Source organism: Rissa tridactyla, chromosome 8 (genome assembly GCF_028500815.1).
Source record: "Rissa tridactyla isolate bRisTri1 chromosome 8, bRisTri1.patW.cur.20221130, whole genome shotgun sequence".
NCBI classification, from domain to species: domain Eukaryota; kingdom Metazoa; phylum Chordata; class Aves; order Charadriiformes; family Laridae; genus Rissa; species Rissa tridactyla.
This window is the reverse complement of record NC_071473.1, coordinates 16,052,830-16,334,045: the sequence shown is the minus strand read 5'-3', so window position 1 is coordinate 16,334,045 and position 281,216 is coordinate 16,052,830. Positions and strand designations below refer to the sequence as shown.

Below are 281,216 nucleotides of genomic sequence, written 5' to 3'. Positions count from 1 at the left end.
ACCTGGTGTGGTGGGAGGTGTCCCTGCCCAGGGCAGGGGGTGGCACTGGATGGTCTTTAAGGTCCATTCCAACCCAAACGAACCCAAACCAAACAAAACATCTCAAAGAACTAAAATTCCTGCAGTTGAACTTCTAAGACCACCTGGGAAGTGTTGGATAAAGGCATTCGTGTGCTCCCTGTGCAAACCCTAGCACTGCTGCAGGGAGCTCGGCAAACAGGCTCAGAGACCCCCAAGCTCCAGCCCCACAGGGAACACCCGTGGCTTCCCCCAAGGAGCACCTGTGGGAAATCCCACCCCCACAAAGCCCCAGGTCTTTCTGCCCCCTGCTCTCACTCACTTGACATGCAGCGCCTTAGCAGGCGAGACGACGGTTTGTGGCATGGCAACACCAGGCTCCAGAACAGGCATATCAGCGAGTCTGAGCACAAACATATCTGCCTGGAACATATAGGGGCACGGAGTGGAGAAACCCTGCAGGAGGGGAGAGAGCAGATGGGTCAGCTGTGGCGAGACAAACTGGGCAGAGTACAACGGCCGAGACCCTCTCCAGGACCCTCACCTTCACTTCGATCCTGCCCGCAGCCTCAGGGAGATGGGCAGCGATGAACCAGTCTCCGGCAGCAGGGGTGGTGACGTTCACAAAGGTGGTGTTTTGCACAGCGCTGCTCAGAGTGATGCTTATGCTATAGGAAGGACGGACGGTCGCATTTGCAGGAAAATCAGTGCCCAGCGGATTAATTACGGGAGGGGCTCCATAGCGAAAGTGCCTGCGAGAGAAACCAGAATGCGAATAAACTGAGGGATGTAAAGACACTGGCAAAAGAAATTGGGATACAAACTCACCAGGGGACACCCAGGTTGGCCAGAAAAAACCTCACATTTTCAAGTGGACCACAAGAGCCATCATTTTCATCGGGTGAGGACTGGGTGCTATTGGCTTTATCCGGAATTTCTTGAGAGATTGGTTTAACTTGGCTGCTTATTAAGGTAAGGATTTACACTTTTTCATCAAGCCTGAAAGCAAATTTCCACACTTACCAAGGTTAAGCCCCAGCTGCCAGACTACTCCTTTTTTCTAACCATCAGCCAATGCCCCATATAGGCCAAACCGTCAGAGAAGAGCTTTCATTTTCTAGCCAAGATCTGCATCTTCCCTATTTCCCCTTTTAAGGAGGGTGGGCAGAGAGACGAAGAAGATGCTCACCAAGGGGGGCCCATGTGACCAACCTCAGTACACCAGCATCCGCTTTCCAGATAAGCGGCCCAATGTTTGAATTACCAGAAAAGCAGGCAGTTAAGTAATACATGGGATGTTTACTTGGGCAACCAATTTGGCATTTAATTTGCTTGCTTTTGGACTGCTAGAGCATTGCGATAGAACAATGGAGGTCGCAGGTCCAGCAAACAAACGTGACAGGTGATGTGTTATTAACCTGCTTGCGTTTAGCTGGGCTGGTCTTCACTTCTTAGGGTATCATTTAGCTGCTGCCGTGTCCTGCACATCCCCAAACTATTGGAAACCTTTCTAGGAAGCAGGAAGTAGGAAGATCATCTGTGCCAGGCTGCTCAGGAGCAACTCAAAGCACCGGTCTGCGCCCAGGACAGACCAGGGAAGCGCACGCCTCTCCCGAGACTTCCATGGAGTGGATGCCAGAGACCCACGTGTCTCCATGGGCACAACTTGGCCAGGAAACTTGGGACCCTCCCAAGATACAGCTCAAAGTCTTGCAAGTTTTTAACCTCAAATCCTTCAAGAACTCCAGTACTGTTTCAAGCAGCATTTCTTTCACTGGCATTGAGTTTGCCATCTTCTCAGGCTCCTGCGTCTGCATTCCTCTGCTATCTCTGCTCCGCACAAGGCCCGCACCCTTCACAAAGTGTTCCCAGTCTCTTCATTTCCTCTGCACTGAGGAATTTGTCTGTCTCCAATTGGTTTGGGTCCTCTCAAGCCCCTTGTGGTCCTGCCACATCCTTTGGTACCACGCGCAGGAGCCTGCCAGCCACAGAAAGGTCCAGGAACACCTTTGCTCACGAGCAGCAACACCAGTCTCACTGTGAAGCTCTCTCCAGTGTTTCTAAGGTGTCTCTTAGACACCACGTCTGCTAGACAGCCCCAGATCCACTGGTAACGTGGACACAAAATGCTCCTACTGGTTTAAACACAGATTTAGGGCTAATAAGAAACTATGGCTGCTGCAACTGGGGAACAGATGCCCAGCCTCCTACAAACAACCCACCCCGGCCATGAGCAACACGGACAGAAGGACAGGAAGACCACGTGGGCAAGCACGGACAAAGGGACATACGTACACTGTGATCTCCATGTTGGTGCACTCAGGTCCTTTCCCCCGGGACGCTTGCAGGAGCCAGCGAAGCAGCACAGTGTCTTCTGGCACACGGAAGTGGAAGAGCTTGGCGTTCCCATACCAGCTGTAGAAGGAGAGCTTCTGTGCGCTCTGGGAGAAGTACTCGGAGACATAGAGGGAGTCTGAAAGGCAGAGGGCACAGCGGTTGCTGGGGGGGCTGCTGGGGGCAGGCTGCAGGGCTACACCCACAGAAGCTCACAGCAGTTCTAAGGTTGTTGGAGAGGAGCCCTGTGTGTCCCTGACTTCTCATCCCAGTCCTGTTAGAAAAGTGGTGGTCCATGTTGTTCCTCCAGCCAGAACTGCCCGCAGCCTGCTACAAACCCCTCACCTGAAGCCACAGAGCACTAAAAGATGCCTTAACCACGCTCTGCAAGATGTGCTCTGAAGACGACAGATCACCAGAGACACTGAGGAGGAGGAGGAGGAAAAGGTCAGGAGGAAAAGTTGACGGCACAAGGAAAGGCGATGGAGCAGGCAGCAGCAAACCCCGGGGCAAACAGTGCAGAGCAGATGGCAGCAGGTAGCGCAGGGGTGCTCTGGGCTCCAGCAGCAGTTTACGGTGCCACCAGGCAAGAGCTGTGCCCTTGTCTGTCTCTGCTGAGCACCTGGGCTGATTTATCGGTCTTACCCAGCTCAGGACACACGTACTGCACAACACACTACTTCCTGTGATACACAACACGATGAAAATCATAGAATCGTAGGATGGTTTGGGTTGGAAGGGACCTTAAAGACTATCTCGTGGGACACCTCCCACCAGACCAGGTTGCTCCAAGCCCCCTCCAACCTGGCCTTGAACACCTCCAGGGATGGGGCAGCCACAGCTTCTCTGGGCAATCTGGGACAGGGGCTCACCACCCTCACAGCCAAGAATTTCTCCCTCAGATCTCATCTCAATCTCCCCTCTTGCAGTGTAAAACCGTTCCCCCTCGTCCCATGGCTCCCCTCCCTGATCCAGAGTCCCTCCCCAGCTTTCCTGGAGCCCCTTTAGGGACTGGAAGGGGCTCCAAGGTCTCCCCAGAGCCTTCTCTTCTCCAGGCTGAACCCCCCCAGCTCTCTCGGCCTGTCCTCACAGCAGAGGGGCTCCAGCCCTCCCAGCATCTCCGGGGCCTCCTCTGGCCCCGCTCCAACAGCTCCGTGTCCTTCTGCTGTTGGTGCCCCAGAGCTGGAGGCAGCACTGCAGGGGGGTCTCACAGAGCGGAGCAGAGGGGGAGAATCCCCCCCCTCGCCCTGCTGCCCATGCTGCTGGGGATGCAGCCCAGGGTGCTGTTTGCTTTCTGGACCGTGTGCTGCAAACCTAACTCTGCTTTCAGATGTACCTTCCAAGGTCTAATGATTTTCCTGCCTGGAAGAAAGACTACTGGGATAGCGAGAACAGCCCTAGGGTAGGCTGAAAGGTGGTGCAAGAGGACAATGGCTATTCAGTCAAAGTGCCATCAGGACTAGCTAGACCTTCCATCCATCCCTCTGCCCAGCTACGCCTACAGACCCCCTCCCCAGCCTGCTGACAATTTCACCTGTAAAATCATGTATTAATGTTTTGTCAGTAAGAAACCAGCCAGACTGCAACTTGGGGCTGGAAAAGAAATGTCACGCCAGGGTTGGGAATGGGACGAAACTGCACGGAGACAGCAGAGCCAAGGTCATGCTGCCCACCCGAAAACAAGTTCATAACACTCAGCAAGGGGTAGAAGAAGGGGTCTTCACATCTCTGCTTCCTTCTACTCTGGGATTCCCTGGAGTGGGGAGAAACCGTGGCGCCTTTTGGACAGAGATTCCTCATTTCCATCAGAGAATAAAGCAGCAAGTGCGGTTTAACTCGCCTTCTTCCAACGCTGGGCAGGGGCGTGTGGTGTGGAAACACAGAGGACCCAACTGAGCTTAAGAAAGTTGCCAAAGAAAGAGGAAAACAGTCCTGGGGCAGGACCAGAGCCTTGGGATGGATGTACTTCGTGCCAAGAGGAACCTAATCCTAGCAGAAACTACGATCCGTGCCCCAAAGCGGGACACACACAGGCCTGCACCCACGGCGCTGCAAAGAGACAGGAAGGTTAATCATGGCTTTAATTCCCTGGCAAATTACCAAGCCAAAGCCTCCAGGCACCCTGCAAACCCAACAGGGAAAGGAGGAAACAGGAAAGCGAGAAATACCGGCCGTGCAGGCCAACCGGGGGACTCGCTCGAGGAGGAAGAGCGTGGCCGCCTGGCTTCGCCGCGGGGGCTGCCCCAGCCGCACGCCCACGGGGTCCGGCCGAGGGAGCAGCACCCCAGTGCACGCGGCCAGGAGGGCATGCAGCAGGACAGCCAGAGGTCCCCAGAACCCAGGCAGAGCCGTACCGCTGCAGTCCCCACGCCGGGGCTACGCTGCTCTCCGGGCCAGCAAGGAGCAGAGACCACAAAAGGGGCTTTTCAAGCAAAGGCTCCCCGGCTGCCACACCAGCGCAGCGCGTGGGCTACCACAGACAAGAGCTGGCTGCGAGCCCCTGTGAGCCCAGTTACGTTTCACACACAGGAGCTACAGAAGGGAGCAATCTTTAATCGGCAGCGCCTATATCCCCAGCTGACTCCGCATGCACACAGTGTGTCTATTTCTGGAAGTCCATGGCTTTCCAGTACCCAAAAGGGGCTACAAGAAAGCTGGGGAGGGACTTTTTACAAGGGCATGTAGTGATAGGACAAGGGGTAATGGCTTCAGACTGGAAGAGGGGAGATTTAGGTGAGATACGTGGAAGAAATTCTTGGCTGTGAGGGCAGTGAGCCCCTGGCCCAGGTTGCCCAGAGAAGCTGTGGCTGCCCCATCCCTGGAGGTGTTCAAGGGCAGGTTGGACAGGGCTTGGAGCAACCTGGTGTGGTGGGAGGTGTCCCTGCCCAGGGCAGGGGGTGGCATTGAATGGTCTTTAAGGTCCCTTCCAACACAAACCATTCTATGATTGGGCTCAGGACAAAGGCAGACACAGACATAAAATATGATTAGAGTTGGTCCTGCTCAAGGCAACAGGTCCCCTCAGACAACCTGCATGGGGAAAAGCCCTTCTGCCTTGACATAAGCTGCTGCAACCCCACCATCTGTCAGGCTCCGCATGGCCAACGGCCACGGTCACCACCCTTCCAGCACGTTCTCACGAAGCTGAAGCACGATTTGTGTGGTTTTGGGGGAGGAGAGGGCAGGCAGGCTGCAAAATTAAAGACTCAAGCAACCAGCAGTACTCTTTATTAAGGACCGGTCAATGACCTGGAGCGAGCCGAAGCGCAGTAACAAGTCGAGGGCAGGCAGGCCGACCTGCCACCAGCTTAGCACCAGCTGTGGCTGTACCAACGAGACACCGGTGCAGGCAAAGTCCGCTGACAAACAGCTTCTTGAGGCGCCAGCTGGCCACGCTGCACCCAGGGAACGGGCAGGCCGGCTCCCAGGGCTGACAAGGAAATATCACGAGCAGATAAACTGAATATCAACAGAGAAAAGCCAGAAAGACAGGTCACCGCAGGCGAGGCGTGTGCTCTGGCAGCCCATTTGCATCGAGAGAGAGTGCTCGAGTATTCGCTGCGCTCTCTGCGTGGCTGTCCCCGTCCATCCAGTATGCTCCGCACCAGCACGGCAACACCTGGGAGGTCCCCTCGGCTCTCCCGTGATGTCAAACCACCCTCTAAACTGAGCAAGGGAGCTGTCACACGGATGTTGTTTCCATCCTCTCCCATACAGATTTCACCTAAGTGGATTTCAAACATTTTACGGAAAAAAACCCAAGTGTTTTTTAAGACAAGGAACAAAACGCGGTAGAATCACAGATGCAGAGAGGAGACGGGTTATTTGAATTTCAGAATAAAGAGCCACCTGCAAGAGCTCGGATGTGTTTATCCAAAGATGATCTCATGGTAGTTTTAGGAAATGATAACTTGACTGCTGGTTTCAGGGCTTCCCATCAAAAGGATGAAGCCCTCATTTCAAAGCAGATGTTGCGTAAAGCTATATGGACAGTGGATCAGCCTGACTCTAAAGATGATGTGGAAGGATGTTTGGCCATTTATAACGTATCAGAAACCCTATTCCTTTAGCCCGGGTCAAAAATCCATCTTTAGATGTTCCAGAAAGCGGACTCCTTGCTCCTCTGGGGAGATGCTGATCCTCACCAGCTCCCAGACCTAACCCTACAGAGGCATTCCCCCAGCTGGCGGGCCAGCGCAGAGAGAACCCAACCACCACACCTCCAGCGCAGGGCAGCTCTCCAGGGCTGGGAACCCCCCCAGCAGGATGCCAGAGGAGGGTGGGCCTGGGGTAAAAGGCCATCTACCCCCTCCGGCTCCCCCCGAGCAGCCTCCACGCATTGCAGACTATGAGGAAGTGATAACCACCATCAACAGCGGATAGCCACCGCCAGGACGAGCCTACCTCTGTGACGGGGTGAAGGAGGCAAACAATGTCACCTCCCCAGCCCTTCCCACCACCACACTTGCTGGGTGACCCTCCGGAGGGGGAGGCACAGTCCCCAGGGACCCCAGACCCCCAATACCACCACAAAAAGTGCCCCTGCTCTGCTGAAACCCCTGCTCCTGCCCAGCTGCCTCAGTGCACTGGAAGGAAAGTAACCTGAAAACAAAGCAAAACCAAAACAACCACCACCACAAATCCAGCAGAAACCCCTCTGGGTCTGGGCCTGACCTCTCACTGCTCTGCAGTGCCTGACACCAGCGCTGCTCCACCGGAGATGGTCCACAGGGCCCCCAAACCACTCGGGAAATCACAAAGCCACCTCAAAGCCATCCCTGGCAGGAGCTGCGGGACTCAGACCAGCTCCAGGGGTTGTGCAGCAAACAAGCCCCCACTCGTTTAACATAACCGGGTTGGTTTCCCACCGGCACCTCTGCCCCCCGGGATCCCACCGGCTCCTGGGGCAGGCAGCGAAGCCCCCCAGCTCTGGCTCACCCTTCTGTCGCAGCCCTGGTCTCCCCTGAGCATCACCCAACGGCCGCCAGGCACCCCCAAACTGCCACTGGGCACCCTGAGCATTGCCAAACTGCCCCCGAGCATCGCCAAACTGCCACCAGGCACCCCCAAACTGCCACCAGGCACACCCGCAGAGCATCCCCAACTGCCCCCGAGCCCCGCAAGCATCGCCAAACTGCTCCCGAGCATCACTAAACTGCCTTCCGAGCCCCCCGTGCATAGCCAAACTGCCGTTGGACACCCTCAAACTGACCCTGGGCATCGTCAAACTGCCACCAGACATTGCCAAACTGCCTTTGAGCCCCCCGGGCATTGCCAAACTGCCCCCAAGCATTGCTAAACTGCCCCCCGAGCATCGCCAAACTGCCGCTGGGCACCCTCAAACTGCCGCTGGGCACCCTGGGCACCGTCAAACTGCCCCTGGGCATTGACAAACTGCAGCTGGGGACCCCCAAACTGCCACTGGACACCCCCAAACCGCCCCTGAGCCCCCCAAGCATCACCAAACTGCTCCCGACCATCACTAAACTGTCCCCCGAGCATTGACAAACCACTGCCGGACACCCCCAAACTGCCCCCTGAGCCCTCTAGGCACTCCCAAACTGCCCCCAGGCATCCCCGCGGAGCATCCCCAACTGCCCCGAGCATTGCCAAACTGCCGCCGGGCACCCTGAAATTGCAGCTGGAGACCCCCAAACTGCCCCCGGGCACCCCCAAACTGCAGCCGGGGACCGTGGGCACCATGTAACTGCTGCCGGAGACGCCTAAACTGCCCTTGGGCACTGCCAAACTGCCCCCGGGCACCCCCAAACTGCAGCTGGAGACGCTCAAACTGCCCCCGGACACCCCGGACATCACCTAACTGCTGCCGTGCACCCCCAAACTGCCCCCGGGCATTGCCAAACTGCAGCCGGGGACCCCCAAACTGCAGCCGGAGACCCCCAAACTGCTCCCGGGGTACCCGCAAACTGCCGCTGGGGATCCCCAAACTGCCCTCGGGCATCCCGGGCATCACCTAACTGCTGCCGGGCACCCCCAAAACTGACCCCGGGCATTGCCAAACTGCCCCCGGGCACCCCCAAGCTGCCCCCGGGCACCGCCGCGGAGCATCCCCAACTGCCCCCGAGCCCCCCCCATCCCGTGCGGCACTCACCGGGCCCGGTGCGGTTGCCGCGGCCGGCGGGAAGCGCCAGGAGCTGCAGCAGGAGCAGCAGGAGCAGCCGCAGCGGGCCGGCTCCCCGCGCCATGGCCGCCCGCCGCTACCCCGGCATCGCCGCCCGCCGCCCGCCCCGCAGCGCCATCGCCGCCACCGCCCGCTTCCGCCGGCCCGCCCCGCCCCGGCCCGCCCCCCCGGAACACCCGCCCCCCCGCAACACCCGCCCCCGCCGGGCGGCCGCGGCGACGGGCCTGCCGCCGGCGTGGGGGCGTACGGGCCCGGGGCACCCCCGGGGTGAAGCGGGGAGCTGGGGCTGCCCGCAGGCCGGGGGGAGCCTTGGGGGGATCGGGGCTGGGGCTTGTGGGGTGCCCAGGTCCTGGGGGAGACCCGGCACCCGCATGGGAACCCCTCCTGTCCTGGAGACCCCGTGGTGCTGGGGGGGTCCTGGAGCCCTAGCAGCACCCCGACACCCCGGGGAGCCCGATGACCCAGAGACATCAGCTGGTCCTGGGGACCCCCGTGATCCTAGAGGGGTCCTGGAGCCCTATCAGCACCCCAACACCCCAGTAACCCTGGGGAGCTCGGTGACCGAGGAACATCAGCTGGTCCTGGGGACCCCCGTGATTCTGGAGGGGTCCTGGAGCCCTATCACCACCCCAAGCACCCACCCTGGAGCCCAATGACCCAGAGATATCAGCTTGTCCTGGGGTCCTCCAGCACCCTGATGTCCCAGGAGGTCCCTGAGAGCCCCAGGAGAGTGACTGGGGGGGGTGTCTCAAAAGCCCAGGAGCATCCTGGACCCGTGGGAGAGTGCCCTGGGGAAAAGGGGGAGGGTGGGGTGGAACCAGGGTGCTGCCACAGGAGACAGTAGCTTTGTGGGTTTGCTTCTCTGTGACACAAAGAGAACATGAGATGGGAATTGGAGATCAGTTCAACCTGAAATCTCAAACATTAACGCGCCTCGGTTGTAAACAGACAGTAGCTGCCCACTGTGCTGTGCTGAAATTGTTGGGGAGGCTCAACCCTTCGATCTGCAGGGGTTTTTTATACTCGTCCCTACAAAGTCCAGTTGCCTTCTCAGCTGTTACGTATCTGCCACGTTCACAGGACTCACCGGAGATGTGGCTTCCATAGGAGTGGTCAACTCCTTCTCTGATTTTCTGGTTGTTTCCAACAGAGTCTTCCCTCTTACATGCATTTTTTTTGGGACACCTTCTGATGTGTTTGTGTTCTCCAAGAGAGCAATGCAGTCCGGACACAGTCTTAGAGTCCTTGCTTGGGCAAAATTCCCTCCCCTTGCTTATGGGTCAGCTTGGTTGAGGACTTCAGACCTGCTTTCAGTCAACCACAAACTCCCTGGAGATGGACTTTTTACTTCAGGAGCTCAAAATCTTTGCTTCTTGCTCTCATGGGCCTGATATACTTGTGGTGACTTTTCTAGGTATGGGAAGGAAATTCCCTAGGGAAGAGCCGGTCATTTTCTAGGGGCTCTGACATCAGTGAAAGCCCCATCAGAGCAGCTTGTGCAATCAATAGCTAGCAATGCCCTCATGTAATTTATGAGAAGACTTCCTTGAAGTCAGCCCAGAAGCTTGAGCACATAAAGCATAGGATGGGAAGGGACTGTTCTAAATCCCGGCCTAGATTTGTTCACTGCCATTTGTCTGCTATCCATGGATGTTCAGAGCTCTCCTTCTGGAATGTGCCCTGCCTAACAACAGCAGCAGCTTCCTCCAGGTCTTTTTGCCAGGCATGAGGATATCATCCCCTTTCTCCTGTGTTGATCTTTGAGGCCATGCAGGGATCCTGTAATATCCCGGTCCTCCTCTATAGTGACAGTACCCAATGTTTTGGCCATTAATAACAATTCCAAGGCCAGGTCCAAGGTCAGATTCTACCAATAATTTCCCTCCAGCCCAATAATTCCCTTTCAACACTCCTGTTATCATCGCCCTGTTTTCTTGAGCTCTGTCTTACAGTTCTTTCACCAATCCATATTTTCTCCAGGCAAAATTCCGTGCTCCCAGCCCCACCAGCTCACGACTTACAACAAAGCTCAGAGATTCTGACCCACAACTTGATGGGTTTATCTGTTCTTGCAAGCATCATCACGCATATTGCGAGCATCATCAAGCATATTGCGAGCATCAATCAAAGCCTTCTTTAATGGCTAGTTCTCCTCACCATTTTTCATAACCTCCTTGTTATTCCTTATATCCTTATGATATTAGGCAATCACACTCCAGTTAGGTTTTATACTCTTTACGTCTTGTTTTTCCCACTCCTTTGGGATATAAAGTAATTTTACAACGTTTCCTCTAGGGAATGGCAAGTGCCTTCCACATTAGCTTTGAGTTCTCCCAGTTGATTTTGCTGTAGCTCAAAAGTTGTTCTGAAAGAATAACAAACCAACGCTTCTCTTCTCATCCTATATTCATTCAGCCTTCCACTCCACTTTAAAGGTATTGGCTCATCATCAATCAATCCTTATGAGTGACTTCTCCGCAACGCTGCCTCTACTTATTGTTATTTTCCTCTTAAAGGAAGAAAAATGAGATTCAAAGTCAAAGATCTGAGAGATCTGAGCACAATTCAAACTCACCTAATGTGATGTAGAATCCGATCAACAACGCTGCACTTGCTCCTGTTCCCCAAGGAAAGCATTCCAGTGTTCAAGGGAAGTGTTTGGAGTGGTGGATGCTGTAGGAGAAGTCACCTCCAGACTGACAGCTGCTCCAGACACATGAGGACACTAAAATGTTGTCATCAGCTTAGCGGCTCTGTGGGTCGTTCCCTTCCCCTTTGATAAGTGGCCATGCGATCTCAGAAGAAGGGGTGAGTTTGAACCAGGGAGGGTGAAACGCCCTCTCTCCCTTTTGCTCCAGAGCTGGAGCTGGAGATGAAGCTGGAGCTGGAGCTGGAGATGAAGCTGAAGCTTCCTCCAGTTCCACAGGCAGTGCCACAGGTGGATGCATGCAGCCACCCACGGCTCACCGTGACCTGCAGCCAGGCAGAAGATCCAGCTGCGGTGGTATCTGCCTCCTCTTGTGGTGGCAACAAAAATTGCAGTGTTTAGAAAGCTGCAAAACCGCTGGGGAGCTTCTGTCTGTGCCGAAATCTAAGGGAGCATGGAAGTGCCGGGGGCCAAGGCTTCTGTCTGGCTTAGTGGCACGGAATATAGTGCAGGTGCTGGTGTAATGGTCACCACATCTGCTTCTTGCTCTTTGGTCCTCAAGCTCAGCCCCTCCTCAGGAGTTCAGACACAGGTGGGAGACTCTGCTCTGGAGAGCACATTCCGTACAGTCTCAACCAGGCTGGGGAGAAATACAGAAAATATCCCTGTTTGAAGCTACAATCTGGAAAAATAAATAACGATGACCTGTCCAAATCGAATCTGTGGAGCTTTAACAATGCTGACCCATGAATTTTGATAAATATACTTCTACTATTAATAATGGCACTCAGCTGCTCAACCACTGAAGGAGGTATAAAAGCTTTCTGGCCGAGCAGCTGCAATGCACATTTTGCTGTATTGCTTTCCATAAATCCATAGCTGGGATCCTCTTGGCCACGTGCAAAGGTCTCCGGAGAGCGCAGAGCTGGCACAGCCTGATCCCCTCTGTTTGTCTGGTTCTGGTACAAGGAGTAAAAAAATCTATATTTTAACCATCCCCAGGTAGATCCTGGTTGAGTTGTGTCTCCCCAGCAGCTCGTTGCCAATTGAAGTCACTGTGACAGGGGATCTGGAAAGGAAGGGTATAATGAAGAACTGTGTCCCTGGAAAATCTGCACTTAAAGTTGCACGCTTTAGGTTCGGATAGAAACATCAGATGATGCTCCATCACTGCAAGAGGCGGGTGAAAGGCTATTTGATGTGGTCCATGGAGCTGCGCTATGTGCAGCTTCCAGTGTGAGTCATAAATAGAAAAACAGGAGGTCGATCTTTTCAGCGTAGATGAAGGCAAGGTGACACAGACAGGGAAACAGGATCTAAAACAGAGGAGGCTGAACTCGAACTGGCTGTTACAGCTCAGGAAAAAGACACCGGAGTCCTCATTCCAGTTCACCAAAATTGTAGCCTTGCTGTGTAGAAGCGGGCCGAGAAGCCAGCAAATTGTGGTGATATCATCAGGAATGGTTCTCAAAAAAGGGGGAGAGGACATCTTTTGCCTGCTGTGTAACAGCTTGGTGCGGTTCTGGCCTCTGGATCTAAGGACAGAGTGGCCTTAGATCCCTGAGCAGAGCAACTGAGATGATCAAGGGGATGGGGCAGCTGCGGTACCAGGAGGTCCTGGGTGGGCTGGGATTTTTCCCTGGAAAGGGGGGAGCAGAAAGGACCACCTTTACAAAATCATAAAGTGAATGTGGATCTGGTGCTCATCAGATTCTGCACTAAGAGGCCACTGATGAGTCTAGTAGATCGGTTTAAAATGGATAAAAGGGACTTTTTACGGTGCGGGGGGGAGAATGAACTTCTGGAACTTGCTGCCACAGGAGGCTGTGGAAACAAACAGGATCAGCAGGTTTATAAAAGGTATAGCAAATTCGTGAGCAGCAGGTCAACAGACAGACGCTGCAGGCAACAGGCAGGAATGTACCCTCTGAAAGGGCGATTACTGCTGCTGTGGGTGCTGGAGGAGCACTGTCACAAGTGGCTGGGCTCACGTGCTCTCCCCAGGTGGCATCTCCTGTTCCAAAAACAGCACTGGGAAAGAAGAATCATAGAATCATAGAATGTGTTGGGTTGGAAGGGACCTCTAAAGGCCATGTAGTCCAACCCTGCAGTAAGCAGGGACATCTTCAACTAGATCAGGTTGCTCAGAGCCTCATCAGGCCACAAAAAGTAGGAGGAAACCCAATGTGAAGTAGGTGTGGAGAATTTCTGCCATTTAGTTGATGAATGGCTCCAAAACAGCAGTGACGGCACTGGGAAGGCATCAGTGGCCAACGTTGTGTTACCGCAGATCTGCTCCTTCTCCTCCCAGATATAAAATCCAAGACCTGGATTCTGTTGTGAACATCTCCAGGGATGGGGCATGCGTGATGCTTAATGCCTTTTGGGTCCCGGGAGCTCACAGGAGGAGAACCCAGCTCTGAGGGGGATCAGCAAAAAGGTTTTCTAAGATATCACTCGCGGTGTTGAACTTCTTGTGATGGCAAAGGAGAGCAGACAATGTTTAAAGTTCTGCGAATACTTGTTTTTATCAACCCCGTCCTGTCTGGAGGGGCTTGTACAGCTGTGCTTGATATCGCTGCTCCACTGGGAGCAGTCTCTGCTTTTAGGAAAGGAAGGAGAGAAAATATTGGAAGTCCTTCATCAAAATTGGCATTTTAGTGAAGGCTGAATCTATTTCCTGTCTTCTATGACCACTTTTCCTTTTCCCACTGGCAAAACAGCCAGTGGAGAAGGTGGGCGGGTGGGGGGGGACAGATCCTAAAAAGTGTGGATTAAATCATTCCAGTATTTTCAGACTGCTTGCCTGGAAAAAAAAATCCCCTTTAGCTCAGCAACTGATTGAAGGCATCTCCAAAGAGCCAGTATCTTTGGGAAGAGGTGGAGGATGATGGGGTGACAGAAACTAGACAAGAGGGTCTCTTACCATTAGCAGGGTAAAAGGAGGAAACTATAAACCAGTCAACTTCAAATCACAAAAAAACAGTGGGACATTTAATCGAAGAAAGAGATGAGTAACAACCACAGCCATTGCCAAGAATGAATCATTTCAGATGAGTCTGTTTTCCTTCTGTGACAGATTCCAGTCCTTGGTTCAACATCATTATTCACTGTTCTTTCATCAATAACTTATGTGTTGTAAAGGAGAATGCGCTGATTAAATTCTCAGATGTTCCTGAGCTGGAGGGGCTGTGGGCACCCCAAAGCACAGGGTTAAAATTCAAAATTACCTAAACAAACATTTAGGAAGAAGTAACTGTCCGAATAGATGGCGAACAAACTGCTTATGCAGGAGCTTTTCAACAAAAGACCTATAGGTTGCACCAATCAAGAGTTATGCTATTGGCATATGGGATGTATAAACAGAAGAAGAGTTTGTAAAACACACACGACATTTTCCTTCCTCTCTCCAGCAAGAGGATCTCTCAGCCAGTGTCCTAAGATCAGCTTCCAGTAAGAACTCAATTCTGTTTCTTCCAACTGCTTCTCTGCTGAACTTTGAGTGGGAAATTCCTGGTAAACTCCCTGTGGATGCTTGACTTCCTCCAGGAGCCCAGGAGTAGGTACTTCTGTGCCCCTTTCCAGGGCGCACTCTCTAGGGCCATGACTATTTATCAGGCACTAATAAGAGTAGTACCCGATCAACCTGGACAACGCTGTTTGCAACCCCTCGAGAGACCAGTAAAAGTGTTGTCATCAGGTAAGTCATGACCACCAAGCTTGTTTTCCTGATGTCATTTTAGTTCCTATTTCACTAAAAACGAGCTCTGAGACACCACTTGCTGTGGTGACTGCCATAGAACAAAATACTGTGTTGTTCTGTAGGTATCGTTGAACCATAGATGCTTTGTCCATCAAGAATAAATATTGATGAGTGGCGAGAAAGGCCTCCAGATAGCAGAGACATCAGACCAGGCTTATGTCTCACCTGAAGATGTTCATCTTCCTTCTTCCCCTGAAGCTGCCCACTGTGACTTTGCCTTCTGAGCGCTGCCATGGCCTAGATCAGGGGGTTTTGCCCCCAGAGTCCACCTCCTCCATGTCACCTGGTACCATTTCAGACTGCTGCTGCTGTGGCAACACAGAGGTTGCCTCCACCTCTCTCATCAGCATCAGGGCTGCAGCAACGCCAGCTGCCAAACCAACCCGGGCCAGCAATGTGGTAAATATTGGACCTACTCTGCTCCAGGTGCTGCGCTGCCTGCGGGTCCCGAGGGCAGGAACACCAGCTGAGGGAGGGCCAAGTTGCGGAAAGCTGCTGCCAGCGTGGCTGACCCCTCAGGCAGGCTGTGTCCTGGGGCACGTGAAGCCGTGGCCACCAAGGGATGCCCGGTGAAGGGAGGCATGGGGTACCCAGCTGCCGGGGCACCCAGTGCTGGAAATGGGCTGCTGGGGAGGGCTCCTGCACCCCTCCATGCTGGCACGAGTGTTCCCAGCGTGCTCAGGACCTGGGACTGGCTGGAAGCCCGTCCTGGCAGCCTGCCTGGAGGCTCCAGCTCAGCCCCGCAGACAGGACTAACACTTGGCCCTCTGCACCCTCTGCCCGACCCCGATAAAGCACCACGGCTTGAGGTCCCCATCTTGTGGCAGAAGGGACAAATGGCTGGGACAAAACTCACTCTGGCTCCTTGGAGCTCAGCGGTTCTTTGGCCAGGCAGAGCCCTGGGGAAGCGCTGCAGAGCCAAGACACTGCCCACGGCCACACAAAGCATCCTGCCTGAGGACACAGCACGCCATGAAAGCCTGGCAGAGGCAGTGGGGACAACTGCCACTGCCCCTGCCCCTCCACCGTCCCCTGCATTGCTCTTACTACACCTTGCCTCTCATGCACACCCCATGTGCATAAGGACCCCACCAGGGTCCCCTGTGGCCAAGTTTGGAACATCCCAACTCTTTGCTAGATTTGGTGCTGGCTCTTCCCAGTACTTTACACACCTGCATGCCCTGACCCCCCCACCATGTCCCTGCTCCCCCCGAGCTCCCCAGGAAGCAGGACCTCTCCGCGGAGCAGAGTTGTGCCCCCAGGTACATCTGGGTGACGTCGGCTGGAAAGGTGAGACCTGCTCCAACACCCTGCTCCACGCAAAGGTGGATCAGGTTGGTCAGTGATGCCCTGACCAGCTTTGTCTTCCCCTCCTCGCCGTGCCCAGGTGTGGTGGGCATAGGGGGGCCACAGTGCCTGTGGTGCTTTGCAGGAGAAACCCTGGGGGCTGGAGGGCCTCCCGCTCTCTCCAGAGTCATTTGGGGTCTTTCCTGTCCCTGGTGCATTCACTGATGGTGACTGGAGGCCACAGGGCTGGGGAAACCATCCATCCTTGCAAGTGCCAGGGAGCAAAGGGCCCCATGGCAATGTCGGCTTGGGTCCCTGCTGTGGCTGCACCAGCCACCCCAGGGCTTTCTTGAACCTTCCCCCCGGCACCGAGCACCTCCCAGCCCTGGCAGGGACCGGGCAGCCTTACTCAGCACCTGGCAGGTCATAGCCCCCTGGGACTATCTTCTGCCCCGTCTCCCACCACACCCACAGCTGGAGAGGAGCCCACGCTCGCCTTTATCAGCCACCCACCACGGCCACCCCACTGCTGGCTGTGATAAGGGCTGCGGGCTGCGCAGACGCCAGCCCTGCGGCACCCAGCGCCGCTTCGCTGCCTGTGCTCGTTTTCCTGCCCTGATACCCCCTACCCTGCTGCAGCTCTGAACCCAAGGAGCAGGGTCTAGGACTCAACCCCGTCTGCTCCCCTTGCAGTCCCCCGTGCCTGCTCTCTCCTCCAGGACCCCTCCAAAGCGACACCGCAGCAACGCGGCGTTAGGTGAAAACAGAAGAATTCCTCTGCTGCCGCGCAGCTCTGTGTGCTGGGGATGCAGAGAAAAGATGTCCTTGCTCTCAAGAGGTCTTCAGGGTGTCCTCCCTGTGCCACCAGGCAGAGGGTGACAGGCGCTGGGAGCCCCTGTATCCCACTGTCTCCTGCAAGCACTTCGAGGAGGCAATGATCTCCAACGATTTGGCCTGAACGAGGGCAAGGGGTGCACGGGGCTGGTGGGGCAAGAGACGACCCCGTTGTAGTGCTCTGGTGGGAAGGCCAGGACAGGCTGGGGCTGCAGGGAGCTCCCAAGGGCCGGACTCTGGCTGCTCTCCGTGCGCCTTTCCACTCCATCGGTGCCTGAAAATGCTCTGCTTGCTCCCGAAAAGCAGTGTCTGCCCGCCAGGCACCACCACCCCCTAAACCCCCTCTCTGAGACAGCAAAACCAGATCCCATTTCCCCCATGTGCCCACCTGGCAGGGGTGACCGCCGGTACAGACCCCCGGAGCAGATCCCTCCCGCTCCCTCCCCACGGGCAGCAACCAGAGCGGGACGCCAGGGCTGGAGCACAAATGCAACAGATTTTATTTCAGATCATTTGGCTGCTCGCTGTCAGAGGGCTGGCAATGGGTTGGGTCCAGCTCCAGCCATGGTGCCGTCTTAACGGTACTTGGCAGTCAGCACGTTGCCCACGGCGCACAGGAACTTGTCCAGGGAAGCGTGGACCTCCGGGGTCAGGACAGAGGGGTGGTGGATGGCCACCACCACCAGGAAGCATTGGCCCAGCAGCTGAAAGGCAAAAGGAGACGGTGAGCAAGGGGGTGAGGCAAGAGGGTGGCCAAGGCGGGTGCAGGAGGGGAGCCGGGCTGGTCACCCCTTCCCAGGTGCTCACTTTGAAGTTGACGGGGTCCACGCGGAGCTTTTGGGCGTGGAGGTCACTGAGCTTGGAGAGGGCGCCCGCGATGTCATCAATGTGGTTGGCAGCCTCGACCAGGGCAGCCGCCACCTTCTTGCCGTGCGCCTTCACCTGAGCGGAGCCATGCTGCAGATCGAAGTGGGGGAAGTAGGTCTTGGTCTGGGGGTAGGTGGCGAACATCCTGGGGGACAGAGAGGGTCAGGGATGGATGAGACAGGGTCACACAGGACAGCTGCGGATGGGGAGAGGATGGGGGCAGGTGGGAGTTGGGGACAGAGAGGGGAAGGGATGAAGGCAGGGATGGACACGTACCTCTCCAGGGTCTCGGCGCCATACTCCTCGGCATGGCCGCCGATTTTGCTGAAGACGCCCTTGACGTTGGTCTTGTCACTGCCGGACAGCACCATGGTGTCACCTCCGCGTTGGCAGCCCCCAGCACGGGTGCCCCCGCCGGTGGCCGCCTCCCTTATATGCGGTGCCGGAGCACCGCCCGCCCCCAGCCCGCCCCGCCGCCCGCCCCGGCCCCGCCGCCGCTGGAGCCCGGCCAGCGCCGCGCCCCGCTCCGCACCGCTGCCCCCGCACCGCCCCGGCCGGGGGTCGCTGCCCCCCGCCACCGCCCGGGGTCTGGGTCGGGATTAGGGTTAGGGCTGGCATCAGCGCGGGATGGGTGGTCTGTCCCCTCTGGAGAGGGCTGGCTGCAGGGTCAGGCTTAGGTTTAGGCTTAGATTTAAGTTTAGGTTTAGGTTTGGGGTCTGCGCTGGCCTGGGTTGAGGTTGGGGTCTGCACCAGAGGAGTCCGTGTGTCCCCCCTCCCGGCACAGGCTGGGTTCAGGGCTCATTGTGGGGCACCGACTGATGTCCCCCTCCCCGGTGCAGGCACAGCCTGGATGTGTTCTGGCAGGACGTTGGGGACAGCAGCGTGGGGGTTGTGACTTCAGTAGTGTAGTGGGAGTCTGTGGTCCACAGACTGAGCCTGTCCGGCGCTCCCGGCACCCGCACGCAGCACCACAGGCACCTGCTTGTACCGACCCATCCACGCACACACCTGAACTGCCCCGGTACACGCATTGCCATCTACCACAGCCCCTATACATACACATCCTTATAGAATCACAGCATCACAGAATGGTTTGGGTTGGAAGGGACCTTAAAGACCACCCAGTGCCACCCGCTGCCCTGGGCAGGGACACCTCCCACCACACCAGGTTGCTCCAAGCCCCGTCCAACCTGCCCTTGAACACCTCCAGGGATGGGGCAGCCACAGCTTCTCTGGGCAATCCTTGCACACCCACACGCTGTCCCTGTGCACACCCTGCCATCCAACGCAGACCCTGTACACAGCCGCGCATTTGCGCTGCCCCACTGCACCTGCTGCTCTGGTTCCCTCAGAACACCCCAAAACGGTGTACCCCAAAGAACAACATGATCTTTAAGGTCCCTTCCAACCCAAACCATTCTAAAGCGTGTGCCCTCTTCACACCCGCAACCCCTGAACTGCAATCACATCACCCTTTGCATACAGACCCCGGAGCTGCCCCGGCCCACATGTGCTGTGCTGGCCCCAGTGCTGCGGGGGTGACGCTGGTCCCAGGGAAGTGGGGGACACTCGGCAGAGCCAGGGGGATCAGCCCTGGGCACTGACACAAGCAGCTGGTCGCAGCAGCAGGAGCTCGCAGGCGGGGAAGGAAGGCAGGCAGGGCCCATGGTGAGCCCCGTGTGCCCCAAATGATGAAGGTGAGGAAGGCAAGAAGGTGAAGATGAAGATGGTGAGGAAGACGAGAAGGGTGAGGGGGATTGGGCTGTTTCCAGTAGGTTCGAGGGCTGGTGCTGGCAGGCAGGGGACAGTTCACACCCGTGTTTCCTCCATGGCCGATGGTTCTTATCGTTTGTGTTTGGGGGAGATTAGCTCGAGCTGGCACCATGTCAGAGGGGGGAGGAGGGGAGGACAAGGGAGGGGGCTGCTCTTCTGGGAAGCGGAGCCCAGGGAAACAGGAGCGAGGCGGTGTGTCTGCCTGTGCCTGCATGGGGGGGGGGGCAGAAGAGCCCTTCAAAGTGGTGGCACAAGAATAAATGGGTGTAAACGCACATGAGGACACTGGGGTGTAGACTGGGATGCGTCTGAAGATGGAGGAAAAGCACTGTGGGATCATGAGTGGTTTGCAGGAGCAGGGGCCAGCGTGGCCCAGGGGCTCCCAGCCCTGTGTTTTTGTGCAGGTGGGGTCCCCCAGCCCCATGTTTCTGCGCAGGTAGAGTCCCCTGCAGCCCTGTGTTTCCTCGCAGGCAGGATTTCCCCCAGCCCCAAGTTTCTGTGCAGGCAGGGACCCCCCAGCCCCGTGTTTCTGTGCAGGCAGGGTCCCTGTCCCCGCACACCCAGCGCCCGGCTGCTGCCGGCTCTCGGCCACCGCAGGCACAGCTCTCCTGACGCACCATTTCCCATCCCTCAGGAGCGCTCGTCTCCTCCTCCCTCTGGTGTAACAGCACAGGGCAAACCCAGGGCTAGCGTAGTATCTCATAATCCATCGCCTGTGATCTGAAGACAATGTGTTATTTCTTAATTCAGGCTCCAGGACCCTGAAACTGGTGGCCCACCCTGCTCCCACCCTGTCCCGGTGCCAGCGGAAGCGCAGACGCCCTGGGCAGGAGTGGGGGCACTTCCCTGGAAGTCAGTGGGGGTTTGTGGCTCAGGGGCTTGAGCCCAAGAACAGTGTTTGTGCTTCATGGTCTGCAGTGGATTTTTGTCACTCCATGAACTTGTCTGATTGCTTTTGGAGCTCATGCAGACGCTTGGCTCCCACAGCATCCCCAATAAAGTCCTAAACAACCACCGTGGTAGATGGAGCCAGGAAGGATTAATCCTACCCCCACCTGGAGAATCCTTCCAGGGGATGCAAGAACCACATTTGGCTTGGCACATCCTTTCCCCTGCGTCCCGAGGCATGCAGGCAGGGCAGGGTGACAGGCTGAGCTCCATTCTCCAGGTCCTGCTACCAGCATTGTCGGCATCCCAAGCTGGGGAGGTTGGAAGCAGGCAGGACTCTCGGGGTGGCACCCAGGGAGTCCGTGTCCAGTGCTGCCTCCCTGCACTAGTCAGCCTTACTGGCAGCTCCCTCCCTCACTCCGATGGGAGCACCGCAACATCACAGCCCACTCCAGCCCCCAACCCCAGCACAGACGGACACGGTGCGGTGGCAAAGGTGTCTTTATTGATGGCACCCGGGCACGGACGGCAGCTCATCTGTACTTCTCGGCCAGCACAGCGGCCACGGCCGACAGGAACTTGTCGAAGGCGGCGTGCACCTCGGGGGTGTAGTCTTTGCCCAGGTGCACAGCCAGCACCACCTGCAAGCACTGCGACAGCAGCTGCAAGACAAAATGGGGCTCAGCACCATCGCTACGGCCCCCGGTCCCCCGGTCCCCCATCCCCCTGTCCCCCTGTCCCCATGCCCCACTCCCCGTCCCCTGTCCCCTGTCCCCCGCCTGCCTTGAAGTTGACGGGGTCGACGCGCAGGTTGTAGGCGTGCAGGTTGCTGAGCTCAGACAGGGCCTGGCTGAGGTTGTCCAGGTTCTTGACGGCGTTGCCCAAGGCGGTCACCACCTTCTTGCCATGGCCGCGGACCTGGTCAGAGCCGTGTTGCAGGTCGAAGTGGGGGAAGTAGGTCTTGGTCTGGGGGTATGTGATGAACATCCTGCCGGAGCGGGAGGGTGTCAGTGCTGACGACCCCCAGCCGGACCCCCCACACCAGACCCCCCGTGGGGCTCCCACCCACTTGCCCCCATCGCCTGTGGTGTCCCCAGGCCCGGCCCGCACCTCTCCAGGGCCTCGGCTCCGAAGTCCTCCTGGTGGCCGAGCACCTTCTCCCAGATCTGCAGGATCAGCTTCTTGTCATCGGCGGTCAGCATGGTGGCGGCTGGTGACAGGGGCAGGCAGGTCTTGGTGGCTGCAGCACCCACGGGGACGCTCTCTTATAGCAGCCGGCACCTCCGCCCTGGCCTTATCTTATCGGCGCCGAGGGTGGCGGGGCTGCGGCCGACGCTGCTGGGCGCAGGGAGCGGCTGCGGCGTTGCCCCAGGGGGCCCCGGCTGCCCCGGGGGGCCCAGCCCTGAGGAGGCCCCGAGGGGGCCCAGCTGCCCTGCCCTGCCCCACTGCACCAGCCCCATGCCAGGCCGGGGACACCCCATGGTCAACAGCAGCCACTGGCATGTCCCATGGGTGCCACGGCCTTGGCCTTGCCGTCCGGCGTGTCCTCAAGCCTCCTGTTGGGATCCATCATTCCCGCCAGGGCCTGGTCCTCCCTGGCTCCGCGGGTGTCAGGGTGGGTCCCACATGTGTCCCCATGTCCCTCATGTCCTCCAGACTCTGGCACATCCAGCCCCTCTCTGCCTGAAGAGCCCATGGACATCTGAGCAGGAGCCATGGACAAGCCCTCCTAGGTCACACTCCGGTCATCCCTCCTGGGATCGACCATGGGAAGCACCATCTCTCCAGCAGCCCGGAGAAAACTGGGTGGGGAAGAACCTCCTTTTTGGGCACACGATCTTCCCAAAGCCCATCCTGTGATGCTTGTCAGGCCTGGGCTCCTGCCCTTCTTCCCACCCAGTGTGTGCTCCTGCCTCTCCGTAAACGCCGGGACATCCCGCAGGGCATGTGGTGGTTGGCGACTGTCACGTCCTTTGCTCAGCCTCTGTTCGAAGTCTTTGGTAAAAAATCGGGGTTAGGGACACACCAGATGCTGACCTACCACCTAAGCTGTGGATTTAAATGTAGCGCAGCATCACGTCTGTCTCTGCTTCTCACTCTGCCGCCCAGGGAATAGATTTTGGGGTGCGCAATACTCTGGGAGGGGATGCAACCAGGAAGATGACCCCAACTAGCCAAAGAAGTATTTCATACCATATAACGCCATGCTCAGCAATAAAAGGGAACAGAGGGGGTTTTAGGGAGCTTTAGGGGTGTTATCTATCTTTGGGGACTGGCTGGGCATCAGTCTACCTGTGGGAGGTGGGGAGTGATTGCCTTTGCATCACCTGTTTTGCTTTGTTTTCTTCCCTCTTCTTCCACTTATCCTTCACTTATTAAACAATTATTTCTGTTTGTTTATCTCTTTGATCTTGGCCCCCAAGTTTTCTTGCTTTTATTCTTCCTTTCCTCTTCCCCTCGTCCCATTGCGGAGGGGGAGTAAGAGCAGTGCTTAGCTGCCCACGGAGGTTAACCCACAACTCCTACATACGGAGCATCCCTGCACTCCCCCCAGCGTGACCATTAGTTCTGTACTCTTCCTTGTCGCTGCTTTCCAGAGAAACCCTAGGAATTTGTGGTCCCCCAGACACCATCAACACTGGTCTCCATTGGCCAGTTGTATTCCCAAATTTCAAACGCATGTAAAGTTCCCCATATAAAAATAAGCGATGTCAAGCAGGAGGGGGTGGTCCCTTTACCAAACCTGCCTAGCAGGTGTGACAGCCCAAGGTGTTCATGAAGCACATCGGATACCTTGTCGATACCCCATGGAGAGGAGGATGAAAAGCCACTGCCCAGCATTGCTCTGGGCTGTGACGTGTTTTGGATAGGCCAAACAAAAAGCCTGTGTCCATTCAATATCCTAGAAGGGTAAAAGACAGTTTCCTGGTCAGCCTGGAAACAGTCTGTGGTGGATACATCTTTGGTGAGCGGGAGCAGCCACAGGGCTCTAGCCTCTTCTGGGCTTCTGCTCGGTGTTATGTTATTCCCACTGAATATTATGTTATTCGCACTGAATTTACACACCCTAGCACATGAATTAGCACATGAATTAGTCCATGGATTAGGACATGAATTTACACAGCTTACTATTTTCCCCTCTGTATTGTGTAGACATTTCAGAACACCCCCTGCCTGAACAGTAAGGTGTAGGTGGAACACACACCTGGAGATGAAAGCACAGAGACCAGAGCTCACATTTGAATTATTTATTGGTTTTTGCAGATGACCGAGCCCCTGCACAGGGGATTTGAGAGGACTGCATAGGAAGGGGTGAATACCCCAGAGCCTGGCAGCTGGGACGCGCCATGGATGTGCATCCCTTGCCCTCTGTGGAGGCCATTTATCTGTACTTCTCAGTCAGAACAGAGGAAACACTGGACAGGAACTTGTCCCACGCAGCATGAGCTTCTGGGGTGAAGTCACTGGGATAGCGGGCAGCCACGGAGCACAGGATACAGTGGGAAAGCAGCTGTAAGGGAAACCAGGATGAAATCCATCATGACCAGTAACAGATGTCAGTCTAGGGGTCTGCAACAGACCTTGGTCCCAGCATGCTCTGAGATGACAACTACACGTCCCGACCAGGCCCAATGCCATGTGTGAAAAAGCAGAGTTGCCTTTGGTATAGGGCAAAAGGCACTGCTCGATACCACTCCCTCTTTCCAAATGTCCCTTCCTTCCTCCCCAAAGGGAAATGCAGCAAGGTGGAGTTGTTTAGAATTTACTTTGTTCAAGACAGGTGATGTAACTTGACTTGTGAGGGAGGTTCGTAAATTGCAACAAAGACAGCAGAGACTCGAGTCTGTCTAACACAAACCACAGGAGCCACCCAAGTGGTTCTTTGCCTGAGCTGGACCAGATCTTTCATTAAAAGATCCAACCTCAGGTTAAAAATCAGGTGGGGAACAAGCAGCGATGTCAGTTGGCAAGTCTGATCAAGCTGCCGTTAGCCAATGGTCACTAATTCTGTGATGGCAGTTTTCATCCCTGAAAGTCCCTGTGCCCACTCACCTTGAAGTTCACTGGGTCCACCCTGAGGATGTAAGCGTGCAGCTCACTGAGCTTGGCCAAGGCGCCTCTAATGTCATCGATGTACTTCACAGCTTCCCCGATGGCATTCATGACCTTGGAGCCATGACCGCGAAGCTGGGCTGAGCCTTGGCTGAGATCAAAGTGAGGGAAGTAGGTTTTCGTCTGGGGGTAGCTGGAGAAAAGCCTGGAGGAGAAGGAGAGAATGAGATGCAGCGGTGGAAGCAACATGCATGAGATGGTAAAACCTCAGAGGAAGTGCCGTGTAAACCCGCCAGCTACAGAAGTGCAACTCCACTGGTTGTAACAGAGCTTCGGGATCTTGAAGCCTGCATCAAGAAGGTCTTTCTGCTCTTACACCTCTTCTGCAGTATGTGCAGAGTAGACAGTGGGCTAATATGTATGTACTAGGGAAAAATGAAATGTGAAAAATAATTTTTAAATTCATGTATTTTGGGGGTTTTTGGGGGGGTATTTTAAAATAAATAACAGCCCCAAATTGTCACTACAATTTCTATATCACACTGTAAGCCCATTTGCAGGATCTTCAAACTAATATGAGCTGAACAAACCAGAATTGATGTGAGTGGTACTCAGCATCCTGGAAGGAGTATCACAATACTTTACATTGAGCTGTAAATAACATTTAAATAACTCTAAGTAACATCATAATTTCTGAACAATTTCCAGGCCATTATCCCTTTTGTGACAACTTGCTTAATTAGTGTGAACTTTGCATGACTGTGCCGTACTTCATGCAGGGGGTCCAGTTGCCTTGTTTCCTAACAGTTTGTTACTTATCTACTGGAACAATGAAATGTGCCCAGTGAGTTTAGTGGCCAACTATTCCCTTAATGCCTAGAAATGGCACAAGAAAGCGCAACACTTATACAGAAATTGCATCACTTGCACAACAAACCACTTTGAGTTCATTTCCCAACAGCGATAACCCTGTTTCAGGACACAGAGTATGAATGAGTTGGAATTCCTCACCAGGGCTCCCGACTATGAATTCTTCTGAATTGCTATAATGAATAAAAACCCATCAGAATTACTTAGAAAATTGTGTTTTGCCGTAAGATATTGAATCCATCTATTAGCATTTAGTAGCACAGATACAATTCCTGAAAATTATGCACCAGACAACATAGAGGTCATCCAGCAACTCTCACCACTCCCGGTGTGCCCTCACTCATGCCAGTTTGATGCGAGATGCATCCTAACAGCAAAGCCAGAGGAGATACCCTCTTCGGAGGGCTTCCGGGGGACTTACCTCTCCAGTGATTCTGCCCCAATGGCATCGGCTTGGGTAGCCACCTTTGCCCAGATGGCGGCCACGGCGGCCTTCTCGGCTTGAGTCAGCGTCATTGTGCAGGAGGGTGCAGGCTCAGGTTCTTCACAATGAACGCTGAGAGGAGGTTTGGATTCATCAGCCTGGCGGCCCTGCTTATAAAGAGGAAGGGGAGAGCGGACGTTGGTGCCTGTCCACGCTCATTGGTCACTCCAGAGGTCCACCCATGGAGGTGGGAGACTCTTATCTCCTATTTCGGCAAGGGTCAGCTCACTGACCCCCTTGCTTGCTGGCGTTATCAGCTTCTTGCTTCTTAACGTAATGGCCGTGTGGCCCGAAGAAATTGTCTGGACACATATTGATACACGAACAGACAGATAATGCTGGAAAATTCCAGTGACAGAGGGTTAGGACACATCTTTGAGCTGAGGAGCATGTGCACTTCAGGCATATTAAGGGGCTTGGAGAAAAATCTGCATTCTCTGCCTTGCTTCACAGACGAGGACACAAGACTGGGCCTTTCTGTGCCATATCGTACACTTACAGTGTATATGGCTGCTCCATGGCCCAATATTTCATATGAAGTGATTCCTAAGTAGTGGTAGGGACAGGCTGGGAGACGTGCTGTACAGTTCCGGGGGGCAGTGAGACGCTGACTTAGTGGGAATCAGTGGAGACTTTGCCATTTGCTTCAGCACTGCCAGGACTTCACTTTGCCAGTCTCTTGCAAAGAATTAGGGACACACTCCGCAATTGACATTGCTTATAACGACACCAGTAGTAATGATTCCTATGGACACAGGGAGAGGGAGCTTATGGAATTGAGTAGGGTCCTAGAAAAAAGCATGTGTGTGTAAAAGAGCCCAGTCAGGCTTTTTTATTCATCACTAAATGCCTCATAGGGCACATCTTTGATTTCTAGCGGTGTGATCTTACTGTTAATTACCCCTTGTACTGTCAAACAGCCCTCAGCAGCACAGCCAATGCGGGCGTGCGCTGTGCTACACGCTGGACATGTGCAAGAAAGCCTGGTCCCAGGATAGGTGGCTTGTAGCTTCAGGGCATGGACACACTTGATGGGTGAAGGACCAAACAAGCGAAGGGAAGACCAGCACAAGTCTGTAATCACAGATAAGTGGGCAAAATGTCAAAGAAATACCCTACTGGAGATGGTCGCTGCTGAACCTCGGGGAATGAATATCCTGCCAGCACATGAAGCAGAGGTAAATCTCTCTGACACCCTGATAAACTACGGCAGCCATACACATCACCACTGAGCGCTGGCAGCCGTGCACTGAAAGCTGGCTGGTACAGCCAGGGAGGGCAGATAGTGTCCTCTGCCCAAATAGCCTCGCACGCTTGTGCAGAGGAGGTTGATATGTATGTATAAGTCAGATTCCTCACCAAGACGTGTCTGCGTTTCACAGCAGCGCTGCCGGCTGCTGCAGAGGATGCTCCCCAGACGCACTTGGCCTGCTAAAAGGACAGCCCTTCTAGGGATCTAATGATACTTGGGTCATCTGTGCATTGTAGTATGTCCAGCCTACGGTTAGCAATGCTGGTGCAAACATACCACCCAGCCCCTCTAAATGTCCCACAGGAGCAGGCAGCAAGCTTGGAGCCACTCTTGGGAGCCACAGGGTGGCTGTGCAACACTGCCGGGTAGGGGAACTCCACTGTTGGCAGATGTTGGGTTTGGGGTGGGAGGTAGGCTCTCATGTGTGCTCTGCTTATGGTGGGGGCTGCTTCTGTGCCCTCACATGGGGGTAGGTCTCTCCTCTCTGGGTAGACTCTACAGCGCAGAGGAGTTGATACGCTCTGCCACCGGGTCCTGGGGTCAGGTGGGAAGCAGCAGGGATGGGGTGAGACAGCGGCTGCTGTATCCCCTGGTGTCCCCAGTGTTCTGGTGGCTGCAGTGGCACTCGCAGAAGGGCTCTGACCCACCCCTTGGGCTTTGCACTGCACTCTGAGTTTAAGCCTCTCCGTGCGTGATCCATCAGATGAAGTAGGAGAAGCCTTCGGCTTTCCCAAAGGGCAGGCACAAAGCACTTGGTGCTTCTTGATCTGCAAGCCTGGTTCGCTGGGGTTCAGTGGGGTTCGGTGATCCTGTATCTTCATCCCCTCTGTGGAGGCCAGCACCTTATCTGGGATTTCATTAAAATCATGTCCGGTATCACAGCTCCCTCCTCGGCCCTCCTGCCCACTGGCTGGCCGGGTAATTCCCTTCTCTCAGCACCTCACTTTAACAGGGGACACAAGAGGGGACTCACTTGAGACCCAGTGAAGACAATGGCTTTATAATAAGGAATATTATCAGAGTGCTCTTTGTATATCCTCCCTTCAATAAATGCCATACATGTCCACTGAAAACCTGGAGCTAACTGCATCTGGCTACACAGAGGCAGTGCAGAGCAGTGTCCCATTAAAAGTGCCTCTGATGGGATGGGCAGCAGTCCCTCAGACAGGGCAGAGGAAAAGCCAATATTCAGTTTATACAGCTTAAATGGATGGAGGTATCAAGAGAGCCTGCATTCATCATCCCTGGCTACATGCATTTTAAAAAACTGTTAAATATGTTAAATATACATTTATATAATGTTTTTGTCTCCTCCCCAAAGTGCTGCCTCTTCTGTCGCCCGCTGCGTGGCTGCGCTCCAAGCTCTCCTCCGTAAGAGTGCTTTTAATCAGAGGTCACTCAATCAACGCATGAGGGAAGCGACAGTGACTCAGATATACCCAGGGATGAGGCAGAGACCATCAGGACTCCATCCTATTTTGCTGCTCACTGTTTACCCTGAACATTGATCCTCTGTGACTTTAGGATTAAGGTCTGTGTAGACATGAGGGTCAGAGTGATGCCCACACAGGGTTGCTCATCACTTTATGGAATTTGAATGCATTTTCTGAGAGTTACTCTTGCACTATCACAAAAGCCAGAGCAGCCAAAAGATGACAGTGGTTTGCTGGAAGGAGCTCATCACTTGCCCAGGATGAGGACTGTGCTGGTGATGGCTGTCCTGGGGACATTCCTGATCCTCAGGAACATGCCTGGTGGGAGAAGTGTGATCCTCAGCCACATGCTGCAATGTGAGGTGGAGAGTGATGGCCTCTGTCCTTGCATGGACCTCTCAGACATGTTCCTCCATCCCAGTGCTCCAGCTGCCAACAAGGTAGTGAGACACACAGGTCCTGGCCTGAGCGACACAAGGAGTTGGACAACATGGTCGCTGGTGTTCCCCTGGTCACAGGACCAATGATGAACAGTCCTCTGGAAACCCCACCAGACCTGCCTTCCTCTCTTGCTGCTGCTGCTCACAGTTACAATTCATAAAGCTCTGGCAGAGTGTCCACCCTTGTGCAGATGATGAATATTTGCCATGAACCTGTGAAATGGCACCAAAGGTGACGCCAAAAGTGATTTTCAGTATTAACGTAGGTCTTTCTTAATCCTGTTGCAAAAGCAGGCTGCCAGTTTCTCCTTTTAAAAGGCAGAAGTGAGGAACAGGCCTGTTTGCTCATTAGAAAAGCGGGATTACAATTTCCATCAGCCCTGACCGTTGATCCAGTGACCGGTTGAACGGCACACACGTCTGCTCTAACTCTGAAAAATTTTGGGCTTATCAAGTTTTGGAAATCTTAAAAGTGGAATCTAAGTCCTGGCTTTATTCTTGAATTTCCTACCAACTTGCAGCAGTTTGCTTTAACTAAACCACAGCCTCCAAGAGCTGGAAATGAGAAATATGTCTGCAATTTATTATTGAAGAAAGTAAAATTATGCTTCGATGCAGACAGGCCACGAAGTTTTAACGTGGCTGCCCAGCGCTGGCGCAGGGGGAATGCTCTGCTGTGATAACACGATATGACTTTAATCACCCCCAGCCAACTCTCCCCCCTCGGCGACACCTTCTCTTGCTCCAATTGTTATCGCCGGCCTCGTGGAGGAGAATGGCCCTGCAGATTACGGCTGCCCTGCCCCTGCTCATCTCTCTCTGTGGCCACCCACCGCTGCCTGCCGTCCCCAGGGGGGACGCAGAGTGAGCAGGGATATCTCAGAGCATTCAAATATCCAAATATTGCAATCAAATGCAGGAGAATTTACATGCAAAACCCAGGACATCCTCTAACATAATTGCTGATAATTTTCTGATCTCAGTAAAACAGAAAATATGACGAATGCAGCAAGGCAGCTGCCTTGGTACTCTTACTTGTCTATGGGCAGGAGTAAGGTTACAGGAACCACAAGGCAAGTTCGTAGAATCACAGAATCACAGAATCATAGAACCATAGAATTGCCAAGGTTGGAAGGGACCTTTCAGATCATCGAGCCCAACCATCAACCCAACACTGCCAAACCCACCACTAACCCGTGTCCCTCAGCACCACGTCTGCCCCTCTGTTAAATACCTCCAGGGATGGCGACTCCACCACTGCCCTGGGCAGCCTGTTCCAATGCTTGACAACCCTTTCCGTGTAAAAATTTTTCCTAATATCTGTCTTAACCCCCCCCGCCCCGGCGCAACTTGAGGCCATTTCCTCTTGCCCTAGCTGTCTCAGTGCTCTGAAGCCCCACAAGACCTTGGAATGAAGGTGAGGAACACGACCAAGCGCACCTTTCCAGGAGCATGGGGAGCCAAAGGATCCGATTATTCACAGCCTGGCTCCTGCAGGCACCCTGCAATGGCGACTGTGCCAGTGGGCAACGAGCTCTCGCTGCAGTTTGCCACCAGCTTTGAGTGAAGTTCTGGACTCGCAACGGCTGAACTGGCAGAATCACTGGAAATGACCCAAAGAAATGGGATGGGGGGAGGCAGGCCTCCGGCAGCCCCTGCACCAGGGATCCAGGGCCAGCACCAGGGCTGACGACCAGGGGGGCCACCACAGACAGGCTGGGGGTGCTGGGCCATGCTGGGGACACTGGGCTGAGCTGGCTGGGGGTTGCAATGTGCTGTTCTGAAATGGGGGCAGTGGTCTGTACTGGGGGACAGGGCTGTGAGGTGCTGGTCTGCACTGGAGGGCACCGGTCTGTACTGGGGGACAGGGCTGTGAGGTGCTGGTCTGAACTGGAGGGCACCGGTCTGTACTGGGGGATGGGGCGGTGGGGCTGTGAGGTGCTGGTCTAAACTGGGGGCACTGGGCTGTACTGGGGGACAGAGCTGTGGCACAGGGTGAGTTGCTGGTCTAAACTGGGGGGCACTGGGCTGTACTGGGGGATGGGGCTGCGGAGTGGGGTGAGGAGCTGGTCTGAACTGGGGGCACTGGGATGTACTGGGGGACTGGGGTGCAGGGGTGTGAGGTGCTAGTCTGAAGCAGGGACACTGGTCTGTACTGGGGGACAGGGCTGTGAGGTGCTGGTCTGAACTGGAGGGCACCGGGCTGTACCGGGTGGTGGGGCTGTGGAGTAGGGTGAGGAGCTGGTCTGAACTGGGGGCACTGGGATGTACTGGGGGACTGGGGTGCAGGGGTGTGAGGTGCTGGTCTGAACTGGGGGCACTGGGCTGTACTGGGGGATGGGGCTGTGGGGCTGTGAGGTGCTGGTCTAAACTGGGGGCACCGGTCTGTACTGGGGGATGGGGCTGCGGAGTGGGGTGAGGAGCTGGTCTGAACTGGGGGCACTGGGATGTACTGGGGGACTGGGGTGCAGGGGTGTGAGGTGCTAGTCTGAAGTAGGGACACTGGTCTGTACTGGGGGACAGGGCTGTGAGGTGCTGGTCTGAACTGGGGGCACTGGTCTGTACTGGGGACGGGGCTGTGAAGTGCTGTTCTGAACGGGGTTGTGAGGCAGGGACCCGGCTCCGCTCAGTCCGCAGCCGGGAAGCCCGGAGCCGCAGGCCCCGGCCCCGGCCCCGGCAGCTCCTCCCCGGCAGCGGCGGGCCGGGCCCGGTGGCGGGCGGAAGCGGAAGCTGAAGGCGGCGGGCGGCCTTCTTGCGGGCCGTGCCGGTCGGTGCTGTGCCGGCATGGGCGAGAGCACCAGCCCCATCAGCGTTATCCTGGTGAGCTCGGGCAGCCGCGGCAACAAGCTGCTGTTCCGCTTCCCCTTCCAGCGCGGCGCCGAGCACCCCGCCGCGCAGGCCAGTAAGTGCGCGACGCCGCGGGGGCCGGGGGCTGCGGCTGCTCCGGGGGGAGGCCGGCAGCCCGCCATAGCCCCTGTGGGGGCCTGGCGTCCCACACACTCCCCTCACACGCTCCCTGTGGAGGCCTGGCACCCCCTCACACGCCTCAGGCCCTCCGTGGGGGCCCGGCAGCCCCTCACGCACGTCAGACCCTCCATGGGGGCCTGGCCCCCCGTCACACACACCTTACACCCCACGTTAATTGAGCTACGTTATATCCATGTGTAATTATCGACCCATTGGCTTGTTGGTCTTCCTGGATGAGCAGTGTGAGTTTTAAGAGCTGTAGGGGAAGGAGGAGGCAGGGTGAGGAGTGAAGGCACCGATGAGGGATAGCGCGTTCAGGAGACACTGAGCAAGCTTTAACTGATGATGGGTAGAAACTAAGAGACTTTTGTCCCATAACGGGTGGATGTGGGTTAATTTCTTTAGGAAAATAGGAACACAGGACCGTTCAGGTGCCAGCAGAGGTTGTACCCCTTCCACTGACATTCCCGATCCGGGATAGTGTCAGGTACCTGTTGGCAGCCAGGGAATTCCAAAGGCAGGATGGCTGTGCCCGCGGCGCTGCCGTCAGGGTCAGTGTCCCACCTGGCCTCGCCGGGTGGCAAGTGTCAGTGTCTTGGTGCATGGCCTGAAGGTGCTGCAGGGCAATGAGGCTGTTTGGTGTGGGTCACTTGCTAACTGCCGTATGTCACGAGAGGTTTGACACCCCCATTTAGGCTGTGAGTCTCTTTTTACCAAGAGAGAATTGTCTTCAAACCCCTTTTTGTTTTTATAGGTACAATGTGAACACATGGGTGTTTTTGGCTGGCTCCCGCCCCCCTCCTGCTTTTTGTTGGTAAAGGATTTCAATACCTGTGACTGCAGGAGGGGCTTCTGGAGTATTATCATTGTCCTGAAACCTGAGCAATAATGAGGGGAATGCACTGGTCAGAATTTTATTTTCCACTCACAAACTGCAAACTGTTGCCTGGCACTTGAGAGAAAAGTTGTTTCTCTGAATGTTTTGCTTTCTCCTCTTTATCCCCGAAGATGAAAATCTCTTTCTCCTAATTTTTGATGTGTTTTTGAGTGAGAATATTAAAAACAAGATCTGGTATCCGTGTCTAAAAAGGAAGGGGCTTTCTGCTTTTAATATTACTTTTTTTAGATGTCTGTTATCGATAACTTTAGAAAGGGCACAGACAAGTATTCTTTTAATGCACTTATTTTAATGAACACTTTAAGGAGATTGTTCCTTGAAAAAGCTGTCTTTATTCTTTGTTTCAGATAAGCCAAGGAGTCGATATGCCGTGAATAGCTCTGGTGACACCACAGAAGATCAAGATGGGGACTCCAGGTAGGGGAAAACATTTCTACTTGCCTCAGAGTTTGAAACAGAGGAGAGATGGCCTCTTGCTCTCTTGCCTGCTAGGTCAGTAGGCAAATACGCTCGGACTGTATAGAAGACGACCTGCCAAAAAATGCTTTAATGCCAAGTTATGAGTAAATTAGTGCTTAGTAATGAGGAATTTCCCATGAGGGAATGCTACTGAATGTATTGTTTACTGGGGAAGGTATAGGTCAGATATTTTGTGCTCATTAGAAAGGCAGTATTACTCTTTCAAAGCTAGGATTATTAATACTTTGGCAAAATTCCACTTTTCTTTACCTGCCTACCTCTCTAACTGGATTATTATTCAGTTGCCTCAGATTCTTCCCTAGCTCATGCAATTGTTGTATGGAATTGCTGTGCACTAATGAATAACTAATTTTGTTTCTCCAGATGTAGCTGCCCTTGTCCGTGGAGCGAAATAGTAGCTCAAAAGCAAACTGAGACTTAAAGATAGTTTTTCAATTACAGGAAATCAGGGGGTAACAAACACACTAAAAATAGGCAGCGTGTTGTTCAGCATGCATGTACGTACGAGTGGACCCTCTAATTAGTTTTTGTGGACATTTTGAAATCCTCTGCTTGGTTCTAAATTTATCGCTACCAGATATGAGACAAATCTGGGAAAGAAAAAGGATTTTTGTCTGTTGGCCCATGGATTGGTTGCAGATCTTTTTTGTGATATGTGTCTTAATCTCCAGTATTAATGAAATGGGGTAGTTGCTGCTGCTCTTTCGTACAAGAGTGAAAAAGAAGTACTCATCACTTGCCCCCAAAAAAGAAATTTAGATCCCAACCTTGCAAAATGTAAGCTTGTTCTTAACTTTATGACTGAGAATGGTTCAGCTGAAATTAAAATCACCCATAACAGTAAACTTCATCACATTCATATGTTTTTCCAGGACTGGGATCTTACGAAAACACATTCTCCTTGAGGTCATTCATATCTTTTGTCTCTTCTGGTGTCTTTGAAACCTTCAAATGCAGCATTCTGTCATGTCTCCAGCACGTGCAGTACGGTACAGGGCATGACTCCAGTGGGAGCGAGCCATGGTTTTGTAAGTTTGGTAACTGGGGAATGGTGTTTCGGACTGTGTTGTGGACAGCAGCTCTTATGCACATTAGGAAGGCTCCGTGCGCACGTTTGCTGGTTATCTCAGGGATTGTGTTGGTTGCTGTTCAAAACCCTGGCTCTGTTTTTTGCCTGGATAGATTAAGACGGTGTTGGAACGGTACCAGCTTCCGTCCGATACTGATTCATGTTGCCTCTGCCATTTTGGGAGGTTGGACAGATGACTTAATGCAGAGCTGTGTTCGCTGGATGTTGCCTCTGGTGCTGAGTTAGTGTGGTGCTGAATCAATCAGTGTGATGCAGTATGTGGTTACTACAGTGATGCAGGAAAAGCTTTTATCATTTCAAATTATGGTCATATGAGAAAACTGCTAGTGTTTTTCTCAAACTGTTTTTAAGTAGATTGAATGTCCTGGCATGTAACCTACATTAAACAAAGATTTAGATTATTTCATTGTAGTGGTGTCCAGATCTCTGAGCCTGAAAGTTGGTGCTTAGTCTTCTTGTCAAGTATTTGTGTTATAAGCTTTTAGTGTTTAAAAGAATTTATGATACCTCAACTGAGCTCACTAAGTGTGAAGTATCACAGTTACGAAGCACTGAATGAAAGAATATTAAGGCAGAAATCCCCCTTTGCAGTGATAGTCTTCAGAAAAAAGAAACTGTTATTTATACAGTTCTGTATATAGCAATACATACAAATTCTGGCTGCAGTGCCTGCACCTGACTAAGGTCAGTGTTTATAAACCTTATATGTACTTAAATGAAATAGAGGTGTTAGCCAGCACAGGTCTTTCATCAGGAAGCTCCTTAATATTATCTCCTGTGCATCTGTCCGTAGCTGCCAGGCAGATGAAGGGGAAACAGAAGCAGAGGAGCATTTACGTTGCTCTGAAAGTGTTGGTTCTGCTAGAGGCCAGATATCGAGGTCCAGCACACTGCTTGTGCTGCTCACATGGCTGGACATCTGCATTCAGAAATTCAAAGTCTCTTTCAAAATTGAGTTTGTTTCAAGTCTGTTTATTGAAAAGCTTTTTCCCAATACCAGTGTAATCAGTGTTGTAAATACGCTGCATCCCATAAAACTGATGTAGCAGCTAAACATATCCTTCTCTTCAGTGGTAGAAGCTAGTAGAAGAAATCACTGATGTTCTCCATATACTAAATACTATTAATTTATATTAGGCAAGACGAGGTTGTTGGCAGAGTTAGTGTGTTTCACTGGCCTTACTGATACAGGTAGAAAAAACACCCAACTTTTGGATACACAGGCCCTTTTTCCAGCACAAAACAAAAAGGGATCTTCAAAACGGCGTACAGCATGTTGCTCATGCTTTTTGATTTGTATCAGACCATTCTGGGAGTAACAGAAGTTGGTGCCTTGCAGTCGAAGAGATTCTAAGGGGAGAATGGAGGCAGAAGGGTGCAGATCTGTTGGCGAGAGTGAGATGTATGTGATTTGTAAACTAGGAAAGGAAGCTTAACCGCCATATGCTGTAAAACCAGTATTGTCATTGAGCCCATGGGGTTTTTTCCCCTCACCAGCGTTACAAATTTTTGCTCCCAGGCTCCTGTTTGGAATGTGGTTTGTATGTTCCCATTGAAGATGAGGCTGGAGACACCAGGAATGGAGCGGCTGGTTTTGGGAGAGCCATTCCCGGTGGCAGCTCTGTGCCTGTAAGTTTGTTCTTCGGCAGTGCAGTGGTGCAGCCGTTCTCTTCCTGAAACGCTCTGTTTGGTCGTCCGTGGAGAGATTTCATCAGCATGAAGTCTAGTCTCTTTTCTGGTAGTGGTGATTTTCTGATTGGAGTTGTTCTCAATGACAGTAATTTATTAAGTGGCTTCATATTATTTCTGGAAGGCTTCTCAAGGAAAAGTTGGCAAAAAGATTCCTTTCAATCACCGTGTATGAGTCGCATCTGTTGATGTTTTTGGTGGCACAAATTGAGGCCTTGAAGTGGGCAGACTGCGAGGCTGAGTTGATGGTATATGGCAAGTTTGATAATGTTGAAGGACTGTGTCTTTCCCATGTTTTCATGTTCAGTAGCAAAGGTTATTTCAGATTTATCTGGTTGCTGCAACATTCTTATGAGGGTTGGATTCATTCTTTTTTATACTGGATGGCGGTCTTTAATTTACTAGCAATCTAGCACCAATTGTATCCTAGATAAGGTTCAGTATTGCTTTTTTCCTAACCTATTGGAACCTAGATCAATTACTTTTAAGCTGATCTCTCTTAGAGCAGTTGAGATGTATGTACTTCTTTATGGCCTCAGAAAGGACAAAATTAGGCCAGTTTAGGTGCCTTAACTCTCCATTTCCGTGTAATATTATTTGTATGCATAATTGGATTTCTTCTAGCCTTCAGACTCAAATTTCCAGGTCATTGTTATGCTTTTTGGGTTTTTTATAGACAATTGTAGCCTATTCATGATGATCCTACCTCTAGGTTACTGCCACGTGTTTGCTTCTATTAATTTCTTTTCAGTGGAGCTGTGTGTCTGGGTCTCCAGAATACAGGTTTTTCTCCCTTTTAAAAGCAAGTCAAGCGTCAAAAGTGGTTGAGGTGTGTTGATGGTGGCAATGCAACAAGAAGGTATTCAGAAGAATCTGTCACTGTCAAAACAAATTGCCTGTCAAGTGTCTCTCTTTGCTGGCTTCTTCTCAGCCTTTCATCATTTGCTCTCTTCAAAAACATCCTTCAGTTTTTGAGTGCTTTACCAGTAATACATACGCCTCACAGCTTATGGAGAGGCCTGCTAGTCTCGTCTCTCCCCCCGCGCCCCCCCCCCCCCCCCCCCCCCCCGAAAAAAACGTGAGGCAGTTACTCTTTTGAAGCCGGAAGATAATGCTTTGTTAAATCAGTTTGAAATGGGGTTTGTAGTTTTTTCTGAAGGTGGTATAGTGAGCAAGCAAAAATTCTAATGAAGATGCACACAGAGTAACATATGTTACGCCAGACTTTGCATTTTTTAGTAGCACAACTGAGTTACTGAAGGAGGTTTAGCAAGTTTGACAGCATCGGTGTCCTTAATTGGCCAAACACTTCTGTTACGAAAAAAAGGCAACTTACTGACAAACAAGGACTTGAATGTCTCTTTCTAACAAACAGTAATTCTCCTGTGGTAACATTTCTGTATCCTCTGTCCCTCTTTCACTGGACTCCAGTGTTCTTCCTTGTATTTGTTCTGAAAGGCTTCCTTTCTGTAACGCCGTGCTTTTCCATTCATCCATCCATCCCTTCAAACATCCTTCCTGTAATATCACCTCCTTTGTATAGTTTGTCATTCGGGATTGCTCTGGGTTCCCTTTTCAACATGACCAGTAGAAATGTGTTGTCTTTTGGATTAAGTAAGTGTTTTGTCTCTCCTTTCTAAAGTGGACAGTGTAATCCTTTTATCAGATTCATTTTTAGGAATTTTGTTTCAGGAAAAAAGTCTTTTTTTCCTTCTTATGTGTAGAAAAAAAAAAAAAGCAGTTGACTGTTAAAATGAAAATAGATGTTTCCCTGATGCAAAAGTGAGTACAGCTGTTAAGAGAGCTTTCTGCTGTACACCTGTTTTAAAGGTTTTCAAGTTCTTTGCCTTGAAAACTTTTTCAGTCTGCTTTTCCTAACTTTCTGCTTATTGCCTGGGGCAGAGAGAGATGGAGAATGACTTCATGCTTGTGCCGTGGTTCTGGCCAGGCTTGTACCTATTGTTGAAATCCCTGGCGGGGTGCAGGAGCGGCTCTGTGTGCAAGGCCCTTTACAGAACCCTGGCTGTGCATGCAACAATAAGTGTTTGGCATCCTCTTTTTCTAAGTCTTGGTGGTATGGAAGCACCAGAACCAATTGTGAAGAGCTGTGAGTCATTTGGGGCTGCACGGGATGTTCCTTTGGTGACAACTCTAGTAATAATGTAGAAAAGAAACTGAAGTATAGAATCTGCTCTAAATCAGACTGCAACCTCTTCTATTTTCTCTTAAGGTAAGCATGAATTAAAAACTACGGTGTTAAGTACAGCTCCATAAATGCAACATTTGGTGGGAACACATTAGAGCAGCCAGTGCTAGCGAGATGCCGTAGCCTGTTTTCTCCATGTTGTCAATCTAAGCCTGCAGTTTATCCCAGGAATTCACCTACTGTTAACTTTTGACTCTTCTCAATAGTTATATTTCCTTTACAGGAGTTTAACCCTTAATAGTTCATCCTAGTTTTTAATATTATATCTTTTTTCTTTTTTTTTTGTATTTTGTGTACTTGCCTCGTTTATTTTCTTGTGTTTTTTGTTTTGTGTTTATGGCCATGTTCCCATTTCAGAGACCAATGTCCTCTAACTGATGAGCAATTGGTTTCGGGGTAAGACCAAACGTTCTAAAAAATCACCTTTGTCTAGAATGGCTTTCTTTTCTCACCATCCTTTTAATTGTGCTTTGTTTCCGGTTTCTGTTTTACACTGAATGATGAGATAATTATATGCTAAATCACAATGTCTTTAGGCAACGTATTGCTACAGGTTCATGCTAGGGTAATTACAAAGGTCCTACTAACATTTCTGTGCTTCCTGTAGGGTATCCAGAATGGGTATGGTAGCGTCCCTTCTGTGAATTGAGAGAAGTTGTGATCCTCCATGAATGCAACAAGTATAGCCTTGGCATTGTAGTTATCCCAACAAGGAGCCCTAAACCAGATTGCTTTCTGATGAGCAATGACTTAACAGTACAGATCAGTGAGTAAACTGTGTAATCCCACAGTAATTAACGGAGAGCTCTTCAGAGACCTGGTTTTGAGCACCTGCTCTGATTGCTTGTTCTTGGTGCCCCAGTAAGCTAAACTGGATGACTGCATTGTACCCCCTTTTTGAATTTGTGGAGAGAAAAGTGCTTATCTCTACGCAGGGCCTCAAAAGTATTAAACTGCATCTCTACTCCCTGCTTAACATAAAGATGCTCACCTAGATACTCAGCTCCCATTATAAATTACTTCAAAGAAGAATTCTTTATAAGAACATTGCTTTGAATTCCTGTGGCATATTAAAAGTTATTGTCTCTTCTTGGGGAAAAAAAAGGAATTTGTGTTTGACTTTTCCCCCTCCTTTTCCATGTGCTAAAGCAATTGCTCTTTCAGCTGGGTTTCCAGAGGAGATGCTGGTGCCAGCAGTCGATCTGCACTAGCGCAGTTTGTATCGTACTGCTGGATTGTCTGCTGTTGCTGCCACATTTAGCTCGTGATAGGAGTGGGAGGACATTTTTGGGCAAATCAAAGCTTTTCTTTTTTGTATTTGGTTTCCACCTGCTGGATTCCTTAGTACAGGAGAGGTTTGCTTCCCTCTGGAAATCACAGTGCTCGGACTAATCTCATAAAGGAAGAAGGGACTGTTACTGCCCATGCTGCCCAGCTGCAAAACCTAATCTGCTTCTTACAAACTCTGGGGCTCTGAAAAGTCTGTATTTTTAGGTCATTGTAATACACCCCGGAGATAAGAAAATTGGTAGTAAAATATCTAAAGTGAAACTGTTATTTTCAAAGAGGAGATGATGAATTGAAATGATGGGAATAACATATCTGCTGTCCCTCAATCTCCTTGTTATCCTGATGCCTAGCAAATATATAAATTATGTAGAGCATTGGGGGGAAAAAAACCCCAAACCAGCAAAACCAGTAAATCCAGGCTGTCAGATGAGGAGAATGGGGCTGGAGTCCAGGTCACTCTTGAGAGAGCCTGCGGTGATACCAGGTGTCTGTAGCCATGAAATAGCACTGGGGTTATCTTTCCTGGCTGCAGTTGCAGTACTCTCCCAGAAAGAGAGGTCTCTGCTAGTGAGACGATACCAAGGACTTCACAAAATCAGCCTTTTAATCTCCTCCTCCCCACAGAGCCACATAGAAGGCAGGGCAGACAGAGCTGCTGGTGTCACGAGCTCTCCTGGGGAACTGCCGAACTGTTACGTTCAGCACCACATTTGTCTGTTAAAAGATCTGCTGGTGTAATTCCTTGTAAAAGTCAAATCTTAACAGTGGTGAAAGTCATCATAATGATCAGTTTCCCAGCTCCCAAGGTATCCTTTGCCAAGGCTGGGGGAGGGAAGAGTAACTCATTTCTTACCAGCATGCAGGCATTTTCTAGTTTACCCTCCTTCTCTTTACACCCCCCGAAAAAACATATGCTCGTTTTAGATCCGTCGCTATTACAGTCTTCCTGACTCCATGATGAGCCTATTAACGAGCACAGCTGAACAGGGCAAAAAGAAGGGGGAAAGCTCACTGCTGTCATGGGGACTTTTTTTCCTATTTTGAATGTGATCTCCAAGGATTGTCCGTCCAGGTCCTGTTTGAGGACGCTTTGCCCTTTCTACACGATCTCTGTGTGTTGTGCAGCCCAGTGTAGTGCGGTGGCTGAGGAGCATGGGCTCAGTGGCCCCAGGACTCTCTGGCTAGTCTCCCCATCTCTATTCTTGCCCTTAGCTGTGTTCAGAGCAGAGGAGCCAGAGATTTGGAAGTTTTTACAGAGCTGCTCCTTCCATAAGCCAAAATGTAAGCAGCATGCTGTGGTCAGAATGATCTGTTTGTACAAACACCAGGGGCTTTAACAGCTCATAAAGGCCCTGTGTTGTCCTGCATCTTCAGGATATGTAGGTCTAATAAAAGAAATGCCCCCTGGGTCACATGCAGCTGGATACACACAAAGGATCTGGCTGTGTGCATTTGTCTTAATTTCTGTAGTACTCCATAACTCACTCAGAGTGAACCAGGAATATGGAACATTAATCCCTTCTCTGTGCATCGAGGGCTCACTTGTGGCCAAGAGATAAGGTGCGCGCAGCACACGCCCAGGCCTGCCCTTTTCTCTGAGTGATACTGGGTTATCTGGGATACCTGCCTGGTGGAGGGGGATGGTCTGACAGAGACACATGCTCCTGAACGTAAATAAAGAAAATGAAATAAACATTTTCATTCTTAAAAAACTGTTCTCATCAGAAACTGGTTTGAAATTCATTTGGTTAAACAGGAGCCTCCGAGAAATCAGATGAGGAAAGAACTTGCTAATATCAAACCTTGCATTGCTCCTATTCTAGAACAACAAGTTCCCTCCAGCAGCTAACTGAGCTCCCCTTCCCTGTGGATTTGAACTCCACTGTCTCAGGGGACACCCTGAGGAAAACAAACATTTGTAGAGACCAGGCGAATGCTGCAAGGCCATCGGAAAGAGCAGTTGCAGAATTTCTCTCTCGTCACACTGTATTCTTACCCATTTTTGCAGCAGTAGCTGTATTTTCCAGGGCAGGCTCCTTGTAGATACTTGTCCTGTCTTGCAGCTGCCTTCTTCCCACCACCGATCCGGAGCAATCCAGTAACACCATGGTCGGCACTGGGAAAGGTCTGCCCTGTCACAAATTGGTCTCAGTTTGGTTTATCAAATGAGAAGGTGCAGGTGAGGCCAGGCAGCTCCCAGAAGGGTACCGGTGGCCTGTTGACCACAGATTGAGATCTGTTGAGTAACTTTGAGTCACACTGATGAGATTTGGGAAAGGAGGGACAAGCGTTGGATGTATGTTTCTTCTAGTTCTAGAATCAGCTCTTTCTTGCCTTCCCCTCTTCCATACTGGGTGGCTTAAAGATCTCTGTTGTGCTTGAGTGACAGGCTGTGTCAATATGTAGTTGCTTAGTAAGTTCATTAACCTGCAGCTAAATCCAGGCAATGGCTAACTCAAGCTGTTTTTATATTTAAGTGAACTGCATCTAATCTTTCCAGTGTATTTTGCTGAGCATGTAATTAAATAAGCATGACCCTGCAGTCTTTGTCGTGAATGCTTCCTGTTTTATAATTGCGATGATCTGAGAGATGTAATTAAGGGGTTCTTAATTTTCCATAATTGGTGGTACTCCAGGTACAGCAATTCAAACACAATGTACAATCCTTTAAAAACTCACAAGTTAAAATATATCTGCATTTGGAGGAATATTCTGCGGGTATGCTTTTTGAAAATTGTAATAACTTCTATCTCTGCTCTTCAAGGTTTTCAGATGTCATCCTGGCAACAATTTTGGCTACCAAGTCAGATATGTGCGGCAAAAAGTTTGAACTGAAGATCGATAATGTTCGCTTTGTTGGCCATCCCACTTTGCTCCAGCATGCCCTTGGGCAGGTATGATCCGAGGTCCGCTCTGGTGACTGGCCTTCTTTTCAAACTGCCTGGCTTTGTTAGGAAACTTAGAATTCAGAATGCGCATCTTTGCTTTTTAATCCTGTTTTTAGTTCACGATGCTCAAAGCTGTCTTTTATTTCCAGATAGATACAGTGAGTGGCAAACCAAGGGAGCTGTGTCAGTGATTCACAGAACCCCCCTCCCGGTTAGCGTAGGAAAGCAGTGTGGGTAAAGAGAAGTAATACTAAGCAGTCCAGCTCAAAAAGCTGTTTCTCATCACATTAGTTATTGCAAGTTAGCTCTTTAGCACGTCTAATTAGTATGGCAGTTAAAAAAAACCCCAACAACCCCACACTAAAAACCTTCACAAATGCTAGAAACTACGTCAGCCTTGTTTTTAACTCTAACTGGTGCTGAAGTTGATTCACAAAGCTCAGTGAGAATAGGTAGGGAGTTGAAAGAGATCTAAAATTTTCTTGTGGACGAGGTCAAGCTGCTGTTTGCATTGAGACCTTGCTCTGTGGCCTGTGTTTTAGCTGCTTGGAATGAAAGCAGGTGCCGCCCAGGCTATGGAAAAAGGACCTGCTTAAATCTAGGAGAGAATTAACATGCTTCTATGTGCAAAATATTCCCTGTCCCATTCCTTCTTTCTGATAGACTGCAAGAATGAACTAGACTGGTAATTTCTGAACCCTACACTGATCTCTGTCACTGAACTGCTTTGGTCTCCTTTTTCATCAAATTTACCAAGTCGTTCATTTTTTCAGGAAAAATAATCTGCTTGCCAATTCTGTCATCCTTTCTATCTATAATTAGAGGTGCAAACAGATTGTTGGGAACTGCTGCTTGATATTTAGAGGACCAGACTGCTTTAATCCAAGTGAGGAGCTGGCCTCAAGCATCAGAAAATGCTACTGTTCCAGTTTTGAAACTCAGTCGTGAGTCTACAAGAATTGTGATGGAGGATCACCAAGACTCGGTCCTTAAATGCTTAAGCTGTTTTGGAAGACACAATTCAAGTGTCCCCAGGGTGTGCAAGTACATCACCAGCCCCAGACAAGGCAAGGAATGAACTGGGCCCAGGGTCCGGCCAGGGACCCCAGCCAGGAGCAAAAGGAGATAGGACCAGAGACGGGGCTGGAGGACAAGGCTGCAATGTACTTAACAAAGGTCCATCCTGGAGACAAGCTACCTACGATGATGTGTGTCGAAGGTCCATCCAGGAGACGGGTCTGGAGACAGGCACACCTATGGGCCAGGGGCTCAGCTTAAATGGGGCTCCTGGGTCCTGGGCAAAGGTGTGTGTGTGGGGACCCAGCTAGGGCTGGTCAGGCCCTGATCTCTCACAGTTATCACATTTCTTTATTTTGCTAATCTCCTCTGAAAGGCACAACTTCCTAAACGTGGTGTAAATGAAGTTGAAAATTTGTATTTGTGTTTTTTTCACCACTTATGATTATACATTCTCTCCACTTTCCAGTCAGCTTTATCCTAATTGCATGAAATGTCTCTTTTTTCAATTTGTCTAAATAAAACTGCATCCAGGTAAATAAACAAAGTTCTAAAGCACTGTAAACACTTTTTTGGTTGCTTCTTGTAGGATCTTCTTTTTGTGTGTGTCTTATCACCCCAGAACTTTCTGGTGTCTGGAATGTTCTAGACGTCACAGCTGTCTCTGCTAGTGCATTTGAGTCTAAATCTTGGACCCTTTTGCAGTTAGGAGGATGGAGCTCCTTTCTCATGGAGCAAAGGCAGTAACTGGAGTAACCTCTCAGTCTCTGGTTTGGGTTTCTTCGGAGTTCATACTGCAGTAAATTAATCCACAGGACAGCTCAGCAAATTCTTACTCAGATGAGATTCAGGAGTTCCAAGAGCACGAATACTTAATCCTGTGTGCCAGACCACCTTTTCTGTAGCAATATTCTGAATTCTTCAGATTCCTTCAGCATTTTCTTTTCCAGCTTAGTCTTCCTTTTTCTGGACAAGAGGTGATATGAAATCTAGCCTGCATCCCAATTGATGTTAATGGTGGTAGTTTCTTTGATTTTAAGGAAGGAACAGGATCACTCCCTACCGTCAGAAATGCTTTTGAGTCTTTATTAAAGTTCACAAGACATCCTGGAACCTGTAACTCCAGGGGAATAAATAAACACAGTAAATGGGCTTTACCACTCTCCTATCACTGCCTTTTTGATAGAACTTCATTTACGCTTTTGAAAAAACAAAAATGCATATCGCTTCTTTTAGTTTCTCTAATTTTTAAGACTACTGAGTGAAAGCACTCAAATTTTGGAGTTCACTGCTGAGCAGTTTGTTGCTGATGCTCGGGACCTGTCAGGAAGGGAGGATGCAGCCCTGCTTTTGCCATCTTCTCTGCGTTTGCCCTCTCTCAGACCCTGCATTCGCAACGCATGCAGTTATGTTGGGTAGAGACCGAATAAGAGGTGAGCAGGGTGTTTGGCCCAGCAGGTTATAGCTGGTTTCACTGGGATTGGATGGGTGTTCAGCAGGGACCTTTGGGGTGGCAGTAATGTCCTCTGGATTTGTGCTCCATCTTGTGGCGACGCTTGCTCCGTTCAGAGTTGTTAGGCTCGGATGCGCGAATTCAGCTCGCTAGTCCTGGCTTCCACTGTTCTCCCCACCAGAAAGTCTGTACCTGCCTTAGGGCTGAAGCTCTCTGCTGCAGAAAGAACGGGGCGGGGGCTGGAGAAGGTGTTTGAAGTCCTGCAGGAAGGGAAAATCAAACCTTTTATTTTAGTGCTGCAGTTCTACAGCATGTTTTTTTCTGATAACAGCAGCAGTTTGTAACATGACACAGTCCAAATGGGATTTTAGGAAAGGCAAGAATAGATGTGGCCTGGGATGAGAAATTTGTGGATTTCTTTTTAGTTAGCAATATATATGACAATTGTGCTAAGGACTTTAAACGTAGGTTCCCTAATGATGCTAAAATGCAATAGTAAAGACACCTTGTAAGACTGCTGTCTTAACTGATACTTATTTCCATGGTCATGACCAAAACGGTTTGGTTTAAGCCTTCACAGCTTCTCAGAAAAGGCAGTGTTGTAGAGTAACTGTGACACTTTAATAAAAAAAAATAAAATCATAATTTTATTTTTTATAAGTCAAATTTGGTGATATGATTTGTCTGCTCTTTTTCCTCAGCACAGTTGTTATTTGCCTGAGTTAGGCTTTCTTTTTTTTTTTTTTTCTTCTCCTTTTCCCCCTTTATTACTGGATCCAACTGACACTAGCCTATGGGATTTTTTTTTTAAATATTTTTCAGGTATCCAAAACTGATCCCTCACCAAAGAGAGAGATGCCCACTATGATTCTCTTCAACGTGGTGTTTGCACTAAGGGTAAGTCTTCATTCCATCTGAAAGTGGAATGTGCTTCAGATGTATAATAGAATGCAGTAGGCTCACGTTCCAGTGATCTCTTGTAAAACAGTCAGTGCCTGATTTCATTGGGCTATTTTAATTTGAAACAACAAACCTAAACAATGTAGAATATGACGATGACAAGTGGGAAAGTTTTCCAGGCCAGTGGAAAACAGGTCCAATTGTTCAGTGTGTAAAGGCGTGCAAGAAGCCACTTTGCAAAATAGATATGAACCCAGTTGCAGGTCCTGTATGTGTCTTGTCCTCTGTTATTAGTGAGCTGGTAATCTGCTGTGATTTTTCTAGACCCTGCAACTGAGGCTTGTCCAACTGAGCTGTGCATGAAGCCGGCCTGCGCCTGACCCTCCTGTGTGTCAGATGCCGCTCTCTGTACGTCATTGCTCTGCTCCTGCCCAGGATAGGACCAGATCCATACAGCTGCGCTGGCATGTTGTTGAGCCCTCGTGACTCCATGCAGCTTGGAACTGGGTGGTCGGTTCTGCTCCAGAAGCAGAGGCGGCAGGCTGCGTGGTCAGTGGCTCATGCTTGGCCAGCCGTAAGAGTCAGGTCCCCACCATGGCCTTGGTCAGCTCAAGTGCAGAGTCATGCAGAAACCTACTCCGCCTCAGAACAGCATGGTTTTGAGCCCTTGCTCATGCTGTATGGTACAGAGACATGTGCCTTTGCTCAGTGCCTCTAGGCTTTTTTTTGTAATTAAATGGGCAGCATTTGAAAGCTGTGTCCTCTTAGCAATGAGATCATTGTAAAGGGAGAGTGCCGGGGAGCAGCGGCTCTAGCATTCTGAATGAGAAGAAGGTACAAGTGAAGAATAAGTAGGTTTTGCTGCTCAGCAAGAACCTGGAGCAAATATATTGTTTTTTCTTGGAATTTTTTTCAGGCCTGCTATGTTAAGGGATCCTGGCTTCACTAATTTGGTGATATAAAACCCTAGAAATTTCATTATGTTTGAGCATTATTTGCTGTCTGAACTCCGTCTTTCTCTTCCCAGCCCGGAGGTTGTATCTGTGGAGCCATCATAATATTTTTGTGGCATGTACACATAGGAAGAAGCATTTTAAAAATGAAAGATGGAGTTGGAATAGCTGTCTTTATGGAAGTGGTTGATCTTTTTGCTTGACCGGGTATAATGTCATGATTTAAAAGCCTCCTGCTCCCTGCTTGTGAAATGACGTTGTTTTTTTCCTTTTAGCACTAGTACTTTTCTTACTGCTGGCTTTCTAGTGGTGACTAACGTGGACATGGCCACAGTCTAGATGGCTTGTCCTCAGCTGAAAAGCAAGGTTTCACAAAAGACAATTATCCCAGCATTCAGTCTGAAGCAAGAAATAAATGATTCGGTGAGTTCTGATAGGGATCCAGTGTTTTGCCTTGAGTTCTTAGGTGTTCTTAGGTCAAGAAGTGCCAAATTTGCAACACTGAAGTTGATTTTAGATTTCACACATTAAGAGACATGAGCTTCAAGAGTTTTGATGTTTTGGTGTATTGGTAAAGCACCACGCTTCGGTTGTAGGTAGGTGTATGTAGTAGATGCACATGCAAACACAAACATTGATGCACATTGAGTCATGTGCAATGCAGAATTGTCGAAACCAGTGCTCCTTCATTTGCAGTATTGCAAGAGCTTAGTGAAGTATAATGAAGGCTATATCTAGCCCTCATTTTTCTAGAATGTAATTTCTAGAAAAACTTGCTTTTTTGCATTTTGTCACTGTGATGATACTGATGTAGTTGTGTGTGTAATGCAGCACTAAATCATGTTTGCCAAATGAGACACTCTTAGTTCGTCGAGAGCTGTCAAGTTTCTGAAAAGTGCTGTGCAAAAAGCAAGTGGAAGTTTTTTCCTAGCATGGTGTAGCGCAGTGCGGAGGGTGGGTGAGGCATTCTGAGATAAAGATGAGAGTCCATCTGCAGTGGGCAGACAGAGCAGGCAAAGTCCCAAATGTTATAATCAGCACTGATCCTGCTGTGTTTAAGTTTCAGGGTTACCAACGTGTCGTGACTCATCAAGAATAGTGGAATCCAAAACTGATGACTCATGGTTTGCTAGTTTACATGCCAAGTTATCGCTCGTTGGAACTGTGAATTCCTTTAAATGTCTTAACAAACATGAGGCAGCTGCTTACTCAGACTGGAGCCGAGTTCCCCCCCCTCCCCCTTGTCAGCTGTACTTACATGATAGATTTTTCCAGCACTTTCATTCTGGGACTTGCACAAATGCTGTATTAGTAATAAGCCATATTTGTGAAATATTTGGAAACTTAAATCCAAATTCATTCTGGTTTGCGATCAAATTACCGATCATGTGCTGGTAATTCTTACCTAGTTACTGTCTTGTCAGTATATAGGACAATCCTCAGTATAGCAAGGTGGAGCGAATGGGCTAAGTTAAAGGCCCTGCAGTCCTTATGCTCCCAGTGAATTTAACCTGCACATTGTGATATTCTGCCTTTTCAAATAGCCTGACACTTTTCTCACTGTGTGAAATAGAGTTCTTTGGTGTCTCTGCTAGCAAAGGGCCCAGTAACAACTGGAAAAAATAAAACAGATAGGAGTGTCATACTCCACGTTCTGTGTTCATTTGATGCACATGGACAAGCTTAGAAATCCCTGAGTCTTCTCTTTAACTTTGGCCATCTCTGAGCTTCTGCTTTGTTGCTGCTAGAGAAAACTCCTTTCTTTTGCTGGTTGCAGAAGAGGCTGACTTGTTATATCTACTGAAGATAATTATTTTGACTACTTATCCATCACTGTAGTTCTATGTATGTTACTGTGACTGAATGACCGACCTGTTTCTTTTCCGTGTTGCCTGTAGGCCAACGCAGATCCATCCGTGATAAACTGCTTACACAACCTCTCCCGAAGAATCGCCATAGTCTTGCAGCACGAGGAGCGCCGCTGCCAATACCTGACCAGGGAGGCCAAGCTGATCTTAGCTATTCAGGATGAAGTGTCTGCCATGTCAGAAAGTGAGTGCTGAGCTTAGCGTTGTGCAGGAATATGTTTGTCCAGGAGCACTTTTTCAGAAAAGTGCTGATGGTGCCTTCTTATTTCTTTTGTGGCTGGGATCAGTATGAACAAGTTTTGATGCTCTTTAGCATTCTGACAGCTTTTGACTGCATTTTGCCTCATCCAAGATCACCATCCCCGCTCAGAGATGTCAGCTTTAGAAGTGAAGTAGCTTGTTTACTTTCCTTGCTAGCTCAGTTCAGTGGAATCCCCGGAGAATGTGCACTGAGCCATCCCATTTGGATCTGCCTGTCAGGCTGAGATGGAAGAACTCAAATGTCGCCTGCTTCACCCAACCTAGAGCAGGTTTCCCATGCTTTAATGCTGTGTGCTGAGTCACCAGATTTCTTCTGTGGATACCTTACTCTTACATGTTGTTAGCATGGCTAGCAAACAGTTACAGATCATTTTTATAGACTGTACTTTAGAGCAATTTGCTATAATAATATACACTATTTAAGGTGAACTCTGTCTGACAGCGATGCATCATATTGCTGCGAGCATTAAGAACTATAACGTGTATAAAAACAAAAACACTTAAAATCATCACTTGTCAAATTCACAGTTACATGTGCTTAACTGAGTTGAGGTTTAGGAGACGTTGGCAATAATTCATTATTATTATTTTAGCACATAACTTGAGTTATTGTAAAAGCTTTGAAGGATAATTGTAGATTAAAAAGATACAGATTCTGTCCCTAAGATATGGGTTCATACCTAGTGGGGGAAGAGGAAACTCTCTTTGCTTTGAGATCAGTTGTATGCTTTTTTGTTGTGAATTTTTCCGTAGCCACAGAAGGGCCACAGTCACCTTTTCATCACATCCTACCCAAGTGCAAACTGGCCAGAGATCTCAAAGAGACATATGACAGGTAAGTGGGATTTCCTTTCTCGCTTATAGTATGCTGCTTCCCACTGAAACCTCTTGGCCTTGTTCCTTAGGGTATTATCCACCTCTTCATGCTGACAGCTCGCTGGGATTTGGGTTTTAGACCAGGTCGTGCAATGTGAAGGCGAGCTGTCAAGTGAAATGTTTGCAGAATTGCTATCCTAATCATTACCTTGGTCTCCCTTGGGGTGTATTATGATTCTTAAAAGTTGCTTATGTCTGTCACAGGTTTAAGAATTACTATTTTCTTCCTTAGCACAGAGCCATGTAATGACAAGCAAATTGTAGAATTGAAAAGTGTCATAAAATGAGTATCATATCGCTGTAGAAGTGCTCTAAACCTTTAGCTGAGAGAAAAATGCTGCATGTAGCGCTGATGGCAAGTCAGATACTGCCCTGGCTTCATTTGGTTACACTGTGCATGTCTGGACAGTGAATTTGGATTAGGTGGTGAGACTTTCAGCAGAATGGAAAGTGTAACATGCTGTTTCTTGACTGGATTAAAAGTTCTGGCAAGGATTTCAAAGGAACGTGGAGTTAGTGTTGAATTTCAGCAGGAGCCAGCACCGACCTCCTACAGTGCGCTTTTGCTCTGACACCTTGTCAGTGCTGACTCCTTGTGCAGAGCAGACACCTCTGTTCAGGATCTGCACTTGGTGAAAGACCTCGACAGAGGAGCACAGAAGGTTTTGGTGGGGAGGAAGATGATGAACCCCTTGATTATAGGGTGTTTGTCAGGGCTTGGGAAAATTACTCTTGAGTTCCTTGATTGACTGTAGAGCACACTGTATGCTATTAGACAAACCCTTTAGCCTCCTTAGATTGTGGTTCCCCTTGTACAAAGGGAATAATTGCAAAGCCCTGTAAGGTAAGGCACCGAGAGCCTAAATAATTGAATGATTGCAAAGCACACTAGAAAACTTCTAATAAGCAGTCTTTTGTTATGTTTAAGAGCTGTGAATTTCAGCCTGTTTGGAAGCAATGTTGTATATTGTTCGATACAAGTCTCACAAAACCTGTACTAAAGTTTAAAATAAGGCACTTTTTATGTAACCTGTAATTCCAACATTAAACTTCACCTACTACTTACTTTTCTCTGTTCCTCTAGGGCTATGTATTTGTGACTGGGCAAACCCTGATCTTGTTTCCAGACATTTTAGTGACACAGTGACATCTTGTGGCACTGAGCTGTGACTGGAGGAACACGCAGCCCAAGCTCATGGAGTGTGCTGATAAGACCCTTCCATGAAATAAGGAGGAATAGCCTGACCACAGAGAGACACCCATTGGTGCTGCCCCCCAGACGTAAAATAAGGCAGAGTCTCCCTCCTTTAGGCATTGTGAGAAGTGGTGCCAGTTATATTTTGGCACTGTTGCATGACATTGGCATAAGCAAATTTAAGAAATAAGCTGTTGGTAAAAATATAAAATGTCTGTGCATTTGATTGGAAAGCTCTATTTGAAGAGTAGTTAACGTTGGCGTCGTCTGTCTGTATAATAAGGTGGTGTTCTGCAGTATTTTTCCGTTAATGCTTCATATGAGAGAACAGGAAATATACTTATTACACCTGCAGTAATACCTTGCCAGGCAGGCATAGAATTAAAATAATTTTTTGTTCAATTAGAAGAAATGGTCTGGAAATAGGTTTTTTACTCTGAAGCTCCAAGATGAAGAATTCCTGAGTGGCAGCAGCTCTGGAGTGAAGTCTGTGTGGTCTTTTATGAAATGAGGGTTAGTCACAAGTGACGTGGGGTTGCAGAAAAAGCAAATAGATAGGAATGCATAAAATAAAAGCCTTGTCTGTAAGATGGGAACCAGCCCTGCTCAGGATTGCAAATCCCCTGCTGTAATGAATACTGCATCCAGTTTTGGGCACCACATTTCAAGAAGTTTGGGCCACCTAGAGAGTGTGGAGGAGTGAGAATGACCTAAGAGGAAAGATTGAAAGATTCGGTCTGTTTCCTTTAGAGCAGAAAAGACTGCTGGGAACAGCAAGTTTTCAAATGCATGCAGTGACAATGTGCTGTTTTAAATTTACAGAGATTTCTGGCATAGCCTTTGGCATAGGGGAACAGCAAAGTGGAGAGAGCACTTTGAATTGCAGATGGAAACCGGGCTCTCCGAGATTTGCTCGAGCCAGCATTTCCTAGTGTCTGCTGATTTCTGCAATTCCAGTCGAAGGCCTCTCGAACTATCACGGTAGCTCCAGAGGTGCTGTCTAGCCCTTGGTTTCCTGTAGATGGTGCTGAGGTATTTCAGGCAAGACCCGACATGTCCCTTAGCAAATTGGTTTGTACAAAAGCACAAGTGCACGAGTCCTTTTATAGTTCAAACTGACCCTTGCATTTGGAATGAAATGCCCGTATTTTAGAAGGCAGGAATCAGTCGCCAGCATCTTGACTGTAACGCTATCGCTGCTATCGTAGTGGAGTATTATTAAACCGACAGTTTAGAGGTAATCAACATCCAGTTGATCTAGTTGATTCTGGGACCTTTTTTGACTCTAGTGGGGAAGACCAGAATGTTTCTCTTTGATCAGTTCAGAAAATAGATTTGGGAGTCTTCATTCATCTTTTCCTTAAAATCCAGCATTGGTATGGAACAAAAAGCAATGGCTTCAGGACCAGGAGACTCCGGTTGCTGGTGCCTCCAGTGCTGACAAATTAACCAGTGTTACAGTGGGTGTCCTTTTAATCCGGTATTCAATTTAGGGAATTAAGACCGCTTTCACCAAGTTTTATCTGCAACTGCAGATATGTCAGCTTGATAATAGCTATGTATCTGCCTGCCTGTTTTTAGCAAACTTAGCTTTACATCGGAATAAAAGTGAAAGTATGGGCAGGTTTATGGGGAGGAGAGGATTGATTGTTTCTTTTCTTTTAATACACAAAGAGCCTTTATACATTTTTAGCCGAGTGGGACTTGAACTGACTGGTAGATCTAGCCTGTCTCAGCAGCTCAGGGAGAAGTGGAATAATTATATGAGACTTAACGAATTATTAGATGTGTAGCTGAGCTATAAAATACAAACCAATTGCAGTTATTTGACCAAAGGATGGTCAATCTGTCCTTTACAAGGAAATGTGAAATAATTTCAAAGCTCTTAAGGAGTCACAACCTCTAGCAAAATAAACAAACTCCAAAACTATAAGCTCACCCCCAGCAAACTGGGAATTTATTAATGCATTATTAATTTCAGAGATAAATAGGATAGACATAAAATGACATATGTGTATGTAAAAATTCATAACCCTTTTATAAAATGAGGTGAAATTGTCTTTGTCAATGGTAATGAAAAAAAAAAAAGGCTGCAATTCTGTGTGATACTGGCCAACATTCGGGTTCCCATTTTGGGGCAGCAGCTCACAGTCGCTGTTCAGGACAGAACAGGAGAATAGAGCAAAAGAGCAGTGATATTCCCCCAAATATTCTCCAGCTTCCTGCAGCTTGCAGCTCTGGAGGTGGTTTCTGTATTCAGCAGCCTTCAGCTGATCTCACTTCCCGGAATTAGTCCACAATCCTTTGAGCCAGAGTAAATATTTAACAATGCCAGCATCCTCTGATAAGGAGGTCCATGGCTTAACTAGTTTCTGTGTCTCTTTCTATTTCTTTTTGAACTTTGCTCCTTCTAGTGTCATTAGGTCTTCTGATGGAGAGATGTTGAACAGCTTTTTCCTATTTACTTCTCCCTCTCAATTTTAGACTATGATATCCCCTCTCAGTATCCTAATCCCTCGTCACGTATCCCTCAGTATCGCTCATCAGGTATTATCTAACCAGAGTTGGAAAAAAACGTGTTGAAACTAAGTTTTTTGTGGGATAAAATGGAATGTCTTTGAGGGTTTAATAGCTAGTTAGACTATGGGGAATGAAGCTATTTTTGCCCAGTGACTCTTGAAGTCTGTGGGAAAAAGGAAAAGTTGCAGCAAGGTCTCTGGATACCAGTTAACTGTCTGATAAGACAGCAGATGAAATTCAGAATAGATAAATGTAAAGTAATGCGTGTAAGGCCAAACAACCCTTATATAGTACGTAACTGTTCTGAAAAGAGCTTTTGGAACTGCAGCAGATAGTTCAGTGAAAAAGCTCAGGGTGCAGTAACGCTGCAAAAAATCCCCATAAAATGTTAAGAGTAGTTAGAAAAGAAGCAAAAAGCAGAACAAAGATTTACCTTCCGTAAATTCCTGGTGTACCTACTGCACCTTTGAATGCTTTGTGCAGTTCTAGATTTCCTATCGGGGACTACTTAAACTGAGTCCCTGGGGTTCACGACACGCACTGCATCCGATGCAGTATTCTTACCTTCGCACAGTCACGTGTCTTCCTGGACTGTTTGCTGCACATTTTTAGTTGGTTAAGAAGAATAAAGTACAATTGGAGCTAAGTGACTCCCTAATGCGACTTTGAAAACTTGTTTTTTTGGTATTCTCTTCTGTTGCTGGTTTTTGCTGTTCTGCTTTCTGCCCCTAAAAGAAAGTGGCTTCGGGGTTTGCTGGTCCCCAGCCAAAGAGCTTGGGGCGGGCTCATGGAGATTTGCGAGGCTCACGGTAAAAAGCCTGCTAAATAGATGACTTCATGGAGAATCTGTAAAGATGAAGGCAAATGTGGATCCGAACTGCACTTTCTGTGACATGACTGTATTTCGTGTTGCATGAATCTTTGTGTGTATATTGGTGAAATAATGTAACTTTGTTGGCTGGCTAAAGGCAGTGGCATACGCTGCTGCTGGAGGGTGTAGCTTCTTCCTTGTCAAATTCCTAGAGTCTTAAATTATTTTCCATCCAAGGAGGGGCAGGTGAAGGAGAAATTATGTACGTAAAGCTATAATGAAAGCTTGAAATTGTACAGTTGAATGCAAATGTAGAAGAATGAAATTAAGATTCAGATCAGAACTGAAAATCTGGTTTTCTTGTTGTCTTTAATTCTGGGTTATTGTTGTATAGTGCACTGTAGACAAAATTATGCTGAGGAGAGTGTAATTATGTAATTAAAGCTTCTGCCTTGGTGCACTTGGACCAAAGAATGAAAGGAACCAACTGTATTTTTTTTTTGTTTGTTCCTTGGATGTTATACTATGCAGGGGAAATATCCCTGCAAGTGTTTCATGTTTCCATGTCTTTGCTTCTCTTCAGTAAGCTGTTTTATCAACCCCGATAGCTTTCACGTAGTCTCTTAACTCTCTTGTCCTGCTTGCTCATTTATTGTCACGTTTTCTCTTGTGAGTGTTTGATCCAATAGATAGCGTGGGTAACTGCTGCTTCAAGATGCCTTTTACTGTGTATTTTGAGAGAATTCAGCTTTATCTGTCAGTTGGTGTATGGCTGCTGGGATAAGCAGCGTTACTGGAGTTGCAGCATTTAATGCAAGAAGAACGGAGGTGTTAGCCGTGCTTTGCATGTTCCTTCAGGGTTTGGAGCCTCTGATCAGATGTGAGCTGGTAATGCCAGAGAGAATGGATTCATCCTTTTAGTTCCTTTTTTTAAAAAAAAAGGAGAACGTCTATAGTACCTGCTCCATTTGCAGCTTGAAAAATCAATATTTTTCAGAGGTCACTGCGAGGTTTCAGAACAAACCCACGGCCTTTGCTTTTGCAAAGCAGTGTCTGCCGTGAGATTTCCCCTAATGAGTCTGATCATGCACGAGGCGGGATGGGATCGTGTTTGCTCTCTCACCACTCTGTTGTGGTTTGGTGAATAGTTACACCGGCAGCCAAAGCTGCCCAATGTTTTTGTTTTAAAGCTGAATTTTCAGGTCTCTCAAAACCCTGTGTGCAACCAGATGAACTTGAAAAAGAGCATGTTAGTTTGTGGCCTACAATTGAATGCTAGGTATAGATGTTTAAATTGCCACATAAAGAGTTTCCAAGACATTTATTTGCTCCTGGCCTGTTCCTGGCATTTGTTTATATCTGTTTTCTGTAGAGGGGAAATCTGTGGGTGTTATAGACACAAAAGTCATACCGTGAGTCTCAGCACACTTGAATTTAAAATTTGGACTGGAATTTTCGAGTGCAAACTTTGAAATTTTATTTTAGGCCCCAAAAAATTCTTTTTGGATGAAGTTTAAAATCAAAGGACACATTGAGAAATTCAGCCCTCCAGTGCAGACAAGATTAACTGTTGCTTAAGATTGATTTGCAAGTTTATATTTGTGCCTAACTCAGTATACCTGAAAAGATGCTCTGGACCTTACCTCTTCCTCCCTGCTGGGTCCCACTGCCCCTAGCAAAGCTGTTCCCCGCGTTTCCTGCCTGTGGGCTGGGCAGCCTTGGAAAGGTTTGCACAGTGGTGCTAGCTTAGCTCCCCATGCTATGTTACACTTGGAGTATCTTTACCCATTTAGAAATAAATATAGTTACCTGCCTAGGTATATTTCATCTGTCGTCTAGATTTACAGACTTCTGTAAAACTACCTGAATGACGTTCATTGCTCTAATCTCCCAGCTTTCTGGGTTTTTTTCAGTAAAAGAGGCTTATAGTTGCTTTCAGGCTGAACACGAGGGCCAGACTTCATTGTCATTGCTGACAAGTCCATCATTTCCACTCCAGTCCTGTTGTCTGAAGTCAGCTTAAAGGCTTAGCTTAGTCCCTGTGGTGTCCTAGAACGAAGAAAGCATTTAACAGGCACATTTGTGATTTCATGCGACAAGCAGGAGCAGGTTAGTAGGAAACAAACAACCTAAGCAGAACTGAAGGGGTTGGTTATTGTGGAAACAGGCTGCTCGTAACACTCCATGCCCAATATGGACATTTCCTTTTCTCTTTCCATGGAGAGGAGGGTGGCAATTGGTGATGAAAACATTGTGCCCAATTCCTCTTTGCCCTTTGCAGCTGTGGTCTAGGGAATTTTCCAGTGCGTTGCAGCAGATCTTCAAGAAACTCTTTTAACTTGAAATACTGCTGCAATGTTAAGAGCAGAGGAGGAGAAGATCAGTGGGGTGAAGTCTTTCAGATCCCCCAAAATCCCCCCCCCCCCCGGCATAGAGGATAACGCTCCCTAAGCACAAGGTAAGGAAAGCTTGGCAGCTCAGAATGGGCTGGTCCTCAGCCAGTCGGGGGATAGACAGGGTACATTCAAAGTCTTTTCTCATCCTGATGTGATTCCTGTGCAGCGGTGAATCTGCACCACAGTTACATTTGTTATACATTGTAAATGCTGTGTGTATTTATTTTCTTCCTATTTTAGTCTCTGCACAACAGGGGTGGTCCGTTTACATATCAACAACTGGCTGGAAGTGAGTTTCTGCCTGCCTCATAAAATCCATTATGTCGCCACAAACTTTATACCCCCTGAAGCAATCGAGAGAAGCCTGAAGTCTATCAGGTAAGAGCAAGCTCCGTCCCTCAGAGTGTGCCCAGTTCCAAGTGTGGTGCTACAAATGTCTGTGCTGGCACAGCTGGGGGGTGATGTGACGCTGAGCTGTAGTGGTGGTGGGGCCGTGGGCTGAGATGGGACTCCCTGAAGCTGGCGCAGAGGTACCACGGTGCTGCTGTATTCGTGGTGGCGCGAAGCCACAGCCTTTGCGTTAGCATTAGGTAGTTGTACTGAAAATGGGAGGTGATGCTGCAAGAGAGGTCTGCGGTGTTTCCAGTCAGAGGAATCGCACGTTTGTTTTAATCTGTTGACTCAGAATTAATTTTGCTTTTAGAAGAAAGACAGCCCAGGCCTCATGATATCTTATTTCCTGTGCTCTCTGTTTACAGCTTTTTACCTGCAAAAGTAACCAATTTTTGCTTTCTTCCTTTCTTCTACAGTATTCTGTATTTCAGTAATGCAGATGAGCTGTTTGCAGACTAGTTCTCCAGGCTTAGTTGTATGCCAGCACAGTGCGGTCATTTTTTTTTCCTAGTCAATGGGGCATCCAGTTACTATATAGCCCTCTAACCCCTTTTTATGGGGAGCATCTTATCTTGTGACACAACAATAAGCTTATTCTGCGCCCACTTACAGCAAAAGGATGATATTAGAAGTTCTTTTTTACCAGTAGATTGACCAGGTATAACTAAGCCTTCAGGAAAAGTTACAGTTTACTGTGCAAATATATTCTTTTTTTCTGCAGGCCGTACCATGCCTTATTACTTTTAAATGATGAGAAGTCATTGCTTAATGAGCTCCCGTTGGACTGCTCTCCTGCCCTGGTGAGAGTAATTAAAACTACCTCTGCTGTGAAGAATTTGCAGCAACTGGCTCAAGATGCTGACTTGGCATTGCTGCAGGTACGGGGAACTGTCAGCAGCAGCTGAAATTCTTTTAATTCACAACGCATTTTCTTTCTGTGTGCCAGTGGGTTTCTGTGGTCCAGGAGGACATCAGTTCTCTCAGTGTGAGCAGAGTGCACAGAGGAAGCTTGAGAGTGAGGGAGGACTGGAGAGATGAAGAGCAGTGGTGTGGCGACAGCACTCGACAGTCCCGCGGCCACAGCTGAATCACGGATTGCCGTGGGGTAGCAGGGGCGTCTGAAGGCCTCTGGTCCACACCACTGCTCAGAGCAAGTCCTTTACAGCAGGCTGCTCAGGAACTTGGCTGTTTGAATTCTGAATGCCACCTCTCACAACCCCTCTGCGCCCTGCTCCAGCATTTGACAAACATCAGAATGAAAAATTTTCCTCATATCTAATGGGAATTTCCCTTTTGTCACCTTGTGTGTGTTGCCTCCCGTCCCTGTGCCCTGCTGAGAAGAGTGGCTCTGTCTTCTCTGTGCCTTCCCGTTTGGTAGTTAAAACCAGAACAAATAGTACTCTTGACTAATGCCACAGTGGTCTGTCTTGGTTCTGCCACGTTGCTGTCTTAGTGCAAATGGAGGCACCCAAAATGCAAGTGAAAGCTTGCAGCTGCCATGGCCAAATACTGCTGCTTTCCCTGGATCTGCCAAGATCTTTCCTGCTGAAGAGCTCTGAGAGCCTGTGCAAACCTACCTATCGATTTCCCTTAGTACATTAGTGCACAGGTTTTGCAGAGTCCCAGGAAGAAGCTCTGGTTTAGGCTTGGGCAAAAATTCTGATCCAGTCTCTCCAAGCCAGCAGCTCTTTCTGAATGCCTTTCCGGTATGGACAACCAGATTTCAAACCTGAATTGCTCAGGGTGATGTGACAAGCCCTTGGAAAGGGAGGTTTGTGCAATGGAGGGAATGAGACTCTGGGAATCCCAGGAGGCACGAGGCCACTGAGAGACCACTGCAGAAGACTGCAGTCATCGTGGCCCTTTGCTTGAAGGGCCTGATGAGTATATTAGATGATACAGGAGAGGGGAAAGCCATTCCATGCTTTTAAGGGTTGCTTCAGACCCGGGGACACAATCTGTGCTCTGTATGACAAGGGAGAAGAACACAGCTTGTCATCTCAGGTGCTCCTGATCATAGGTCCGCGCCTTCTCTTACTCGAAGGGAAAGGTCCTGTTTTGTAATAAAATTTCCAGGTCTGCTTACAGTGGTCTGTGGTGTTACTTGGCATTGTACAGCTATGGGATGAACTCTGGAAATTCCCTACTGCTCCTGTAGTTTTCTTCTCCACAAAAAAGCAAAGTTAAACACATCTAATGATACAGGCTGGATTTTATGTCTCATAGACGCTATTTATGTGGCTCTTGCAGAGCCATTAACAACCACTGACTTGTTTAACACATTAAAATATTTTGTGTAACTCATTACCGAAATATCTCAGTGCATTAAAAAGGCAGTGTTGGTTTCCTTTATGTGTGTGTCATAGTAGAGGCTGATTCTCTTGTTTTATTTTTCATGTATAACACTTAATGCATTTTGGGTGTAAACAAGAATAGGTTTTTGGGGCATGAAAAGTAACTAAACTTCTATTGATACAGTTTGAAGAAATTCTGTTAAGGCAGGAAATAATAAGTTGCTTAGAAATGTGAAGTGAACTCTGGAAATTCATAACCTTGCCAAATGCTTTTTGATGTGCCACATGTTTTATTAAACCCTGAATTTATTCTGAAGGCAGGGTGAAAGGATGGAACGTTTTTCTTTCATTTCAGCTCAAGCAAGACTTTTCTTTCATTGTATGGAACTCTTGCTGAGACTTTGAGTTTTGCTTTCTTGCTCTCCTAATTTTTCCACGTTTTCTCAATGCAGGTTTTCCAGCTTGCTGCACATCTCGTTTACTGGGGAAAAGCAATTATTATTTATCCGCTGTGTGAAAACAATGTCTACATGCTTTCTCCAAATGCCAGTGTCTGTCTGTAAGTAGAAGGAAAACGAGGGACTGTAGCAAGAAAGTGGTGAGAAGTGCAGTTGTGCTTTCCTTCCCAGTCTGACTGGGTACAGGGTAGGATTTTTATTCACATAGGAATTTGTTGAGACTGTACAGAAGACAAACCATGACATGTGCCTGAACTTGCAGAGCCATGTAGGAGTTTGTGTGCAGTAGGAAGGGGCATCAGAGCAGATCAGTATGGTTGCGCAGTGATATGGGCCTTTGAAGTGATATTTACCCTGTGAAGCTACTTTTGGTATTTTTAATATGCTTGCTCACTGAATGGCCATGTCAAAAAGGCTGCATGAGCCTGATGCGATATGGAAACATTTACAAAACAAAATACTTTATGATTAAGTTAAATCAATGTGTGTTTCATCTGGCACACAGCATCACCTGAAATTAATCAAAAGTATCAAGTCAGGGCAGTGTTGCTATCACTATTGCATTGTTTCATGTGATGGCATTTTAATTTTTCATATCCACATGCCTCCTCGCAGACAGAAGGCAATGCAGCCGTTTTGAGAGCAGGCAGCGGCTATACAAGGAAGAAGTGGAGGCAGTGGGGTGGGTATTTTTGCTCTGCTGAAGGTTGGCAACCCTTTCTGTGTTGGATTTTGAGATGTTTTTAGAGTCTGTGTTGGAACTTGGTTATAGGAAAATAGTTTTAAATCGAAACTTCTGTGATGGAAGTATAAAAATAGGGCTGGAAGGGACCTTGAGGTCATTCAGGAGCAACTGTGCCTGTCATATATGGCAGTGCTGTTCTTGAAGACTTTTGTAGATGGAAATCCTAAGACGGACAGTTTTCCTAATGTTTGATTTGACTCTCCCTTACTTCTCATCAGTCACATTGCTTGTCCTGTCAGCATGGGCAGGGAGAACAGTCACATCTGCAGCTGCATTTTGCATATTCAAAGATTGTGTGTATTTCCTGCCCATCCCTGTCTTCTCTTGACTGCCCAATCCCTGTTCCTTTGATCAGAGACTGCGCAGGTCTAGACTTTTTACAATTTTTATTTTTCTCCTCTGGATTCCCTCCACACCTTGAATAACGTGCTGGAGCTGAATGTAACGCCAAGATGAAAGTGCATTTGCTTTTTGCTTGCTTTTGCAGGATGCAACATGCCATAAACTATCCTTACTGTTTTTCTTGATCACGGACAACGTTTCATTTGGGAATTGGCACTTCTGTAATGCTTAAATGGATAAATGTTATGCTGACTGGCAATATAAAACTGATTTCTGCCTTTACTTCTTTTCTGCAGTTATTCTCCATTAGCAGATGCGTTTTCTTGTCAGTTCCGGGGCCACAACCTGCCGTCGATGCTTTCCAAGTTCTCCCTCCCAGTGTCACTCTCAGAATTCAAGAATCCACTCGCACCGCCCGTTCAGGAGGTGAGATGGGGAGTGCACGGGAGCTCCTCGTTCTCCTGCTAATGAGAACAAGGAGTGGTGTTGCTTTTGGAGCACCTAGTCAGGAACCTGCTATTGCGGGTTTAGAAGTTGCCAATTACTGTGTTTCCAGCCATAGGATTTGTTTTTTCGTATCCCCATGCCAAAAAGCTGTGGGGATGTTCAAGGTGAAGCTGTGGGGATGTTCAAGGTGGAGCTGTGCGGATTGCTGTGTGCTAGCAAAGCACAATCCTAAAAATAAAATCAGAACGTTTCTTTTCCTTGAGTGATAAAGTAGGGAAAACTGAAACTCCATTTGGTCTGTTGAAACCTGTCATAAATTAGCATAGCTGAGTGCAAGTTTGTGGATTCCCCACAATCACATTCAATTTTATTATATTCCATCTGCTTTAAGTTCATGATCTAGTTTTAAGAGCAGACTGTCTGTTCACTTAGCTTTTGATTTGAAACTGGAATTGTTTAAAGGCTGTTGCAGGAAGTAGACTCAGCGTGTAGTCAACACAAGTCCCTGTGTTACAGCATTAGCATTTTAATGTTCAGATGTGGGGTAATAATATATGGATTTTGGATTTGTGTCCTGTTGTTTTGCTTACACATAGATCAGGGCTTGCGGCATTTCTGGGAACTGGTGAAATGCAAGAAAGAGCTCAATAATGTGGAGTCTCCTGGTGACACTGTTATGTTCTCAGATGAAGAAGCTTGGACCTCTGAACACAGCTCGTTGTGGCAAAGGGAGCACAGGCAGATTTCTCCAGCTGATTTCTTGTTGTGTTGTTTGCTAGCCTTCATACTTTGATGACTTGCTGGCTATATGAAGTTAGCTGCTGTTCATATATCTGGAAGATTAACATCAGTTGCGCACACAGGCACAATTGTGAGAGAAGAATTTGTTGTAATTACGGGTTGGCAGAGATTGTGATCAGAGATAAAGATAAGTGATGATGTAGCGTCTAATCCCAATAGTATGTACTGGTCAGCTGCCACCTTGGGAGGCAGGGGAAGAGCAGCGACTACCGTTTTGTCAGTACTTCATTGTAGTTACAGACAAATCTGTGTCCTGAAAATTGAAGCTAAATTAGTAGCGTTACTTTTATTCTAGCTGCAGTAGCTTCAGGAAGCATTCTTATTGTCAGTACTCCTTTTAAAATTAATTACTTGCCTTAATACTTCTCCTTCAATATCTCTAGTTGCTCTCAGACATCCTGCTTTTGTTCAAAATACCAAATAAAGTCTGCCGCTTACTGCTGCAGTTACGCCTTGAAACACCAGTGCACAATCAATGTTTGCCAGAGCTGTTGGAGTGCTAAAATGGCTCTTGCAGAGTGTGCGTCTTCTCTCTGGTGCTCACCTGTCCGTGGTGAGCTTGTTTTCGGCTTGTTTTCATCATCCTTTCAGCGTGTGTGGAAGGATGAAGGATGATCCTGAGAAAAGCTATGGAAGCGCCTTCCACAGTCTGAAAAGGGGAGCTGAGTACTGGGGTTGCAGAAGACTTGGGGCCACATTGGCAAGACATGTGCGTGAAGATGGAGCAGACCACCACACACCGGTGGGCTGCTGTCAGTCACGGTGAGCTTTTTGATAAAGCTAATCATGACAGTTCTTGGGGGAATTTAGATTAGAAACAGTTTTTAGATGTTGTCATATCAGTACATTAATGTAGGAAAAAAAGTATTTTCTTCTACTCTGATTTACGTATGTTGAACTCTCTGTATTACTGTTTTGTTTGGAACTAGCCTTTTAAGACAGATAAATCCAATCCCTATCCTGAGGTGGTCAGGCTCCAGCTGTAATTAACAGAGATCTAGTCGATAGAGCAATTAATCTGATGAAATGTGGGTGGGTTTTTGTTCCGCTGTGCAGCGGTAAAAGATGCTGTACTCTGAACTGTAAATATTGCCAGATTGTATTTGCTTTGCCCTTGAAAAAAATTAACAAAGTTGGGACCTCTCACTGTAATTTTGTTCTTTGTGTACATAGGAGGGGATGTAGGTTGTTTTTTTTTTAACTTGGAAGATTTTCACTAGTAGTCTGTTATCTTGTGCTTTTCATCACAGTGACAGTACTGTCTCTGTATTTCCGAAGGTCATCTGTGCTAAAAGGTCAGGACTGTGGGAAGGGCTGTATTTTCTGCAGCAACTGTTAAAGTCTCATGGCATCCATCCCATTTGATTCTTGTCTTAAGCATGGGATTGTCCTCCTCCTTTTGGCATGTGCTTCTGGATGGGCAGAGAATAGGGAAGGCATTAATAAAGTCCACGATACAAAATAGGAAAGCTGTTAAAGAGCCCTTCCTCCTGTTTTATACCAGGTCGCACTGCCTGATTTGAAAGAGGACACAGTTATTTCTGTTTGCTTACTGTTAGATGGGTGGAGTTGCTCCATTCCTTTGGTAGATGAAAAAACTGTGACACTGGCATTTTTATACTTGGGGTGCTGCGGTATTTTTTGGCTGATAGGAAGTAAAACCAACCTGAAATACCCTGAGCAAGGACAAGGGCAAGACTGCCTTGAAAGATGGAGTGCACGTCTACATTCTGCTTTTGGTGTCTCTCTGTTAGGTAGGTGGGAGTTGCCCAGTGAGCGGTGTGTGCCAGCGCTGCCAGCGCTCTCGGCATACCCTGTGCTAGAGGCAGGAATTTTTCTTGAGCTCGTCTTGATCTCATTTCTTGCCTGTGCCGTATATTGCAGTTGAACATTCTGGTTGCTGTATATCTCTCAGTGGTCTTGTGCTTATAATTTGAAAAGGTTTTGTTATTTGTGTAGTGATTCCTATGCTAGTTTTTCTTTCTCTGTGTTTCCTTGCTCGGATAGCAGTGTTGCAGCAGCCTGAGGATGAGCCCACGCCTACAGCTCAGATGATCTGGCGATATCTCGGTGCTGCTGAGAGGAGGCCCTGTTTTTCCTTTCTGCTCTCAGGTGTGTGCACACACGCCTCCCTCCTTTCCCTCTTCCCTTTGCACTAGAGCTGGCTCCCATCCAGCTTGACTCTATTCACTTGTTTCAGCCGCACTAGTTTTCTGCCAGGTTAGCAGGTGGAATTTGCTCAGGGGGGAGATCCATCAGGCTCCAGGGCTGGCACAGAAGGAGGGAGGCAGTTCTGCAGCTGGGGATGTGAGGAAAGCAGAAGCGGCTTTCCCCTTTTCACAGTGGCGAGTTGTCTGTTAGCTCCCCCGTCCTGTGTAGCTCACCTGGACTTGCTGCAATCCAGCATAGCCTGGGACTGTCCGGAGCAGCAACCAGTGCAGCTCATGCTGCTGGTGCTGGATCTCATCAGGGTGCGACCATGGGGTGAGGAGATCCTGTGAGCTGATACAATAGGGAAACTCACCTTCCCTTTTAGTTTTTTTACTGGAAAAGAAGCAGTTTGCATCTCCTCTACCCCAACCCCAAAGAAGCTGTCCTTCATTCTGCTGCCCGTGCCTGTTGGTTCCTGTCCCTGTCCGTGTCCTCTTCTCTTGCAAGCGTGACACAGCCTTGATGCGGCCACAGAGCACAGCAAAGTGGAGCTCTGGTGGTGTTCAGGGTGGTGCACACCACTTTGTGACTTCCTGTGAAAGCACAGAAACACTTGGTGACCTAAAACCTTTAGCTCAACACAGGTTCATTGACAGACGACGTGTACTAGGCACATGCTGGACAAGTGCAGTTGCTGCATGGGAATGCTTTAACGTGCTTTTCAGTGCGAGGCTTTCTTTGTACAGTATCAAAGTTTCTTCACCTAGCTACTCTGCGCTAAGTTTCTTCGCAGACCAAGAGATGGGGATAATGCTTGTGGCTTTCCCTCTTCTGTGCATTATGGCCTCAGCTAGTTCACCTGTTTCAGAAGAAGGTATAACATCCCTCTACTCTGCCTCGAGGAACAAACATGGACTAGCAGGGGGGGGTCTTTCCGCCCATAAGGTAGGAGGAGTGTACTATGCGAATTACACATCCCATTTCCTCCCTGCATCCCCTTCGCTACAATATAGCTCTTTATCATAAGGCACATTGTTATTATTATTGTAGTTATCTAATTCTCCCTTGATGGGGCTAGAATAACTTTGGAAAAAAAACGATGGGAAAGTATGACAGCTGCAGCTGAACAAAATACGTTTAGTTTTTCACTTTTGTTTTAATAAGTCTGGCCATCCTGTTGGGAGTAAGGCACTGGTAGATGAGGGCTGTGCCTTACGCATCCGGAAAACGTGCCGTGCTTTGTGTAACGGCTCGGTGGAAAATGAGGGTGTACGTCAGGGGATGGGAGTGGGAGGAGAGCTGCATGCAAGTACTGAGCAGGCAGCTGTGTCTTCTGAGAGACGCTGCAAATGGGACTCTTCTGCTGGGCATCTGGAAGGCATTAAGAGTCACGGGAGTTTTGTTGGCAGAGGTATGGAAGTAGTATTAAGGCGCATTTATATTCCGTTGGACTAGGTATAAAATCAGGGTTTTTCAGTGTGGCAAGTTAAAATCAATATGGCTTTCTAGGCCTAAACGGATGGAATGGTTAAGTGCTGTCAGCAAAGTGAGAATTCAAAGCTATTACTTAATGATTAAAATGGCAATATTAGACAATAAATGTTTTGTCCCACATTAATAGGAGTCTTCAGTCTGTTTTCTGTAAAATAGGGAGAAGTTTTAATAGCTTATCTTTGTTTCATAAAACAGCGTGGTTTGAATGATAAAGAAACTTAATATATTTCAGCAAACATCCCCCCCAGCAACGTCGAAGGTGCTGTCCTACTGAGCCAAGGCAGCGCTTAGTTCTCAAATCAGTCCTTGAAGTATCCACATGTCAAATAACTAGTTCATCCAGACTGGAGAAAGGAGGCTCGTATACTTGGGTAGGCAAAACAAGCTGTGTTTTAACTAAGAGTGTAACCTTATGTAGTGAGAAACGAGGATTGAGTGCTTCTGGGCTGCTGTTTTCCCTTCCCTTTCCTGAACCTGTTGCTAGTCCCCAGTAATCTTGGTGTTTTCCATAGCTTTTTAGGCCTGGGAAAGAAACAGCCTTAAAGAATCCTTGCAGGAAATGCATTTTATTTAACGCGTTACTCAAAAGAGTTTTACACATGTTCCCTTTGATTCCCAGAGGGAAGAGAATAACGAATGCTGGATCTTGTTCCCCCAGGACTTGGGGCTGAGCTTCCCTCTGCCTGTCCCAAACTGCCCAGATGGGCTGATGTATAGCACCCGTGTTTTCAGAAGCCAGTACATCTTCTCTGCTTTTGTCAATAAGCACAAAGCAATGTATTGTTACCAATGCCTTCCGTGCCGCCTTGCATGACAACATGCTGTAACTTCACCCGGGGCCTGCTGTGCCGCGAGATGGGGAGAAGAAGGGGACGGCTGCGGGCTGATCCGTGCCAGTGGGAGCGGTCCAGATGCTGCTGCAGACAGGACCCCTCTGGAAACAGGCAGCACGGGGAGACGGGAAGGATTAAAGGAATATGGATGAAATTTAGAGTTGATTGTTAGTTAAATTAAGCAATGAAAAATGTTTCCTTTTATATTTCTGTCACGGTCCTGGTGTTTCAGCCAAAAAAGGCTGGCTGTAGCTTTCTACAGTGCCAGATGCTGAGTGAGGGAGTGGAGGCAGTCCAGGGACTGAAGCGTACCCTGGCCTGGGAAGCTACTCACCCCTTTTTGGCTTCATCAGGGAGCCCAGCTAATCAGGTAATCTGAGACCCAGCACCAAGATAACCCTGTATCTTGGGAGGAAGAGCGTTTCCGACAGCCAGAGCAGCGCAGATGGTGTCGGGAAGCCTTCTCTCCTGCAGACCTGTCTGGAAGCTCCATCAAGAGGAGCAGATGGAGAATGGATGTCAATTCAGTGTTCATGTCCAGAGACAAGCAGCAAAACATAATAGCAAAACTTCTGCTAGACTTTATCTGTGAAAACACTTGCTGCTTTTGATAAGAAATAGGTTTAAACCTGGAAAAGGTATTTATGTGGGGGCAGGACAAAGCAGAAACGGTGGTGTGAGGCATGTTTACAGTGACGGCACAAAGTGCGCCACTTCGGGCATGGTGCGGGCCACTGCAGCGCTTGGGCTTTTTTTCTAGGACTAGATTTTAAGAGCTACCAAATTCCTTCTGGAGTCGGGCTTATTATAGATAACTGTCAGTGATCACCATTCTCTCTTATCTGGGAATGATTGTTCAGGCTCACTTCAATAAGGAAGAATAGTTTTCTCTAGTTTTCAAGTTAGTCACAGCCGATCTCCAGCTCTCCCGCTTACGGCACAACGGCATTTGGCGATACTTGTACAACGTCATGCTTGTAAAGCTGTAATACCACTTTTGCCTGGCTTCCCGTTCCACTGAGCCATAGCTGCTTTCTAGATATTTGCACAAGAGCGTAGAGGTGAAGGTGCGTATGCAGAATTAGAGAGCGGTGAATAAGACTTTCCACGCACATGGAGCTGTAATGAAAGCAGTAGAGGCTGGTGTAGGTCAGGCCCTCCCCGACAGGTTCTGCAGGGCTGGCAGAGCCTGTCTTACTGTCCCCTTGAATTGCCTTGGATTTTTACAGGGTTATTTTCTGCTGTGAAATGCGCAGACTTCTTTCATTTGATGTGAAACCAGCTAATCAGACGTTGCTGCCTGCCAGCAGGTTGGAAATTTAAGTAAAATATATGAGACATCTTTCCATCCAGGCCTGCATCTGGAAGGAAGGTTTTTAGCAGCATAATCACCGGAGTAAGCCTCTTCCCTCTTCCAGGCTGATTTCAGATGTTAGCAAAACACTATGCATTTGGTATCTTTTGCCAACCCTCCTCTTCTGTAGATTTTCTACTAAACATGTAAAATGAATGATGGCTTTTCTGAAAAAGATACGTTTGAAGGCGATCCCAGATAATATGTTTTAAGATTAAAATCTATTCAGCCTCCAAAAGTGGTAATCCCTGAAAAGACAGGGTGTGGGTCTGTCTGCAAACAGAAGACGTTTCTTTTGTGATTTGATAGCAGAGGAGGAACTGAAAATTATAAGATTTATGGAAAAAGGAAAATTATGTGGGCTGATGAACTTCGGTTTGGGGCTTTTATTGAGATTTGGCCTGTTATCCTATGATTAATACAGCAGAGCTAGCTTCCTTCTCAGAGCCTGAGCTCATTCTGCATGTGTTTCTCTCACCAAAACAGTGTTCGTTGCTATGAAATCCCCAAACAGCTTTTGTCAGTGAATCAGTGTTTTCAGAGCGGTTGGCTACGAGAAGGGTTTGCCTACAGTTGATATGAAAAGGCCTTTTGTGCAGAAATTCAGCCATGATGATGCATTTTGAATGCTCCTCCAGAACTCCTCCAAGCGGGCCGCGCCAAGAACCTACAAATGCTCATCCCTTGCTCTGTCCCCTGCTTTCAGCATCTCTCTGAGGACATTGTGCAGGCCTTTAGCTGCTGTAACACGAGGTGTTTTGCCTGTTTGTTTAATACGAGTGTCATCTCAGCACTTTTGAAACTTGTGCCTGTCTGCACCCTGAAAAGCTTGCGTGCCTTTAAAAGCTCGGCCTGCCCTGTTGTTGCAGAGGGATGGTGAGCAAATGGGGGTATTAACCCTTTGGTTGAGGGGGACTCCTTGGCAGCGGCAGGAGCTGCTGTCTCTCGCCAGGGTTCCTGCTGCTGTTAGCGCTGTGTCTGCATGGCTGAGACTCTGATCTCCGGAGTCTCTCCCGTGGCTTTGCAGCAGTTTCCCGTCTGATGGCAAACGGCTCCTACTTCTGGGTACCTCTCTTGGTTGCTTCAGCTCTGCCCTGTCACCTTGCCCTCTCCCTGGCTTTCTAGGGAAACCTGAACTTTAACCTGACTGCTCTGGGATTAACTCTTCGGTGATCAGTGATTTTAGTGGGTCTTGTTTAGAACCCAGCAAACTGATCTCAGGGCTCACGCTGTGCAGCCGTGGGCATCAGGGCCTGCGCCTGCTTGACCCGTTTCCCATGTCCGGTCTCTCAGAAGGAAAACTATCCCATCTTTTTAGCACCTACTCAGCTTGGTTTAGCGGACCAAACAGCTCCAGGTGGCATGGTATGGCTACACTTGTAGGGCTGGAGTGTTACGTGGTGAGGGCATTTGGCTGCAGTGCTAGAACAGAGCAGGTGCTGCAGCCATGGCAAGGGGCAGGGCTGGCTCCTTTGAGGACACGGGCTGCGCTGGTCAGTGTTGTGTAAAGACGTGTTGGTCATTAAAGGTTTGATCACAGCCTAAACATCCACAAAGGCTTTGGGTGTGATGAACAAGAGTGCCTGGTCGCCTTTTTGTGATTGGAGACGAGATAAAACTGGTGTGTGGGGTGGAAAGCGTTTCTCCTTGTGACTTCTTAGTCACAAAGCCTAACCTTTGTGCATTATTTTTCTCCTGTATTTTAGTTCACGGGTGTTTAATACCTCATTTCTCACTCTGCAGACTCAGCTCATTCAAATGGTGATATGGATGCTCCAACACCGGCTTCTTATTCAGCTTCACACTTACGTCTGTCTGATGGTGCCACCAAACGAGGAGGATTTCCGAGCCCAAGATGAAGACATGCCCTTCACTGCCAGAGTTGGAGGACGAAGTTTAAGCACCCCCAACGCTCTCAGCTTTGGTTCGCCAAGTATGAGCACGCTTTTCTCTACTTTCCAGACTACAGCCCACTTCTAGAACTTCCCTTAGCAATGCCTAGAGTAATTGGGCCTTGGTGACAAGACAGCTCCTCTTAGCTGGAGTGCTTGCTAATTACATCCAGCCCTTCTGAAATTTAGAGCTGGGTGTTGGTGAAAGTCTTGAGGGCCAATTCTTAAACCTTAAATTCTTGGTTTTAAAAACAAATCGTGCTTTGTAATTTGCCAAGTTCTCATTTGGTGATGTAAAATATTTTTATCAGAGGTACTTCTATTTTTTCAAAGTACCTTTCTACTTTTGGAGTAACCGCCATGTTCCTCTGGCTGCACCACTGTTACTGCATGAGCTTTGGTTTTCAGGAGAGGAAGAAAATTGTGAGAATTGTTTCAGACATGATTGGTTTGTGCGGGCTGTAGAGCCACCTAAAGAGATGCAGAGCTAGCTGTCGTTCTCACAAATGGCTGATTTCTGGTTATGTCTCCTGATTTCTTTAATCTCCTTGGTACCATTCTTCAGGGTGATTCCAGGAAAGCTTTTTTTCAAGAGTGTAAATCAGATACAATTCTGAAATCCCCAACTCTGAGAGTGCTGGTACGAGCAGCATTCTCAGAATGCCACTGAGGTTGGATATCGGGAGAGATTCTCTGTACAACTTTCAGCTTTACAGAAGTCACGAATTAGGGCAGAAATCTTGGAACGTGAGTCAGATAAGTCTGTGCTCTGCTTATTCTGGCTCACTCACAAGAGGATATTGCTTCTTGGCCTTTCTTTCTGCTTGCTCCCACCTTCTGTGCTGTTAGGCTTTTCATGTTCCCACTTCATGGTATTCCAGCAGAGCTGGCCGGGAATTTTATTTTCAGATGTTTTTTATGGACTGTTTATGGTCTCCAGAAGTACAATTTTCCACATAAATTGATGACTTTGTTGAAACACTTGACTTTCCCATTGAGAAAATTGCTGTGTTGTCATATGACTAATTGCAGATACATGTAGCATTTCGAGAGGCGCTTTATTTGCGCTACAAATCTGAAGGGATTATTTGGAAAGACTGTATAGAAACAGCCTGAACTGATAATCTTTGCATCATTATGCTGAGGAATATAAAAAATTTGTGTCTCTTTCTCTCTTCCTCGATAGCTAGTAGTGACGACATGACTCTGACAAGCCCTAGCATGGACAATTCCAGTGCTGAGTTGATACCTGGTGGGGACTCACCCCTAAATAAAAGGATGACAGAGAATCTTCTAGCAAGCTTGTTGGAACATGAGCGGGAAGCTATCCTCAATGTCCCTGCTGCCCAAAATCCAGAAGATCTGCGCATGTTTGCAAGGTAGGAAATGAGGAGTGCAGAATGTAATCTTTTTTTTCTTATCCGTGCTGTTTTATTGAAGGATTGGTGTGGACTCTGAGCAAATCCCGTTAGCTTGGGATTTTGGAGGATAAATTCTCTTGGGTTTGTTCCCCTTCTACCTGTTTCATCTGTGCACATCAGTTTTTAACAAAAACTAATACATGTGTGACAAGAACGCTTGTTAACGAAGAGTCCTGGATGTCCGAAGGAGCAGCAGGGAGTATGGTTGGACAACACGGACTTCACTGTTTGCCTCCCAGTTTCCCTGTGTCCACACGCAGTAGACATAAAACTGTGTAGCCTGAAAAAACTTTCTAAGCATGCAAAGACAAGACTCAGTTATGCTGGTGCTGTCATTTTGTGTCCATTGGTATTTCTAAGCTAGCTATTCTTTATTTTAAGGTTTGTAAATTCCATGCAAATATGAGAAAAAAAGCATCAGACACAAAGCCAGCCTGAATACTTTTACAGACCAGACTGAAAAGGTTTCAAGGATTGCTTTGCAGAGATGAGCTGCTCATTTGGTTAGGTTAGTTAGGTTAAAGTTGTTAGGATGTGTGATGAGGAGCACCCGGTTTTGTTGTTACGAATTTCAACACAACAAAAATATGCAAGATGTGGTTCTGCACATGGTAAAAAGCTGAATGACTGCCTAACCAGTCATCTGGAAAAAAGGTGGGGGGGAAATACTTTTTCTTACTAAGCATTTCAAAACACAGTGGCATCACTGGAATGCAACTTTCACCAGTTTTCATACTTGTAGAGCGGAAAACCACCCGAGGCAAGTATTGCAGTTTTTGCTCTACTGCCCAGATTCAGTTGGTAATCCCCTGGAAACCTGGTTCTCGCCCTAGGATGGATATAGCCGAGTCACCTACAAAAGCTGTAATAGCAAGAAAATACTTTCTGTGTCTGTGGCAAAGTTTGCTGCAGGTATTTTCATAGAGCTCTCCCAAGCTTGTGGGTAGTCACTGCTCTCTGAATTGCTCGTCTCCTTCTCCATCTTCTGTAAACTGCTCAGAGGATATTCTCTGATTGAGACGCACACTTGGACCATTTGAGAACTTTGAAATGTTTTTTTTTTCCTCATCACCAGATGAGTCGTTACAAAACCAGCGAGAAAGGAAAGTGAAAACAAAATCATAGAATTTGGACCAGTTTCATGGCAATGCAGATTCTCAGTCACCCTCGGGAGAAGAAAGGATTTTGTGATTGCTCCCCTGTCTGGGTAAAAGAGCCATTTAAAAGCTTTGGAATTGCAGATGCAAAAAAATTACTTTGATTTCTTCATAAAATCAGCTTCTGTAACCAGGCAGCTGTCTTAATGATGTTTATTCTGCAGTTTGCTCGTGCACCGGGTTCTTTTGCAGATCCCCAGGATGGCTTTGCTAAGTCTGAATTTCCACTCTACTATAGATTGACCTGACAGCTGCATAGCTTACTCTCACTCAGCAGTGAGGAAGAGAGAAGATACGATAAATAAATGGGTCCTATGGGTCAGATGCTGGAGTGTACAAATAGAAATGTTTATGCAAGACGCTCTTGGTTACTGGTGGTTTTATGAGACACCATAATTTGGAGGTTGTGGGTGTATTTTCTCTCTTTTTGTGCCATAAACAATCGGAGATGAGTGCCTCGGTAAACCTATTGCTCTTAATGAAAGCGTAAACAATCGTGGAGAAGCCGCTGCAGTGAATGAGCTGATCTCCCCCACCACCCTGATACAGCTTATGGCGTCAGCCCTTCCTTTTTGCTTCATTTTGAGGAAGAGCAGCCTAACGAGGGCTGTGCCATGGCAAACAGCTCTGCTCTATCAGCGGCCTCCCGGAACAAACTCTTGCTGTAACTGCAGAGTTAGTGCACTGAATAGACTGCAACGGCCCTTCCAAGTGTAGTTCTGTGTGCACAAAAAAGGATGGGCTATTTTCAGCACAGCAATAAAATTCAGCCCGATACATTTTCTTGTGTCTGTGCCTCCAAACGCCTGTTACTCGTTAAACAGATGGCAGAAAGAGCTTGTGCCTGTCCATTGCTATGCACAGCCGGTATTTGCAAGGCAGAAACCTTGAGGGGAAATAAGGAATACTGAAGCTTGGCTCCAGCATTGGTTGCATTAACCCTCGTAACATTGAATGGGAATTGAAATCCAAGTTCTTTCCTTAGGTGCTGTCAGAGGAGGCATGGCATGTCCTTCCAGAAGTAAATTTAAGAAGGAGACAAGCTCTTTTTGAGCTAGGTCTTCGGTAATGTACACAAAGCGTTCCTCGCTGCACATTAAGTAGTGCTTTTAAAGACAGTCTGAGGCTTCAGTGATGGCTTCTCTCCCAAGCCATGGGTGTGGAGTCACGTTCAGGAGTTTTTTCCTTGCTCTTAGACTGGGAGATGGAGGTCCTTTACTCCACAGAGAAATGCTCATTGGTGCCACTAAGCTGTGGACAGTTCTGCTCCATTTTCAAGCAGTGCTGGTGGAAGGGATATCTCCTTGGCCAGAAATAAGCTCATTTGATTTGAATGACTAGTCTAAGATAATGCATTATTTTTTTTAGCATTTAAGAACACTACACTGCTGTTAGAGGGGCAGCTCTTATAACCTGAAGAGGGGAGAACAGTGATGAGCAATGGAAAGCAATAATCTTCCATTGCCACATGAGGATCTGGAAGTGCACATCTGTCAACAGACATACTTGTGCAGCTTCAGAGGGGCTCAACTGCAGTGTTACGGCCCCAAGAAGCGCCATCTTATGTCCCATTTGGGTCCTGTAAAGGGTCACAGTTCAAAAAGGCCAAGGTAGTGCCCATCTGTGCTGGAACTGTGAGCCCCAGGTTACAGCTTTGTAGATTCTAGTTGGACTTTTGGGAAAACTTCTTCCTCGGGAGGGTGGTGCAGCCCAGGATGGATTACCCAGGCATGTGGGGGGATCTCCATCCTCGGAGGGTTTTGGAGCTTGGCTAGAAAAAGCTCCAGCGTTGGCAATAGTCCTGCTGGAGCAGGATGCTGGACTAGTCTTCGGAGGTGTCTTCCAGCCGGCATTTTTGTGATATTCTTTAATATCCTCTCTAGCTTTTATTGGAGTGGAAAGTATTTCATCTTGACTGGTTACAAATCCAGACTCTTTTTGAATATAGGATGGATTTATTTATTGGAAAGCTCCTGCTTAGTCTGTGTTTCTGTTGAAAGCTAGGTTGTAATCATTTGTGCAGAAGACAGCTGTGCCAGGAGATGAGAGCATGGGCAATCACAGCCAGCAGCTTTATGGAAGGCAGAGAATATGCAGCTTTTAAAATCTTCTTCAAAATCACTTTTTGAACAGTAATACAAGTTACAAGATACAAAAATTACTGTTAATACCTCGGGGAATGGTCTCATTTTGACACAAGCACAGACAAACCCACACTGTCCCTGCTAATGGCCACTTCTCGGTGCACGCTGGTTGCCGTCGGCCCAGGGGAGGAAGCCAATTAGCCTGATTTAAACACCCAGCGGGAGATGCTGCAAAAGGCAAATGCACAGCCCAGATAGCGGAAAGGTAAATACGACGGGAGCTTGTCCGTCTGTTGTTTGTTTGTACTGCAGGTCCAGAAACGTAGCAATTATGTTCTACATAATGGTGCCAATCTGAGAGCTGGCAGGTGAACATCAAAGCAGAAGGGAGTTTGCAGTGTGCTGGGGGCTGCCCCACATCCCTGCCTGCAGGGATGGGGCAGGGAGGTTCCCTGCTCTGAGCTTACATTTGGGAAACGAGACGGGGGTGAGAGGAGGGACATGGCAAATTGGGAAGCAGAGAAACACAAACAGCAGCGGACTGGAGGTAAAACCTACTCTGTGCCGAGCGAGGACGTGCTGGAGGGACACTTCTTGCACAGTGACTCCTTTCCAGTCACCCACGAAGGGCAGTGGGGGACAGGAGCGCCAAGCCTGAGCAGCAGAAGGCAGCTGGGCAAGCGCCGGTCCTTCAGGGAAGGCCTGAGAGGCACCATCCTGCTGTCATGTGAAAACAGGCAGGAATGCTCCAAGGGATACTTGAGTCTTTCGAGGGCTGTTCCTGCAGGAAGACTGCATGAATGAATTGGAAAACAGATCGTGTCATCTCCACTCGGTTTTACTGTCAGTCGGCATGAAGCAGCAGGCCGGCATATTCCTAAACTGCAGCCGGGTATGGAAACAGCAGCAAAAGCTGCTGAAGCGCAGAGGGGAGCGTGATGTGTAACACATGCGGGCGCACATCTGTCTGCGTAGCTGGGGAAGCCATTCTGGCATACGCGTTTGGGCCTTGACGGGTAGGAGTGTTTGAGTGACGTGTGCAGGATGGCTCCTGTGTTTGGAGGTTGTTAGGACAATTAAGAGACCGAGCAGCAGACTGAGCTTTGTCTGGAGGGCTGGCTTGGCGTTCCGGCTCTGAAGGGTCCCTGGGGAGCAGGTCCTCAGCAATCGGGGACTTGCTGCAGGGGTTTGTCTCGGATCTGGCCGTGATTGACTGTGCAGGGCCGAGATTGTCCGCTGTCCGTAGCGTGCTGGTGGCCAGCAAAGGAGTGTCTGTGCTCTCTATTTAAAGAGAACTGGGAATTTAAGAAGTCAGTGTGGTTTTAGCTTAGACTTCAGGGTTTTGGGGCTCTATGGGGATTTTTTTAACTCCCAGAGCTTCTCTGTGGTGCCCATCATCAAAATTTCCATCTCCCTGTTGTGACTGTTCCACCCACCCCGAGCTGACTAAACCTCAGGCATGCACAACCTGTAGTTACCAAACCCCTTGGGCTGCTGGGAGGGAAAATACGCTCTCAATTCTAAAAGCAAGCGTAGGTACCCCAGCCTGTGCCGCCGAGCTGTGACAAAGGGCAGCGTAAACCCAACTAAGAGAGGGCTGAAGTAAATCTGCCACCTCCTGACTTCTCAAGGCTTGTTGGCACTCGTGGTTTTTTGCTTTCTGGAGTTAAAACTATGTTGAAAATTGACAACCTCAGGAAACGTGCAAGGCTAAGAAACCTTTTGATACAAGGAGAATCTTTGCAAAGCCCCGAGGCAGGAAAGTCCCTTGCTTTTCCAGGGGATTTCTGCACTAGGCATGCCTAAGGTAAGAACTGATTTAATTCACTTTTTACATAAATGGGGGATGCAACCCCAATGCCTTCTGACTTGCGTCCCGTGGGAGAGGAAACCTTGAGGGTGGCAGTATCCGTTCTTGCTGTTGTGCACTTGCTTTTGGCTCACGTGCCTCCCTTGCTCTCCTTCCCCGCAGGCTGCTGCACTATTTCCGAGGCCGACACCACTTGGAGGAGATCATGTACAACGAGAACATGCGTCGCTCCCAGCTGCTGATGCTGTTTGACAAATTCCGCAGCGTGCTGGTGGTCACCAGCCATGAAGACCCTGTGATTTCAGTTTTTCAGTCCCTCTTAAAATGACTCTACTGGCAAAGGAAGGGAAACTTTTGATACTCTTAGTCTAAAAGAGGTCTAAAAACTAAAGGAGGTGAATTCAATTCCTTCTTGCCATGTCACATACAGCAGGTTTTCCCCCTCCGTGCCTCAATTTCCCATCTGCTCCCCGTGGTGACAGCTGAAGACAGTCTGTATGAGGGCTCCAGAGTCTGCAGCAGGACAGTGTGCACTTGCTCAGCCTGGATTCCTGCTGCGCCACGTTCACAGCACGAGAGCTGCTGGTTCACACCCCTTCCCTGACCCTGCTCCCTCCCCAGGGCCTGTGGGAGAGGGCCAAGAACACTTCTACTGCAGTGTTCCTGACAGCACTTCGCCCTTGGGTGGACACTGGTGCATCAGAAGTGCTTTCCTGCTCTCCAACACACCTGCTGGGTGATTCAGCCGCAAGCACCGCCGGTGAGCAGCCCGGCCCCACGGCAGAGTGCGCACGGGCTCTGCTCCAGGGCGGAGAGGTGTTGGCCTGGCTTTTAGGGAAACGTCCCTGGGCGCCGAGGAATTCTGTTTGATCACCGTTATCTGGCAGCGGTGAGGACAGAGGTAGAAAGGCAAAGCATCACAAGTAAACAGTTTCATGAATGAGAATGACTCGCTCGCTGTGTTACGGCTTATTATTTCCTCTCCCCAGTATCCTTATTACTTAGTACCTGCTGGGGCAGGGCTGTCGCCAAGCAGCCACGTGTTTGTGGGTTTGCAGTTTCCAGTTTTTGGCTGGGGGTGGGGAGCTTGGTTGTTGAGCAGGACTGAAATTGGCTGGCAAAGCTCTAAGTGCATGGACATACAGTTCCACGCAGCCAGGGGCTGGTGCTAAGGGCACTCAGCTTGTCCCCCCCGACTTGTTTTGTTCCTCCATTCCCCTCCCTGTGCCTGCAGGGAACCAGACTGGGAACCTGGCCTGGGTTAAAGAGGTGGCAGCCCTGTTCCTGGGGACAGAAGGAGCTTGTGCCAGCTCACCCCTGGCCTGTGCGAGGCCACAGGCCCCCACAGCTGCTCACTGCTCTGTCCCTGGGGAAGGGGAGGGAGACCTTTACCTCTATGGTGGCAGCTTCCAGGGGCACATGTTTAAAGACTGATCAGGCTCTTCCTTAAGACTGTCCCTTACACCACCCAGACAAGCTGGAGTTCTTCCCAGAGCTGCAGGCTCTCACAGAACAGCTTCACTTGCCCACACAAACTGGTGAAACTGTGAGCTTCACATAACTTTATCTCCTACCAGCAAGGCACAGTCACGCTCAGGAGCACCGCGTCCACAGGGCACCAGATACCCCATGACAGCTTCTTACTCGGGGTCCCTTCTGTGAGTTGTCCCCCACAGATGCAAGCAGGGATGTTACAGAAGAGAAAAAGCAAGGCCCGACCTAAAAATCAGATCAATGTTGCTGTAGGGCCCCAGCAACTGTGTCTCAAGGTGAGCTACTGAGATCAGCATAACAAGGGCTGTTCAGAAAGGGCCAAACAAGATTTTTTTTTCATATGATGGGGACAAGGGTTTTGAAAAACTTGAGCTTTTTTCTTGCATGTGAATCCTAAGATGAGGGGGGGGGGTGTCCCTGTCACTCTTCAAACTGCCAGCGTGGCTGCAGTTCTGCAGGTTCTGCCCTAAATCCTAGCGGTATTTTGTTCCCTGTACCTTGTGGTAGGCTGCAGCATTGCAGAAATCTCAGCATTGATGCTTTTTCTGGGTTGGGCTTCACACACTGATAAGTTTTGAACTGGTCTCAAAAGCAGCTGGGAAAACAAACAAAAAACATTCTTGTTCTCCAAGCTGGACGTTATAGACTGGTTTAGGTTGGAAGGGGTCGCTGGAGTTCTTTTTGTCCGAATCTCTGCTCAAAGAAAATGTGTTAGATGAGGTCATTCAGGAGCTTGCTTGTCCAGTGGAGGTCTGAATGTCTCCAGGCTGTTCCCTGAGCTTCCCTGGGCCCCTGTTCCAGTGTTTGACCACCCTCATGGTGAAATTTTTTTCCATACAGCTAATGAGAATTTCCTGTTTTCCAGCTTGTGCCCATTGCCTCTCATCCTGTCCAACAAGTCTGGCTCTGTCTTCTCCTCACCCTCCCACTAGGCAGGTGTAGACAACAGTAAGGTCCCTCCTTTACCTCCTCTTCTCCAGGCTGATCTAACCCAGCTCTCATTCTTTCATTCAACCCTGCTGCCATCCATTTTTTTGACTATTCCCCTGCAGCAACTAAGTGATGGCCTCTACTGGGGGCCAGGGGTGCTGGGAGCAGCACAGCATGTCAGAGCTGTGAACCTTCACCACGCGTCCACCTTAACTGAGCCTGGATCCATTCACAAGGGAGAAAGCAACCTTTAACATCCAAAACCAACCTCGGTTCTGGCTGCGAGACCCACGTCAGTCTGTCCCACAAATAAAATTCCACCTTATCCCATTCATTGTGATAAAGTACATTTATTGTTAAAAACCCCCAAGGTACTATGTGTGCCCTTGCTGCTACCATGACATAGCTTGAGGCCCATCATAGAGAGCACAGCTCGAGTCCTGGCCCGTGGCACACCTGCAAGATTCATCACCTGCAAGAGATTTGTCCCATTGCTGCCATCTCTCTCTCCATTTTCTTGTCTACAACGCTTACAAATTTGTTTCCTCGTAAATAAAACCTGAGAGGTTTCTGTGCCCACTCTCCCGTGTTGCCAATGCCAATCCTTGTTGTGGCTACCACGTCCTGCTCCCCTGGTAGGTCGTGTCCAGGTACCATCCAGATGGCTGCATCTTGAGTCAGGTCCCTTTGGTCAAAAGCTTTATCAATCCCGAGTGCTTGGCAGAGCTTGGAGGGCCCGTTACACAGCTGCCAGTCCTTCAGCGGCTTTGTGGGTCCTTTCCTTGAAGCACTGCGCAGCTCCCTCATCGCATCTAAACCCTGAAGAGGCTCCAGAGAGCGAAGTAAGACTGCAGCCCCTTCCCCTGTGCAGAACAAGAACCACGTGTTAGTACAGGGTTGTTTGTCAAGAACATCTCAGCTTTCAGCCCCACCGCCAGCAGGAGAACTTCAGCTCTGGGCCTGCGGCTCAGCTTAGCCAGGGCCTGTCCTTCTCTTGGGCCACTTTGCTTCAAGTGCCAGGCTCCAGAGTCGGCCACTAACCCACGGTCAATGCACTCCCCTCTTCTGAATGTCCTGTCTCCCATAGCTGTGTCCTTCAGTCATCAGTGCTGACTTGCTCTTCCCCAACCCCACTTCTTGACGTTACTAAGTCTAGCTGCTGCTCCAAGGCTCGCCAGAGGGCAAGAGGTTTGTCTTATGTCAGCACAACGTTCAGGAATAAATACACATATGGTTCGGTTTTGGCATCGCTATCCAAAGCTGCTCCCAGACCCAGTGGATTTATAACAAACTCTGATTACAAGAACTCCAGCTAACAAAGGAGAGGAGGAGCGAGTGCGGATGCTGCCAGCAGAAAGAGGCAGCTTGCAGAGTCGGGCTGGACAAAGAGAAACCCGGGAGGGAGCCGCAGGCACTGGGAGCTGCTGTCTGTGCTGCTGCTGACAGAGCCCTGGCTGCAGGGGTGGTTAATTCAAACACCCAACTGGAGGTGCAGCAGCAGGCGGGGTGACGGTCGCTTTGGGTAACTGCAGAGCTACAGCGGAGAGCGATCCGAACTCTTGTGCCAGGGGAGCTCTCGCAATGCAGGGAGCTGGGGCAGGACAGGGCTGCACTGTCTCTGGCTGCAGGATGCACGGCACTGGGAGCATCACTGCAGCAGAGACCTTTCTATGACAAGAAGTGAAGAAAATGGAAAGATTCTCTTCTCAACTGTGATCCGCCACCCTGTCAGGAGCCGCAGGAAACTCCAGCCGCCCACAGCTGTTGTGACCAACTGCCCTCTCCAATTTTGGTGACAGCAAAGCAGCTCCGAGCACAGACGTTCCCCCGTGACGAGGATCTCCAGCCTTAGTGGGACAGAAACACTTCCTTGGTATTTTCTACTGGACAGCAAGGAAGGTCTTCTCATGACCTTGAGTGGGCGAGGAGAGCGCCTGGTGAAGCGGTCTGTGTGCTGCCCCACACAGCACCCCTTGTGCTGGGGCCACCCACGGCATTCCTCCCCACCAGCATCTGCGTGCTCGGTGCTGCCGCTCCACAAGAATCCCCTCTCCCTGTCCAGCCTCAAACATCTGGAGCCACGCTCACGCCTGGCAAAGGCTTTTTTTTGTAGGCACTGACAGATCCCTAGGGACCTGCGATTTCCAAAAATAGTATCCCCCTCATATTTTGTACAAATCCCACACTAAATTACCCTCCCGAGCTCACAACTGAGCCTGTCAACTGAGGACCTGGTTTCTGGCTTGGCGAGGTGTGCCTGTTGCTCTGAACCTGCTCAGAGCCCCTGCTGCCCTCCGTACAGCTCGGTGAGGTCAACAGACTCACTTCCAACAGCTGTCGGCAATCTGGTCCCAGGCACTCCCTTCTCTAAGGAAGGGGATTGATGCTAATCTGGCAGCCAAAAGCTGCTTCCCTCTACTACAGTGATTTAGAGCTCAAAGGTCATTTTAGATTTTTAAGAACATGCTCCATGGCCTAATTCTGCTTTTCATCCATGCACAAAGAAACATCCTTCGCACTGGGATGCAGCCTCACTCGCCAGGAACAACTGTGGGATTCTGAGCAATCACTAATTACACTATTTGCTTTCATCCATCACAAAGGCAAGTGGATACCGTAGACTTGAACTGACGCGAGTCCTTGGGAGTTCATGTGAAGAGACACAAGCACTCAGAGAAACTGCAGAGCATCTGCAGAGCCGTGGCAGGGGGTAGCTGGCATTTCTGTCTCTGTCTGCTCTTTTTGCATTTCCACCAGAAAGTTTTCACACTCTTTCTAGCCCTGCGCAACGCAGATACAGTTCTCTGCTCTAAGTCAGCAGCCACGAGAGCTTTGGAAAGAGGTGGAGACATCAGGCAGGATAAGAGTGCAGGGATGAGCTGCTGCCTTCTCTGCTCCTACCTGTCCCCCCACCCCCCGGCTGATGTTTGGGCACTCCTGAGCATACCTGCACATCAGAAGTTTTATTTTGACTGCGAAAGAGTAGATGTGAATCCTTCTGGCTCATCTCCTGCCTGCCAGGGCACTCCAGCCTGTCTTCCTCTCTCCGCAGCCTGCAGCGGGTCGCTCGCAGGGGCTGTCTGGCTTCAGCGTCTGCCCGACATGGGTACAGCCACTGACACACCAGCAGCGCCAGACCAGAGATGCTGAATATCCACCTCCCGTGCCTAAGAGTCACTCCATATAACGAGGAGCATTCAAAGCTACAAGCTGGGATCTAACAACCACGCAGAGGCCAATTCTCTCCCTGAAGAGCTAGAAATCATAAAATGATAGGGAAGTCCCACACTCCCACTGTGCAGCTTGCTGCTTCTTCCCTGGAACAGCTCCAGCTCTCATTCTTGGAAACAGCTGTTGGCCACTGGAGAGAAGAAAATTTTCTGCTCTCTCCACCCGTCTGACTCACTGTTCCCAAAACACTTCCTCCAAAGTCCTAGTCTAGGATCCGAATGTTAGGGGGAAGTCCACGCAGTGTGGCCCTGGGCCTGGGCAGAGCATCACTGGGATCTCCACTTTACAAGCTGTTCTTTCAGATCTGGCAGCAATAAACACACCTTGGCAAATTCCAGAGAAAGAAATAGCAGCAAAGTCAAAGAGATGCTTGACTGGCATGTACCCTCTTCCCAAAGCGAGGGAAGCCCAATGTCCCTCTTAACCCCAGGGAAAGCTCTTTGTGCTGCCAGGATATACTGTAGGATTCATGGTTATATTTTTCTATAAACTCTTCTTCCTCTATCATCTATGATTTCTCAAAAAACCAATGTAGTGACGCTGGCCGTGGCTTCAGGCAGTAGCAGTATTTGACCCAGTGATGGGAAGACCTCTCACAGTAAAATCCCACACGATGCAGCTTTACCTCAGTGACGTGCACGAAGATTTCCCCTTCCTCAGTGACAAAAAGTATTGGAGACCACCCTTCAGCACATTATGGTTTTCTGAACACCAAGATACAGTCAGGTGAACTTTACCGAACACACTGACAAGCCACCATTTCTTGCCCCAGCAAAGCGGCAAGAAACAGGCTACGGCTGAAGTGCTCCTGGTGTCTGTTGGCAGCACCAGGCTGGGCTGGGGCCACGCTGCTGAGGACACTGCAGCGGTGGTGGCTCTCAAGGTAAAGTCTGTGCTTTTGTAGCTGCTCTCCCAAGCAGCTCTGCCAGCACAGCTCTGCTGGTGACACACCTTTTCCTATCCCCAAGTGACAGCGCTGAGCCGAGTCCAGCGTAAGCCAAATACAGAAAACAGAGGAGAAGGTTTATTCCACCTGGTATTAAAACAGATGATGCTACAAGGTTACACCTCAAAACAAGAGAGCTCTGAAGAGCCAGAGTGTCACGAGCCAGATACCCCATTTTGACAAGCTAAGCAGAAGGGAGCAAGTAGGAGCAGCACATAAAGCTTTGCACATCTCGTACAGGCCTCACATCCTGAGCTGGTTAAGGACCAAGATGGCCCCAGCATCACTCAAGTCAGTGTTAAACTACTCTTTAAAAGAAAGTCTGCTGGAACAATCCAATTCATGCTGCTTGCCTGGTCCCACCGGCGTGTCTGGGACAGCCCCGTGCAGTGTCTGTGCCAGGAAGGCAGCAAAACACAGGCAACCCAGGGACAGGCCAGCACTCTCATCTCTCTCCAGTAAAAGGACAGCCGCTTTCATCAGGCTGGCGGCTCCAAATCAGCTCTACGGTCACTCAGGTCAAGAGTCTGAGAAGCAGCAGGACAGCAGTCACTGCCAGTACTGAAGAGGATATACTGATTCTCTGAACCGCTTGCCTTCCTCCCACCAGGATCCTGCAATTTAAGCAGCACAAGGAATTGCCTGCACTACAAAACTAGATAGTTTAATCTAAGGCAGCTAAGAATTCGTTTGCGATTGTTAGTTTGTGCTAACGTTAGTAAACCACCTAAAACCACACTACATCCTCAGTTAAGTCTATGTGCTTGTTCCAACAGTCTCCAGAAATAAATGCTTTGTTAAAAATCAGCATATGATTGCATAAGTATTTTGATGCAAACCACCCAGCGGCCAAACAGAAACCTCTTTCAAGAGTAATTTGGAAAATCTCTAGAACTGATTTCTGCTGAAATCAACCTCAGGTTTTCCCCTAATTCTCATGTCATTTGGTATGAACTTTGCTAACACGCATCCGGATCAAAACTGAAAGGCTTAAGACGGGGTCAATTTGTGTGTGTTTGAAGACATCAGGAAACCCCCAAAGACCCTTCCCCTTCTCCATTGCTCCAGCAGTGCCATACAGATATCCCAGATGTAGACCACAACTACTCATCCAAAGCAAGTTGCTGGGCTCTCCTGAGATTTGTGTGCATGTCTAGACTTGTTCTGCTCCTCCCTCCATCTACAGAAAGGTGTAACAAAATGAAGAGATTCTGGGACAGGCAACCAGGATGATAAAAGTTACAGACTGGCTTTGGAGCAAAAGCCTAAGGAAGGAATAACTAGAGTAGATGAGAAACCTTCAGCTTCAAAGACAGCTGAGAGGGGAGTATGAAAGATCCCGGGAGATCATAGGAGGCAGAAGACAATACGTGTTCTCTGCTGTTTAATTCCTGCTGTGCTGCAGCTTTGCACTGCCAAAACCCAAGAAGAGACTGATGCAGCTCTGGGACATCACTGGAGATGCGCCCTTTGAAAAGGAAAAAGCATTTAGTGTTCTCTCAGTAATTTGTGTCAGTCTTTCCAAATGACACCTTAGAAATAATATATTCCTATTCCTTTTATAGCCTCCTGGTCAGTCACTCAGGTTTTCGCAGCATTCCCAGGGAGACCCTGAAGTACTTGGATATTTTGCATCAAATTCCCTGCACAAAGATGATGAAACCACTCACATCAGAAGTTCATGCTATAAGCAGAGCGTGGTCTGTGCTAAGACAGAACAAACATTTCTGTTGCCAGTGTTTCCTTCTGTTTTCTGCACAGCCAGAGCTGGATTCAAACCAAAGTTTCCAAGATCTATCCCTTATCCAGAGAATGAAATGCTTTTGCTTCTACCCAGGTGCATAAGTGCCACCACGAAAGACAACTTCCTCAGTCCTTCCTTCAGGCCAAATGACAGGACAGGCTTCCTCTCCATCTATGTCAAGATGGGAGCATCTCAGGTATGATTCCTCCTCAGATTCTTTCTTTCAACACATCTGCACATGGGTGAATACACTGAAAGAGTAAATCCTACTCATGTATCTGTGACACACAACGTGCACAGCCACGCTCGTTACTTCAGCGTGTTCCTGACAAAGCTGTCAGTGACAGCCATGCTCGGTGTCAGCGTAGCTGCATGCATGACAGCTAATGGAGAATAAGTTTTTAACAAAAAAATCCAACTAAATCCATCACAACAGTGAGCTCTTTAACTGATTTGCTGCAAAACTAAACACAGGAAAATTTCCCAAAGTATAAATTTCAAAGAAGTCTTTCTAGAATTCAAAAGGCTAAGCATCTTTTTTTTTTTTTAAATAAAAATTACTATTCCTAATATTTCAAACGCTAAGAAGCCCATCCTTAATAAAGAACCATTCGGCTTTCATTATCTGAACAGATTTGGCAGAGACAAGCTAATGAAATCCGCATGTGTTCATCCACCAGGCTCCAGACCTCCATTTAGAAAGACGGGCTCTTCCCCTGCAGTATAACCTGGCCCTGGTTTTCTGCCTGGCTCCTGTCCAAAGGCCAAAACCTGAGGATTAATGGCCACTGTTACAACATTTGCTTTCCACTTAGGAATACACAAGCGGTGGGGTTTTTTTAAAGCTATATCTTTGAAATGGCAAAAAAGAAAATAAATTATTTTTGAGGTTTTTTAGACAAAATGAGTATTTACCTAAGAAATACCTGCTGCCATTTCAAGGTGTCTAATGAACCAATAGCTTGATTGCAAGGCAAACACTGTCATTCTTACAGGAAAGAAAAAAAAAGTTTTAGAAGTAACACTTGGACATTAAGAGGAGCTGTGGAAGGAGTGCCTCAGTAAATTCCAGCATCATTTGATTAGGGTTGATTACATATCTTGAGAATAATAAAAGACTGAAGATTCTGTAACAGTCTGGGTATTTTGATTTGTTGTGGTTTTTTTTCATTTTAAGATACAGCAAAGCAGTTAAATGCTCCTGGAGTGACTCCTTGGACATCTCAGACCTTTTTGTTTTCCCCAAGATTTACAGCTTCTGAAGATAAAAGTAGGAGACAGAAGAGTTTTTTGTCATGACGACAGACACCGAGATGTAGGCTGTCACTAGACTGCACCACCTTTGAGGAACAAAGTCCACCGAACCCCATGAATAAGGCCCAGGCCATCAAAACTGAAAGCTCCATCCTATCAAGATTATCCTCCAGTCCGTGATCTTTATTTCTGTGCCTGAAAAGCTCACACAGCTCAGAGCTGGGACAAAAACCCCACCAGGCTGGTGACTGTGCAGCTGGAGATGGGCCCTGCTGGTAATGTTGAAAGTTAACGTGCCATCTGTCCACAGTTACTGTTCACAATGGCAAAACCCAGCTCCCAAGGACAAATTGTCACAGCAAGTCATTGACTTGACGGAGCCCACAGGGAGCTCACGAGTGACTGCAACATGGCAAGCATTAAACCTCTTTCAGCATCAATTTACCTTGGCTGGAAACATTCACGCAGAAATAAATCCCATAGATCTGATACACGTACAGGGTTCCTGGTTTCATGAACATTGCCGCGTTTCGTTGAGTTTGTTTCCCACCTTTCGAGTGGGAAGCTTCATCTTCCCCACCCAGATAAGCTTCTGTTTCAACAATCCTCCCCCAGAGTTCTCTGCCATCAGGAAGTTTGCGAACTAAAATCTGAAAGAGAGGTCAGAGTGCATCAGTTAGCAACCCTCTGTAGAAAATAACCGGAGTGCAAGAGCTGTGGAAACAAAAGAAGTCAGAAAAAAGGACCTGATGGTACTACGAACTCTCCTCTCCACCTAGCAGTCCAGTCTGTAAGCGAACGTGAACTTTCTCAGCTTCTACTGTCCAGGCCACGGGCCAGTACAAGAAGTTCCTACCTGCCATTCGCCCCACAAAATGCCTGGAGTGTCTAGATGTGGCAGTATCACAAAGAACCCATTTATGATCCTAACACAGTAAAGCCCACAGAGTTGCTTTTCTAGTTATTTTATTTTCTGTATTCTCACCCCAATCCACCAGGGTTAAGGCAAAAAAGCACCACCATCAACCTTGAGGCATCATGACTGTGTATTCTTTAGACCAGAAGAAATATGACAGCAGCACGATTAAATAACAACCATGATTAGATAGTCTCTCTCCATAGAGATATTTCAAACAAGTCTTAGTCCCTAACCATAGAGATAATCGTGCCTGGAGTGAGTATCGATGCCGTTTCCATATTTTCTGCACCACAGCGAGGGGCAGTGCAGGAGAGCTGGGAACTGGCTTCAGGCAGACACCACCACCACTTTTTGTTACAGGGTGTTCCTTGCTGCTGGTACCTCCTTAAATAAAACAAAGCAGATGCAGGGAAAAAAAAAAACATAACATGACAGTGAAAAGATTATCTTTAAAAATGAAACAATCACTAATTTTCCTACAAAGTTTCTTGTGGTTTGACCTGATTTCTAAACTTCTTATTTTACTTAATGTGCGTTTAAGAAATACTGCAGTATAGTCTCATTAGGCAACAGCTATCAGTTTAATTACACTATATTCAGTGCTTCTATATTTGAAAACTAACTATTCAAAAATGACCTTCAAGAAACAAAGCTTAATTCCTAACAGACGTTTGTGCTGGATTGCTAATGCAGTTATTGATCTGGTCCAGTACTGATGGTCCAGAAGCCAGTTGCAAATGTTGTAACTCTGGTATATCCTGGTTTCCCTACAGCACTCTCAAATTGTTGAGAACAAATCAGTCTATTATTTTTATGAAAAATGCAGTGACTTCAGAAAAGCACTGGTGTTTAGCAACTGCCTGATGAAATGCAATGGGTAGGTTATGATTTTAAAAGCATGCAGGCCTTTCCCTGACACTTCAGACACACCAGACATTCACAGTTAAAACCGTTAAAAATGGTCATCATTCACAATAGCTCACAGTAAACTATTTTATAGAGGTTTTTATTTCTCATTAAGGACATATCTTGGTGTTATGACAGTTCATTTTGAGAGGCTATTTATTGTGTGTATGTTTTAGGGTATTTTTGTGTTTCTAAAGAACCCAAGTATCATGTTTAGGGTAAGCAATATTAATATACCAGGCAGCTCCAAAATTTGGTAGAATTAAGACAATGAATGAAACACTAGGTTACCATTACAGTTACAATTCTAAAAAAATGAGAGAATAGACTGGGTCATGGGAAACTAGGGGTTATACTTTAAAGACAACCTAAAATTAACATCGAAATCGCCTGGCTTGTAATTCTATGCCTAAATAGGAAAAGTATAGAGTTAGGACTAAAATATCATCTGCCCAGAGTAACGGAGTGCATAAGGATGTCGGAGTCATTAAGATAAAAAAAATGCATCAGCGCTGGGAGACTTCAGGTATCCTCATCGAGAGCAAGTAAATATCACAGTGGGACAAGACACAGGCTATATTTTTTTAGACACCATCAAATGCTTTGCAGAGCGAGTAATCAGGGATCTCACAGGGAAAGATGAAACTCTCAAACTGATCCAGAGCAAAATGCAAGGTCTTTTCCAAAGACTTATCCCTGAAAAACAACTTTGTGTCATGACCACGAAGTCTAAAGTTCAGCGTCCTTTCACAAGCATTAAGGTCCAAAAATAATCCAGCAGAGTTCTGCTTACCAGCAACAAGGGGAAACTACATAAAGTAAGGAAGCTTGTTAGGAAGAACTTAAAAGAGGCAGCCAAAGGTTAAAGCTGGAAAGGCAGGATGTCTAGAAAGATAGCAAACACACACAACTATCAGAGACAGGTTAAGACAGACCAAAAAAAAAATCCCAGCAGGGTTAAAAAGCAGAGCAAAGAGGTCCATGACAAGCAAGACAATATCCTTAGAAAATAAAAAAAAAAGCTAGACACAGCAAGACAGGCCAAAATCAACAGTTTGTGGAACAAATTCCTGAAGTTATCTACACCAATGAGAACCCAGAGAGCCTGTTCACCCTACAGACAATAAAGGTATAAAAAAGACTCAGAGAAGATAAGACCATAGCAGTGAAACTAAAAACACGTTTTGCAATGTTTTTTAGGAGGTCCCAGATTGAAACTTTTTATAGGGAAAACACTGGAGGAACTCTCTCCCATGGAAACAGCATGGGAGTTTTCTGAAGGACTCACTAAGCAGAAGTTTAATCTCCCCCACTCTGATTTCCAAAGGCTTTCAACAAGGTCCAAAGATTTCTCAAAGTTTCTTCAATGGGATAAGGGAGAAGGTCCTTTCATGAACAATTAATGGCTTGAAAACTCAGAAACAAGAGACAGGAATAGCATTTTTCGGAGTGAAAAGAGTTTAACTGCGGGACTGTGGAGTCCCAAATGTCTCCACAGCCTGTGCTGCCTCGCAAATTTGCGTTAATAACCTTGGAAAGGTGATCACTAGAGAGCTCACCACAATATCAAGTTATTCAGAACAGCAAAAATAAAAGCAGGTAGTGTGAGACACATCTTTCAAAGCATACAGGGCCGCATCAAAGAAAGTACCAAGCAGTCTGCTGAACTTGCAGATAAGAATGCAATATTTGAGTACGCTATGACAGGGGGTACTGGTCAAGAAAGGCAAGGGCCTGCCATGCTATTAGCATCACAAGAAAGTAAAACGGAGGCAGAGAAGGAGATGTTGCTGACTTGCAGAGCATTACTTTCCACTGGGCTAAGCAAGAGCCAAAAAGAAATAAAGGAATACCTGAAAGGAAAATAACGAGCCTGAAACAACCTTCAAACCACAAACAGCAAAGTACATTTCAGTAAACCAGAAAGAAGGGAGAAAAAAATCCACAAAAAAATAATTCTGAAATGTGACAACAAACTAAACTGGAAAATGACTCCCCTGACTTTGTCCAAAATAGATTTGGCTACTAGTCTTTAAATTCCACTGAACTTAACAAGAGAAGGAACAAGAGCTGTATTCCTAAAATAGCAAAGCCCCTGAGTCAAATAGCAAAAAAAGAATTTCATCTTTTTACACGTAGTTATTAGCTAGCACATGCTCCAGCACAGCAATCTCAGCGTTCGTGTCTTACCTGTCCCAGAAAGGACTTCGCCAGACTAATACAGGGCTGGTTGAAAAAATCTGCTTCTAGCTGGGAAGAATTTTTTTTCTCTACTGCAAAATATTTGCTGCTTTTTGGAGCAGAATCCCCATCAGATGTAGCATTCAGGTTCACCAAGGCATCAAAAGGAGGGAAGCTGGAGTTGCTTTGGAGAGCACTTAATTGAGCCAACAGCTTTCTTTTTCTCGGCATAGTTCTAGAAAATTGATATAAAAATAATTAGGAATATAAAGTTTATTTAGAAGTAACTCATTTCTACAAACTCTTGTTTTCACGCATCTCTCCACAACAGGGAATCTGAAAGCTATAATAATCGGACAACCTTGGCAAACTGCAGAAGCAGGTGACAGATTTAGCTGTGTCTACATCAGGCTAGGCAAATATTGGGCTCCACTGATAAGCAAACAGAAAACTGCAGTTTGAGTATTCATCTTTTAAGAACCGTAGATAAAAAGCAACTCTGCTCCACTTAGTAAAAATAAGTTTGCTGTTAGGTTAGGAAACTCCAAAATTGAAAACAAAGACGAACCAGTACTATACACGTTTATCTGGAACTAACGTGATCTGTTAAGCAGACAGGAAGCAACCACCTCAAAAATTGTGCTGACTCAGAAAGTCTATAGAAATGATGTATCGATCATTTCAAGCAGTAACGTACCTGGATCAGGATTCACAATTCCATGGGACACAGAACATTAAGAGTTGGGAGATGCCCTATTTACAGTGACAGTGACAAACTTGATCACGCTGTAGAAATGTTTGTGTTAGAACCTCCACAAAATAAGCTTGAAATTCACCTACCAGAAAGATGAAGAGCAGTGTGTTCCAGTCAACAGGGTGTATTTGTGGCAACTACGTAACCTGAGATTGTTCTTCTGGGTTTGTCACCAATTTACTACGCGAGCTTCAAAATCTTAATGTTTTGGGTTTTTTTCTGTGCTGCAGTCCTTATACCTGTCGAACAGGAACAAACTTATTTATTCACTGTATAAAGCACTTTGAAATAGGCTAAGAGATTTTGGAGCTGGAGATCGTGGTCCCAACAGTGCATCGTTAGCTCAAACTCAGGAACAATTTGCAGTTTTCTATTGGTCTAGCAAAAGCCCACCTCCCAGTTGGGGCATTGCTGGAAATGCTCTTTAGCCTTTTTTACACTGCATACATAAAAAGCTGAAACCAAACTTTTTAAAATCTCACATTGGCACTACATTTGGGAAGCGTCAGCCTCAAAAAAGGACTCTTATAAGAGAGTGCAAAGACACTGAGTTTTAGAAGACGTGTCATCAGTTCTGAAATTCAACCACATGTAGATCTAAGGGAAAAAGGCAACATTATACCTAATTAGAAATGGAAAAAGAATCCTGTATACAGCTGAGCCTGCAAGGGAAGTATATACATAATTAAGTAGCTGTTGCCACCCATTTTTCCACCAGATCATCAGCTTTTAAAAATTACTATAAAAACCTTCACCATCAAACCCAATCTTTGTCTTGCTCTGATGTTTCTCACAAATAAAAATTCACCAGCAATCGTTTCCTTGAACTACACTGAAACAAATTCAGCATTGCTACACTCTGGATCACCAGTGCCAATTCCCCAACTTCACTTCAGAAGAATCCAGACACAAACATATAAAAATAGGCAGCAAAAAAAAAAAAAAAAAAATCGCATTGGCATGACTGGCAGGGAGGTGGGATGTTTTTATTTTTTTTCTGAACATTAATTCTTTATTGCAATAATTCAGTGTTGTCAGAGACTTGCCATAGAACGGCCAGCCCCAGGCCAGGTATCCTGCTCTGAACTGTGGCTGTCAGCTGTTGGAAATTCCTAAAAATGTTGTTGGAAGTCACCAACCTGCCTCAAACAAAATTGCCTGGTGGTTTCACAAATTACAGTCCTGTCTAGGAGAAAGGGCACGAATAGGAAAAAGGGTTGCAGGGAGGAAGGGACGGAAGAGGAGCACTCCCCCATACCAGACTGACCCTCTGCAGGACTCAGCCAAGGGAATGCTCCATGCTGAAGACAGTCCCTCCAGACTTCTCTGACAGTATTAACTGGAACTTCCAGTTCATCAGCCATACATAAAACCGTGCTGAAAACATGGCAAATTTGAGTGGAGCATTAACTCGTTTGGTAATTTGTGCTCTTATGGAATGCGACATCAGCAACAGGATCCGCCTGGCACCTATTGCCCTTCCAATTAAGTAATTCTTAAAAGCTGCAAGTGCTCTCATGTAAATGTTATACTGGCAGCCTTAGGGCACTTGTAATTTCATTGCTATGGGCTGAGCCTAGACAGATCTCAGCACTTTCAACTCTCATTAGAAATAGCAGTAGGATACTACTGCCTTATCGTCATGAGAAATGGGTCACATGCAAAAATGCGATTGCTTTAAAAGAAAAATGCAGAGTGAGGGCACTGCAATACCATCTCAGAAATCCAGAAAAACACCAACCTACCCTTCGTCTCCCTGCTTGTTCATACCAAGATACGAAACATAAAACCCTATGCCTCAAAATCTGTCTACACTTTCTATAACGGATGTTGCTTGTACATATAAATCCTTTCTTGCCTGTGAAAAAGCACACTGTAAAAGACAGCACCCATCAAGTACCCAAGCTCTATGTATTTGGGAAGTAAGAGACACCACCTCTTAACGTGTAAGTCTACAGACAAATTCTGCAACTCTTCTTTCTATCTAGATTTTCTTGCTTGTAGAGTAAACAAATTCTACTTCTGTGCCTCAAATAAGAATCAGATGCGGGTTTAATTGCTTTTTACTACTCCTGTTGTAACCAAACTAGCTACAAGTTGTTAAGCACATGTGTGTACACACGCACAAAAAGAGTAAGGAAGTCAGAAAAGGAAGATCAAGAGCTCAATAGGTCTGCAAAAGTGCCTAAAGTGTTCAGGGCTGCTGGGCTAGTCTCCAGCAAGTGTTTAGGGACCCTGCAAGCCAGAATCAGAAAGACACTGAAAATCTCTGTAAAATACAGCTCAGCGGCAGATACACCCTGTATTCCAGGCAAACTGAGTCTACACAGGCTTCTTTAATCCTGCTAATAAAACTGCATTTGTAGGTATTTCCTTATGAACTTAATGAGCTTTCACTAAAAGAAGGTAAAAAAGAAAATCCCACCAGTAATTTGCATGTACTTTTGGCTCACAGGTCCAGATACCTGCAGCTGCAAAGTTTTCCTCGCGCACATCTATCTTCCTGAAGATACGTACGTAAGGACACATTGCCATTTCTGGAGAGACAATTCCTCATACCAATTCCCTGTTGTACAGATTTTATGTGGGAATATGTAAATGGTCAATGCTGGGTCAGACCAAAGGATGTGTCTCCCTGTATCCTGCTCTCCAGCACAGATGAAAAGCAGGAGCCTTGGGAAGAACAGAGTAAGCACACAGTGCTTCTCCATGCATCCTCTGCGTCTCCAGGCAGGAACCTTCTGAACCAGGCACGGTTTGTGTGTACTTAGCAACTGTGAGCTTATGCAGCCTTCCCTGAGCCTGTGAAAAACTATCCAAACCAAGGCTTTACTGATGAAGAAAGCTTCATAGAATTAGTCATTATGGCTCCAAAAACTCACTTATTTTGTGCGTGACATTAGGACTGCTCCCCACCCACATGAGTCAGTTTACATTTGCAATTCATCACTGTCAGCCCTCTTCTTTACCACCTCAAATAATGTCAAGCCAGCTGGAAACATTGTTTTTCCAGGTCATTTACAAAACATCCCTGCGGCACCCCACTGGTGACCTCCAGCCACCAGGCGGGCTGCCCATTTACTCACATCCTCTTTCCTATCTTTGCATCAACTATTTATGACAGGGAACTCCCTTATTATGTCAGGGACTGCTCAGGTGAGGGCTCCTGTTTAAGAGCTTCCTGAAACCTGAGTACAAACTGTAAGCCAGACCTCTCAACGTGCTTATTTAGACCTTTAGAGAATTCTGACATTTTTTTAAGGCATGACTTTCCATTACAAAAGCCACATTGGCTCTTCCCCACTACATAGTATTTATGCAGGTGTCCAATAGCTATATTTTCTACTTGTTCAGTTGATAGTGGTCAAACTTCTTGGTCTGCAGCCCACAGATTTCCTCTAGAACCCTCTTTAAAAAGTAGTGACACATCTGCTGCTCTCCAGTCCACAGGTATTAGCTTCCAGTGACAAGGGAGAGGCCATCGTTAGCAGCACTGTCCCTGGGGGCTTCATCTGGTCTGGCAACTTGTTCCTGCCTCTTGTCTATTTGTTCCACAAACTCTCACACTTCATTTTAAGCCAGATCCTTCAATGAGTTCTCAGCAAGAAGGATTTCCATCCACCTTCCCTGCCTGATCTAACCAATTAGTAAGTTAATAACGTATAGCTTCCTGAACAGCAGTGTGAGAAGCAGGCAAAAAACCTTGGAAGAAGAGTGCAGGCAGGAGCCAGTACATTGTAACTATAAATATTAAGTCAATCTCTCCACAGAAAATCTATGTGCAATCCTACTAATACCTCAAAAGTATGGCAAAATTAATGGTTTCATTCACCTTACTGAATGCTGGGGATGTCATTTCCTGCAAGACGTCCTTGCAATCCCAGTCCTCGCTCCTACTGCCTACTGGACATCTTGAGCTTTTCAGAATGAAACTAACTCATCGTTCTGTAAAGAACAAGGAAGATAAAAATGAGGGAGAGTGATGAAAGGCCATGAAAAACCCAAAAAGCCTTCACAGCAAAATTACGCTCCGCTTTGGTTGACTCTCTTAAACCATTTTGGTTTGTTCTGCTTTTGTCATCCCCCCCCCAACATTCTAGCTGCTATTTTTAATTGAGTGCCAAACTTGCATATTAAAAGAAAGCAAACAAGTTAAATATAATACTGACAATGGATGTTAGCTAGCTCAGCCTCCTGAGATCTGAGTTAGCCAAGCCAGCATTTAGCTAAGCAAGGCAGCATTTACTGAGGCCACAAACACTGATCACAAAATGGACACAAGGATTCAAAATCATCTGCAGTTTAGGTTTTTCCTTTATATCTACATTACTTGTAGCAGATGTACATTGGGTATATTGGGCTAATCATCCAAGAGCTGTAAGTCTTATTTTTTTCCACCTATATGACAGCAAAGAGAACACTCCTGATTTGTAAAGCACACGGAATGAGCCATATAAGGGGATACAGAACTAGTTACACTTAAGTCTTAGGTATCCATCTTATAAAACAACCCTAGAAAATACATTCCTTCCTCAATCTTAATATTGCACAAGAAACAATTTAGTTCAGGCATGGGGATTTGACTCAGTGACTAAAGATGTTTCACCAAAGCCCTCATTAATGCACTGTCAAAAAGGAAAACTTATGACTCAAAAGCTCAAACACCTGAACAATATCCACACAGAGAGCTCCGCTAAAGAGTTCCCGTTGAAGTACCAGTAACTGGAAGACCAGGAAAAAAAAGCATAAGCAGCAAAGACACAAAGATTTACCTACAAAAGGATCCTGGAGTTGGTCCCTGCATGTGCATGGAAGCAGAGGGCTCTCACACCTCCTCCTGAGAAATCAACCCTGGGCTCAGGCTCAGAGAAAGGACCTGTTCCACAGCCAGCTTTATAAAGGAGGACCGTGTGAAGTCCTATGAGAAGCCTTTGACTTAAAAAGAGAGAAAGAGAGATTATTTCCTCCAGATTTCAGGCCAAGCTACTCAAAGAAAGGCCTCAGTGTTCACGCTTTGCACAAAGAACCTGACATCTCTAACAAAACCACGTGGAGGGAATCACAGCCACAGTTTGTCATCAGGCACAAGACAGTAACAGCTAAGGTGCTGCTCAAGGTGATTAACTTGGGAGCGATTCAATGCACATGCTACCAGCATCTCTCTTTAGTGAGAAGGTCCCTTTCTTCTGTTTTCAACCAGAGAAAAGGCTTGTCCTATGCTTAGCGATCCAGGATGAATCTGTACAGCGTATCCTTGTGACAGAGGCGTATTTGTGTGTACTTTGCATTGCGTTACCAGCCACTGTTAAATAGTTATAATAAGAAAACAGAACACTGGATCAAAGCCTTAACAGATGACAGTCTGCAGAGATACAAGTGTAAATGCAGGTGAAGATAAATAGCTGATGTAATGTCCACCACTATCATGGTTCAAAACACTAGAACAAAGCCTTCAGGCCTTATACAAACAAAGAAGGATCTGAGGAGAGAGGACCATTTCCCGCACAGCTTCGGGTAATATGCTGTATGTGACAATAGCTTGCTAATAGTGAGAGAGACAAAAAACTTCTGATGACAGAACAGAGGAACAAAAGCAGAAGTCTATTCTACAAACACATGCTTCCAGGAAAGCAGCAAATCACTGGTGACTCTGAAAATCTGAGTCAGACCCAGATCTGACCCAGGAGAGCCCAGAGTCGCTCATGACACAGCAGCCGTGTTTCTAACACGGCAATCTTATTGAGAAAAGCTTCAATTTTTTCAAAAGAAGCTTTGCAGTATGTTTCCATAGGCTGGGTATTTCTCCTCCTTTCAGGGTCCAAACTATACCGCTTTCTGCGACACAACGGCTGCTCTTCCGGCATTTAATTGTGAAATCGCTCTTCTCCCAAAATCTCTACGGCATCTATTACCAATTCCATAGCCTGCTTGCTTACTTATGCACAAAAATGCCAGAGGACGCTGTCTATGGAAGAAAAAAGTGACAGGGGAAGCTAGGAAAATCACAGCGCAACCTTATTTATAGTGTCTTTGTATACCTTATTTAACCGGCTGATCACACGCCATTTCCCACACACACACTCCAAGCTGTGCTTAGAAATGAGGACTTTACTTTATACCCCATATTTATTACAGGGTCTTTGCCACATCTTTGATCCGCGACATACGTAAAAGTCGTTTGTTATGGTATTACAAAGAGTCGCTTCCACAGGCGGGCCTGTTACACGGTACACACAGCACTGAGAGCCTTGAAGGCAGCACAAAATCCCTCACAGCTACCCAGAGGCGGCCGCGGCACCGCCCGCCGCGCAAGGCAAGGCCGGAGGGGCCCCTCCGGCCTTGCCTTGCGCGGCGGGCGGTGCCGGGGCCGCCATCATGCCCGTGCCTGGAATCCCACCGTTATCGACCGGAGCTCCCTCACACAGCCCCGGCCCCGCCAACCCACCTTCCGGGGCCTCCCCGGCCGCTTTCCCGCTTGGGCCGGGCCGCGGCCTGTCAAACGGCGGAAGCCGGGAGCTTTCCTGAGGGGCGGGCCCGGCGCGGGCTGAGGGGAGGCGGGCCTGAGGGGAGGGAGAAGCGGCGGTGGAACCGCGCTGCCGCTCACCGGGCTGAAGAGGCTTCTTTCACCTGACAGCTCGCTCTGTAGATGGCGGTGGTCTGCAATCGCGTTGATTTACAGCTTTTTTTTTTTTTTTTCTGACCTAACTTAATCTCCTGGTTTTCTGGAGCCCAGATCCTCTGCAGGCTGTCTTTGAACTCCCCCTGGTTTTCAGCGTCCCCTCGCACTCTCCTTGCTGTTTCGTATTAACAATATTCAGGAAAAAAAAAAAGGGTAGATATACATTCTGGTGAATACAAATGGACACAAGCTGGCTGTAGAGAGAGCTGCGTTAACTATTCTGCGTTAATTATTCCCTCAGTTCCCCGAGGAATGAGTATCTGGCCTGCAGAAAAATATTTTTGGCTTCAGCTTTTAACCAGATGGTGCATATGGTCAAAACGGGGTCAAAATATGATTTTCCTCACAACTTTCTGGAGACGTGCAGCCAAGGACATTGATTGATAAACGGGTTTGCACGAAGGGTATGAGGGAAAGTCTGATGGATCAAAATGTATTTATTCTCGTTTGTATAATAAAATACTGATTCCAGGCTAGCACCAGCTAGGAGCCAGCCACACAGAGGAGGAGCACTTATTGTCTGCCCCATTTGTAAATTTGCAAGGAAGAAGAATAAATTACTGAACTGACTAAAATTCTAGGAGACATCGGCAGCTTTGGAGGTGCAGCATGTGTACGAGTGGCTAAGGGTGGCCTTATGGAGGCAGAAATGGGGACTAACCATTCAGTGGTGAGCTCAAATGTGAGGAAGCCAGATAAAAAGCTTTGATATTCCTGTAAACCCTGAATTGAACCCAGAGTTACCAAATTTTACTATTCCTGTTTAATAAGAAGATGTAAAAAAATCCCCAAACCAACCATGAATGGAGCAAATGCAGAGTCTGTTACACAATATTCATTCTTTTTGACCATGAAGAAATAGCTAATGTACTTTGGAACCCACAGTGACACCAAGAATGCACTGAAAAGCCCTTAAATCATTGTTGTGAAGCCTGATAGCACTGCTACGGTAGTGGTGTAAAAAAGAAAGGGAAGGAAACATGCATACATCTTAAAGCTATTGATACTTTAATTGGAGGTCTCTGTATGATTTTTTTTAGTCAAAATGGACAAAGATAAGCTCACAAGAGTTAGGATTCCTTGGAGAGATGTTACCTGCTGGCTGCATGAATGTATTTAGTTCCAGTCTGAAATCAGCCGTTTGTGTTATTAGCAAAGATGACAAGAGAAGTTTTAAAAAATCATTGACAATGTTGACTGAGTGTCTCCAAAAGAGCATCTTGGACTTCCTGACTTGCATGGTTCACATCCCAGCTTTAATATGGTATTAATATAAGAAAGGAAGACCAAGAAAGTGCATGAAAAGGAAGATAACCAAACATCAAACTGGCCTTTCAGCAAATTCTGAAAATTAAAGTAGAAACTAAGCAAGAATGAGAGATGTGGGAAGTATTTCCTGGGGTCAGACTAGTTCAGCTCTGCAGACTTTCTCCTGTGGGAGTCTGTGGGACAGGCACTGTCAGGAATGCTGGCTTCTTTGACAGCAGATCTATTTCATGCCCAAAGGAAGTATTTAAAGCTTTTAGCACCTGAGGAATGTGAATTGCTCCAAGCTACAGCATATGCCATGTTCTTCATTTGTCCAATAACTTCACTGTTACAGAATCAACACCTAAAATAGCCTCCTGTAAAAGCTGATCTGTTTGGGAAGATTAAAGTTTCCCTCTCTACTGAGCAAAAACTATTTTTTTTTTTTTTTAATGTGAGAGGAATGACTTGGAATCCATGGTTAGAAAATCTGGCTTCTGGAGACCCTGGGGTCTGTGGCACACTGCGTGCATACAGCGAGCTGGGCTTTTCTTGGAGCATAAACTCTGTTTGCAGAGTGGTTCCCTGCAGCTTCCAGGATATGCAGACTGGAACCTTTTACACCCTTTTACAGTGAGGACAGCAGATCAGCATAGAAGCAGAAGAAAGCAGAAGGGACAGATTTTCAAGTTTTCTTTGTGTAAGGCACCAAATCAAGCTTCAGGGGTATCTGCTGAAAGCCTCCTCTGTCCAGTAGGAGACATGGAGTCAGTTCCCAGCAGTGGCCATTGCCTGGCCACTTCAAATGGCCACGCTGCTCTCGCCAGCGTTTGCAAGACAGCTGCAATGCTTCATGAGCCAACTATTGAAGAATTCCCGTGGATGAAAACGCTCCGAACAGCACAGGGGTTTTATGACATCCATTCTTGGCCTCTCCTGACATCCAGTCTTGGCTGCTGCTTCCTACTTATCCTCAACTGCCAGTGTGTCTTATTCAGAGCTATTTCGAGGTACGAAAGTCAGTTTGAGGTACACACAGCCCTCGAATTAGTACCAGAACTAGCCAGCTACGAGGAGGGAGAGGTGCTCGTAGCTACTTTGGTATCTCCCACACCCAAGCTGAGCCACGGATTAAATGTCTAGTTCTATGAACCAGGCCCATTCAACTCGTTATGTAAGCAGATGTGTATGTTTTATTCTAAATTTGACGACATCCATGGTGGATACAATTCCACCCGCTTCGCACTCAGGGTGCAAAGAATCCTAGCGAGTTCACTGGATGTAATGGGAAAACAGTAAATTAACAGACCTCCTGGGAGGCTCAGCTCTGGACCGGAGAGGGCAGGCAAGTCCTATTTAGTAACATATTAATGGATTCTACTAAGTCTCTTGTTTTGTATGTGAGACATTTTTGTTCTCTGACAAGACAGAAATGCTTGGCTTTCCAGATTGCTCAGTGCAGAGAAACAAATGCAAAAACCGAGTGAGCGGGGCAGACGGCTGGGCTGATGGGCTCTGCCCACTGTGTCTGCAGGACTGATAGGTTGCGTGGTATCCCCCAGTGAAACTGGTTTTGGGGTGCTGTAAGCACTGCCATGCCTGGGGTCTCTCACAGCTGCATGGGGCAGGAACAGTGAGAAGCTGGAGACCAAAGGCTTGGCTGAACTAGCAGGAGGTTGGGAGGCATGAGATGGAGATGCCCCAAGCCATCAGCCAAGCTGTTGTAAACACAGTAGTTTCTCTTCTGAAAGTGTTAAAGACAGTTTATTCAGTATTTCCTAAATCACGAGGAGTGCAAGTTGTGCCCGATAAATCAATCAGAACAGAAAAAGAGCATACATGAGAGTGTGGGGTGATTTTTGTGTTTATATATGTATGTGTGTGTGCATATATGTAGAGTCAGAGCATTGCACGCCTAAGAGCTATTAGCCACCTCCAGCACTGCCCCTCTGCTGAGAGTCCTCAGAATGCGCTGGATGCAGGGAAAAAGCCAGTTTAAGAAATTCCACTGGCTCTTTGCCTCCACCTACTTATTCTTGCCTCTCTCCTTCAGAGAAGTTACCCCTCCACAGTGCAATAACTTGTGGAGCTGTGCTTAAACCAGCTCCCTGAACTGGTTGATGTTAATATCTCTTCCATGTGCTGTTGCTACCGTGTTGATGCTCTCTGGACAGACCAGCAGATCACCTTTGATGTGTATAGCCTAGAGCAGTAAGAGGAGAAGCAGGCACAAATGAGGTCCATCAGCAAAGCTGAGGTCAGGGTAACACCCCAAGGAATAACAGTTTTTCTGCATCCTGTGCAATGTCAACACGCCAGCTGCTAGCAGTAGTTCAGATAAGCTCCACTGATGTCTCGTAACAGATGAAAAATGTTCAAATTAGGATGCAGTTGAGCTGATAACGATCATTTGTTTTTACAGGAGTAATCTTGTGCCCTTTGCAAATACAGTAGAGCTGCTGGGAGTCATTTCATTATATACTGGTAACCACCACAGGGAACTTTGCAAAGGTGATGTTTCTATTGTATGAGTGTACTGGGGTAAAGACTGGTCACCTACATACTAGCTCCCCTGGGAAAACGACGGAGTGTTTTCCAAAGGAGACCAGAAGTTATGCCCTGAATGGGACCCAGTCACTCTCTGTCCTTGAGGATCAGTACAAAACTTGGCTTGGGGAGGGTGAACAAAGACTGAAAAGGAGAGGAAGTGGCTTGGAAAGTGGCAGAACCAAAAAGAAAGAGACAATTCACACATAGACTGAGGAGCTTATTTCTATAGGACACTATGAGTACTAAAACATCGGGGGGGTTCAAGAACCTTTTGAACAAATACCAGGAAGAAAAGTCTGTCCAAGCTATTAAACACAGACAAACCATCTCTAGCTCAGGAAGTCCCTGAGCCACAAACCGCTGGGTCTGGTGGAGTATTTAGGAGAAATATGACTGTATACTTGACCTGGTTTTATACTGTCTGTAAGCTTTTGCAATTGGCCGCTGTTGGAGGTAGATATCTTCTGCTCAGTGTCTCTGTTATCTGACTCATCCAGCTCTTAGAGACATTCTGCAGACGTCACAATTGTTTTCCTTATCGTGCTTAGCTGATCTCTTCTAATAAATCTAAATTTGTCCAGACAATGCTCAGAAGGTGAAAGAAAATGTTCAAAGAGCAAAAATGCCCCCAATCTTCTTGGGTGAAACAGGACTGACCACCCAGACCCTGTTGTTTGCTATCACAGACATCCAAATTTAGGAAACACATGGGCGTGGGCATATTTACAGTCATTGACCACAGGCATGACATAGCGCTGGTTACTAAAACTGACCTGGAGTTGTTTGCCTTGCAGGATATGGTAAGGAGGCTTGGATTGAATATCATTGACTAAGGTCACAAGAGTTAAGCCTGAAATAGCAGAACTTGAGAACATTTGGGATGTAAACAGGTGACCGGAGGGAGTATGTCACAAGCTTTTTGCAAGGGATAATCATTGACCAGAACCATTGGCACGTAGGACCCGATCTGAGAAAGGCTTTACTGCCTGTGTAACAGTGCTGGCAACAAAAAGATTAGCTCTGCATTCACTGCAAGTTAATTATATTCCTAGTAATTTGTAACTCCATCTCGCTTATCCTCATAAATTAAAAGAACGATTATAAATGCTGCAAGAGAGAGACTCATGTTAGGGCTCACAAGCCAGAACAAGAGAGAGAGACCCATTCTCTTGGAGTCTGAGTTTCAATTTAGTCATTGTAACTAAAATTGCTGTTACGTTTCCCTTTTAACCGTCTTTCCTGTGGTAAGAAAATTTGCATGCTCACGTTGTCTGTATATCTCCTTCCCTTTTGAATCTGCAGGCTGAGTTCCTGTGGATTGTATAAAACCTGGTTTCTAGGTAGAGGGGAAAGGTCTGGAATCACGTCCCTCGTTACAAAAAGAAACAAGAATGTACTTAGCAATTCCCTACACTGTTTGAAGTGTTCTAGGTGAGGTGCACAGACGTACTGGCCAGCCAGTGTGTGCTGCTTATGGGACACAGGAGGTACATGCTGTATGGTGTGGGGTGGGGGGGAAATGGGGCAGCTGGCAGCATTATGAGGTTCTCAGGAGGACAAGAGGAGACAGAGGTTATTGTGGAAAGGCAGGGAAATGGGACACAGGAGCCTAGGAAACTGCTTTATTCCACTGCTCAAAGAGCAACTTAAACATGACGGATCTCCAGTTTCTTTCCATTTAACAAAAAAAAAGGGGGGGAGGTTCTTGAACCCTCAGATCTGTCTTCAAACAAATCCCTTAGGTTGGATGTGATTATTTGCTGCTGCAGGATTTCCCAGAAAAACGCAGGCAACCTGAGCTCCGGGGTGAGAATTCAACTAATTGGAAAGCAGCGGAGTGCACCCTCTGCATATCAATTTTTCAGTTGGCATCGGACTTAGTGTTCCAGTTCCAAGAACTGCCACTGAAAACAAACTCCTTCAGTTGAAGAGATGGGAACTCAGATATTCCCAGGGAAAAAAACGGTCGGGCGACATAAATACAATATAGGTAAAGTTTGCTTTTGCATATAAATCACTAATGCTTTCTGCAGTGCTCATTCATTTTTAACATCGCTGTCCTTACCCAGTGTTTCAGTCAAGACAGGTCTGTGTTGCAGCTTTGCTGTGGCTTTTACTTCAGGAATGTAAAAGAAAAAAAAAAAAGAAAGAAACCAAAGGAAAAAAAAGAGATCATACCCTAACCAATAAAATTATGTTGGGAAAACCCCAGTATAGATTTAATTAATAACGAAAAGGGACTCTTTTGCTAAGGGATCTTACTCTGTTTGAGGTAGTAATTCCTGCAAACTAACAAGGAACACGTTTTGGCAGCATAAGCTGGATCTCTATGTAAGTGTTTTCTAACAGGCTTTGAAGGGAAATCTGTGCTTAAGGAATCATCTCTGCGGAGCAATGGCTCCTGAAATTGGGCAAAGTTGGTGATTGAGCTCCAGCTCTTCCAGGACCTCCAAGCCTCTCTGCAGACAATTTTCAAATGCCCTTCGCTAGATAACCAAGATTAAATCCCAAGATTCCTTCTCTGCCAAGCAATGCTATTGCTAAGGCAACCCGTCCTGTCATTCCTGTAGAGTTTGGGGGTGATGGTACTGAACTCAGCAATCCCCTAGAGCATGTCTACCTTAACCAAAGGTCTTGCTCCTCATGAAGCAGCAGATTTAACTGGCACTGCTGAACGTGCTTCTGCCCCATCTGCTCGCCCTTCTGCTGTCATGGGTGGTTAAGAAGACATAGAATCATAGAATCATAGAATGTGTTGGGTTGGAAGAGACCTTTAAAGATCATATCGTCCAACCTCCCTGCAGTGAGCAGGGACATCTTCAACTAGATCAGGTTGCTCAGAGCCTCATCAGGCCTGGCCTTGAAGGTGTCCAGGGATGGGGCCTCCACCACCTCTCTGGGCAACCTGTGCCAGTGCCTCACCACCCTCATTGTAAGGAACTTCTTCCTAATGTTTAATCTAAACCTGCCCTGCTCTAGTTTAAAACCGTTGCCACTCGTCCTATCGCTCCATGCCCTTGCAAACAGCCCCTTCCCAGGCTGTAGGCCCCTTCAGGTACTAGAAGGCTGCTATAAGGTCTCCCTGGAGCCTTCTCTTCTCCAGGCTGAAAATCCCCAAAAGACATGCAAGAACTGAAATCAGGAGCAGATTGTATTCCCATAGTGGAATATATACATTCCCATGGGGGATGTAAACTGTGCTGTCTTTCCAAGTAGGACCCCCTTTTCCCCTGCTGCGGGTTGCTGCCTGTCAGAGGCTTGTTTCACTTTCTGGTGTGTGGGCTGGTTGGGATACACACCACATATGGTTGCAATGATCTCAAACTTTCTTGCCCTTCTCCGGGCAGTCTTACTGAAGGCGAGTTATGCGCGTATGATGTGCACATCAATGTCGCTTTAGCTGGAATATGGATCCCTTTTTGGCCTCATGTTAAAATGAGTCGTCACGTGGTGAGAAACAGAATTTTGACTGGAAAGATAGGAGCACACAGCCAATATAAATATTCACTGAAAAAATAGGAATTACTTTCAAAATAGCTAAGCTCCCAATTTATTTCTTCCTACTTCCTGAAAATTTATCACATTTGCTTAGCCGATGGCTTTTTCCTAGTTATCTAATGTTTTGCTCTGCTGACGTATTTCTGAAACTGCAGCAGGAGCTGTGTCTTGCTACGTTTTGTGGGCTGTAATAGTTACTTCAATTAAAACTTGCAATTGTGTCTTCAGTGGGATTGTGGGTTAGCCAGGTCTACTCTTAACAAATTTTTAGTGATACAGGGTAACCAAAGATACTTTGGAGTAAGTCAGAATTCCTGCATTCCTCCTTGTGTAAATAAAATGACCAGTTGGGGTTTGGGGTTTTCTTTTTTGGTCTGAGTTGCTGGAGAATTCCCGTGCATGCCTACAGAAGGAAAAAAAATAAATGTTGAAAACTGCCTTAATACAGCCAACATATTTGGTTTGGTTTTCTGTCCACCTTTCTGCGCAGTATTCCAATCAGTACAAGAGAGACAAGGACAGAATGGAGAGCCCAATGAAGGGCTGCTGTGATTGCTGAGAGAATGGCTTTGGTCACCCTGGAAGAGGTGACAGAGGGGGACCAAATTGCACCCTGCGCTGCTCATGGGGGTTACAAGGACGCTGTAAGGGCAGGAAGCCACAAGTAGTGACAAGGGAAGCTCTGGTTCCCGTGCACCGTGACATGCAGCCCTGGGACTGTACCCAGAAAGGTGGTGGGACCTCCATCCTTGGAGATTTTCAAAACTCAGCTGGGCAAGGTGCCGATAAACTTTCCCTGGCTTTGCAGCCAGACCTGCTCGGAGCAGGAGGTTGGACTGGAGACCTCCAGAGCTCCTGTTCCACCAAAATCCTTCAGGAATTTTTTTGTGTGACTTAAGGATCAAGCGGTCCACTGCTGCTGTCAGTCACAATCACCACTTTTCTCATCTCAGTCCACACAAATTTGCTGGTCTTTTGCTGCAGAAATGCCAACGACAATGGTTTCCTTCATGATTTCACCAAAAGAGATAACTGTTGATCTAGCAGTTCATCTTTAGCAGTTCATCTTTCATGAGCCTGATGAGTACAGATTTCTTACAAAGAATGCAGAGGAAATCTGCTCCTTCTTCCCACTGTTCAAAGAGCAGTTGCCTGTTCCCTGAGCCTTTCTTTGTGAACTTGTTCCTTAAATGAGGTCTTCCTACCTTCTTTGCCTTTCTGCTTTTTGTCCAGCTTCTGAGACAGACTCTGAAACACCCACAGACAAAACCTCCATCCACCATGTCCCTCTATGAGACACTTTGCCTGCAGTCTCATCTCTTGAGAAGGCTAAAACCCCAAAACACCATGGAGGAGGTAGTTCAGGTATACATTTGTCTTGGCAGAGATGCCTACAAAGGGTGAAAAGATGGAAGAGGACAGGGGCAGCTTAGTGAGGATGTGGGAGTGAGGAGCAGAGAGGGGCACTGGAGAGATGTTAACTAACTGGGGGGAGCAGGATTTCAGAGAGTGCTTTTTTTCAGAAATGCTGTCTGGCCAGATGTCACGTCTCTCCTGGGGGGGGCGGGCTCAGTATAACAAGGTTTCTTGCCTGTTTTTGCATTAGGAAACCATTGACAGGCACTGTATCACTTAGTGACTTGCATCTGAAAGTCCATTAATTTTGTTCTGTCACTGCATTTGCATTTCCATAGCATATCCCGTATTTGGCCTGCTGATATGTAGCATTTCTGCAACATCACTTCTCCAGATGTCAGCTTCAAACTGGAGATCGAAACATCTGGGGAGGAAAAAAAAAAAAAAAGCAGAGGATTTGCCAGCTGGGGTGGTGTGTGTGATGACAGGTCTGCAGGCGAAGCACAATAGCTTGATGCATTTGCTACAGTGACCTACAGCCAAATAGCTAAGGTGTTATTTACACATGCTATTTACACACCTCACACAGGCATCACTAAATTAATTACAAGCCAGTTCCTATCCGAATTGAGTTTATTTTTTTCAACTAAGAGGGTTAGAAATTAAATGTTGTATTATATATTTTTGGAGTCAGTGCTGTCTGTCTGGAGCAATTTCTGTGGGTTAGATGAGCCCTCGCGAATGCTTTCAACAAGCAGTTAGCTGGACAGTTAGAAGAACTGCCATACCATTTTCCCAGGCTGACTGATTAAAGTTAAAAAAACTACCCCTTTTTTAATCAAAGATAAACTGAGTGATCATGAGAAAGGAAATGCTTCTGTGAGTAACTCCTCTGTCCTGCCCTGTCATCCTGCAGCGTGCTGTTTGTCTGCCCTTTCCCAGGAGAAGACCATGCACGTGGCTGATACCCCTGTTTTGGAATAACGTATGTACCCAGGATTCAGTGTGATGCTGAGCTCCCATGCCAGCACACTCCCGTGGTCTTGTTCTAGAAGAATCGTCTCCCGTGGCATGGCGAGGTGCTCCCAGGGTCTAGCTTCATCCTCTAACTTTGGCACCTGGGTCTCTACTGCCAGGAGAAACTGTCCCCGCAATGGGTTTCAAGCCTGGCTGGCTTCTAAAAATGCAAAGAAGTTAAACTATTTTTGGTACTGCTGAGTCAAAAGGGTTTCAGAGCTATGGGGAAGGGGGAGGACACTGGCACGAAGGGCTGTGGGACCAGCGACATGGGATTGCAGCCATAGACCTGGGATATGGAGATGTTCCACAGTGAGAAAGGAACGAGCCACTGGCACTGGCATAGTGGGCTACAGTAGCCAAAAACCTGGGGGATTAAAGAAACTGTCTGCTAAGTAGCATTTTACCCAGCTGGTGCCTGTGGGACTGGTGTTTCCAAAGCTCAGCACAGATACCAAAGTGGCAGTGCATTTGCAGACCACAGGAAACTGAGCAAAACAAGAAAACCCCAAAAGCTCCAAACTTTGTCTTTAACCATCCCAGTGCTGTCAAAATTGCTTGGTCCCCACCGTGGTTGTGTGCGGGAAAATCCCTTATGTCAGGGACCCCCTACGAGCTGCGCACACAGCAGACCATGGCTGGGGACTTTCCAGGTGTGCTCTTGGTTAGCTAGCAGATATTTTCTAAGAGATATATGGAAAATGTGCACCGCAGGCCAAACGGCTGCGCAGTCACCTCTTGTACAGCCCTGAGATCAAAACCTGTCAGTCCCCTTGAAAGAAAGCATTACCCTGCACAAGTGAGGGTAACTTGTCTGGACAAAATATTTTTTAAATTCCCCTGTCTCTGCACAGAGCTGTGCTCAAGGTGAAGCAAGCTTCACCCTGGTGAAATGCATGGGACCCTGGAAGCTGACTGCTGTGGGCTCTTGGAGCTGGGCATCCCCAGGGGCTTCCTTAAGGAGCCTTTCTGCCCAAGCAGTGCTGGAAACCCAGTTGTGAAGGCTCCCCAGTGGCAGGGAGCTGTGCTGGGGGGCCCTGGGGGAGCAGAATGGGCACGTACCTGCTGCTCTGTCCAGAAAATTCATCTACCATCACAAACTGGATGCAGGTCTTCAGCTGGCATGTTACCATCACTCAGCTGACTGCGGGGGGAGAGCACCTCTGTGCTTCCCGGAGAGGACCAGGCCCCCAGGTGAAAAGGGGCAGGGTGGAGGGCATCATAAGGACCTTGGGGGACAGCACATGGGTTTTAAACCGAGCAGGGATTCTACAGCTGTAAAATAAGTTCTAAACTCTGCGTATGGTTGGAGCTAAGTTTAACCCTGATCCTTCCAAACCTGTGCTCATGTAATTGGAGGTCTGCCAGACCTCTGCTGTAGAAGATGTGTGATATTTTGGGAACAAGAAAGAATTTTTTTCCCCAGAGCTTTTGCCAAACCTCAGCTTTCTGAATGTGAGGACGTAGCTCAGGCAGCAGGGTGCTGCTACAGGCTCCTGCTACCTGGCCCAGGAAAAATAAATCTGTGTCAAGCCCACCAGTGTTGGATACTTTGCAGGTCCATGGCTCTCCCAGGCTTGCTGAACTGCTCAGCGTCGTGCTACTGCGGGACCATGGTCAGGCAGGACTTGATTGCTCCATCCTGGTCCCAGCATGAGTTGCAAGGGAGCCCAGGATTCCCAAGCTACTCTGGGCACTAAGCCATTGGCCTCCTTCCCATTAGCCATAGTCACTGGTTTGCTAGAAAATTTATGAGACCTGCTGTAGTGATATTCATGAATGTAGAAGCTGTTGTAAATGTAATTTGTTTCCAGGATTTGACAGTATTTATCTGAGTGACTTCAGCCGCCCATCATTCACCGTGGCTACGACAGTGCTTCTGCTGATGGACTCAGATAGCCACGAGCTTCTGTCAAGAATTGCAGTTTTGCCCCTGACTCTCCTGGTGTTCAGCTTGTGCCAAGAAGCATGGCGGTAAGTCCCCCTGGTTTAGCGTTATTGTTGGAAATGTTGTTGTTAGCCATTAAATTCGCTAACCCTATTTTCAGGGTTATTACAGTATTTAACTTGGCTGCTCCAGTGTGGTTTTAAAGTTGTAGTTCCAACATATGATATGGGGTAAAAATAGCCAGTGTCTAATTAGAATAATCCCTGGAGAAACTCAGATTCCTCAATTTCACAATGAGTTGTTCTCCTCACAACATGGCAAGCACATTTCAGCTCAGTGACAGATCTTTCTCCACCAGTGTGGGTCAACCTAGACCTCCATCAGCTGGGGAGAGGCCAGGAGAAAGCTCCTGAGAAAAGCCCTGAGAGCATTTCGCATCTCAGGAGACAGCAGCTTCTCCAGGCTGGATGCTTGGGCAGGGCTTAGGTGACCACCACCAATAGCTTCTGCGTTTGTATTTAGCTTTTCTAAGTTCCTGTGTGGGTGTGTGAGAAAAATCCCCTGCCTGATCCATTCGCTGGAATTTCTGGGAATTGGGCAGACTCTGCCTGCAGTCTTACGGTTTGGGGTTTAGGCTGGTGATGGTGCCAGAAATAGTATTTTGCAAGCAGCAATGTGCAGGAGTCTGCCAGCCAGTCAGATTCGGTGGGGCTATCGTTATCCCACGGAGCATTCCTGGGGTCTGCAGTGGGACACGGGGAGGGGGGTGAGGGTCAGCAGTGTCCTTTAGGCTACCCACCATCCCAGCTCCATCCCGCAGAGGGAGATGAGTCAGGCCCTCTGCTCCGCTGCTCTGGCAGCTGGAGAGTGGTCCAGGCCCTCCTACGCTGCCCAAACGGCAGCCAGGGGCCATGCTCCAGGGAGCTGTGATACAGGTGATGAAGTCTAAGAGGCATGGATGGGCTGCTGGGGCTGCTGGGCAGCCCTCTGCTCCACACGTGGCTCCCAAAGTTCTGCTAAATCTCATGTGTGTGTCCTGAGGAGCTCCAGGACTCCTTTGTTGGAGAAGATGGAGGGGCTGGGGAGTGGCTTAGCTTTTCCTCTCAAAGCCTGCCAAAATGGGCTTACCATGGCTGTGCCCAGACACACTGAGCAAGTGCTCTCCAGGGTTTGGTCTTGTTTCATTTTTTTGTTCAAGATTGAAATGAGATCGACAAACAGAAATGTGAGGTGGATGCTACCAAGTCACGAGGCAGTTGTCCTGGGGCTGATGGAATATCTCCTCCCTGTGCTCCCCAGGGCACTGAGAGGTGTCCTTGGCTGGCCAGGACCCCCTTGTCCTCCAGGCGCATTGTGACCCCCCCTGGTGCTCAGAGCCAGGCTGGGGATAGTGCTCTGTGCAGGACGTGTATTTCCTCCTTCCCCCAAACGGATGGAAATATTTCTGTTTTCCAAAATTAGTTTCCAAATGTGTTGGAATTTCCTTTCAATATGAATTCTTGAAAATCTGGTCCTCATTGTGAAACTGAATGGCAAAATATAAACCCCCTTCTCTGGAATTCCTCACCCAAAGCAGATGGCAGATATCAAGCATTTCTGTTCACAGGGCAGCTCTCAGGATTGCCCTGCCGAGAGGCTGCGGCAGGGGCTCGCTGTTTGCTAGGTGGCTGATTGGATTTTCATTCTGACAGCGCTTTAGCTGTTACAGCTAGAGAAGATCACTGTGCTGGTTTAGAAGATGCTTCTCATCTCCTCCAGGGAGACTGGACCGCTTGGGGACCTGGCTGTGTTCAACCCCATGGACACATGCAACCCTGCACGAACCCCTCCTGCTGAGCACAATACCCTCTGTTTGCCAAGGACTATAGACCTATGGGTCACACCCCCAAACTACACTAAGAGTACTTTATAGCAAGACAGAGTGTCAATAATCTTATTTAAGAATGACATATCTTATTTTCCATGTCTGCTGGTACCATCTGGACCTCTGGGGAAATATCTGGAGTGGCCTGGCAAATTCCCAATCGCACATCTGAAAAGAGTTATTTTCAAAAGGCCAGAAAAACAACTGCTTGTGAGGGGCTGATTTCAGAGTCTGACTTCACTTTGAGCAGTGGCTCCTCATCGGTTTGGTCACCGGGGTCGTGCTTTTTTGAGATATATGACAAAACTCAAGCTCCAGACAGAAAACACAACTGCCTTTCAATACTAAGATGGACTCTTTAGCCCTAAACAACAAGGCACATAATTTTATTTGAAGCTCTGATTACAGAAACTCTTTGTTTGAAATTCTTCTAGAGAAGCACTATCTCATTGCATCAACCAAACGGCTTCAGCGAGCACCAAGGAAGCATCTATGCCCAGGCCTATTTTAGAAATCTGATCCCAATGACTCTTGCTCAAAAGTAGGTCAGATTTTATTCCTTTTCCAGAAGGAAAATTAAGAGCAAGCTCAAATACAAGATTTCCTGGAAACCAGAAGAAATTGCTGCTTCTATTTCTAGAAGCCCTGCCAGAGACAAGCTCCTTTGTACTCAGGCTAACTCCTTTCCTAACTTTACCATATGATTGATGATTCAAATTATGAGGTTTTGTTTCCCATTTCTACCTGAGATTTCCTGTTTGGGCTCTTCCCAGATGCAATGAGAAAGGTTACCACAAAGATATTTATGGACATATAACTCTAGCTGCTAAATTTGTAATTGCCCAGCCCCAGGGCGGAACATCCTTTTAGCTGAATCAGTGGCTGTAAGAATACAGCACACACCGTGGAAAACTGCCCTTGCTTGCAACACCACTCACCTACCGTGCTGGCTCCTCTGGTGTGATGATGTGCAACAAAATTATATTAGACTTTGTGATTGCTGACTCTGAGTCAGCAGCACCGAATACTGCAGTCTCTCCATCTTCCCTGGTCCCCCGTGTGCCCAGCGCTGTGCCGGCACCCTCCTGTCCTTCAGAAGCTTCACCTGGAGAGATTTAAACATTTGGTTTTGATCCTTCTGGGGATCACTGAGAATTTACATTACCAAAGGCATTTTTTCTTTGGAAATGTCCATTTAGAATCGGTACCAGTGGTCCCTGCACATAGCACAGCCTATGTATGAGCCAGTGGGTTATATATGATCAGTGCGTAAGATGTTGAAGGTGACTCTCACCTCAGTGCCATGCTGGAGATATGTCTGGTCAAGGAGCTTTGCCCAGTAGCTTGGGGTCCCTCCCACACGTCCCAGCTGTGCCACCATTTGGATGCCAGTGGGGCTGATGCAATGAGCCCAAAGCCTGTGTGCAGACCTGGGACTCAGAGCATTACCCTGTGGATCGGCCAAGCAAGTTATCGAGTCACCTTTGTGAATCAACTCCACTTGCAGCTAGATCCAAACTTCTACTTAGTCATGGCACAAAAATATTTGTGTACTCCATGGCAACCACATGAAATGAGAAGATGATGGTGGGGATAGGTTCATTTCCAGAAAGGAAGGATCCACACTTTCCAGCCTATCCCACTGGAGACGGCTCCCCTCTCCCAGGGCAGCAGGCCTGGTCCAGGAGATGTGAGCACCAACATGCCTCGGCTCCCTGCCTGCAGTGCCCATGTCCTTCATCTCTGGTGTCTGAGCCGTCAAATCCTTCTACATTCCTGCCCTAATCCACCCTCGGTAGCGCTTGCTGCTTCTGCCAGAGGCATTTCTGACCGTGGTCTCAGGAGCGCACCGTGCCAGAGTGTGACGCAGCCGTGCGGTCAGGCGGCTGTCCCGCTCCCATGGCCGGTGTGGGGAGCCCAGCGCAGGTGGCCACAGCCCCGGGCTCCTCTGCCACCATTACTGCTGCAATAAAGCAATGCTTACAGCCTGCAGCCAGGGTCAGGTGTGAACACTTTTGTTCATGTACAAATAGCCTCAGCTGAAAGAGCAAATGCTCCGTGAACAGAAAGGGTCCCCTTGCTGCCAGGAAGCCACATCTGAGCTCATTTACCACTGACCTGCCACAAACGATCATCTGTGCAGTCATTAGGCAGCTTTGGTGGTCAGTGTATCAGCACGTTGCTGAGTAAATAATTCTCGTTGAGGACAGTGTGAGCCTACCAGTGTGGTGTGTGCAACTGTGAAAGACCATGGGGCCACTGGAGCAAAATCCTGCTGTCTCGTACCACCAGCCTGGTGGGAAAGGCTATAAAGACCCAGCTCACTCAGTTAGAACACATTGGTTGAAATGACGGTGGCATTGTGGAAGAAATATGCCTATATCCGTTAGCACAGCGATCCTTCCCCATAAGTTGTGGCATGCTCTTGGGAAAGCTGTCTCTTGTACGAGACAAGTAATTTTACTGAAGGCATCATGGACACAAAGATGTTCTTGGTTCCTCCCTGTGGGCTGTTGCACAGCAAGCGTGGCCGCAGGGATTGCAGGCACTACATGGGCGTTTTCCCGCAAAAGGCCATGTAGGATTCCAAAAGGAGAAACCATACTGCTGGCAGTCATGCGGAAGCCACAGATGGGGAGGAAACCACATAACCAAAGGCTGGCCTTGAGAAAACATCCTGATCACATCCCCCTGCAACCAGGAACCACCACTGACCCGCTCGTGGCAGACCCTGGTTTTCCCGTGATATTGCACAGACCCAGGCATTTCTTCCCCTTGGTAAACCCATGATGTCCCCAGCAGGGACACTCTGCCACCCCAAAACACTCATGGGAGCTCAGCTCCCAGCTGAAAAGCACCTGGACAGTCCTATGGTCTTTCCTACACTTCCCCAAAGAGTGACGGAGCTGAGAGCATACCAGGAAGGATCTGCGGGTGCCAGTATGAAGGTAGCATTGTGTTGAGCAAAGTTTGTCTATTTTGCCTGATTTCCCTGCTATAAATGAACCTAAGAGCTGAAGGGCAGCTTTGTCCCTGTTCCCCTGATGTGCTCCTGTAGGTTTTTAGACAAGACATTGAGTCTCTTGATCCCAGGGAGGATAATCGCTTCCATGGCTGTTGGCAAGGGCAGGAGCTGGCTGCCCTCAGTGCTCAGTAGCTTGAGGCTGAGTATTTGCTCCATTCCCTTGGAGAGAGCAGGAATTATTTACTGGGGAAAAGATCCTCGTTACAGCTGGAACATGTCCCAGGGACCAGTGACCTCAAGAAAAAACAAATTTGGTGATGAAACCAAAAGCAGAGGTGAAAAGGCCAGCCTGATGATGGGGTCTTTGCCCAAGCCGAGCCCCATCAGTAACGGTTGATACGCTGGCAGGCTCGGGGACTGCCGGAGGAGCAGAGTGTCCCCACGGCAGTGTCTGTGGTGTGGGGCTCGTGCCCCCGCTCCAGCCCTGCCGCTCTGCAAACAGGAAGCTGGCAAGCAGCTGCTGAATAAGTCATTTTGGAGAGTTTGAACCAAACTGGCTTTCAACTCCTGAATGTGTAGGAAGGAAAAAGTCGTGAATACGCTTTTGTGACCAAGTTTGGCACCAGTCGCACTCTGCAAGCGGGACAAGAATGTGGCCATTTAGAGGGGAGTCAGCTGCCCTTTAAGAAATGAAATGATTCCTTCCCTTTCCTGTGAGGCTTTATTCAGGGGAGAATAGGAACGAGACAGTGAGCAGCTTCTTTCTCTTGCTGGCACTGAGGGCTGAGATCCAAACTGTGGATGTCGGAGCGCAGGAGAGACCCCACTCCAGGGAAGCTGCGCAGCCCAGTGCCGAGCCCGGCCGGATGCTCCCTCTTGCTGCAGCCTGTCTGCTCCAGGAGGAATCGGACTGGCGCAGTGAAGCTCCAGATCTGCCCTTTCCCGGACAATCGCGCACGCCCTGTGGTGATTTCGCTGGGACTCCAGCAAAACATCTGTCTGTCTCCTCCACAGGGCTCCGAGGGGTTTTGGAAGCAAGCAATTTGGAAGGATTTGCCCTTTTATGAAACAATTCCCCACCCAGTTTTTGAAAAGTTTCTGTACGTTACATTAAAAATGGACTGTGTCCAAACACTTGCGGGTTTTTTTTTGGAAAGGCTTAGACATTTTGTACAGATCTTTCCTTTGTGGACAACTTGAAATCCAGGGGCTTTGTAGCAATCTGGAGTGAAGACACACTCTGCTTTATCAAATCCTTCAGGAGGCTGGCCTTCTGCTTTCTGTCTAGTTGAAGCTTTGACCATATTCATTGGCGCAATTGTCATGTCCAGTGAAATAGGGAACAGGTCTCTGGGGCAGACAGTCTGCCTTAGCCGTGGCTCAGAGGGGACAGCTTGGCCACGCATATACCCAAAACTTCTCCAAAGAGTGACTTAGGAGTTTTCTGAATGACTGGCTTTGGGACCTTACAAGTCCTGAAGCAGTAGGAAGCTCCAGATGATTTCAAAATGCTTCATGTGCCAGGAAAAAGGAAAAATAAGCAAGGCAGATATTTGTAGGTTGGCTAGTGCTAAACTGTATTGCTCCACTGGGATCGTTTGCTCCAAGTGTAAACTTTTTGTAATAAATACTTGTAATAAAATGTAAAACATGCAGGGGTCCGGGGTGGGAGTCAAGATTAACAGTTGCTTTCTTCTTGGGTTTCATTCCTTTCTTGCCTTCCTCTGGTTTGGCATCTTATCACAAGCATAAACAGAATATTGGTTAAAAACTTTGCTGGCAGCTTCCTCTTTCTGTGTTTCTACCATGTCCTGCAGAAGGTTGGGAAAGACAGAGACGCTCCACCAGTGCTTCCTCATTTAAGGTCAGCGGTGGCTTCTTTAGTTCCTGCACCAAAAACTCTGCTGGAAGACAGGGAGTCTTTACACCTAGGTGCATTTCTACAGATGATTGTAGACTCACTGTCAATGGGGTTTAATTACAAATAATCCTTCTGTTCCTGTTTGCATAGTGCCAGTGTTTCAGTGTACATGCATCGCCCCATCCCATTTTGGATCCTCAGAAGAGACAGAGCAACTGGAGAGCCCAGTGAAGGGCCACTGGGATGGCTGGGGCTGGGGAGGAGAGGCTGAGAGAGCAGCTTTGCTCACAGTGGAGGACGAGGTGGAGGGGATTGAAACCCACCTTGCATGGCCCATGGGGGCTACAAGGACCCTGCAAGGGCAGGAGGCCACAGCAGTGAGAAGGGAAACCTGCTGCACACAAAGACGCGGCTCTTCCCTGTGAGAAGGTTGCAGCCCTGGGACAGGACCCAGAGCGGTGGAGCTACCTCCGTCCTCAGATGTCTTCAACACTCAACAGCAAGGCCCCACTCTAGACATGCAAGACGCAGAGCTCATAAAACCTTTGGAAGCTGGTAACCCCCTCCTTTCCTCAGCTCCTGTTTTTCAACCTGAAAAATCAGGAATAGCGCAGAAGGACCAAACCAGCAAAGCAGTGACAGACTGGGAAGAGGAGACACCTTTCCAGCCATACCTTTTCCCATTGACCACACGTTGACAGCACAAGGGGACCAATAAAGTTTAGACCAGAGTCCATGAAATTAGGTTGTTTGGAATAGTTTTTACATTACATATTATAGTTCCTTAAGTCTAACTAACTGCAGTATTTCTTGCTAAACATTGACATGCTTAAATTCTTTGTTGCTGGAGAGCAGATCTATGTTACTGAAACAGGGAGAGTGGATTTCGCTTTGAAATTTCAGCCTCTTCTTTGTCTCTTACTTATCTATGCCAAAACCATTCCTAAAGATTTGTTTAAAGATTTACTGGATTTGCACAAAGCCCTGTTATTTCAGCTGAGCAAGTTCTTTACAAGGTTATTGTCAGTAACTGAATTAGTTTTTTCTCCAATTATTGAGTTCATATTTTTACATCAAGGTAGCGTATCTTTCTTCAAAAATGTAGTTTATTTCTGACAGACCAACCAAAATGCCTCAGCTCTTTTATGAACTCTTTCAGTCCATTTATAAGCAACTAAACTGGAAATCTTTTGTTTGGTTGATTTTTTAAATTCAATTCCCTTTTACTTAATATGGGAAGTTACAAGATGCTGAGCTTCATTGTGGCTAATGCTGGGCTAAGTCCTCTCCCGTGATGCTCTCCTTTCTGAACGGAACTAGACCACTCATTATTGCCGACTTTCAACGTTCCCTTGAGAGGCTTGTCCCCAGCAGCAGGTTAGAAGCCACCTGGGCTAGCCTGGAGGGACGCAGTTACTGGCTGCAGGCTAACAAACCTTGCTTCTCCACCTGACATCACTTCTCACAGTGCTTTGGGGATGAATTCCTTTGGCATCTGTCAAGCTGCTGAGCTGTGTTCCTACCTCTTCTTCATCAACATGAGTAACGTTTAGTACTGGAAGCAAGTGTGACAGTGGTGGCTGCTAACCAGACCTGGCAGGGGGCAAGCAGGGCCCCCAAACACCACTGTGACATTCAACTACTGGCCACAGAGCTCACGCTGCTTGTGGCTCATCTGTCTCTTCCAGGATCCATTCGCCATTAGCAGAAGTTGGACATTTAAATGAAAGTCACCATTCAAAACTCAGGCACCCTGCAATTACAGTTCACCAACTAAAAGGTAATTTGTGCAATTTCCATTCAGCCTCTTCCATGCCTGCATTCTGATAGCAAGGTTTGAGCACACACTTGGCGACTACACTCCGCATTTGCTTTATAAGTGCCCTCGTGTGCCTCTTGGAAGTAAATCTGTCCAGTTTTGAAATTCTGGAGCAATATTATTTCATCTCTTGCCAGTAGTGGATTGCAAAATGATAAGAGTTTTTCAGGCTACATAACAGATATTTTGGGAGTTTCATCTTACTTCTTCCATGTCATTTTTATTCCTTTCATATGAAACATACATATATGTATATGTTACGTATATATATGTTAAAAGTTCCTCTTTTTTTGGAGTAAACTGGGGGGAAGGAAGCTATTTTGCTAAGTGACATTTCCTAGGTATTTTGGAAATAATAGCCTTCTTTACACGTTTTCCTTTTTTTTTTGTGTTTGTCAATTCCCCCAATGGGTTGACCAAAATGAAAATTGCCATTTTGATCCAAAAGGATTTTCTGGGTGAAACACAGCTTAAACTAAATATTTCTGTAAGGGTTAGCCATAAAATCCTAGTTTTATGTTATTTCCACTCCTCCACCTCCTCCTGGCACTGCAAACACACACACTCCCCGCGGCTAGAGCTGGGAACGATCAATTGCAATTAATCTGGGCAGAAAATGAAGGGGTTGAGTTTTGATGTGATTTCCTCATGCTTGGCTGGGCAGCAGCTCCTGTGGCTGTGAGAGGTCTGGGGTGCCACCACCTTTCCAGATCCACAGCATTTTGGTTCCTCGTCTCGTCTCCTGGTTTTGGTCCCCAGCCCCACACAGACTTGATGAACATGCGTGTGAGGTGAATTATCCGTCCTGGTTTGGGCTGAATACGCTACGGACTAGGATGGTGGGGCTTGGTTTTATTTTTGGGCCTCTTCCCTGGGCTTTAAGTCCTGGCTTAGCACCCCATCCCTACTCTATGAGCAGCCCTGCTGCCAGCTCAGCCCGCAGCACAGCCAGCACCTTGCCAGGTGCACAAAATTGCCAGGCACAGTCACCTCTGTGTCCCTCCTTGCCACTGCGTGATCCCACATAATAACGTCTGCAATGTCTGCTGGTGCCTGAGGGTGACAAAGGCTTCAAAAGACTTTCTGCCCAGTGTTACATTTTTGAACTTAATGTAAATTGAGTGGATTATAAGAAATTCAAGTTGCAACATAGCTGCTTGTTAGTAGAGTCTTTTTTTCTTTTTTTTTTGGAAAGCAAAAGGTATTTCATTTGCACTCCAAAAAGTGTCAATATTATTTTTTTGCAGGTCAGCAGCACCATTCTCTGCTTGGCATCTGATCTGGAGCGGAAGCATCTGCACTCCGAGCATTTTGTGCCAGCACTACAGATCGATGGGCCGTTAGCACCCACGGCGTGGGAGAAAGGGCACTGCTGGGGCTGGATGCTCAGAGCAGCCAGCGCTGCTCTCCCTGGCGTGAGGCTGGGGCAGAAAGCAGAAATACCAGCTGCACATGGAGGAGCTGCAGGGTGGCAGGGAAGAAGAGGAGACAACTTCTGTGGCAGCTCTGGTGAACAAATCCCACAGTACCAACCCCACTTCTCCTGTCTGCAGGATCCTCCCTGTACAAGGGGCTGGGGATGAAAACCTGACCTGCTGCTGGTACCCAGGAACCTGGTTTGTTCCCCAACGAGGGGATGCAGGTGATCTCTGATCCACCCTGGAAATGCATTCCCCAAGGGGAATCCCTGTCCTCTCACTCCTGGCAGTTCCTTCTCTGGCTCCTGGCCAGGCCACCTGCATTTGAAACTCCGTGGGACTTCGCTTGGGTTTCTGTGTTATTAATCCTCCCCAGAATAAATCCCAGGCCTTTCTGGACCTCTTCCCTGTTTGCTAGGACGGCTGCCAGGGCTGCGCCGCTGCTTCATGTCAGCACAGGAGGCACTGCAAAGCCCATGTATTTCCAGAAGGCAAGGGGAGCTCTGCTTCCCCGTGAAGGCTGCAATCTGATGCTCTCTGCTGTGCTTGCCGGATACTGGGATGCTTTCTTGGTCTAAACCCTGAACAAAGCAGGTCAAAATCAAATCATCTGTCTAGATAACCAGATAAAAATAGACCTCTGTGCTCCCGGTGTGTCCCAGCTATGTTCACATAACTGTTAGGCAAAGCACGCAGGCTGTAAGAAGGTAAGGAAGAAGGGGCTGTGCTGTCTCAGAGCATTGCATGGTTCCCTGGTGTCACGTGTCCAGCTGTGGCTATAAACACATGCCAACGCCACCGTTGGCCTACTTGGATGTACAGTCAATATACAGTGCAGCCCGATTTAATACTTGATGACACAGGATCATCGCATACCCATGTGCACACAGGAGGGAGAACCATGGGGAGCTGATGAAGATGAGGCATTGAACAAACATGTGAAGTACCCACAGGCCATTCTGCCCCACTCCTGGCCAGTGGAGACCCACCAGTGCCTGGCTGTAAGTTGGCAGACGTGGGGCTGACCCGACTTTGAAGGAGCAGTTTAAGTGAGCTGCAGCAGTAAAAGTGCTGCACTTCACATGCTGATGGATATCTCTTTCATTGGGTCTTAACCATGTCTTGTGGCAAGATCACAGTTTCTCATGGGTTTCAAGCAGAAGGGAGGAAATTCCAGTTTCCAGCAGAGAAGAACGAAGGAAATACATGTAATCACATGTTCATGTTAAACATAACAAGCGCCAGAAGAGAGCTGTCCTTCAGCTGGTCCTCGGAGGCCACATTTCAAACAGAAGTACTCCCTGCAAGCATTCACAAAGGAGAAAACAAACAAGGCTGTCAGGCTGGATGACCTGCTTGGGACCAGAGCTGGTGGGTGACACTTGGCTCTGCTTCCCCTGTTCGCAGCCTACAATTGTCCCCTCAACACCAAACTGCTGCTGGGCACCAGCTCGTGCTCAAGAGAGCAGCAGGCAGAAGCTGGCCTTAAGTCACCTGATGTCATGTATCTTCGTCTGATAGGACTCGGTGCACTGAAGGAGAAACACCCTGGGTGGCGATGGGAGCAAGGAGACTGTGTTCTTCACCGAGAGGGTAGGTTTTATCTGATTAAGTGCAGATGCCTGCAGTTTTGTTAAAAAATCCCACCCCATGGACCCAGGGGGCTCTGGATAGGGAAACACTCAGGGAACGAGTGCTTGTGGGATGGGGTTAGCAGTGCTGTCTGCAAGAGCATTGTACAGGAGCGAGAAATCACGTTTTGGTGAAAGAACTGTGTTTTTCTTGCAAAATGCACGTACTGTTGGCAGGAGGCTAAGAAAGAGCAGGGGTGGGTCAGAGTCACACTCCAGCTCCAGAGTGTTCCTCCTGGGAGATGCTGAAGGGCCTGCGAGTTCATCTCGCCTCTGTTATGTTACCGGACACTTCTTTTCTTTGTTTATGTGGTAAAAACATCTGAAAATAATTTGTTCCCTGTTAAGCTTTGCGGACGGTCAGGGTTCTGCGTGCAATTTGGTCTCCACCTCAGCCAGGATTAGCTGGGGCTGATCTGTGTTTGCTCATTAGCTAACGAGACGCAATATAGTTAGCGGGGCTCTCTTGGGGGGCTGTGTTGAACGCGTGGATGCTGTGGCCGTGCGTGGGCATGCGCCAGGGTGGGTGCGGTGCTGATGAGCTCACCCTTCGCAGGGAGCGCCGGCGGCTCGCCCGCTCGTATCCATCGCTCTTGCCCGCAGGTCGGCAGGGACGATGCAGAGAGATGGCAAGAAATATGCACACACCCCCCGTTATTAGTAGTATTAAAAGCATCTGCAGCGGCGGGTTGTGGACCTGCTGAAGAGGGATGTGCGTGCTGCCGGCCTCGCTGGAGCTCCTCTGCCTGAGCAATGCATGCTGACTGATGCTCTGGAGAGGGTGGATGGAGAAATCTTCGGCAACAGTCCCGGGACAAAGGCGAGGACGGCTGAGCAATCGAGGTGGGAGGATGGCATCCAGGAGGGGGAAATGTTTGAGCTGGGAGGAAAGAAACAGCTTAGGGAGGGGATCACAGAGTCATAGAATGATAGAACGGTTTGGGTTGGAAGGGACCTTAAAGACCACCCAGTGCCACCTCCTGCCCTGGGCAGGGACACCTCCCACCAGACCAGGTTGCCCCAAGCCCCCTTCAACCTGGCCTTGAACACCTCCAGGGATGGGGCAGCCACAGCTTCTCTGGGCAACCTGGGACAGGGGCTCACCACCCTCACAGCAATGAATTTCTTCCTCATATCTCATCTAAATCTCTCCTCTTTCAGTTTAAAACATCTTATCGCTCCACTCCCTGATAAACAGTGTCCCCCCCGTCTTTCCTGTAGGAAAGATGATACACTCAGCACATGGCTGGAGGAGGAGGCGTAAAGAACGTGATGGGAAACACGGGACTAAGTGGGAAGGGATGAGGCAGGGAGCAGGTAGAGGACAGTGAAACAGCAAGAAGGAGCGAGGTGACTGGGAGCAACCTGTGAGAGATGCGGGAAGCAACGGGGCCGGGGCCTGGCAGCTCCGCCGAGCCTGAACTGAGTGACTCCCGGCCCCGGGGGTCCCCACACGGGCATCGGGGCTTCCCCCCCCGGGCCACAGCCGCTGCCAGAGCCGGGGGCTCCCTTCCAGCGCCTCGGGAGCACCCGGAGTTTGACGGTGTTGGGCTGGGGGGGTCGGCGGCTGCGGGCCCGAAAGGCGATGCCCACCCCCGAGGCGGACCCCAAAAGGGAGGCGGGGGCTTGCAGGGCCCGGTGGTTTCCGCCCCGCCGCATTCCGACACCGTGAGTCAGGGGCGGCGGGATGCCTCGTCCCGCGGCCCCGGGCGCTGGCAGCTCGCCGTCGGGACACGGGCCGCCGTCCCCGCTCGGATTCCCGTCTGCCATTTGCATGCCTCGGCTGTGAATGGCGTGCCCGGCCGGCCGGCCCCTGGCACGGGGGAGGAGTCTCCGCTCCCTACGCGGGCCGAGCTCGGAGGTGCCGGTTCCTTAAACCGCACCGTGGCCGGTGGGGTGTGAGGGGGCGGGGGGGTGCCCCGACCCCGAGAGGCCCTTCGCCCGCCGGCACGGTGAGTGCGGATCGGGGGGGGTTGAAGGGAAGGGGGGGGTGTATGTGTCGGGGGGTGAGTTGAACGGCGAAAAGGTGAGGTGCCGGCTCCCTCCTGTCCCGTCCCGCCGCCTCAGCCGCCGCTCGGCAGCCCCCTGCTGGCGGCCCGACCCTTGAGGGAGGCGGGGGGGCCCGCCGAGGGCCGTTCCCTGCCCGGCTGAGGCGGCGCGGGCCCGCGCCGCCTCAGCCGGGCAGGGAGCGGCCCTCGGCGGGGACCGCGGGGCGAAGCCGGCGGCCTGAGGTAAGTACCGTCCCCGACCCCCCTGTCAGGGAAACGGTGGTGGTGGTGGTGATGGGGGGGAAAGCCCTCATAAAATGGCCCCCGCTGCGAGGGGGGGGTCCTTCGGTGCCTCGGCCCCTGTCAGCTCGTCCATGGTTCTTGCGGTGCTCGGTCACCCCCCTCGGCGCGTTCGGCAGTAGGTTGGAGGTGAGCGTTGATGGCTGGTTTCGCCTCATCCAAATCCATGAAGGTGGAAGGCTCCTTTCTCCTCGTCCCCCCACCCCCCGTCCCCACTTCCCCTGGTGTTTGGGTGAGAGGGTCTGGTGGGAAACGTGTCGCTTTTTACACAGAAATGTCAGTTTTCCTCTGGATCGAGCTCCTGAGCTCTTTCCACGCGGCGCTGCTGGCATGGAGTGGGGATCGCAGCAGCCCAACGGGCTAAAGCTTTTGCAGCATTGAGTCCCTTCGGGCTCCTCAGAGGGCAACCTCTCCTGCCCCCCATCACAGCACACACACAATTAACTAACCCTGCTCTGCCAAAGTGCCCCTTGTGCCTATTTTGACCCGTGCTTTTCTCTCACGTAACTGAGGCGAGGGGAACGGCAGCGCACATGGATTTTGTCCGGTGCTGGAGCATTCCTTGTGCACGACTTGGTTCTGGCTGCTGATTCTCTTGCAGGTTGGCTTGGCATCATGTTGGTCAGGGATGTCTCCAGGCTGGGTCCGGGAGCGAGCAGGAAGTTGTTTCCTTTCTTCCTGTTTTTGTCCCCACGGCCGCTAATTTCCTCTGGGAAGAAAGCTGTGCATTCTGCAGTAGAGGAAAAAATAGTCACACGTAACGGGAAGGGACAAGGTAGCAAAGGCGAAGGCTCTTCTGAATGAAGCATGGGAGCAGGAAGGAGCGTGGGGTGTTAACGCTGGTAGAGCAGCAAAGACAAGTAGCTGCCCTTGTGCCGTGAATGCAGGTGTAAAAAGGGCCCACGTGGGACAAGCTGGGGAGAAGACCCTTGGAAGGAGAACTGGATCTCCAGTGCGTGGGTATGTGTTGCTCTCCAGCTCTTCTATCTCAGCAGTGCAGGGTTTGCAAGAGGAGGTGATAGCTCGTGTTAGATCGGTTGATATAATTGGAAGAAAGAGATGAACTTTCAGATATTTCCTTCCTTCAAGTTTTGATTGTTAAAAGGCCTTTATGAAAAGCCTTGTGTGCCTGAAAGCTTGTCTGCTTTTTTTTAACCCTCTGTTGCTCTAATAACGGCTGTCCTCCCTCCCTCCTGCCGCGTCCCTCTTGTGTCCTTAGATCCTCATGGCTACCACTGGGCAGCCCAGGTCTCCGCTGTCTGTGTGTGTGCTCGTGGGGAGCCGGTGTCATGCCCGAGCTGGGACCCTGCCAGCCTCCCGAGAGGTGCTGTGGATTTGGAACAGGGGAACGAGCTTCGTTATAATCTCTGTGCTCATCCGTCCTGAGCCCCCTGGGAAGGCACTGGCTCTCACGTGTGGCCATGTGTCAGCGGTGTGCCCGCTCCTCTGCGTTCCCATGAAAGGAGGTTAATGCTGTGCAGCGTAAAAGCAACTCCCACAAAACTAGTTCTGCTCTGGGACTTCCCATCATGGGCCTTTTTTTTTTTTTTTTTTTTTTTTAAGCAATACACTTGCAAGAGATCTGCCTACAAACTGGCTTTTCAGGTTCTGGGGAAAGCCATGGGCTGGCCCCGGTCTCAGGAATGTCTTGTTCTGTGCTGGGTCGGCCTCAGCCAGGGTGACGAGGAGCTTTGGATGAGGAGAGTGCTGCTCACCTGCAGAGCAGAGCAGGCACCTCTTCTCCAGCAAGCTCATCCTTCCCATAGCTTGGTGCTGAGAGCGCGTGGCCCTGACGTGTCGCCTCAGTTGAGAGTTATGTCCCTCGCAGAGGGCCAGTGCCTCGTCACTGGACTTGGCAGATGGCTCGTTTCACTTTCGTGGTGGGGACTGCCACGAGGCTGCAGCTGAGCAAGGTCTTGAGGCAGGAACAGGAATTCCTTTTGGGGTCATCAGTCCCGTTCCTCTGGAATCCGGACCCGGAGAGTAGCCAGCAAGTCCCAGCATGTTCCCGTGAAAGAGGCAGGGTCTGCTGAGTGTGGCATGATAGGACAGTTTATTCTGGGCATAGAGCCCACATGCTCAGTTATAATTAGTAAAGATTTGATTCCATTCAGTGTGTCAGATCTCTCTGTAGTGCAAACACAGCCTGGCTAGTGCTGAAGGCCTGAGATAGGCAACATGACCAGGAGTCCCAGGTTGTTTTCCATTCAGTGCATCCAGCAAAAAGGTTGGCAGAGCACGCCCTGCGCTGCTGTGGATGCTGCCTGCCGAGTGGGACTGGCTGTGAGCTGAAGGTCCTGATGTTTCTCTACCTGTATCTCTAGAGCTCTTATCCAGCAGAACAGCCTTTGATAAGATTCCTCCCTTGCGGTTGCTGTTTTTCTTACTTACTTATCTCTGGAGGCTTTGGCATCCCGTGGAGACCATGTGCCCTTCTCAGGGGTTCCAGCATTAATTGTGACCCAACATGACACTGCTATCAATCGCTGTTCCTGCAGCCACCAGCCTGTTGCCGGTACAAGACCCATTTCAGTAGAAATACTTAAGGATGGGTTCCTTCCCTCACATTTTCCCTTGAGCTTAGTCATGGATTAGATTCCTTTCTTTTCAGCTGAAGAGGTGCTGGGCTCCAAGTCTGACTTTATCATCGTCTAGTTGGAACAAAACAGACAAGATATGTGCAGATCTGGCACTGTTATTGTAAGGTTACCTTACCTGCTGGAGTTTTAAGTAACTCACAGAAGGCACATGTTGCCTGCCTGCGCAGAGAGCTGTGTTGCATTGTCTCTGCTGAGAGTGTGACAGCGTGTCAACTTGTGCTATGGGAGCTGCAACCTGAATTTAGTGGGACTTGTGTCTGGGTGATGGGTAGAATGTCCCAGTGCTGCTGGAAAGTTGACTGAGGATGGTCTCTGTCTTCAGAGGAGGAGAAGTCCTGGTGTCCAGGGTCATGCAGGTAGTTGTCTCCCCAGTGGTGGGGGTTTTTTTCAGCTTTGTGGTTGGTTTGGTGGGGTGGTTTTTTTGGTCTTTTTGTTTGTTTGTTTTTTGCCTCGTTCAGAGCTAGCAGATGAACCAATTGAGCTGAACGGACACCAGGACCTGTTCCTTACTCCGTTAGTGTCCAGTGACTCCCCTCTGAGGTTAGCACCCTCCATGCAAGTAACAGAAAAATATTTCAGAAGGGACAATCCCAGCCCTGCAGCTATTAGTCCCAAGAGATTAGGGAGGCAACAGGCAAGATTTAACCTTGGAAGGAAATGGATCTATTAGACAGCATTTCACATGGTTGTGCTCACAGCCCTATTTCTGTGTCCTTGAAGGACCCCAAACCAATGTGGTGTGTGCTCTTGCCATCCAGGCCTGCTTGCACTGTGTCGTAAAGACCCTTGCTCCAGCACAGCGCGGGGTGGGCAAGGCTTACCTGCCATGCCAGCCCCTCTGTTTTCACAGACAGGCTTGACTGTGCCATTGGGAAAGTCTGAGTGCCGCCCTGAGAGAGTGAGGTTTCCAGAGGGAGTGGTGGAAATTGTATCTGTGCTGAGACCGCCTATTGTCATGTCCTTGTTAGTTGAACTTCAGGGGTTTCCGACTGCTTGCTCCTTTTTTTGGTCCTGCTCCTCTAGCTGCTGTCAGGACTGGTTGAAGCCCACTTAAGATCACATCTCTCATACTTGTTTCAGTCCATGCTGCTGTAGGAATGAGGAAGTGGGTGGGTTTTTTTTAATGTGTGTTGGGATGATGCCACGACAAGCAAATTAGTAGCTGAGTTTTTTGAACAAATCATCCAAACTATGGTCAAATCCTTTTGAATAACAAACAGTGGCTGTTTGCTGCTTGCTGAAGGCAGAGAGCTTATTCTTCATGTTAACCTTAACTGTGAAATCTCCTAAAGCTATGGAGTGCAAGTTTCATTGGTTGTGTGCTCTGTTTGCTGCAGAGACAGCAAATGTCAGATTGACATAAAGCTTGTTCTTGCTGAAATTTCCTTTGGGTGCACGCTTCAACTACGTAGATACACCATTTGTTTCAAATATAATTAAAGCTACTTTTTGCATAGTATAGAAAAGTTAGAACTGTTGCAATACAGACCTGAGCAGCAGATATGTTCTCAAATTCTGGGGCCTTTAGCAACAAACAGACCTTGCCTTAGTAATCAGAGCATCTCTAAAACTCAGTGATTATTAAAAGGAAATGTAATTTCTTCTCGGTGGACTAAGAAGTATCATTGCAAAAGAGTTCCCTGGCGCAGTACAGCCTTCCCAGGGGGAGAAGAGATATCAAGACGTGCCTGATCTTGCCTTTTCTGGAAAGCCTACCTTTGCCGCCGCCTCCCCTTCCTGTTTCCACTTCGCCGAGAGACAGCCCCTTGCTCTGCTGGTCAGCAGCAGTCCCTGCTTTGAAGGTTGTGTGGTTTGTTTTTTTTTTTTTTTTCTTTAAAAAGGAACAATTCGCATGAGGTCATCCCAAAGCTGTGCAGGACGCTGCTTTTACTGTTCTGCAGGTCCGGCACTTACTTGGCTTTGGCTCAGTGAAAGTTATAACAGCTTGAATTTTAAGATCTCGAGGGCTCAGATGACTGGGTTGACAAATACAGCTTCCGTATTTCAGGAGTTATTGCCCTGTAGCAATCAGCACATGGGAGGTATGTTTCTCTGTTGCTTGAATCCAAACCCAGTGCTTTAAAGTGAACTGGAGAAGACAGCAGGCTGTGAGTTGTTTTGCTAAAAAGTGTGAGCGTACCTTCCTTTCCTGTGACTGCTCTGGGGCTGTAATTTCAGGGAGAGCAGTGAGAGAGAATGTGCCATTCACTCAGATTGAAGGAATACGGTTCACTTAGATTTAAATTTTTTTTTTCAGTAAAACAAAGTTAGAATTTGGATTATTTCTATTTGCATTATGAATGAGTTGGTGCATTGGGCACACGTGAACGTACACATGTGTACACACACCTGCAGAGCAAGACAAGCTCTTCCTGCAACTGCTTTCCGATTAGACAAAGTTGGAGGTGGTGTGTGGCCAGACAAGCACTAGCAAGAGTAGAAATTAGAGCATCAGAGTGGCCGGCTGGCTCTCCTGTGTCCCTGCCTGTGTCCCCAGCTAACGCTTAAGAAGAGCAGCTCCAGCCAAACCAGCTCTGCTCCCAGTCCTGGGCTATGTAATTTTTCTTTTGAAGGATCTCCACTGGGCCTCATTGCTGTGGGCACTGCAGGTGGATGCAGGCTTTTTCTCTCACTTGTGTCCAGATGAACAGAACTGTGGTCGTGTTGGAGAGAGCAGGTGTGTGATGGTGAGTGAGAATGCTCTGAATTTCAAAGGAACGTGCAAGGAAAGCTGGCCTGAATGGCTCGGATGCTGCGGCTTCCATCCTTTCTGAATACGGAGTGTCTTCTGGTGGCTCCAACGTTTGTTATTGTTATTTCCTCTAAGAATTTTTTTTTTAAATTGCTATTCAGGGTGGTTTTGTGTAACTTTCCATAGGAAATGTTGTCATTTGCGGCAGTTTTGATCTCGTTTGCCAGTGAGGCGTTTTTATTTAGCCCAACAAACAGTGATTCTTAGCTGCTTTTAGTACTGCGAGTCTTTGCCATAGAGGTTGGTTTGGCTTTTTTTGGTTTGGGGTATTGTGATCTTTTTAGAGGAGGTTGCTAGTTTTGGCAGTTGCTTTTTCATCAATTGTTTATTGATGTCCTGTTTTCTAAATGAACAATGTTAGTCACTAAGAGACGAGACTTTACCAAGAAAATTGCCCGTGAGGTGGGTGCACGGGCAGCAGCTATTCCAAAAGCAACCAGAGCTGGTGTTTGCTGCCGTCTTGAGAGTCATACCGGTGCTGTGTTCCCAGCTTTCCTTGTGCCCCGAGCCCTTGCAGTGCTTGTGATTAATATGAAAGCTGGTAGAAGAAACTTATAAATGCAGAATTTCAATGAAAAATGATACTTTTGTTAAAATACAGTGGTAGGATTTTGTTGGTTTTGTCTTTTGTTTTCTAATGTGGGGTCACGGCTGTGCTGACAAAAGCATTTTTGTGACTCTCACCTTGCTGTATAACTGAGGCAATGACTGTACCCATGGTACTTGTGGATGAGCCAGTACTTTACAGGACATCTATTTTACTAGTAGTGAAAATAAATCTGGAACAGGGTCTTCTGGAGCCCCATTGAATTGTTGCAATGAGTTAAATGCGTACTAAAATAGTTTCTGTGATCACTCTTTCCTGCTTCTTTGTTAATGAGGAGCTCTAGTAACGCTGAAGAACGTGTAGATCCAGGCAGAGTACTGAGACAACTGTGCATGGAGGCTCTCGGGGACGCTGGAGTGAAGGGCTCTGCTGGCTCAGTGTGGGGACTGCTAACCCAGCTGTGGTTACCTTTGAATAGGGTGCAAGAACAAGGCTCGCATAGATGATCCTTCCTCTGGATACACTTCCAGTGCTGGCAGTCAGTTGTTTATAATTGGAATTGTTAATATTTGAGTTGTTAATGTGATACTTGTTATCCATTCTGGCTACATTCACTGTGGCACTGGACCAGCAGTCGTATCCTGGCTTCCTGCACAGGCGTGCTGAGATGCATCAGCCATCTGGTAGCTCGTAATGGATCTCTAGGTGGAAACCAGCTCCTTTTGAGGACCAGGCAGTGCTGACTCCACTGGCTTCCCTAAGGAGTGGGAGTGCTGGTCAATGCTGGCTTCTGGCTCCCTGTGCTTGACGCACTATCACTGGAGCTGTTAGCAGGTATCGTCACCAGTCCATGCCCAGATGTAGCCTGTAAGTGGTGTGCTATGACCAGAGCATTAGGATGTGGCTGCTGGAAATATGGCTACTGCATGCGGTGCCGGCCTGGTGTTCTCTGTGCAAAGCTGCAGGGTGTGTTCATGGAGAAAAACAGGATGAAGATGCCGAATTACTCCAGAAGGTTTCCCATTGCTCCTCCCTCTTTGTTGATTATGTTTTGTGCTCAGACTGTTCCCCTTGCTGGTATCTGGGTAGGTTGTAGATGGCTCTGTGTTGGGTTTACTCCATCAGGTGGAGTTGGATGCTGATTGCCTGGGCCCAGCGCGGGCTGTGGGGCACAGGCATGCTGGATGGTGCTGTGAACCTGCATCTGTCATCTGGGTCACACATGCTTGAGAGGTGTAAAAGGCAGCCCTGCTGCCCAGTCTGCTCTACTTGGCTCCCTTCCACCTAGTTGCTTTGCAGGTGCCACAGGCCATAGGTGAGCAGAGGAAACTCATCCCTTGGGAACCCTTCTATGGAAGCTGCCCATGCGTGAGGCTTGGCTGTCAGCTCTAGAGAAGTTTGTGGATGGTTTGTATGTTTTCCCATCCGATGACCCCACCAAAAAGTCGCTCTGCCTCTGGTGATGTAGTAGTATTTTATTCCTGCTGCACTCAACACCTGCATTGAGGACACTTCGCAGAGGACTATTTAAGCCTCAGGAGATGCAGAACCCACCACCTCCCTCGTGATAATTGTTAGCTTCCCACAGTGCTACAAGTGTGAGTTTTTGGCTGTGTTTTCATGATCGCTTTCAACTGTGCCGCCTCGAGAAGCAGTCCAATCATCTGGCTCCAGCTGCTCTTTTTGTTCCTGCATCTTCCCCTTTCCTTCTGCTGGCACAAGTGTTTGTGGAGCCGTGTGGTGACTTGGATCGGGGAAGAAGCTTGGGCTGGAACAAACCGTTTTCTTTGCTGAGCTCATGTGGGTCAGTTCCCAGTGTGGATCACCCAACAGTTGCAGGGATGCTCATGCCAGCGCGAGGAGGGGAGCAACACAGAGGGCTGGGGGCACTGCTGCTTCTGTTGGCTTGCATCTCTTTCAAATGGCCGTGACATCTTTATAGCTTGAATTTTGGGCATTGGCTTTTGTGTTCTTGTTACTATTCTGCCTTTTGTCTGCTGCAACAAAAGGACCTCAAAGATCAGTCTGCTGCCTGTGTGAGTGTTTGCAGGTTGCAGTTTGGGGTCATCTTTTAACCTGTGTTTGTAGAAGTTCAACTACAGATCTGGGCACAAACAGGAATCAGAAGAGTTTTTTGAGCTCCCTGTTCTTCCTTTCTCTTCTATACAAGGGCACCAGACCTGGATGCCCTTCAGGTCCCATGTGAAGCTGGTTTGAAAGCTTTTAATGCTGGTGTTCCAGTAGGAGCTCATTTATGGTTGATTTCCATCATGACCTGCATCTTTTTCTGAAAATCAAGAAAATCGGTTGCTCAGAGGGACCCCAGGTCTGCTTTCCTGATCGTGGGATTGGCTCACATACATTCAGGCTTCACTGGCAGATGTTTTATTACCTGTATTTAAAACCCTCTGGCTCTGTATATAGCTGAGCCTTCTCCAAGTTCAGTGGAGAAGCTGAAGCTTTGCACTCTCAGTGTGCTTCTTGCATACCAGTATCATTCTACAGGGCTTTGATTGAAATCCAAACCCGTGGTTTTTTTTCTAATGTAGCTTCCCTTTTCCTGTCTAGGGATCTGCCTGGCCTCTTCCAAGCTGGGAAGTTTCCACTGGTATTTCTCAGCTAATTAAATTAAGTGGTTCACAGTGAGATCCCTCAGTGCTGCCTTGGTTGCTTGGGTAGCTGCAGATGTTAAAGACCTTCCCCACAGCATTCACCCCACCTTGGTGGGTTCCTGCTGGCGCGGCTCTGTGGTGGTGCTTGTGTGCTGCTTTTCCATGACCTGCTTGCGTGCTGCTTTTATGGCCACCTGCTCACATGTGTAGCTCCTGTTCTAGCTCTTTCTAGAGCACTGAGAAAACTCTCAGGAGGAAGATTGTGTGCCTTTTAATTCATTCTCTAAAAGGCAAAGGCCTCTGTTCCGTTGGAGCCTATGCAAAGGTTTTTGCTACCCCAGATCCATTTGTTCCATGTTCTACTTTGACATAAAGTTTAAAAGACAGTTTGGGTAGGTAAAAGACAGGCCTTTACAATGTGTCAGACTGGCAGGAAAGCTCTCTCTTTTTGTAAGAGGTTGGCTATTCCCCAGTCCTTCTGTCTGGTCACGCTCCAGAGGAGAATGCAGGGGCTTGGTGTGCTGCATGCGTGTTGGCGGGGGTAAATGCAGTTCCCTGAGCACTCATCTGCCAGGCTGGGGATGGAGGAGCTCTGTTTCATATAGGCAGGGCACAAAGACTCGGGCTGTAGTTTGATGTTTCCGCTAAGCTGCTATCATGCTGCACTATCACTGAACAGACTGGTCCTACCCTTCCTCTCTCAGGTTGCAGAGCTTATCTGAAAGTGACTGAGACTCTTCAGGATGCCAAATCAACAGGAAATAATATACTAAGGTTAGTTTTGTGCTGGTAAAACGCCTTGAAGTGGCTCACTGGACTAAGGCGAGACTGTTCTTTGGGCAGCAGCTAGCTGTCAGATTGGTTTGCCTGCGAGCGCAAGAAAGGGCCTTGGAGAACCGTTGACTGCATGATTTTGGTGCAGGCTGTTGTAAGCAGCATTGGTCTCTACCCGCACTCAAGCAGAGGTTGTGCACGGCAGAGGGCAGTGAGAGGGGCAGCGTGTGGCAATGGTGGTCCCGCCAGCTCCCTGCTGTGCTGGGCTTAGAGGGCACTGTGTCTGCCTCGCTCGCTGCCAGGCTTGTGCTTGGGAGGTGCCTGGATTGTTCAGACCCCAGCTTCTGCTTGGCAGCCTGTGTGTCTGCAAAGCCTTTCCACATCTCCTCTGAGCTCGGCAGTGAGGTTTGGGAGAGCAGGAGAGAGCCCTGCACCGGGCCGCTGCCAGGGCAGTGCTGATGGCCTTGTTTCATTTCTAAGGTAGTTTCTTAGGGTGGGATGGTCTCAGCCGAAGCCTGGGTGTTGCTGTGCCCTCGACAGCTTTCCCCAAGAGCGCAGGGTCACAGGCCTGTTCCACCTTCCCCGTCCCCGCCTGCCCTCAGCTCCTCCATCTGGCTTGTTTTAAAGGTCTGGCTCGCGCCTGGTATTTGAGATATTATTTGTAACGTGTTGGGTCTGATCCATGCTAGATGGTTTTATTGGCAGCCACGAGACTGAAACCCCACTGCTCCTCTTCTTCTTGGACTTCCTGTCTTTTCCCTGCTGTGCCAGCAGAAATCCTCCTGGAGAGAGAGGCACAGCCAGCAGCCCGCTGTCTCCCCTGGCTCGCTCTGTCTGGAGAACACATTTAGGATCCCGGTTTCTTTGCTGTCCCTCCACCTGGACGCCTGCTGCTGCGCCTCAACCGGAATAGCTGGATGGGCAGACCCCTTCAGGTACACGGCACTTGCCTGGGACACTGCAAATACAGCTGTTGCAGTGATGGGGGTTTGAAAAATGGAGGAAAACAGCTGGAGGCTGACCACGGGATGTGGTGATTGGATTGCAGTGGAATAGCCCCGGTGTCTGTTACCTCCTGGGGGTGTCTGTAGGAACATGCACACGCTGTGCTGTAGAGGAGCAGTGTTGTTGGAAAAAGCAGATGATGTGTGTTTGTGTGGTAGGGTTGAATGAAGTTGTTTTTTTGTTTTGTTTTGTGGTTTGTTTATTTTTTTCATTTGGAATGTTTGTGGGAAAAAGCAGCTTTATTTTAAATGGGAATGCTGGTAAAATGGAAATTTTGGGAGAAAAAAGTCAACATGGGAATAGCTTCAGTTGTCTGTTAAAATGGAAGGATGGTCAGTCTTTGAAATGACTGTGCAAATCTCTGAATGTATTTGGGATGCCTGTCCGTTCTAGGAGCATGTTCAGGCTTCTGTACAAGGCTTTTTCTTCTCTGTTTGGGTCGGTGGATTTCACTAAGCAGCTTTTCTTGATCATGTGCCAACTTTGGAATTTAATGCTTTCTTAGCCTGACCCACAGCACAGTGGATTTGGCTTTCATTCTGGTACTGTGACCTTGCTTTGGCGTGGAGCTTTTGAAGATGACTTTCCCAGAGTATCTGCAATATACAAGTTTTTTCTTTTGTTTGTTTATTTCAGTTGAAATTGACTTTATTAATCATTTCTGTGCTGCTACTGCAGTTGTACATGCAGCTGATCAGTTAGAAGAAGGGAGATTTGTCAATGCCGTTCAGCCTGTGTGCTGGAGAAGAGTTTGGATTTCCAGATTCCTCAGTTTTGTGATGCTGAGGGAACAGCTTCTGAGATGACTGAGCAGTGCAGGTGGTGGAACCAGTACTGGGAGGAGATGTCCAAGTGGGTATTGGGCCATTCCACCTCTTCCCAGTCACTTCAGACAGTCTCCTTGCCCATGTCTCCAATGGCTCCTACGTGGTTTTGGTAATAGTAGAGACTTCTCTCTTGATGACACTTGTTGGAATGGCTATCCTGATGGCTTACAAAAGTTGAGTTTCAAGCCCCAATGACAGTTCACAAAAGCTTTGAAAGCATGAACATTTCCACCTACTCGGGATGAAGATATTTAGCTGATGTCTAGGCTGGTGGAGCGTATTCTGGACTTTGGGAGATGCTGCAAGCCACAAGCACAGGTGAGAGGTCTGCAACAGCTCCTGTCTGAGGACCGAGCAGCTGGATGTGGATCCTGCTCTGTTTGTGGGAAGAGAGGGTGGTAGGAAGGGCATGGAAGAGATCTGTAGAGCCAGGACTGGCATGGAGAAAGAGGATAGGGAAATGCTGTTCGCTCTTCTGGCAAAAGAACTATGGGGCGTCAAGTGAACCCAGGAGATGGCAGGTTTAGAGACAAACTGAAGAAGGTGGCTTGTCACGCAGCATGTGTTTCAGCTGTGGAGCTTTTTGTCACATGCAGTTATGAATACTAAAAGTTTGTCTGGGTTAAAAAATGAGTTGGATAAATTCTGGAAGAAAAATCATTGGATGGATACAGAGATGGGTACAGAACCATTAAATGCAAAGACATCTCTGGCCCAAGAAGCCTCTGGGTTATTCATAGCACATGCCGTGACTGTGTCCTGGGAGATACAACTGTCGAGTGATCCTGTACTGTGCCCACTGCCAGGCATCCTCTGTTGGAAACGAGATACTGGCTTTAGACAGACACTTGGCCTGACCTTGCATGGCTGTGCTGTGCATGCTCCTATGCTACTGCTGTCAGGGACCTCTTAAAAACGCTTGTACGGTACTGAGAAATGGGGACTGACGTTATGGGACCATTCAAATGAAATATGTGTCAATGCAGTCAACTTAGAAACAAGGCCCGTTGGCCTGATTAAATACATGGACGATGTATCCTCAAACACTAACCCCTAAAAATAATCAAGGGGTTACTGTGAAACTCAGCATGTGATTTTAGCGCAGTGCTGAGACAAAAATTAGTGACTGCAGCCCTTTGAGTGAGGACCAGGTGTAATACGTCTTTACCTGCCTTGCAAAGACTACATTCAACCATCCAGCTGTATTTCTATGTACAGCTAGTCTATACATCTATGTATACACCTGGATCCACATTCAGTCTCACTGTTAACCTCCTGGAGACTTGCTCTTGTGTCCATACCCCAGTCTCTTTTGTGCGCCGGGTCAGAGGCAGTTGGCTAACCTGAGCTGTGGCTGTGTATTTGCAGCATGCAGAGAACCAGGCCCTGCTAGGGCAAGCACTGCAAGTTTCATCTCACGTGTTTTATTCTTGGCTACTCCAAATGCAGATGTGCTGTCGGGAATGCTGAACAGCTCTGCCTTCACTGTGCTCTTTTATTGGTAAATGGACGTTTTAGTAAGTAAAAAAAGGTCCAACTGCTAGAATTTGCTCCCGAGTTAAGAACTCTGTTTGCAGTCACAATTGAAACTCACCTGGTTTTTCAATACTGCGTGCACTTGCCCAATGCAAGCACTTTTGGTAGCATTTTGATGCTCTGCTGTTTTTACAAGAACAAGGAAAACAATGTATATTTATATGGCAAATGCCCATTTTACTTACTATTTAACATCATTCTGAGGCAAAATGCTGCTTTCTGTAATACCGGGCCTTATTCTTTTTTGTAGAGCATTCATGCATTGTCTGCTTTTGAAGATCTTGATTTCTGATTGCCGTGCCCTCAAAGGAGAGTGGCAGATGTGGGTTCAAACTCTTCAGGCAAAAGAAAATGTTGAAATAGGGTCCCAGCCTTCTCAAGAAGGCTTTAAAGAACTCTTTAACGGCTGAAGTTTGGGAGAAAGCAGTCCGTTGCTTCTGTCAGCTCTGTGAATCTCATCTAGACATCTTTTTCTTGTGTAAAGTGCAAAGTTGAGTCAACTTTTGGGGTAATCGTAAGGCCGTGGGCTTGACCCCATGTGTATACATGCTCTGCCCTCTTCTTTCCATGTGGTGTGGGTACACACTGCTGGAGGTCCCCATGCTCCGGTCTGCATGGGTCACAATGAATCCAGTGCTGGATATGTGGACATCGCTGTCCGTGGCAATTTAGGAAGGGAGGCTGGGAACAGATTCCATGGGCAAGTCTTTCATGGAGCACAGCGTTGTTGCAGGAGCTCTTGGGCAATACGGGAGTGATTCATTCGCTGCCTTCCTGGCTTGGCCTCACCTTTTGATAAAGCTGCAAATCTTACACATGTTTGTATGCTTTATACCCAAGGCATCTGCTCACAAAGGCAGCTCTGTAGGTGGACAGGAAGGAAGTTGAGTGATATCTGCTCATTGAAGAGATGCTGGAAGGTGAAGAGTTGCTAGTTCAGAGGAGGAGGCTCTTGAGTGGTGTCATAAGGGGCCTGTGTTTGAAATAAGTTGTGTTTGGTCATGCCAGTGGTGGCTCTGTCCCTCTTGGCTGGTCTCTGATTAAAGCATCTCAGAAAGCCCTGGTGTTTGTGACCCTCATGGGGTAAATGCTCTTTGCATTGCACCGAGGGAGTTTTTCAGGTATGGGAAATCTGCTTTGCTTTCTGACCTCACCATGAAGACAAGTTTGCCCATTTTATATGCAAGACTGAAAGCTGTCACGTAGTGGATTTACCCTTACCAAGAGCAGGCGGGAGTTCCCCTAATACTCGCTATTCTCATCTTATAGGAAGTTAGAACAGATGCATTTAGTCACCCCTGTGGCTAGGGGTGGAGGGAAGGAAGGAATTGTGTTCCCCTAATGCACAGCACTGCGTCTGTGCACACAGGACCATGGTGTATGTATGAAGGGCATGTCTGTACAGGCTAGATTGTGAATTCCCAGACTTTTGGGGGCCTGTGGTATTTGCTGAAACCCAACCTTCATCCACCTACAGCTGAGTCCTCCCTTTCTGTCGTTCCGGCTCAGCTGAGCACGGCGCTCCTGGCAGCCAGCCCAGCTTACACGACTGAGCCAGCAGCTGGTCTTCAGCTCCTTTTAGATGAGATTCTCTTCTCCTAACCCAATCCGGATCATCCCCCACTCCCTTTTGTTGACCTATTTCCCCCGCACCCCCCCGCCTGCTGTCTATCTTTCGCAATGGTAAGCTTCAAACCAGGACAACCGTTTGTGCGGCTCCCTTTCCAGAGCAGCTGCAGTGAGCTGTGGGAATATGGTGGAAATCCCATGAAGGGCAGCGCATGTTTCAGAGAACCAGTGCCTAATTTAGGCTGGGAGGGACCTTTGCAGGTTGTCTGGCTCAGCCGCTGTGCAAGGCAGGCATAATTCAGGCCTTGTTTAGTAGTGTGCCAAATGTCTCCAGGGATGGAGGTCCCTCTGCCTCTGGTCGTGTCCTAGGATGTGGCCACTCTCAAGGAAAAGTCCTTGCATATTAAACTCATTGTGCCTTTAAATGAAATTGACTGTGTTAACATTGTGAGAGCACTGAGTTGTAATCTAAACAGAGAGCTTTTCTCCAGCTCCCTTTCAAATCATGTGTGCCTGCTAAGATAATGCTAGATGCTTATTCCATCTGTCCACCATGGTAGGGGAAGAGGCTGGGACTCTTGATTTTTTTTTTTTTCTTTTTTTTTTTTTTTTTGGTCCTATATGGGATCTATGGCCTAGAACAATGCAAGGAGGGAGCTGGGAGGGAATTGGATCCATTGTCCTATTTAGCACACATGCTTCCCATTGCTAGCTTGCAGTTGAGTGTGTGCTAGGAGAGGAAGAAATATGGGCTTGTAGAATAGCTCAGGTTGGAAGGTACCTGTGGAGGTATCTGAGCTGATGTCCCTCCAGTGAAATCTATCTTCTTAATTGTTTCTCTGAGTGTGCACAGTAAAGTAGGTGCTCTGCCAGCCCGAGGGAGCCGCATGGTCCCTGTCCCACTGCGTGCAACCTAAACAGGAGGAGAAAGTTGCAGTATAGCAGAGTGGGCAAGATGTCAGCGCGTCACTCTAGTTACTTTGGTGTTTTGGTAACACAGCGGTTTTTATTTAAATACCATATCATTATTATTTATGTATGAAAACCACTCTTAGTTCAGGATTGATGCCAGTTCTCTAATGTTCATGCTATACTTGTATTACCCTGCCGTGTTTCTAGAAAAAGACTACATTTAAAGGAGATTAGAACCAGCAATAAGAAATGGCCACTTGCTAATTGCTAAGTAGTAGTTAGGTAGGAAAGAGTGGTGCTTGGCTTTGCGTGAGCAAGGGTGCCTGTGTGAGTCACAAGCTGTTTTTAGAGGGAGGTCAGTGGCTTTTGGTACTGCAGTTCCTTAGCTGGTTGGACTGGATCCAGATCTCATTAAGATTTAATTCACGACTGGCTCTAAAGGAATCTGGATCTCTCAGTCACCTCAGCAAATCTTAATGGGAGGTGACTCTCAAACTTGTGACTGTGGTCTCTGGCACCTGGTTTGAGGTCCTGCAGGCCTCAGAAATGCGCTGTGTCTGGTGCTGGCTGACCAAGCTGTGATGCCTGAGCCCTCACAAGGAGCTTGGGAAGTCATCCAACATAGGGCTTGGGTCCCATCAGTCACAGCCTGGAGGAGGGCACTCTGCTTAGCCCTGCTGGTGTGTGCCATGTCAGGGATGAGCCTGGCCCCTTCCTGACTGTCATTTCTCCCCTCTCCTAGGCCTGAGGACAAACGTGGGACGATGTCAGAGGCGCGACACGATAGCACAAGCAGTTTACAGCGGAAGAAGCCACCATGGTTAAAACTGGACATCCCGGTGCCAGTGCCTGTGTCGGTGCCAGAAGAGCCACAGCCTGTGCAGGTACAGAGACTGGGGACAGGAGGGAGGGTCTGCGGAGCCATGGAGGGGGTGTGCAGAGCCCCACTGCCTGAGAGCATGCCTGTGCCCATGGTCTCTGGCAGTCCTGGCTGAGAGAAAGGCAGCATGTGAAGGCAGGTCATGAAGCCACGTGAGAAGGGGCAGAACCAGTGGGCAAACTTATGATCGGGAATTAACTCCCCTTGAAGGGGGTGTGGGAGGGATGAGGATAGGTTGGTGATGTGCTCAGATCAGTGGATGTGACTGTTTGGATGTGGGGACTGTCCTGGCTGGGGGATATGGGAGTGAGGTATTCAAACAAGCATTTCGTAAGGGGACTAGAGGAGTGAAGGGCTCCTAGACAAACTTGAGGGCCTGGAAGTGCTGGAGCTCACGCTGAAATGAGCAGAGAATGAATCTGACTTATGAATAGCTAAGATAATGACAGGCTCTCATCACTAACAGCAGAGAAAGAACAGTTACTGGCAACACAAAGCTATTTCCAGCATGAGGAACATAAGAAAATCACGGGGGATGAGAAGTAAGTATAAGAAGTAACATTGAAGAGTGGTGAAGTAAAGATAGGGTGATAGGTTAATAGGCACTGTGCAAAGTATGAGACTAAAACATCCATATTTGTGCTGGGAATAGGAAGAATAACAGGAATTTCTGCTACAAGGTGGTAAAAACTCTTATGTACAGGTGAGACCTGGGTAGGGTGATGATTGCTGGCTGCTCATGCAATCTCACTGCAGGAGCAGAGACTAGCGGCACCAAAGGCAGAGATGGAGGTTTCTTACTGCCCAGCTCCATGGGTGGGGTGCAGTGCCTGGGTTCCATAGCTTATATGAGAAAACAGTTTAGCCATCAGAGCGATGGAGAGTTTCTACAGCTTCCCTGGAGGGGAGTTGAGGGCAAGTTTGTCTTAAGAGGGAACTTATTTTGTGCTTGGAATACCAATGACTGGGTTCTTTGCCATTCCTTGATCCAGGGACTAAAATACTCTTCAGTTATGTGACAGCTTCTGGCAGTTAAATCTTGGTCCTGGTTTTCCCTTGGAAGGAAAGTGAGCGGGGTTCAGTCTGCAGGGATTAGAAGTGGAATGCAGGGTTTTAACAGTGCAGGTTGAAACCTTCTGAATCACTTATTTAAGGCTTTGATGGATGTTCTCTTACCTGAAATCTCTAAATCCAGCCGGGCACCTTCTGGAGAGACACTGTGTACTCATGTTGGAAGCTGGTGGAGGTGATGTTCTCTGGAGTTCCGGTGTGCACAGCACAGGCTGTCAGGATAAGAATGTATAATGGGCTCCTTTCACTTATAACCTGAGTATCTATGCATTGATTTCACATAAAACATAACAACAATGTTAAGATTAGTGGAAATTATTAGCTTTCTGGCTAGAGGGCCTGGAGTAGCAAGTAGTCTTGAGGCAGAGACAGTGTCTGACCAGAGAAACAGGTGATCAGAGCTTCGCTTGCCAGAGGGACAGTGTGCTCAGCCTGCATTTTACGAAGAGGAGATGGTCTCTCTGCCAAGCTGATGAAAAATTAATCCAGAGCAACCCTGGGGAGGCAGTTGTATGAGCTGAGAACAGTCTGGTGAATTGTGTCGTATTTGGTAGGTGACAGTCAGACAAGACATTCCAGGAGCTTTCAGACCTGAGTGTGTCCCAATGATTAGGTTATGCACAAAGCCAATGTTGCTTTCCCAGCTTGCTTAGCCTGCACCAGGCAGCAGCTACAGCACAGACCCACCCACAGCTCTTGAAGGCTTTTAATGCAGATCCAGAGTCACTTATGAAGCAAATCTCACTTGCTGTGCTTCTCTTCACATTGTGGGGTGGTCTAGGAGTGTGTGATGTGGGTTCCTTCTGGCTAGAAAAAAGCCAGGAGGATATGTTGCAGGAGCTCATGTAATACACCTCATCTACAAACGGACATCAGTTCATGGGCCAGCCTGGAGCCAGTCTGAACTGAGACCCACCACAACATGCAGGTGCTGGGTCCTTGATGCTGAGTGTTCTTTTTTTCAAAGCCATTCCTGGCTAACATGAACACAGTCCTTGTTAGCCTGATTTTCTGCCCAACTGCATGCGCCCAGCTTTTGGATGGGGTGTTGGGCAGCTGTTGAATTGCTGACTAAATGTTTCACAACCTGACTGGCCTTGTAGAACATCACTCTGAGAACACTGACTCCCCTTCTGCTTTTCTTCGCAGCCAACGAGGCGTCAGGCCTTTCTGCGAAGCGTGAGCATGCCTGCCGACAACACCCGTGTGCCCTCCCTGCCTAACGAAGTGCGGAGACCGGTGCTACAACGACAGACCTCAATCACCCAGACCATCAAGAGGTGAGACACTGAATTCCAAGGAGCCTGCTTTAGTGGATTCTGCCATCCATTGCCACACTTTATTTGTGGATTTATGGTCCTCTGCTTGTCCCATTTCCTGGCAGTTAAGTGCCACGCTGTCACAGCAGGATGAGGTTGTCTCCGTTATCTATCATGAGGTTTCAGAAGAGGGTGGGTGCAGATAGGTCCCCAGTATATAAGCCCAGTGGTGCTGTATAGCCTGTCTTTAGAAAGTGAGGCGACGAGTCCTGGAGTAGGTGGGGATCAGGACAATGAATGGTTCTTGCCGCTTACAGACAAATTTTAACTGCCCCCATGCCCCAGGGAGCTGGCTGTTCCTGAGTAACAGGATACCTGAGGCCCTGATGTTTAGCTGGGACTGTATGATGTGGTGTGCTGGGTTTGCTTTGGTGCATATCTGAAAGCATATGATTGCTGGGGGAGACAGAAGCCCACCCTGAGCGATCCAGGGCTCTCAGCAGCCTGGCTCCTAGCACTAGCTCATTGGCAGGTCCTCGAGATGGCTAATGAGGGGTGATGGAGAGTAGGGAGAGGCTGCTCTGGTCCTGTCCCCCACGCTTACACAGGGCGTTATAATTTGTCCCCATGACCCAGGAGTCTCTGAGACATGGCCACACAGGAGCGGGATGCTCATTCCCTCCCCATGGCAAAGGCTTATTATCCCACTTTGTCCAAAGGGAGTGGCTCTCCCAGCTGCTTTCCTGAGATGCCTGGCTTGTATCCCTGGCAGTGTGTCAGACCTGCCTGGATCCCAGGAGCATCCCTGGAGCTCCATAGGTCAGGGGCACTTTCAGCCAGCCAGGCTTCGCCCACTCACAAAGGAGCAGCTTTCCAGCTATGGGAGAGACTGACCTCCCACGCACTGTTTTCCTTTGCCTCAGACGTTCCTCAGCTGCTTTGGTGGTGAAGCTCTCCCGCAGAAGCTCTCTGTGATCCTGCTTCTTGCGAGGTTGGGAGGGCTGAGCCATGAAGCAGAGTCTGCTTTTTTCAGGGCTGTGGGCAGCTTCTGGGCCTGCCTGAGGCTATTTTTGAACACCTAGACTGCCTTTTCCCTCACCTCCCTACCCTTGTCCTGCTTCTTGCCAGGACAATTAGGCAAGAGCATCTCAAGGATGAGGGGATATCCTGGGAGGGCACTACGGAGGATCTGACAAGAAGAATTATGCAAGAGGGCCAGGGTAACCTTTCCCAGAGGTCCTCACAACATGCAGCTTGTATGTAGGGTGGAGAGGTTGGGGAACTGCAAACCACTCTGGTGCAGGGGGAACAAATTTGCCCCAGTGCTACTATGAGACAGACAAGGCATATGGTGCTACAGTGAGCAAGGAGGGAGTGCTGGGCAGTGGCGATGAAGCTCCCACACACTGAGGGACATGCTAATGTCCTGCCTAGCACTGAGGACTGTGGGCAGACACGTGTGGCTGTTGTACCAACAGACCCTGTGACGTGTCTTCCTCTTGCCTGCCCAGGCTGTAAGGGAAGTGTTGGGGCTCAGGTTGGTGGCTACATCTCTGCCACTGCTTAATGATGTGTGTAGCCATTTTGTACCTTAGGAGAACATGCAGTGCTACAGGGAGTGGCCCAGAGGTGCACAAATGGGTTTGGAAGTCCTGGGAGCCTCCTGCTCAGAGTATGTATGTGGGGGCTTCAATGCTATTTTGCAGTGCTGAGTTGTCTCATGTAGGCTGTTGTGCACAGCACGGGGGGTGGACAAGTCTCTGCCTCCTGGAGGACTCGCAGCTTGTGGGCAACTTCTAAAGAGCACTGGGGGATGCGGGCAGGAGAGCAGGTGCAGCAGTGGGAAGGCCTAAAATCCTGTTCTCCGTTTGGCAGAGCTAGGGATGCAATGGAGAATTGCAGACTATGCAGCCATAAAGGTGTTTTGGGGGTTTGTTTTGTGAGTCTAGGGAGGCTGACTGCCAGGTTTTCTGCTTAACACAGCCCCCAGGATGCACTGAGTGTGAAACTGTTCTGGCAGCAGGACTCCACACTATCCTGTTCCCTGGGGCTTGGAGGATACAGATCAAGTGTGAGCCTAAGGTCAAGCCTGTGTGGTCCAGAACATGGCATGGGAGTGATTCATGTGCCTGAGCATAGGCATCTAACACCACTTCCAGTCTCCCAGGGTGTCTGAGATGTCCAAGGCAGCAGATGTGGCACAGATAGACTTATGCACCAGGAAGGATCCTGCCAAGGTCAACCAGAATGGGCCCAGGGCACTGACAGTGGCATCAGACACTTGTATATAAGCAGATCATATCTTGGCCTACTGACACCTCCATGGTTTCACACTCTGATGTCCAAAGCCAGCCAGTGGGATCTGTAGCTCGGTATCTGGGCAGAAGGCAGATCACCGAGGTCTGGGGGCTGGTATCTTCATGAGCAACGGGAGACAAATGTCAGAGGTACAGATGCACAAAAAGGATTCAGCAGCCTCCTGGGTTCAAAGGTGGTGTGTGGCTTGAGTTTGGTTGTTTCTCTTAGGTCATGCTCTCAGCTGGAGGCCACTGTCGTGCAGTGTGGTGCAACTGCTGCCAATGGGGCTATGGAAGGAGACGGGGAGGTGTTGGATGCAGGTTGCTGGTTCCCTCCACAGTCCTGCAGGCTCCTTCCCTTCAGCTCTCTTTTCTTTGCAGCAGACAGGTACGGTTTCAAAGGAGTCAGACCCTGCCCGTTCACGGGCACCGGGTGGGCAGGAGTTCCCTGAGAAAGCGGCAGTCCCTGCCCCGATCGTTTTTCAGGTACTGGTAGCACTGAGTGTGAAACTCACCCCTGCATGTGTGTGCCAGGGCCGTTGTGAGCTGCACAGATTCTGGCTGTTGCTGGGACCACGTTGCCTTCCCAGGGCTGGCCAGGAGGCCTACAAACAGGCAGGAGTGACAAAGTTCATGTGTGCTTCTAACAAAAAACAATTGTCACTCCTACTAAATATGTAGGCAGCTGTCAATACATAGCATGGACTAACAAGCTGTCCACCCGCCAGCCTCACTCCCTACTGCCTTTCCTAACAAGCTGTCAACCTCCTGGTGTTCACCGTAGCTGGAATATCTCTCCAGGGCAGCCATAGCCCAGCCTGCCTTTGCTAGCATCTGCAACATGTGGCATATGCATACGTTGGCCCCAAAGCCTCCTTGGGCAGAAGGGGAAGGAGAAGAAGGAGCACTGAACAGATGCTAGTCATGTTGTTCCAGACGGGGCTCAGAAGCTGGTGAATGTAATACAGCATCCACTCTTTCCCTGTTCACATCATGGCTTTTTCTAATCCAAATGTAACTGTCTTCTTTTTGAGGTGGAGGTCTTCATTTACTTAGCACCAAGGAGACGAGCCACTCCGGGAGTCCAGGGCATAATGGCCCATCGACCACCACCCTGAGACAGGAGCTCAGTAAACTTTTAAATCAGGCAGACAGTGTGACTTTTTGTGTGTCAGGGGCTGGACCTAAGGCCCAGGAGCCCATTCCTGTTCTACCTTCCTCACTGCTGCCCTTGGCCAGGTGCCACTTTGGCACCGTGTCCACCTTTGGCGACTACTTGCATTTGGTCTTGGGCTTTCAGGGCTGCTCAGCTCAACGTGATAGAAGAGAGTGAGAGCTGACCTCTGATGTTGGTCATTGCAGTGAGTCTGTAGGACGTGATGGGGTTCCCCAGCTAGACAGGGGCATTCAGCATCTTCCCAGGGTGCTCCAGATGATACCCTGAACTGTGTAGTCAGCTCTCCTGGGCTATCTTGACTGTGATCAGAGAGTAGTACAGCTCTTTACCCTGGCTCTGGACCAGCAGTGGTCTCTGGCAGTTCAGGAGTGGTCCTCACAGTGCCATACAGCTGTGGTGGTGCTCATCCTTCCAGGCTAGCGGGAGCAGTTTCAGAGGGCTCTGAGGTGCTGCTGTTGTCGCAATGGGCCATTCATCAGCAGGCTCGTATAGGCACAAACGACCCTCACTCCTCTCCCTTTGAGGAGTCACCCCATGTATGGGCTTGTCACCAAGGTCACCTTGGTGTTGAAATATTGGTTACAGCAGTCTGAGAAGCCTTCTGAGTTGTAACGCTGTTTTGTGGAGTGTGTTGTGCCCATGCATCTGCACGGCCAGAGCATTACCTCTGTTCCATAGGCTTGGTTTGGGTCTCAGGCCAGGTGCTGACCCTAGGCCCTTCCACTCTGAATGGAGACGAAAATTGCTCTGACGAGATGTTGGTCTGTGGGTGCAGAGCAGTGCTCTGAGACATGCAGGGAGCTCCATCTCTGAGGTCTGGCCCCTCTCGACTTGCTGGAGTCATTTGGAGACATTTGGGTCAGTGAAGTCAGGTGAGATCTAGCGACGTTCCACATGAGCTCACGCCTGCCGAAGGGTCTGTTCTGGGTTGTTGGGACAACATGGAAGGCTGAGGGCAATGCGTGGTGGTTTGCATCTGGATGTTTTAGCTGGAAAGGGTGCGGGTTTCAAATTCGCATCTTTTTACATGGTGGCAGGACATCTTCACTTGTTGTTTGATGGTGTTTTTCCTCAGCAGGGTGCAAAGCACAGGACTAGTTTCCTGTCTCCACTGCTCAGGGAACTGACTCAGTTCCCCTGTGTGACCTAATTCTAGATTTAACCCAGCCTTTACTCCAGTGTATGTTTTAATACTCCCTTTGTGACCTTGTGAGATCTTACTTCTCAGCCGCTGGAAATCCTGCCCCTGAGGTCTGAGGCCGGGGATTTGAGTTTGGCTTGAAAGGACTTTCAGGTTTCAACACCTGGGCCAGACAACTGTAGGCTGACACAGCTTGTCACCTTCTGAAGAAGGATTAACCACAGTGGGAAAGGCTTGGCAGGGCTGCGATGATCTTTGTAGGTTTAGGATACCAGCTGTCCCGCAGTATTAGAAGTAAGTTGTTAGTCTGACTTATCCCAATCCCTCTCTGCTTTCCTTGGGATTTTGCTTCTGATCCACTGCTTTTCTGTGACAGCAGCCACTTGGCAGCAAACCTACCTCGTCGTTACAACCTTGTGCTCCTGCTTCTGCAACCAGCAGCTGAGAACTGTGCATCTGCCTTAGCGGAGAGAGGACCACAGCAAACATTTGCTGTTAATGTTACCTTTGAGAAGGATAGAAATCTTGCAGCATGAGATGGCAAAGTTAGGGATATCCTGGGAGTGTGGGGGGAGGCTGGGAGAGAACAGTGAATTTTGGTGTCCCTTGAGAGAAGTTACAGAGCCATGAAACGGTACAATCCCACAATGGGGAGCTAGAGCTGGCCTGAAGACGGTAAGTGTTTTCAACAGATGGTTTTTAAAGAAAAAAACTCAACACCTTTCACCAAGTTCTTTTCTGAATTTATGTTCCATCTCTTTTTCTTTCTTTTTAGAAAAACTCAGAACAAACTGTCCTTTACACACAGTGAATCTCTCCTGTCATTTTTCTTCTGTCTTAAGAGACAGAGTACTGTTGATGGTTGAACACTTCTGGCCAGCATCTGTCAGGTTGCTAAAACCAGCTGAGGACAGGCTGCGAGATGCTCATGGGGAAGAGTTCTGCCTGTCTTTGAATTGGGGTGGGCTGGAACTGACCACCAGGGGTTTTGTCTTTTCATGTGCATAGTCCAAGCAAACGTAATGCTTCTTTACTGGCATCTTTCAGAGGCACAGCGGACTGGTTTGGGGTGAGCAAAGACAGCGACGCTACTCAGAAATGGCAGAGAAAGAGCCTCCGCCACTGCAGCCTGCGGTATGGGAAGCTGAAACCTCAGGTCATCCGGGAAATGGACTTGCCCAGTCAGGACAATATTTCTCTAACAAGCACAGAGACCCCTCCTCCGCTCTATGTCGGGCCCTGCCAGCTGGGCATGCAAAAGGTGAGTAACCTGGGACAGAGTCAAGGCCATCCCGAGTTTCCTGCACAGTGTCTTTACCACTTTGGCAGCTGTGACTTATCTGCGGGCTTAGCTCTGCCTGAACATGTCTGGGCTCCATGCTCAGACGTTTCTCAAGTCTCAGATAGTTTGGCAGATTCCCTCCTTCAGCAGTCTCTCTCCAGTCTTGTTGGCTGGGATCCCTCAGCTGTTTCGATGAGAGGCTCAGGGCCATGTTTGTCATGTTGTGACTATGGTGGTGATTAGGTGTGTGTGCAGCATATACAAGAGCTCTTACCTTGGGCTTTTTGCTGCCATTTTGCAAGGACAAAATTCTGTTGTAGATCCTGACCCAAATACAGAGTAACAGGCCTGGTATCACTCAGGACACTTGCCTAGTGGATGCTTGTCCCAAGCAGAATCCAGGCAGTAGCACAGCTACTGTCCTCACAGAAACCTGATTATGTTTTAGGACTTTGAAAGGTGTCTCTTGCATCAGCATTACTACAGCTCTGTTCACAGGTCCTCAGAAATGGGTTTGAGTGCCTGCAAAAGCATCTGGTAGCCCCCTACTCACTACCTTCAAGTCTCACCCCAGGGGACGAGACCCAGTTAAGCACATCCAGTTACCAACTAACCCACAATATCCCAGCTCTTCCCTTTACTCCATTCAGCGACAGTAATTGGTGTGATTGATTACTGCGCATTAGTGAGTATGACTGCAATGTGGGCAAGTGAGGAAACAAATTCCTTCCAAAGCAGGTTAGTCTGTGACATGAAGCCTCACTGAAGCAGAGGAGAATATTGTGCATCTTTCAATCAAGTTTCACCTTTTTGTGTTCTCTCCTGTTTTCTTACTAGTTGAAGTGTCTTGCAGTTAGTCTTTGGTCACAGGAGACTCAGAAATATTGTTGGGCTCTGTGAGGGCTACATTAAATCAGGACATGGTATCAACAGGTGTAAGACCATAAAGCTTCCTGTTGAGTGTGCAACTGTGGATTAAAAGAAGCTCGTAAAACATTAGGATGAAGTATAGAAGCTTTATGGAAACCACAGTGATGATGTAAGGACAGAGGCAAGGTTTGTAGCTGAAGGCAATATTTTCATTAGGTTGGTGCGTGTGTTTGGAAGAAGTGAGAGCTTTGGCCTGAAGAGTCCCAAAGAAGGGCTTGCAGTCCCGGAAGCTTGCCTGCTTTGTACAGCTGTTTTATTAGTGGAAGCAGATGTAAATATACAGTTAAGCTTCAACAGGATGCTGTTTAAGTCTGAGCTGTCTAGTATCAGAAAGGAAACTAGCTGCAGAAAGAGCATGGCTGTTTTCTGGGATTTCTCAAACTCCTGTTCAGACAGCACATTCTCTGACTGTAGAGCTCACCGGCACAGGAGATGAATGAAACCAAGAGCTTAGGATGGGCTGAAGGAGGCTTGGAGTCTCCTGTGAACATCAGGAACGTTCTGGATGAAAACAGTCAATCCCAACATCCCAACAAACGCAGAAGAAAAGAAAAAAAAAAAAAAGGGAGGGGGGGAGGGGGAGAGGTTTGAGGACTTAGGTTTGAGGCTTACAACTAGGGCTTAGCTTGCAACAGGTTATTCCATATCTCCCTATTGTAAAATTGCTTGTTGGTCTGTCCAGCCTGATTCTTGGTCAGCCCCAGGAGCCAGGCCAGTGTCATGGTCTCAAGATGTTTGCTTGGAGGGAGGAGAGCGTGGTAGTGAAGGGTTTGGGGGTGAATGGACTGATAGTCTTCTCTCCACAGATCATAGACCCCTTGGCCCGTGGCCGAGCTTTCCGTATGGCTGATGACAATGATGGCTGCAGCATCCCCCACACGCCGATCACGCCAGGCGCCACATCGCTCTGCTCCTTCACCAGCTCGCGCTCAGGGTTCAATCGCCTCCCACGACGGCGGAAACGGGAGTCTGTTGCCAAAATGAGTTTCCGAGCAGCTGCGGCTTTGGTGAAGGTACTGTCTGTGGGAGGACAGGGACCGGTCTGGCAGCAGGATGGGGCTCTGCCCTGAGAGAAGGGTGAGAGGGAAGGAGCTGCTGAGCAGAGAGGATGGGAAAAGCAATGGTGGAGGGGAAGAAACCAAGCCATCTCCTGTTCTGTTTCAGCCATGCGTCTAGGAGGCAGGATTTATCAGAAGCAAAGATGATGGCTAGATTTTGGTACAAGTCTTGCTTTCCCTTTATTGGCCTGGGGGCTTTGCCAGCAGCCTCAAGAGAGTTCCGGGAGGTCCAGTTCAGGCTGCCTGAACCTCTGGGCAATCCATCTGCACCTGGTCAGCAGTCATGGAAGAGCAGAAGTACCTGAGGCTCTTACTTATGCAAGTCTCTTCATCCTGACACATGTTTGCTTTCCTGTGCCCAGTGACCTTTTTGCTGTGTCCAGTACCACCCACCACTGTGGTTTGGTTGGAGACATTGTACAGTACGTGGTAGAGGAGCATGTTGCCAGCCTCACCTGCCCATGGGAGATGGGCACTGTGGGCTAAGAAGTGGGGTAACATTTGTGAGTCTCACCAGGAAGGTGCGACACTTCAGCAGGTCTGCTGTGCTCCACACACAAACGTGAACCAGCTCAGCACTTGGCCTCCCGGTGCGCTGGCTGGGGTGCATGTGCCTGGGGTTCAGGTTTCTGGCAGTGACTCGATAACACTTTCTCTGGCTACAGGGACGCTCTGTAAAGGACAGCACCCTGAGGAGAGCTCAGCGGCGCAGCTTCACCCCAGCAAGTTTCCTGGAGGAGGACACGGTGGATTTTCCAGATGAGCTCGACACTTCTTTCTTTGCTCGGGTGAGTGGCAGGGCTGTGGCGTGGAGCTGGCCCCAGAGGCAGTGCAAGACTGTAGGTCTGGCAGAACTGTGTGGTGCAGAGAGCAGCACTGCTTTCTGATGGGGCTGGTGTCTCAAATGTGATGCTGGCTTCTTCTGATGGGACTTCTGTTTCTCTGCCCAGGAAGGAGTCCTTCATGAGGAGCTCTCTACTTACCCGGACGAAGTATTCGAGTCGCCATCAGAAGCTGCAATCAAAGATGCTGAGGTGAAACCTCTGGATCAGACAGATCTCACAGGAGGTGCTTTGGACAAAAATGAGCTTGAAAGAAGCCACTTGCTACTGTGAGTATCTTCCTGGAAGCTGCAAAAGCCTAACGTGAGGTGGTCAACCCATTCAGTGTGGGATCTCCTGCATGGAGGAAGCCAGATCTGAGTGCTGTGAGTGCTTGATGCAGAGCTCAAAGAGCAGTGCAGTGATGGGGTTTTCTTTAAACCTAGCTTAAGACCTCCTGCCCCAGCTACCCATGCATGTGAAAGGTGACTCTGAGGCCACCTCTGCAGTCTCTCCAGCGACTTCCGGCCTCACATGATGTGTTTTGGAGACTGTATCATGCCTTGAGGAAACAAAAGACACTTTAAATCAGCTGTGAGGATGCTGGGGGCCCAGCCTTCAGCTATGGAGAACATAGGAAAGACAAGAAGGCTGTTGCCATTGCCATAGTCACCAGGAACTGTTGTCGCACTCCAAGGAGCAGTGTGAAGCATTGCTGAGTGTCGAGCTGGGCTACATTCCTCACTTGAAATGGGAGAAAGGTGTGGCACTGATGCTGAGAGCCCTACAAATATGTGGGTGGTACTGTACTGTATGTCTAGATTTTTTCCACCTGAGTAACTGGTACTGAGTAATTGCTCTGTGTCGTTTCCGAGTCAGTTCTAGATTAGCTGGCAGCTCACCCCAGCAGAGAGCTCCGCTGGGTGTGAACATGGAGCAGACAGGGAGGTCCTTGTTGTGGTTCTGCTGCTCATGGCCCATCTTGCTGTGTCGGCGCTTTCCCTTCAAGTGTTTCCAAGAACTTGACTCAGTCGTAACATAAGTGGAAGCAGCAAATGGTGGGAGTTTGTTGTCACTCCTCTGAGACGGTCTCAGTTTTCTTGGCTCCATTTGGATCTCCTTAAATAGTTTTATTCATTGAGGAAAATGCATTTCTTTCACAGTTCAGAGAACTGTTATCAGAATCATAGTCGATTGTCCTTTTAGGTGGCCAGGTGTTTATTTTGGCATAGGCTGATAGCCCAGCACCGGAAATATTGGGAAACAGTACATCCGTAACACAGAAACAACTTGAACTCTTGGGGCAAGAGCAGACTGCAGTGGAGTCTGCACTTTCTGTTGGAGAAGGACTTTCCAAGGGGAAATTGGGACTTTCAGCTTTATAAAAATGCATCTTTTGCAAGGTGCAATATTGAAAATAGCTGAAGTTTCACGGCAGTGTTTTTGGCTAAAGAGGTTCAGATTCTCCCTCATCCTGTTACTTGTCCACACTTAGAGCTGGCATGATCTCTCCGAGATGCTCTGGTGATCTTTCAGAAGAAAGTTTGTCAGCTGGTTTCTCTGCCCACTTCTGACAACCATTGTCTTTGCACAGAGGGGGTCATTTAGGAAGCCAGAGGAGGTAGACTAGACTAGAGTGTGTGTCAGGGACATGCCTACTACAGTGCTAGGCAGTGAGAAAGGGTGGGCAAGGGTGAAAAGGTAGGTAGGTTTTTTTGATCAGGGTCTGAATGCTGCAGACCTTACCCTCCAGACTGCTGTTTAGGAGCAAAGAAATACAAAAACATCTGAATATGATGGAGACTTACAAAGCAGGTACTACTCACCGGTAGCTTGTGCAACATTCATTGCATACTCTATTTTAGTAAAAAAGCCTTTCTTTAGACAGTGATGCTTGGGGTTTTTATTGTGTTGTCGAAGCCTGGTTTTGTTCTCCTCCCGAAATATGCATTCATCAGTGCAAATAAAGGGAGGAGTGGAAGACAAGACAGATCATAAGAGGTAACTGGCACACCTTGCAGCATGTGACAGTGTCACTTGCTTAGTCTGGGAAGCTGCTTGGATTCCTGGTCTTCTCCTCTGTCCAATTTGGTGGGCGTGAGGGTTTGACTTGCCAGTCCAGTCACAGTAAAGTACTTTAAAGGTGGGGATTTCCAATGAGCTAAACTACACTTCTATTTCATAGCAGAAAGCAGAGTAAGAGGAATGAAGAAGAGGAGGACACAGATGTTCATGAGGCTGTGGACATGCCTGGCTGCAGCCTCCCCATTTTAGCCTGTTGCTGAAACACTTCTTTAAAGCCTTGAGAGCTCCTCATCAGTGGGGCTTAGTTTGGCACAGATGCCTTATGCCTCTTTCTGTGTGTAGACCTGTGTCAACTGGTGCTGCATAACCCTTTGAAGCTTCTACTTCACCTTGTCTTCCATCAGCTGCTGCTCAGCCCAGCTTTGGTGGGACAGACAGAGGCTCTGCTGCCACCAAAGACTGGGGAAAGGCTGGTCCCCATTGCTGTGCCATGCAGAAGGTAACCATTGCTGTCCGTCTTTTTATTTCAGCCCACTGGAGCGAGGCTGGAGGAAGCAAAAGGATGGGGCCCTGGCACAGCCCAAGGTCCGCTTGCGGCAGGAGGTGGTGAGTGTCAGCCCACAGAAGCGTGGCCAGCGCATCGCTGTCCCGGTCAGGAAGCTCTTTGCCAAGGAGAAGAGGCCATATGGCCTGGGAATGGTGGGGAAGCTGACAAACCGTACATACCGCAAGCGCATCGACAGCTATGTCAAGCGGCAGATTGAGGACATGGATGATCACAGGTGAGAGCTGCAGTCATAGGAAGGGTCCCAACAAAACTAGCGAATGAGTGGTTGCTTTTGCCCTTGGTCACTGCCTCGGGGTAGTTGAGTGAAACCTGGCTGCTGAGACCCCCTAGTCTATACCCCTGAAGTACAGTGCAAACTGCACAGATCGCAGCATGTTAGCATCACCGTGCACTGGGAGCTCACCCTGCTCCTCATGTTGCCTTAGCTGTCTGTGTCTCGGCTACCTGGAGGGACTGCAGATCTCTGCCCCACCACTGTCCTGTGATGAACAGGAAGGCTGAGGTATCCCTGCCTCTGATCATTCCCCTAAAGTCATTATTTCAGACACACAGCACACTTTGACGTCAGGCTTATGTGTTCTTATGGATGTTTTCTTGGGAAGGGGTGGCTTGCCCAGTGTAGTGGGGGAGTCAGAGTAAACAAGGTCTGTCTGCTAGCAAGACCTGTTGTTGCCTCCAGTAGTGTACATCCCTAAGTGGTCCTGGCCCTCTACCCCATATTGTGCTGAGGTCCCTGGGGGAAAACCAGCAGCTTTTCTCCCGTGTTCTGTGAATAGATGTAATATGCCTGGGTTTCTTCTTCTAATCTTTTCCCTTTCCCTCCATCCAGGCCTTTCTTCACTTACTGGGTCACCTTTGTGCATTCACTCATCACCATCCTCGCTGTGTGCATCTATGGCATCGCCCCTGTGGGGTTCTCACAACATGAAACTGTTGATTCAGTAAGTAAATCCCCCTGACTTGCCTGAATGTGATTGTGTCTCAGCCTTCAGCTGCTGGCTCTTGTGTCATCCTCTTCAGCGTATTGGCTACTTGTTTGAGGGCCTTGACGGCTGGACGCTGGGTGTCCAGCCTTGGGGGGCTGCCTGCAGCATCTCTGTGAGCCCCTGCACTGCCTGCTCTCCCTCCTTCGGCCACATTGCTCTTAACATCAAATTATATCTGGTACAAAGTACGGTGGGGTTGTGTCTGTGCTGGGAGCCCTTTCAAACAACTTGTTCCCCTCCTGGTGGAGACCAGAAGGATGTTCATGGCAGGGAAATATTTCAAACCTGAGTTAAGTTTTCACCACAGCCACAGGATTTTGCTTCTGCCAGGACCAAAACTGACCTGTCTGACTTTAAGAGCTGATCTTGAAGCTGTTTGTAGCCTTCCCACGTGTTGTTAAAGGTCTCTGGGGTACATATCTCTACAGCCATATCCCCGCTCCATGCAGGGAATGCCCTGGGGAGCTTCTGACCTACGTGTCTGACGGCTTTCAGAGCACCGTCACCAGCACCTGAGCCTACGCTGCTAGTAGGTGCTGCTTATGCTTCTGAGCTGTGTGAAGTTTTTTGCAGGCCCTCAAGCCTCGCAGGGTCTCCAGGCCCTGAGATTTCTTGACAGTTGAGGTAGCCAGAGATAGACATTTAAAATGAAATCTTAACATGAAGGTGCCTATGCCTTGATGGCGTTTTACCTATGATCCTTTAGAAGACCAGTTTGAGAACCATGTGCCCAGTCATTGGCTGTGGGAATTTCTGTTCATCCTGGATGCTGTTATCACCAGCCCCTGCTGTTTTCCCTGCTGATGCTGTGGGCAGGAGCTCATGGGGCTCTCGCTTTCTCTCCTTGCAGGTCTTGCGAAACAGAGGGGTTTATGAAAATGTCAAATACGTTCAGCAGGAAAACTTCTGGATCGGCCCCAGCTCGGTGAGTGCCATTGTCTGTGACTGTTGTGGGCTGATGGGAGGCTGCAGCCATGCCACCTCCCCAAGCAGGGGCCTCCGCTGCTTGGAGCTTGGTGCTAGCAGCTGCTGTTGGTTGGAGTTCTCCATGGGGCCCTGCCATCACTGGCAGGGTGCAGCAGAGCTCCCGGCCCCAGCCACCCTGCAGAATGGGCTGCCTGGAGGCTGGGATGGACCTTGGCACTCCTGCTTTGCACCCTGTTCCTACAAAGCCAAACATGGGGCTAGAGAAAATGCAGGATTTACATGGTGTGTGACAGCTCTCCTGATGCCATTTCCCCTGGGAAAGGCTGTGGTGTCTGAAAGTTTCCTGGCCACAGCACTGGACTTTCTGGGGCCATGGGCAAGGAAATCCCTAAATTTTGTTCTGGGCTTGCCTTCTTCAAAGCAATTATCAAGAGTATGTCTGATCTGTGTTGGGCTTCATCGTGCATCCCTTGAGCCCTGATAGGCGTACCCCTCGCAGTTCCCTCAGCCTGCTCTGCCCCTTGGCTGAGCTGAGTGTTTCCATCTCTGCAGGAGGCCCTGATCCACCTAGGGGCCAAGTTCTCACCATGCATGAGGCAGGACCAGCAAGTGCACAGCTTCATCAGCGCCAAGCGGGAGAAGGAGAAGCACTCGGCTTGCTGCGTGCGGAACGACAAATCGGGCTGCGTGCAGACCTCGGAGGAGGAGTGCTCAGTGAGTGCAGTGGCCCCTTTCCATGCTGTACCTGCAGGCTCAGGGCCACTTCTGTTGGTGCTTCTCCCACCCTGGGCTTCACAGTGACACCTCTCCTCTCTCCTGCAGTCCACGCTGGCTGTGTGGGTGAAGTGGCCCCATCACCCCAGCACACCAATGCTGGCAGGAAACAAGAGACAATTTGGGTCTGTCTGCCATCAGGACCCCAGGTAGGTCCTGCCTAGCCCAGCTGCCATCCAGGAGGGGGACAGGGCTGCTGTGACAGTAGAGTCAGAGGCATGGAGTTGCCTCTCCGGATTGCCTCTCTGCCCAGTTGATTGCTCTGGAGACCATGGGACATGGGGACAGTGATGTCCCTACCTGCCCCAACAGCTGCAAGGGAGGCAGAGGCAGAGTGTGACCATATTTCTGCTCACCATTGTTGGCTGCCCACCTGCACAGTGACCCTTTGTGAGCTGTGGGTGCCTTCCTCATCCCTCTGTCCCTTCTCACCTGCTCCCCACACAGGCTCCCTTCTTGGGGTACAGGAGTCACGTTCCCAGGACACTTTTGCCCCAGAGCTCTGCCAGCCTCTGTGTGCCACAGCACACCTTTGCCCTTGGTCACCATGGGCTGACATAGAGCTGAGACCAGCTGAATGCCCACCTTTGGGGTTGTGTCCCCGTGGAAAGGAGGCAGTGAGTTGCTGGGCAGCTGTGTGCTCTCAGACGGCTGCCTTTGTGCGGAAGCCATGATCTCTGCTCACTGGGAGGAAGCTGCAGCTTTGATCAGCGCAGCCTTGGCTGATCTGATGTAGTGTGTCACCAGCCCCTTGCCAGGGACAGAGGAAAGGTGTGGGACCACAGCCCGGGGGCAGGGACAGAACAGTGGCTCCCTCAGGGATCCTGCCTGGTGCTGGGGAAAGTTATTTCTCAGGCTGATCTCTCTGCTTTCCGTTGCCGCAGGGTATGCGAGCAGCCCGCCTCGATGGAGCCGCATGAGTGGCCAGATGACATCACCAAGTGGCCGGTGAGCATTGCTGGTGGCACAGAGCCTGTGCGGGCAGCTGGAATATGGCATTTGCATCCCACTGTACAGAGCCACAGCTGTGTTAGTGGAAGGGGGGGGTGTCTGTGGTGCAGCCTCCTGCTTGTTGTCACAAACGCCAGATCAAGGCATCCATGGCTTTGTCTAGCCAAGGCTCAAAGCCCTTCAACAACAAAAGTTCCTCCGTGCCAACTAAAGCCCCAGGCTGTGCCAGGATAACAGGGTCATGGAGACCCACTCAGCCTTGGGGCTGTTGTCCCTCGGCAGAGAGGAGGTATTGGTTGAGGCTCAGGCAGATGGGGTGACAGGCACCATCCTGTCAGAGGGAGGCCTTGGGAGGCCTGCGTCTGTGCGACTGGCTTCTTCCCAAGGGGCTGTTTTGACTTTACCCAAGCAGCAAGCAATGCCATGGCTGGCTGATTGCAGCCTGTTGTTGTTTTCCAGATCTGCACAAAAAACAGTGCTGGGAATTACACCAACCACCTTCATATGGACTGTGTGATTACAGGCCGGCCCTGCTGCATTGGGACCAAAGGAAGGTAATGAGTTTTACCTGCATGGAGAGGGGCTGGGTGTTGGGGTGAGACACAGGGGGGCCTTTTCAGGTTGTAGACACAGCCATTTGTCCTTACCACGTGCAGCCTGGAGCTGTGCTGGGAAGGGCAGTTGGACAGGGAGCCATGGCAGGTCTCCCAGATTGAGCAGGACTCCGGGATAAGCATTAGATAACAGCCAGCCCAAGTCTTTGGTGTGTCAGGGTATCTTGCTCAACTGGTCCTGCAGTTTGCAGGGACTCAGATCCCAGGGGATTAAATACTTCTGCTGGGGAGTTCTGCACTTTTCCTTGGGAATGGCCAGCTTGGTCCTGACAGGCTGCACTGGCCCTACCCTGGAGCCCCTGAGCACTCAAGGAGATGTCAGGAAAGGACCTGCTCTGGGTTTGCCAAGGGGGAAGATGCTGATCTTCCTCATGTTGCTTCTCAGCTTGAGTAGTTGCCCAGTGCTTGGGCCTGGTTTTCCCTGCTAGGGAGAAAAATCAATGCTGCCCTAAGGAGCTTCTCTGTCCCTGAAAGTCATGACCAGGATGCTCTTGGCCTAGCCCCCCCCTTTCCACTCTGTCAGCTACGGAAGCACAGACTCCCCCAGCCCCAGAGACGCAGCTTTCCCGACCGCTGGTTGTTCTTTCTCAGCTGTAAATAGCTCAGCTTTAGCACTTGTTTTGGAACCCCTGTGTGCAGGGCGTTAGTCTGTGGTGGGGACTTGGTTTGCCTGTGGGAGAGAAGCCAGAAGGGTGTATGGAGGGTGGCACTGGCTCAGTGGGAGTGTTGTAGTGCATCTGTTGCAGAGATACTACAGCACGTCAGGGGCAGCTGAAGGTAAGGTATCAGTTCTCATAGGCAGATTTGGGAAAAGACAAGGGGGAGTGTGTGACCTGGGAGGGCACAGGATGGCCCATTGTGCCTTCCATGCGTGACTTGTTCCTCGTTTTGATTACTTGTGTCTCCCTCAGGTGTGAAATAACCTCCCGGGAGTATTGTGAATTTATGCGGGGCTATTTCCATGAGGAGGCAACCCTCTGCTCTCAGGTAAGTGCAGAGCTGGGGCTTTGTATGGCTGCCCTTCTGCCACCTGTTCCCCTTAGCAGCTTGGCAAGATCCGGGGGTGACTGTGGTGCAGTGTAGGTGGGAGTCCTGTGTTCTGTCCCACCCTGAGCCCAGGGAAAGCTGCTGATCAACCCTGTCCCTGAGCAACAGAGAGAGCTGCATCTGTCCCTCTTTGGAGACCAGTTTAGGACCTGGGCTGGCAGCTGTGAAAGCCCAACACAGGACCACTGTGGAAGCAGCGGGTGAATACAATCTTCCTGCTCCACTGCCGAGCAAATGTGGATGTCTCAGTTGTGCGTGGGCTGGAGTAAAGAATGAGGGCATAAAGCTGCCACAGGGAACAGGTAGGGTCATGTGTAACTTAATGCTGGAGACAAGGGTTGGGACTTGATGCAGCGGAGCAGAGGGAGGAGAGCCCCTCTTTCAGAGCTAACTGCAGCCTCTGCCCTGGCCTTGGTAAGGGGCCGTGCTGGCTGGCACACCTCACAGCCCCACTTCTGCCCTAGGTGCACTGCATGGATGATGTCTGTGGACTCCTCCCTTTCCTGAATCCAGAAGTCCCTGACCAGTTCTACCGCCTCTGGCTCTCGCTTTTCCTCCATGCTGGGTAAGCACAGCTGTAAAACTTACACTGTCTGGGTGGGGGAACCCTGAACCCTGGGATTGCGGAGGCTTGTTCTGGTGGTCCCTTCCCTTGGGGACACGGGCATGCTGAGCTGATGTCCCTGCTGGGGCTTACCATGCTGCGTTTGCTGGGAGGGATATTAGAGGCGTGGGCAAGGCCAGACCAGGAGCTCTCCGTAAAGGCTTGGAAAAGAACACAAGCACAGGGGTGACTTCAGTGGCTGCTGCTTCAGCTCCTGTACTCTGAACTTGGCAGGATCCTGCACTGTCTGGTTTCAGTCTGTTTCCAAATGACGATCCTGCGGGACCTAGAGAAGCTGGCAGGATGGCATCGCATCTCTATCATCTACCTGCTCAGTGGCATCACTGGGAACCTTGCCAGTGCAATATTTCTACCCTACAGAGCAGAGGTGGGTCTCCTGCAGACTAGGGTCTGGGTAACTTGCCCTGAACACAAGCCTTCTCTACATGCCTGGGCCTCTCTGGCAGAGGCAGACACAAGACGCCAGAGCTGGGCTCATCTCTGGAGCATGTGCCTTGGGCAGACTTGCAGCTAGAAGATGGCTTCATACCATCGCCTAGCTGCTGAGCAATAACATTCTCCAGAGTACCCTGGGCTTTCCAAGTCACTGGCATAGTCTGGCTGCAGTAAGATGGCTGCTTCTCATAATGAATTGGGGGGTTTGTTCAACCACAGTTGAGGAGAGGCTGGGAATTGAGAACTGTAGCTGATACCAGAGACCCTCTGCATATGAGTGGCAAAGAGCAGAGCTCACTTTTCCCACGGACTGTCCAGGACTGTCTTCCAGGTCCTTCAATGAGGAAAACTGCATGGTGGGTGGGGGGAGCCAGGAGACTGCCTTCAAGGCCTTCTCCTCTCTGGTGACTTAAACCAGATCCACCCTCCTCAAATATAAAGTCTGTTCTGGTGACTGCTGGCCCCGCACCTACTTTGATCCTAAATCAAACCAGGCCCCTTTACTCCTTGAACCCCATTATACGGATGAAGTTGCAGGCTGCGGCATCTCTTCCCTGAGAAACACTGAACAAGGAGTTGAATAACTAACTAAATAGCTGTAATGCCTGGAGCTGGCTGCAGAAGCCAGGCAGATGGGATGTGCCTGATGTTACCTGTAATGCTCTTCTTCTGCAGGTTGGCCCTGCAGGATCCCAGTTTGGGATTCTGGCCTGTCTCTTTGTGGAGCTCTTCCAGAGTTGGCAAATCCTGGCACGCCCATGGAGGGCTTTCTTCAAGCTGCTGGCTGTGGTGCTCTTTCTTTTCGCCTTTGGCCTCCTGCCTTGGATCGATAATTTTGCTCACATTTCAGGATTTATCAGTGGTTTCTTCCTCTCCTTTGCCTTCCTGCCCTACATTAGCTTTGGGAAGTTTGATTTATATAGGAAGCGATGCCAAATTATAGTTTTCCAGCTCATCTTCATTGCACTCTTCTCAGGACTTGTGATTCTGTTCTATTTCTATCCCATTAAGTGCGAGTGGTGCGAGTTCCTTACTTGTATACCATTCACAGACAAATTCTGCGAGAAATACGACCTGGATGCACAGCTCCACTGAAAGGCAAAGACTGGCTTCTCGAGCAGGCACTGGAGATGGACTGTCTTTGCATTTGCTGTGCCAGTTCCATGTGGACAAAGCCTCTAATCCAATGACACTTCTAACCCTGCCCGTGGTTAATTTAAACTGTCTCCTTAGCACTTGGCAGGCATGTTTTGCCTTATCTCAGAAGACTCTGAAAATGGAACATTTGTGCCTTGTTCAATTGTATTGAACCTTTTCTGCTGCCATTATTTTTATTACACTAGTTTCAATACTACATTTTTAACCAGAGTTGTTTACTACTGCTAAGGTGGTGATTAAACGGTAAGGTAGCGTTTTAGCTACTGTTAATTGTTCTGCATAGTCTGTGGCTATGTTTGTTACTTTATTTCACCTGTGCTGTTTCGTGTACCAGTAGAATCAATCCTTTTCTAGCACCCAAACCAGTCAGACGCAGATTTGCAGCTGGAAACAAGGGCCTTAAAAGCCTCAGTGAACTAGAGTGTCTCTTTAATCACTGCAAGTGAATTCCACAAACAGCTCAGAGGCTGCCATTTCAAATAGCAACTGCAAAAAACAAGTAAGAATGTCCGTTCAACTGGAGTTTGTTTCTCTTCGAAATGTTACAACCTTTTCCTCCAGGAAAGTGATGAATCCACAGTCTGGTCCTGGTAGAGCTGGATTCTCTGCTCTCTCTGTTAAAGAAAGAAAACATTTGGCAGTGACAATAGTTAACTGCATGCTGGGCTCTCTTATCAGTGCATTATCACTCCTAGACAGGCCCGGGCAGCCAGTGCCACAGGTGACTGCTGGTCACAGGCAGCGTGGGGCAGATGGCTTCTGTCATGGCACTCATCTTATGACACTGGATGTTGCAAATGTGGCAGCATTGAAAAAAGAAAAACAAAAATGTTCCTGTGGTCACAAAGCAACAGTTTCTAACCCAGCCAGCTGGAGCCGCAAAACAAAAACCCAAGCATTTGGAAAAGCTGGTATTACCACTGCTCTTCAGACACTGTGACTGTGTTTTTAGAAGTGGAGGGGAAGCAGACATAATTTTAAACTTACTAAGCCTGAGAATCTTGGCTGCATCTCATGTTTGTGTGCACAACTTTCTAAAAATAGCAGTATAATACCAGAATTATGTCTCCATAGGTTACAAACAGGTAAATACACATGCTACTTGTGCTTCCTGTGCTGGAAGTGTTTTTAAATGCATCAATTGCACAGAAATATCATGACCAAAAGTTGTCTAGTAGTGTGTCCTAATTTCTGAGAACAATGAATCTGTTGAACTCAACTTTCTGTAAATCAGAAAATGGAGAAAGGGGAAGTCAAAACCCCCAGGATAGGTAAGCTGGGCTCCCTTTTTCTAACTCTTTAGAGCTTGCAGTAATTGACAAAAATGGCTCCAAATACACCCACCGTGGAACAGAAAAAAACGCGCTGTGTTTGCTTTGTTGCATTTGCTCATGTGCACCCATGGGACATTTCTGTTAGCTGCAGGCACTCTGAAAGGTACAGGAGCCGTAGGAGCAGGGTGCGGGAACAGTCCCTTGGGTATGAGACTCTGAGGAACACAGAAGGTCCCAAAAGGGTGATGGCAATCGCCTGTAGCACAGAGACTTCGCTCCTCCTAGGGCTTAGTGAGCACCCAGCCATGTTCCTGACAGTGAGTGCCAGGCATTCAAGGAGCCTAAAAAGCAAGCAAGTTCCTAGAAGCAATCACAGCAGCAAACAAAGGAACGCTGCGTTTAACGAGCCTCAAAGACATTGTGGGAGCAGATTCAGAGTCTAAACATGAAGTAGGGGGCCAGCACTAAGACACTGCTGCTGCTCCCAATGTATATTAACTGAAGTAACTGAATTGTCATTCCCTGCCCCGAGAGAAGCGCTGACACCACAACCAGGCTATGGAAACAGCCCACAGCCAGGGCACAAGCCTAAGGCAGGCACAAGCATTCAGAAATGCTCCGCTACACAGCAGAAGCAGCAACACCAGCTACTGTGAGCCTGAGCACTAAGGCCCGGGGAAGAGGAAGTTGAATTGGTAGCTCTCACTGGATATTCAGGACTTACCTGACAGGTTACTTTCGAAGCTTCTTTATGAAGCTGACCTCATCCCGGTTTCTGATGCCGTACCTGAACAGAGAGTTATGCTTTTATATGTCAGCTTCCCAGGAACCACAACCTTTGAAATCCTACAACCTCCTTTCCCAGGGGGAGATGGACTCCTACGATCGTGTGCTGTGTCCTAATGCAGGACAAATTAAAATTCTCACTTGTGTATGTAGAACATGCTGCCAGCACTGAGGAATCCGATCATCTGCCTCTTTAACTGCAACATCCCCTTAAATGCAACATCTATCACCCATGGCTCAGTCTTTCAAGGACAGCTTTGATTAGGGCCATCTTTCTTACTACATTTTTAACACTTCAGACAAACTGCATGCAACAGCTAGAGTGCTCAGAAACACCTCCTGCCTCCTTGCCCTGGGAGTGAGTGTGCAAATGGGGGAGTCGTTTGTCAGTGTTGTTATTAGCTTATCACTGACAGGTGGCCGAGCAGGTCGAGCTCAATGCGCTTACCGTTGGCTTGCTCTTTGCTTGCCATTTTTCCTCTCTCCTTTCTACCTCAGCAGCTCTGGGAGGGTGACCGAGCACTGGAACAGGTTGGACAGAGAAGTTGTGCAGTCTATGTTCTTGGAAATATTCAAAACCCAACTGGACACAGCCTTGTGCAGCCAGCTCTAGCTGACCCTTCCAGAGGTCCTTTCCACCACATAATGTGTCCTGACCCATCCTCTGCTGAGCAGCTGCCCACCACGTGCTCCCAGTTTCCTCGGAGATGAGCTAATGTGCTTCATATGCACAACACCATCCCTGACCGTCTCTGTGTTCTACTACCCTCACACTCATGCTTTTTCTCACTAATCTTGACTCCGCAGAACACCTCAGGTACAAGCTTAGTAAACATATCCTATTTTGGTTATGTTTGGCAGGGACAGCCAAAAGGCAATGTGTCTGAGTGCCCTGAATTGGATGAACACACTCAGCACAGGATGGTTGTGGCTGAGGAACTACCCAAGGCCTTCCTGACCCAGAGACGGCCTCTCAGTCTGCCAGGACAGGGCCTGTCCCACCTCCATGTGCAGTGCTGGTCCCACCTTCCACCCTGTTTCAAGTGCAGGACCTGTCTGAGCCAGGGCCACGAAGATGATCAGAAGGCTGTGAGGACAGGCTGAGAGTTGGGGGGTTCAGCCTGGAGAAGAGAAGGCTCCGGGGAGACCTTCCAGCCCCTTCCAGTCCCTAAAGGGGCTCCAGGAAAGCTGGGGAGGGACTCTGGAGCAGGGAGGGGAGCCATGGGACGAGGGGGAACAGTTTTAAACTGGAAGAGGGAAGATTGAGGTGAGATATCAGGAAGAAATTGTTTGCTGTGAGGGTGGTGAGCCCCTGTCCCAGGTTGCCCAGAGAAGCTGTGGCTGCCCCATCCCTGGAGGTGTTCAAGGCCAGGTTGGAGGGGGCTTGGAGCAACCTGGTGTGGTGGGAGGTGTCCCTGCCCAGGGCAGGGGGTGGCACTGGATAGTCCCTTCTACCCTAAACCATTCTGTGATTCCCAGTCCCAAGCTAGCCCTGCCGTGCACATGCCGTGTGGATACCGCAAGCCCCCGCAAGCCCCCCAGCAGAGCCTGCATCACTCACTCTCTCAACTTCTTCTTGTCATCTGCCAACTTCTCTCCGGCATAGGTTAGGTGGTACGTCCTCCATATGTACTTCCTAGGGGAAGACCACTTAGTGGAGCGGCAGGGGGCAGGCCCGGCTCCCCGGCCGGCCACGGCAGAGCGATGAAGGTGGGGGCGCGCAGCCCGCCCCGGCCCCGGCCCCTCTCACCAGCTGAGGTGCTGGACGCCGCCCTGCCGTGCCTGCCGCAGCTGGACGTGCCGCCGCAGCGCCTTCTTCAGCTCCAGCACCGAGGCGTTCTGCACCACCACCACGGCTGGAGGAGAGCGGGGAGGGCAGAGCCCCGTCAGCGCCCCGCGCCCGGCCCGCCGCCCCCCGCCGGGCACCCCCCCCCGGCCCCGGGACTCACGCATGGTCTCGCCGTCCGCCTTGACGACCCGCACCGTCATGGCCTGCCCATACTCTAGCGCCACCTGCGAGCCGATCTCCTCCGCCGTCACCTACGGGAGAGACCGGCCGGACTGATACCCCGCCGCCCGCCCACTCCCAGTCGCCCGGCCGGGTCCCCCGTCCCCATCCCCCGGCGCCCCCGTCCCCACCTGCGGCGGGAGGTCGCAGAGCAGCGGGTCCTGCACCAGCCGCGCCAGCGCCGCCTGGAAGAGCTCCAGCACCTCGGCGTGCGCCAACTCCTCCTCGGCCTCCGCCGCGCCGGCCGCCATCGCCGCGCCGGAAGGGGCGGTCGGTGCGGGGGGAACCGGCGATGCTGCTCTTCTGCCCGGCCTGCGGCAACGTGCTGGTGGCCGAGGAAGGGCCGCGCTGCCACCGCTTCGCCTGCACCACCTGCCCCTACGTGCGCAACGTCACGCGGAAGGTGCAGGGGCGCGGGGGGGGGGGGGGGGCGGCGGGGCCGGGGCGGCGGCGGGGCCCCCTCAGGGGCGGCGGGGCCGGGCCGGGCCACCCTGACCGGCGGCGTCCCCCACAGGTGACCAGCAGGAAATACCCGCGGCTGAAGGAGGTGGACGACGTGCTGGGCGGCGCGGCGGCCTGGGAGAACGTGGACTCGACGGCAGGTAGGGCCGGGGCGGGGGAACGGGGGGAAACGGGGGGGGGATTCCGGGCCTCGCCTCGGCTGACGGCGCCGCGCCTCGCCCCGCAGAGCCCTGCCCCAAGTGCGAGCACCCTCGCGCCTACTTCATGCAGATCCAGACGCGCTCGGCCGACGAGCCCATGACCACCTTCTACAAGTGCTGCAACCCGCAGTGCGGGCACCGATGGCGGGACTGAGGGATACGGACCGCCCCGGGCCGCCCGCCGCCTGAGGGGCCGCGGGGTCCGGGCCGCTGAGGGTGAGGGGCCGGGCCCGGCAGCGCCAGGCCCGCCGGGACGGGGGTCGGGCGTCCTCTCCCACAATAAACGTGTCAGTAATCGTCTGTGTGTGGGTGATTTAAAACCTGACCCGGGACAAGGCTGAAAACGACAGCGGGAGCCTCTAAAAAGGTGTCGGCCCTGTGCCGTGGTACTGGGGAAGAGCCCTTCACACAGGGCTGTGGTTCTCCTAAAAACACACATAATAAAGTAATGCCATGCACACCAAGAAAACAGCGTTTAAAACCATAGAAACACAAAATGATTTAGGTTGGAAGGGAGCTTAAAGACCATCTCGTTCCACCCCCCTGCCCTGGGCAGGGACACCTCCCACCACACCAGGTTGCTCCAAGCCCCCTCCAACCTGGCCTTGAACACCTCCAGGGATGGGGCAGCCACAGCTTCTCTGGGCAACCTGGGACAGGGGCTCACCACCCTCACAGCCAAGAATTTCTTCCCAATATCTTATCTCCATCTTCCCTCTTCCAGTTTAAAACTGTTCCCCCTCGTCCCATGGCTCCCCTCCCTGATCCAGTGTCCCTCCCCAGCCTTCCTGAAGTCCCTTTAGGGACTGGAAGGTCTCCCCGGAGCCTTCTCTTCTCCAGGCTGAACCCCCCAACTCTCTCAGCCTGTCCTCACAGCAGAGGGGCTCCAGCCCTCCCAGCATCTCCGGGGCCTCCTCTGGGCCCGCTCCAACAGCTCTGTGTCCTTCTGCTGAGGACACCAAAGCTGGATAGGTGTCCGACTCCAGACGGACCTTGAGATAACTAAGCTAAAGAACAGTTACCAAACCTCAGCACAGAGCCAACTGCTGTGCAGCAGAAGAGAAGGCAAAGCAAAAAGTAAAATGTTACCACTAGTGCCTTAGGGTGAGAAAAAAAGAAAAAGGGGCCTTTGCTACGCCCTGTGAAAACCACGTAAGATAAAGCAGAAACCGTAAACTACATGCTGTACAAATAATTATTAGTAAAAACAGAATATACTTAAAGTGGGATGGATCAAATATTATTTGTATCTCAACATTAAGCTTTATTCTCAGTTTAAATACATTCAAAAGTAAAAAGGATAAATAACAATAAAAAACATGATGGAGCATAAATTGTAACATTTAATCTGCAGTAACACTCAGTCCTACAGGCTAAACCAATTTAATATGACTCAGCTTTACCTCTTTTACACAGGGATAATCTGCACCCATTTATTCCAGTTCACTTCACAGGGGAACACTCGTCCCAGCCTGAGAGTACAGTCTATTGTAGGCTCGTAGTATATTGTTGGGCTTTCGCTCAGTTTGGGATTGTTCACTTGTTCTTCCATAACTGGCTGAGAGAACAGCGACACTGGGGACGGCTTTTTCATGTAGAATCGTCTGATGCAGCCAAGAGTTTCCAGACCCTGCAGAAAAATTCACATATTTTGGCTTGAGCAGTTGTGACGAAAAAAAAATATGCACTGAACGCTGTTCTACCTACAGTGTTCTCAGACACGTTAGACAATTTGTACTAAAAGTGGCTTCAGTTCACTCCCTCAGGAGACCATGGGGATGGCAAAGATTACAGCACAACAGCGCAAGTTCACATAGCTGGGTATACGCTCCTTTGTTACTTTCAGCACAGTGGCTGGCCAGAACTCGTGTCCAACAACAGATCTCAACATTTAGGACCAGATAAAAACCACTTAAGGCAGGAACAGATGTAATTCCCAGACTTCTGGGTCAGTTCTTGCTGATGGGTTATCATTTATTCCCACAGCAGCAGCCAGCAAGGCAATCGGTTGTGCTGTATGTGCTGAAAACAGCTGCTGTGTATTCAGTAATCTCACTCAGGTACGCTTCTAGATTTACTGATATTTGGTATATTGCAGATACAAGCTCCGTGTATGGTTTCAAAACTAGTTCTTATCGAATTTATTGGTAGAGAAGTTAGATTCAAGTTCTCTGATCTGTAAAATGTACAGGTAATTCCTTGACGTTGGGGATTTGAATAGACGTAGCCTAGGAGTCTGTATTTCTCTCCCACATGCGTGCGCCTCACCACTCTACACTCTGTACTGGAGTCTTAAACCCGTCTGCTGCTGCTCGGCCTGTCCCCTGGTCCCAGCTACCCTCGGGGGGGTGCTGCTGTGGCCCAGGGCGTAGGGGCAGGCTGTGCTGGGACGGCCAGGAAGCAGGGTGGTAGCTCAGTGCCCGGTCAGTAGCACACACAACTTGCATTGCCACCAAAACGCACGAGCCTTTGGACAGAAGTGTGGCATAGGTACACTGGAATATTAATGACCAGTGCTAGTAAGGGAAGTCACACTTACGGGAAGGACTGCAATATTACCGCTCTACTTCAGATTTTAAATCATTGCAGGGAAAAAATAAAATAAAATCAAGGTTTCATTTGCAAAGTAGCAATCCTGACAATCAAACTTCAAGGCGTGGGGAAAAAAATAGGAGAAACTCACATTTTCTCACCACATACTGTTTTACAATTAAGGATATATGACTTTCAGCAGGTCTGTCAGGACAGAAGGACTTATTTACAGTACCGTCTAGCACAGACACATTTCAGTCTGATTCTTAGGTCAAAGACTACCCATCCAAAAGGTGTATATAAGAAAAAAATTAAGATAAACTCTGTGGGTGATTAACGCTGCATTAAACAGCCCAACTTAGTATTTCACAGTGATAAGCCACCACTCTTCAGTAACCAACTAGAATTTCAACTATGTGTACATCCATTTCAGACGCAAGCTCAAATTTTAAAATGAGTAATAGAGTAATTTCAAGGATGGGTAAAGCAGGCTTGCTTCCTTCCTTCCTCATTGTGAGCAGTAACTTGCTCTGGCTTTGGTTAATTTACACTAAAGGGAGAAGGTTGTTTTTCATGCTTCTTCTCAATCCCATTTTCCTGGGACTTCCAGCAAAGCCATTGCTGACTCTTACGTGTGGAAGCTGAACCCAATTAAAAATTAAAGCTCATGCAGCTGATGATTCACACACCTGCAGGATCTCTAAGACAGCGACAGGCTGCAGTACCCCCATGTAATGCTGCAGCAGTGTGCCTTCCGTTACACCTGGCTTCGTCATGATGTGGTAGAGCACAGCTTCCATCATCCCCTTACACACGGGTTTATTCAGATTTCCATCCACAATCCTCCACGGTCTCCCAATGAAGCAGACATTCTCGCAGGCCCTGCAAAAGACAGTTTTAAGTTCAGCTCTGTCAGGAATTATTATTATATGTATCTTTCCGGGGCACGTGGAAGCTGAGACTTTCTGGCAGCGGGCTTATTTGTGAAATAAAAGTAGTTTTGTTCCTCTGATATTTGGAGCTAGTTGGTTTTGGGGAAAAAACATGCATCAGAGAAATTTTTTCAGCATGCATACGAGCGCGAGTAATAGTAACAAGAACAATGGAGGAAAACATGGGGTTTTTCCATCACCAATGCTCTCTGCCCATCAGAGCATAAAACTAAGGTTTCCAAAGCATTTACTTCCAGATGTTATTCTGGTAGTGCTAAGCATTTGGTTATTCTGCAGACATCTCTTACTCACCGGTCCCTGGCTGCCTGGGATACTTCTGTCATAGAACTTCCTGGAAAGAAAAGAACACGCAGTTTTTAATTAACCCAAATTCTTTATCTAGTGGAAGGAGAGTAAAAGGCGGCTACACTGTAAAATGCAACAGCTTGTGCTAGATAATTACACAAGCAAACCACGCTGCGTGTTGTTCTGAGCAGCACGGGGAGCTCTAAGCTTCCACTCTGCCTGCCTTTACCCGTTTGCAGCATGCTCCTTTCTCCCACGCCTCTTCTCCCAGGCACATCTGCCTGCTCCAACCACACCTTCTGTGCTGCCATTCCCACATCACAGCAAGAATTTTCATTCCTAGAAGTCTGACGACATGGCCGAACAACTGGTAATTGTACGGACTGAAAGAGCGGAGCATCACAGAGAGAGATGTGAAATGCAGGGTCTCAGCTTGCAACCGCTCACATGGGTTTATTTAACGTAATGCTCCTGGTGACCGTACGGAAGTTGAGCAGAATCTGAGTAGCGATCGACTTAGGACTCCAGAATGCAAACTCAAGATTTCAGCAGGGTTCAGTGAAGGTTGTCTCTGCAGCTTCCATTATGCATTATGTCATGGGTTTTAATTACACAATTACTTAATGTAGGTACTTCTACCACACCCAGAGGCTAACAGCTTTGGCTTCAGCACATGTAAGCCCTTCAGCTGGCCTTCATCACTAAGAACTCTGCTTGATAACGTAATTATTGTTTTTTCCCTCCTGTGTTACAAACAAGTAGAGGAAGTTAAATCCAAAGCAGTATTTTAGTAGTTCCACGTTAAGAACTGCTGAAGCCTTTGCTGTTCAGACAGCCCTGAGTCTATTTCCTGCAGGAAGGCTCCAGTTAAACAATAGCGAGCTCTAAGATGCTGCAGATCAGCCTGCACTGATTCACATGGCTGGCTGCAGCTGCAAACGTGGGTAACGGCAGATCTTGGCAAAATACGACACAAGCAGTTAGCTTGTGATTCAGTCTGAAATCAGAGCTGATAAAAACAAAAACAAAATAAAATCCCCAACAACCTACTTAATGCAAAGCTTGGCAAGAATGACTAGCTATTAAAAAAGAAAACTGGCAGTAAAAAGGAAATGAAAATGAAGTCAGATTGGGTTACAAATGAGGCTATTAATCTTCTCACTGGCATGTGCTGTTTTCTGGTGAATGGTTTAATGACTTTACAACTTTCAGTCGGGGCCATTCTAGTTAAATGTACACCAGTAGCGCTGCGTTTTCTAGGTTTAGAGATGTCTAGCCTTTGGACTGAAGCCAGAGATGAGAAACTTCAGCTCCAGTTATGTTTTTGGAGAGGAGTGAGACGTGGAAATGAGTTTCTAAGGAAAACACATTTCTGGACTAGGCATGAATGTTCCAGCAATAGGCATAGGAAAGAATCTTTGATGTATTTGAAACCTCCAAGACCTTCCAGATCAAGTACTGTTATGCCACTTCATCTGTGAGAAATGACAACCTCTCTCTCTGGTACGGTTTCATAAAGAACCTAGTATTGGCTTATAAAATGGAGCTACCTGTTTGGGATAACTGATGATGAGCTGCTCTCTATTTCTCGGAGGTAGAGTGCTCCTGCATACCTTTAGAGACTCCCGGGTTCTCCTGTAAGTAGGAAAGGTCATCATCCTGCTCACTGGCTGATTGTTCAAGGCTAGGGATCTGCTTGTTGTGCTCAGTGCTGAGCTCATCATTCTCTACTTCAAGTTCTTTGTCCTCAGAGCAAGATTTGTCTTGTTCCTTGTAAGTGTCCACACTCACAGCATCTGGAGCACAGACTGGGTGTTCAGTGAGGTGTTCTGTCTGCCCTCTCGGGGAGCCTGTTTCTTCATCCGTGAGTAAAGCTTCCTTCGTTGTAACAGGATCAGTAAAATTTGCATCACAGTTTTTTTCATTTGCGCTTTTCAAACCACTCGGGGAACCCTGGCAGAGCTGACTGCCATCTTGAGGGACATCATTTTGAGTCTTACATCTCTTCCTCGGGGGCTCTTCATCGCTGACAGATTCCGTGTCTTTTCCCAGCTGCTCCTCCTCTCTCGGACATTCCTCTCCCTTTGGTTCTGATGGCAGGCAATCCTGCTGTAGGTCTGGGAGAGCGGGGTCTGCACCTTGCTGCTCAGAATCATCCGGTTTATTCTTCAGACAGACTGAATGTAGTAGCCACGGATTGGCAAACACTACTGCAACCAGTCTTACGGCATGGCCTCCTACTTCTAAAATCTGCTGCATTTCAACAAGGTCCTATTAAAAAAAAAAAAAAAAAAGACAACAAACCAAATACAAAAATTATCTCAGGAGCTTTCACTGGGAAATGTCAGTTTAACCAAATATCATGGAATTGTCACCTTTAACTGGCAGCAAAGAAAGAAGAGCTTACCAGAATATTGAATTTTCTGTCCTGCTGCACTGAAGTTGAAAAGATGCTTTACCCCTTAAACTTTTCTGAAGTTACAGCACAAGAAGTTTTGTTCAGCTTAAATTAAGTTAAAATGTAACTGGGAAAAAGTATTTTGCTTCCAAAGGTGAATGTTGGTTCCTCTAGGTTTCTGAAACGGTTTATTCCTATCTTTGATTAAGTGCGGCATTAATTTTTGGCTTTTCCAACTTTAAGGCAAGATTGCTATCAGGTATTGCTATGTGATCTCTTGCTAACATAGATGGCTTTGTTCAATTTATATTTGCTTCCTACGGCCTGGAAGATTGTCCTGTTCAAGGGGAAGAGTAAACATGCAAACATTCATCTATGGAAAGCAGTTGGCTGTAAAACCACCTGAATGTACTGCTCCAAGCTCCTGGTGCGTTCAGGTTCCACCTCTTCGTAGTTGCAGAAACGTTTGCTCAGCTCAGTTTTGCAAATTCCAAAGTGGGAAGTTTCCTCTATAGCGTTACGGATCTCCAAAACAGCAGCTACATCGCTGGGATTATAGCCATAACCTTCTGTACACTCACGGAGAAACCGATCAACCTCATACTTTTCTTCTTGGACTTTTATCAGCCTGGTAAAAGTTTCAGGGAGGCAGGAGACTCCCACAGCCATGTTATCAAGCAGAGAAGAAACTGCAAGGCAAATAAAAACCAAGTGTATAAGCTGTGAAGCAGTTATTACTACGCAACACACTACAGAAAGATAAATATTCTGAGACAGACAGATTAGAGGTGCTATAGACTGTTCCAATTAAAAACAGAGCTCAGTTTTCCATCTTCATTGCTGCAGTTTCCTTTTTTCTTTCTGCCTTACATACTTCTCTGAAGACTTGTAGAGGAAGAGCAAGCTGGTTTACAAGGGCTTGCCCTCCTATCAAAGTGAAGTACTACTGAAAGATAGTGCAGACTTACTGGTTTTCCCTCTAACACTGGGGCAGCTTAACTCAAAGTTAATGAGGAAATCAGCTCCTTTTTAATTGAAGAAGGTCAAGTGAAAAGTCGAGGGCAAGGAAATGCTATGGAGGACCCTATTAATCAAAAAATTGGAAACGGCTGATCTGTGGCAGAAAGCTATTGGCCAAATAGGGGATAAACTACAAGCTGACAATGTCAATTATTTTAACAAAGCTTCTCTGTGTTTGGAGACAGGTCCGTCACTGCACAAAACTGACCCCCGCTGTACAGAGTACTCAGAAGTTGAAGCAGTGTTACGCCTTTTTCCAGTCCTGGATGATTAGAGGGCAGCTTTGGCACCGTTCTTACCTGCTCCCCACCCTTTTATCTGCAGGCTGCCTTTCCATCCTGCCTGCTGAGACACTCGTACGACAGCTGTGCTGCTCTGACAGCCAAGGAAAAATGAGAACTGTAATGAGCCGTCAGCTCAGTAGACCTGGAGGGCATGTGTTGCAGCAGAGATAGGAGAAAGAATTTCTATTTTAACTTTAGCACAACCGCGACAGGAACGGGCAGGGACAGCACTAGACCTTCCAACTAGAGAGCTAAACAACTATAGGTGTTCCTGGATACATTTGCATTACAGCTGAAAAAAAGATGCTCTTTAAGAAAGGGGAGTACTGATAAATTGCAAATATTCAAGCTCTAAATATTATCAAAGTGTTTAAATTATTGTAGGTACAAGGCCAGAGATTGCACACCACTATTTCAGGCACTTGCATGAGACAAGTAAATGTGAATTTCCATTCAAGGAGCTCTGAAAGATTTTATTTTCTCTTTACAGAGGAGAAAGCCTGGGTGTGATGTAATAGGGTATTTTGAGTTGCAGAAGGGACTGAAAAAACCTCCCGGAGAAGGGATAACAGAGCAGAGGACAGACTTCCTCTTTGGATTAACAGTTTCACACAACGTGAAATGCAGGCAAGGACTTGTTACCAACAAAAGGTGCCTCTAAGTCAACCACCTGTTTGTTTTAAGTCAGAAAAGAAAGCATTACAAGGCAAACCGCATATGTAATGAAAAAAGAATGTTCCTATTAAGAGGCTTTGTTCGAATCGGTTCCTTGGTTCATGAGTTCACTATTTTTCCTGCTCCAACCCACTTCTGTGCAAGTTAGGCCAAACAGAAACTAACCTGGAGAGCTGAGTCTTCCTGGAACTGGCGTACATCGCAGCTTCACCTTCACCTGGCAGGAATTGACCACGATATTGTCGCTGGGACTCAGATTGCGTGTGCTGACAATTCCAGGGGCATAGTAGCCTCTCATCAGTAAGTAATTAGTATGAGATGCTTGACGAGCTTTTACTTCTATTTTCCGTTTGCCTCCAGAGCTGTCGTCTAAGTCATCATCATCGTCATCATCATCGTCGAGTCCTTCTTTTCCCAAACTACAGCAAATAGAGGTGTTTTGTTTGTTGGTTGGGTTTTTTTTCCAAAATAAGAAAGTGACTCATTACAGTGAGCAAAGCAAGAACACATCCTATTCTGCATTCCAGTATTTAATCATGAACAGCTGTGGGTATGTCCATAGCAGGCTGATTTAAAGTGCTGAGAACAAGCAACTACAGAAAAGAAAATGCACTAAAGGTCCCTGGAAAAGGAAACTCTTTTTTTTTTTTTTTTTTTTTTTTTTTTTGCAAACACATTGAAATGAACCTGAAATATCTCAGCTTACTGTGCTGAGCCTCTTCGGTTCAACAGACACTTCATCATGAGGGAACATCTGTCAGAGCACAAAGGCTGAGACCAGAAGGGATACTGCAGTGTAGGGCAGACAGTGTTTATTTTTAAGGGAGAAAAGGAGAAAGAAAGAATTACAGACCAAAGGCTTCAGTTACTTTACAAAAAAAAAAGCAAACAAAAAACCAACACAAAACAAATTGCAGACAGCCTCAAAGTAAAGAGAGAACAGCAGCAGCAGCCAGGATAAATTTCCCAGAAACAAACTCAGTCAAACCAACACTGTCTCTTTCCAGGACACAAGAAGAATCATTATGGATAAAGGCGAAGGCTCTGAACAACCTAATCTAATTCTGAAGTTGCCTCTGTTTTAAGCAGGTTACACCAAACACAACCAAAGGTTCCTTCCAACCTTTTCTAAGATGAGACAGACCTTAAGTACCTTCTCTTAAAACATATTTAAAACCAAAAGGGAACACATCATATTTACGAAAAACAGCGTGAGTACATAACCAGCTGGAAAACTGGACTCGGATGCTTGTACTCAGAAGTGGGACTAACCCAGGGTTCAGTGTATTTTTGCTAAGGCCCCAGGTGATAAAATAGCTTATGAAGTTTGCATAGGATCACCAAAATGGAGAGGCTGCAAGTATATGAGAAGACAGGATTTGCATTCAGAACGTTTCCAGCAAACTGGAGACACAGTCCAGAAAAGAGCAGGAAGCATTTTCATACGGACAAATGCGTGCTATTTATATTATAGTAGGATGCACCTGTCCCCAGCCTGAGGGGGAACAATTAACTAGGTAAAGAAACTTGTTATATTGAATGACAAGAATCATTTTTTTGGCAGGGCAAAACCATGGCCGTTCATCAGTTTGGGATGTATTAGCAGATGTATCACCTCTATAACGTGATGTAATTGGCACGGACCTGCCAGCAAGAGCGTGGCATTCGGCTTTTGACATCATAGTTTAGTCCAGAGGAAAATTATGAGAGACAGAGATCTAGATAACACGAATAACATGAATAACATCCCAAAAATGCAACTGGAGGAACTGAGGCTGCTCATTTTAAAGAAGAGCATATTATGGGAGGAGGACTGTGATAACAGTCTTCAAATAGGTAATAATAGGTTCTAAAGAGAACAAAGTATTTTCCACGTATATTGGCAATATAACGGGAAGCAACAGGTTAAACTACAGCAAGAGATTTTAGTTGCACCCTAAGAAAACACATAATGATTTTAAGGATAAAAATATTCATAGGATTATACTGCCTAGGGAGAGAGTTTCAATTTCAGCTACTGGAGGTTTAAAAATAAAATAAATCAAAGAGGAGACAAGACACAGAACACATATTGTAGAGACAGGTTTCACTGATAAAGCTGAAACCTTGTTACTAATCCTTCTTAGTCCTTGAAATGGGAAGGTACAATATTGATGAAAATGTTCATTTAGCACACACTGCTCTGCTTTCCACATCGGCTCTGACGGCAATGAAGTGCCTAGCAATTTAAATGTCACATATGTGAAGACAAATGCAGCCCAAGGCTGTAACGACAGGCACTAACTGAAGTGCCGTTAAGTTTTCAGAAGGTTCCCTCAGAAATAAAAATCTAAACAATATCACAGTAAAACATGCCACAATACAGTGCAGAAAATGCTAACACCTGTCCAGTTTCAACCATGTTACCCCTAAACCATATTTACAGATAGAAATAACAGTGTTTACCTTTTTATCACTTCATTTTCCACCATAGTGCTGTCCACCACAACTATCTGCTCTGGGATTCTCACATTCACAGATACGAGTCCCAGGGAGAATAGGGAAAGCATCGCCACACACTGGCCACCAGGTCCGTCCATAGGGAATGCAATCATGCCTTCCGATGCTTTGTTTTCTTGATCTTTAAATGAGAAGTTATCTGGCTGGTCTGATTTTTCGGCTTCCTTGAGCTTCTCCAGGAACTGAAAGGACTCTGTACAAATTGTACTGGGAAACCGCCATGTGAAAACTCTGGACGAAAAGACAAATTCAAAGCACAAAGCTTTGATAATCTGTTCTTACTGTATATAAATTTTAGACTCAGGGTAGGACAGAGCAGCCAAATAGTTGAAGTCCCATGCTAGAGCTAGTGACCAAGTACCTTCTACACCTGCTTTCACAGCCCTTTTCCTAGTTCCAGAGCACCAGGTATTTATGCACCGTGTAAAGGTCAGGTACTATATAGCAAATACAGAGCAACGATGTCGTCTTCTGCTTGAGCACTGAATACATTTATAGTTAAAACTCTCCTCCCCCATCCCCAAAATCCAGGTACAGCGCAGCACAAAGTAACTGGAGAGGAAAAGCAAGCAGCCATCAGAATGGGAAGAGTGCTATAGAAATATTTCCACCACATCTAGAACTTTGATGCTACCTCTTCTCTCCTCTGCATATGTCTTTGTAAAGGCTTGCCCAGCGAAGTTGGCTCTATTCCCTGTACAGACCAGATAAAGGCTTAACATACATAGATGTTACCTTCATCTCCTCAGTGTCAGCTATGCCAGGCAGGTTCTTTGCTCTAAATACTTCAAGCATATTCTCTCCTCCACACCAAGCATGCCTAGGTAGATTATTTGCTCAAAACAGTGACCTTTCTGACACCCACCTGTAGTAACTCTGAGACAGCTGGTAGGACATGGGTACAAAAGGCAAAGCCCGGCTTTTCTTCGGACCCAAGGAGTGATTTACTCGACGGCGATTGACCAAGCTCCTCTTCTGACACTCTAGAAAAGCCTTCACAAGAATGTCATCCCGGTACTCCCGGTACAAACGAAATGTCTGCAAAAAAACCCGTTCAATGTAAAAGGCAGTGTTAGCTCTGAATCCACTGCGAGACTCACCTACTTGAGGTTTACATTAACTAAATGAATATGGAGCTACAAGCCAGAATGTAAATGATACATATAAATTTACTTAACTGCACTATTCTATTCCTTTTATGGGCTTCCAGGCTTTCCACAGTAAATGCCAATTAAATTAACTAAATGCTATAAGAACACTTGATATTCAAAATTAAATCAGGCTCCCACTAGAATTATATATGTAAAAAAATGCTCATCTGCAACACATTTTGGTAGATTCTTCCCATCATTTTACCAGGAACACATGCTGCTGTGAGCTTGGCTTTCTAGTGCCTGCTGAGGAGATATGAAACTCCCTTTGAACATCTAACCTTATTTTAAGTGTCTGACTAATAGGTGATATATTTTTGTGGTCCCCAATGCTAAAGGAGAGGCTCCTGAACACCAGTGTCAGCTGGATACCAGGACTGTCCTTGTGATACCTCCTCCAGAGCATAATTCCAACTGCTCAAGTGGTCACTAAATCATGATACAGTTTGAGCCAATGGAGGGGACGTGGAGTTGATTTCATATGGTTTTTGGGGATTGCTTCAACCTCGTATCTTGCAGTCTCATCCTCAGAGAGAAAAGCAACATACTGAAAATCTGCCTTGAATATCTAATTCCCTAAAAGCAGAAGAGAATAATCCCCATAGAACGGGTACAAATCTAAGTTTCTGGGTTTCTTTTCTCCCATTTGAAAAAGGCACCTATCGAAGGAGGAAGGAGAAACTCTTTAGGGTTGTATGACCACGTGGAGATGTGGCACTTAGGGACATAGAATCATAGAATCATTTAGGTTGGAAAAGACCCTTGGGATCATCGAGTCCAACCATCATCTCCACTCTACAAAGTTCTCCCTTACACCATATCCCCTAACACCACACCTAAACGAGTCTTAAACACATCCAGGGATGGTGACTCCACCACCTCCCTGGGCAGCCTATTCCAATGTCTGACCACTCTTTCTGTGAAGAATTTTTTCCTAACGTCCAGCCTAAACCTACCCTGCTGCAGCTTGAACCCATTCCCTCTTGTTCTATCGCTAATTACCTGTGAGAAGAGACCAGCACCAACCTCTCTATGATGTCCTTTCAAGTAGTTGTAGAGAGTGATGAGGTCTCCCCTCAGCCTCCTCTTCCTCAAACTAAACAGTCCCAGCTCCTTCAATTGCTCCTCATAAGATTTATTCTCCAGGCCCTTCACCAGCTTCGTTGCCCTCCTCTGCACTCGCTCCAGCACCTTGATATCTCTCTCGTATTGAGGTGCCCAGAACTGGACACAATACTCAAGGTGTGGCCTCACCAGTGCTGAGTACAGGGGGACAATCACCTCCCTGCTTCTGCTGGTCACACTATTCCTAATACAAGCCAGGATGCCATTGGCTTTCTTGGACACCTGGGCACACTGCTGGCTCATGTTCAGCCGCTTGTCAATTAGAACCCCCAGGTCCTTTTCTTCCAGGCAGCTCTCCAGCCACGCTTCCCCAAGCCTGTAGTGATGCATGGGGTTGTTGAAGCACATTCCATTAGCATTGGCCCATCAATCCAATCTATCCAAGTCTCTCGGTAGAGCCTCCCTATCCTCATGTAGATCAACACTCCCGCTTAGGTTTGTGTCATCTGCAAACTTGCTGATGATACACTCTATGTCCTTATCAAGGTCATCAATAAAGATGTTAAACAGAAATGGTCCCAACACCGAGCCCTGAGGGACACCACTTGTGACCGGCCACCAGCTGGATTTAACTCCATTGACCACCACTCTTTGGGACCGCCCATCCAGCCAGTGCTTGATCCAGCAGAACGTATGCTCATCCAGGCCATGAGCCGCCATTTTTTCCATGAGAATTCTATGGGGGACAGTGTCAAATGCTTTTCGAAAGTCTAGGTAGACAATGTCCACAGCCTTTCCCTTATCCAATAATCGGGTCATCTTGTCATAGAAGGAGATCATATTCGTCAGGCAGGACCTGCCTTTCCTAAACCCATGCTGACTGGGCCTGATCCCCCGGTTGTCCATTATATGACTTGTAATGGCACTCAAGATGATCTGCTCCATGACCTTCCCTGCTACTGAGGTCAGACCGACAGGTCTATAGTTTCCCAGATCCTCCTTTCTGCCTTTTTTGTAGATGGGTGCTACATTTGCTACCCTCCAGAAAGAAAATAGACATGATTTAGTGGTGGACTTGGCAGTTTTAGGTTTACAGTTGGACTCAATCTTAAAGGTCTCTTTTAACCTAAATGATTCTATGATTCTATGATCAGTAAAGTTTGGTCCAGATACTGTACCTGAAATGACTGGCAAGATTTCATCTGGTTATCTGAGAGTGCCAATGTGCTCTGAATCAGATTCTGTAGCACTAGAAAATGAATATCATAGACACTGAAAGAGAAAAAAAGAGTTTATTCATGGTGATTTTTGAGCAGGAGGTACCTGGATATTGAACTAGCACAAAAATATACAAACTCAATCACCTGCTTCTGAAGTAGACGCATAAAGGCATGAGATCGCTACAGCTAAGGATCATTCATGTAAAGGAGCCTGTTACATTTTCCCTGAACTTCCACCCTGAATTTTTGGGTCAGCCCAGATAATCTGACACAAAGTTCTCTTTGATAGCATCTCCCCCTCTTAAGATATAGCACCCACCTAGAAAACATACTGTTGTCCTAATAACAGGTCACCATTCCGAGGTCATTGCTGCTGTTATTTTATTCATCAAATCTATAATCCGTGTCAGAGGTCCCTACAGCCTTGTGAAAGTATTTTTGTAATTAATAATTTATACACTGCAATAGACATGTAAAACATACTGAATTAGAAGACTGTATATGACATTCACAGATGTGAGGGCTGACACGACCTTGGAGTCCTAATGGGAGAAAATAGAGCTACTGCTACTCACCTGCTTAGACTGTCCTCTTTTGTGTTTTGATTTGTGTCTTCTCCGATAGCCAAAACTCGAAATCTAGTTCGGGGAAGGGAAAGGAAAACACTGAAACAAAGGTAACTTTCTGTGATTTTTTATCAACCCTGAAACCCAGAGGCTGACAAGTGCAACTGCTAATAAGGCAAGTGTTGAAACAGCGCAAGGGACACTGTCTGCTCCAGCAGCACTCAGCACAGGTGACAAAAATTAAAAGATGTGTCCAGACCCATCTCCCTCACGCTGCTAAGATATCTGTTGACAAGGAGATAAAACACATGGACGGGGACAGTACAGAACTGTAGGGATTTGCTATTCTGTTGAGGTTTTGGACTTCCAGTTACTTTCGCTGTAACGCACAGCTCTTCCCAAAGTAAGAAAATTTACAGACGTGCTAAATTTGTTATCATAAAATGGTTCGAGACCCAAATTTTCACGCTTCTCTCCAATTGTTATTCGTCATGAAAAATCCTGACGATCTGGGGCTGAAGAATATTATACAAGGCTGAGTGCTCCTTTGTATCAACAGTTTTAGCAAGACTGATGATTTAGCTGAGCAACCAGCCACAAATCGCAATATAAAATGGGGCCACTTAATCTGGAAAATGGTAAAGGGAAGTCTTCTATTGCATTAAACTGTTCCACCTGAGCACCAACATCTCTAATAGCAAAGTTGAGGATTTGTCAATTTATGAAAATCTGGCATTGTAAATTTCTGGATTAAAAGTCTCATTTAGCAAAATTGGAATAGGTTGAAATAAGCAAGCTTGCGCAAATAACTGAAAATCAGTTACATGTATTTGGGAAGTGTGGCTTTAAAAGAAACATCGTTTGTTGTATTTACTGAAACTTCTTTTGATACTAAGAGTACAAGTAAGAGGGTGTAAATCATGCATAGCAGAGAAGATTCTACTCTGAACTGCCCTCCTCTCTCGCTGTCTCAGCCCACGCGCAGAGTGAAAAGCACCGTAACTAAAATACCTGGAAAAGAGTTCCTGCAAAGTATCAGGAATCTCAAGTTTGGGATTCCCCAGGGTTGAACTGAATTTCTCTTTCAGCCTTTCCACAAACTCTTTAAACTCCTTTGCACAAACCTTAGAAAAGAAGAGAGAGAAATGTTATCAACCTCCGTTTGTTAGAATGGGAAAAGACCCTCTACTTTTAAAGCGTTCATGGAAAATTCTAGTAGAAATAGCTGGTTGTGAATTATCAAGTCAGATGCAGTACAACAGACAAGAGAATGCATCAAAGCAGCTCTGTGGAGGTTGGGTTTGCTGATTTACTTCACAGTTGCAGGTTCTGTCTGTAATCACGCTCACAGCTACAAGCAACCCACCATGAACATATGTTCTAAAACCAATTATACTGAATTAACAGCATAAGATCTCTCGCTAGAGCTTTGTTTAAGCTTCTGCTTATGTCTTTTTTTTTTTTTCCTCTTCATGCCCTTCAGGCTTTGTCATGTTCTCCATTAAGTCTGTTTGTACAATCATGGCTTGGAGGACACCTGTTACACCAGAGGAACGGTCCTGTATCTCTCTGGAAACAAGCTTTTATTTGCTTCCAAAGACAGACTTTGGGGATGGCGACACATGCCTTTATTTCGACAATATCTCATCAGCAAACCACTACTCTTCATGTAAACAAACATGAATCTAACGACAGAACTGACTGGGGTTTTCTGACAATAATATGAATTGTCGTTCCTGGATAAACACGTCTTGCCGTGACGTTGTCCCCCTTCTGAAAAAGTTTTGAAATTCAAAATGAAATTGTTTGTGCTGAAACTGTAAACAACTTTTCAATTTGAAAGTGTGTCTGATTTAAGCCATAAAAAGCTCAAAAATTAAATAAAGTCTTTTGACTGATCAAATCAAGGCTTCTCTCATAAAATTTGCTTGTATTCCTGCACCCATCCACAGAAACTAAGGCAATATTTCAACATGCATCAGGAATCAAAAAAATACGAAATTACAGAGCAAAAATGTTTTCTTGCTCAGATAACAAGGAGGCTGAGAAGATTAAAAAAAAAAAACCCAGAAAACAAAAAAAAACCCCAACCCCAGCGCATACAGATGCTCCGTCATGGATATTTATAAACAAGCACATTGAAAAAACAACATTTTTGTTGCACACCAGTGGTGTTTATGTGCCTTTGGAAAGATGCCTGTGTCCACTTTACTCCCCAACTAGCAATGATGCTGCATTTTTACAATGATGCTATTTTTAAAATAGCTAAGGGTAAAAGGGAGAGAGAGGATACGAAATCACAGTAATTGAAAGAGCGCAAGGACTCAGTAATCCAACCAGCGTAAAGTACTCTGTCACCTTTTAGAATACTTCCCTCCTACCTGTGGATCTTCATAATTATTTTCTCTATTCATGAAATCTTCAATGAGGGCTTTATCTTGGTAAACCTCAGCAAGGCAAACCCTGCAACAGATACAGTTGAAGGTGTTGTACACAGTTGAAATTTTCCCAATTTAATACAGATTTGATAGCACTAGGGTTCAAAAAAGTTGAAATTTATAAGTCACACGAAACAAGACAAAAACATAATTTCACTTCACTTAACTTCAGGAGAATTTAGCCTGTACCTAGTATATAGACAGAAACCTTCTTACTTATAATTAAGATAGGTCTGTGGATTTCTGACAATATAACGAGCTCTTCGTCCAACGGAATGAGAAGTTTTATCGAGGGACTCCTCAAAGCTGGCATGCATGATATCCCGAACTACTTGCCACGGAACAAAGGGCCCTTTCACCTGTGTGAAGAACAAACGTTTTTGGAGTTAAACTTCAGCTTTTATATACACAAACGATGGTTACAACCAGGATGAATTCCTAGGACTGATGAAATATGTGTTCAGTATATAGGACCTCTATTTAGTGGGTCTATTAATACCTTTGCGTTTAACACATGACTAGCAATTCGGCACAGCATGAGCAGACTGTCTTCTTGCACTGTCCAGGTGACACGCAGACGTGTCATTCTCTGCAGCGCACTCTGGTCAGCTTCATCATGGTAGCGGAGTCTTTTGCTTTTTTCTACAGAATCCTCTTCTAACAAATCCAGGAAAAAAAGAAAAAAAGACAGTTATCTCAGCACTACATATTCTGATTAATTCAAACTCCTATCACAGGCAGTATCAGCACCAATTGGAGTTTGTAAAAATTAAAGACAAAAGCGACGAAGAAGTAGCAGTTCAGAAAGTAAAATGCATTAATACCTCTCTCAGGAATGAGGGAACAAGCACTTTAGTTAGCAAACTGACTACCTGGAGCATCATACCATGAAGAATCTTTAAGCCAGCTACCAAAAGTTGGCGGTGAATTGCCAGGAGCTGATCTGGCACAGACACAATTAGTTTGTAGTTTGTAGTAGTGCAATTGTGATTCGTGCACAGGCAGCAGTTAGAGCACGCTGCTGTTTTTCTGCAGAGCTAGCATCACAGCCTGGGACATCTGCAGCTCTTCACTGACAGAGGCCACCCAAAGAGATGCCCAGTGAGTTTCCATTTCCCACACTATGTGACAGTCACATCAGCTTTCCTAAACCACCTTACAGTAGGCCTATGCGTGAAAAAGAATGCGGCTTTTTCCTGATGTGTTACTTGCTTACCTTTCTTTTTCTTCTTTGTCTTCTTTCCAATGTCTTTCCTAAGCCTCTTCCTCTTTTGGCTTTTTCCACCTCTCACTCGTTTGGTTCGATCCTGGGTTGGTTCTGTACTTATTTCAATACATTCCTCTTTCTGGACAAGTGACTCAGATCCTACCTTTGCTTCTCCCAAAATATTAATTTTGTTACCTAAAATGACAGATATTTACAGTAGCAGAGCTTTATAGCAATTACATTCTACAATATTAAGGTATAAAGAGCAAATGCCAAAGTTTCAGTATATTACGACAGATGCCCTCTCAGATTTGCCCTTTGTTAGTCATGTCATTTCATGCCACTTCTCAGCAGCTCACAGAATAAAATCCCACTTAAATGAGGACCCATCAAGTAATTACTAAGTCTAGCGCACAGTGCACAAATGCAAGGGAACTGAGCTGAAGTTTTATATTCAACCTGAAGCATTTCCTCCTCCTCAGCTTAAATGTTAGGCTATGCAATTTTAACGGTGCCTAGTCATACAAAACATCGCTCCCTCTAGACTTTCTGCAAGCTGCACATCAGAAATTACAAAGAATAAAAATTATTGTTCTAGAGGAAATTATTTCCACATCTATTTTACTGCCCCAGAAGCACCCTGAATCACTGTAAGGAGACAGGAACAACTCATGTCATCAATACTGGATAAAAAAATTATTGTTCCAGAAACAGGGAAGGAAATTATTTACCTATTTTACTGTCCCAGAAGCATCCTAGATTAGTGTAAGGAGACAGGAATAACCCACATCCTCCGTACTGGGTTTGACAACAACAGTAACAGCTATAATACAGTTAGGGACGCCACCAACAGCATCACCATCTTACCTCCGGTGCTGAGCGGCAGGGGGTGTTTTGTTAAGAAGGTTTGGAGTCTCACTGTCAGTCCGTTTTCAGAAACTGTACTTTCCTAAGACAACACAGCTTTAAAAAAGGTGATATGCAAAAGGAGTGCACTGGTTTTAACAACACTGTACATTATATCCATTGAGTAGTGTCAGAAAAAAAATTTCAGTATAAAGGGAAAGATCTTGGGCTACAATGAAGAATTCATTTGTCTTATTATTACCACATATTTGCATGGCTCTAGAGCTTTTCTTAAATCATACTGTAATGACCGCTAGATCATGAAGGTTAGAACTTCTGCAAATCTCAAGTTTAAAAAAAGTCATCACTGAAAAGAAACACTCAATTCTTTCATTGCTACAGAGGCTGAGCAGAATTTTCTGTAAAATGGTATTTTTTCAAAGCATTTTACATTCCAAAGGAACATCTAAAAAGCAAAAACCAAAACGCAAACACAAATACTGAGTAAATGCCTCCTACGCCATATTCTATCCACCTTAAATCTGCGCCAGAACTGACTGCAACGTATTAGGAGTTTTGCCATTCTCAGCAAAACCCATTTCTCTTGTGGGGAATTCATCGGTGACAGAAGATGGTCACAGATGTGGAGAGGAAAGCTGAGACTGAAGAATTGCTGGAGGTCCTGATAATGCTGAACAACTAGGTGACAGAACAGCAGATGAAATCAAGAGCGAAATGATCCTGCCTGAGGGAAGAAACAAGCAACTCTAGTTTTACATGTACACTAATTTGACCACTAGTTAGTGCAGGGTAATTACAGCCAGTCCTGTGAAAGTTCCTGTTCAATACTTGGCAATCGTCAAAAAGCAAAGCAAATGTAAGGAATTCTTAGGAAGGGAAAGAAAGATAACGCAGCTGTAAAAATGCATGGTTGGCCACAGCCTGAAAGCACTATGTGATTCTGTTTCCACCTTAAAATGGATATAGTAGAACTAGAACAGCTTAAAAGAAAGGCAACGAGAATGATTAAAGGCAGAACAGGATCCATGCTGGGAAAAGTTAAGTAGATGCCAGTCTTTAAAAAAAAAGAGATGATAATAGGAAACATGAGAAATGTTTACAGAATCAAGTGAAACAGAAGGGTAAAGGAGAATGGTATTTTTCACAGCTTCCCTTCATACTACAATTATTAGGGAGCTTAAACCATCAAAAGGAAGTGGTGACACATAATATTACTCTGCAACACTTTGCTACATGAGGTTGTGGATACTAAAGATTTACATGTGTGCAAAAAACCAATCAGAAATATTAACGCTAGAAGAAAAAGCTATTAACCGCTTTGAAACATCACCCCCAGGTTTATAATGGCCTTGAGCCAAACTTGCAGAAAGCTGGGAGAATATTCTGAGAAAATATCCCTATACAACTCCCTTGCTCTTACAACCTTCCCTACAAATCTTTTGTTGTCAGCCATCAGAGACAGGACATTCTGATTTGCTTATGTTGAGCTTCCTAGTCATTTTTTTTTCTGTGTATATTTCCTTGTTCTGGATGTTTCAGTAAGGCAAGAGGTACCACTAAGTAATCTAAATTGCTTGCTTAAGAAAGTATTTCTCCTTTGCTTGAATGTACTGTCAAATTCAGTTCAGATAACATTTATGTCCAGCCCTTTCATTCACTTCCGCACCAAGATTTACCACATTTGGCATTCATTTCTCTCCAGCAATGGAAAGCCTTACTGAGACACATGGCTGAGAAAGCATGCACGCAGCAAGATTTTGTTACCGGTATCTCAACCTTAAGAATCTTAAAGTTTGGAAAAGTCATTACAGTATATACATTTTAAAAGACCCACCTTCCTAGTCTTATTGATGATGTAGCTTGTCCAGATCCAGTTGCGTTTTAGATGCCCGTAAAAGCTGGAATCCAGACCTGCGGCTCCTAACCCATCTCCAGGGATAGTGCCATCATCAACCACCTCTCGGCTGCCTCTAAGAGAACGAGTAACAAAATATATAGTAATTATTTTGTAGAGAGTGCCTTCTCAGCTGCTCCTAAGTGATGTGTGTGCAATATGCAGAACTCCCCCTTGCCCTCCCAATTTAAATAGGGCTGGGAAAGCAGAAGCCATTCCCATAACCCTCTTCCAGAAGCAGCACAACAACAATGCTTTTCCATTAAGTTTAAAGACTGAGCTTTCAGTTTAAGGATCACACTCACAGCAACTTCCTTATTGTTAACTAAGTTCCAATGGCCGTGTTAAACCCTGTTCTCAGCACTATTCCTGCCACAGGACTAGAGAAAATACCTGCGCAGGTGAAAAGCTTTCTCAGGACTGGGGGAAATCTTCCACAGGAACTAAAGGCAATCATAACCCTTTTTCACACTGACTGTCAAGTACTGATCTCTCCAGTTTTCTAACAAATACGTTAAAACTTGTTTAAATACACATGCAAGCCAGAAAAACAAAGCACTGCAATTCTCTCCCTGGAACGAGGATGAAACTAACAATGAATACCATGTAATGGACAAACTGGTACCCTTCACGAATAAGCTACTTAATTATAACTGTGGTGTTACAGTATAGAATAAAATAAAATAAAAAAAAGATGTTTTTTCATCTTTATAAATACGACACTTTGCAAGAAATTGTGGAGACAAACTTACTTCCTAAAAAAATACAATAATAAAAAAATTCAAACTATGAATGAGCTTTGCATATGCAGCAGATCCGAGAGCTCTGACAGCGCAGTAATAACACCAAAGAGTATTTTTGAAATCCTGTCTCACCTTACAAAAAGACTTTTGCAAAGCTACCATGAAAAAATTATTTCAGTCAAGCTTTCAACAGACAACTCTTTCATTATAACATTAGACCATCAATTAAATCCAAAACCTGTTTCTTGACCTTAAAGATGTTGCAGTCCTCTCCAGCCTAACTGCAAGTCAAGCCCAGATAGCCAAATTAAAAGATTTCTTACACACAATGGAGACCTTATGCAAAAGTTGAACAGAATTTTTTTTCTATCAGCAAGGATCAGTGGAATTAGGTTCCCCCAACTCCTTTTTTTTTTTTTTTTTTAAGATAACTTGATGTATCTACCTGTAGCACTGAACTAACTGAAAATACTTTTAAACAGACTGTTTATCTAACCAGAATAGAATATGGACAAAACTAAACCCCAGTGCACAACAGTCAATCTAAATCAGTAGAGCTGGCATTCTGCGTGGCTGCCCCAGGCTGCAGGTACACAAGCCTTGCAAGGATTCTGCTTGTGATTAGGCAGAAGATGAAGTGCCCCAGAGAGCACGGTCAGATTTCACCAGTGGACGCCAACACCATATTAGAAATTATCTGTAAACGATACGTGGCAAATTGCAACACTGAAGGACAGATTTCAGAATGTGACACTGGGGAGCTACTGAAGCTACAGGGTACTTGAGATACCATGATATAAAGCACAGGAACAGAGAATCTTTAAATTTTTCACTTGCATTAAGTGTACTTCGGAAGTACTCCTTCCCTCTCAGCTTTGCTGTCCTCAAGACTCTTGCAAACACTTATCTGTGCTATTTTGGAAGAAAAATCTGAATCTGTTTTACCCATTCCTCTAGCATGAAAACTTGCTTGGTAGACAAGTTACTTGTAAACATGATACATAACTACACATCTTTATAATCAGATAGCCTCTGAATTACAAAAAAAAACCCGCAACCCCACAACCAACAACTGAAATGCCAGAGTCTTAACTGCATTTGCTATTGAGTAACATCCTCAAAAACAGAACAGTTCTTTTTGCCCACTCGATTCAAGCAACAAAAGAAAGATGATGACGACATACGTGGTATATTCCAACATCGCACACTTTCGTTCCAGATTGTGTTTATCCACTGCTGACTCCTGCTCCATTTCGACATCTAGTGCAGTCTCCTCCCCTTGAAGGCTACTTTTCTTTGAACGAGGGCAGCGGACAACTCCTAGACATACAAATGGTTGTGACTATCAGCATGAGAAAGAAAGACTTCAACTCATTTTCAATCTGCCCTGCTATGGCAAACTACTGCTCCCGAACAGTACAAATATTTTTACCACTTCTTAGTAAAACATGCTACCTTCTTACGGAGGTAGGGTATAGCAGAGGAGTCGCGTGATGGCTTTATAGTAACAGAACTCAAAGGTAGGGAAAGCCCCCAATTTCTGGCTTACTACTGCTTTTTGGCTGCCCACGCTACAAAGACAACAGGGCAGGACCAGATCTCAGGCAAGTACCAGATCTAGAGGCTCGATATAAATTTAAATCCAGGACAGAACGATTTTCCCCTCAAGGCTCAACATGGAAAATACTTAACTGGAACACACCAAAGCTTCCATAAACATGCAAACGGATGAAACAATATCATTCCCATATTTTGGGGGCTAGGAGTAATCCTGGTCTGACCAGCCTGCAAAAGCTGCAACAGTCACAAACACACTACAAGTTGACAAATGTGTAAGGAGCCTTTTGTACATAACTGCTTGAATGCAAAAGTAAGAGAAAATTACAGATAGATCCTTTTACCTGACTAAATTACAGACATGCTGAATAGCGTTGGTCTAGGGTTTCAGGAGAAATCTCTTGCCTCCAATTTTATTTTTAATAAAGTATACTTGTTGTATCTGTAGATCCTATTTTAAACTGTAAAAGGACCAAGCACAAAAATAAACTCCAAAAACCTGGGGTGGGGCTAAAATCCCTTAACTTCCCTCATCTTACTCGGGCCCTCTATTAGAAGTTCTAGCAACACCTTTCTAAGGAAAAGGGACCTCTGTTTAAACCGGTAGAGAGCTATGGTGAAAACAGACTAATTATTTTCAAAAAGGCTTTTTCACAACTGAATTCAAATCTAAACCGGGCTATTATCAAATTTGATGCTTTTAACAGGACAGCAATGTTTTTCCTTTAACAATGCTCTGAAAATTTCAAGTGGATCTCAACTTCATCGAATTATACAGAGAGAACTTCTAGCTTTTTTTGATGCACAACCAGCCAACAGAACAAAACAGTGGAAGTGACCAAAGAGAGCCTGCCTGAAGCTTTAGGAGAGGAGGAGGAATTGTGGTATGAAGAGAATAAACAGTAAAGGTGATAAGAATGTACGTTTATACCATACCCAAAGGTGTATTAAGGCAGACACACTGCAAATCAAACCAGAAGTTTTCCACATCCTGTATGGTGTTCAGGACGTACAGGCGTCTCTCAAACGGGCGGCTACTTTGAGCCAGGTTATAGTGCGGGTCACAGATGGTGGTATCAACAATCACAGCGTTTCTCTTCATATACACAAAGACCTGTCAAATACAGTACGTTTCTGGCTGTTAGGTAAAAATCATTGAAATTGCCTGATTTACAGGACACAACTCAATCTAGCTTAGGCCTGCTCGGCATTTCTTTCAGTCTTTGCTGTTTTGAGCCAGCACTGATAGAAGGCACACCCATCCCCACCCCCATTGCATTGTATTCCCAAACTTCCTTTGCCAGCGATCCAGAAATTTCATTTCTAGATTTAGAACAGTTTCTTTTCCCTGCTTGTGCACAGGATATTTCAAGTTTCCACAGAGAGTGACCATTTCCTACAAGCTCTCATTCAGGATTTGGATAGATGTATTTTGGGGACTAATTATCTTTCTTATCCTCATAAAGTATATGTTGGAACTGCCTTCTTTGCATGTGCTCTCAATTTATAAAAAGATGTGTATGAATGTCACTATTTTCCCCTGATCAGTGACTTTATTCTGTCAGACATCCAGTGCCTAACGCCTTGATGGAAAAGAATGTGGCAGGCTCGTTTTTCATAAAGTGCTGCCAGCTTGAAACCTCCTAGATCATTACTGTGTGCAATGTTCAGCATTATACACTCCAGAAAGAGGTAGAAATTCTCTGCACAACTTTCAATATGTCACTTGAATCTGGAGGTTTGCGTATACATCTGAAACATCAGGATTTTACTTAAATATTTAAGGTAGTTACAAACCCTAAATCTTGCATTTATTTCACTGGACAGAGAAAAAAAAAAGGAAGAAAAAGAATGGCTAAATGTTTTAAAAAATTACCTGGTCTTTGTCTTGAAACTTCTCTGTTGGGCCAAACTGTATCAGTCCCATATAACATAATCTTTGAAGGTTTTCTACCACTGAAAAGATGTACCTCCTGCAGCAATATTAGGAGTATTACAATTAGCACTCATGAAAACAGTAAAAATGATAGCAGAAAACATCCCATTTCCATGCAGTGACCTGAAGCTTCAGGAAATCACTGCTTTTTTGAACTACAGTTTTAAAATTTCTGAAGTGGTATTTTTGTTTGCTTTGTCAGCCTATGGAAAATATATAATATCCCAAAGCTCCAAATTTCCTTTCCTCAAATCACACACACAATATTTTAGCCAAATACTAATTAAAATTTTGCTGGCAAAGAACAAAATTAGCCAGAAATACCATATGTAAGAATGAATTAAACAAGGTCAGAACACCAGCAGATCTGCAGACAATTTTATGTAATGAAAAGAAGACATGAGTAAGAAAACATGACTGTTAAATATGAGCTGATACGCCTTCACACTTGTACGTATAAAGAACTGGGCAACGGTCCTTGTAGTTAAGGTTGTTTAGAAATACCGCTCCAAGAAACTGCTTTCAGTTGCTTAGAGCTTTGGCAGAGCAAAAAGTGCAACATTTCCCATGCTGCGTATCTACTTACATGGCAAAATTCTGGAAGTTGCGGGAAACTTCCGCAAGATCTAGTTTCTGAGAGAGAGTTTGTAAAAAAAAAAATTAGCTTTGCCCACATGAAACTTCACTAAGGTCTAAGTTTTGCTGTGCAGTTCGATGGGAATTTTACTTTGGCAGGAGTTTTCTCTGGGGCTCAAAAAGATCATTTTGAGAAGCCTAGAAACACTGATGCAATTTGGCCGAGTTAGAAGTTTTAGTGAATTGGGGGAGCAAAGAGACAACTTGGTTACATGGCATACTGTTCTGCATAAACCCATCAGATGGGGCCTACAGATTTCAGCAAATACCATGAATCCAGCTTCCTTGTTACTAAGATTCAGCAAGTAATAGGTTAGGAACTGCAAACCTGAGCTGACCACAGGTCTTGACAGCTGATGTTGTTCACTATTCATTCACCAACGACACATTTGCAGGTTTGCAAAATGCTGTATAAGCCTCCAACCATCCAAATCCACACCATTTAGCATTGACTTTCTGGGGAAACTAACGTGGTGCTGTTGATTCCACATATTCAGATCACTTCAATGTTGCTTTCCCTTCCTATCTTCAGTCCAATCTCAACTTGAATGGCAAAAGGATCAAAATCTCAAAAGGAATGGCAAAGAATGGCAGACATGCCACTGAGAGCAGGAGTAGAAATTGAATGGCATGTATGAGCAGCAGGAACTGGGAAACGCGGCATCTTCTGAAAGATTTATGAAAGACAGCAACATTTAGACTCCATTAAATTCTGAATTTAGCCACAGTCAGGAGCGTGTTTTATACAGAAGTAACATCCTGCTGATAAGTTATGAAGGACAGAACCTTCCAGCTCTCAAACGCTGCCTGACAGCATGCATGAATATTGTTTATTAGTTTCTTATTACCTTCTATTTGGGAGAGAAAAATACAATTTGGCACACTGTCCTTAGAAGATTGATGATCCTTGTCTTAAGTAGCAAAGTTCTCTTTGACACAAACAGGAAATAACTGAGAAAACAGTCCACCGCTGTTGTTTCCTCCCTAGAGCCATTTACTTTGACTCGTCTGCTTACCTTTTGTAGAGAAGCTGCTGTCGGACTGACCTCGGAAGAAATCTGATCAGAGTGTGCTTTTTTAGGGGATCATTTAAAAAATCTTCCAGACCATCCACCTAGAATTATTTTCAAAGTTAATCAAAATGCAAAATGTAACTATCCTTTAACGTATCAAGCATTGCTACCAGAACTGTCTACTGAAATATTTTCTAAGCAAATGTTACTGCTTTTGTAAAATCCTTAAACATTATTCCTGTTAATCAACGAGGCAGAAGATTCAGTGAGATTATAAAAAGCTCTTTGCAAAATATAAGCCTAAGAATTTGCAGTATTACAGAGCTATAAATTTTTTTTCATTGTGACACTAAAAGCAACTAACTTTTCCGTAAAAAACCTAAAATACCTACTCTCTGATGGCTAGTTTTGTTAAAATAGACCGAAAGGATATTTGTTACTGAACAGTTGATATCATCAGACTTTAAAGTAAAGCAAATGTAAAACAAAAAGTGCACTGTACCTTGTAGCTGACTTGCACTATCTGAACAAAGATTGAGAGAGGCAAGCAGAGAAGAATGTCACTAACAAGAGCCCATCCAAATCCAAACTCTCTGTGAACCGGGAGGGGAGGGACATAGCGCATCCAGGACACATCATCCACATACACTAGGGACAAGAACACCGGCTTAGACTCAGACAGGACAAACCTAACAGTTATAGTAACAGTTTTACTGCGAGTGTTCAAGCAGAGCACATTTAGCAGGTCATAGCGTGGAAATCTGAAAATCTAAAATGACCTGAAAATAATCTAAACCATTGATTTTCAGTCTTTTTTGAAGTAGACTTATCTTTTTTCCCAGTGTTGAACCATGGCAAAGTCAGGAGGTGCCACTTCTTACCTGTATGATTAGACAACTCTGCTTCAGTCTCCTGCGCGGAGATCTCAGGATTCACCACAGTTGTCATAATTTCTAAGGTCCCGTCTGGTTGCGCTTCAAGCACAGCTGCAGTCCCATCCTGCCCTTGTTTGCTGCCTTTCTTCTCGCCATCACTACCTCCTTTTTGGTGTGTTCCATTTAAAGGGTGTCCATAAATTAAGTACCAGAGGAACATGTGGACCATTCTCAAACGGGGCATTTTGGGAAGAAAGCCAAGAGAACGCCCAAGTCCTGGCACTGGGAGGGAAGATTAACCAAACAGAAATAAAAACAGGATTAGAACAGGAGAAATATTCACCTCTGCAAAAGTGATGTGAAGAAAACTGTAAGGAAAGATGGCTGGAAGTAAATAGAAGTTGCAAATAGTGTGGCAAGTGGTAAAAAAGTAGTAGTGAATGCAAATACTCCAGTTCATAATTGTAAAAAAATAAGCAGCTAAGAAGACATTGGATAGTGAGGCTGCTCTAATGTAAACCCAATTTTTCTTCGTAAAAGAAGAAAAAAAACCCACTTGCGCCTTAAATGAGCCCAACATCTGAAAGCGATTATTAATAATAAATGGGAAAGCGAAAGATGGCAGAAAACACAAAGTTAGCTGTACCTGTAACAGGGTGGTAGTTTTTCAGCTGAGTTATGCCCATTTTTTCATCAGTTTTTCTTGCCCGACTATTATTATCAGCTTTACATGAGCTTTCTTGCGTTTCTCCTGAATCGGGAACTGCCTCTTGCCCCAGGTTTTCTTCCTCAGCGTGGTCCTGGGATGTTGGTGTCTGGGGAACTTTAATCCTGTATTAAAACCAAACAGCATTTTGGTAAAAATTAAGCAGACGCTCGTATTTTATCCAAGTTGAACAGAGATGGCATCACTAGGGCTGGTAACTAAGAAATGCAACTCTCCTCTTTGTGAAAGGAGGATGACCGTGAACACTTCCTCCTACTAAATGATACTGAATAAGAATATTTTGATAGAAAACAAAAGGTCCTTTTATGGGCTTATTTGAAAAGATAAGCTGGGCAATGGAATTCAACACACACAACTCTATTCTCTACTGATATGAAATTCCTTTTCTTAAATTAATCTTTTCAGGCAGAAGGTGCAAATGGAAGCTTGTGATTTTCATTTGAGAATGCATAAATAGTCCCTAAAGAAGGAACCAAAATCCCATCCTAGAGAAATGTTCTCCTTATGAGGCTACCTGATCGTGTTTCTTTTTTATGCTTTGTCTCCAAAGCCATGAATCTGATGTTTTCTGCTGCCCAGCAGACTTGCGCTTGGGTGACAATCTCAGCCTACACTTATGACTAAGGTGTTGAGAAGCACAATTTCAACGTGGAACACCCTCAGATTCTCCTCCTCTTAAGAAAGCCCTCAAACAGCCGGGTATCAGTGCCAGCTCATCTTCCTTTATCGATGTTTTAAAAGGTAAAAGGTGAAGCAGTCTTGTGTAAAAGTTACCTAAGGCTTGCAAGTTTGCCAAAAACTGAAGTTCAAATCTTTTGCGAATTAAGAAGTCTATGCCTATACTTCAATTAGAAGTCTCCCTCTGATGATTTATCTGCCCATACCTCACATACACAAGAAAGTGCTTAAATCTCAAAAAAAAGAGAGTGGGAATTTCTCCCTAATTCCCATCTCTCTCTCTCTGTAGCTATGGCGAACCCTACATTTCCTTCAAACGCGGCACCAGGATTACAGGCCTAACCTGGGCCTAAATATGCTACTAACCAAAGGCTGAAAATTAAGCATTTTAGTGTTGGCCACGGGTAAGCCTCATTCTCCATGAACAAGCGAAGCTCTTTAAACGGGGCTGTTCTAGAAGACTAGCTGGGGGTGTGACACCATGTGAGGACAGCCTCTCCGAAACGCGAAGCAAAAGGAGCATGGAGAAGTCAAGATCTTGAAGCTAAAGCTTAAAGTCCAGCCGATCAGAGTTCAATTCCTTTCTTCCTGACTTTGAGAGATATTCAGCATCTTGCTTCATCTTTGTGCTTTGATTTCTCTACTGTTAAAGAGGCAGCTAATTTTTCTTTTGTTTACTTTGTGTTTATTTCCTCTGCATATTTTTTGCGTGTGCTGGATAAGCCAAGTTCCCCACCAACCATACAAACCATCATTGCAACTTGCCTGTTTGCTGTGCTCGAATTGGAGATTCGGAAACGCACCTGCTCAATGGCGCTTTTTACAAGGGGATCATTAGGACTCACTGAAGGATGCACAACAAACTCTACCTGTTCAGAGCAGCAGAAAACAAACAAGAAGTATTTATGGAGACAATGGCTCTTAATCAGATGCATAAATTATCAGATATTAATAGACAGTTAATTAATGGTAGGACAATGGTTAAAACCTATGAAGGTTTACTAATTTACAGAATATTAACATTTCTGGATCAAAACTCCCATTGCTAGTTTGTAGTAAGCAACAGGCCAGACCGTATGGTCTCTGTACCAATAAAGAGTTAATTTCATTTCTACAAACCTCAGATTTTTGGGTTTTTAAAATCTGAAATATTTGGGGAACAGACACTTCAACTTGCAAATATTAGGCTGAAAGGGATAAATGAGAAGCCATACCTCATAAGGCCAAACTAATACATATTGTTGCTGAATGTACACACACAATTCAGATAGTAAGATTTCTTATGTGCTTTACAGTAATTGTGCAGCAGGGGATTTTCAATAGATTCTCTCCCTGCTTATGAACATTTCACACTAGACTTGCAATGACAAGTCTCAGCTTTACAACCACAGACATTTTACTTCCATAAACCTCAAAAACAGTGGATTTTTGTTTTTTAAAAAATAGATCGCATTCTAGAAATTTCAACTCAGACACTAACTTACGATTTCTCATACACTCCTGGCTTTCAAAAGGGGATTAAATAGAACTGTGTTGCAGCCCAACAGCGCAGGGAGAGAACCATGAATTGCATAACTCATAGGCAGCAGCAGCTCTCAGAAAGGAAGTTCAGAGACTTTGATCTCTGGACTATTCCTCGGTCACACAATTATCTGCAGCACAATAATTGAAAGCACTAATCTGGTTTTCACAGTAGCTTTGTTTGGGACATGTAGCTTCTGGGCAGCTTGACTGTGGGTTCTGCTACAAAAAGTAAAGTCATCCATATATTTCATTAAAACGGCCTGAAACATTTTGATAGATCAGAAACTTGTGAGAAAAGCTGCATCTGCTGCCAGAGTTTGTGCAGTCACCTTTTTACTAATCCCATCTTGAATGACTGTAGTACGATAGACTCTGAGGAGTCCTTCTCGCGCAAGCTTCTGTACTAGCCGTACAATCGACTTCTTGCAGCATTTAGTGGAGACACCTTCTTGCTTCTCTTGATCCATGACCATTTTCTGAAGCCTAAAAGATGGAAAAAACACCTTGCATTTTAGGCAGTTTGGAGCATGGCTGGGCTTAAGCAGTTCGTTAGAGGATGTGGGGTGAATGGGTATTTCCCTCCTTCTAGCAATTACTGGTCACTTTTGCCTTTTGCTGTAGATAACTGGTAACTTAGCCTTACATTTCAGGTGTGTTTTCTTTGTAATCAAGCATATCCTTTTACCATGAGGACTGCTGTTCCGATGGCAGCGAATGCTCAATGCCAGATTTCTCTGTGTATGGTTACAGAGCCATTATGAATCCAGCCTCCCTAAGGTCAGAAAAACCTACGGCTTTTTTTAAGTGGTGATTAAAAGAGTCCTGCCCATGGCAAGGGGGTTGGAACTAGATGGTCTTTAAGGTCCCTTCCAAACTAAACCATGCTATGATTCTATGATAAGCAGTTTATATTTCCACTTGTGAGCTTAGTTCAGCTTGAGGCAGAAGGAGTTTACTTAGTGGCGTTCAGAGCTCAGAAACTACAGATGCACTCACAATACAGATACACACATCCCATCACTTGAAGCCAGCTCGCTTCTTCCCTTGTAGCAGTTTGCAGGAGTGCACTCAGACCCTACTCTCCTAATGCCTGTTTTCATGCACTTTTTCACAAATACCTCAAACCCTGACACTTTCATGCCTGGAGAGTCAATTCTGAAAAAGGGGAGGGTATTAAGGGAATGAGGCAATAAGTGAATGTACACGTGGACTTCCAACTTTTTCAAAAGACTACCACTCCCGGTAACTAACATAATTGCAGTGGCAACACCAGCAAATTTCCTTGGCAGAGTCTCTGGAGGGGCAGAATTTTCAGTAGTGCTGAGGGAATCTGTGAGCTACCTGTGGCAGCACTGAAGGGGACAGTGAGACCTGAAATATCTTCTGGGCCTGCACTTAGATGTGACTACATGAATCAGTGATAAAGCAGGTGCCAGAAGACTAGGCTCTAATTTTACAACACTGCAACTGAACTAAGTGACAGAAGGCTTCAAAATTCTCAAACCAGAGGAAAATAAGGACATGATTTCATACTAAATTCCTATAGCAGGCAGCCCTATGTGCATTGACATGCCAGGATCTTATGTGCATTGACATGCCAGGATCTTATGTGCTGACACAGAAGATGGATGGTGCAATCCTATTTGCGACCACACAGTCCTGCCAATTTGGAAGCTGGGACTCCAGGAGAGCACCAGAATTTCCATTTCTCTTTGGAGGTGAATCTTAAAAGGCTGAAAGACGTTATAACATTCGGGAAGTATCTTTAGTCCAGACAAGGCATCAGGAGAAGACATGTAATGATACCACATAAAACTGCAAAAAAAGCAAACTTCCGGGACCCTGCTAGAATCCTGGTGACCAATGATGACTGACATAAAGACATGAGTCTCTACAGTCCATGACAGAACAACACATGAACAATTTTTGAAACGATGTGGAAATAAAACTTATACAGAGGAAAGAATCCTCAAGCAGGGAAGCACTGTATCTTACTATGTGGCCCCAAGCACTGCCATACTGTGAACGGTGAAAAAAGTTCTCTGATTTCCATTTATGGGACATATGCTGTATAAAAACTCACTTGTGTAATTATCTGCAGAGAACTTCCAAACAGCTGATCAATTTTTAAGATTCTGTATAACTTCAACACCCCACACCTTCCTTGTGCCATCCTTTCCAACATTATCGCATATAGTGCCATCAGGGATAAGAAAAGACACCAATGGCACAAGCATACAGATTGCTTGCTAAAGTAGTGCTTCTGCTACCAAAATGCATCAGGCTCCTAGTACGCTCTTTTTAGATGGACTCACGTGAACAAGCTTTCAATTAGCCGGAGGTTCCGAACAGCTTCCACGATGAGATTTCGGCGCTTCAGCAGCCTGTATGTTTCATGAGATCTCTCCACTGCTGTAGCTTTGGAACGCTTTTCCTTCTTTTGGCCACCCATCTGCTAGCGCACAGTACGGACAAAACAAAAATTTTACACATACTATTCAATGTCTTTAGCCCAACACTGGTTCCTCACACAGTAGCATCTGAGGAATTCACAGTTTCGATGCATTTATTTGTAACAAACTAGTCAGATGGGGATTATGTTTCATCTCCCCTTCACAGGCAGGGAACCAAGGCAGAAACTATGATATCCATGTAGTTAGATGCAGAGTTTTATGCACTTTCTCTGTCCATCCCACATTCTGAGCCATTTGGAGTTGAGAGTTTTGGCCTAGAGAGCCGTTAACTGCCTTAACATCGCGCTGAGTCCAAGCCAACATAACCTCTTTCAGAAAGGCTGCTTCTCCCAGGTTCAGCCCTGCAGCAGTGAGGCTACGCAACTTTCATGTTGAAGCCCATTTATTCCTCCTGGTTTAGAGCAGACTGACGAGATGATATGCAGCACTTGTGTGCACAGACAGACATTAAGTGATGGCACACATTAAGTCAACACAGGGAATTTGGAGAGCACCAGGGAAGTAACCCAGAACTGTATTTCAGACGTCTACCTTCCTATCTCCTGGAATAATCTGTACTTATACAATGCAGCCAAAATAGAACTGTACTTTGAAATTAAATTAAAAAAACAAAACAAAACAAAATAATCCCATCAATTAATACAAAAACTATAGCTTGGAGTTTTGCTGTAAAAGTTCATAACTTAGCTCAGACAGCCATACAAACAAGAAAATATTAAGACATGTGATCTTACCTTAGGGTCCTCAAGTCTGACCTCCTCCACCACAGCCACATCCCCATCTTCATCGGTGCACTGAGCACAGGTGGGAAGATTGGAATCCTGCTTTAGAGTTTCCAAAGTAGTACTCTCCCCCGAAAGGCTGTCTGGGAGCTCCTCGGGCTCTTCAAGAATTTGAGGGGAGGGCAGCTTCTTTCCCTGAGACTTCACAGCTGTTGGCTTTGAGCCTGGTTTAAGAGCAAACAGCCTTGTAATTGTTCTGCTCTCAGTTTCCTGTAAATGTTCAGCTTCTCCCCCTATAAAAGGCCTTCCTCCCCCATACACCCAGGTAACTGCACTTAAAACCATTCTTATACATTTTTCACGTATTCTTCTACCCTGCTGGAAGCAGTAGTTTGATTCTGAATGACTGCATTCAGTCTCCAAAAGTAAAGATTTTTAAAAAAGTGAACTCCCTGTCATCAAATAATTCTCTCCAAGCAGAAGCCTCTTCCTAGGCAGACTTAGAAGACCTCGAAGGGCCGGATTAGCTTATCCAGAAACTGCTGCCTGAAGAAAGGAGAGTTTCTGTCAAAAAGATTCTCAAGTTCTGCCAGAAACCTGACTTTTCCAATTCAAAGCAGAACGAGAATAAGGATTTAGTATTACTGCAAAGATAATCTACATACGAAATGGAGATCTGTTCTCATCTCTTCCCTTGGAGCTTATCAGAGCAGTTGTAGGAGCATTCAAATAGTTAAAATAAATAAATAAACCAAAGATGTGCTTTTAAAACATCCCCAAAAGGCTATTAGCTTTCACATTAAGATGCTCCAAATAACTGAAGAAAAAGATGAAGCAATTAGCTTTAGGAGACAAGACATTTTTGTTACAATATGCTTAGATGAATAAGGCTGTGGGTTAACTCATCCCAAACCTATTGCTGCTTGAAAGCAGTTAGTTACCATCTTCTCTGGCTTCAGACGAGAAGTCAGTATTACTCTACGTAAATCCACCCTGCTGGAAGGTTTGCACCAGTATATAAACAAAGATATTTTACACAGACTCTAAGGCTTGATACCAGACATTTCCAACTGAAAACAACCACAGCTAAAAGGTGAAGAATTTTTATATGTTTCAATTAAGCGGCTGGTCTGTCAGCTCCTGTGCTATTTGCCACACCTAAGATGACATTTACATCTCCAATGGCATGAAATGATGCATTTTAATGAGAGGCACAGCCCACCTTTTAAAGAAGAAATAAAACATTTCAAGAAATATTTCAGTGTTTCAAGAAAGACAAAGCGCGTTCAAATCCCTTCTGAATTCTTCAAGGACTTTTTTAAAAGCTCGAGCTCTACCAAGATGGTGCTCTCTGATGGGCACGGCCTGAGCTATGAGATATTATGAAAAACAGAAACCGTGACAGATTCTTTGTCAGTTCATCATAGAACATCCAAGGCAGATACAAAATTTACCCAAGGATGCTGTTTGTCTCAGCAGGTTAAGCCACCCTGCCTGCTAGCTATCACGGGCTCCCCACTGTGCTCTTTTTTAGCCACAGACTCCTGCCTCCTTCCTTGCAACACTTTAGGAATTTGCCTGACCCGCTGCAGAATCATTTCAGCTCTTCAAGCCACCCAAAAAATAACTGACTATCCCAGGAGCAAGGGGTGTGAGCCCATTTCGTCTGCATAGGGAAAAGGGGAGAAATGATGCGGGGATAAGGAGGAGCAGACTTATTTTCCCTGTGATTGATGATAGAAACATTCTCTGGCGCACACAAACACCAGAGCACGCTTCAGCCCTAAGAATCTCCAGAGATAACCACACCTACAGTATTCCAAAATATGACACTTTTGGTGGAAAGAGAACATCAAAAAAGCATGGAAATAATCAAATAACTGTAAAAATTAATATACGATCAAAAACTTCAGTGGAAGCTAATAGCATATGATTTTTTTCTTTAATAACAGGATCCATAAGAAAAATGCAAGGTTCTTTCCAAATGTCAGATTCATGATCTACCTTTAGCTGCTGTTGACTGATGGGTATCATCTTGGAAACTTAATTTCAACAGAGAATCAGAGCTGGTCTTCTGACCTTTTCCTCTCTTCTTGCCATCCTTCCCTTCTTCTTCATTGTCAGACTCTGAGACCAAAGTGTCATCTTCTCCAGGAGACACATCTTCCACAGGCGGGGAATCTTCTGGCACTAGAGCCAAAGTAACTGTAGCTAACTGCTCACTCCTGGCCTTCTCTCTCTCAAACTGACGGTTTAAATCACTCTCCTCTGCAAAAATGTATGAAATATACTTTGTTGTCCTTTGCCGACCTTCATCCTCCATAAAACCCTAAAGAAACAGTTGGAACGTTATTTTACCACCTCAATTCTCCATTCTTGCGGTCTGTTGTCCAGCATCAACAGTTGGAAAATTTTCTAACTTTCTCCCCTCACATCAAGAGATATCATGTTATTATCCATTTTTTCCTAAATAACAAAAATGTTGACTAACCTTAACATATAGAAATCAAAAGAAATACCATGCCTGAAAAATCAATAAAACTGCCTCACCCGCATACTAGAATTAAACGCCTACATTATGTGGGATGTAGAAAAGTCTAAGGAAGAACAAACTATATGTATTCATGCTGGAAATCAATTTTATTTTTAAGAAAAAATTTCCTGTGAAATAACTGCAATGCAGAAATTACCAGAGCGAATCAGACTCGAGTGGAACCTCTGTTGCCCTGTCTACTACAAAAGGTGCTTTCAAGTATCTAGAAACTCAACAGACTATCCATAAGGGAAGATTTCATCTTCGCAACTGACTTAGGGAAAAGTACGTTTAGATATACGGTTTATATAGTTTGCTTGGTTTTAATTCTATAGAACTTTTTACCAAATGACAAGATCTTATTAAAAAAAAAAAAAAATCTCTATGGAGGAAAGAGTGCAATTATGCTGCCTTTGTGAAAAGGGGCAAGTGCGTGCATGCGAGAAATGACAGCTGAATTTGTCTTGTTGAAATGAAAAAAAAAATTGAAATATCTGGAAATAAGGAGTTTAATCACCATAACCTCTGCAAGAGTAACTGGTTTTTTTCCAGAATTTGCTGGTATTTTAGACATACAGAGGGTCTCCAACAAGATCCTTCAGTAGAGGATCTTGCAAAATAGAAGTTGTCTAATAGTCAAAAATGAAGCAAAGTGGCTATTTTGAGTTGAAAGACATTTATGTTCATCTCCATGAAGTACCAGCCCCCAGGTCACTTGGGTTACCACTGACTGGGTAAGTGGCTGTGGCCCGTTTCTCTGCCCTGTCTGTTTTTGGAGGGCAGATCTGCGTCACAGCGCTGGGAACGGTGTTTTTCCAGAACGTCGTGAAGCGGCGTCCGGCAGAATCCCACCAGCTGGTGTGGATCTCTGGAACGTGCTCTCAGTACAGACAGCGAATATGAGGCCATGTGCATTTTTTCCCACAGCTTTATTACTTAAGCGACAAACCAATGTAAAATACTCACACGTCTGGGTGAGCGAACTATTAAACGTCAAGGCAGCTAACCAGGAAGCAATAAAGCAAAGATATGCTCGGACAGCAGATATGTTACATTCTAACAACTAGACCTAGTCCTCAGATTACAGTAGGTTAAAATTTTAGTACTTTTTGAACACTTCTCTTGTATACTTTTTCCTCAACTGAAGTAATACCTTTATCAATCTTACCAGAACTCTTTCACTGTCAATTCTCAAATCCCTGCCATTTCCATGGTCTGAGGTTAACAATGTTATAACATCCTACCACAGCAACCACAACTGTATCTCCAGTTTGAATAAGGACTTAAATTATTTTATTTTAACCTTACCTTGACAACTTTGTACCTCTCCAGAAGGCGACAGAGCATCCTTGCTTCTAGCTTCCCCACGTTCATAGCCAAGCGAATTTCTGCCTGAGAAATACCTTTGGTTCCCCTACTTTCAACTGTTTCAGAAAGAAAAAAAACCAGAAAACATCTCAGGGAAATAATCTGACTGAATTATACATACATACATTTGTATATACATTCATATTTGCTCTGAATAACTGCCTATGCCAGACTATAAAATTTAACATTTACCACTGACAACTAAAGACATTTTCACAGAAATATACAATATAGAGTCAAATACTGTCATAAAACACAATTTTATGTGAAGCAGCGCCCCAGGAGAATAAGCCTTGACAGTGACAGCTTCAGATTAAAAGCAGGGGGAATTTTTTCCATGACAGCTTTACAGAGTCAGATATTTTCTCTGTTATGAAAGGAAAAGAGGCAGAGGAAGAAGGAACACTGTTTTCTTCATCACCTTTTTTCATCCCACCACAACGTCCCGTTTCTACCATGCTGTCTTATTTTGGTGGCATTGAATAGTCGATAAACTTCCAGGGAGGGGGTAAGAGGTGTCAGCACCTATAGCTCCAGCCTAATCTGGACCTAAAGCTCATCTTTTCCATGAAAAATTGACACTTTCTGATACACTAAAAGCAATCAGAACTTAACCCCCTGCCCCCAACATATACCTTTCCTTTATACATACAAGGAGTAAGAAGACAGTGAGAAAAAGCTTTAGCGTGTCTTACTACATCACCTACTTAGCTCGTAAGCCTGGGTTAGCATATCCCTTTCACAAACAATATCCACAGGCGGAACAGCTTTTGTGATGATCTCCTCTTCATCATCATCATGATAATCTTCCATTTTCTTCCGGAATTCCTTTAGTAATTTAAGGCAACGGACCATGACATCAGTGCCTGTGAACACAAATGTTAGTAACAACTCTTAACAATATGCTGGGGGTGCGTGCATATTTAAAGGATTTTATTTCTTTCAGCAGCACAAAGGAGTAATAGTGCAACAAGGAACACAAACGACCAAAGACAACTGCTTATTTCTAGGAAAGGTTTGCAAGAGCTTTTCCCTATATACGAATCTGTCAAAATACTGACTTGTCTGCATCAACATTAGGACTGCCCAATACAGTGATTTATGAGCAGAATGGAAAACACCGCAATAACAGGAGAATTTCAATAGTACAAGTAAATCAATGAAAGGACTAAGTGCTGATCCACAGAACTACTCCTCAGAACACAGATTTGACTGTGACATCACTCACTGGGGATAAAATCCCTCCTTTTTTTCAACACTCAAAGCATTTTTTTTTTAACTTTCTATAAATGCAAATGACATAACAAAAGAGATACAAGATTTCTTGTCCAGAGTCCTAATCTCTGCACCTAGGGAATGACCAGGTTTATTAACATATACGGTATACTAAAATCATGTGCAACGAAAACGGAGATACAAAATCTAAGGTTGTTGTATACAAGGACAGAACACGCTGCTGCCCACCAGCCACAAGAATCTCAAACATGATTCAATTCCACATCTTAACATGTTACTGTGCGCTGGCCGAGCTGCAGTAACTCTCCACCTACTCTACCCTTCTGGGATCTCACAGAAGAGCGGGGACAGATGACTTCAGGAGAGCTCTAGCCATCCTGCTCCCCGATATACGAATGACCCACTATCATCAGTGTCATCCAGCTCCTGCTGAACGATTTAAGAGACCAGTGGTAAGCTGGAACTAGGTTAGTGTACACTGCCAGCTTCTAAAGCCTCAGTGATTCAGCAGCTACTGCAGAAGTAGCCAATGCATCCTGCAGCAGCGGCTGGGAACATCTACAGCCAATCTCCACTCCTCTGGTACAGCCCTGCTGTGAAAAACGCCAGGTAGAAAGCTTTAGTTGAAACCATTAAGGTTTCAGTTAATGAATTTTATCTTAACTCATATGTACGATCAGTAACTGAAGCCCAGCGGACATGAAGTTAATCCACAGTAACTTAATGATGTGACTGAGCTCCAGGCCAGCTGATTCCATTATTTTTGCTCAATCTGAATCCTTTCCCTGCCAGTATCCTCAGATGCTGCTTAGGATAGTAATTAAGTGCTGACATTTTGGTAGGGCTGCAGGCACTGTTATCACATCCTCTGTACTTCTGCAGCCTATTAATTTTCACTTGATGCACTATTTAAAAATTAAAAAAAAAAAACAAAACCAAAACCCAAACAAACAAACTACCAAAACCCAACCAGTTCTTTTTACTTTAGCTCCTGCTGCCCAGTAATGTACTTCCCATAGCAGATGCTCTGTCTTCATCCTCAGTGATGATCCTCCACATATTTCTATCTGCTTTCCTGTTTAACTCCAGAGATTAAACTATCTTGATCTCCAATGAAAACCAGCTATTATTAATTCATCCCAGTTTAATACCTAGTGGTTTTGAAGGCATTTATGTGGATTTTCAGCTTTTACGTCTGTAAAATGGAATTATCATTCAAGTGAAAGATTCATCAGGTGGCATTTTTCATGTCAAACTTAAGTAGTAAGTGCAGCTGCCCTTAGGATTGGACAGGATTGGTCCAATCTGTGACAAAATATGAAACATCTACTGCCTTGTGGACTGACACCAAGTTTATAAACGGACTTGGATGCTTTTGCTACTGATTATAAACTCCATCTTTTAGGAATACTATCTAGTCTTTTGGGGTTTATTTGCAAATGTCTTCAGCTCGTTAGAACATCTCAGAAACTTAATTCGGTGTGAGGAAGTATAAGCAAATATAGCCCAGTGTAACATAACCTACTTAAAGACGGTGTAAGAGAGAACCTAGGTTTGTGTCAACGAGAATTATAATGGTGTGGCTACAGGTATCATTCTCATAGAAGCCACTGTCTGTTGAGACACTTGCTCAGACCAGAAAATGTACCATACAGATTTTGTAACAGTTTGATGATAATTTTCCCTATATATTTTATTGTGTACTGACCCATTCTAGAATATATTTGAGGATCGCCACTGCCTTCTTGAAACTCTGAACTTAAATGAATTCTCCTGTGTAAAACTCCCTCTGATATTCTTATGGGAAGGAGGTGGACGTGTATATTTCATGACAATGAACTTGTTCAATCATTCCTTTATTTATACAGTACAACATGGAAGATTTGTCTCCAAACCATGCTAGATGCTGTACCTACTTTTGACCACTGCTTCTCTTAGTTCATAATACAATTTCCCTACAGAGAGATTTCCTTCCCCCAGACTAACAAGATTTGAAGAAATTTGTTGTTTTATCAAGAGCCTTAATTCAGTTTCACGTAACTGGTATTCACTTTTGTCTTCTGGAATTTCTCACTCTTTTATTGTCTCTTTCACGTCTTCCTTCATGATCACTCCTATTCACAAAGACTATATAATTTGCAATGTTTAGGTCATATTCACAAAGACTATATAATTTGCAATGTTTAGGTCATATCACATGTTTTTCCCCACAAACAGTTCACTACATCTCTGAAAAAACACACTGTTCATCTTTTAGAACTATTTACTTTTTAACCCTGGCAAATCTGCTCCTTAGGATTTTCTGTGATTAAAGACTTGGTTTAGATTTCCTTAAGCAATTGCATTAATTCCATTGGTGATACTATCCTTCCTCATACTTTCTATTATTACTTCTCGTAGTTTTTTTCCCCCCACACAAGTTTTATCTGCATCTTTTTCTGAGAGCGGCTGCTTTCTTTTGTTCCCTTTCTTCACACAGTTCTGCTCTTCTTTGTCTTTCCACTACACATTTGGAAGTTATCAGCAGTTCATGCAAACCTATTAACATTGAATTCAAAGGTGGTTATGCATTAAAGTAACCCTCAGTAGACTATGGCTTTTTTGAATAGTAGTTGTTGGCTGCCTTGCTTACTGAAATAATTCCAAGGCAGTGCTGCAGAAGCTTACTTTCATAATTTGATATGAAACTTTCCAGAAAAAAACTTTGCATTCTGATGATATTCATCAGAAGTCATAATTTCAGCAAAAGGCATAACTAAGATAATCTGTTTCTTTAGCTTCTTATTTCATAATGGTCTTTTTTGTTTTATATAGCTTTTTATATATTTTTGTCAAGTTTATTGACTTGGCATTCAATGTGAGAGGTCAGCAGACTGCTCTTTGTCCCTACTCCCTTTGTATTGGCTTGAGCAGTCTTACTAGGAGTCACAATCCACTGCAACAGCTTACATTGATATGCAACAGACTTTCCTGCATCCATTTCTTAAAGACCTGGAACAAACGCTTAATTCAAGTGGGCTGCGGCGTGCTAGCTTTATTAACACACTTCTCCACATAATTGCATAGACAGAGTTTCCTTTATGCATCTTTTAATTTCAGATTTGAAGCTTATAGATAGAATGGCATCAATGTAATTACATAAAAAGAAAGCAAAAATACAGTTTTAGTTACCTTTCTTTGTCTTGTAGGGTCCTCCATTGGGGTGTATATCTTGTAGTGGGATGGACACTACCTTGGCTAAGCCAGCATTCATCATATACTGATAGAGACGTTTGAAAGTTCTCTCACAAAGACCCTAATGCAAAGAGAAATGGCGAAAGTCATTGTAGCCCAATCACCTCTAGGTGATTAGCATCAAAAGCATTGATACTGCCTGTTCTTAAAAGACAGTATTTTGGGATAGGATATTAAAAAAGGATCTTAAAAGCCTGCTAGTGCAGACAGAGCATGAGATGCTTCTGGATTGTGTTCTATCTCTTCAACTCCACCATCCAAACAAGCAGTAGCATCATGCAAGTAAGAATTGTATGATGATATCCATTAACAAAACAATTCTAAAATCGTGGATCAAATAGAACTCCCTGCTTATCATGAACAGCAACAGTAACTTGATCTAGTGGGTTAAGATCCTTCTTCTGAGACCCTACCCCAAAATACTGTGCAACTTTAAAGGCAGTATGAACAACAGCCTTTGATACTAATCATCTAAGTGAGTGACAATTTAACAGAGAGTAATGAATCTCACCAATTCGTCCCTCAAGTTTCCTAGTGTTTCCATCTGGTTTGAACGAGCACTTAGCATACTTGAGAGCTTCTCCATCAGAATATCGTATTTGCTCCTCCTAATCAAGATGAAGAAAATTATTTTACATGTAAGCATGCATATAACTTTATAAACATGAGTTGTACCTTTATGAAATGTCAGCCACTAGAGAAAGTATGCTGAAGTGTTCTCAGATTGTTTTAGGAATTGCAGTTTTGTTTTCCTTCTGTGAATAGCACATGAGAGAATTTGACACTAAGAAGAGACCCCAGCTGAGGGAACAACGAGTTACTTCATTGCCAACCCACAGAAGCACAAGTTCTAACCATAAACAAGATAGGAAAACAAAAAAATCTATTAGAGATGGGTTTGAAGCGAGAACACTCAAAATTAACAGAATGATTAGTGCTACAATAAGAAGAGTTAGGCTTCTCTAGGCAAGTGACAGGCACTAGAATACCTTGTTGTTTACAGTCCCAAGACAAGTAAGCTTTAACTGTCCAGCATCTGGAAGAGGACTTAATAAAGAAATTGAGAAGGATCTCAAGGGTCTGTGACAAGAAAGCAAGCTTTCCTCATAGTAAAAGGTCACAGTCTACTCAGGAGATCTGTAAAACACCTGAGTGGCACATACCTATCAACATGAAAACGAGTCAGAAGTAGAAGAATTGAGTGTTGCTGTGCTCCACTTGGTAGTCGTATGACATGGGACTGCATTGTTATGAGACCATTTCTGTCCAATACTCTTCGGTGATAATGAATTTTTCCAGCATCCACTCTAAAGAAAAGACACCAAGATATCTATAGGCATAAGAACTTCTGCAATTAAATTCTAATTATCCGGTATCACAAAACACTTTTCCTAATTTACCTATGGTCTTAGTGATATATGTTAATTTTCAAATTGACAATCTCAAAATTAGGAAGTGCCCAAATTAAGATAACCTGTGAAATTGATTTTCATAGTTAATCCAATTAAAGAGAGCTCTGGTATCCATCTCACTCCTTGGTGAGCTGACTCAGGCCACTGCAGTGACAGAAAAGTATCCACAGAAGATTTCCCCTCCGCCCCCATCATCTCAGTTATCTACAAGAGCTTCCTAAGCAGCAAAAACCAATGCCGGTGTGGTTTGCGAGCTACATACACTTCATTTCCTAAAAGCAGCAAATCCTTAACAGGAATGCTAATGTTCTCCAGCACTGCAATACAGACCCAGAAGTTCCCTAAGAGGCTGTGTAATGCTCCTCCATCAAGAGAATACGTGGTCTAGTTTGGGAGCTGGTAACTCAGGCTCCCTCTCAGGTCATACAGAGGAAGAGGTCACACAGGGCAAATGCTGTGGACAAAAGGTGGGCACCCAAGAATGTCTTCAGAACTTGTGCAGGATAAGATGCTTACTCAGCAGTTTAGAAAAGGAAATAAAACTCACTGTTCCATCCCAAATTTGAAGAAAAAGTGATTTAGAGAAAGCACGAACTTCCACAAATTAGAAACTTGTGCGTTAACCCCACAGACAATCTCTGGTCCCATGAGAAAATACCAGGAAGTATATAATGAACTCACGGAAGAGACCAGAATACTTCTAGGAATACAGGCTCCAAGAACCAAGTGCTCCTGGTAGCAAGGATGAGACACTACCAATACTGATACGAGTTTAAATCAATACACAGAAATTCTTAAGTGGACGGATCTTTATAAATAACCAGTGGAAACTTCTTAGCTATGATTTAATTCATACAGCAAGATATAAACTTACTTGAAAGCCCCGCTGTGAAGGTCCCTCTGAAGCTCTCCTTGCCACCTAGCACGACCTAAACGCTCCAATATACAGTAGGAGAAGTCGGGGAGTTTTAAGTCAGGATCCCCCTCCCAGCCTATTAAAGCTCTGTAACGCTGGTCTTGGGAAGCAACAATGACTAGTTTCTCCCCCCATCTAAGAAACAGAAGGGAAAGTAATAAATTATTATTAGTTCCATAAAAACAGAGCTCTCAATCACTTTCTCCCCCCAAACACCATTCTTGATATAATCTGCACAAACTAAGTGAAGACTAAATTTTAAAACTTAAGTTAAAAATCTTTCAGTGCCAGATAAGGATTTCACTCACTTTTCAACAGCTTCTGTATAAGTATAACATGGCTGCAAATCCTTCCTCCTTATTTGATCAGTAATATCTAGTCTCTCTTTAAAATACTGGCAGGAACCTTGTATGCCATCTTTATTATCCAAAATCATGTGGACAGGATAAATATCATCTGAAGAAACAGGATCTCTTTTGGTTTCCAGTATCCCTGTTTCGAGGTCTATTTCTTCATATCTGAAACAAAAGCAGAGCGCCAACATTTAACCAAGCAAGGGGAATTTAGAACTGAAACAGAATACTGTCACAAACAATGCTAATACCTCTATGAAATATGTTAGAAGAATTAAACTCTTTTGAAATCTCTCAACTGGAAAAACATAAAGAAGAGAATTGCACTCCTCAAGTACAAGCAAAGCTTATCAGCAGGCAGAGTGTATGAAGCAGGAGAAGGCGAATAAATTATTTGATCTTCAAGAATTCACGTATATATTGAAGTGATGAGAATAATATATATAAATATTAGTTTACAGGAAAGGAAAACAACAGGTACATCCACACTGAGGAACTGGGACATATAAGATCTGCTTGTGCCGAAGCGGTAAACAGTCATTAGAACAGAAATCTCGCCAGGACTCCTATACGGGCTTCAAACCCCGCTCCGCCTCGCCTGCCGCCAACCAGCTGCTTTCAGCAAGGCCCGACCGGCTCCTCAGAAGGAGCGGGGGCGGCGGGGGGCCACCGGGGCGGCTGGAGGACCAGGCCCCTGGTATCCCGCCCAAGGGGCGAGCCTTCCCCGAGCCTCCCGCCCCGCGCGGGGGCAGCTGGGCCGGGCTCCGCTCAGGGGAGCAGCCCTCACCGGTCGTGCAGGCGGAGGGCCGGGCGGGCCCGCGGCAGCAGGTAGAAGCTGATGTCAGGCTGCGCGCTGAGGGCGGCCCAGAGGAGCTGCTGCGTGGCGGGCTCCAGCGGCAGCGGGAAGGGCGGCGAGCGGGCGGCCAGGCGGTACCACAGAGCACCCGGCGTGATGCCGTCCAGCCCCTCCAGGGCCACCTCGTCCAGCAGCGCCCACAGCGCCTCCATCCCCGCCGCCGCTTCCGGGTGCGGCCCGGCGCGCCGGAAGTGAGGTCACCGCCCGAGAGTGGTAACCAAGGAAACGGCCAAACGGGGCAGCGGCGGCACGGCCTAGTCCGGCCCTTCCTCCCTGCTGTCCTGTGAGGGGTCTCCCTCCGGCGGGGGCTCTGCCCCTGTGTTTCTTCTGAGCTCGGTGCCTCAGGGGAGGTCGTCCCGAAGCCCAGCTTGGTCGTTGGGGAGGGTTCTAGAGAAGTCAGCTCCAGCGCCGCCTCCCCTCAGCGAGGGCGCGGGAAGGGGCAGTGTTTTAGCAGAGAGGCTCTGCTAGTCGGTAAGAGGCAGAACACGGTGTTTCTTTTCTTTGTCACAAAACGAAATTAAATGTTTGGGCGGCAAGTTTAAACTTTTGAGTGTATGAGAAGGCAGCCTACCACAACGTGCAGCAGCGGCTCTGGGGTATGTGGTGCAAATTGCTGGAAAAGTTCGTATTTCCTAAAAGGCAAGCAAGGTAAAATGTTTAATTAAACACTTTAAACGGATACAGCTTCTGCAGTGAGTAAGGTCAAGAATTAACTGACCTCGTGAGCAGTAGTAATTAAGGGATAAAGCCCTACAGGTGGGCTTTGGGCGTGGCCCTTTCAGCCTTTGCCCCAGAATCAACTTAGTTTTCAGTTCTTCAATTATAAACTCATTATAGCATATGCCTTCCAGTTTTAGTATTTTTAGGCTCTTCAGTAGATTGTGAAAGGTTCTGAAGAATAAATAAAACAAGTAGTGTTTCCTCTGTTCTTCAAGAGCTTTGCTACAATGACAGTTTTATGCTTTGTTGAAGGAGGTTTTTTCAGTTTATAGCATTCTTGTATGTTGAGGGTGCAAAACCAGTATTCCTCTACAATAAATCATTTTTCTACTTCAGTATGACAATTATGTTCTCATTTCAGCTTTATATTAAGGATATGGTGACTGACTTTGATAAAAAGCATGATGAATACTTAATATCCCTTCAGCAGAGAAACCGGTAAGATACAGAATTATTACCACCATCGAGTATGAAATATCTGTTGTTTACTATCTAATATAGTATCTAATTTCAGCAGTTGTGAATATTAGTTTAAAAACTTGGTTTTTAAACTTGTGATGCAAAGCCTGAGTTGCTGTGTCTTAAAGCATTCAGGTGATTTTCTCTTCTTCCGTTTGTTTGTCAAGTACATCAGAGTTCTTATTTCTAGAGGAGATCACGGTATTTCTTCATCATGCTTTAAAATATAGCTAAATCTATTAATAAAATAGTTATTATTTCCATAGCTTACAGGGAAGATTTTTGTTGATAGAACAAGAGGTTCTAGATTCAGAAGTAATTTGCAGCTCACACTGTGAGGATGTTGTTATGAGGCAAGGTTTTTATGTTGTCAGAAATACAGAAAATTGCATGCAAAAGTTGCTAAAGTTAAATGTGCAAAGTCATGTTCTGTTAAGGTGGGAGATAAGGACATGTAGGTGGCTTTTGCAAACTTCAGTATCTTTCAAACAAATTTAAAACATTTCTTTTAATGTCGGCCGTATGAACCTTATGGTCATTGTACCCTAGGCAGATGAATTTCATAGGTTGATTCAGAAGGGCCTACAGAACTTTTTTGCTGGATTCCCTCCTTTACCACAAAGCATAAGATTTTTACTCAAAATCTATAACAAACTCCAGGGTTTGATGAAACAACCGAAAAACCTACAAAAGCCACAATTATGTTAGAAGAACAGCCAGTTTTTGTGAGCACAGGTTTCTTTCGTATATAATCTCCTAAAGTGGTTTTAGAAAAGGATTTACTTAATTATTATTATTTAATGATACACACCTGGGGGACTTTGGCCTGTGGATTGACCCACCCTGGAGTCAGAGGGAAACCAGGAAGCAGTGTGCAGGGGCAGGTGGAAGTTGTCCTCCACGTGGCCCCAACCTCCTGGCCTGCGTGTCACCTCACTGAAGGAATTAGGATGGACTGAGCATAACCCATGCTGACAGGAGGGAAGATGAGACTTGGAAGAGGGAGGGTAGGTGTTTCACTGAAATGGATCTGGTTTTTTTTATATCATTTTACCCAGACTTTAAGTTTCTGGTATCTCTAACTGCATCATTGACTGGGGGGTTTTCTCCCTCAAGTTCCAAAACACAAATAATCTTTTTTTCTTTCTCTTTTTTTCTTTTTTCCATCAAAAAAAACTTGACCATTTTTAAGCGCTTTAATAGCAAAGTCTGGTGAAGGTGTTTCGGTGGTTGAGTCCCCATCCCTAGAGGTATTGAAAAGACGGGTAGACATGGTGCTTAGAGATATGGTTTAGTAGTGGTTTTTGTCAGTGTTAGGTTGATGGTTGGACTTGATGATCTGAAAGGTCCCTTCCAACCTAGACAATTCTATGATTCTAAGTAAAACTCTTAAATATTCTCAAGAAGAAAGGTTAGATATACTAAATACCAAATGGAAAAAATAATGTGAAATGAGAAACAACATAGAAAAAAAATCTCAGAATGGAGAGGCTTGGTCAAACTTAACATGTCACAGCGTGCACTTGTGCAGGCATTACAGAATGGGAACAGGTCCTTGAAGTTATATTCTGAAACTGTTGTTTGAACTATGAACATATTTTTTTAGCTTTGTGACATTGAGTGGTTTTGTATTTATCACTAATCTGACATCTGTATATGCTCTGTGTAATGACGAATTATTATCCTTTCTACTTCAGGCTACTGAGACGTTTAAAGAGAAAAGATCCTATACAAATAAAACTGGAGCAGTTAGAACAAGGATTTTCTCTGTATCTGAATGGAGCTAATTCAGAGCTGAGAAATTACCGCAGAAAATGCAATTCACATGGCTGCCTTAAAAATGAGACAAAGGCCACCAGGACAAATGGTGAGTTATGCGAGAGTTTTACAGAGATTGCAGTCTAGAACTATTTTAAACATTTACTCATGAGAGTTGTAATTCAGTAGGTGAGGTTACTGGTTAGTCTGTGGTAAGGGGCAGCAGCATTTGGGCCTGGTGGAATGAACTTCCATGGGACTCGTTCATCAGACTGTTTAAGCCGTTGTGTGTAAGGAATGGTCTCTGCAGCACCCTATCAATTTCTTAGTTGATCCCTAACTATTCCAAAGTTTATTTTCCTCGCCTCTCCATTTGTTAAACTGTTATAACTAAAACTAGAAGATTAGAAATGTCTATAAATTGTCAGTGTGAAATAACGGCATACCTTTGTCTGATACATAACACCATTAATGGGCTTTAAAATATGATGGACTTTAGTGTTATCTAAGTCTGGTGTCCTGTAGACGAATGACATTTGATGACATAGACTATAATCAAATTATAGCCAGTAATAGCTGCATTAAGCTCATAAATTATGTTTATAATAGTCGTCTTAAAAAGACAGCTAATCTTTATTTAAATATTTGAAGTAAAGAAAATTTTTCCCATTTTCTGCAAGTGATTAGCTGGCTTTATTTAAAAATGTGTATTTTATTTCTAATTTAATTCTGTCAGTCAGAGAGAGCAATGTAGTGACAGGAATAATCTTGCATATATAAAGGTATAAAGCGTGGGCTTACTGGCCTTCTAATCGATTTAGCATAAAGAAAATAAAGTTGATTTCACTAAATCCCTGTGCAAAGCACTCTACCAACCTTAGTCTGTTATCCTCATGCTTGTTACACTCTAAGAGACAGGTTATATCTTTTTAATCTGTTGCTGTGTAGATAGTGTCTGCTTAAGCTTTATTTTCACTTAATGAAGACAAAGACTTTTAAAAGTTACTTAATATTATAATTTATTATGATTGAATTTTATTAATCTCAACAATACTAGAAACTAATTTTTCTTTCAGTAACTGTTCTAACCATGACTCTAACCTTGATCTCTTTTGTCTCTGTTTTCCTGCTACACTGGCTACATATTTGTTTTCAAATTTGTGTTCAGGCTTAGCCGTCTACTATATAATTTCTTGCAGGTTATCCGGGATGGTGATGGGGAATCAGCTGGTCACCTTGTTTCACTATTGTATATGAAAGTAAAAACTTGTGTGTAATGATGCAAAAAAGTTCATGTTCTTGGATATTGGAAAAAGAAGGAAATTGTGTACTCTGTCACACTGGGATGGTATACCTTTAGGTAGCTAAAGAGGGTGTAAAGCAATGTCTTTGACTTTTTGGTCCAAAAACTGTGTAGGGGTATTGTGGCAGCAGCTGTAATAGAACTCTGACAAGAGAAATTTCGTCTAAAAGTTCTGTTGTGCAGCTGTTATCTCTAAGCTTAACCAGAGTTGTTTATTTTTAGGGTTGCTTCATGCCATTTGATTCAGCTTGTCTTAGGGACCTATAAGGACTTCAGTTGCACTCTCTGTTCCTTTCCTCAGCTCCATCAACTTAGAGACAGTAGAATTATCTTTGCAGAAGAGAACTCAGTGTTTTGCTGTTTCTTAGCTATCCAATATTATTTTGAACATCTGTAGCTGCAGTGAAAGATACTGACTGAATCGTCATCCCGTCATTTTTCTTCTTCCATTTGATTTTACCACTAGAGTCCAGAGTGGGAGTCATTGGTGATCTGTATAAGCTTCTTGCCCAGGGGTAGTACCTTAGCAATTTTGTGCTCCGTTTCATTTCTAGGCATTTCCTCTCAATGATTGAATGTGATTTTACATACAGAAATGATTTCTAGCTGAGATACAGCACTGAATTTTCTTCCCCATCCATCTCCCATGAGAGTTATTGCATCATTTATTACTTCTAAAGCATCCATCTGTGGGATTAGTCTTCACTGAAAAATTAGGAATGTGGGATACTTAATAATGCAGAATGGGCACAAATCCCTCTTTGTGGTTCCTGAAAGTGTCATCGTAAATCTCTTTGTCTGGACTATTTTCTTTGTGTTCCCTAGGAGTAATTCATGATAATAGTGATTGATAAACTTTTAACACTTAGGCTTGGTAAATGAATTAAAGTAAATGATGGGCTTATAAGGTAGCGAAGCTGGTCTCTAGGTATACTGTCATTTCTTTGGGTGTATAACCCAGACATAGTCTCACAACCATGTATGTACTTCCAGTGAATGTCAGTGTGGTCACAAAGATGTGTCTTAAGGCTAGCATGGCGTCTCCTTTGATTATGACAAATATTTTGATGATATACTGCTTAGTTTTTGGCTACTAGAATAGGCAAGGTCAGCTCAAGTCTCCAAGGGAATGACACCAGTGGACCTATTTTGTGTGCCAAAACAGGTAGTGGTTGGTATTCAAATCCCATCCATCCCATGAGAAGGACGTTTTTGTTCTAAAGTAATGTTTGTAACACAGATGACTTGCTCAGCTGCATCAGCTTCTCCCTGGGATTTGAACTACTGTTTTTCCTGGTTTAGAGAGACCTGGTCACATGAATCCATCATAAAACACTGAGAACCAAATACTCAGCAGTGGTAGCATGAGGGCCTGTCCCCTTTTCCTACCTACATTTATAGCATACATGAGTGGCCTTCTGGGCAGTTGCTTAGAAGAGATGGATTTCTTAGGATGTGAAAGTGAAAGATGCTTCCAATTCTGTCCCAAAGCAGTGACTGAATCAGACCACGCTTCTAGCATTGTAATGTCAGGACAGTTCACCTTTAGTGCTAGAAGAGTCTCACAGCAATCAGCACCAGTGCTAATGACTGCAAAGTATTTCTGGAGTTACTTAGGAATAGCCTGCTGGAGTAGAAGGAGTTCTAGTTTTTTTTTTTTTTCCTTGGAGCAGTCCATTCCTTTTTCTCTCTGTTCTTAGTCCTGTTTGAGGCCTAAGAGACGCTGTCCTTGAAGCAACAGAACAACATCTGGTTCTTCTTGCTCTGTAATTTTATGATCACTCTGAGTTGACATAAGCATACACTCTTGCCCCAGGAACAGTCCTATCCTGTTCCTCTCCTATTGTACCAGCATTTGTGCAATCTCACAGCAAACCAGATTGCACAATTGACAACAATTAAAAGTAATCTTTCTTTTATGTTTTTCCTCAGTTAAAACTTGGCCGTATCAATTCTCTGAGCAGGTCACTGCACTGGTGCCTGTAGTGTTGTCCAACCCAAAAAAGAAAATGTGGTATTGAGAGTTGTAATGAGCAACCTGATCTAATTTTAAAGTAAGCCCTGCTTTGAATGGAAAGTTGGACTAGGTGACCTCCAGAGGTTCTTCCCAAACTAAATCTTTCTATGACCTTTGTAGGACGACTGCTTCTTTTATTGGTAGTGCCAGTTTCTGCTGTCTTAGGGTGACCATTAAATTATGGCTTACAGAAAAAAGGTTTTGCATCAGCTATTTTTCTCCACTGAGAAGAAATGGAAGCTATAAATCTGTCTTGGACAGAGGAAATGAGATGCTTTTATTTAGGATGCTCTTGAGAGTGTTGGTGATGTCCTTGCTCCATTAAGGATGCTGATGTGACCTGCAAGATGTTTGTCTCAATCAAAGCACCTTCTCAAAAATCTATTGTCCCATTATAAGTCAGGACCATTTCCAGCACAGGAACCTGTAGTTCTGCTTGACCATACACAGAATTTTTGCAGAAGTTCTGGAACCAACTCTTCCTTGCCTTAGAAATGAAGGAAAACAATTGTTTGTCTTTCATTTATGACTTGGAAATGGAGAATCCGTCTCTGCACAGTATGTTAAATACCTAATGTATTCTGTTTAATCTGCCAATAACTTATGTTTCCTTAGTTTGAGAGTAAATACACACAATTCCTTTGTAAACCCAGCACGTCACCTGTTGTTCACTGGGACCCTGTCTATCAGAGTCTGCCTTCACTAGTATGGGTTCTAGGCTGAGTTGGCTTCCAAAGACAGCTTGCTGTCTACCCAGTTAGGAGTTAGAATGATGGGCGCCCCTATTCTAGAACATATGTCTATACTTTCGTATCAATGAATGTGGAGCTTTACTTGCTGTTAAGCTAATGTATCTTTAATCAATTTATTCTCTTGAATACGTGTGATGATGACTGTCCCCAAAGAGATTCAAAACTCCTGCTACTAATACAGAATTAGCCAGTATCTGAAGTTGAATGCCTTTTCAATTGTTGATACCATTCACATGTCAAAGACTTATTCTTCTGTCCTCATCTTGGGGGGGGGGGCGGGGGGAAGAACGCAAACTAAGGTGTATATCATCAAATACCATACTTCTATTTGCTGTCTTCTAATTCTTGTCTCTATCTTCTGAAAAAGCAGCCCAGCTAGAAGAGCATGAGTTGCAAGGATGCAGCACACAGACTGCACCAAGCAAAATACAACGCAGAGGTTGGCTTCAGGTAAGAAACGGTTTGAAAGAATGCATCATTGAACTAATTCTTAGATCATGAATAATTTTAGGGGAAATTGGTTGCAACTAGCACTTGGGACTCTTGGAGAATCTGAGTCTTGGTTTGGTCTGGATACTGAGTGACGATGTGAAATGATACCCTGACCAGTTCTGTGTCTACTTTGAAGCCTAAAGAGGCAAATCTCATTGAAAGGGTCTGGTTTCAGTGACATCCATCACAGAAACTTTTGTAGCCTTGACATGATTGGCTCAATCTGTCCTCCAGCAGAACAGCTGTTGCTTGACATCTCTGATGGCAAGCCTAGAGACCTTATCTAGCACAAAGGATGGAAAATCTCATTTTGGAGATACATCCCTGTCTGTCACTGCTTTTCTGCACCCTGAAATAGCATTAAGGGACACAGAGGTATAATTTACATTGCTTGAATTATAATCTGTGACAGATTCTCCTAGATCAGAAGACAGGAAAATGCATATAGATAATAAAAATAATCTGGCCTATGAGAAGTTTGGAGCCATTAGCTACATAGTCGTTGGTTCACTGGAGAAACCTCAGTGATCTTTTTTTTTTCTTCTGGCCTAAAGAAGGATCTGACTTAACCTGTGAAGGAGTATGACTTAACTAACAGAACAAATGTGAATTCTGAGCAACTGAGACATGTCATCCAATTAATTATCCTACTTGATTAGGAATCGCCCTGGCTGGATGTCCAGTCTGTGCTTGAGTGACTGGGGCCCAGGAGTCTGTGTCACTGCGGATCATGTGTTCATGTCATGCAGCTTTTCTTTTCTTTCAGCAAATATAGCACATTCAAGGTTTAAGGCTGTATTACTTTATTTATTGCCCTTACTGCTTAGTGGAATTAATTTTCCCCGCTGCTCTTTCTCTCAGTAGATCACTGCTTACATACTGGCCTGTCAGAACTTGTTTGCTAAATTTGCCAAATGTGTGGCTAGTCATAACCTATGTCATTCTAATCACAAGAGCCAAATGAAGAGAGAGGTATCTCCTCTTGACTGGATTGGAAAGTTAGCCAAATATAGGTAGCTATGCTGCTTAAAACAAGCTAATACTTGAGACTAGCTTAGAATGACACCTTAAGTCTTTTATCGAATTGGATGGGAGGGTAGCAGATTTATAGTATCTTAATAAACAACTGGAATTATTTAGCTAAGGAAATGTGCAACCACTGAGTGAGATTAAGGTTGTGCCAGACAGCAGTTTACTTTCCCAGTATGTTTTCCTGTGGGTTTTTTGGCTAGCTAGAGGACCTAGAAATTCATGTTCAAAGCTGTCCAACTTCGGCTGTGCTAAGGTATGCTATGAGGTGTGAAGATAGACTTATTGAAAGAACACATTCTGTCAAAAGCCAGGTTGCCTTAGGATATTCTATCTGGGCCGTCTCTGCTCCTGGCTCTTACAAAGTGGTAGAGGAGTGCACGAACACCAGCATGAACTAACTCACATAACGGATGACAATTCCTTCTCACCTTCTCAGCCTGTCTTTCTTAAAGAGCCTGTGCCTCTATCCATCCATGGCAGCACTCCAGTCTTGCGAGCTATCCCACTGTATCTTTGTGATCCCAGTGAGGTCATAGCCCTGTAACCGGATACAAGCTTCTGCCTCCTCCTGTTTGTTCCCCATGTGTTTGTTCTCCATTTGTGTAGATGCATTTCAGAGAGGCACCCGTGTGTGCCAATTCCCCAGAAGCAGCTTTGAGAGCTTTCGCCATAAGGTTGTTCCACCAGCACTTCTTGCAGCATTTCATGCCCGCGCTTTAAGTGATTGCAGACTTCAGCTGTTTTGTTGATTGTTGTATCCCTACCCCTATTTTTTCACTTATCTGGTGAGGTGAGGGGGTGAACCTGCTCACTTTGGTGCCAAACACGTGATGCGTGCTGGGCCTGACCCACTCTGGGGTGGGTGGTTTGATTAGGGCAGTTAAACCATAATGCAGGGGCCGTAAGGTGAGCTCAGGGAGGACAGAAACCTTCTGTGGAACAGAGGGAAAAGGGTTGCTTGATCTAGTTATTGTTATGTAAAATGTGATGATTATTCTTTTTGTACTGCTGATAGCACAAAAGATGTCTAATTTCTTTGAATGCTTCTTTTAACAGAAAACTGTGGAGATTAAAACAGAAAGGGGGCCTAAACTCTGCATTAAACCTCCTCTTGGGTATTCTGAGGATTTTGAACCTTATGAGAGCTTGAGCGTGGAGACAAATGGCGATGATCCTCTCCGTTACTCCCAGGTACAATTGGCAGTTGCCTTCTATTGTTCATGGTAGTGTCAATTGAAATGCGAACGGACCCAGGTATCGGTCTTGACTAGAGCATGCAGACCCAGTATATGGTGTTTCTTTCACTTGATAATTTCACATTGATGACATGTGATATAAAGAAGGAAAAAAATGATAAGAAAAAGTAAAACTACTTTGAAAATCTTATCTCAGTCAGCAACACTGTAACATGTTCAGTCCTGATTTAAAGAGGTAAATATTGTCTCTTGGATAGAACCAGGGTATTTCATGCAAGGAGACCCAGTTCACTTAATGATTGTCCACATGAACGTCACTCTTGTCTGTCGGATTAGAGAACGCTTAAACAACTTTTTCAGGGTTTAGGTTAATTTTTGAATTATCGTGCTAAAATTTTTGCATGTCGTTGTTTTACCTAACAGAAGTCAGAGTAAAGTTTTAAAAATATTATAATCAATACAGTTGCTTTCCATCAAGGGTTGTTACTGCATCGACTCCATTGTTTGACAGTTCAGCCTTCCATTTAGTTACTAATTGCAGTTTGTTCTAGCACAATTCACAAATGTCCTGTCATTAAAAAAAATAAAGAAATGAACAAAAATTTATGAATGGTTTTCTGCCTAACTAATTAATGACATCAGTAAAGCTTTTCTGGGTAGTGGAGGAGCATCTGTGTATGAAACTGTCTAAAGATCTTACCACTGCCATCAGAAAAGCTTCCCAAGCATATTTTCCTAGCTTGCATCTTTCTGTCTTTCCTATATTGCTTTTGAGATTATGATTATTTTTTTTACTCTACAAATCAGTAACTTTTTTACAGTGATGGATATTTATAATTATTTATGTGTAAGTAGTAAGCCAATAATTTTAAACAAAACCCCCTATTTTCTTTGTGTCCCAAATGGAAATACTTCTGATTTTTCTGGAGCTATAACTTGTTTTCTTGAATGTCTTGTTAAAATGAGTTTCAAACTGAAAGAAAGCGTGTACAATTCCCTGTCAAATAGCCAGAAATATTAGTCTTGACTGTTGTAAACACATGCTCAATATCAAGCCTCAGGTTGCTTATAGACCTTCTTTTTAACCAAAGTTTGCCTGCTCTTTGTAATATGTTTCTGTCAACATGGATTTCCTAACAAGTGCAATCTGTAGCAGAAGAGCAGCTTGAAGCTTTTCATTGCAAACTGAACATACACTGTCACAGTTCATTTGTACCTAAGATAGTGTCAGGTTTTCATTTTACGTATACGGTTTGCTTACCTATACTTATCGCAAACTCTAATACCAATAAAGTAGGGAAAAAAAGCATTTAAGATAGGCAAGGTCTTTTCTTTTTGCATTCATAAAAACACGAGGCTCTCCAGCATCGTCTATGCTCTTTGTGGCATATGCTGAGAGAGGCAGGGCAGTTTTTTCCACAGTAATTTTCAAAATAGATTAATTTTTGTATAAAATCCTGCTATGATGTGTCCACTTAAAAAAAACCTGTGCAAAGTGGAAGCTTAGTGCATTAGACCACATGTATCTTCTACTGTTTTTTTGAAGAACAGACGTGTATAAGACAGGTCTATTATCGGCTATCTAATTGCTTACAAAGAAGTTGCTATTACATCAGCTTTGCAGGCTTGTGAAGGCATTTGGAAAATCTGGATTGCAGCAAGCCTTCAGATAGCAAGCCAAAAGATACAGTAATCTAACTGTGTGAGACTGGAAAAATATATTACTTACTGTTAGTAACTTATTCCTAAAAATTGGTTTTGATCATAGAAATTCCGTGGCCTACAGAATTTGGCACTGAGTTCATGAGAAGATTATTTTTTTTCTCCTAGGGGAGGAAGAGGCAGCCACATTTCTTTATTTTAAAATGCGTGTTTGAGCTTTTCTGACAAATCTGTTTGAATTGTACCAGGAATTGAGACGAAGCATGCAAGTCAGTGTAGAAGAGAAAAGGATGGAAGAAGACTCTTGTAGCGATGACTATGACTCTGTTGAAGAGGATGTGTTTTCAGAACTATCTCCCACTGAGGAAACAATCACAAGCTTTGCAGACCTTCAGTTGAATAGCAGTAGATCACTGCAGAAGGAAGCTTCTGAACGTCAGGATACTGGGAGATGCTCTAGCCTTGATTCTGGTGCCCTTACTGTGTTGGAGTTCAACCAGGATCAAAGCAGTAAGTCTCTGTGTATTATGCACTCATATAGTACTGTAATAATTCTTTGAGAGCATTACTTTTAAGGGAATTGCTGCTGGTTAATCGTTGATGGTTACTCCATGCTCTCATGAGTTTTCTTGCTCTTCAGCAAACCTGTTGTTTTAATCTCCTGATTTGGGAGACTCGCATCCTCTTGCTACTAGGTTAAGAAATTTTTTGCAAAGACAAAAATATAGCCCTGGTTTAACCCGCGTATCACCAGGCCTAGACAGTTGAACTGAGATTGTCTCAGACTGTCTGTGAGATTTCTCAAGAGATTATTATCTTTTTTATATTTTTGCTCTTCTTGACAGTAATGCAGGTAAATATCTGGTACAGATGAGATATATTGGTACCTTATAATGATATATATTTGTTGCACAAAGTCAGTGCAAGCCATGCAGATGTACTTCTACATCAATAGAACAGGATCAGTGAAAAGGAGGCAGTATGGAGGTTATCACTTTGCCAGCATAATTAAAATGGCAAAATTTTAGCAGTTAAGATCCAGTAAGTTTTCTCTGACTAGCTGCTCCTAAATAGCTCTGAAATTGATTATTTCTGTTCCCTTATTATCTTGCAGACATGAAGTCACTACGAGTTCTCTCGGCAAAAAGAAAAGATAATGCTGAAAAGTACATTCCTGTCAGACCAATTGTGGTAAAAAATAAAATCACTCGGCCACTCTCTGCTGAGTTCTTGCAGCAGGAAAGACATGAAAGAATTTATTCTAGTAAGAAGTAAAAATATCTAATGTCAGTAATGAGAGTTTTCATGCTTTTTCCCCCTCTGGCTCAGATGTAATTTCAGCACACATCTGTCATTATGTGATTTTGCTTAGCTGTTGGTGGGGCGGGTGGGTTTTTTGTTGTTGTTTTTACCATCTCGAGTGTTTTGACTTAAGTAAAGTTGTGAGAAAGTCCAGAGCCTGTATACTTTGTGTACTTCAGCCTTCTGCTACATCTTCGCTACCTTCCTTCTCTTTTGGCTTCCACAGCATAAGACTTTTTCCCTCTTCCTTTCAGTCCTTGTGCTTGCTCTGTTTCCCACTTTCCTCATGGAGATCTGTTCCTTACGGTATTAACAGAAGAGTGTCTTGTCAAAAATCAGCAACTGATGCTGTGCTGGAAGATTTTGAACACAACGCATTCATAGCAATAAAGGCAGAGTTTTCCACAGCACAGCAAAACTTGCTCTGTTGCTGCTTGGGACTGCACTTGAATTACACCTTGAACACTGCAGAGCAGTCTCCAGTGCTGGGTAGATACGCTGGTATCTAGTACCATACTGGAAAATGTTTTTTCCTGTGCTGGAGAACACCATTTTAACAGCACTGCTACTTATTGTAGAAATCTGCTGCTAAAGTGTGGTCTCTACCTCGGCAAAAAAAACCCAAACCAAACCCCAGATCTAGGGGCTGAAATCATGGCTGCAGTTGTTATTTCAGCACAGTCCTTAGTTGAACAAGTCTGAACTTTTGTTTTGAGAGGTCTCAGATAAAGTTTTCAGACTTACCATACCCTGTGGTTAAAACACTCTTTTCAAAAAAGCAAAATCCAGGTGTGTCCCAAAAAAGCAATAAAGCTAATGGTTTTGAAGAGTCAAAAATATTAGTTTCTTAATTGGCAGAAAACCAAATTGAGGAAAAGAAGCTAATTCTTTTTGGCTTCAGAATAAATCCTCTCTGTAGCTTCTGAGACCCTCACCCACCATCTGTCTGAGCAGATGCTTGCTTTGACCACTTTCCAAAGATGCGTGTAGCATTTTCTCGGGTTATAATAGTGCTTGGTAGAACCATTTCTGTCCAACTACCACTTTAAATCCTGAAGTGAATTTCATTTCAGAGGGATGGTATAGCACAGAAAAATAACAAGGACTTTATTCTGTCCCCATATTTGCAGAGATGACTAATGCTTGTTGAAATTTTTTGAGTGTAGATGGCATAGGGCTTAAAAAGCGTGAACGCATGCAAATTTCAGTTCAGTTTTAACTTCCTGTCTTTTCAAGGTAGGCTTCGTGTCACTAGCACCCACTGCCATTTTACTCTCCTGCTTAATAAACCTCACTGCAGCATCATGAGCACGCTTGCGTATCAGCATGTTCTTCGCTATTTTCCCTTGATCTAAATGTCTGTACAACTTCAGTCTCTTTTCTTCCCTTGACTTTTGAAGTCCTTGAATATAACCATGTGCTTCTCTTTTAGTTCAATCTCAGATCCTCTATTGTTAAATTTTATTTCCTTTCTTTTAAACCTGTTTATAGGCTGTGACATTTCTGTTTCTCCGGGATGTTTGGGAAGATTGGAATGCATATGGGCATTTTGATGACTACTTAAGTGATAAGGTCATTTATTTTGTCTTGCAAATAGCAACTCCTGACTCCCCTTGTTTTGCTAGAAGTCTCTGGAGATTCCTCCAAAATAGCTGAACACCCCAGTTACACTGAAAAATTCTGGTGTGCTGAAATTATATATTTGTTTTTTTCAATGAACTGTTACAAGGAGTTTCCATTAAATACTGGAATAAAGCAAGTACCAAAAATCGTAAAACATAAAAATTACGTTTCTCATTTGTCAGTTTTTCTCCTCTTCTGATACTGTTTCAGCTGTTGTCTAAAGTAGATGTGACCTGGAATCTTAATACAAAAACAAATTGGAACAATTCAGCCTCACTTAGGAGGGTTACTGACTGCTAGCAAAGCCCCGTGTTGGTAACTGAATCGTATGTTTCAAATCTATGCTGTTGTAATGTCCCATACTTGTATGTCCGGCCTAATGAATATTCCTTCCTTCTTTTGGTGGCAGGACCATTAAGCCGACCAGAAAGACCGCTTTCAGCAACTCGAAAGAATGTGTGTGAGAAGGATCCTGATCTCTCAGTTTCAGCTGTGGTTAAAGCGATGCAAATTGAAAATGAAGTCTTGCAGAGAGATCTGCAAAGGCAGACAGTTTCTACAAGCCCTCAAAAGGTATGGCAAAAGACAGATGAGGAACCCCCCCATGACTTACAATCTCTTACACATTAGGATTGTGTATGAATGAATGGTGATGCCTCTTAAGTGCAATTGAATTTGCATTATTTTTCCATAGGGTGGTTTTCTTTAATCTGCTTCCTCAGGATAGCATCCCACAGCTCTCTCTTGATTTCAGGGATCGCTGCGCAACTGGTAGATGGGGTACATGAAAAGTCTGTACAGTCAAATGCACAGCTGCAGGCCGGGTTGAGCCATTTCCATTCTGGAAGCTTCTTAAACAAGATAATATGTGATTCCATACCAATAAATCCTACCTTTCTACTGGACCCATTAATATGGGCACTGTTCCCTGTTAATACATGCTCTGCTTTTGAAGACTACCAGCTACTAGTGAGGAAGAGCTAGTGTGGGTTTTCCGCACCAATGTGTGTACATCTCTTATCTCCAACCATGTTTAAAAGCAATTAAGAACTCACTCAAGGAAATCAGCAAAAATCCATTCCCTTCTGATTCAGGTCAGACCATTATTCCTTGTTAAGTTAAAGAATGAGGAGATTTGTGTTGACAATCCTAGCTAAACTTTGAGCATAACCAATAATTCAGTTCTCCTAACAGAAAGAAAATACATAAAGAAATTTAAGGATAAACTGAAATTTACAAAACTATCTGTCATGGACAGTGTTCATGGATTCAAAGTCTGCTTCCAGTTTGATGTTTAGGAGACTTAGTTTTTTTTAGGAAGGAAAAGAGAGATGCCTAGGCATTCTTGGCATTCATTTCAATTCTGAGAGTTTCCAAGACAGCTGACTACTTTAATCTAAGCCGATGCTCCCTGAAGTTGTGAGTTGATGTTATGATGAACATGTATCCACTGTCATCGCTGAGCCAGCGTTAGGTTTCTGGGGAGTTTGGGTTAGGAACAAAGGTGAAAATGTTCTTTTACTATAGGTAAGTACTTTACATATGATTTCACCACTGGGTCAACTTTTCAATCTTACTCCTCTTGTTTTTGAGATATTTATAGCTTTGTGATTGAGAGAACAAATTCCACTGAATATTCTCACATAATATATCTTCCTGCTAACATTAGGACTAATTTTAATATTATTGTGCCTAAATGAAAAATAATGAAATAATACTTAAAATAGACATAATTTTACCCTGACGCTTGAGGTGGAGTTTCAAAAACCCATTGTGAGTTCTCAGTCTTAAAGCTGACCTAAATGATCTTCCAAGTAATTTAATTTTGCAATTAAGGGATTGTGGAACTTGGCCTTTGATATTTAAATGTATAACAATGCAGAATTTTTAATACTAAAAAAGTAATTAACTTCTAAGCATTTTAAAGTTCTCTTTCTCTTCAAGAAGTATAGAAATGGAAGTGACCTAAGAACAGGACTGCCATTCCTCATCTAACTAGTTGCTCACTGTGCTGAGTATTCTGTCTCTGACAGAAGCTACCAACACATGTTTAAGAAAAATAACAAAGGGAGCAGGGTATACTTATAAAGTGGGGCACAGGAAGAGAAAGAGCCCAAAGCGTTGTAAGAACTGCAGGACTCTCACTCCGTTTTCTCTTAGATAGTCAGTCACTACTGATAGTTCTATACTTAAAACAATAAATCAAGTTTTTATTCTAATAAAACTGAGCTTTTTTGGGTTTAAAATCTTCACGATCCTTTTTAGGAGAAGGAGAAAGTCTACGCAGACTTAGTTGACTTTGGCCAATTCTGAGTCTTACCAAATGTATACAATGAGATTTCAGACACACATGTATATATTTTTAATAGTCATCAGAGAATGCTTTTATGTTACTCTTCTTCCACATAGAAGACCAAGCTCCAAGCTCAGCTTTTTCATTGCAAATCAAAACCAATTCTGTTAAATGGGCTTTACCTCAGTATGGAGTTACAGATCAGCTAAGGTTAGCTGAGACCAGAGCTGGGACCAAACTCTCATTTATTCCAGAGATGCAGACTGATACTCGTTATGTGGAGAACAATGTGAATGAAACATGTTCATCTTTTTCTTACTTAGAAGAAATTTTCTTTTTCATCTGTTGTTTCTGCAATGGCTGAACCTCCAGAAAAAAGCCAGGCAAAGACTGCAGTGACAAAAGTTGTTGAGAGAATTTGTCCTTCTGGAAGCAGGTATTTATATTTCCTTTAAGGCTAGCTTCCTTTTTTGAAGAGATATTTCCCAGTATACCACTAGGTGCAGTGTAATACCACTACACCTGATAACCTTTAGGTACCTGAGATGTCATGCAAGTGGTAGCAAATGAGGGAGAGGGTTCCAGCCTCGGGCCAGTATCTGTGATTGGGGAACTGCCAACATTACCTATGTATTACTTTCTCAGACTGCCTCAGACCCAGCTGAGAGCTGGAGCCCAGGCTTTGAACCACACTCGGTGTGTCTAAGGTGGGATGCTGCAACAGTTGTCCTTCAGTGTGGGGGTACATGGGATTCTTCTGTGGGGTGTTGTGGGTACATCCTGTCATGTCTTCACCTTTGCACCAAAAAACTATTTCCTAAAAATACAAGAATTATGAGGAAGTAACAGATAAAAGAATATGTATGTTTCAGACAAGAGAAGAAACTTCTGAAAGTCCTTCCGGAGCCTGAGAGCCACACTGCCTGTGCTAATGACATATTCCTGTCTGATGGCAAATCTGAAGTAGATTCCACGTTGAGAGAGAAGGTTTGTGTATACGTGCACCATAACTGATACTGCCCAGTATTGCTGAAATCAGAGTACATTGAATAATCTGTATTCTACCGATTCTGCCCCATGTCAACTAATAAACCTAAGAGAAGAGAATTTATCACCGTTCCTTTGTTCATCAGAATGACAAACGAATCAAAGAACAGAGAGCTGTTCTCTTCTTAAGCTTTGTAAGAGGCTGATAAGTTATCTTCTCTTACCCTGCCATAATTTTATTAGTCAATGTGGGGCAGAATTCATGGAACCCAGAATGATTGAACGTCATCCAGATAGCCTTGAGTTTGCACGCTTTTTTGCTTCTCACTCGTCAGTATTTATTTTGTTCCACATTTTGTTCTTTTCTTGTTTATGTTTATACCATATTTCATTTCAATCCAGATGACAACCAGTATGGAAGTACGTGATGCCATTTATGTGACTATGGAGCTTCTTTCTAACTGGGGAAATCCAGTAAATGTGGGCTTGAGCGAGGTGGAATTCTTTGATTTATGCAACGAAAAGATATTTGTTTCTCCTCATGATGTGGACATTCGAAATGCTGACAACCCAGGAGACTTGTGCTGCTTGGTCAATAAGAACTTAAATGTAAGACAACTTAGTCCTGGATGTGACAATTTCTCATTATAATAATTCTTTAATTCTTTAATGTTTTTGTTTAGAAACATGATTGCATTTTAAACCTGACTTGTGTAACAACTATCGGATAATTCAAAAAAGGAGTATATTATTTATTACTAAGAAATTCAGTTTTCCTGTCCAATATGTTGGTATTTGGTTATAATTTTGTTTTAAGACAGATTTTGATTAATTTGCCTCACAATTAACCAAGCAACTGGAAGGAGGCAGCTTTAACTCTGCCTTCTTCCATATTAACTCTGTGGTATTGTGTTGGATGAAGAACAAATTCGTCTTTTTAAGTACTGTAATATGGTATCTGTAGAACAAGATTACAAAACTTTAAGGACACGGAATTTCACATTTTTACAGTATGTTTGCTGATAGACTTAAGTAATTCTTGTGATCTGAAGGTATGGGAGCTTCACTACTAAGCTCTTCCAGGTGTTTAATATTAAACTTAAGTAAACTTAAAGAGAAAACATGCTTATTTTCTTCTGTCCCCTTGTTATCCTTTAACCTAGGGAAGGATCATGGAAGAATAAGAATGGGTAGCTAGGTAGTTTTGGACAAGGGATTAAGAAAAATGTGTGACAAGATAAAAGTATTTCATGTCTCCTTTGTGAGATAGTAAGACGAGGAGACATGAGGCACTAAAGACAGTGAAAAAAAGACAATAACTGATATGAAATCCTGATGCTTCTGAAGAGATCAGCAAATGTCCATCACCCTTTGTACAGCCATCGTTTCATTAGTGCTGCATGTTCCGTGTATGTCCTTTGTCTCCACAGGCCTTCAGAGCTAGGATTCTAGTAAAAATTACTCTCATTTTAGTGGAAGAGGATACTAAATGACTTAGTCTATTAAAAAATATAAATTGTAATCATGCTAGTGATACTTTTCTGCTTGCCAGGTGAAGGAGAATAAGAAGAGGGCAGATATGCAGTATTTTGAAATGTAGCTGAAACTCAGTATGGACTGTTATTTCCAGACAAATATTTTTACTTAACATCTTTCTTACCATGTCCTGGAAGTGGTAGTTTGGGTGTCATAAATACCCATTCTCCTTTATAGGCCATGCTGTCTGGCAGATGACACTCAGCAGTAGTAGTAGTGACTCTCAGACTTTCTAGATAATTATAAATTAATGTAGTAATATATTCATTAATCCATTATAAACCTGTTATTCTCAGCATTTCTCATATATTTATATATCCCAAAATTCTTGAGTAATGAGGTTTTATATTTCATTGATTAATATATCCCTTTGATTTGTGACACTGTAATCTCTCTTGAAGCTGCAAAGGGATTGCAGCAGAGAAGATGCAATCTGGAGAGGGAATATGGCCATAGAACATGATAACTGAACTGCAGGACTCCTTCAGAAGTCAAAGCAGCATTTCCAGTTTCTGTACGTTTCAGCTCGTACAGGAAAGCTTTTGGGTGTATTAGAAAAACCAACAAATTAATGAATCTCCAAGCAACTAATACTTTCAACAGAATGAAAGCTAACATAAAAATTTACTTTGTGGAAAACTCACTTTACTATGGTTAAAACACTTCTGTCTTTGATCATTTAGGTGTACATTTGTCTTTGAGACCAGACGTACTCTTACTGAAGATCAGGGATTTTTTATATTTATTAGTGTTACGCTGTAAAAGAAGAAAATGCCTGGCAGAACATCAGGTGCTCTCACTGAAGGAAATAGTGCCTGATGGGATATAATCCTTAATAAGACATAGATTTGGCATGTAATTGAAATTGTTTTCTGTAAGCCTTTTTGATTCTGGGATGCATATATAGGTCTTTTAAACGTCAGAATAACAAAGACAGGGAACTCTAATTTTAGAAATATCTTACAAAGGCATTTCTTCACAATGGTGAACCCTCAGACCCACGTCATTCCTCTTCACAGTGCTCAAGCCTTCCTTTTCCTCCATTTCTGAATGCGCAGAGGTAACAGTTCTGAACAGTGTCCAGAATTAGGCATTCTTTGGTAGTTTAAAATGTTTTGATTGTCAGTTGTCTGTAAAATTCATGTGGGGAGTTTCTGTGATATCTTAGAAAATTTCTCATAGAATTTCAAGCTGGGAGTCCTATATGTAGCTCTAAGGAATACATCTGTAAGTGAAATTAGTTGCCTGCAAAGCCTGATTAAAATAGAGGCAGTGGAATAAAATTCTATAAGATTCCCCTCTTTAGAGGGCAAAACAGAAGCGTAAGCACTTTAAGAAATCGTAAAATGATTATACAGTGTCTGTTGTGCTCAGTGATCCCCTCTAGTGCCTGCAAAGCTGATTAGTTTGATTAAAATAAACTGGGCTTGCTTTGACCCTGCCGTTACAAAGCATGGCAGACTGCCTGTCACTTGTGAGCATGCAGATGTCTTACTGGGACAGCAAGCAGCTGACCTTTATCTAATTGTCAGGTTGTTAAGAGCAGGCAGGAGGGTCAGATTTACTGTTTGTGGAAATGAGGTTAAGGTTTTGCTCTTCACGTAGTAGATTTTAGTAAATGGTTACTTTTCTAATCGATGTATGGTCTTCTGTGGGGTGGTGAGTTAATTAAAATATGCCACTTTAGGAGAAAGAGCATTAGTGACAGTCTGCTTTGTACGTGTTTTTAGACCACGAAGGAAAGCTTCCTTTGGATGTGCCCTTTCCATCCGCCCGTCCAACTTTACTTTGTTATCCGCAATCCCACCCGGTCACGTGACTTTGGTATATCCAAGATCAAGATTTGGAATTACAACACAACAACTCCCCGTGTAAGTAGTTTTTTCTCAACTCCTCTGTGTGTGTGCTTTACTTTGCCTAGGGAAACGCGGTTTGATCTGCTTTCCAAAAGTATGAAATCAAAGTAATACCATTTTCTCTAATAAAATATGGAGCTAGAAGGGGTCCATGTCTACTGTGGAATTAGCTTTTGTCTTAGTTGTAAGTGGTAGCCATGTAAGTGTTAATGTTTTCAAAGGCACAATTAACATTTTCTTTCAAAGCTAATAACAATCTCGAAAGACGTAATAAAAGGCTTGCACATTCTGTCACTTAATCCTTTACTGTAGTGAGAAATAAAGATACAAAGGTAAGTACATCTTAATATTCAGGACTTTCAGTTGTTCTATCACAGTATAAATAAATATGTGTTTAAATATGTGTTTTCTCATGTATATAGGTATAAGTAGGCTGACTGTTGCTCGATTTGGCTTTGTCACTTTAATTAAAAAGTATACTAACTGTGTTCATAACAAAACAAGTAATCTAGTGTTACGTGAGAGACATATCATGGCAGATGGTCTCTTGTTTGTGTGTTTGAATGTCACCATGGAAATTATTCTTGTTTGTACACTGCAATGTTAAGAAAAAAATCCCAGGTACTGGATCAAAGAAGATTTGCTGTCCTGGATTATAAATAAGAGGCTTTATTCCTCTGGTTTTGCTCTCATCCATGTTCTTGTATAAGCACATATGGTAATTTATACATATGGAAATAGCCATGGAAGGGACAACATCAACAAATTTAATATAACATGACTTATATTTATTTTCCAGAATGTTAATAGCTTTTTCTATTAAAATGTGGGCTACAGAATGTTCCATCATCATTAGAAAGTGCAAAAGGGACTGCTGGTTTTGGAGGTAATAGTATGATTTGTTACCAAGTCTATTGAATATAATGCAGGAAATACACATAAATGTATTTCTGTGTTTCAAGGCACTAGTTTTTTAATAAACCACTATGAGGCAAACTGTAAAATCCATTAGGAGTGTAATCCCATGGATTTAGGTGGCAGCGCAGCCATCTACGCTGACTAAAGAAATGTCTCATTATCCTTAAGATGAAAGAATAATACAAAGCAGTTCTGCCTAATTCTGTAATTTGTCACAAAGAAGTTTTGTCTGATAAGTATAAAACCCAAAAATACAATTCGCTAACAATTTTGTTGTAGTGTAAATTCAGAGCTAGTTTGTAGTGTTGTTTTTTGGTAATCATTCTAACCTCCTTCCTTCCCTCAAAAACCACGTAAGTGAGAGATGCCCTAGTACTTCTTCAAAAACCAGACCAAAAAAATGAATTCAGGCAAATACTTCTGGATTGTTGAAAACGTTCAGGTTTTAGAACTCGAGTCTGGAAGTAGAAAAAATATGTCTGAAGGAAGCTATAAAAGTCAGATTACATCATTGTCATAGATTCCTTGAGTCAGTGTATTTACAAGGAAGGTCTCAGAGAATGCTTCATCTTGGCTTTATTTATTTCAGATGAGCTCTGCAAAAAAGGAGGTCGGTTTTGGTCTGCAAGAACAGATAAAGTATACGTGAGGGCACCCAGTTCTTTTCAAGTCCGTCTGAAATATTCAGGCATTTTGTAAATAACTGCTACAGCCTTGAAATTGCATCGTTACTTGATGCTATTAGAACTCTTTTCATAAGATCCAGTCTTGTATGTCTTCATAAATCTGTGAATGGATTTAATACTTAAAAGCATTAATGTCTTAGTTGCCCTCCAACTGGATCATTTTCTCCTTTGAGTGATGTCCCATATGCGTGTTCCTCCTGTGTGTATATTCATGTCCACTCTTTTGAGTTGGAGATGTTTTTCAGTGCGGGACTACCACTGGGGTACATTATCTGTAAGGGTGCAGCAGCTTTTATCCAGCAGATTTAGGTTTATAGAAGAATTTGGTTCTTTTAGTTCTTGACTTCTTTTCTGTTGTTCCTTCTTTTTCACTCTTCTGTGAGAAGTCAGGCAGAGGCAACTTCAATTACTCTGTCCGGGTGTAATTTGCAGAAAATTGCCTCTGGTTTTAAGCTTTTTCCTTTGTGCACAAATGTCACTGAAATGGCCAGAAATACCATTCCTGTTTCATTATTGGAAGGCACTATCCCAGCAGGTACTCTGGGAGGGCTGAAGAGCCAAGCTGGGAAGGAACATCAAGAGAAACCATAGAACTTTTTCCCAAAATGTTTCATTTTTTTTTCTCTGAGGTTGATTATACCTACATGCTTGCTCTGAGAGATTGTGCTATTCTAATTACTCCTCTGGGAGGAAAAAAACCTGCCTTGGGTGAGGTATTGAGTGTTTGTCTACAGAGTGGCTTCTTGATGGAATTACTCATGAGGAAGGCATTTCTTCATCCTCCTCCTAGAGGAGAGTTAAGCAGTGGTGCTAGGAGAAGCTAACCATTCTGTTGATCTTTCCCACCACATCTGATTGCTAAGCAACTGGAAGTTCAGAAGCAGGGTGGGAGGGAATGAAAAAGAGCAGTTCATAGATCATAGAATGGTTTGGGTTGGAAGGAACTTTAAAGATCACCTCGTTCCACCCTTCTGCCCTGGGCAGGGACACGTCCCACCAGACCAGGTTGCTCCAAGCCCCGTCCGACCTGGCCTTGAACACCTCCAGGGATGGGGCAGCCACAGCTTCTCTGGGCAACCTGGGCCAAGGGCTCAGCACCCTCAGAGTGAAAAAATTCTTCCTGAAGTTCTTAGTCTTGTGTCTGCACATGTTTGGTTTTGGAGTCCCTGATATCTCTCGTATTTTTCCTGCCTGAGCCTCAGTCTGCTTAGAATTTTAGTGCAATAGATTTTCATTAGCTCCTTTACTGGTTCTTTGTGAATAGATGGTTCTTCTGTGCTATCAGCTGTTATTAATGCCTGCCCCAGTTCACTCTGTCGCTATTGTCTTAGAAATATCTGTAGCTTTGCTTGGTTCATATTGATACAGTCCAGGTACCACTTTTGGGTGAGCCTTCCTATGATACCTATCCCAGACGCTCCAAAACTTCAGAGAAAGGAAGTAATTTCCCACTGACTGGAATAATAATTTTGAAGTGACTGACCCTTTTTTCTTTCAGGGAGAACAAGTTTCACCATCTCACTCTGTAATGTTTTCTCAGTCTACCTTGTCCTCCTCCAATACTGGTGGGTGGAGTGGGATTCATTTAAAAACATTTTGTTCTTAAGAGGTTGGCGATTTTGATTTAAAAAGATGAAATTGAGAAATACTTTTCAAAATATACATGTGTATATTTCTGTGGTTTCATGCAGTTTATATCTGTTCCCAGGTAAAAACACAGAACTAAGGTTTGAGTATTCATAACAGTATTAAAGGCTAGGATATTCTGTAGAAATGTTGCCGTTTTCCCAAATTCAACTGTGAATATCCACTATCTCTAGCATTTAAGGGAGACATTAACAGTCCAGACATACCAAGATTCAAAAAGTAACATTACTTGGGCATCCTTGCTCTTCTTGAGCAAGACTTGGGTCGTCCCCATCATAACTTCAGGCAAAAGCCATGTAGTTAGTTTTTAAAATATATAATTATTAAAGTGTTTTGATCCCCAGTTAGCTTAATCTAGCAGTGTCCTTGTTCAAGGGGAAAAAAATCTCATGTTTTACGGCCAAATGCATCAGTACAGACATATAATGCTTTATGATACTCTAGGAGTAACACAGGCAGCCATGACATAATGGCCAATTAAACTGGGTTTACAGCTGTTCTCTGAGAAGCTAGTGAAGGTTATCTTTTTCTATCAGGAATGTGTCTCACATTCCTACACCTACTCCCCTCCCTCAATTCTAGCCCGCATCTTCTGTTGTAGGTCTATGTTACGTTTTTTGCCTCATACATGTTATTATTTGAAAAGCAGTAGAATGGAATTATAAAGACTTGTAAGCTGTAAAGAGTGCATGCAGGAGTGAAGAACCGGAGACACTTGTACTTGAAGGTGACGGAGTAACTGGTTTAGGCTAGGAGCGGAGGAAAATTTAAATCAGTATTCAAGGAGAACTGACATCCAGGAGATAAGCAAGAGGGATGAAACTGAAACTTCTTACTTTTCATGAAAAGCTTCTCAGTTTCTGTGAAAATAAGGAAAGAACAGAGTGTCTTTAAAGACTCTACGTGATGGACAGGTTACTGAAATTTCGAGGGCAGACAGGATTTTGTCTCATCTTCTGTATTTTCATTGGAGATACCAGCCTTTTTGTCAAGAGGGTAGAAAAGTTAGATGGAAATGATAAAGAGCATAGAAAGAACATTAGTTCTGACTTCAAGGGAATGAAAAAAACAGGTTTCAGTGGGTACCACAGAAAGGGAGAACATAGAGATAAAGTTGTGAGTGACAGAGCTGTGTCTGAGATAAAGGCCTTCTATTTAAAAGGCTAATTAAGTGGTGGAATAAGCCATCAAGACAGATCACTTGAAAATTGTTAAAACCAGTTTTCTTCACAATGGTATAGGATATTTTACTTTCTTTGGTGGAAAGAGATGGACCAGATGATTTTTCTTCTGTCCTTTACAGCTCTGTATTTCTATAATTCTTTATAACTCTTTTTAACTCTAGCGGCTTTGATCTGGGTCATTGTTCGCTGTGGAACATGTCATGAAAGTGGTGAATCTTAGAGATGCTGAAGTAAAATGTGCCTCTGTAATTTATATCCTGATCAAATGTAATTATACTTAATCTAGGCTTCTTTACTCAAGCTTTTCTAAATATTTAAGCCTTGTCAGCCAGACTGGTTCATAGCAGTTTCTACCAGGGTTTTTAGTCCTCTTAAATAAAGCCTTAACTATTCCACAGTATTTTTCGGTTTTTGAGCTTTTTATAAAAAGTAGTCAAAGCACGTTACTGGTACGGGGGTCTAATAATTTTCATCTGTTTATTGATTAAGTGTTCAAATGTCAGAGTTCCAGAACAGTGATATCTAATACTTGAACAGTTTAAATGAAATCTTAATACTTTCATTTTTGTAGGACCTTAATGTTGGAGCAAAGAAGGTGAAGTTATATGTTGATGAGAACCTTGTATTTGATGGCGAATTAGAGAGAGCCTCTGGAGATCCCCTCGTTGACCGTAGCACTACAATCGACCTTACAGACCACAAGCAAGATACCTCTGCATATTCGTCAAATGAAAGGAAAGAAGTAAATGCACCTGCAGTCACAGAGAAGAAAGCAGACCTACATTTTAAATGCTTACAGTCAAATGGTACTTCACCAAACTGGAAATCTCTGCCAGAAGAAAATCTTCTTGAGCATAAGATGAACTCAGTCAGCTTTACAAAGAAAAACGTGTCTGAGTTAGAGGATGATCCAAAAGTGTTACCATCTCAGATTGGTATAAAAGATGCCAAAGAGAATGCAACAGTACAGGCAGTCACAGAGCATGTTCAATCTGACGATGAACTTATTTTGAGCGAGCAAATGGAAAAGCTGACAGGAAGAAAATTGTCTGATTCTACAGGTGCAATTCCTTCTTGGTTACAGTCATCTTCCCAAGTAGCAGAGACTAATGAAGTTACTTCCAGTAAGCGGAAGCCTCCCTGGCTTGCTACAGAACATTCTTTAGGCTTGAGATTTCAAACACAGTCTGATGGAATCATGAAAAACTTTTCAGATCTGACTAATGAGGATGTCAAATGTCAGAGAAATGAACTGGGAAGATCCAGTAGTAGAAATGCAAATGGGGAGGAGAGATCACAGTTGCTAACCAGAAAGGATGGTGATATGGGCTTTGACATTTCAGAGCAACTTTCTAACAAAAATTGCTGCAGTTTACAGTACCCTACAAGCGGAAGGAGGAGTGTCAGATGCGTAAAAAAGGCAGGATTAAACACTATAAATCTTGGAGAAGATGATTCTGCTCTCAAAGGTAAGAGCTCACAATAGCAACCCTAGTGCAACTGCTGAAATGTTCTCCATTTTGCAGATGCGCAGAATCATTTGGGGGGAAGGGATCTCTTGAGACTTCTGGAGGTATAGACAGGGAGATTTTACTATTTGCAGTATTCAGTTTTTCTGCTTCACGCTGCAACAATGCTCAGAGTCTCTCTCCTTGTCCTACAACTGATGTGAAATGCTCTTTTTCTGAAAAACGTACATTCTGAGTTAGTGTTTTTAAATTTATTTGGAAAAAATTGAAGACTAAATTTCAGTAATACATATTCTAAAAATTAACAGTCCTGCAGACAGCAAATGTTTGCTAATATCAATGAAAATCTGCAAAAAGATAAAGAAGGGTGTGACCTCAAGGTAGCGAGTAAATTTACAGAGTTTATTTGTGTAGTAGGTTCATGTCTTTCTCAGTGAGAATATATACTGAATATATTTATTCAGAGCAAATGGAAAACTGCCCTTATTTTCCCTTCTCTGCTTATGACATATACCTCTTTCAAACATCTCCCTCGGACATCTCTGCTTATTTATGAAGTTTTCTAGTAAATTGAGCTGTTATGTGCTCCATGCTTTTGATTATCCTCGTCATCCTTCTCCAAACCTTTTTTTAGTTCTCCTGGATCCTATTGGAGGTGGAGGATCCAGATTTGTGTGGTTGTGTTCTGCCTCTGGCCATAGCCAGCAGTGTGTCCCCAGGGAAGACTATGAGAACTGGGCAAGTTCTGAGGCTCCTGCTCTCTCCCAGCCTCTGGCAATCTACGGCTAAGAAATTTTCTGGGCGTGGGGTAATATTTTTATGCTTAACAGCTGTAAATAACACAAGAATACAATTTCTTACCCAGACAATCTACTTTGTCTCGCTTTTAACCAACTTTTTTTGGATTTCCATTGCTGAGGATATATTTTTAATCTCCCTTTTTCATTTTCAAGCCATATATCACTCTGACTCTTGTTTTGGACCCTTCATACCCCTTCTTTGGCATTCTGTGATTCTTCATCATTCAATGACTTGTCTCAAATGAAGAGAGCCTGCCAGAATAAGAACAACAGGGCCCAGAGGGTTGGAAGAAGGGGTTACAAAAATACGAATTGCAATTTTGGGAGTGATTTAGCATCAGAATAATTTACGTGAAAGTGTAGCTTGCTGTACATCGTATTTGGGTGTGGTGTTTACATTAAAGTGATGGTCATAAGGGGCAGGAAATATGCCTAAATGCAGGAAAGCCAGTTCAAATTCTACAGCAGGTGCTACCTGATTTTTCTGGACACAGGTGAGGAAAATGCTTCTTTCTAAACTTGGAAGGTCTGAATTTTTCCTTCTCTCCCCCTCTGCGGAGAAAACAGCAATTTTATAAGTATATTCGAAATTATACCTCAAAGAAGAAAAAAGTACGAAAAGTAGTTGGAATAACTGCCATCTTCCCTTCACCCACCCACTCACCACAGCCCGTTTACTGTTTCACACATTTTACACTATCTCTGTTAGATTAAAAACTTGTCAACATTATGGAAACTGTAAATAAATCCCACCTTAGTAATTTCTGTTCAGTTGTAAAAATGGTAACAATTTAGGAGTTTTAATGTAAACTGTAAGATGAGGGTTATCACGATTCTAACTATAATGTCTTCTAATTTTGCTCAGAGCAGGTTTTGTCATCTGGTGCTTGAAACTCCCAATATGTGTTTGTCCTTGGGAAAATTGTATGCCATCCAGCCGCTTTGCTTCTCTCTGTACTGTACTGTGCGGGCTAAAGCCATCTTCAAAGTGGAGCTGAGTGAGCATTAACAACAGGGAAACAGTTTTAAGTGTTTCCCAAAAAGTGGGGAATTTTAATTGGTACGGGGCTAGGGGAACAGCAGTTTCCCAGTAGCGGTATGTGACAAAGGGGAGGCTGCACAAGCTCATACACAATGTCACAGCACGCCTTTGGTCACTAAATCAAGAATAACGAGAACAACGGAAATTAGAAATGGCACATACGTGCATACTTGGCTCGAGTTAATGTTGCTATAAAAACATGCAATTTTTCTTTGATAACTGATTTAATGTGCAAAGGAAAAGATGGAAGTGTACTGATAAGATTGGCAAATAGCATATAATTTGGGATATTATGAGTTAAGATTAAAGAACTGCACGGAAAGACGAACTTGAGGACTGGAGTAATAGCGATGGAATGCAATTCAGTAGTACTGCTTGCAGGGTCATTTGGGGACTAATAACAAAAAATTAAGTTGTAAGCTGAGTAATCATCAATTGCAAATGACCGAGGAAGAGAAGGATCTTAGTTGAGTAGTTGCTAACAGATTAACTATGAAATGCTGGTGTGACGCAGGCGTGATTACAGCAATGCACTCCGAGGATGTATCAGCAGAGGCATTTCAGTTCGTTAGGGAAATGTTAATATCTCAACACAGGCACTCGTGAGACATCAGTTGGAAAACTGCAGTTCTGATCATCCACTTTCAGGAAAGCTGATTACAAAGCGGAACAGTTACAGCAGAGAGCTTTTAGAATGATTTGGGAAATGAAACGTGATTGCAGCATGGAAATATGGTTGCTATTTATAACTGCAGGGAGTAAAAATGAGATTAACACAACAGAGGGAGAAGAAAGGTGGGGTTTTTTTCAAGCTAGTGTTGCCCCAAAGTGCCATTTACTAAAGTTTTGAGAGGAATTGTATGGGGTGTGTTGCCATCAGAAGTCAGACAAGGGACTTGGTGATTCAAGACACCCCTCCTAAACCCACAGGGGAGATGCATGTTTGAGGTGTCATTATTTCTGGACTCTGGGATGGCGTCCATCATACAATCCTCTTGGACATGCAGAAGGCTGGGAATGCATCTGTAACATCTGAAAGTGGGATACACTTTATCTACATGCAGAGTTTATTGTTCACATGGCTCCAATAAAAATAATAAATTTTAGATTTAAAAAAAAAAAAAGCCAAACCCTGTAAGCTTGCAGCTGTTGACCTCTGCTTTTGGCCTATTCTCGGCTCTTTCAGAGCTCCACTTCTCCTGTTGTCACTCCTTAACGTAGCTAACAAACCTGTTAACCTCACAGTGAAATCCCTCCTGTTGAGCTGCTGTAGAAGTGCTTCAGAGTTGTAATCTCTGTACTGCTTGAAGTACTTCACATTAAAAAAAAACAAAACAAAACAAAAAAACCTCCAAAACAAGGAAAGCCGATGTCAAATACCCTTCTGTTCATGCTCATCCTGAAATTTTCAAGCTTTGACATTTTAAAGTGGTAAATATAAAGTATCGTCTTCAAGTAAATTCTGAGGCTCTGTGAAGGACTGTTTGGGATCACCCACCCCATGATTATCCATATGGACAATGGTTTGAACAAGAAAGTGACTTCCAAATGACTGATGTTCTCTGAAATAGGTGCCTTTGCATCCTCTCTGTGTTTCCCTTGTGGGGTGGGGAGGAGTGGCCGGGTTGGTCTCCAGTCTTTCATTCTGGAAGAAAAACCCTCTTCCGGGTAGTTTCCCATCTGCTTTAAAATTCTTCTTTTTATCTCGCTTGTCCCCGGCGTAAATGATTATTGGCCATAGATAAATTAGGAACATTGCCTCTTTCCCAGTGTTTCCAAAAAACAAAGTTAAAAGTTAGTCTTGAGCAGTCTTTTGGGAAAACATTATTTTGCATTTTACTACAATTGGCATTTATTCTTGAGAACCATTTGTTTTAGTATCCACTCAAGGCTGTTGTACAGAAGTAGAATCTAGCCCCTGGGCCTGTAATTGTTTAGCACTCCGCTTGCTTTTCTTCATTTATTTGAAGAAAATACATAAGTGACAGCTTTATTGAAAATCTTTGTTATTATCTGCTGTTAATTGTTTTGAGATGGAAATGAAGCAGCTCCTCAGTGCAGTCACAGGAGAGCAGGCTTTGCCCCCCTGTGCCCCTCTATCCCATTAGATACTTTGTCGTTATCCCCCTTCTACATCTCACACTTGGCGGAAAAGCGAGAAAAATGTTTGGATGTTACCTGTGTAGAATGCAACGCTCGCCTCATCCTGCTTGTATCCTGAACCTCCTTCTTTTCTCATCGCTTTTCTGTAAATACACGTGGCTGATTTTGAGAGGAAGCAGTAGCTTTTCTCTGTAATGCTTTAGAAACTTAACCAGCTCGGCCATTTCCAACTGTATGAAAGATCTTCTGCAGAAATGCAGACAGACGATTTAAACTATTGTGACAGCCACACAATAAGTATCGCTGGGCAAAATCCCAATTTCTCTAAGTGTTGAGTCAAGAATTCGCTGTCTCAAACTTAGTTGCGTTTTTGTATCTTGGCATGTGCTCTGCTCTTCGGTATTTAAGTGATTGTTTTTGTTGTGTCTGAATGGGGAAGGGAAATTGGGACATGTAGCCCGCATAATAGAGAGGCAATATAAAAGTGCTAGTATAACAGAATTTCACAGTAAGGGAACACGAATATGACCAGCATAATTCTGGAAAGTCCTTGTTGTGGTTTGCTTCCAGTCCTTTTTATGTATTAAATGTGGATGTTACGTTGTTTTCAGATGAAGACTTTTCTGTCAAGGACATAGCAACCTCTAGAGCAAAGTGTCACAGTGAACAAGAAGACACTCTGCAGGAGTCGTGGAAATCCTTGGTCAAGTTTAATTATTCCCATCGTGGCCGAATCTCTAACATGGATTTTCAAGGGGATATCTTTGATGAGTTTCTGCATCAACAGAAAATCAACCGGCCTGGAGAATATCAGCAAATGAGAAAAGAGGGACTACAAACACTACCAAAAAGGCAAGAAGAAGAAAATTACGTGGAGGCACATGATGGAAATGATTTTAAAATTCCTGTTTTACCTTATGGGCAGCACTTAGTGATAGACATCCAAACAACATGGGGAGACAGACATTATGTTGGTCTTAATGGAATTGAAGTTTTCAGTTCTAAAGGAGAGCCTGTTCAGATTTCAAAAATAACAGCTGAACCACCTGATATAAATATATTACCAGCTTATGGCAACGATCCCAGAATAATAACCAACCTAATTGATGGGGTAAATCGGACGCAGGATGATATGCATCTCTGGCTAGCACCATTTACCCCTGGAAAACCTCACTTTATCTTTATTGACTTTGCGAACGCCTGTCAAGTAGCTATGATTAGGATTTGGAATTATAATAAATCTCGCATACACTCTTTCAGAGGTGTGAAAGACATTATAATGGTGTTAGATGAACAGTGCATCTTTAAAGGAGAAATTGCGAAGGCTTCAGGAACCTTGTCTGGAGGTATGCTATCATTTCTTATTTCCTTTGTGGAAACAACACTACAATGCAAACAAGTACATTTAGCTTGTTTGTTATCACTTTCCACTTCAAAGCAAGTTGGCACTTTATTATAGTATTTAGTCCTTTGAATTTCATAACATAATGCAAAATCCACTAGTGCATTCTTCAATAGTATTGTGAATTCTAGTAGCAAATAGAGCTAATCTCTATTCTTAATGATGTTTTAGTAACAAGATCATATTTCAGTAGGATCAGATAGTCACTAGACATTAAAAAGTTGCAGATTTTTAGTTCTTTTCACAGATACAGTCTTGTGGAGAATGTGATGGAGAAGCTTTTTTTGCGTTTTTTTATATTTATTTGAAATTTGACTGAGTTCTCTCAGTTTTTCTGCTGTGCAGTATAAGTTTGAGAATTAACACACTAATTATATCAGTAGTCAGTATCAATTTACCATATATTATCTTTAAACAGTACTGCAAATTAAATGTAAAGAAGGACTGAAAATATTTTTAATCACTTTCTCTATATATTCCTTTGTATGGTTTCTCCATTTAATTCTGTATGTTGTCTTCAGCTCCAGAGCACTTTGGGGATACTATATTGTTCACTACCGATGATGATATTCTTGAAGCTATATACTGCTACGATGAGACATATGATGGAGAAATAGAAAATGCCGACTCCTTGAGATACGAGGAAGAGCTGAAGAGGCCAACAACTGCTGATAGGGAGGGAGATGAACGACCTTTTACACAAGCGGGGTTAAGAACACAGGATCAACAGGTAGGAGCCTCTATGTTCAGAACTCTCTATAAATATCTTTCTGAAACATGACATGGAAGTAGTAGACGCTGATTTCCATGACGGAGTAAAGCTCTGCAGAAGAACTAATACAGCTGTCTGTCTATTTTGAAGATTTAATTTTTTTTTTTTCACCAGCTCAATAATCTGTGACTTTTTTTTTTTTTAAGCCCCAAAGGTTCTCCAAATTTTGGTTCCCCTGATTAATTACTAAGACTACAAGGAAGACTATACTGGGATTGTTTATACATTTTTTTTTTTCTTTACTTACTTGGACAAAGATTAGAGGGAGTTCTTGATTCAGACACTCCTGAATCCTGAAGGTTTATGCCACTGTCGGTGATTTTTACCATAGACTTATTAATTTAATGAGTAGCTGTGCTCCCTATCACTCCAAAACAAAGATTTTTTTCCATGTTTTCCACAGAGGGTATACCCTTGCTTGTTTCTTCCCCCATGAATTACGTATGTTAGGTGAGAAGGATCTCCCCCTCTCAACCCTCCCTTTATTTTTTCCTCTTTCCTTTCTTGACTAGCATCTCCACAGGTCTGTGTGCATTTTGCAGCATAAAAATGCCCCTTTACTATTCCATACAGTAGGTATTTTACTACTTGGAGGAAGGCTGTATTTTCAAGCACTGGAGTCTTGCCTCGTACCATTCCAGCCTAACAGTCCAGTGTCTAAGTAAAGATCCTGCAAGATTTTCTGTTGAAGGTGGTGTGGGGCAGTCTTTGATCCGATTTCCATCAAATCTTCTACCTTAGAATGTTCATGAGCACCTGCTGTTGTTTCAATGAGGTTATCTTTTTCTAGGGGACACACTCAATGCTAAGTCTGTGAGGAGATCCAAACTGAATCAATCCAAATTCCAACTGGTTCGGCTAAAGGGCTCCCAGTGCTGTATGGTTCCTAACGAGCCTTGTGCTGTTGTCAAGCCGTCCTGTCCTGTCTTGTCGTCCTCTCTTGGTGGCTTATAAGACAAAAGGCAACGTCATGACACTAGAATTTGATCTTGCTGTTAAGATTATGAGTCACTGACTGTAACCAGTGCTAGTTAACGCTGGAACAGTAATTTTGGTCCCCTCTTTGCTTGTGGTATCTTAAACTGTTCGGACGCCTTTTGCAATCCAGGATTTTATGAACACAAATTGAAGTTCACCTTTCTTTTCTTGACTGCTTGTTTATTGTGAGCATTCACCAGGACCTCTTCCATTGCAGAAGCTCCTTTCTCAGAGCCTGTGCCTTTTATTTTGCTGTTCAGCTGTGATGCTCTTCATACTGCTTTTCTAACTGAAACGTGCTGTATCAGCAACGGAGTAACAGCAGCTCTTGTGACTGAGCCATTGATCTCCCTGTCATTCTTTATTTGCTGGTACCATCAAGATTTTGTTGATGGATGCTTATACTATCAGAATGATACAGATCTACTAGATGACTTGTCTTCCCCAGCATAACGTTGTCATTCAGACTAGTGTTGGGTTTAAACAGTCTCTACCTGTTGATCATTCACCCTTTTTTCCTGGAGCATGTTCAGTGGATGAAACGGTGTTTTACTGCACTGACTACAGAACTTTTCAAAAGCTCTTATGAAAGCATCTTGCTTTCATGTCAGTATTATCCACGGTCATCTGTCTTTCACATAAATTCAGTAATCCTCAACTTTTACAGCAGGCCAGACCTGTAACTAGCGCCCTTGACCCAACTCTGACCGTGGCCAATAGTGGATGCCTAGGGAGAACGTAAGAATAAAGCAAACACGCAGTGGTGTTTCTCTGAAACGCTCATCCAGCCCCTAGAAATTTGTCTCACAAGGACTTTTTGACTTAACCTTTGTGTTTATCATCCTGCTATGTTTTTTTGTTGTGCTAATTCATTCACTAGCTTTTTGAACCCTTGTACACTTTTACACCATACAACGCTTAGACGTAAGTTTCTCACCTTAACTTGCATAGCACAAAGAACCTCTTTCTTTTTGTCTCTAGGTTCATTTAATGTCCCCTAGCTTTTGTGTTGGAAGAAACTAAACAATTATTTCCTATTCCCTTCTTCAAGAGATTTATGCTCCTGTGTTACAATCTCTTCTAAATCCTCTTTTCCAGAATGGGTAGTCCTACTTGAGTTATTCCTCATGTGGAAGGTGCTATACAGTATGGTCAGGCATAGGAGCATGGTAATACTTTCCGCTTTTTATTGCTTTTCCAATAACTCCTGGTATTTTGTTCTAGCCATAAGGATCTAAGAATACAGGTAGGATGATGTTCACGAGCAGAAGTAGTTCAAATAGAAAGTTAAACAATATTTGAAAGAAAAGATAGTGGGCACCAGTTCAATGAAGGGATCTGAGTAGCCAAGAAGGGAAGGAGAGGGAGAAAAGGGGTGATAAGGTCACTTGGCACAGATGGCTTATAGCCTGCAAGGGAGGGCATTATTCTGCATTCTATGAAACCAGTAGCTTTATTGCATCTAAGGGTTTTGATACTCTGTAGAGTTACAAATTTTAATTCCCAATCTGGTCTTTTAAAGTTGTTCTGTGGAAAAGGCATCAGACATCAAAGAGACAGTCACTGTTTTGTGAGAAAGGTACCCCCAATACGAGGTGGGTTTTTTCCACCTTCTGAGACTATCTGTGGGTGTTTATTTCAGTGCACAGTTCTTGTTCAGTTTCACCTACTTAATTACCAGAAGGACATTTGCTACTACATGAAGTATATTGCAGTCTGGGAACACACACATAGAAGATCCAGGATGTCAGGTGGTATGCTGCAGAGGTCTAATAGAACAGTAGGAGAAAAGAAAAGTGTTGACAAGCTTTTTTTTTTTTTTTTTTTTAGGAGCAATATAGGTCCATTTGATGTATTCTGGATGGCAGGAAGTGTAATGATGAATGAAACTATATAGAATGAGTCTGTACTTATAATTTCCTATTTGGCTTTTTGACTACTAATGAGGATTGAGCTGATGTTTTTGTAGAACCACTTGTAATAATGCCACGATTTCATTCTAATCTGCTATTATTTTGGTTGGAGCCAAGTACTGTATGTATAAAGTTAGGATCATTTTCTTCATGTGTAGCATATTTACATTTACCTACAGTGAACATAATTAGCCATTTTATCACGCTCACTCAATGAAATGACATCCATCTACAACCCTTTGCAGTTGTCCTTTGTCTTTACTACCCCAATTGTATCTAATTTATTAGATACAGCAAATTTCATCACCTGTTTATTCACTTTCTCATTTGCCATGTTGAATAGCATAGGCTATCATTAATTAGTGTTGTCAAAGAAGAAATGCAAACTTTTGGACGAGTTGGCTCGTTTGTTCTGCCCCTTGATTCTTGAGAAGAAATTGTGGTGGCACTCTCTGAGCTCTTAACTTCCTTCCAGACTTCTTGTCTCTGCAACACATTTGCAACATGCTGCAAATACAGCATGTTATCATTAGCTAATGGCAGTCTGCAGGTAAGTAAGAGTAACTTAAGAATTTCAACCTCTTTGAGAATATGTGGCCCACATTAGGGAGCCTCCCATTTAACGCTCGTTTATGCGCTAACAAAAAAACCCACCCTAATAGTCTTGAATTTCTAATGACCCATATGATCTTCTATGTTTTGGGGCATGTTTTTGCAGGACAGCCTGGGTGGTGAGGCAAAGGAGAGATTAATATACAAAAGGCTGGATGTAAAAGAAAAAAAGAAACCAAACAAAAACAGGAAATAGAAAAAAAAACCACCAAAAAACCCCCGCTATATAAACAGTATATCTGTAATGTATACATGATATACATGTTCATTGCACCTGTCCGTTTACCTTTTAGGTTCAAGAGCCAGACCCTCTCTCTGAATGTATACCCAAGGAATCAGGAATATTTACTGGGAAATGTAAGTTCTTACATTTACTTCTTGCTTAACCACCCTCCCCCTAACTAGTTATCAAGGAGGATCTGATTTGTCAGAGCTGTACAGAACTTTGTGACACATGTCAGGTCCAGAATAAAGAAGAGTAATTGAATATTTAAGGCAGAAGCTTTGTTTGCTGTGGCATTTAGAATGTTATATCGTAACGGTTGGCTTTTAATCTCAGAAAAATTACACTAGCCATTTGCCTAGTCCCTGAATGGGATTTGTAATAGCTGTGTCCATTACCCAGTAATCCTCTCCCAATCCCATGTATTTATGTAGACGGACTGAATTTCTCAGATCAGACTGATAATAGAAACCCTACAGTAAAGCTAGACCAGAATGTTACATCTGTCCTTAAAGTACCAGATTTCTTTATCCTGCACAAAACCAGCTCTCTGTGGGCCTTTAAGTTATTTTCCAGAGAGCTTCTGGATGGCCCAGAAATTCCAGTATCAGTTCCTGGTCCTTTGACCAACACAAGAGAAATTGGGTTCTTGGGCCATATCTCTGTGAGCTACAACTACCATCTGTGATCTGTCACCTATGAACTATCTCTACATCTGTGAACTTTTATCTATGAGCATGTCTATGATCAATTCCGGTCGATGAACTTAAGATGCCGTTCGCTCCTCCCCTTTCTCAAAGTGGGTGAAAAAGATAGTGAGGGTGTGCTTCAGAGCTCAGCAGGTGCGGTCTGCCGCACTGACAAGATATTGTTCATCAGCTGATGGGCTAATTTATCTCTGCCAGAAAAAGAGGTCCTGATTCCCATGAGTTCTTGCAGGGAAAGAGCTGGAGAAAGCTAGTTACATTTAAGGGAGGCTTTCCATGTCCTATGAAATCCAAAAGAAACTCCAATTTAGTGTCTTATACAGGAAAAAAATGTCATTAATTGCTACAAGCGACTGTCTTTGTAAATAACGTTGCGCAAAAGCAAAAAAACAACTACAAGCTACGAGCTGACTTTTGCAAATGATTTCTACGTACCCCGTCCTGCCTGTGTATATTGTTCCTTGTTCTCCTTATGCTGTGGGGTGGTCCCTTAGACCTGAAGTGAAGAGTCCTCTTGCTGCTGCTTGTTTTGGGAAATTACTGGGAATTGTGCAAAACTTGGAATCAGTACTGCCTTTTTCATCTGGGACCCCGGTAATAAATTGTGCATGGAGTCACTGAGGATTTGTATCCTTGACCCTGCTGTAGGTAGTTTTCATCTCTTTTCATCTCTTTCATCCTGCTGCCAGTCACAATGTCAAGGAGAAATAGTGCCTCAAAGTGCGATTATCACTGGTACAAAGTCCAGCTAGCAGCTAGTTACTAGAGATGTTCATCAGGCATCAATGCTATAGTCTACTCTGATTAATGTATTTTTTTGAAGAACTTGGATGATGGGATAAATTAGAATCTCAGCAAGGTTGTGGACGATACCAAACAGAGGAGAGTGGCTGATATGCTGGAGGGCAAGGACCTCAACAGGCTGAAAAAATTAGAACCTGATGATGATACCTAATGCCACCTCATGAAGTTCAAGGCAAATGCAAAGACCTGTGTTCCGGATGTAATAACCCATGGCACAGCAAGGCTGGGGGCCAGCTCTCTAGGAAAGCCGCGTTGCACTGAAAGGCCTGAAGTCCTTGTAAGACCACAAGTTGAACAAGAGTCAGCAGTGCAGCCTTGCAGTAAAGGTGGCCAGCTGCCTCCTGGGATGTAAAAATCAGAGTGCAACTAGGAGGACAAGGAATGGGATTCTTTCCCTGTGTTTGACGCTCATGAGACTGTATTTGGAGTATGGTGTTAGGTAAGGAGCTCCCTAAGACAGGAAGGAAATTGACATCCTGGTATGACTCCAGTAGAGGAGGGTGACCAAAATGGTCAGGCAGATGGAGTACCTGGCATGTGAGGAAAGCATGAGAGAGCTGGGTTGGTTTGTTCATCCTGGAGAAGAGAAGGTGAAGGGGAAATCTTCTTGCTTATCGGGAGGGCAAGAGAGGACAGATCCAGGCTGTTCTTGGGGATGCACGTAGGGGTGGGTTGAGAGGCAGCGGAAACAACAAGGTAGAAGGCAAGAACTTTCAGCTGGATATTAGGAAATCTTTTTCATCCTGAGGGCAGTCAAATGTTGGAACGGGGGTTGAGAGAGGTTTTAAAATCTGCCAGCCTTGGAGACATTCAGACTTTCACCGGATGAGCTCCTGGTAGACCTGATCTAATGGACTTGTTCTGAGCTTGGAGTCAGACTAGAGATCTCCAGAGGTCCTTTCCACCCTGCATCATTCTGAGATTCTATGAAGGCATTGGCATGGTGATGTGAATATTAAACCATGAAACCTTGTGTGGATAGCTGCTTCACCCTAGCTTTTCCCTTTTGTTTGAAAATATACTCTGGTTTTGCGGGAGAACTCTGGCATGCTTGTACACTAAGCAGGTTTAGTCTTAGCAATGGCCTTGGGAATAGCATCTAATATCAAGGTAACCATATCTCCAAACTTGTCAGCTAATAGAACTATTTATTTCTTCATGTCCTTGCAAATGCTAAAGAGATCTTACACCCAAGTGAATTTATGTGTATATCAAGACTTAGTCTCGTGTAAATTGCTACGGCTATTTATAGGTAATTGAACTGGATGGCTTAATAGCTTTAATGCTTGTTTGTTTTACAGGGCATCGTGACTACTGGTGCTTCTTTAGACGTTATCCAACCTGATTATTTCTGGGCTTCTGTAATGTGTGAAATGAAAAATATTTTTAATTTACAGTGATGGATTTTTATGGAACCTCATCAGATTGGAATATTACTTGTTATATCTGTATATGCTATTTATATTTTTTCAGGATGGCATGAAACAGGTGGATCTGAAGATACACGTACAACCTGTTGTCTGCCCAATTTTTCTTTCCTATTTATTTTCTGGAGATGCAGGCTCATCAAAATTGCTACTTTTCACTAACGCTGTCCCATTAAAATACTTCTGTGTGTCCAGTTCTAATGTGAAGATAGTAACTTAAAGTCGTTAGTAAACCAATTTTTGGTTTAACTATGAGTTGATGTTCTCTAACAATTTAAGGTTTTATGAGAGACTGGATTTATATGAGTCTGTGTAGCCATTTGGCTGGCAAAAGATGATAATAGACTTCAGACTAATAGGTCTTCTCTGTCTTTGCATAATCACAAAATCTGTCATGTAACTGCTTAAACGTATAGTTGAATTACTGTCAGTCTACAGTCTATGTAATGAGACACTTGATAAGGTGCTGGAGCAGGGTTTGTATAGTTACAAGGGAACAGGATGAAGAGGTCTAACGCAGATTTAGAGAAGATACTTATGCTTATATTGGCTTATATTGGCTCCTTTCTTCAAATTAGTAAGTATGTATATAGGTATATTATATGTGTATTCTTTTGTATAGGCCTGCAACTGAATTTTACCATGACCTGGGGAGACTCTCATTACCTCGGACTGACAGGACTTGAAGTGATAGGAAAGGATGGTCACGCATTAAAAATAAGTACAGAACAGATTTCTGCTTTACCTCAAGACTTAAATGATCTTCCAGAGTACACAGGAGATACCAGAACATTAGAAAAGTAAGTAGCGAAAGAACTGGATTGTCACAATTGTTTTCTGCAGGGCGCTTTTTTTTTCCCTTTGTGCCTGTCATTTCCACCAACAATTTTTGAGTTCGTCAATTTCAGATGTATGTTACGTCAGACTCTATAAAGTGACAGATTTATATAAACTTTTATGTTAACACATGTTAACGCGAACATGATTTTCTTACTGTCACTGCTCATTCTTGGATTTCACAAGCCACCCAGGAACAGCTTGTTGTACAAACGTGAATGAGATGTTTTCCAAAGATGGTGTTTGAGTTTGGAGATGATAACATGCCTGGTTGGTAGCTCTGCTAAGGACTTTTCAGGCAGAAGTGTGGGTGTTCTGTAGCATCTGTCTATGCATATGCGGTGATATTTATGCAAGATTTCTGGATAATTTCAAGGAAAATTTTCAAGTTAGGAAAGGGTGGGGATGTATTAGGTAATTGCACAAATAGGTGGCATTTTTTTGGCAATTCTGGAGCTCTTTTTTTTTTTTGTGACTCCAATGAAGTTTTATTCATTGACAAGTATACTTCCTCAAATTAACCTGTACTTCCTAAATGGCAGCAGTATAGAGATCATAAGGTATAGGTCTGGAGAGGACTTGGCATTTGGTTGTTATTGAAGCTGCGCCCTGTTGTTTCTGAGCCATCTCTCCCTTTCAAAGGGTATTTTCAGTTGTAATCCTGTCCTCTGGCATGTTTATGGTCTGGTTTATGAATTAGGCCTTCTTTCAAAGTCTTTGAGTCTTCCTTTAAACTCTTGTGTTTATCTACATGTAAACTAATTCTGTTCTTTGTAATTTCTGCTAATCTGACTAATACAGATGTCAAGCTCACTTGTATATAATTGCTCAGTTCTTCTGCCTATTTGTATGAAAATCTCTTCTGTATGCATCAAGACCTAAGAAATCTTCCCATGAGATCCCCTGTGATGAAGAGATTCTGGTGGTGGAATCTCTCCATAATGGATGGTCTGTTCATCCACCATGATGGACCCAGATGCAAAGAGTTCGTTTAGCTTTTCTGTTGCTGTCTTACCTCCTCTGAAAGCTCCTTTTACAGTCTAGTCACCTGTTGATCCTACAGAATTTCTGGCAGGCTTTCTGCTCTTGATGTATTTGAGGAATTTTATTTATGGTACCTTTTCCTTGCTAGCCTTCACACTCTTCTTGGCCTGTGCATACGCTTTTCGCCTTTCGGAGTTTATGATCCTATCAATTTAGGGTTTTTTGATCATGAATTTTGTTTAAAAATGGCTTGTGATAACTTTCTTTATCCTGCCACTGAGCCAGGCTGGCTTTGATTTTTCAAGTTCTCCCTCTTTCTAACATCTTTCTCAGTAAGTAAGATACATTTGTTCTGTGCTTCCGGTGTGATATCCCTTAACAGTCTCTCAGCTGTGTGTAATGATTTTATTTTATTTTGTTGCTTCTTTTTTTTTTTTGATGTATTTCATGATTTTTGCTTAAGAACTTTTCTTGGTCTCAAGAAATAAGGGCTTTTTTTGGCTTTTGACGTTTCTGCAAGTGTGTTGAATTTGAGTACACTATAGTGCTCTTCAACTGTAGCATTTGGAATAGGTCCTGTGTATTATTCAGGACCAAGTCAAGGATTATATCTTCTGTCATGGGGTCCCTAATCAGTTCCTCTGTGAAAGAGTCATTATTCAAATCTTTTTCCTTTAAGGAACTGCCAAGTCTGGCACTCATTCTTCCATTAAATTTTTACATAAATAGTAAGTACATAGGGCAGCGTACCAAAGTAATTACGGTGGACAATTAGTTCATATTCTCCTTTACTCCATTTTGTATGCTGTAGTTTGTGGTAGAAGAATATAAAGTCAGGATGAGGAAATAATGGAATTAACTGTATCTACTCAGCCTGAAGTCTGTGCTCTTATGAAAAAACTTTCATGCTGGTAGAAAAGCTTTTTTAAAAAGTAGGAACATGCCGAACTGCATGAAGAAGGATGTGAGCAAACTCTGCTGCCTCTCTGGGTTATTCAGCTGCCATCCAGCTCCCTGTCGGATTCCGTATAGTTGTGTTGGCATAGTAACACACTGCTGAGTGCCAGATATACTCGTTTAGGCATGGAACTATATTAATAAGTTATATTGTGTCTGAACCTTAGACTTTTGCCTTTGACCATTTTGGTACAAAGGTAGTTGAGCTTTCCTCTGCCTGCCCCTGTTCACACAGGGAAAACCTAAGGATTTTTCTGGTTTTCCTCAAATGGACCCAACTAAATGAAATACTGTTTTTTCTGCCCCAACTATTTTTAATTGAACAATTGCATATTATTTTACTGTGCTTTTTAATTGTGTACACACGGGCACAATAAGCCCTGGAAGCTGGAAGTGGCATCTAGAAAAAAACGAATGTTTAGTAATGTACCTGATTTTCATGAGAAAAGCAAGCTTTCCCTTTTTTGCAGCTAATGGATTTTTCTCTTTGTAGGTTAATAGATGGGACTAATATCACAGTAGAGGATGACCATATGTGGCTCATTCCCTTCTCTTTTGGAGAAGATCATCTGCTCACAATCCATTTTGATAAAACTGAAAGTATTGCAGGGCTTCGCTTTTGGAACTATAATAAATCTCCGGAGGATACCTATAGAGGGGTAAGTAAAAGAAAAGGAGCACTGCCAGCAAAAATATACAGCAGTGCATTGGAAAATTGGTACTGTGATGAATGAATATAGCTGCCTAAATGGAACGCCATAAATCTTTCTAGATTGTCTGAGTCTGAATTTTGTGGCAGGTATAATGCATTTCTGTCTCCACAAACAGCAAATATTGAAAAAAAGCCAGAGATAGTTTAAAGAAATCTTCACAGCTGATTTTTCTAAGAGACACATAGAATAGCACATATTATTTTCAAGATGTATGATTCTGAAGTGGTATCCTCTCAGTATCTAGTATTTAGGCCTACCATATGATTCCTTATTTCCTGGAACACAAATGGTAGAACAAGGACACTCCTGCAACTGAAATTCGGTTTAGGTAAGTTACAGGAGGCCAGTCCATCAATACTACCTTTTCCAAGAAACAAGAAGAGGGTCTAGAACTGTAATGTTTATTAGGGAAAGTTGACAACTTAAAACACTTTGGCTGAAGTAGTTTAGCTAAAATTGTATAACATACCTCCTCTCTTCTTTTCCAAATTGCTTGTTTTATTTATTTTTTTTTCATATTAAATACTTGGAATTGACTGGCAATTGACACCTGCTGGAGATCATGTTACATCTTGCTGGCACGCTGAGTTTGGCAGTCCCTTGTCTCCCTGGTTTTTCTCAGAAGCTGTACATGCACTTGTAACGATAATGAAGAAGCAGTTGCTGTTCACCACACAGAAAGTTTATGAATCCATTTGTTTCCAGATCTTCCCCTTTACGTATAACTGTTGCATTCTTGATGTCCAAACTCAGTCAATAGATATGAAGAAAAATGTTGGTATGTGTTAAACTACAGAGAGAAAGGACAAAAAGGATCAGCAAAGTTCTGGACAAACTTCTAGAATTGAAGTTGGAGGCACGGATCCTTCATAGGATTAGGCAAGATAGTGGCAAAAGTTGCGGAAGTGCTTCTTTGTGTAAAATTACCTTACAGGAATTGCTTCAGCATGAACTCTGCATAAAGAGGAGGTGTTCCCTTTCCACAGCATTTTTTAATATTGCGGCATCTTTTAATATTAGCACGGGGTATTGTTAAGTGCCAAAGACTCCCAGAGGACCAGAGCATAAGATCTTTCATTTAAGCCACAATTGATCTAGAGATTTTAATACATGGCACCTCATTCTGTAATACATCACATTAACCCAACATGTTTGGCATGTGGGAGGGTTCAGGAGCATGTTGAGCTTACCATCTAAACATACCCCCTGTATAATAACTAGGGTGTTTTAGTAAAGTCTGTTGCTTGATTGGTATGATCCAGCATAAAGAAAGGACTCTTCCCTGTGAGAGTGGTCCAGCTCTGGGACAGCATGCAGTGATGGGAGACTTTCAGAACAAAATTTGACAGGGCCCAGAGCAACCTGATTTTACTTTGCAGGCTTCTCTGCTCTGAGAAGGAGCTGTGATTGGAGACAACCTAAATCTTTTTATGATTCCGTGTACTAAATGAAATAGAAAGTGGTGATGTGGAATGTTTTTCACCACTGTTGTAAGCCCAAGCTTCTCCAAGGCCGAGCAGGGGAGAAAAGTTTGAACATGATTTTTCATACCAAATCAATTCCTTGTATGTGTGTCTGTTATTAAAGAAGGGAAAGAAATAGCTAAATCCTTAAAATCTAACGTGGAATTTGGTCTTTGGAGGCCAAACCAAGAAGGAAAGAAAGGTAGGTAGGTATGTTTTCACAGTTTACTTTGCTAGGTAGAAAAAAGAGGCGAGACTGATAAAGTATGCATGTAGGTGGCACACACCTGTAAGTCCCATAACAGTGAGTGGGTACAATTTAAATGAGGAGTTGATACCTGCAGTCCTGTAAAAGGATGAAATAAATCATTTGGAAAACCAAAGATGCAAGGTATCTGCTGGGTCACAGTAAAGAGGCTTTAGACTGTAAACCTGGGGCATCGTGACATTTGTCTCTTGAAGTATTGCTCTTCCTTCTAAGGAACAGTCCCCATGTATGAGTTATAATGATTTGCTAGGTAGCTGTAGACCGGTGGATTCTATTCACAGCTTTAGTATGAGAGGGTAACAGCAATGAACTGTCAAAATGAAGGCTGGTGTGCTATTTCCAGCTCTATGAAAAATTACCTTGTGAAAGCTTTGTTATGTGATTTGTAAAATGCTATGTGTGATGGTTGAGTGCCTTCTCAGATGATGAAAATTACTTAGAAATGAGGGCTGTAAAAGGGCACATAAATATAAGTAGCTGTGGTATAATAGGTAAGATTTCATCTGTAAATCTCTAGACTTCCCATTCAATACATGTTTCCTAAACTCTAGTGTATTTCAGTGGATTTTTCACTTCCTCTCCTTAGCCTGACAAACTGATTCACCTGGAAAGCAGCATGCAGAAGAGTTTCTGATATGAAAAGGATATTTCTTTTCTCTGCTCCCAAGTGTATTAAAGATGAAACCAGAAATAGTTCTTTCTCCATACTTGGTACTCATACAAACGTTCCCTCCTAATTAATCTTCATGCTGTTTGGAAATGAACTGAGCACCTTCTCTAGTCTAGTACAAGACCCGAAATTTTCAAATCACGAAATGTTTGTGTAAAAAAACAAAACAAAACAAAAAACCCCAAAAAACCCCCAGAAAACAACAAACAAACAAAAAAACCCCAACAACAACAAAAACCCAAACCCAAAAAAACCCTTCCTGAAAATTAGTTGCTTTTGGGATATTGCATGTGTAACTTACTGAAATTGTAATTGAATAAGAAGTTGTTTACAAATATAAGAACTGTTACAGATATCAGGTCGCTGATACATACAGACTTTGCAGAAAACTCAGAATGTTTTTAAGTTCTTCTCAGATAGAACCTGAAATAGGAATTTTAACTATGAATACTACATATATATTTTTAAATAGAAATCCTAATAATGAAAATTAAATATTTGCATACAAAACTAAGTTAACCTCAAATTATCATACATACATCAGTCAGTATAAAATCCAAAGATGAGAAAACTGGCTCACAGTACCTTTAGACTAAATTGTCTTTTTGTTAACTAAATGAATCCATTTTTGGTTCAGTCCATTAATCAGCAGGCTCTAGTCATAGTGCCAGTTATAAGGCCATTGTGTTATATTTTACAGGGTGTAATAAATGCTGTTTGTGATAAACATGAAGTTATATTTAGCATATCTCAGGGCAAGCAGGGAATTTGAATTGTGATGTGACTGGGATCATGCATACAACAGCAGATGGTGCTAATGGGGGAGGGCGAAGGGGCCAGGACTCCTGCATCATCTGAATAAGTATGCCTGAATTATTTAGTTTAATCTTCAGAGATTGTGTAAGACGTGCATGCATCTATGATGTGGACACGGCTCAATTCTTTTCTGCCCGGTACAGGTACCTCTTCTTTATTCATATGCCCTTAGGTTACATCCAGCACTGCTTGGTATACGAGTTTGCACGATCCTGGAAAAGTCCAAGTGCCACCTGCCACAAAGATAAATAAAACTGGTGAAATACAGGCTTTCTATAAATGCAACAGAGACACGAGTCTGCTCTCAAGAGAGCACCAGGCTATGTGATTTCTTAAAGGCTAACTTCAGCCAGTGCTGTGCAATCAGGCCTGATCTAGCAGGGCATTCAGGTGCAGGATGACTAACTGTCTCCTCAAATCACTGTTGTGACATACGCTGATGTGAAAGCCGAGTCTCTCCATTCTGTTGATTCATGTATGTATTGCTGCAGGCTCAGGAGTCACAGAATCATTTAGGTTGGAAAAGAGCTTTAAGATCGAGTCCAACTCTACACCTAACGCCGCCAAGTCCACCACTAAATTATGTCCCTCGGTGCCACATCTACCTGTCTTCTAAATACCTCCAGGGATTGTGACTTAACCACTTCCCTGGGCTGCCTGTTCCAATGCTTGGCAACCCTCTTGGTGTAGCAAGGAAGCTTCAGTTTGCTGAGATCTAGTGAGAATCAGTAATGGAAGGATCGCTTCAATACTTTTTTTATTTTTTCCTTCCCCCCCACCCCCCACCAAATCCTCACCTCTCCCATCCCCGTCAGTGTCAGCTATGATGCTCTGAATTGCACACTATGCGTTGCAACTGGTATCTGCTGGTTTAGGCTTTCTTTTGCCAAAGAATGTCATACTGTAGAGGAATGAAATAAATACAACAAAATTATGGAAATTCTTTCAGCCTTTGCAGTGAATGCAATTGTTTTGGATCTATTTTTATTTTATGTAATGTAATGTCATGTCATGTAATCTTATGTTCTGTTATTTTAAACAAGGCGAAGGTAGTCCATGTGTTGCTGGATGGTCACAGCGTTTCCCCACCGGAGGGCTTTCTTATCCGCAAGGGACCAGGCAACTGCCATTTTGACTTTGCCCAAGAAATTCTCTTTCTTGACTATCTGCAGCCCCAGCTGACTAATAAAGTACCAAGGAGGTAAAGTAGGATGTTTTTGCTATCTGAACCACACAATTTCTCTTAGCTGTTTAGTATTCTTTCATTCTTCTCTGTTGAAGCCAATTGTATGAGGCACCTGGATGAAAATGTGAAGCACTTAGAGCAAAGTGTTTCACTGGGTTTTAACTATATTCTGTTAACCAGATTTTATTGAGATCAGAAGACAATCTAGTCCATAATCACAGGCGGCGGGGTTGGGGGGGCCTGTTTGTGGCTGCTTAGTTCTTTAAGTTTGTTCTCTTCTTTTCTGAATGAGCCAAGGGTACATGAGGGAAGTATTTTGTGTTGGTTTTTTGGCAGGACCGGTTCAAAGAGAACGGAACAAGCTAGTATGGACTATGAAGCACCATTAATGCCGTGTGGTTGTATCCTTCTCTGTCATTTTCTTATTTGTCATACAGAATATTTTAGAGTTATATGCTATGGTTATGAGTCCTGGCCTTTTTAAGTATGAATTAAGAATAAATAAATGGAACATAATATATGACTGTGTGACCTGTTTTCAGATACTCTGTTAGCTTTTTCTCCTGCCTTTTATAATCCATCCACGCTGGAGGTCCATTAGCACAGCATCCAGCCAGCCTATCAAAGCTAGAAGTAGTCTTTGTATTTTTGCGTATCTTTGAATGTTTGTCTCGTTTTATGTCTTTATTAAGGTTGACGAGAACTGTGTAATATTTTTGGCCACTTTTCTTGATGTTTGTGGCTTTTTAAGCTTAAGTTTTCCCAGATAAGCACAGCCTTTTGTGATAATACTTACTGTCATGCCGTTTGACGGGCCTTTGAAGTCCGTTAGGCTTTTCTAACGAAGCCTAGAGACAATGAGGTCTCAGCAATACCAAGTTCCTGCTGGTTTCATGAAAATCAGTGTCTGGGTAGGGGAAAGAGACCCAAATGAGTGCTCTATTAGAGAAATGGACAGCACAGACTCCAGCATTACATTTTCTGCCATTCAACTTAGGGGCATATTTGCTGGCCAGTTATCACCAGTCTAATTCAAACCCAGGTAAGGGCATATTCAGGAAACACAGGAAGGCAATAAAGGCTCTAAATAGGAGCTGTAGTGTTAGTAAGTTACAGTGCACAAGAAAGTAAGACACACTGTAAAAAAATTCAGTAGTTCTTCAGGTGATTAAAGAACACATATGAACATATATATGTGAACATACATACATGTAAACGTGTATAGATAGACTTTTGCCTAGTTGTGCCATCTGCAGTGTTCGCTTGTGTGTGTATTATCAGTCATAGAAAAGGCAGGCTTCTTGTCCTAAAAGAGAATAGTTTATTCAGAGAGGTTTGACATAGTGAAGTCATAAGTGAAAACCAGATCTTTTTTCACTCTCCTAAACCGCAAATAAGCATGTCTGACGTTGGGATGTGGGCTGCCCAATAATTTTTAAAACTGCAAACAAAATGGTCTGTTAGGACAAAGCATCAATATCAGAATTTTCCTTAATAACTTCTTGCTTTTTAGTTGTTTTCCAGTTTCAGCTTCTGACAAGCTGGGGTGATCCATACTACATTGGTTTGAATGGACTTGAGTTGTTCAATGAACATGGAGACCAAATCGTACTAACTGAAAACAGTATCCTTCTACCGACCAGATACGCAGTTTGCTCCCTGGCAAATTATCATATTGCATCACTTTTTACTTCTTCCAAATTACCAGTTTATCCTGTGTGATTACTCTGCTTGTATTTTTTGTTTGCATATGTTTTAATGTATTCTATATACTTTCATAACATTTCTTCTCTGAATGGGGTGCACCAACAAAGCAGGAGGAGGTTAGAGAAGAGAAGGCTTAGGAAGGATATGGTACTTTTTGCTATCAACATTTATTTCTTCTATAGTATGAAAGGACCAGAAAGTTTGATGAGCTATAAATTCATAAGAAAAGGTTGAGCTCGGTTCTTTGTTATGGAATCTTTCATTGTGCCACAGGAAATACATTTTTCATAAATCTTGTTCTGGAGCCTTAGGCTATTCTAGACACCCGATCCTGTTGTGAAGATAAGGGCTGAGACTAAATTTGATTCAGTGTTCCCTGGGTAACCAACAGAGGGAATGAAGGACACGTTTGAAAGATTCATGGTCATCAGGGTTACACCTCAGTGCTCTGTATCAGCTGAAGTCTCTTCAGAGCTGAAAGCTTCATACCCCAACGTATAATTCATGCAGTTCAGTCCCCTGGAAGAAACAGAGTTTCTTAGCCAACTAGATAAAAAGCATGGAAGCTGCATGAATTGTATGGCTCAAAGGGTCCTCGTTGCCTAAAAAAGAGAGGAGACAATGAAAAAGGTGGTAAAGGCTCTTTCCTGAGAGCTGTTTTTATTTGTGTCTCATATGATGCATGATGAACTTGAAACATCAGTAATGGAGAAGCATTTTGAAATTGAAAAGTGATAACAGGTTGTTTTTAAGAACAGGGGATCTTTAACTTTTAAATGGTATGTCTCTGCAGTACAGTGCAATGCCAGGTAAAGATACCTCAGCTCGTTTTGAATGATTGCCTGTTTCTGCTTGTACAGCAGTGTTGCTTGGATATATTAGGGTCCCAAAACAAGCATATTTGTCTTAGTGCAATACTAAATGGGATAATTCGGTACCGAGTCTGCAGCAAGCTTTTCTTAAACGACTGAGGCATTGCTGTGTTATTGCTTAAATTCTGTATAAATACTTACAGATTCAGGCTTTTTAGAAAGCAAGACAAGGGGCGATTAATGTCCCTCAAACTGTCTTGCTAGGGATTTGTAATACTGAAGACAGTGCCATCCGTCCACGTTTCTTTGTATGTCTTTAACATACGTATGTTTTTAACATAAATGTTCTCTTATGGAGAAAATCTGGTTACCTTAGAAAGCCTGTTCAAGAGAGGGTTTAATCTTTCCTTCTCGAATAACTGAAAGATAGGCCTTATTAGACAGTTCCTTATTTTTATCCCAAACCTTGAGGAACTTGAGCAAAACCTAGTCTGACTGATGACTACCTCCTGCACGGATGCTTTTCTTGAGATATATTTCATATGAGGAGCTTTCACAAGTTTGCGCTAAAACAATGGGGCTTTGTCACAAAAAAGCTGGGAAGTGCCTATTCCTGATCAGTCATAAATACATATTTGAAAATAAATTAAATGCAGCTAGTTAATTTACTCCTATTTTTACAATAATTTTGAATGCCAGAACTTGTAAGGGTTGTTCTGCTTTTAAAAACGTGCCCCCAAGTTCCTCAGCTACCTGTGTGAAGTACTCAGAGTATTTTTAAGTTTTACTGCTATAGTGGCGAATACTTACTCATGGAATCTGAAAGAGCAAGCATGAACTTCTAAATATGGTGTTTCCGAAATTGATTTTTCAGTTAGTTACCCTTACAGTTTTTTTTCAGATATTGCTGCTTTTCCAGATAGCGTTAACGTTTTAGAAGATGTATCTGGAGACATCCGAACGCCAGACAAACTCATTGACAGAGTAAATGACACAACCGATGGCAGACATATGTGGCTTGCACCAGTTCTTCCTGGTTTGGTACATTTTCCGTTTTCATTCCATTTTAGTGGTGTGCATAGATGTAGCTAGAAGCATAAAGCAAAGGGGAAGCATACATAATTTTGAGGTAAATTTGATATTAGTAAATGATGCTAGATCACTGCCTTTTAGAAGTTTTTTTTTTTTTATTCCATTTTCTCTTTGCACAGATAGCAGCTGTATAGATTTCCCAGGTTTGTAATCTCCTGTCTCCATGGTGCAACAGCAGAAGAATTTCCAAGGCTAGTGTAGAAGTTTTTTTTAGTTACTATAAAAAGATCCTGACAAAGGAGTTTAATATGCGTGTTTTGTGCAATAAACACCTTCCAAATAGGAGCAGACTGGGATCTTAAATTCATTTTTACAAAAAGCAATGAATGTTGTTCTAGCAGTGAGAATTTTTTTTAAATCTCATTATCCATGTTGAATTCAAATTAATAAATTAGAGATGATAGACTTAGTATTGCATGTCCTAAGGCCCTAAGTGATTCAGCCCTTTTAGAAGCCCCATGTTTAAAATACGGGGTATCAAATATCTAAACAGGAAAAGTAGATAAACTCAGATGGGTTCTGACTTTGTTTTGGGAGAGGACATTTTTTAATGGTCCTGTTATGAAGATCATTAAGATGTATTTATTTCTTAGAAGAGGGTGGATTTCAAAAATAACAAAATGTAAACCTGATGTGTGATATCTTGTAGCTTACTGTGTTGGAAAAATCCTTACTCCGTATGTTACAGTTAGTAATTAGAATATTAAAAGCAAAGAATTAAGTCAATTTTGAAAATATTTCATATATCATTATATGTTGTAATGCAGTGGGTCTAATTAGGATAAAGCTTTTAAGTGTTCCTGGGAATACTGCCCGCTTGCATTTCTTGGGAAAACGGAAGGTCTGTGTAATGCTTGAGGCTCCTGCTCTGTAGATCCCACATCTTGAATCCCGGTAATTAATTTGATGGGCTGCTTAGATATCCATTATAACATCATCAATGATTGATTTGACAGCCATCTGAATTTGCTCATGTCCTTATAAAAGACGTGCTTGCAGAGACTGTTTCATTTTGGTAAAAGGAAAATAACAGTAACCAGGAGCTGTAGCCCAGAATCATACGCTGTTTTGTGTCTGACACCAAAGTGCTGTAGCAGAACATAAGATATCAGTAATAAAAGGGCAAGTTGATAAAGTGTGATACGCAGGGGGGAAGACTAAGTAATTTAATGGCACTTTCTGTCTTTAAACTGTAGCAAATTATACCTTTTCAAGGTCCACGTAGTACTTTTCTCTTCCATCTTCGATGGTATGGTTGTACAGCCAGCAAGTGCGGAGGGATTAAGCAGTCGGCCTATTCATGGTCCTCCTCCGTAGCTGGGATGCTGAGCCAAAGCTTGTGTACACTCACATCCCCATCGCTAGGCTGCTTTGAAACTTGCTGTTTGCCTAAAAAGCTGAATTAACTCTTTGCTATATTGGAAGGTTCAAAAGCCTTTAGGAAATTTTATATCGTAGCCTTTCTTTTCCTTTCTAATTCTAAAAGGGTTTTTTGTGCTTTGCAAATTTACTACTAGTGCAAGTACAATTTGTTCCCCTGTTACTGATTGTCATTTTATTTATTTTTTTTCCATCAAATCTATCATTTACTGTGAGACTAACAATTGCTATCAGAGACTATGCCCAAATTGTCTTCTGTAAAATCAGATATAAACATTTCTATTGATCACATCTACCGTTCTTTCTTCAGTAAAAAAAATGCATAGCGATTTAATACAACTAGCGATATCTTCTCCAGTGCATCAAAGGATTAAGACTTCAGAGGATGCTAGAGGTGAAGCTTAAGATATTTTGACCCAAAATTGATATAGTAGCTCATAAAAGGAATAGAGGTAGCATAGAATTAACTGTAACAGGCAAGATTGGTTTCCTACAGCCTAATCTTTGGTCTTAACATCTTCACATTAGTGTCACTGAAAGTAAAATGAACAATATCTCAAGCAATAACTGTGTAGCATCTGGAGAATTGTCTCTATATTCCTATTAGTGTAGCTTAAACAAAATTGGCAAAATTTCTGCAAGAGCTTTCAAAGTCAGGGGATATAGGAGACAGTTTAGTCTTGCAAATAAAGGTGGATTCCATTTATTTTTGATAGGAATGGAATGGAATAGGACACCAGCTAGACTTGTCCTGAGGCATGTGTCTATATTTGGTTGATGAAATACTCATTAAAAGTGTCCCTTTCCCCCTCCTCCGCTTGACTAACAGTCCAGGGCGACAAGCTCAGGTGTAGATGTCATCTTCTGATGAGTTATACGTACGTTTGAGAGGGCAGCTCTGGGGCAGAGACAACATCTGTGGATTACCAACAGAGATGATAGCTGAACTTAAATCCTTAGCATCAGTTATCTGTCCTCGAGCTATTTCTCTTTAAATATGGACCTGTTTTGATGCAACATACATGAGAATTTAATTTCTTTGGGGAATTTGTGCTGTGAAATATAAATTAATTCTCTTTCACAGGTGAATAGAGTATATGTCATTTTTGATGTACCTACTACTGTGTCAATGATCAAGTTATGGAATTATGCCAAAACACCTCAGAGAGGTGTGAAAGAATTCGGTGTAAGTAACTTTTGCATGCATTTTGTATGTTCTGGTGAGTCAGCCTGCTTGATTTCTGTACTTATTTTTCACAGTTTACTGAAGTGTGATTCCATATAATCTCAAAGGATGGGATTCATCTCACTTAACTCTGCATTTAGTATTAAAATGACTAATTATGCCAGTCATCTGTCCTCCCTTTCTTGTCCGGGGAAAGAAAACTTTATCTGATTTTTTTTCTTAGATAATTGTCTTAAGATAGGATAATGCCTTCCTTTTTCCAGTGACTATAGAGCAGGCCCGAAGACTTGCTTAAACTACAAACCCAAGTTTTAGACAGCTGAAGTGAGGTGAGATTCATTAATTCCCAGATTTAAGAGTGATTCACTCCAGTTAATAGAATGGCAATTATGTAAAACACGAAATACATTTTTAATTACATCCTTGAAAGCTGCATTAGAAACATCAGTGAGAAGACAAAAATTTGGAAAAAAAAATAATCAAACCCCATCAGCAAATAGAAAGAAATGTAAGTTTTAAGGAATAAAAGCTAAACTAATGACCAGATTCGTGAAACAAATAGGGTAAAATGACTTCTAGTTAATTGATAGAGACAGCTGCTGAAAGCAATGCCTGATTTCTAGACGGTTTGTTTGTTTGTTTGTTTCTTAAATATTTTTAGCTTCTGGTGGATGACTTGCTTGTCTACAATGGGATTCTGGATATGGTGAACCATGTAGTATCAGGCATCCTACCAACCTGTGATCCAGTGGTCCCGTATCATACCATCCTCTTTACAGACGATGAGAAAATTTGCCATCAGGAGAAGAGAACCGTTATTAGGTATGTGAGTGGATCTTGATTGGAAGAGAGAATCTTGTTTTCAGAAGATGGTTTTATGGGACTAATCTCAGCAATAAGTTCATTGCTATAAAAAATTCCCTTCCCATGCACACTCAGCCTCACTTAATGAGAAATAACCAGTAGGTTTTCAGATACTAGGACCAAATTACCAGCTTCATTTGTAAGCATTTTTTAGCTCTTACTGGGATTCATGATTCATATTTACATATGTTTTCATGGAAGCCTATAGTAATAAACACAAAAGAAAGAAGTTAGGCTTCCTTAGAGAAGAAATAACAAATCCCAATGATATTACGTGGAGAGAAAAAAAAAAAAGTTAATTTAAAAGAATCAAACGTTAAAGGTAAAGAAAAGAAAAGTAAGTCCTCTGATTTGGCACAGATACTAATTAAGGAACCAGAATTCTACTATTTTATAAAAGTTCTAAAATAATAAACTTCTTAAATGAGAAATAATTTCGTTCACAGGAATGACACTTTGAAACCACTAAGTTGGCAATCTCACAGAAAATATAATGAAATGCAGTGAAAAATGCACCTATATTTAGAAGGTCAGGATTGATAGGGTCTGAAAAACAGTCCCTAGCAAGGAAAATAAAGATTGAAAGAACAATTTATTTTAAATGAGATTGAAAAGTGAAAAAATCAAAAGCTTATAGAAATAAACACTTTCTTATACATTGCACAGCTAACAAATAGAATCTCTTGCACATATATCACTTGGAAAAAAAAGGTGACAGTTTTGCATTCAAAAACGGCACATGATTCGTTCAGTAGAATATTCAAATATTTAGAAATAAGCGGAAGGAACATAAGCTGTCCTGATTAAGAACAGAAGTTCACATTTGCCTACGGGGTTTGTTTTCCAGTGTTTCTCTAGAGCATTGGCTGTTGGCCACTGGTACTGTCAACTGTTGAAATAAGCTATTAATGTTTGGATATATTGTGTTAGACTCCTGTTTTTGTACAAGTGGCTGCGTTGTCATGGTAAAATTTGGAAGTAAGCAATTTTTCAAGTGAAAAAGTTACTGAAATGAAAATGTCTTGAGGAAATAAGTGTTTTGAGAATTTTTTCAGCGGGATATAAAAAGGAGGAGGAAAAGTGAACCTTTACTTTCTTCAGCTTAAACATCTTTCTATGAGTAAAGTTATTTTGTTGGAAGCAGAGAAGCACCAGCTGTAATCATAGGTCTTTTCCACATAACTTCCTTTGCACATATTTGTAAGACGTATATCCTTTGATTTAGTTTTAAGAGGGGGTATACTTCTGGGGTCACGCAAACTGCATGATCTGTTTTCCAGTCAAGAACGTGTGGAGTCTCTTCTGGACCTCTGCGCAGGAGCGTTCTTGGTCTTTCTTCTGTTGTTTTGCGATGTTCTTTTCCCTTTTTTCACTTACTACCCTACTAAAATGTAGAATAGAAATGTAGAATAGCAACAGAAGACAAATCCCTTAGTACGTGCTGGATAATGTCCCTCCATTTTAAAAATGCTCTTGAGCTTTTATATATTGTTGCTTCTGACTTTGGCCTGTTCTCTTTCACATGTCACAGTTCAATATTTTATGAACTCTGAACTTGAGTCTGATATTATCATCAATAGCAAAGTTCTGATTTACTTCAGTATTGGTTCCCCTGTTTCGCTCTGACGGTTTGGGAGACATTACATTTTTCTCCAGAAATAGAAACCTATTTTGTGCAGTATTTGTAGAGGAAAGAAAAATACCCTTCTTTTTTCCAAAGGCATGGATGTTTTGTTTTTGTCTATGTGAAACTGAGATGTTGTTAGTGATGTTTTCTTTAACTTTCCATTCAGCTCACATTTTTTTTTCTGTAATTTGTTTAATTTAATTTAACTAGGAAGTTATTACTTCTTTCCCCAAAAGAAATTGTTAAAATTTTGCATCAGCCTGCAAACAAAAGTTGTCACAGTAAATGAATTTTGTTTCCTTCAGAAAATTTTCAAATAATGCTATACCAACATTGCAAGACTGCGTTAAGTTCCGTATAGGGATTTTTATACCCTCTTTGTACAGCGCTGATGTGAAAACTCACTTTGGTTAATGTGGTTCAAGCTGTGTAGGCAGGCAAGAAAATTGTAGAGTGAATATAATATTTATATTTGAATATGTGCCTGAATGAATGCCACTAATTAAAACTGGCAAGAAATCCTTCGGGTGGATGCAAACAGAATGCCTTTCCTTTCTAGGTAGTCTCATATAATGTGGCTGTGCTTCATAGCTTTGGTTAGCCTTCAGGACCTAAATAACTTATTTGGTAACCTTTGCTGTGACTCTCATAATATTTCACAATGTTGATTATTTTGGCTATTGTACTGATTTTGATCTTTTCAGCAATCATGTGGGAGATCAGGATGTACGAATGATGAATGAAAATGAGATTGTCACCAACAGCAAAAAGAAGCAGGTTGTGGCTGATCCAGGTTGGGTTCTGTCTTCTACGGTTTTCTTCTGCTCACTTTCTAACAGTCAGTATGAATAACGAGCGTTGTTTTAGATCTGAACTGGGAAAAGTGGGGAGACTTACACCTCTTTTAGATATTTAGCTCTACTTTTTCTACCATTGGAAGGCAAAGCCAAAAAGTCATACTTTGACGTATGTAGCAGGTAGTCATAGCTTATAACAACATATACACAGAAGTCCTCAAGAAAGAAATGGACTGAAGATAAACTGAAAACTGGTGTTAATTGTGCAGGTTCAGAGATAGCTTTTGGAATAATAGGCTCATTGCATCTCCACTGGCCTTTTAAACAGCTTTGGAGATGATACATGTGTGTCTCAGAACTAGCTGCTTGTTGGTCCCCAAGCAAATCCAAAATCACGATAAGTGTAACAAGGGGGAAAACATGTTGACTTTATTCCTCCCACTGTCTTTCTGGTTGGTCTTTTCTCTTACAAAGTCATAATTAAAAAGACAACCTCTTTTTTTTTTTTTCCCCCCCAAGGAGACAGAGTAGATTGTATTTATAGTCTGAAGAGTCCTAGTCATTCATTGTAAATTACTCAGAATAGCTCCCTAAATACGTTACAAATTCTCAGCCAAGCTGGTATATTCGTGATTGGTTTTCTCTCCTGAGCATGACACTTTCTGCAATTAGTTCCTCTAGAAAGTGTTGCAGAAATTATTTGATGGCTTTTAATAACAGTTCTGTAGGAGAAGGATTTGAAACACCATTGCCTATACAAATACAGCTTCAACGTTATGTATGTTAGCATTAGCTGCATCAAAAGTATTTTGGAGATCTCTGTGCCTGTTGTAATGACATCCTGGGTTCCAGTGCAGACATACCCTATGTCCAGTAAAGAACAGTTGTCGTTGTCATGGCCGTGACATCTATTGTGCAAGCATTAAGGACACGGAATGCCTCTGAAGTCCTAAGCCGAGGGTTGCCTATTGCCATCTGCCCCAAGTCTCCTCTGTAGTACTTACTGGTATCAGCTGCAGTGGTTGATAACGTGGATTCGTAAAATGATTTGGGTTGGAGGAGACCTTAGGGGTCCCCACCTGAGGGAGGGTCCAGCCTCCTACTCAGAACAGTGTCAACATTGAATTCAGACCAGATTCCACAGGAAAGCAATTCCATGGGACTGTGAAAAAATTGGCAGCACTCACTGTTAATGTAAGAACCATTACTGAGGAGTGTAGCTTAACTTGCTTTCGTTCTGGGATGGAAAGAGAAATGGGCATGTTTCTTCCTTATTTTAGTCTGTGGCTTCACTGCTAATACAGGTACAGTCTTAAAACAGCACTCTGTTTTCCCTAACAGCTTTGCGTCCAAAAACCTGCATATGTGAAAAAGGACTGCAGAGGAGGAAAAGATAACGAGGGCTTGTGACTGGAAAGTCCTGAATACATCCAGCTCTAAATAACCGCGATCTTAGATCTCCAAGATATGTATCATCCAAATGGAAGACTTCCCACGTCTGCTGCTGCTGAACCACCTCCTGTCTTATGAGACCAAGTTTTATTCACTAGAGGAAACTTTCTTCAGTAATGAAATTTAAAGCATGAATTCAATTTTCTGTGGTTTTTTAATTGTCATTATCTGTCTGATTTCCCCACCCGCCCTGGCCCCCTTAATTGAAAATCCAGGGAGGAAGGAACATAAAGGAGTGAGAGAGAACCTTATTGCTAACTGACCGCTGGTCCTGCCAAGTACCAAGAACTTGGGTGAAGCAGGATGGTTATAACGAGAGATCTGTCAGAGCATTTCTCAAGCTTTAATTCCTAAGTCCTAGCTGGATGATCATGAAGCTCCTCACGAGAAGAAAGTGTCTGCTTTGTTTCTGTTGCCTGTAAATAGTTCTTTGGGAAATGCACTTATTAGAGTGCAATCTTTACGTCTGTGTTTCTGGGCTGCCACTGTATGTTTTGATGCCACGGCTCTCTCTGGGGGCTGATGCTGTTTCTGACATCTGGAGAGATTCTACTGGGTATGGAGAAGTGTGATGAATGCTTTTAGACAATGGACATCAGGAAGTGGATTTATCAAGGTTTAATAAGTAAGTTTCAGCTGCCACTTCTTTCGTCTTTTGCAGGGAAATAATTATTTATTTCATTATTTCACTACCATGAAAAAAGCAAAATAGGTGTTTTGCCTGAAGTGCCATTGACAGGCGCTCCACACATTCTTCAGAGTCCTGCTACAGAGCAATGTTCTTTTCTCCTGTTTTGCCTGAACTTGGTTATATGAACAAGGAGACCATACCTCTGTGCTGCACCAACCAGATCTGTTGCCAGCGACATATCATCACTTTTGAGAAATGGTAAATGTATTTTAAGTAGAAGGAGGTAAGGAGTGAACTGCATTTTTAAACACAAAATACCCTGCATATGTCGTCATTTAAACAAAAACTCTAACTGAATAATTATGCTGCAGGATTTGTAGCTATGCAAAAGTACTTTCCACTGAAAATTTGTTGGTTGTGACAACCTGTAAATCTCTTCCATAGAAGATTCTTCCTTTCTTACTTAGAACTCTCTCATTGTTTCATGAGACAAGTGGACACTGAAGTTGGTATATGCTTTTAGACATGAAACAGAGATATACTATTGCAGCTCCTGATACAGAATCAAAATGTGCTGCTTCTTTCCTGTACTAATGAGGAGTGTGATATCCTGTATATTTGCTTATAAAAAACATGCTTGTTAACTGACGTTGGCTAAGCTGAAAAGACACAAGACAGCAATACATTTCCCGGATTTCTGTGTATTGATGGAAGCAACAAAATGTATTTTGTACCAAATACAAAACACTTTACTTCTAATGTAACATAGTGTATGTGAGTATATTGTACCTTGTTTAAAGGCTCTTCCCAAACTGCACTGACAAAAGAACCCTCTGTTGTTCTGAGAACTGTCTCCACTAGTGTGTTCTCCAGTGTGGGTCTACCAAGAACCAAGTTTTAACTTTTGCTCCAAATCAGATACCCGTTACATGCAACTCCAAATGAAGAGGAGGAGGAGCTGAAGGGAGGGTTATTGGTAGGGCTAAGAACAGATATAAATGTATGCTTTTGGAAGAGGAGAGGCTATAGCAAGGGCTTTAAGACCTAAGGCACAATCATGTAGGCATGCCTACATGTAGTCATGTAGGTGATCTCTAGATGAGGCCTGTCACAGTGTTTGTTCTTCAGAGAAAATTGCGTTGAATGTGAAGAGAAATGAAACCCGTTGTGTTTCCTGGCACAGAATAGCATCCTTCTTATTGATCAGAAAAGCTATGAGGGGGAGAGGACTTCCTGTGCTCATCAGTCTTCCCTGTATCTGTCTGGAGCATCTCAACTCCTATGCAATGGATTAATGATTTTTCAACGCTAATCCTTTGAACTAACTCCAGGTTTTGTAAATTATTGGAAAATACTTGGTCAAGCTCAGGTGGGTCACAGTTCTCGCTATTATCTGTTTGTCTGGTCAGTTGGTAACAGCAGCCAGTTTTCGCATCATTTGCGTCCTGGAAGTCTGTATCCAGCACAACTGGTCTGGCACAGAGAGCATTGGCTTGTACCTTCTGCCAACATCTCCTAGCAGCTCCTTTTACTCGTTCAAGAGACGCCCCACAATTGGCACACTGTGGAAAGACCATGAAAGTCTTTAAAATATTTCCAAAAAATTGTTAAGTTGTGGAACATCCTCCTCTGCATTGTCTCTGTTTGAAAGAAGGGTTTACCAGCCTGCTCTCTGTTCTGGGATGACACACGCCACCAAGGCAAGGCCTAATGAAGTCCTGGATTCTAGTCAGTCCTATATAGAAAGTAGCATAATGTTTAGAAAATACTTTATGAATCTCTGTGGTGTAGGAGATGTCAGTGTTTGCCCTCCTAATTGGAGCTGAGATATAATGACCCTTTATATAACCAAAGATAATTGTCTAGTCAGTCCTATATGCTCAAACATAGATACTCAATGCATTTCCATAGTGAATCATGGCTTAAAAAAAAAAGTTTTATTCCATTTTTCACCTTTTTTTAACTAACTAGTCACAAGTACATTCATGTCAGATGCATTTACAGGAGGGAAAAGAGGAAGAGTAAACATGCCATCAAAAAAATCCCCACGGAGCACTTCAGTCAATGTCAGGCATAGTTTCAGCAGGAGTAGTTCGGCAAGAATGTGCACAGTAACATCATTTGACATTGTCAAAAGCATGAGAAAGGAAAAGGAAGGATTAACATGAATTCTCGATGAAGCCTTTGAGGTAAATTATTAAACTTTTGCCCAGTTCCAATTTTTGTGCTGCTCAGAAACCTGTATGCCTTAGTTGCTCACCTTTTACCTGTAGTGACTTGCTTTAAAGGGGTTGGATCAAGATAACAGAAACGAGTTTGTTTGTCCCACAATGACACTGAGAAGGGCAGAGGATAAAGAAATAATCTGTGAGAAAGTACCTGTCATGCTGTCTACTTTTTCATCTTTAAAAAGATATATTTATCAACCTTCACAGTGTAATCTGAAAGCTGGGATGCCTGGGAAGGCCTGCAACTTCTGTTTTCAATTTCTGCCTTTTTGTGGTTTAATCCAGTAGAATTTAACCATCAGTGAGAGAAGCACCTGTCCTGTGGACAAGAGAGCAAGCAGTGGTGCAGGCAGTGTAAAAGACAGCACAGAAGACATGGAAGCTCATGTATTACTGAGTCAGGAGCCTCATCCTTATTTTGAAGGATGAACCCTTAAGAGCTACGTGAGGAGCTACATACAGCGGATAGATTAAACTGAGCCTTTCTCATGGCTTAGGCTGGATTTGAACATAAAATTGCACCACAGCATCCTGCTTAGGTGATGCTGTTTTCTCTAAGATTTCCTGGTCCTGATGGGCTTTTACCATGTTTATGGTGTGTTGGGCATCCCCCAGAGTGATGTTTGGCCCTGTCATTTCAGGGACATTTGTCAGACTGGGAACATCTGCAAGAGCCCCAGAGTGTCAGTGAGTTGACTGGGTGTTGTGAGATTGGACAGAGATCTTGTATACCAGGTAGCAGACTGGAACGACCAGGGATAGGACTCGCTGCCAGTGATGATGTGAGGATTAGAGCAATGGGTGAGGGAGGTTGAATGTTGAGTCTTTAAACCGACTTATGTTACCAGGAAAAGCTCACTTCTCAGCCTAAGTCAGGTAAGAACAAACGTGAAGTGCTGTATTGACATCTGAATTCTGGCTCGTGCAGGGGATGAAATCTGCTTTCCCTTCGATTGAGGTGGGGGCTTTTACTCTGTAAGACAGAAGCATTTTCCGTTCCCTCCTGCTATCTGCTTCGGCAGTCCTCAAATTGGGTGCATCTCTACACTGGCCTGGGGAATACAGCAAGTGATTAGAGTCCAAACCAGCACTGGTGTGAGCAGGCATGTTGTGTAGGGATGCCTTAGGCTGGCCTCCGTGTTCTGGGGCTGCTGATCCAGGAGGCTGGGCTCTAACAGGAGCCACTCTTCTGGTAAAAGTCACTGAAGTAGCCAAATCTCTTCCAATAGTCTTAAAAAAAAATGTAAACTCTAGAACATACTGCCTAGTAATGGTTTCACCAGGACTATAAATACTGTAACTATGCACACCACAGCATTTGATGCACCTTCCTATATTCCCTTTCAGCTTTTTTCCTCATGTCTATCTTTTAGCTGCATCATTTATACTTAGAAGATCATTCCTTTTGTGGTCCAAAATGGTCCTGAAGGTCCTGTTCAGAATCATTCTTTGTCTTGCAGACATGACCAACCTGTTCTGCTCTTCAGACATATGTGCTCGGATGTATTACAACATTCATTTCAACCTAATTTTCATTCTTTAATTTCATTCATTTCATTAGTTTCCCATATGTAGGCTGCTTGCTATCTGTGGTGTCACCGACCCCTGTGATCACAGCACAGTGGCTCCTCTTTCCATGGGGCCCTTGTATCCAGGGGTGCCGGACTACATGTCTGCCTGCTTGATTATTGTCCATTCAAAAATGCTGCAGTGATAAATGTTAATTTTGGATATGTGCACTGACGTGTCTCCTCGAAAGAGCAGAGAGGAGTATAACGTACTGGAAGAATGTTTGCTTCCATTTGAGTGCTGAGGTCCTGGTATTCAGAGCGCAAGGAGGAGGGTTCCTGGCTCAGTGGTCTCTTTGCCCATTTCTGTGACTATTTGCTTGTTTGCTGAGAAATGACTTACAGCCCATGTGAGACACAAACATCCTTTTATCACGCAGCTTGTATCACCCTAATGGAATTCTGTCAGCTGAGGATGAAATGTGGACTAAGAAAGCAATTATAGAGTGAATCTCCTAGCTGCAGGAAGAGCTGAGAGATGGGGACAGAGTGCCCAGCTGGAGTAATTTCCTGTCCGACTGGCCTCTAAATCTTGCTGGGAAGAGATCAATTTTCCACCCTTGTCTAATATCATCAGCTCCATTCACCCTGGCTCAGGACCCTGTGAAGTGCTGTGGTGTTAGATCTAGGCATAAAAGGAAACATTTGCAATTTGTGACTTCTCTCTTACTGACCTAGAAATTACTGGAAAAGGGGAAAACAAGGCTACAGACCTTCTGTCTGATGGCTCTCTAGTGTTCCCTTTCTTAGCTCCTGGTTGAAGGAGAGGATTGACCATCGCAATGATCAGCAAGGAGGAGTTTCCCAGCCTGGACTATTGCTTCCAACATGTTTCTCCACCCGTAGCTCGCTGCTTTGGCTCCAATTAGGAGAGGAAAACCACCACCTCATGATCTGCTAGCAGCCTTCCCCAGGTATGCTGTTGATTTCTGGAAGGTCCCAGTTATATAGTGAGACCACAGTGAAATCCTGCTTTTAGCTTTCCACTTGCTTTGTTCTCTTTGGTGTGACTAAAATCAACTTGACTCAAATTCTTAGTGTGTCTCTGCTCTATTGCTCATGGGACTTCCAAAAATGTCATGCACAGATTTTGTGCGGTTTTCCCAAGAGGATGGGCATTCTGGGGAACCATAAGCCTAAGGAGATATATCAGGTAGATACAATTAACTTGTGCTCAACTCTTCCCTCTTACTCACACATGATCTGTTGTTTCAGAGCTCAGTTGCTTGTGTTCCTTAGCTTATCTGGATCTAACTGGAAAAGGAGCTTCACAGTGGTTTTTGAAAGGTCATCATGCGGGGCTAAGCATGTGGAGGTGAAGGTCAGAGAACGCTGAAGGAACTTAGAAATAGCCAAGTCTCCATCTTCTCAGCAAAGAAGCCAGTTGCTACCTGAAAATCTTCTGGCCCTGGAGGAGGCAGGGGGTGGGCACAGTGCTAAAGAGAAGTTTTAGGTCTGGCCGCTGCATCTCAGAGCTGTTGTAAGGGCCAGGAGGAGCCTGGTACTCAGCTGCTGCCTCCCGAGAGTGTGAGCCCAGCTGAGTGTTATGGACTGAACTGAGCTCCACACTGTATCCCAGTTGGTACAGCTGGAGCTGAAACATGTTGGTCAAAGGCTTGGAAAGCAAGCAGGGTGGGTATAAGGGTGGGGGAATACAGAAGGTGCTATGGCTGTGAGGGTTTCTCAGGAAAATGATTCTTCACCCAAGGGGAGCATTGTACTTGGGAGAAGAGATGGTCCCTGCGGTAAAGATAACAAACTGGGAGCAGTTGAGCCCTATTATCTTTATCACTAAGATCTCTCTTCTGCCTGATGGCAGCGTAAGGTGGCTGCTAGAATAGATGTTTCTGTCTGTAACAAGCTGGGGAAAGAACTTTCATCTTGAGCAAGAGAGAGCTTTCATCTTCCATCAGAAAGGGCAAGGACTGAGGCAGCACCGGCGCAGCAGCTTTACCAAGGGTACGGTGTGGTTGGCAGGAAAATGAGTCAGCCAGCACAGCAAACTGGGCTGCGACACTGCCGACTGTCAGCCCCGCTTGCTTCCGAGTCTGGCTTAGCAAGTGTAAAACACTGATGGTGCTGTTCCTGCCCGTTATTCATGGCTCTGTGCTCCCATTCATCAAAGATTTTCCTGGCTGCTTTCTGCAATTACAAACCTTTTTTTTTTTTTTTAATTGTTTTTTACCTTACAAAAGTCAGGTTACACAGGGCGTCATCCAGTTTGGCCTGGGAAAACTTCCAGGGATGGAGGCTGCACAACCTCTCTGGGCAATCTGTTTTAATACTTGATGATCCTAATAGGGAAAAAGTTTTTCCTTTGACATGTAATAATCTATACTTCCCCCCCCCCCACCCCCCGCTTAAAGTCCTAGATCAGCATGGATAAGACTTCTGGCATTGCAGAAAGGTCATCTCTGCTGTCGTCATCTAGCTGTATAATAATAAATTCAGTCTCCCAACTATAATTTGAGATTTGCAGATTAGCAGAAGTCTTATGATCTGCCTCTTTCCTGGTCTGCTGGAGGCACTGCTAAAAATAGAGTAAGTCACAAAGCTACCTGAAATGGTATGAGCCTGAACAGTGGTAAAAATTAATCTGCAATGAATGTTGGTTCTGGCTTGTTTCCAAAGGAGTGTTTTTGGATGGCTTGCTATATATTGGAAACTGTTTGGTAAGAATTAGTTGGCGAACAGATGAATCAAACTGACATTTCCATTACCAACAGGAGATCTGTCTGCGGCCAGAATTCATGGAGAAGGATGCGGGATGATAGTAAGACTTTTCATTATGTTTAATATTGTCAGAGACATGAAATAGCTCTTATTATTCATCTCCCTGGGATGGTAACGTATCTGAATATTAACACAAAACGAGAGATCTGATCAAAACCCACTGACCCAACAAGACATTGATGTGTATTTTAATCACTCTCATTAGGGCATGGAGAAAATGTACTCTTCACAATAAATCTGCAAGAAGCTCAGATCTGCATTTGTCAGTACAGTACTTGGGTAGATCAGTGCATGTTCTGTCCTTGTGTATTCTGTCCGAAGTCCTTTGGGATCCCACAGTGTCACTCTTTGTCCTGGGAGAGTAGCATTAGGGCCCTAGGGAGATCTGTACCTTGGTCGTCTGTTTGTGGTTTGAGAATAAGGGTCAGGGGACGACTTGTTGGACACTTGTTTGCCGGTCAGACTCCAAGGGCAGCAGAGGGCCCTAGGGGAGGGCTCCAGCTCATAGAAGCATACGGATATAAGAAATGGAAAAGGGTCTGCAGGGGCAGTTTTCACCTTGGGAAACGACGAGTGTAGATTTAATGTGAAAAGTTGAATTGGAGCGCGCAAGAGAAACTAGGTATATAAATGTATAGAGAACACATCATGGGAAGGGATTAATGGTAATTAATGGCACCACCCAAACCCTTGTGACTCAGATTTCAGTACAGATGATGCCAATAATTAATATAAAGGTGTTGACAGTGGTCTAAAACTAGTTCTGCTATATTTTAAGTCATAAATCAGAAGGGCTGGTGGACTTGTTCTGCAGAAAGGGTTCACTTTATGCAGGGATATTATTATTAACAGTACAAAGGGGTAAGCATGAGGTCATAAAATGTATGATTCAGTGACTGATTTTGACTGCAATTATGCATTACAGATATTAATGAGATGTCCGAAAAATGAATTCGCAATGCATATAGATCTAACCATAGTAAAGGGCCCTCCAAAACAGTGCCACAGAAACTTTGCCATTTATCTTCTTTATCCACTGATGCAGATGTGAATTAAGTTTCTCCAGGCTCATTAGCCTGTGGAGAGCTCCTGTCTAGATGATGTCCCAGCACAGTGCTGCTGGGAGAAGAAAACTCCTCAGGTTTTCCTGTGGTGGATCTGATTTGCAAGTGATTCCAGTGCAGGTTGTTTGTATGGCTTCTCTCTGCCTTCTTTTTTTTTTTTTTTTTTTTTGGTTGTTGTCAGATGTTTGTTGTATTGTAATGGTTTAGTTTTTGCAGCACAGATCTTATTGTTTGGTCTCTTTTACTAGAATACTATCTGATCAGGGGAGTTGAACCAGTTGACCTCCAGAGGCTCTTTCCAGCCTAAATTATTCTGTGATTCAATGACCAGCATGGATCAGGACCAAGTTTAACATAACTTATCTGCTGTAGAATCTGTTCTGCCAACTGAAGCCTACCGAGCCACAGCAGGGTGAATATTAATAGGTTGCTTATTTAATGCACTCAATCAGTACAAACTACAGATTGCTTGAGGCTGGAAAAAGTGTTTCATGTCCTCACACTTCTGACTAGACACCTGCTCCTGGAGATGACATGGGGAAAGACAACCTGTGCCATGGCTCTCGGGTCCTCAGGTTACATGCAGGGATGAATACACAGCAGACAGCGCGTGTTGCTTGAGTAAGTGTAATATTAATGAATCTCTGGATCTGGGTGTGACTGGAGAATAGCAAATGTAATGCCTGTAGCTAAGAGAGAAAAAAATCATTTGATCTGGTATTGGGTCTTCAGACTTGAAAGTGCGTGTTCAAGGAAAAAAATAGAGTTATGTAGAGAATAGATGGAATACAACAGAGATTTATAGACTAATTTTTCACTGTGTGTCTGATTGCCTTCTCTGCCTGTCTCTATACAAGTGAAGGTGATAACATTTTGGAGAGAAGGCTTATTTGGGCTAAGGAGCAATGCAGGCATGGTGCAAATCAGTATGAATTGTCCAAGAAGAACAATGGCTGAATCTTTTTAACTGTCAGAATAATGGGACTGTGTAATTGCCTTTCTGTCTGAATACCAGGCAGCAAGACCTTAAGTCTTAAGACAGAGCATGCTTGTAACAGGACACATTTCTGGCAAGCGCAGGGTGCTATAAGTGAAAGCAAAAAAATTGCTTTCAGGCCCATGTAGTTAAGATATTGCTGTCTTATTTCTGTTATGCTGACTCAGCTCTGTCACCCTCTAAGGAGAAGGGCCCTTTCTGCAGGTGTAGGCGTTCAGCCCTCACCCTCCTCTTACATTAGGAGTGGGTGACTATAGAAAAAATAGACTGGACGCAGAAAAGCTCTCCAGAACGGTGGGAAGACTGCTCTGTTTCTCTCCCCAGCAAAACTAAGTAAACAAAGCTAGCAAGGAAAGCTAAGGCTTGGAAAAGCATGAAAGGACAAACAATGGGAATGCTCAGGAAAATAAGTAGTAAAATAATGCATTTTTCTCCTTGTAGAGAAATCGGAGAAGGTGGCTCAAGTACTGGAGATGGTCACAAAGGTGCAGATAGTCACTGAAGAGCAAACCATCTTCACGGAGGTAGAGCTGCCTTCAAGGTACAAACTCAGCAGAGGAAAAGAAGGAAGCAGGGAGTCTGGAAAGGACAAATGCAGCGGGTATGCCCTGTTGCTTTTTTCACAGGTTCCCTGTTTTTGATCACTTGGGCTGCTGCAGCAGGTAAGGCACTGGGGACGGACATGTTCTGGGTTTTGATGTATTTGTCACATAGAGACCCGGGAAGTGACTGTTTCCAAGAAGTGTCAATGATGCTCTGAAAGGGGGTGGGTGAACCAGTAGGGAGGGAAGCCGTGTCTTCCATTGGTACTGAGCAAAATGGTACAAGGACATCCCTCCACCCTCACCAGATCTTTACAAAATGGGCTCCAAGGCCAACCCTGTGAGCAGAACCTGATGGACAAACTTGTTCATCCAGTGCATTTTACTGGGTCCCAGACAGGGAGGAAGGAACTCCAGGGACATTTTCCTCTGTGTCCTCCATGACCAGCTGCCTCCTTCCCCTGGGGCAGGCTCCATAGCAGCTGTTGCCTTATGGGGCCTTTGCAAGGGGCCAACCTTTCAGCATCATTGTCACGAGAAGGCGATGTGCAGTTGTTAACACACGTGAGCTGGTCTGTCAGCTCAGTCATCTGAGGTTGGGAGAGATGGAGGTCACAGACCTCTACCTGTTTCACTGGTGGGTTGGTGATTTAGGGACATATGGCACATTTTGCACCCTGGCCCCAGTTACCTAGCATGGAGACCTGCTTGGGTGCAACTGCAGCTGCCGACCTCTGTGTCCTGGTGTTCTTCACATGTAACCCAGGGCGTGGATGGGCAGGGGAGGGTGTTTTGCTGCATACCCAGGTCTCATCCCGGTCTGTATTCTGATTGTTGATCGATTTGATGTGCAAAGCATTTTTAGACAAAAAGAAAAAAATCAATAAAAAAGAACAGGCACAATTTTCTAACAAGTAATGTTATTTAATGAATGATATACTCTAGAAAATAGAAACTACCCAGATGCTGGTTGGTTGGTCTGTTTGGGGCTGGGAGAAGGCCCTTGCTTGGACATACAATGCCTTCTCTGGTTTCTTTTGTCAGCATTTGTAGTTGCTGGAAACAAGGAAACGTCCATACATTGAAAGAGACACCAAGGGGGCAATTTTTTTTCTAAAAATGTGGGAAGTATGCAGGTTGTCTTTCCACCCTGTCTCATTGGGCAAGTGGCATGAAGGGCTCAGTGCTCACCAATATCTTAACAGATGATTCACACCTAAAAGGGATAGACTCAACCAACGGTACCTACCACAGTTCAGTCCTCTAAAATCATCGGCGACTTCTCACTTTGTAAATCATCCTGTGGGCTCTGGTGTTATTGGACTTCTTTCTGGGTGCTTTTCTGCACGTGTTGTGTCTCTTCCCTCAAGGTCTGGCTGCTAATTCCAGGGAATATGCTTTTCAGAATGTCACAGTACACCATGTACAGCTCTGGGTCTAGTTTGGGCTTGGGCAGAGATCGGGAGTTGCAGGCCTGTTCAGTGACCGAGTGCTGTATCAAGTAGATGTCGCTGAAGAGCGCGGTTAGGATCTTGTGTGCAGCTTTGTAAGGGTCATCTTCAAACTGCACCATCGCCTTGAGCTCCGTCAGGGTATAGCCATTGTAACGCTTGCTGTCTTCAGCCAGGGGCTGCACAGTCTCACCAATGTGTCTCACTTTCCACTTCAGGCATTTCAGTTCTTCTTTTACATCCTCTAATTCTTTCTCCATGGCTTGGAATTCCTTCATGGTTATAAATCTCCTGCCAAGGAAAGAAGTGGCAGACACAGTGTGGAGTTCAGCGGCTCAGAGGAGTGAAATCAACCCAGCTTGCCTGGGGTCGGGCTGCAGAGCCTGAGGTTTGGGAAGGGAAACACCGGCGGTGTCACTGAATACCATCCCCAGCTCTGATCTGTCAGGCTTCATGGTACCAGCAGAGTTTCTCTCTGCTGCTGTGGGCAGAGATGTGCTTTCTCATTTGGAAGGAAATGAGGCACTTTAAAGCTGTGCTCTGTTAGAGGAGCTGAGGTTGATAACCCGGCCCAGGGATGGTCTGTAATCAGGTCTGGAGAGCTAAATGAATGTATGGAAAATATGGTATTTTGCTTCTTGGATAACAGGGTTTAGTGGGAGCACTGGGTAGTTACTGGAAAACAAATACCAGGAACATCTAAATCATAAAAGATATTCAAATTTTTTTATGAGGGGGTCTTAATGACCAAGTTGAGTCATTTGAGGACTTAAACATATGTATGGTGTGGATACATACCGTTCGTGATCAGGATCTTCC

General features: G+C 45.3%; 11 protein-coding genes across 57 annotated transcripts in view; 4 read left to right on the top strand and 7 right to left on the bottom strand.

The window, feature by feature from the left end:
- The window catches only part of PGAP6 (post-GPI attachment to proteins 6), a 22,259-nt gene extending 10,834 nt beyond the window's left edge, over positions 1-11,425 (bottom strand). The window contains exons 1-4 of one of the 2 annotated variants that reach the window (XM_054210855.1): positions 11,070-11,425; positions 2,314-2,491; positions 563-770; positions 341-474 (exon numbers count right to left, since the gene is read on the bottom strand). In XM_054210855.1, the coding sequence (XP_054066830.1) occupies positions 341-474; positions 563-770; positions 2,314-2,327 (356 nt within the window). In that variant the 5' untranslated portion in view covers positions 2,328-2,491; positions 11,070-11,425. Of the gene's footprint in view, positions 1-340; positions 475-562; positions 771-2,313; positions 2,492-8,464; positions 8,613-11,069 lie in introns of those variants that run through there. The other variant, XM_054210854.1, reaches the window with a different exon arrangement.
- A 6,077-nt stretch (positions 11,426-17,502) lies between these two features.
- LOC128913394 (hemoglobin subunit alpha-A) lies at positions 17,503-18,328 on the bottom strand. Its single transcript, XM_054210857.1, has 3 exons — positions 18,169-18,328; positions 17,833-18,037; positions 17,503-17,729 (listed from the first exon to the last, which is right to left on the bottom strand). The coding sequence occupies exons 1-3, from the start codon at positions 18,261-18,263 to the stop codon at positions 17,601-17,603; spliced, it is 429 nt and encodes a 142-aa protein (XP_054066832.1). The 5' UTR covers positions 18,264-18,328; the 3' UTR covers positions 17,503-17,600.
- A 2,708-nt stretch (positions 18,329-21,036) lies between these two features.
- Positions 21,037-21,821, bottom strand: LOC128913391 (hemoglobin subunit alpha-2). The gene is made up of 3 exons (XM_054210853.1): positions 21,664-21,821; positions 21,337-21,541; positions 21,037-21,215 (listed from the first exon to the last, which is right to left on the bottom strand). Exons 1-3 carry the CDS (start codon positions 21,753-21,755, stop codon positions 21,087-21,089), a joined length of 426 nt encoding a protein of 141 aa, XP_054066828.1. The 5' UTR covers positions 21,756-21,821; the 3' UTR covers positions 21,037-21,086.
- A 1,997-nt stretch (positions 21,822-23,818) lies between these two features.
- LOC128913390 (hemoglobin subunit pi) lies at positions 23,819-32,687 on the bottom strand. 2 transcript variants are annotated; one of them, XM_054210850.1, is made up of 4 exons: positions 32,544-32,687; positions 25,898-26,067; positions 24,607-24,811; positions 23,819-24,064 (listed from the first exon to the last, which is right to left on the bottom strand). In XM_054210850.1, exons 2-4 carry the CDS (start codon positions 25,990-25,992, stop codon positions 23,936-23,938), a joined length of 429 nt encoding a protein of 142 aa, XP_054066825.1. In that variant the 5' UTR covers positions 25,993-26,067; positions 32,544-32,687; the 3' UTR covers positions 23,819-23,935. The 2 variants fall into 2 exon arrangements, with proteins under 2 accessions (XP_054066825.1, XP_054066826.1); XM_054210851.1 differs by having other exon boundaries at positions 25,898-26,070; positions 32,544-32,639.
- NPRL3 (NPR3 like, GATOR1 complex subunit) lies at positions 27,120-86,566 on the top strand. Of its 25 annotated transcripts, none has more exons than XR_008467933.1 (17): positions 31,807-31,987; positions 33,298-33,367; positions 38,773-38,811; positions 42,470-42,599; positions 45,886-45,960; positions 48,815-48,968; positions 49,799-49,880; positions 57,084-57,221; positions 57,958-58,114; positions 59,983-60,089; positions 61,372-61,501; positions 69,899-70,088; positions 71,234-71,426; positions 76,682-77,420; positions 78,097-78,288; positions 84,958-85,060; positions 86,042-86,566. XR_008467933.1 is itself a non-coding variant. In XM_054210821.1 (16 exons), exons 4-16 carry the CDS (start codon positions 34,451-34,453, stop codon positions 76,845-76,847), a joined length of 1,569 nt encoding a protein of 522 aa, XP_054066796.1. In that variant the 5' UTR covers positions 31,923-31,987; positions 32,807-32,866; positions 33,298-33,367; positions 34,303-34,450; the 3' UTR covers positions 76,848-77,465. The 25 variants fall into 25 exon arrangements, 21 of the variants coding, with proteins under 21 accessions (XP_054066798.1, XP_054066805.1, XP_054066807.1 ...); XR_008467934.1 differs by lacking the exon at positions 86,042-86,566 and adding an exon at positions 85,498-85,990; XR_008467932.1 differs by lacking the exon at positions 86,042-86,566 and having other exon boundaries at positions 84,958-85,996.
- MPG (N-methylpurine DNA glycosylase) lies at positions 79,274-97,504 on the bottom strand. Of its 7 annotated transcripts, none has more exons than XM_054210842.1 (7): positions 97,324-97,476; positions 95,651-95,813; positions 94,711-94,823; positions 90,965-91,117; positions 90,134-90,359; positions 86,564-86,768; positions 79,274-79,806 (listed from the first exon to the last, which is right to left on the bottom strand). In XM_054210842.1, exons 5-7 carry the CDS (start codon positions 90,353-90,355, stop codon positions 79,412-79,414), a joined length of 822 nt encoding a protein of 273 aa, XP_054066817.1. In that variant the 5' UTR covers positions 90,356-90,359; positions 90,965-91,117; positions 94,711-94,823; positions 95,651-95,813; positions 97,324-97,476; the 3' UTR covers positions 79,274-79,411. The 7 variants fall into 7 exon arrangements, with proteins under 7 accessions (XP_054066817.1, XP_054066818.1, XP_054066821.1 ...); XM_054210843.1 differs by having other exon boundaries at positions 95,655-95,813; XM_054210846.1 differs by lacking the exon at positions 94,711-94,823 and having other exon boundaries at positions 95,655-95,813.
- Positions 97,505-119,848: 22,344 nt separating this feature from the next.
- On the top strand, positions 119,849-160,402 carry RHBDF1 (rhomboid 5 homolog 1). Of its 10 annotated transcripts, none has more exons than XM_054213183.1 (21): positions 123,905-123,920; positions 132,176-132,245; positions 133,020-133,180; positions 138,837-138,978; positions 141,195-141,325; positions 143,983-144,087; positions 146,967-147,180; positions 148,938-149,144; positions 149,855-149,977; positions 150,140-150,300; positions 152,566-152,817; positions 153,433-153,544; positions 154,440-154,514; positions 155,069-155,230; positions 155,339-155,439; positions 156,175-156,238; positions 156,701-156,795; positions 157,767-157,842; positions 158,367-158,467; positions 158,741-158,894; positions 159,638-160,402. In XM_054213183.1, exons 4-21 carry the CDS (start codon positions 138,859-138,861, stop codon positions 160,055-160,057), a joined length of 2,673 nt encoding a protein of 890 aa, XP_054069158.1. In that variant the 5' UTR covers positions 123,905-123,920; positions 132,176-132,245; positions 133,020-133,180; positions 138,837-138,858; the 3' UTR covers positions 160,058-160,402. The 10 variants fall into 10 exon arrangements, with proteins under 10 accessions (XP_054069156.1, XP_054069163.1, XP_054069157.1 ...); XM_054213187.1 differs by lacking the exon at positions 123,905-123,920 and adding an exon at positions 129,431-129,693; XM_054213188.1 differs by lacking the exons at positions 132,176-132,245; positions 133,020-133,180 and adding an exon at positions 122,330-122,624 and having other exon boundaries at positions 123,848-123,920.
- Positions 160,403-160,532: 130 nt separating this feature from the next.
- Positions 160,533-164,448, bottom strand: SNRNP25 (small nuclear ribonucleoprotein U11/U12 subunit 25). 2 transcript variants are annotated; one of them, XR_008468232.1, is made up of 7 exons: positions 164,320-164,448; positions 164,130-164,220; positions 163,931-164,036; positions 163,742-163,816; positions 162,629-162,702; positions 162,119-162,181; positions 160,533-160,734 (listed from the first exon to the last, which is right to left on the bottom strand). XR_008468232.1 is itself a non-coding variant. In XM_054213190.1 (6 exons), exons 1-5 carry the CDS (start codon positions 164,437-164,439, stop codon positions 162,127-162,129), a joined length of 447 nt encoding a protein of 148 aa, XP_054069165.1. In that variant the 5' UTR covers positions 164,440-164,448; the 3' UTR covers positions 160,533-160,734; positions 162,119-162,126. The 2 variants fall into 2 exon arrangements, 1 of the variants encoding a protein (XP_054069165.1); XM_054213190.1 differs by lacking the exon at positions 162,629-162,702.
- Positions 164,449-164,460: 12 nt separating this feature from the next.
- POLR3K (RNA polymerase III subunit K) lies at positions 164,461-165,150 on the top strand. 2 transcript variants are annotated; one of them, XM_054213192.1, is made up of 3 exons: positions 164,461-164,591; positions 164,703-164,790; positions 164,921-165,150. In XM_054213192.1, exons 1-3 carry the CDS (start codon positions 164,481-164,483, stop codon positions 165,037-165,039), a joined length of 318 nt encoding a protein of 105 aa, XP_054069167.1. In that variant the 5' UTR covers positions 164,461-164,480; the 3' UTR covers positions 165,040-165,150. The 2 variants fall into 2 exon arrangements, with proteins under 2 accessions (XP_054069167.1, XP_054069166.1); XM_054213191.1 differs by having other exon boundaries at positions 164,877-165,150.
- Positions 165,151-166,074: 924 nt separating this feature from the next.
- On the bottom strand, positions 166,075-210,871 carry GTF3C1 (general transcription factor IIIC subunit 1). Of its 3 annotated transcripts, none has more exons than XM_054213173.1 (37): positions 210,629-210,871; positions 209,797-210,006; positions 209,447-209,623; positions 208,324-208,467; positions 207,672-207,768; positions 207,098-207,221; positions 203,398-203,556; positions 202,631-202,746; positions 200,794-201,118; positions 198,802-199,013; positions 197,909-198,048; positions 195,923-196,076; positions 194,835-194,938; positions 193,311-193,495; positions 192,671-192,946; positions 192,292-192,437; positions 191,793-191,890; positions 190,081-190,177; positions 189,141-189,318; positions 187,832-187,967; positions 185,845-185,980; positions 184,011-184,092; positions 183,153-183,338; positions 182,436-182,593; positions 182,153-182,295; positions 181,880-181,961; positions 180,510-180,622; positions 179,508-179,570; positions 178,891-178,984; positions 176,362-176,534; positions 175,443-175,727; positions 173,163-173,416; positions 171,421-171,707; positions 170,234-170,891; positions 168,627-168,666; positions 168,072-168,264; positions 166,075-166,480 (listed from the first exon to the last, which is right to left on the bottom strand). In XM_054213173.1, exons 1-37 carry the CDS (start codon positions 210,847-210,849, stop codon positions 166,259-166,261), a joined length of 6,468 nt encoding a protein of 2,155 aa, XP_054069148.1. In that variant the 5' UTR covers positions 210,850-210,871; the 3' UTR covers positions 166,075-166,258. The 3 variants fall into 3 exon arrangements, with proteins under 3 accessions (XP_054069148.1, XP_054069149.1, XP_054069151.1); XM_054213174.1 differs by having other exon boundaries at positions 197,909-198,045; XM_054213176.1 differs by having other exon boundaries at positions 200,869-201,118.
- Positions 210,872-210,936: 65 nt separating this feature from the next.
- KATNIP (katanin interacting protein) lies at positions 210,937-271,038 on the top strand. Of its 2 annotated transcripts, none has more exons than XM_054213177.1 (26): positions 210,937-211,168; positions 211,779-211,855; positions 213,574-213,743; positions 218,074-218,156; positions 220,287-220,421; positions 222,337-222,598; positions 223,203-223,352; positions 225,423-225,586; positions 227,630-227,742; positions 228,179-228,293; positions 228,696-228,902; positions 231,560-231,700; positions 236,692-237,589; positions 242,146-242,880; positions 243,458-243,666; positions 247,505-247,568; positions 250,995-251,172; positions 253,644-253,809; positions 258,124-258,281; positions 258,603-258,667; positions 259,780-259,890; positions 261,687-261,826; positions 264,342-264,443; positions 265,105-265,265; positions 267,639-267,727; positions 269,073-271,038. In XM_054213177.1, the coding sequence occupies exons 2-26, from the start codon at positions 211,794-211,796 to the stop codon at positions 269,126-269,128; spliced, it is 4,734 nt and encodes a 1,577-aa protein (XP_054069152.1). In that variant the 5' UTR covers positions 210,937-211,168; positions 211,779-211,793; the 3' UTR covers positions 269,129-271,038. The 2 variants fall into 2 exon arrangements, with proteins under 2 accessions (XP_054069152.1, XP_054069153.1); XM_054213178.1 differs by having other exon boundaries at positions 218,077-218,156; positions 269,073-271,037.
- Positions 271,039-281,216: the final 10,178 nt, after the last annotated feature.

Coding starts and splice junctions, on each gene's coding strand:
- RHBDF1 (XM_054213181.1), top strand. CDS start 120,600: ATGGGAGCAAGGAGACTGTGTTCTTCACCGAGAGG. Junction 155,231..155,338: donor CCTCGGAGGAGGAGTGCTCA/GTGAGTGCAGTG, acceptor TCTCTCCTGCAG/TCCACGCTGGCTGTGTGGGT. Junction 155,440..156,174: donor GTCTGCCATCAGGACCCCAG/GTAGGTCCTGCC, acceptor CCGTTGCCGCAG/GGTATGCGAGCAGCCCGCCT.
- POLR3K (XM_054213191.1), top strand. CDS start 164,481: ATGCTGCTCTTCTGCCCGGCCTGCGGCAACGTGCTGGTGGCCGAGGAA. Junction 164,592..164,702: donor TGCGCAACGTCACGCGGAAG/GTGCAGGGGCGC, acceptor CGTCCCCCACAG/GTGACCAGCAGGAAATACCC. Junction 164,791..164,876: donor GAACGTGGACTCGACGGCAG/GTAGGGCCGGGG, acceptor CTCGCCCCGCAG/AGCCCTGCCCCAAGTGCGAG.
- KATNIP (XM_054213177.1), top strand. CDS start 211,794: ATGGTGACTGACTTTGATAAAAAGCATGATGAATACTTAATATCCCTT. Junction 220,422..222,336: donor ATCCTCTCCGTTACTCCCAG/GTACAATTGGCA, acceptor GAATTGTACCAG/GAATTGAGACGAAGCATGCA. Junction 251,173..253,643: donor GATACCAGAACATTAGAAAA/GTAAGTAGCGAA, acceptor TTCTCTTTGTAG/GTTAATAGATGGGACTAATA.
- GTF3C1 (XM_054213173.1), bottom strand. CDS start 210,849: ATGGAGGCGCTGTGGGCGCTGCTGGACGAGGTGGCCCTGGAGGGGCTG. Junction 192,947..193,310: donor AAACTACCACCCTGTTACAG/GTACAGCTAACT, acceptor CTTCCCTCCCAG/TGCCAGGACTTGGGCGTTCT. Junction 182,594..183,152: donor GACAAAGAAGAAAAAGAAAG/GTAAGCAAGTAA, acceptor TGGATTTGTTAG/AAGAGGATTCTGTAGAAAAA.
- NPRL3 (XM_054210819.1), top strand. CDS start 31,870: ATGGGCGAGAGCACCAGCCCCATCAGCGTTATCCTGGTGAGCTCGGGC. Junction 49,881..57,083: donor CTCAAAGAGACATATGACAG/GTAAGTGGGATT, acceptor TTCCTATTTTAG/TCTCTGCACAACAGGGGTGG. Junction 60,090..61,371: donor CCAAATGCCAGTGTCTGTCT/GTAAGTAGAAGG, acceptor TCTTTTCTGCAG/TTATTCTCCATTAGCAGATG.
- LOC128913394 (XM_054210857.1), bottom strand. CDS start 18,263: ATGGTGCTGTCCGGCAGTGACAAGACCAACGTCAAGGGCGTCTTCAGC. Junction 18,038..18,168: donor GGCGCCGAGACCCTGGAGAG/GTACGTGTCCAT, acceptor TCTGTCCCCCAG/GATGTTCGCCACCTACCCCC. Junction 17,730..17,832: donor TGGACCCCGTCAACTTCAAA/GTGAGCACCTGG, acceptor TTTGCCTTTCAG/CTGCTGGGCCAATGCTTCCT.
- LOC128913391 (XM_054210853.1), bottom strand. CDS start 21,755: ATGCTGACCGCCGATGACAAGAAGCTGATCCTGCAGATCTGGGAGAAG. Junction 21,542..21,663: donor GGAGCCGAGGCCCTGGAGAG/GTGCGGGCCGGG, acceptor CCGCTCCGGCAG/GATGTTCATCACATACCCCC. Junction 21,216..21,336: donor TCGACCCCGTCAACTTCAAG/GCAGGCGGGGGA, acceptor TTTGTCTTGCAG/CTGCTGTCGCAGTGCTTGCA.
- LOC128913390 (XM_054210850.1), bottom strand. CDS start 25,992: ATGACGCTGACTCAAGCCGAGAAGGCCGCCGTGGCCGCCATCTGGGCA. Junction 24,812..25,897: donor GGGGCAGAATCACTGGAGAG/GTAAGTCCCCCG, acceptor CTTCTCCTCCAG/GCTTTTCTCCAGCTACCCCC. Junction 24,065..24,606: donor TGGACCCAGTGAACTTCAAG/GTGAGTGGGCAC, acceptor TTTCCCTTACAG/CTGCTTTCCCACTGTATCCT.
- MPG (XM_054210848.1), bottom strand. CDS start 90,355: ATGCCGAGAAAAAGAAAGCTGTTGGCTCAATTAAGTGCTCTCCAAAGC. Junction 86,769..90,133: donor CGAAGTCCTTTCTGGGACAG/GTAAGACACGAA, acceptor CCTCTCTTTCAG/ATTTTAGTTCGCAAACTTCC. Junction 79,807..86,563: donor CGTGAATGTTTCCAGCCAAG/GTAAATTGATGC, acceptor TGTTCTGCACAG/GGGAAGGGGCTGCAGTCTTA.
- SNRNP25 (XM_054213190.1), bottom strand. CDS start 164,439: ATGGCGGCCGGCGCGGCGGAGGCCGAGGAGGAGTTGGCGCACGCCGAG. Junction 164,221..164,319: donor TCTGCGACCTCCCGCCGCAG/GTGGGGACGGGG, acceptor TCTCTCCCGTAG/GTGACGGCGGAGGAGATCGG. Junction 164,037..164,129: donor GGCGGACGGCGAGACCATGC/GTGAGTCCCGGG, acceptor GCTCTCCTCCAG/CCGTGGTGGTGGTGCAGAAC.